The 238,494-nt window shown below is 34.2% G+C and overlaps 34 protein-coding genes, 2 long non-coding RNA genes, 1 other non-coding gene and 1 pseudogene across 76 annotated transcripts; 20 read left to right on the top strand and 18 right to left on the bottom strand.

Moving 5' to 3' along the window:
- The first annotated feature begins 3,268 nt into the window (after positions 1-3,268).
- Positions 3,269-17,229, top strand: LOC140825108 (nudix hydrolase 3). The gene is made up of 21 exons (XM_073186648.1): positions 3,269-3,479; positions 3,991-4,170; positions 4,795-4,872; positions 5,281-5,377; positions 5,961-6,094; positions 6,437-6,518; positions 6,845-6,931; positions 7,468-7,574; positions 8,138-8,309; positions 8,434-8,675; positions 8,766-8,847; positions 13,500-13,565; positions 13,873-13,950; positions 14,031-14,126; positions 14,336-14,442; positions 14,583-14,751; positions 15,265-15,348; positions 16,303-16,397; positions 16,493-16,583; positions 16,660-16,806; positions 16,900-17,229. The coding sequence occupies exons 1-21, from the start codon at positions 3,403-3,405 to the stop codon at positions 16,960-16,962; spliced, it is 2,334 nt and encodes a 777-aa protein (XP_073042749.1). The 5' UTR covers positions 3,269-3,402; the 3' UTR covers positions 16,963-17,229.
- Positions 17,230-19,096: 1,867 nt separating this feature from the next.
- Positions 19,097-20,517, top strand: LOC140825111 (probable receptor-like protein kinase At1g49730). Its single transcript, XM_073186652.1, has 2 exons — positions 19,097-19,735; positions 19,808-20,517. The coding sequence occupies exons 1-2, from the start codon at positions 19,288-19,290 to the stop codon at positions 20,464-20,466; spliced, it is 1,107 nt and encodes a 368-aa protein (XP_073042753.1). The 5' UTR covers positions 19,097-19,287; the 3' UTR covers positions 20,467-20,517.
- Positions 20,518-26,738: 6,221 nt separating this feature from the next.
- LOC140825110 (abscisic acid 8'-hydroxylase CYP707A2-like) lies at positions 26,739-29,081 on the top strand. The gene is made up of 6 exons (XM_073186650.1): positions 26,739-27,016; positions 27,109-27,427; positions 27,521-27,907; positions 28,005-28,179; positions 28,358-28,464; positions 28,568-29,081. Exons 1-6 carry the CDS (start codon positions 26,817-26,819, stop codon positions 28,790-28,792), a joined length of 1,413 nt encoding a protein of 470 aa, XP_073042751.1. The 5' UTR covers positions 26,739-26,816; the 3' UTR covers positions 28,793-29,081.
- A 1,416-nt stretch (positions 29,082-30,497) lies between these two features.
- Positions 30,498-32,957, bottom strand: LOC140825112 (protein MODIFYING WALL LIGNIN-2-like). 2 transcript variants are annotated; one of them, XM_073186654.1, is made up of 3 exons: positions 32,489-32,957; positions 32,197-32,405; positions 30,498-31,139 (listed from the first exon to the last, which is right to left on the bottom strand). In XM_073186654.1, the coding sequence occupies exons 1-3, from the start codon at positions 32,594-32,596 to the stop codon at positions 30,935-30,937; spliced, it is 522 nt and encodes a 173-aa protein (XP_073042755.1). In that variant the 5' UTR covers positions 32,597-32,957; the 3' UTR covers positions 30,498-30,934. The 2 variants fall into 2 exon arrangements, with proteins under 2 accessions (XP_073042755.1, XP_073042754.1); XM_073186653.1 differs by having other exon boundaries at positions 30,502-31,172; positions 32,489-32,927.
- Positions 32,958-33,651: 694 nt separating this feature from the next.
- On the bottom strand, positions 33,652-40,177 carry LOC140825113 (long-chain-alcohol oxidase FAO4A). Its single transcript, XM_073186655.1, has 3 exons — positions 39,877-40,177; positions 37,480-37,749; positions 33,652-35,640 (listed from the first exon to the last, which is right to left on the bottom strand). The coding sequence occupies exons 1-3, from the start codon at positions 40,048-40,050 to the stop codon at positions 33,820-33,822; spliced, it is 2,265 nt and encodes a 754-aa protein (XP_073042756.1). The 5' UTR covers positions 40,051-40,177; the 3' UTR covers positions 33,652-33,819.
- An 8,587-nt stretch (positions 40,178-48,764) lies between these two features.
- On the top strand, positions 48,765-49,699 carry LOC140827964 (NDR1/HIN1-like protein 12). The gene has a single exon (XM_073190929.1). The coding sequence runs from the start codon at positions 48,849-48,851 to the stop codon at positions 49,473-49,475; it is 627 nt and encodes a 208-aa protein (XP_073047030.1). The 5' UTR covers positions 48,765-48,848; the 3' UTR covers positions 49,476-49,699.
- Positions 49,700-50,241: 542 nt separating this feature from the next.
- Positions 50,242-52,466, top strand: LOC140825114 (pentatricopeptide repeat-containing protein At3g14330). The gene is made up of 2 exons (XM_073186656.1): positions 50,242-52,247; positions 52,333-52,466. Exon 1 carries the CDS (start codon positions 50,296-50,298, stop codon positions 52,210-52,212), a length of 1,917 nt encoding a protein of 638 aa, XP_073042757.1. The 5' UTR covers positions 50,242-50,295; the 3' UTR covers positions 52,213-52,247; positions 52,333-52,466.
- LOC140825115 (protein GAMETE EXPRESSED 1-like) lies at positions 52,409-55,586 on the bottom strand. Of its 3 annotated transcripts, none has more exons than XM_073186657.1 (7): positions 55,483-55,586; positions 54,233-54,737; positions 53,569-54,156; positions 53,246-53,372; positions 52,972-53,158; positions 52,749-52,896; positions 52,409-52,667 (listed from the first exon to the last, which is right to left on the bottom strand). In XM_073186657.1, exons 2-7 carry the CDS (start codon positions 54,721-54,723, stop codon positions 52,409-52,411), a joined length of 1,800 nt encoding a protein of 599 aa, XP_073042758.1. In that variant the 5' UTR covers positions 54,724-54,737; positions 55,483-55,586. The 3 variants fall into 3 exon arrangements, with proteins under 3 accessions (XP_073042758.1, XP_073042759.1, XP_073042760.1); XM_073186658.1 differs by lacking the exon at positions 55,483-55,586 and adding an exon at positions 55,347-55,469; XM_073186659.1 differs by lacking the exon at positions 55,483-55,586 and adding an exon at positions 55,101-55,125.
- Positions 55,587-72,939: 17,353 nt separating this feature from the next.
- On the top strand, positions 72,940-77,097 carry LOC140825116 (probable methyltransferase PMT20). Of its 5 annotated transcripts, none has more exons than XM_073186663.1 (8): positions 72,940-73,052; positions 74,338-74,632; positions 74,730-74,878; positions 75,068-75,263; positions 75,355-75,565; positions 75,645-76,320; positions 76,425-76,502; positions 76,590-77,097. In XM_073186663.1, the coding sequence occupies exons 2-8, from the start codon at positions 74,363-74,365 to the stop codon at positions 76,810-76,812; spliced, it is 1,803 nt and encodes a 600-aa protein (XP_073042764.1). In that variant the 5' UTR covers positions 72,940-73,052; positions 74,338-74,362; the 3' UTR covers positions 76,813-77,097. The 5 variants fall into 5 exon arrangements, with proteins under 5 accessions (XP_073042764.1, XP_073042762.1, XP_073042763.1 ...); XM_073186661.1 differs by lacking the exon at positions 72,940-73,052 and adding an exon at positions 73,059-73,286; XM_073186662.1 differs by lacking the exon at positions 72,940-73,052 and adding an exon at positions 73,059-73,281.
- An 8-nt stretch (positions 77,098-77,105) lies between these two features.
- On the bottom strand, positions 77,106-80,734 carry LOC140825117 (protein Brevis radix-like 1). Of its 2 annotated transcripts, XM_073186667.1 has the most exons (6): positions 80,337-80,734; positions 79,635-79,785; positions 78,318-78,673; positions 78,058-78,187; positions 77,565-77,893; positions 77,106-77,458 (listed from the first exon to the last, which is right to left on the bottom strand). In XM_073186667.1, the coding sequence occupies exons 2-6, from the start codon at positions 79,740-79,742 to the stop codon at positions 77,377-77,379; spliced, it is 1,005 nt and encodes a 334-aa protein (XP_073042768.1). In that variant the 5' UTR covers positions 79,743-79,785; positions 80,337-80,734; the 3' UTR covers positions 77,106-77,376. The 2 variants fall into 2 exon arrangements, with proteins under 2 accessions (XP_073042768.1, XP_073042767.1); XM_073186666.1 differs by lacking the exons at positions 79,635-79,785; positions 80,337-80,734 and adding an exon at positions 79,084-79,344.
- A 4,245-nt stretch (positions 80,735-84,979) lies between these two features.
- Positions 84,980-85,711, bottom strand: LOC140828608 (protein PAM68, chloroplastic-like; the record flags this gene model as incomplete). The annotated part of the gene is made up of 1 exon (XM_073191544.1): positions 84,980-85,711. A coding segment is annotated over one exon (732 nt), but the record flags the coding sequence as incomplete, so codon positions are not given.
- LOC140825118 (uncharacterized) lies at positions 85,707-88,492 on the bottom strand. Of its 3 annotated transcripts, none has more exons than XM_073186671.1 (5): positions 88,022-88,492; positions 87,423-87,518; positions 87,278-87,326; positions 86,781-86,891; positions 85,707-86,360 (listed from the first exon to the last, which is right to left on the bottom strand). In XM_073186671.1, the coding sequence occupies exons 1-4, from the start codon at positions 88,397-88,399 to the stop codon at positions 86,797-86,799; spliced, it is 618 nt and encodes a 205-aa protein (XP_073042772.1). In that variant the 5' UTR covers positions 88,400-88,492; the 3' UTR covers positions 85,707-86,360; positions 86,781-86,796. The 3 variants fall into 3 exon arrangements, with proteins under 3 accessions (XP_073042772.1, XP_073042769.1, XP_073042770.1); XM_073186668.1 differs by having other exon boundaries at positions 87,423-87,521; XM_073186669.1 differs by having other exon boundaries at positions 85,707-86,692; positions 87,423-87,521.
- Positions 88,493-90,585: 2,093 nt separating this feature from the next.
- On the top strand, positions 90,586-92,332 carry LOC140825120 (cadmium-induced protein AS8). Of its 3 annotated transcripts, none has more exons than XM_073186676.1 (4): positions 90,586-90,716; positions 91,099-91,345; positions 91,532-91,807; positions 91,960-92,332. In XM_073186676.1, the coding sequence occupies exons 2-4, from the start codon at positions 91,105-91,107 to the stop codon at positions 91,971-91,973; spliced, it is 531 nt and encodes a 176-aa protein (XP_073042777.1). In that variant the 5' UTR covers positions 90,586-90,716; positions 91,099-91,104; the 3' UTR covers positions 91,974-92,332. The 3 variants fall into 3 exon arrangements, with proteins under 3 accessions (XP_073042777.1, XP_073042779.1, XP_073042778.1); XM_073186678.1 differs by having other exon boundaries at positions 90,619-90,723; XM_073186677.1 differs by lacking the exon at positions 90,586-90,716 and having other exon boundaries at positions 90,793-91,345.
- Positions 92,333-96,032: 3,700 nt separating this feature from the next.
- Positions 96,033-96,524, top strand: LOC140828609 (agamous-like MADS-box protein AGL61). Its single transcript, XM_073191546.1, has one exon. The coding sequence runs from the start codon at positions 96,033-96,035 to the stop codon at positions 96,522-96,524; it is 492 nt and encodes a 163-aa protein (XP_073047647.1).
- A 345-nt stretch (positions 96,525-96,869) lies between these two features.
- On the bottom strand, positions 96,870-100,404 carry LOC140828610 (disease resistance protein RPM1-like; annotated as a pseudogene).
- Positions 100,208-103,724, top strand: LOC140825119 (MOB kinase activator-like 1A). Of its 4 annotated transcripts, XM_073186673.1 has the most exons (8): positions 100,229-100,425; positions 100,637-100,852; positions 101,156-101,204; positions 101,735-101,843; positions 102,497-102,590; positions 102,738-102,871; positions 102,997-103,160; positions 103,505-103,724. In XM_073186673.1, exons 5-8 carry the CDS (start codon positions 102,574-102,576, stop codon positions 103,574-103,576), a joined length of 387 nt encoding a protein of 128 aa, XP_073042774.1. In that variant the 5' UTR covers positions 100,229-100,425; positions 100,637-100,852; positions 101,156-101,204; positions 101,735-101,843; positions 102,497-102,573; the 3' UTR covers positions 103,577-103,724. The 4 variants fall into 4 exon arrangements, with proteins under 4 accessions (XP_073042773.1, XP_073042776.1, XP_073042775.1 ...); XM_073186672.1 differs by lacking the exon at positions 100,637-100,852 and having other exon boundaries at positions 100,208-100,425; XM_073186675.1 differs by lacking the exon at positions 101,735-101,843 and having other exon boundaries at positions 100,228-100,425.
- Positions 103,725-107,309: 3,585 nt separating this feature from the next.
- Positions 107,310-109,017, top strand: LOC140827966 (isoflavone reductase homolog). Its single transcript, XM_073190930.1, has 4 exons — positions 107,310-107,729; positions 107,947-108,187; positions 108,425-108,628; positions 108,719-109,017. The coding sequence occupies exons 1-4, from the start codon at positions 107,400-107,402 to the stop codon at positions 108,883-108,885; spliced, it is 942 nt and encodes a 313-aa protein (XP_073047031.1). The 5' UTR covers positions 107,310-107,399; the 3' UTR covers positions 108,886-109,017.
- Positions 109,018-109,685: 668 nt separating this feature from the next.
- Positions 109,686-113,418, bottom strand: LOC140825121 (G-type lectin S-receptor-like serine/threonine-protein kinase At1g67520). Its single transcript, XM_073186680.1, has 7 exons — positions 112,024-113,418; positions 111,749-111,847; positions 111,248-111,438; positions 110,915-111,125; positions 110,585-110,822; positions 110,348-110,498; positions 109,686-110,218 (listed from the first exon to the last, which is right to left on the bottom strand). Exons 1-7 carry the CDS (start codon positions 113,252-113,254, stop codon positions 109,907-109,909), a joined length of 2,433 nt encoding a protein of 810 aa, XP_073042781.1. The 5' UTR covers positions 113,255-113,418; the 3' UTR covers positions 109,686-109,906.
- Positions 113,419-118,254: 4,836 nt separating this feature from the next.
- LOC140825122 (DEAD-box ATP-dependent RNA helicase 5) lies at positions 118,255-124,488 on the top strand. Its single transcript, XM_073186681.1, has 13 exons — positions 118,255-118,913; positions 119,002-119,126; positions 119,689-119,796; positions 120,496-120,576; positions 121,501-121,579; positions 121,765-121,850; positions 121,928-121,984; positions 122,092-122,159; positions 122,630-122,698; positions 122,858-122,951; positions 123,129-123,293; positions 123,396-123,488; positions 124,120-124,488. Exons 1-13 carry the CDS (start codon positions 118,373-118,375, stop codon positions 124,213-124,215), a joined length of 1,662 nt encoding a protein of 553 aa, XP_073042782.1. The 5' UTR covers positions 118,255-118,372; the 3' UTR covers positions 124,216-124,488.
- A 571-nt stretch (positions 124,489-125,059) lies between these two features.
- Positions 125,060-130,353, top strand: LOC140825123 (U-box domain-containing protein 4-like). The gene is given in 7 exon segments (XM_073186682.1): positions 125,060-125,215; positions 125,459-125,540; positions 127,013-127,177; positions 127,179-127,292; positions 127,497-127,613; positions 127,747-129,747; positions 130,054-130,353. Coding segments are annotated over 5 exon segments (2,454 nt in total). The 5' UTR covers positions 125,060-125,215; positions 125,459-125,540; the 3' UTR covers positions 130,111-130,353.
- Positions 130,354-132,500: 2,147 nt separating this feature from the next.
- On the bottom strand, positions 132,501-135,154 carry LOC140828611 (uncharacterized). The gene is made up of 3 exons (XM_073191547.1): positions 134,356-135,154; positions 134,015-134,182; positions 132,501-133,880 (listed from the first exon to the last, which is right to left on the bottom strand). Exons 1-3 carry the CDS (start codon positions 134,944-134,946, stop codon positions 132,501-132,503), a joined length of 2,139 nt encoding a protein of 712 aa, XP_073047648.1. The 5' UTR covers positions 134,947-135,154.
- A 1,679-nt stretch (positions 135,155-136,833) lies between these two features.
- LOC140825124 (extra-large guanine nucleotide-binding protein 3-like) lies at positions 136,834-143,492 on the bottom strand. Of its 5 annotated transcripts, none has more exons than XM_073186683.1 (9): positions 143,329-143,492; positions 141,545-142,591; positions 141,318-141,455; positions 140,612-140,716; positions 140,346-140,525; positions 139,101-139,266; positions 138,178-138,425; positions 137,915-138,087; positions 136,834-137,645 (listed from the first exon to the last, which is right to left on the bottom strand). In XM_073186683.1, the coding sequence occupies exons 2-9, from the start codon at positions 142,511-142,513 to the stop codon at positions 137,045-137,047; spliced, it is 2,580 nt and encodes an 859-aa protein (XP_073042784.1). In that variant the 5' UTR covers positions 142,514-142,591; positions 143,329-143,492; the 3' UTR covers positions 136,834-137,044. The 5 variants fall into 5 exon arrangements, with proteins under 5 accessions (XP_073042784.1, XP_073042785.1, XP_073042787.1 ...); XM_073186684.1 differs by having other exon boundaries at positions 143,250-143,492; XM_073186686.1 differs by having other exon boundaries at positions 143,191-143,492.
- Positions 143,493-145,532: 2,040 nt separating this feature from the next.
- Positions 145,533-148,926, top strand: LOC140825127 (vacuolar protein sorting-associated protein 25). Of its 3 annotated transcripts, none has more exons than XM_073186690.1 (6): positions 145,533-145,658; positions 146,916-147,055; positions 147,966-148,019; positions 148,105-148,193; positions 148,275-148,350; positions 148,485-148,926. In XM_073186690.1, exons 1-6 carry the CDS (start codon positions 145,600-145,602, stop codon positions 148,604-148,606), a joined length of 540 nt encoding a protein of 179 aa, XP_073042791.1. In that variant the 5' UTR covers positions 145,533-145,599; the 3' UTR covers positions 148,607-148,926. The 3 variants fall into 3 exon arrangements, with proteins under 3 accessions (XP_073042791.1, XP_073042792.1, XP_073042793.1); XM_073186691.1 differs by lacking the exon at positions 145,533-145,658 and adding an exon at positions 145,710-145,929; XM_073186692.1 differs by lacking the exon at positions 145,533-145,658 and adding an exon at positions 145,952-145,971.
- Positions 148,927-149,232: 306 nt separating this feature from the next.
- LOC140825125 (protein IWS1 homolog 1-like) lies at positions 149,233-154,322 on the bottom strand. 2 transcript variants are annotated; one of them, XM_073186689.1, is made up of 11 exons: positions 154,136-154,322; positions 153,405-153,879; positions 152,462-152,578; positions 151,444-151,655; positions 151,227-151,356; positions 151,085-151,147; positions 150,910-150,987; positions 150,512-150,600; positions 150,355-150,420; positions 150,107-150,260; positions 149,233-149,677 (listed from the first exon to the last, which is right to left on the bottom strand). In XM_073186689.1, the coding sequence occupies exons 1-11, from the start codon at positions 154,153-154,155 to the stop codon at positions 149,579-149,581; spliced, it is 1,503 nt and encodes a 500-aa protein (XP_073042790.1). In that variant the 5' UTR covers positions 154,156-154,322; the 3' UTR covers positions 149,233-149,578. The 2 variants fall into 2 exon arrangements, with proteins under 2 accessions (XP_073042790.1, XP_073042789.1); XM_073186688.1 differs by having other exon boundaries at positions 151,444-151,664.
- Positions 154,323-157,100: 2,778 nt separating this feature from the next.
- Positions 157,101-162,569, top strand: LOC140825128 (bZIP transcription factor 16-like). Of its 3 annotated transcripts, none has more exons than XM_073186695.1 (13): positions 157,101-157,440; positions 157,870-157,963; positions 158,064-158,117; positions 158,200-158,274; positions 159,311-159,388; positions 159,480-159,539; positions 159,631-159,797; positions 160,301-160,355; positions 161,184-161,220; positions 161,288-161,565; positions 161,682-161,759; positions 161,847-161,972; positions 162,261-162,569. In XM_073186695.1, exons 2-13 carry the CDS (start codon positions 157,892-157,894, stop codon positions 162,336-162,338), a joined length of 1,158 nt encoding a protein of 385 aa, XP_073042796.1. In that variant the 5' UTR covers positions 157,101-157,440; positions 157,870-157,891; the 3' UTR covers positions 162,339-162,569. The 3 variants fall into 3 exon arrangements, with proteins under 3 accessions (XP_073042796.1, XP_073042794.1, XP_073042795.1); XM_073186693.1 differs by having other exon boundaries at positions 157,102-157,431; XM_073186694.1 differs by lacking the exon at positions 157,101-157,440 and having other exon boundaries at positions 157,447-157,963.
- Positions 162,420-164,641, bottom strand: LOC140825129 (uncharacterized). Its single transcript, XR_012116581.1, has 2 exons — positions 163,322-164,641; positions 162,420-162,832 (listed from the first exon to the last, which is right to left on the bottom strand). It is a non-coding gene; the product is annotated as an uncharacterized lncRNA (long non-coding RNA).
- Positions 164,642-169,956: 5,315 nt separating this feature from the next.
- On the bottom strand, positions 169,957-173,366 carry LOC140825130 (3-oxoacyl-[acyl-carrier-protein] synthase I, chloroplastic-like). Its single transcript, XM_073186696.1, has 8 exons — positions 172,789-173,366; positions 172,117-172,472; positions 171,546-171,977; positions 171,202-171,375; positions 171,018-171,131; positions 170,754-170,855; positions 170,595-170,661; positions 169,957-170,336 (listed from the first exon to the last, which is right to left on the bottom strand). The coding sequence occupies exons 1-8, from the start codon at positions 172,958-172,960 to the stop codon at positions 170,269-170,271; spliced, it is 1,485 nt and encodes a 494-aa protein (XP_073042797.1). The 5' UTR covers positions 172,961-173,366; the 3' UTR covers positions 169,957-170,268.
- A 3,790-nt stretch (positions 173,367-177,156) lies between these two features.
- LOC140825131 (uncharacterized) lies at positions 177,157-178,936 on the bottom strand. Its single transcript, XM_073186697.1, has 2 exons — positions 177,713-178,936; positions 177,157-177,173 (listed from the first exon to the last, which is right to left on the bottom strand). Exon 1 carries the CDS (start codon positions 178,872-178,874, stop codon positions 177,792-177,794), a length of 1,083 nt encoding a protein of 360 aa, XP_073042798.1. The 5' UTR covers positions 178,875-178,936; the 3' UTR covers positions 177,157-177,173; positions 177,713-177,791.
- Positions 178,937-179,591: 655 nt separating this feature from the next.
- Positions 179,592-181,424, top strand: LOC140827967 (uncharacterized). Its single transcript, XR_012117080.1, has 3 exons — positions 179,592-179,942; positions 180,631-180,946; positions 181,064-181,424. It is a non-coding gene; the product is annotated as an uncharacterized lncRNA (long non-coding RNA).
- A 746-nt stretch (positions 181,425-182,170) lies between these two features.
- On the bottom strand, positions 182,171-184,562 carry LOC140825132 (F-box protein SKIP8-like). Its single transcript, XM_073186698.1, has 3 exons — positions 183,904-184,562; positions 183,101-183,297; positions 182,171-182,491 (listed from the first exon to the last, which is right to left on the bottom strand). Exons 1-3 carry the CDS (start codon positions 184,315-184,317, stop codon positions 182,233-182,235), a joined length of 870 nt encoding a protein of 289 aa, XP_073042799.1. The 5' UTR covers positions 184,318-184,562; the 3' UTR covers positions 182,171-182,232.
- A 1,406-nt stretch (positions 184,563-185,968) lies between these two features.
- LOC140825133 (uncharacterized) lies at positions 185,969-191,950 on the top strand. Of its 5 annotated transcripts, none has more exons than XM_073186699.1 (5): positions 185,969-186,257; positions 186,903-186,953; positions 187,498-187,556; positions 188,528-188,827; positions 188,927-191,204. In XM_073186699.1, the coding sequence occupies exons 4-5, from the start codon at positions 188,656-188,658 to the stop codon at positions 191,128-191,130; spliced, it is 2,376 nt and encodes a 791-aa protein (XP_073042800.1). In that variant the 5' UTR covers positions 185,969-186,257; positions 186,903-186,953; positions 187,498-187,556; positions 188,528-188,655; the 3' UTR covers positions 191,131-191,204. The 5 variants fall into 5 exon arrangements, 3 of the variants coding, with proteins under 3 accessions (XP_073042800.1, XP_073042801.1, XP_073042802.1); XM_073186701.1 differs by lacking the exon at positions 185,969-186,257 and adding an exon at positions 186,264-186,654; XM_073186700.1 differs by lacking the exon at positions 186,903-186,953.
- A 254-nt stretch (positions 191,951-192,204) lies between these two features.
- Positions 192,205-194,728, bottom strand: LOC140825135 (GDSL esterase/lipase At4g10955-like). 4 transcript variants are annotated; one of them, XM_073186702.1, is made up of 3 exons: positions 194,595-194,728; positions 193,489-194,283; positions 192,205-193,329 (listed from the first exon to the last, which is right to left on the bottom strand). In XM_073186702.1, the coding sequence occupies exons 2-3, from the start codon at positions 193,587-193,589 to the stop codon at positions 192,363-192,365; spliced, it is 1,068 nt and encodes a 355-aa protein (XP_073042803.1). In that variant the 5' UTR covers positions 193,590-194,283; positions 194,595-194,728; the 3' UTR covers positions 192,205-192,362. The 4 variants fall into 4 exon arrangements, with proteins under 4 accessions (XP_073042803.1, XP_073042806.1, XP_073042807.1 ...); XM_073186705.1 differs by having other exon boundaries at positions 193,489-193,628; positions 194,595-194,726; XM_073186706.1 differs by having other exon boundaries at positions 193,489-193,592; positions 194,595-194,725.
- A 977-nt stretch (positions 194,729-195,705) lies between these two features.
- LOC140825136 (UDP-glucose 4-epimerase GEPI48-like) lies at positions 195,706-200,321 on the bottom strand. Its single transcript, XM_073186707.1, has 9 exons — positions 199,920-200,321; positions 199,395-199,444; positions 198,105-198,240; positions 197,887-197,988; positions 197,369-197,596; positions 196,996-197,074; positions 196,510-196,592; positions 196,202-196,293; positions 195,706-196,070 (listed from the first exon to the last, which is right to left on the bottom strand). The coding sequence occupies exons 1-9, from the start codon at positions 200,100-200,102 to the stop codon at positions 195,983-195,985; spliced, it is 1,041 nt and encodes a 346-aa protein (XP_073042808.1). The 5' UTR covers positions 200,103-200,321; the 3' UTR covers positions 195,706-195,982.
- A 2,464-nt stretch (positions 200,322-202,785) lies between these two features.
- Positions 202,786-202,858, bottom strand: TRNAA-CGC (transfer RNA alanine (anticodon CGC)). Its single transcript has one exon. It is a non-coding gene; the product is annotated as a tRNA-Ala (tRNA).
- A 1,183-nt stretch (positions 202,859-204,041) lies between these two features.
- On the top strand, positions 204,042-204,937 carry LOC140827968 (NAD(P)H-quinone oxidoreductase subunit S, chloroplastic). Its single transcript, XM_073190931.1, has one exon. The coding sequence runs from the start codon at positions 204,126-204,128 to the stop codon at positions 204,825-204,827; it is 702 nt and encodes a 233-aa protein (XP_073047032.1). The 5' UTR covers positions 204,042-204,125; the 3' UTR covers positions 204,828-204,937.
- A 5,522-nt stretch (positions 204,938-210,459) lies between these two features.
- On the top strand, positions 210,460-212,188 carry LOC140828612 (probable protein phosphatase 2C 8). Its single transcript, XM_073191548.1, has 3 exons — positions 210,460-211,125; positions 211,433-211,538; positions 211,911-212,188. The coding sequence occupies exons 1-3, from the start codon at positions 210,460-210,462 to the stop codon at positions 212,186-212,188; spliced, it is 1,050 nt and encodes a 349-aa protein (XP_073047649.1).
- An 8,603-nt stretch (positions 212,189-220,791) lies between these two features.
- LOC140825138 (probable polygalacturonase) lies at positions 220,792-225,480 on the top strand. Of its 9 annotated transcripts, XM_073186709.1 has the most exons (8): positions 220,868-220,930; positions 221,034-221,166; positions 221,265-221,311; positions 221,620-222,013; positions 223,792-223,912; positions 224,040-224,214; positions 224,510-224,580; positions 224,710-225,480. In XM_073186709.1, exons 2-8 carry the CDS (start codon positions 221,149-221,151, stop codon positions 225,348-225,350), a joined length of 1,467 nt encoding a protein of 488 aa, XP_073042810.1. In that variant the 5' UTR covers positions 220,868-220,930; positions 221,034-221,148; the 3' UTR covers positions 225,351-225,480. The 9 variants fall into 9 exon arrangements, with proteins under 9 accessions (XP_073042817.1, XP_073042810.1, XP_073042812.1 ...); XM_073186711.1 differs by having other exon boundaries at positions 220,883-220,930; positions 221,034-221,145; positions 221,265-222,013; XM_073186708.1 differs by lacking the exon at positions 220,868-220,930 and having other exon boundaries at positions 220,938-221,166.
- Positions 225,481-227,113: 1,633 nt separating this feature from the next.
- Positions 227,114-229,011, top strand: LOC140827969 (probable inactive receptor kinase At5g58300). The gene is made up of 2 exons (XM_073190933.1): positions 227,114-227,826; positions 228,400-229,011. Exons 1-2 carry the CDS (start codon positions 227,310-227,312, stop codon positions 228,939-228,941), a joined length of 1,059 nt encoding a protein of 352 aa, XP_073047034.1. The 5' UTR covers positions 227,114-227,309; the 3' UTR covers positions 228,942-229,011.
- The last annotated feature ends 9,483 nt before the right edge of the window (positions 229,012-238,494 follow it).

Here is a 238,494-nt window from a genome sequence, read left to right on the forward strand (position 1 = left end):
CTCTAAAGATATTTTTAGACTACTTATGTATCAACATAGATACATGATTGAGAGAAAATGTTTGTATGTAAATGATTTCAATACAAATATTTAAGCATTTAGTCAATTTCGATATATGATGCTAAAAAAATATCGTTAAACAATATCTATTAAATATATGACTTTCATTTGGGAGCTTACTATTTTACTATTTTTTTTGTTTTACAATTCGTCATATTCATGATGTTATTTAAGTCATTTTTTATGTTAGTTTAAAAAAATCATTTATAGTGTACTTAACTCAATCAAACTAATTATTAATTTAATTTAGTTTTAATTAGTTAAATTTATACATTGCAGTCAAATTCATGAAAATCTCTACCATATTAATAATAGATAATAATGGAAAGATGAAGAGAGATGAGACATATTGAATAAAAATAAATTATTAATAAATATTAAGGTTATATGAAATTTATTTCTCCTATTTAAAATAGAGATATTTTCAGACTCTTTATGTGTCAATTGAGATATATGATTGAGAGAAATATTTGTATGTAACTGATTTCAAACATTGTTTTTAAGACATTTAGTCAATTTTTTATATATGCTGCTAAATAAATATTACTAAATAATATGATTCATTTGATCATTTAATGTTCTTGCAATAAGGTGAATTTTTTACCTAGCGTTAACAAATTTTATTGTTATATGTTATTTGTGTTGATTATGCTGTATGTATGTCATATAAAATGTCAATATTTCTCAAAGAATAAAATTGTTTTTTCAAAATGAAAAAATCATTCATCCAGCAAAAGAAATACATGAAAAACCAAGTGTACGCAATTCTCATTGTATTTATAATGGTACGAGAACAATTCTACAACTTTGTGGATACATTAGATCAATTTTTGTGAATTTTTAATAAATTGAGACATTGAGTCAGTTGTACTTTATTTCTTCTAATATTATCTCGATATATTCTAATGTTGCTAACATGTTGTTTTTGTCTATTTTTTAGTCAAAGTAGCTAATCAGGTAATTCTAAAGATTAAGATGGTAGCATTGAAAAATCCTCGCCAAATAAATTCACTTAGCCAAATAATGAAATACAAATACAATTCTACAATATTTCATCAAATTAATCTTGACTATCATAAAATGCTCATGAAATCTAAACAGTTGTATTATTAGATGAGATATTCAATAAAAAAAATACTTTTATCTACATTTGAATGATATCTCATATGTATATCATAGTTACTTTATTCATCTCTCTTCTCAAAATTTTTAAAATACAATAATTAATTTTGTATATCGTTCCACGAGATATAAAATATTATAAACAAATATAAGCTCGATAGAAGAAAATTTGTTTTGTTTCAATGAAGAAAATAATATTATATTCTACACACAACAAATGAGACTGAAACTATATTATCCCCGTGATATAATGAACTCAATCATTATTCCAAAGCTTCTAAAAAATTACTAACGAGATGCCTTTTCCGAATTGTGTCAAATTAAACGAGGACACGGTTATAATATATAGCAATTTGAATAAATTTTCAAGTATTACTTCTTCGCGTGATTGAGAAATAAGGTAAAAACTTGTATGAGATGGTCTCACGGGTGGGGATAACAAATTTTCCCATGTGTTTGGGTCCCACGAGAAAAACCTAAAACAGGGATGGGGATCCCCGATTTTTTCGGGTTCGGGGATTTAAAAAAATCCTCGATGTAGTTCGGGGCTGGAATGAGATTATTATCCCCATCTCCGAAATCTCCGAACCCACCCCGAAATAATATCAATAATAAAATTATAGTATTATTAGTATTAATAATATAATAATATTATTATTTTTTAAAATATTAATAATATTGTTATTATTAATGAGTGAATCTCATGTGAGACTGTCTCACGGATCTAAATCTCAATATTCACAATAAAAATTAATACTCTTAGCATAAAAAGTAATATTTTTTCATGGATAACCCAAATAATAGATCCGTCTCACAAATACTACCCGTGAGACCGTCTCACACAAGTTTTTGTCATTATTAATATTGATATTGATATTAATATTATTTCTAATAATAATAGATAATAATAAATTTTGGTTTGAGAAAATCTTCGAATCAATTACCGTCTTGTCATATTAATCTTTTTGAAACGGAGATGAGGGTGGGATGAGAAGTTGATCCCAGAAGTTTCGGGTTTGGGGATTCTCTGAACCCGAAAAAGCGGAGTTGACCCGTCTCACAGATTAGGATCCGTGAGACGGTCTCACATGAGACCCACTCATTTTTTTATGAAACGTTTTTGAGATATAACAAACATATTTCCTTTTTGTTATATTCAAATTTGGAGCGAGATAGATGTAATATTTAAAATTTTGTTATAGTAAAAAATATAAAGTGTTGCCAGCATAATTAACCCGAAAACCGATGAAAACAAAGATTGTGATCTCTTTAAAATAATGCTCAAAAAGGGTGTAAGTTGTTCTTAGACATGTGAATTGGGTTTTCATGCTCATAATTGGGGTCGACCCAATCATAGCAGATCACTGGTTCTTAGACCCATGACCGGATATAATGAAATATTATGGGCCAGATTTAATCCGAGCAACATGTCCGTTGATACAAAAATATTTCTCAATCATAGAGATTTTTTTATCATTTTCCGGGGAATTGCGATATAGATTCTAGAGTGTGTCTCAAGACAGTCTCACGAATTTTAATATGTAGGACGGGTCAACCTTATCCATATTCACAATAAAAAGTAATAATTTTAGCATAAAAAGTAATATTTTTTCATGGATGACCCAAATAAAAAATCTGTCTCACAAATATGACCCGTGAGACCGTCTCACATAAGTTTTTGCCTTACATTCTATTTTTCTAATGTAAAATTTACAGGTAAATTCAAGGTATAAATCACTAAATAACGTCACTTTTTTTTATCTATATATTGCAAATATAATGAATACTTATATTTCGACAGAGAAGTATATTAGCGAATCATGACATTCAAGATACGTGTTCCGCAAAAAAACGAGAAGGATGTGATTTTTTTTTTTAAAAAAAAATTATCAATTTTATAAATTGAAATGATAATAAATAAAAAATACGATGAAACCTGATTGATAAAAATGGAATGATTGATTAAAATATATTTTAAAATTATAAGAAAACTGTTAAAAAAATTCGATTAGTATGGAATATTTAACTTTAATTCACGAATGAGGATTTATCTAATTCTCGTTTTTCTTTGAAGCTTCTGAGATTCGTTTTTCTGCCTGTTGCGCGTGTTTTCCGAATTTTCCTAATATATCTCGGACTCATGTGCAGACTGAAGTTTTGGTGGGTATTATTATTTAGAATTTTCAAAAGTGACGCTACTCTGGAGCCGTTGGACAAGAAATGATGGCAGATCATATGGAAGAGCACCTTGATGTTCTTACTAAGAATGGAGAGAAAACTGGCATCTCCAAACCCAGGTCAACCCCTTTTCTTTAAAAACTCTTTTAAGGCCAAATGAAGAGATATTGAAGGAAAAATGTCGATTTTGTCGTCTTTGCAGTGTATTCTTTGAGTTTGAATCGCTTGTGGGATGTTTTTAAACTTTCTTTATTTTTCGTCCCTCTTTTCTTGGGAACGATGGCTTTATCCTTTCTGTTTCAATGATGTTTTGTGGTCGTTTGGTTTTGTATGACGATATGATGAGCTCTATCTATTGTTCATATTTTATTGCAAGGGATGGTTTTGCGATTTCATGGCGGGCTGTGGAAATTTGTTGATTCCGGAATTTTAAAAGTTGTTTCTGAATTCGCTATGTATTCTTGGCAATGACAGGCTTGATCCTCCCTGCGTATCTTTTTCAGTTGATGAGTATTTATTAATTATAAAACGCGGTATTTAATCCTTGAAGTTTGCTTCAGCATTGGAATCTATTGCGAACGTTGTTGAATATATTTCTCCTGTTGTTATATAGTGAGTGTGATTTTACAGGGGAGATGTGCATAGAGATGGTGATTATCATCGAGCTGTTCATGTGTGGATATTTGCTGAGAGCACCCAAGAACTCCTCCTCCAACTACGTGCTGAATGTAAAGACTCATGGCCTGGGAAGTGGGATATATCTAGTGCAGGTCATATTTCTGCTGGCGATTCTTCTCTTGTGACAGCAAGGTATGGCTTACCAATTTTTGTTGATTATAGTAGAATCAAACGATTTTTCTTACATTGCCAGTGCAGAAAGTTTGAGGCTTTGAGTCTCAATTAGTTTCATCCTGTCCCGTGTGTTTATGATTCAATGAGTCATGTTCTATGATCATGATTCGTATCATAAATATGACTATTGCCCTGTTAGTATCACAGTGGTTCCTTTTGGTGCCCCCTGCAGATTTATTGTACTAACTTTTTTCTTTTGTACTTTGATACTTGATTTTCACCTGACATAAGCACATAGTCAAGGAAAGCCTGGTTTTGGAAATGGTGATATTATAAAAAGTAGAGGCCCTTCCTCGTGACAAAACTCTACATGACATTTACTGAATATTGAAGCATTGGACATTAATTAAAGACAAATATTTGTCTGGAATGTTAATTCAATAAGTACTGGCAAAGATACCATCTATAAAGCCAGGTGGTGCATGTCGTTTGTGATAGGCTGTTCAAATAATGCATTTTTATACGCTTTTTTATAACTGGTAACCCTTGTACTGTCTCCTTTTGCTTAACTTGGTAGACGTACTTAGCATCTCTGCTTACTTCAGTTAGGGAACATTACTCATCTCTCATTGATGCTTGCAGGAGGGAACTGCATGAAGAGCTTGGTATTATGCTTCCAAAGGATGCGTTTGAACTACTATTTGTTTTTGTTCAAGAATGGTTGGTCTCTAAAATCTCAAACTGAGTAATCTACTAATCTTATTTAACTTTTCATCTTTTCATCCCCAGTGGTGAGCACCAGTCACCTGTAAGCGGTAGGATTGTTTGCATTCTTTTCGTTAATAACCATATTTCTTCTGTCGTGCATTTTTCTTTTTGCCCAAATTTAATCGATCAATGATTTTTTTTTATTGTGAAGATTATTGTGCAAATGAATTCACATATTTCGTCGTGTGATTTGATTTTATGTCTGTAGCCATTACTATTTTATTTATTTTCTCTGTAAAGTAGTGTTAACCAAGGTTCATTAGCAGAAGAAATTGATGAACTAACTTATCTGTTACTCCTATTGACAAATGTTTGCTAACAGAGCTGTTCATTTTGGATATGTTCTCAATATAATTGCAGTGTCCTAAATGATGGCAAATTCATTAACAATGAATACAATGATGTGTACCTTGTCACGACCATAGATCCTATTCCGTTGGAGGCATTTACTCTACAGGTCAGAAGGTTTTTACTCATCTGTACAAGAATGTTCAGCCTTTTTCTCTTACTTTTTCTTAATGCCTCATTTAGATAGAAAACTCTAGGTACAAAACAGTAAATAATGTTCTCATGCTTGTTAGCAAAATGAATGTCGTCCCACAGTTTTGTCTTGTTTCATGGTTAATATTATTAGTGACTTAAGAAACTGGGAGAATTTAATAAAAGATGACAATATAAAGCAGAGGGGGATCTACTCGTTCATTTACCTGTAAACCTGAATTTGTACTTTGTATCTGAAGCATCCACTGTACTCTATACAACTTAAGTGTCTCACATTTATCTTTTCAGAAAATACAAAAAATTAAGCGGAGCTTCTGGCTAGTATATACCAGTAATCCCTCTTTCTTGTCAATGACTTCGTTCTTTCACTTGAAATAACTTCATTTTATCAAGCCAATCGAGATCCAGTTCTTGCTAATCGGTGACATTGGCATTTACCAAGTACTCATGATTTCATATTTTGCGAAAAGTATCTCTTCCATGTTATTTTTCTTATGGAAGCCTTTTGATGTCAATGCTTTGTTCTATATTGTTCGAAGGAGTCTGAGGTGTCAGCCGTTAAATATATCTCTTTAGAGGAGTATAGAAACTTGCTTCTGAAAGAAGATCCGCAGTATGTGCCCTATGATGTAAATGATCAATATAGCCAGCTGTTTGAAATTTTGTCAAAAAGGTATGTTGTGAAGAGTTTTGGATGTTCTCCAAATTGTTTCTTGTTACGTCTCTTGTGTTTTTATCCGTAGTGAATAGATCGGCCTTCTTTTGCCACTGCATTAGCAGTTTGTCGATTTAAAAATTATATTATTTTTACTTTTTAATGTAAGCTATGTTTAGCAACTCAATTTTTTTTTTCATTTTGTATTATAATAGGCTTGTAAAAAAACATTTTTTAAACTGTTGTTCTGCTGGTATATTTTTATGCCATATGACATGTTCAACACCTCTGGAGTAAAGTATTAGTGTCTCTCATGCACTTCTCGTATAACTTCATGATACTGTTTCCCTTATATTCTAGGTACTCACAAAATGCTGAAGCACGTGCTTTGATTCTACAGAAGCAGCTAAATCGTTATGCTCCAGTATCGCTTGAAGCAGAGGTTTAAACTTTGATACACTATCTTTTCCCCTCCCAAATGTCGGCAAAGCACGTATGGATATTTCAAGTGTATTAGACGTTGACTACTTCATGAAAATGCTCACAGCCTAGAGTGACTCTAGGATCTGCAAGCCATAACATTCAGTTTTATTCCCTTTTTTTGTGGTTTACTTTGTAAAGATTTATCATGCTAGCACAAACAAATTACTGGGCTTTTAATATTCCATCCCAAAGAGAAAACTGAATATTGTATAGCTCATTTTCATCAAGAAAATACCTCATAGATGCAGTCCGCACTAGGTTAATTTGTTCTCATGTGCTTGACAGTTGATGGGGCTCAGCAGTGCAGACAAGGAAGCCCTGAAACTAATTGTTAAGGCTGCAAGAATCATGGACCAAATTTTCTTTCAGCAGGTTATTTATTATGCCATTGTTATACCAGAAATTGATACTTTTGATACGTGCCTGTTTTACATGGGGAATGACTGTGTATTTCAGATAAAACTTTATTTTAACAATTTCAATGCATGAAGCATGTACTAAAACTGGGTGCAATCAAGCGGAATAAATTGCATATCCAGAGCTTAAGCATCTTGTTCCATGTAATTTTTCTGAGGTTATGGGGCCAGTTCTACACAATTTGAAGTAGTTGTGATGATTGTTTAGGTTTCATATTTTTGTTGCATGTGGTCATGTAAATCATCATTTCATAATACAGTTGTTCCCTGGGAAATTATGAGAAACTGCTTTGGTCTGAAAATTTCCGATTCAATTTCATACCATTATGATAAGACACTATGATGACATGGACCTCTCTCTCTCGCTCGCTCGCTTGTGTGCATGGCCTGGCTTGTTAATTAATGCTGCCTACTTTTTTTCGCAGATACTATGATGAAATATTTCTTAAATTTCTATTTGGATTTCTTGTTTTTCCATCTTGATGAGAACAGGTTTGGTGCAGCAATCCATCTTTAAGAGATTGGCTAGAGCAACATGCTGATGAATCTCAGTTGGACAAGTTAAAATGGATGTATTATCTAGTCAACAAGAGTCCATGGTATATTCGTATATTAGCGCCATATGACACTTCTTGGCCTTATGTCCCACTATTACTTTATACATCTATAATCCATCTATGCATCTATTTGGCTATCTTTAAGTGTCCAAAGGACTATAGCCAGTTGGCGTTTTTTTCCTGGTAATTCATTAAAAATGCTTCTCTATTTGTCTGTCATTATTCCAAAGGATTATGTGTGAGGCAACTTCGAGGATTTTGTCGTTTTTTAGGCAATCTAAAGTATTTCTATTTATTTTTATTATTTAAATGACCAAAGAAACAGTATAACTGTCATGAAAATACATCTTTTATACTTTTTTCTATATCTTTTCCTCATATCCTCTTGCTCGAAGAATCCAAAAGAACACAAACATAACTTTTTTTGTTCTGGAAGTGTTGCAACTGGTTCACATTATATTTTATGATCGACATCAATTTTATCAGGTTCGCAGTCTGTAGACCTCAGGTTTAGAATTCCCTATTTCATGAAATCTTCACTTTGAAATTTTCTGTTCGTAACCCCGGTATCCTCTAGGTCTCACCGTAACCATGTTCCATCGCAGGTCCTGTTTGGACGAAAATGAGGCATTTTTGACTACCGCAGACTCCGCAGTGAAGCTGCTTCCTGAAGCTACAAAGTCAGTGGCAGGGTGGAAAGGTGTTGAATATAGAATGGCATTTCCTGTTGTGAAACCAGCTGGCGCTAATTTTTATCCTCCAGATATGGATAAAATGGTATTTATCATGCGTGAAAAAGATACTTAGGCTTGGCATCTATTTAATCTACTTTTGTGACATTTCATATGGACTCTATTGTGTTGGTCACAACTCAGGTTAAATTTTCTTTTTTTGTTTGTAGGAATTTGAATTATGGAAAAATAGTCTCCCAGAGGAACAGAAAAAATTAGCCACTGGCTTTTTCAATGTTATCAAAAGGGAAAGTGAAAGAGTCTTGGATAAGTCAGTATCATCCTCCATATCTGAATGTACTGGTGATGCTCATGATCTATATATTGTCTCTTACTCTGAGGAATACAGTTCTTTCTTGGAAAAAATAGCTTATCTATTGCACAAAGCTGGGGATTTTACCAACTCTTCCAGGTGCACTGTGATTGTTCATGATATTTTAATCAGGTAATTAGCTTGGGCAACACTAACTTGGTTTTTGATGGATGGTTTCTTCTGGTGCAGTTTAAAGAAACTCTTGCATAGCAAGGCTGATGCTTTGCTGTCAAATGAATACTATGATTCCGATATAGCATGGATGGAACTGGTTAGTTCGTCAGAATTATGATTCATTCTTAATATTATTGTAGCTAAATTGGTTGGTTGGTTAATATTTTTTTCTGTCATCAGATATATCTCATTATGCGGTTGCCATTGTGGATATCAATGTGATTTCGTTTACTTAATAAGTCCCTAGTAGCTATTTCTCTAAAGAATTCTACATTATGGATCAATTCAATCTTTGAGTCTTATATGACATATATCATCAGTGGCAAAAACTGCCTTTTGATGAGAAAGATTTTAAGTTTCATGCCAAAATTTATATGGAGGGAGAACATTTTTGCTATTCCCTATTTTATGCAGTGATTGTTAACTTTTTAAAATTTTTTAGATACAGAAACGACAAAAAACAGAAGAGTCTCTTGTATCAGTGAGATTTTATTGCAATGTTTGGTTTTAACTTTTATATTTTGAGGAAAAATTATTGGAAAATATTATGAGAAATAACTTAATGAGATAAAAGGTATCTTTTGCATTATTTTCTAGAGAGAGTTTTTACTGTGTGTCTCAAATTATTAAGATTTTGTTAAGTAAATGTTATCAGCTTATGTTTGAATTGATATTTGTGTGCATCATTATTAGAGTGAGATGTTGTAAGGTATAGTATATTTGATTAAAATATTACAGTATATTTTTTGGAATTGGTGAAAAGTTGAATTACTTATGATGATTTTGTTGGAAGTACAGAAATTGATAAAAAGATATTTTTGGGCAAAGATTGAAAATGGGCGATGATCTTTTATTTTACTTTGGGAATGAGAAATTGGTTTGGGGATGGATGAATTAAGCGTATAATACTTTTGACACCGCAGAAATTGTTCAACCATATGCTTTGTCGCATACATTTGTTATTACGTACGAAATTAGATGCAAATCATGATATGGAAGCTGCAAATGAGGAAATCAATTTGTTCATATTCGCATCTTCCATTGTGCATAAGTTTTTTACTTGGCACAAATTGTTTTCTTTGTTCCAATTATGTCTAGTTGTATTAGTCTATGATTAACTTGTAAAGCCCATCTCTGGTTAGCTCTAGTTCACCAACTATCTTTTCTTGTCGTTCGTGTCTTTTAAGGATGAAACCAAAATGACCATTTTCGCATTTTGGGTATCATAATTTTACTCTAAACTTAACAACTAGCAGTAGGGATGTAAATGAGCCGAGCCGAGCCGAGCCGAGCAGTAGCTGGCTCGGGCTCGGCTCGTTTCATTATTTTCTCGGCTCGGGCTCGGCTCGAGCTCGTTACGAGCCTCGGGTTTGAAGCTCGGGCTCGGCTCGTTCGGAATTTATGAAGCTCGGGCTCGGCTCGAGCTCGGCTCGTTAATGGCTCGTTTATCTTGTTTAATGAGCCTGGCTCGGGTTCGGCTCGTTAAACAAGCTCGTTAAGCGAGCTCGGGCTCGGCTCGTTAACAAATAAGAAAAAAACAACTTAATTAAATAAGTTTTGTGGAACGGTTCTTTTTTCTAATTAGCGACGGAATTTTTAAAAGCCGTCGCTATTAGCGACGGAATGTTTAAAAACCGTTGCTATCAGCGACGGAATATATACAAACCGTCGCTGATTAATTCAGCGACGATTTGTTAGCAAAAAACCGTCGCTAAAGTATATTTTAGTTTATAATTATGCGCGGTTCATCTCATTACTTCAGCATGAATTTATTTTTTTACTTCGTCAACATTGATATGCCGAAGTAAAATATAATAATAAAATATAGTACTTCGCTTGTGTTATTACTGAAGTTATTGGTAATGTTTTACTTCGTAATTTATTATTGTCGAAGTAAAGCCGCTAACAAACTGCCGCTAAATGTTCAGTATATTTTAGTTTCCTTTGTTAATCTGCGCAGTTCATCTTATTACTTCAGCATGAACTTATTTTTTTACTTCGTCAACATTGATATGCCGAAGTAGAATATAATAAAAAAATATAGTGAAGCCCGTGTTTTTAAACATCCGAAGTAAAATATATTATTTTACTTCGCTTGTGTTATTACTGAAGTTATTTGTAATGTATTACTTCGTAATTTATTATTGCCGAAGTAAAGCCGCTAACAAACCGTCGCTAAATGTTCAGTATATTTTAGTTTCCTTTGTTAATTTGCGCGGTTCATCTTATTACTTCAGCATGAACTTATTTTTTTACTTCGTCAACATTGATATACCGAAGTAAAATATAATAAAAATATATAGTGAAGCCCGTGTTTTTAAACATCCGAAGTAAAATATATTATTTTACTTCGCTTGTGTTATTACTGAAGTTATTGGTAATGTATTACTTCGTAATTTATTATTTATTTTTTGTAAATATTTCAATTTAATCTACAAGCAAATAAAATCAATGAATTTTGGTTATTCCAACTTCTAGACAACTGACAAAATATGACTTAATTAATATTTTATTATATTTATCAAAAAGTGTTCAACTCTTTAATGATATAACATATTTATGCAATATGTTATTTAAATACAAAAATTCAAAATTAAGATAACATAATTTTTTTATATTTCGTACTATATTATTGGAAGTATTAAATTTGTATATATTAATTTTTTTGTGAGAAACTTCTTGCATATAAAACTCATTCAAAAGATTATAGATTTACAAAATAAAACAAATCATATTCAATTTAATATTTTGTGAAAAATATATGTTCACTTCATCTACAAGCAAATAAAAACAAATAAATTTGATATTTCTTATTATCAATCATAACTCATAAAGAGAAATATTGAGCAATAATGAATAATTTTTGTAAAGATTTATTCATAATAATTGTAAAAATTTACCTTCAAAGATTTGTCATTTCAGATTACATAAATCTATAATTGATTTACTTATATACATATTTATAAAAATACATCTTCGTTATACAAGTGGAGCTATGTCGATTTTTTTTAATTATGTAGTGCATAAATGAGATGTTATGTTGGAAGACAAGTCGAATGAACAATTGTTTTCATTCAACTTAGCCTATTTGAATAAATGTGGTCCTCGTTATTTCATAGGGGAAAAATTCACGCATATATGAGAAAAGTTAATTGATTTTTGTTCAATTTTGTTATTACGATTCATTTTATAGGAAAAGTGGGAGATAAGCATCTTTAGTAAGTCTCAAATTGGTAACCTACTCCCCTAAGTCAGAATGGTAAAGTGGGTACTATCATCGATACAAGTAAGTCTACTGAAAAATGAATGAATCCCAAAATATATACTTTCAGATGAACTCTTGGATAATGTTCTAAAAGTTGGGTCTCATATCTCAAGGAGTGCTGTCAACTACTTTTAAGATCTATTGTTTTTTTAACAATATTAGGCTATTAGATTATATGAAATATTGATTGAATATGATACATGTATCTGCTTTATAAATTTTAATTAGATATTATGAGCGTAAATATATATTTTTGATACAATTTTATTAGAATCCAACCTAATAACTTATATTTGAGAAGCTCATATTCCAAAAAGTAAAATACAAGATATTTAACATCATATCATTATACAAATTAAGTTTTTGTGGAAAAAATATTTTCATTTTATTTACAAGAAAATAAAACAAAAGAATTTTATTATTTTAATCTTCTACAAATTAACTTTTTTGTGAAAAAAATTTACAAATTAAGTTTTTTGTGAAAAAATTCTTTTTCACTTCATCTATAAGCAAATAAAACTAATATATTTTGGGTTTTCAATCTTTTCAAATTAATATTTTTTGTGAAAAAACTTTGTTCAATTCATCTACAAGAAAATAAAAATCAAAGAATTTTAAAGTTTCAGCTTTTTTTGGCAACTTGATCATTATCTAACATAAATGTAGTTTGACAATTTTGTCTTTATCATAATAACTGATTTGACAAAAACATCCTTACTAAATTTTTTCTGTATGTACAAACTAAGGACAAAGTTGACTATACACAATAGAAAAACTTTGACCTTAATTCACACTTTTATAATATGTATAGATTTTTAATTTTTAATTTATTATTATTTATCATACATAATTATTTTAATATTATAACTCATTAATTATCTCAAATTCGAGCTCACGATCTACCTAAACGAGCCGAGCTCAAACCCGAGCTCGTGAACCACTTAAACGAGCCGAGCTCGAGCTCGAGCTCGAGCTCACGAGCCAGCTAAACGAGCCGAGCTCAATTTTGAGCTCACGAACCTATTATCGAACATGTTCACGAGCTAACGAGCCGAACATCATTAATCTCAAGCTCGGCTCAACAAAATTGTCGAGCCCAAAATAAGGCTCGGGCTCGGCTCGATAAGCTTAACGAGCTTTTTAACGAGCCGAGATCCGAAAAACTCGCGAACAGCTCGACTCATTTACATCCCTAACTAGCAGAGAGTAGTGATTAGTTAACGAACAAAAAGTAAAAATTGGGAGTACTTAGATTTCATGCAATATTCTGATGTAAGAGGAAGAAGCATATGTGAAAATGTTATTCTTATGTTGATACATTACTTGTTAGTGTTTGCTTTTTATGATGATATAATTTTCATGAGCATCTTATGGACTGGTTTCATGACTCAGTAGAAAAGTTTAAGATGTGTTCTTTTTGCCTTCATGGTTACACTCCATTGAGCTGAAAAAGTTATTTGCTTTGTTTTGATGCTGTCTTCAAGGATTCAAAGCTGGATATTACTATTGGCCCATATGAGACATATGAAGACACGATTTTCGGGTACAAGGTATTCTTCATGGCCACCATAAATAAGGGCATTGTTTGTAGTGAGCCTTTACTTTTGTTTTTCCTGTTCTGTATGCTTACATAACTCAGTCATTTGACTCAGCAAGATACAAACTATGAAGTATTGACTTCCATAAAAAATTTCTGAACTGGTCATATGACTGCTGATGACTGTAAGACATATTTTGCATGAAATTATACTCATGGCCACACGATTAACCTCAGAATATTGTTTGGATACCAAAATATATTATATCTTTATGATTGTTTTCCCCTATCGATGTGCCTTATATACTGTTTGCCTCTAGGCAACTTTTGAGGCTTTCATTGGAATTCGTGATGACAAAGCGACTTCACAACTCAAATTATTTGGTGACCATTTGCAGGTGCTCTATCGATTTGTTCCTTGTGATTAAACACTTGTTTCAGTTTTTCATTCATTCTTCAGTAAGTTATACCTTTGTAGGTTCTGGAGAAGAATCTTCCAATGGATGATGTTTACAAGTCAGAAGATGTTATCGCGGCTCCAATTCGAGTTGTGCAGCTTGTTTACAATGCCGGGGTGATTGTTTTGAGTTGTATATGCTTGCCTTTTGTGGGAGTACTCTATCATATAATTGGATGCTGGTAGCAGTAATTGACCTGATAGTTTTGTGTGGCTATACGTTTAAAGATTTGAATTTCATTATGACCAATAATTATAGTTTTTGATGCAGTGGTAAGTGTTTGGTTCTACAATGTGTACATATTAATGTCTTCACCATCTTGCAGGATGTGAAGGGCCCACAGACAGTTGCATTTAATCTTCCAAATGACGAAAGAATAGTAAAAGATCGAGGAACCTCGATGGTCATGCTAAAAAATGTTTCAGAATCAAAGTACAGATTCCTCCGTTGCAGTGTAATCTATTAAATGTTTTATATTATATAAGTTCAGAATGTGCTCTAAGGTTGGAGTTATTATGAAAAATAGCTTTATTGTGAGATGTTGAGGTTTCACTCTTACCTCCCATGACCAGGTTCAAGCTTATTCTAAAACCTATATCTGAAGTATGCATAGGTCAGGAACAAAGGAAATATGTGGACTTTGACTCTTTCTTCACTCACACAATTTGTCATGAATGTTGCCATGGTATTGGGCCTCATACAATACAGCTTCCAAATGGACAAACATCGACAGTGAGATTGGTCAGTTGCATTTGTTATTATGTTAAAGTTTCCTTTGACTTGCACCTTTCTTTTGGTTCTTTTCTGCTATATCTAGTTTGGAACAATAAATGGATTGAGTCTGTCTCATGTGTCAAGAAGGTTATGGTTTCTATATGAAACTTTCATGTTTCAACCAGGTATCTGCATATGATGAAGGTGATATATGGGTTCCAAATATGTTCAGTTCAGCGTGTGAAATATGTACCATCTTAGCATGGGACTTTTAAAATATTCTTCATCGATAATCACGTGATACCGCTGCCTTCCAATTAATCATCGTTTCTTTTCGTCTTGATAAAGTGATTGATTGTTCAAATCAGCTGTAAAAATATTATGCTATGTGAAAAGTAATGAACCTGGACATACATCTGAAAAGTAATGAACCTGGACTTTCTGTGTTTTTCTTTTTTTTTCCCCTCAATAATCGCCTACATATTTTCCTTGATCCTCATGCTGACCATCAAAAGAACATTGTTTGTATGAATGAACCAGGAGTTGCAAGAGCTTCACTCAGCTCTCGAAGAAGCTAAAGCTGACATTGTTGGCCTTTGGGCCTTGAGATTTCTTGTTAACAAGGTAACAATGATCTTTGAATAACATTTCCATGGTCGTTCTTTGATTATGATTGTTGCTAATACTTCTTTCCTCTGCGTGATATCAAGTAAAAGGAGCTGAAGATTTTCAATGTCTTGTAACGTTTTTTCTACTAGATTGATTTTCTTCAGTATGTTTCATATTTTACGACTCGGGTGATATTATGTGGCTAACTATATATTGTTTATGTCCTGCTTTTTATTTTTATAATTTTTATTTGTCAATAACTGGAGAATATTTGGAGGGAATGAGGGCAAACTAAGTTTTACTTGCAGAAAACTAATTTGGTTTCATCAATTACTAAATTATTTGAAGATCTGAATTCCAAATGAACAACTGGTGGATCTCTCCAAAGTTACATACATGATGTATGGTTTTTAGCAAATAAGTGTTTGAAATCGTGATGTATGGTTACGATGAAAATTTACTTTCCATTATTTTAAAGCTCTCCGATATTGCTTTTTGCCAAGTGTGACCTGTAGCATTTTCTAGGACCATTATAGTTTGTCATCTTGACTGATTGATCTAGTGTTTCCTGTTTCCAGCATACATGTTACCTTCGGGATCAAATGTTATTTATATATATTTTAATGCAAAGCCTACTTCGTTGAACACTAGAAACCAATCGAATGTTATTTATAAAAACCTATCTCATATCAGATTGTGGGAGACTTCTTAATAGCTTTTGCGAAACTCAGTGATCTATTTTACAACTTGAATTAATCATTTTCATACAAAGTAATTGCAAGCAGAGTCTATTGTGGAGAGTCCTTACACAATTGCCTGTGGGCCAGGGACGTGATAGTATCACTTCATTCTTGGTACCATCATTTTAAAAATATTTCTAAACCTTTTCATTTGCTGTCTGATAAGTGTATTCCTCTTAAGCTATAGTAATTTCAGTCTTAATAACTGCAACTTATTATCTGTGGCCAGGACCTGCTCCCAAAAACACTGATAAAATCTATGTACGTCTCATTTCTCGCCGGCTGTTTCCGTTCAGTACGTTTTGGTTTAGAGGAAGCTCATGGGTAAGTAAACCAATGCAAACTCTAGGTTTATTAGTATTCCTACTCTAGATTTTGCATCAAGAATTCATTCCAATAACTCTGCTTAACATGACCAGGAAAGGACAAGCGCTGCAATTCAACTATTTGTTTGAAAAGGGCGCCTTTGTTCTACATCAGGATGGAACGTTTTCTGTCAACTTCGATAAGGTATGATCTGCAGAAGACACTTTTTTTTACTCCCGTTGAAATGAACTCACATAGGGTCATTGTTTTCCTTATCAAGGTTGAAGATGCGGTTGAGTGCTTAAGTCGGGAGATTCTAACGATACAGGCGAAAGGCGACAAAGGAGCGGCAAAATCTCTTCTTTTGAAGCAGTGCGTGATGACACAACCATTGAAATCAGCACTTGAAAAATTGGAAATGGTCAAGGTATGTACAACCTCAACAAACGCTAGATTATTGAGCTGTTACCCAAATTTTTTTTTTTAAAAAATTCATTTGTTTATTTCTCACCAAATCCAGGTCCCTGTAGATATATTGCCGCGTTTCCCTATTGCGGATGAAATCTTGAGCAAGGATGTCTGATTGCAGGAAGGGAGAAAATATTCTTGGAGCAAATGAGCACACCCTTTTTTGAAAATAAAACTATTTTTATGCAAATCATAAATAAGATAAAATGAAAAAATGATGGACATATATTAATATTATACTACTAGAGCTTTTAAGTTTTTTATACTACTTGAGCTTTGCTTTGTTGAAAAATATAGCAGTAAGTTTGAAAATATTTATTATGCCATATTGTATGACAAGGAGTGAAAAAAATATCGTTGATATCGTATCGAAATATAAATATATTAAAAATATTTGTATAATCTATATATTGTACCATGCCAAAATTTTGATATACCAAATCTCGGTATACTGAGATTTTGGTACGATGTTAGTTTAACTTTTTTATATATTGAAGATTTGAATACGATTTATAGAACGGTTGAAAAACTTCGGTATATCATATTGAACCATCCCGTGTCTGACATGGGTCACGGGTGCGTGTATAATTATTATTTTTTATAGAGCATGATAATATCTATATTATTATGTAAAACAATATACCCAAACTAGTAATTACCTTGGAATGTCATTTTAGTATATATTATAATAAAATAAATACATATATTTTTAATATACATTGTTTATAATGTTTATATTAAATAATTATGCACAAAAAATAAATTGTACAAACACGCTGATACATGAACATATATTATTTCAAATTTCATCAAAGTAAGGGTTGAGTAATCACGGCTCTCATTGTTTGTTGTTATTGTTATTATTGTTGTTGTGTTGTTTTACTTACAATTATTTTTTGAAAATAAAAGTTTTAAATTTTAACGAGATATAGTTTACGATGATAATATTGAATTTTATTGAACTGTGTTATTTATTTATTTGTTACAGATTCGAAATATATAATTGTTTGAAATTGATTATCATTAATGTATGGGACAACTTAACAAATGGTTAATTAATAGACCCGTACTAGTTATTTTTCCAGTATCAGGTCAGATTTTTAAATATTGATTTTCATAGTTCTCGACCATTATTAAAGTTGAAATATATAAACATTATTATTTAAGGTAAATATGGGAGTCAAGAATCAAAATGTATTTATATGATATATCTGTGCCGTTGGGATTTTCTATTTTCTGATTTAGGATTTTTATAGCAACATTGTGCAGTAATGTGCACGATCCGATAGAATAATTGAGTGTATCTCATGTGAGACCGTCTCACGGATACTCATCTGTGAGACGGGTCAACCCTACTCATATTCACAATAAAAGTAATACTTTTAGCATAAAAAATTATATTTTTTCATGGATGACCCATATAAGAGATCTGTCTTACAAATTCGACCCGTGAGACCGTCTCACACAAGTTTTTGCAAGAATAATTTCATATATAATTTATTTTAAAAATAAATTAAATCACTAATTCATCGTGATTTCTGGATTTATCTGTACATACGGACCCAATCGATATAGTCATCAGATAAACAAAAATAGTACCCAATTTTGTTTCCAAGCTAGTTAATTTGGGTGCCAAATTACCATCTCTACCTCTTTGAATTTTCATTCCATTAAAGTTAACAAGACATATATCAACATCACTTAAGATAAAAGTGGGAATCAAGAATCAGCCTGAGTCACTTTTAGTTGACCAATTCAATGATTAACATGCATAATAGTTGATAAGACACTATATATTCAATTACAATTCCTCCTACGAAAAATCCAAATTCATGAATCTTTTATGCCAAAAACTTGTGTAAGACGGTCTCACGGGTCATATTTGTGAGACGGATCTTTTATTTGGGTCATCCATGAATAAGTATAACTTTTTATGCTAAGAGTATTACTTTTTATTGTGAATATGGGTAGGGTTGATCCGTCTCACAGATTAAGATCCGTGAGACAGTCTCACATGAGACCTACTCATCTTTTATTATTTGACAATCACGTTAACCTATTATTCTTCATTATCGATACTTTGCAATATTGAATAGTGACTATCGGTGGGAATATATGCACTAAATCTTTCTCCAATTAATTAAAATTTGAAAATATGCGACGAAAGTCGAGTCCTCTTGTTCTCGATGTATCTCATGCCGTTCTTGCATTGACTTCGTTTCTGAATTACTCTAGCTTGTTTAATAGATTCTATATAATTGTACTTATATGCGATCTTCTTTAGTATTTTTTGATTAGTGATTTAATTCATGTTATGTACGTAAAAATATCATCCTACCGATCGCAATCATATAAGTTGTTCATCATAATTTATTAAATTTTATATTTAAGGCATAATATTGAAATAATGGAGGAATAGTACGCCTATACAGAAGCAAAAATGTGGTTTCTTGGTTTCTCCACATCAAGTAGAAGAAGCTATTTGATTGCTGGTGCCATAACTCTAGTCATCGTTCTCACGATCATTTTAAGAAAATGGGTTGTGTATTTGGAGTCTCAAGATGATAAATCTTTAGCGGATCAAAGCGCTCAGAAGTGTAAAGAGATCGCACCACAACCCATTAGCTGTAAAATCAAAAACTATTCGATCAGGACATATTCACTGGAGGAGCTAAAGGTGGCCACGACTGATTTCCGAATTCGGGTCGGGGTCGGAGCGACTTCGTATGTGTACCTTGCAGAGCTTGGAGATGGAAGATTTGGTGCGGTGAAAAGGGTGATGGAGGAGAGGGGTGGCAGCCAGAAGATGTTCTTGGATGAAGTCTCGGTTTTGCTTAGGATTTCTCATCCGAATTTGGTGTGCCTGATGGGATTCTGCTTGGAGAAAGGTATGTGTTCTTGTACTGTGTACGTGTACATTTAATCTATCAAAACTGAAATTGCTAACGACGATTCACCAGGAGAGCAACTTCTACTCCTGGAATACGTCCCAAGAAACAGCCTATTCGACCGAATGCATACCCACCAAGGCCAATCTGCCGGAATCCTAAGCTGGTCCGATCGCCTCAGCATCGCCCTCGACATCGCCTACGCCCTCGACTATCTCCACTCCGTCGCCGATCCTCCTGTCATCCACAGAGACATCAAGTCGTCCAACGTCCTCCTGATTGATGACAGCCACGCAAAACTAGCGGATTTCGGGCTGTGCAAGCTCGGCAACGACCCCCAAACAGCCCACACACCAATTGCGGTAAAGGGTTCCCTCGGCTATGTCGACACAAGTTATCTACAAACCGGAATCGTGTCGCCGAAGAGCGACGTCTATAGCTTCGGGGTTCTACTTCTCGAGCTGATCACCGGGTTGAGATCGTTGCAGGGCTCGTTTACATTGGCTGAATGGACTCAGGAGTGCCGGAAGAATTGTGATGATGTAGAAATAATGTTGGTGAAAATGGTGGATCCGAAACTTAATGGCAAGGTGAATGTGGAACAGTTGCGGGTTTTGGTGGAAGTGGCGAATCTTGCTCTGGCTTCGAACTCGGAAACGAGGCCGGATATGGCACATATTGCTTACAGAATTTTGACCTGTATTGGGATTAAGGATCAGTTGCCAGTCTAGGATTTTCAGTTCAAAGTTTTAAAGGTATACAGTATATAATAATTTATGTAACTATCACATGTTCATAGTAGTTTTTTTTTTTTTTTTCCTTTTTAGATTATAAAATTCGAAATCACTAATTTTTTGTTGAATAAACTCTTCACGGACGAATTTGTCGCACAAGGTTACCAGATCACGCTAGCTCATACGAAAAGTTTTTAATGCTTGTATATAATCGAAGATGTCTCATTTGCTTGCAAAAAGATAAAAATATCGTCTCCCTTTACATAATTAAAATTTTCGGTATAATAATTTTTTTTTAAACTATGTAATGGTGATATAGTCGATGAGCAAGCCCACGAATCCGGCCCACAAACCTCTAAACAGCAAAAAAGAACTCACGGCCCATTTCTTATGGTGGTAGCCTCAATGCAAGAAGTAGCTGGGTTTTCTTGCACACAGGAAAATAATAATAATAATAATAATAATAATAATAATAATAATAATAATTAAAAAACATACAACATAGGTCTAAAAATCCATCTGTCCCCCCATCAAGTTACATATTTTAAGGCAATATTTATAAATTTACTTTACAAAAGAGAAATTTAATTGTGTGTATCCGTTGTCTCCTGGTAGGAAATATTCTTCATTCAAAGCCGAAAAAACATTTACATATTTAATATATTTTTATATAAACTACATTAGTAAAAGTAATGCATAAAAAATGAAGTATATAAAAAAATAGATTTTATATTGTCACCTGGTTTTCTCGAACCGCCATGAGGAAAGGTAAATAATTAATTCGTATTTAAGCATGCAATATAATAAAAATTTCGTAAAATTAAAAAATATATATAAAATAAAAATTAATCTTGATTGTGAAGCCGCCATAATTCATAAAGTGATTTTTATGTAATAATTTATACAGATGGACCGCTGCTAAGCAATTTGAATTTCAGTGACTTATCTATCTATTCATGCTGTCTCTGTCTATGCAAGAGCTGTAACCGAGTATTTGCAGATCACTTTATTCAAAAAAATTTAAAAAAAGATTTACTTTATTCAACCCACTTTTCTTCATTATCATTTATCCTAATTTAATGATTGATTTAATTAAATATAGAAATTTTTTAAAATATAATTAATATATTTAATAAATATGGTTAGATTGATACTGAACAATGTATTTGGAATGAATATGAACTTTATATTTGGAACACTGGAAGTATAATACTCGAATTTCTGTAAAATTAATGTAATTAATTAATCATTATTAGTTATTTCATGAATCATGAAATATTTTTGGGGATCTATATTGAATTATGAATTTAATAAACTTTATATTGAAATTTTAATACAGATGTAACACACACGCACCGATGCAGATGGACCCAGTAACAACGACCCGGCCCAATTGTGATTTGTCTTTCTGAAAGCGACGTGCAAATTGCAGATGGGGAAAAAACAATGTTTCATAATTGGATTGTGGGGTGACCATGCTTGCTTTGAAAATTGGCTCAATTGCTGAATTGACAGTCGAATCAAAAAATCATTATATTATATATAATAATAATATATTTTCAATTCTAAAGATATTATATATAAAATAATAATATATTTTCAATTCTAAAGATTTTAAATATATATATATATATAATAAAAAATTATTTATCCAAATTTAAAATCTATACAATATACATATAATCAAACATAATTATATATATATATATATATATTAAAAAATCAAAATAAAGTCCAATATTATTAAATATTATTTTTTGTAAAGTTCAAAATCAAAATAATCATATATATAAATATAAAAATTCAATATTTTAAAAAAAATTAAAATGTATTGATCAATCGAACCGGGTATTGATTTGACTAGTTCTGACCGATTTTACTGAACAAACCTTTACTGATCAAACGGTTATTTAGTACTTTTCGGGCCGGATTTACATGTTCTTGACTTTTCTAACTAATTTTGATCGGTTTGAACGGTCCAACGATTATTTAATAGTTTTCGGACCGGGGTGTGACCGATTTGTATTTACATGCGCATATCTACAATTCATGGCCACGCCATTCTCGTTTCCGAAGCGTGTGTACAGATTGAAATTGAAATGGATGTTGATTTCTGTTTTTTTAATAACTTGAATTGTATATATATCTTTTGAAAACAAATTGTGAAGTGATGAGATTTAAAGACATCTTCTGATCGAATGATTCCAAAATAAAACATATGATTATGAATTTTGTTGTTCTCGAATGTTTCGTGTCCAATTTTATCAAGGTTCGAACTGATTTAAACTATAATTTATCATTTCATGTTTGAACATTAACTGCTTTCAAAGAAAATAAGTTATATTACAGAGAATAACATGAATATTATATTTTAATAAAAAGGAATAAAAATATACATGCATGATCATGTCCGATCCGTTTGTTTACGTTATATAGTTTAAATCATGTAACTTATAAGATATATAAGTATTTTTTTATACAATCTAATCTAACTAAACTACTACAAAGTCTAATTCGAACTCAAAATAGAATAAAATTAAAAGATCTCACTCTTATCACTAAGCTAAATATCTCGTCCATATATACTTTGATTAAAACTAAGGTTTTGTTTGGTTAGATGATTTTAAAATTTATAAATTTTGATTATAATTTATCGTTAACAATAACATAACAGATTAAATTTTAACTTCATATCTTATTTATTAACGAATTAATTATATAAAATAAAATGAATTTCAAATATTTTTGTTAATCACGCTTCAATTTTCTAAAAAGGTGTTATTTGGATTTATATGAAAACCCCATCCGACAACTTAATTTTAAAGTCGTACCACGTTTCCAAACCGTGTGTATGATTATCAAAATCATTTATGAACATTAATCAATGGCGAAATTAATTGATTGAAATGAGCTATCAAACTTATTGAATTGATCACCAGCTGTATGTTTTCTTGAAAAAGATGTTTAATTGGACTATTATTATTATTATTTAAAAAATATTACATACGATGAAATACTTTCTTATACGAGTCCTTATAATTTGGACATTTGTCTTAGAAAAAGAATCACTTCAAATTTTTGTCATTCGAAAAAAACATAATTTTAAAATTTTGCATTATAATTCTTTTGCGCCAGTGGTATATTAGAGGGGGCAATCTTGGGACCGGGCCCTCGCTATGGGACAAATATAATAGAGTACCGTAGTCTTTTAATGGGTGAAGGGTCAAAATGGCTCGATAGGATAATAATTCAAAGGCTACAGGACCCACCGATCAGTGTCAATTTGTGAAATAAATTAGAGGAACTTGCAACTTTTTTCCTCCGTTTGTCCCTTGAGTGGAATATTAGTATAAGCCGTGTGCAATTATTTAAATGAGATGGCTTTTCATTTATTAAAAATATCAAAGCTTTTAGGTTTCAGGTAAGGTACTACTGTGCACATTAACCTTGATTGGCCCCATGGCTCGTCAACGTGTGAAGTTATAACATGGATATTGGTTGGTGTTATAACATTCATTATTTTTATTTTATATATATATATATATATATATATATATATAAATATGATGTCTATATATCATGTATATATTATATTACATTTATATTATGTTATATTCATTTTAACATTAACATTCATTATATGTGGTTCTACCATCGACTCATATTATTCTACATTAAATATATATATTTTCAATTTTATTTACATTTTTTAAATGATTATTACCTAGTTTTTTTATTTTTATAATGGCCAATGAATCCCACGCCAGAAATTTGGGCGTATATGCGGCAATAGGCATTAGGCGTTTTAATTTTTGTTTTAAATTTTTTTTGGACAGCGTTCGAATAAATGAACACTTTGAACGCCGGGGTGGATTGGGAGCTGAGTTGACTGTTGCAACATGTATCACATTGAATGTCATTATTCTTGGGTGTTGTAACAATCGAATTTTAACATGAATATGGATGCTCTTAGTTGGGTTGATGAGATTTTTAGAATAAAAAATATTATTATTTTTTATTCTAATGACAAATACATTCGTTATCTTTCAGTTTATGCTGGATAAACCTCCAAACTGATATAGTATCCTGCAAACACGCTAGAGTTGTAACCCGCACTGAGAGGATGACTCTGAGCAAATCTTGATTTTGTCTGATAACAGTCTTAGAAAGCTCATAAAATACTTATCCAATTTTCATTCCAAATGGGGAAAAATTAAAACTCGAGGCCAAGTACAAAGTCAAACATGCAATTTGTTTTGGGTGGGATGGTTTGAAAAATGTTGATCACCCTAATTTATTACGATAGAAAGTCAAATCGTTCAATATATGAACATAAATTCAACGATTACTTCATAATTACTGTCTTATAATCGATCGTTACCTTATAACTAATTTATTTAACTTTTAATAAATAAAACAATTATTTCTCCAACACAGCAGACGGCGTCAGATCTTTCCAGGTAGGAGCAAAACTTTTTCATCAACTTGTTCGACATTGTATTATTTAAAAGCAACATTTCCATCAACTTGATTGAAATTTTATTATATTTATTACTGTTAAAACCATAATTTTCGTCAACTTGGTTGACATTTTATTTGCGATAACGGGTACAATGAACATCTGTAGGTGTGGTTCGAACACAAATTATTAATCAATTTAATTTCATCACATTTTTTGGAGCTTTCATTTATGGTGGAAAAAGTTCAAAAATGTCGTATTTGTCTAGTTGAATGAGTTCGTTCTTTTATCTTATTTCTATTGATAAATAATCATATCATATATAATTCGAATATTTGAAGTTCAAACCACATTAATTTCAAGCTCTAATTTCAAAAAAATACATTTAATCCAAACGATCAAATTAGTTTGCAACCACATTTAATTCGTTTAGTCAACAAACACGTTTAAGAATTAAACTGATTTATGTCAAACATTAAAAGTCAAAACAATTTGTCAATTATCTTGATTGACTTTTTGAATACACACAAAAAATCATGTGAGACGGTCTAACCGATCAATTTGTGAGACGAATATTGTAAATATGGATAACGTTGACATGTTTGACGAATAAAGATCTACGAGACTGTCTCAATCTCCTTCTCCTCTTATCTAATATATATATCCTTGAAAGATAATTCTATATATGCACTTGATAAGAATTGAAAATTTTAGATTAATTCGGCAATTCAAATTTCAAGATAAATAACTCTCTCACATTATGCGAAATTTTAAACAGAGATTCGAATTTTAAATTTCGTTTCTTATAAATTTTCCATTTAATTATTAGTATCTAACCGAGTATTGGATCAGTTTGACTTTTACTTTTTCCTCTTGATTTTCATCGAGTAAGTACGAGTTGTTCAAAGGGCTATTATATATGTGCTATCATATTATTTATTATACACGTGTTTGCAGTTTAATTACAATTTTTTGGGGTCAAACTTTTATTTAGACATTTCCCTTGACTTGACGAAGTCTACTTGAAACATAAACATGAACCAACTAACGCTAAGCAACTTATAATAATAGCAGATATCATTTGACTTGCAAAATCGAAGGATAAAGAATAAGATGTTAAATTGAAAAATATATCTATTTTTGAAGATGTAAAACATATTTTGTCGACGTTGTGGAAGAAGGAAATCCAAGAAACGTGGATAATCTATAAAAATATAGGAAAAAATGATTTCGCGTGACAAATTTCGCAACTTGTTCTATACTTTATATTTTTAGTTAATCATCCATTAATGTGAATCGTAATTTGATAAAAATGCAAGTGGGAAATGCTTTTTGGCCCCCAAATAAATAAAATATACAAAGCCATGCGTGGTACGGATGGCATCAAATTCATCCCCTTTATTAGTCTCTTCCAAGTATTTTTTTTGTCCCAACTCCCAAGGAGTTGTTTCCTCGCACCTCTCTCGTCAACCACACAGCTAGCCAAGTCTTATTCACGTGGCTACCCAAGAACCCGAAGGATGAAAATTAACTTTTAAAAATTCAAAATTTACCCATATCTGAAATATTAAATAAAGTTTACAAATAATTTTTTTTATAGTTAATTCATTCATGATTAATGGATGTATACTTACACGTGTCCTTTTCTGTTCCATCACTCCTCTTATACATACACTTATACGTACACATTTCCGCCGATATACGTGAGCTGGAGGTTGATTCCGTGTTTGGGTCTGATAGCTGTGTTAGAAAGGTCCATCCTCCACCTCCTCGGGATACCTATAAATACCCTCCCAATTCATCGCATCCCTTCATCCAAAAATTTTATTCTCTGATAAACGTATATTCATCGGAACAGTTTAAAGTTTGATCTTTTTGTTACAGAATCATGGAATCCATCTCGTTTTGTTACATATTCGGAACCTTCATTTTCTCATGCTTACTCCTGAATCGGATCTTTAAATTCCGGTCGTTTGGCAAAGTAAACTTGCCGCTTCCGCCGGGGAGCATGGGCTGGCCTTATGTTGGTGAAACCTTCCAGCTGTACTCGCAGAACCCGAATGCTTTCTTTGCGTCAAAAATCAAGAAGTTAGTTCAAGTTTCCCACGTTTTGTTTTTGCAAGATTTCGAGATTTTGTTTGACCTTAATTCTCACGGAAAAATTGTTTCGACTTTGGCAGGTATGGCTCCATATTCAAGACTCACATCTTGGGGTGCAATTGTGTGATGATTTCGAGCCCGGAGGCGGCCAGACTTGTGCTTGTTTCAAAATCCAATCTCTTTAAGCCGACATTTCCTGCTAGCAAAGAGAGGATGTTGGGCAAACAAGCCTTGTTCTTTCACCAGGGAGACTACCATGCCAAGCTGAGGAAGCTTGTTCTACGAGCATTCATGCCCCAAGCGATAAAAAACATCATTCCGGAGATCGAATCGGTTGCGGAAAGCACTTTGGAATCATGGGACGGCAGATCGATCACCACTTACCAGGAAATGAAAACGGTGAGTTTCATCATCATTCCGAAAGCCTCAAAAACAGGGGAAAAACAGAGCCTTGAAATCTGATTATGATTAGCTTCAAATTAATTCTTGCAGTACACATTCAATGTGGCAATGCTTTCGATTCTTGGGGAAGATGAAGTTTTGTACAGAGATGATCTCAAGAGATGCTACCACATTCTTGAAAAGGGATACAACTCGATGCCGATTAATCTCCCCGGGACCCTTTTCCACAAGTCAATGAAGGCTAGAAAGGAATTGGCACAAATCTTGGCCAAAATCATCTCACTCAGGAGGCAAATGAAACGTGATCACACCGATTTGCTCGGTTCTTTCATGGAGGATTCCGAAGGTCTAACCGATGAACAAATCGCAGACAATGTCATCGGCGTGATTTTCGCTGCTCGCGACACTACAGCTAGCGTGTTAACTTGGATTTTGAAATATCTTGGTGAAAACCCAAGTGTTCTGCAAGCTGTCACCGTAAGAACCCATATCCTAAACTTCGAAAACAAACATCTGAACTTTGCTAAAATTCTTTTTCATGGAAATTAAAGACTTTCTGTTGGGATTTTTGCAGGAAGAGCAAGAGGGCATAATTAATTCCAAAGAAGAGCTCGGTGAGGAGAAAGGTTTGAATTGGGAGGACACCAAGAAAATGCCAATCACTTCGAGGGTGATTCAAGAAACACTGAGAGTGGCATCCATCTTGTCTTTTACTTTTCGTGAGGCTGTCGAAGATGTAGAATTCAACGGTAAGTTTAACTTCAATAACCCACGAAACATATATTTTATACTATCAAGTTTCAAATATAAAATTGGTCCAAAAATAAACTTCTTCAACTGTTAATTTAAAAGAAAAAAAAATCGCCAAAATTATTTTGCCAACCGTCCCTGCTGTCTAACAGTTACTTGTTTAACGTAAATTTGCAGGATATCTAATTCCAAAAGGATGGAAAGTGTTGCCCCTCTTCAGAAATATTCACCACAATCCTGCTAATTTCCCGGAGCCAGAGAAATTCGAACCTTCGAGATTTGAGGTAATTTTTAGTAAAATAATCATAAATTTCATTTACTCCTACTAATTGCATCCAACATGATCCCTTCCAAGAAAAGATGGTTAATTTTTTTTATTTATTACAGGTGGCGCCGAAGCCCAATACATTCATGCCATTTGGCAATGGGATTCACTCCTGCCCGGGGAATGAGTTAGCCAAGCTAGAGATTTTAATCCTCGTGCACCATCTCACCACAAAATACAGGTGGAGTATAATGGACCAACAAAATGGAATCCAATATGGGCCCTTTGCTCTTCCCCAGAATGGGTTGCCCATTAGTCTCTCTCGCAAAAGCCCAAACCGGACATGATTCTTTCTAAATATAGGAAGAAATTTGGTCAAAGGAAAATGCCACTATAAATCTTGAAAGGATAGGGGGAATTTGTACATAAGTGAGTTTCTATAGATGGCAATACATAGAAAATGATGCGAAAATTATAGCCTTATTTATTTCCTAACATAAATAGAATATTTGTAGGTATCTTATGTTTATCTAGTATTTTTTCTCCTTTCTTTAATACCATTTTCACTTGTAAAAGGCAATGAATAAACATATGTCATGCAAATGATTTTGGATTAGTCACATCAATTTTGATTAATATGGACTCAAGCTTAAATAATAATAATTATGCACTGATCTTCTAGTTGTTTATTGAGTGAGAGATTTTTTAATTTTTCAGCGATTTTTTTTTTTAAAATCACTCTAAATCAAACTACAAAACATCAAAGTAGTGTATTAGAACATAAATTTTTTTAATAATTATATATTATGGACAAAGCACCAGTGTAATAATACATACGCGGAAACACGATTCTTATATAAATGGCAGCAAATTTGACGACGAGTGATACACAAAAATGGGAACATAAAACGAATCCGTACCTGTATAAGGTGGCGAGGCCGAGTGGCGTTCACCCAAAATTCGGGAGGCGGCGTTTTTAAGTATAGAACGAGGAAATAATCGTAGTGCTAGCTTTTTATTGAAAATCAAGCGTTGTGATGATGGCCTTTGCAGTAAATCCATTTTCATTTTCATACAAAAGTTGTAATAAAATTCGACCACAGGAAGTCTAAGCCGCTTTCTCCATCTTAATTTCCTTCACGGAATTCACTATTAGATCACGTGGATTTCTCAAGTTTTAAAGAAAGATATATTATCTATTGATGAATTCAAGAGATAAAATTAAAGAAATATTCCAGATGTACTAAGCATACTCTTAAATAACTCCCTGATTTGTTTTTTTAGTTAATGTTATCTGCATCCTTTTTATATTATTATGTTTCCTCAATCATGCTGACCCTGACTTGAAATACTCCTAATACAAGGACGTAGTTATTATGGAGCCTTGTGTTTCTAACTGGTTCAACCACTGCATGTTAGTTCCCGATAGCAGTAGAGCCTGCAATTCTCTCTTTTCTTTTGCTTATCTAGATAGCTTGTCTGATGACTGTTGCTTGAATTTTATCGGTTTCGAAGTAGAAACGACGTATGTTTCTGCGTTTCATTTGCATTTCTCATTCTGAAGTACTCTGTTGAGAATATTGGGTAGGATCCTGTCTTAGCGTGTCATATAAATATGACAATGGTGAACCCCTGCCATTGAATGTGCCATCTTGTCTCAGTGTGTCATATAAATATGATTATGTATATATACATATAAAACTATGTTCTAATATTTTCGTGAGTGGGCAAGGTTATATATTTTACTAGGATCTATTTGTGTTGTCACGCGATTTCTATCACTGAAAATCACAGGCATGATATTTTTCTCAACTTTAGTGAAGAATTAATTGACAGTCTAAAATTTTTTCTATATGACAATCAGCAGTTGCGATGGTATGGAGTTGGACGGCGAGAATCGTGGCTCGTGCAATCCGGCAAGTGTGAAAAACCATTTAAACCGTGGCCGTGGTGGTTTCCCGAGGGGATAACCTGCATGTTATTTTTAGACAGAGTTCACTATGCTAACCTTCTATAAGACGCATCGCTTTGTCTCCAATATGATGCTTATGGACAATGAAGCTGTGCGAATAATTAACTTGGCCAAGTCAAATTATAAGAAATGAATACAGATCTAGCATGTTCAAATAGCTACCAAGATATATATCATTATATTCTGAACACTGTTCTAGTTTCCATTTGTTTAGGATAGAAAAATAGACCAACCTTGGTCATGTCTATTTGTATTTCTGTCTGGGGAAGAATCAGGCCAAAACAAATATCAAATCATAGTTGCCACGGGACAAACGTCATCCCTTTATCTTTTTTATTCTCTCTCTCTCTTCAAGTAAATTTTCATTCACTTCCCTTCTCTATGGAGTCTTCATCAAAAAAAAAAAAAAAAAAAGCTATGGAATCGCATGCAGCCCCACAATTCGCCGCCTGTTCGACGTATTTGTACCGTGAAACGATCTCAAAATTTTGTTAGACTGAAAAATTCACAAATTTGGTTATTCTTGAACTCCTTCAAGAACCTTTCTGTTTTCTTCAGCCTGCCTGCGCCTTACGACTATGGTGGCTGAGCCGAGGGTCGACCCCAGTGCCATCAAAACCAACATGGCTGAACCAAGATAGACTCCATCTTTGACTAGGTAACATTTTCCATCCAACCAACCTTGCCCCAACTGCTGACTTCTGCTCATGCTAGTGGCTGCACTGATTAAAATAACAGCAATACCAAAGCTGATCCTGTTACATAATTCATTCTTTAAGAAAAAAACATTGTCATATAGATTTAATGATAGAGGTGTCGGTTGTGGGAATTATATTGTGTAGACACATATAGCTGTCCACGTGATGAAGGTTCCCTTCGCCTAGAAAATAATTTTGAAATTTTTCCCACATGGTTTTCAAGTCTTCATACCAGGAATTATGAGATCAAACCATGTTTGGTGAAAGTTTTAGATTTTGGAGGATCCAGTAATATCTTTAACAGCTAGTACATTGTTATTATGTTGCTCCTATTTTTAACTAATTTTAACTTTATAATTTTAACCATCAAAATGATTTATGCTAATATTTTTTCAGTAATATCATATTACATGACACGAAATAAAATTTGGAAACCCCTTCCTGTAAAATCAGTAAATTAAAGCTAATAATATATATACCTTATTGGATTCATAATATTGTAAACAAAACTTCTCTATTTGATCTATCAAATGTTCTCTCTTAAAAAAAGAAAGAAGAGGTGTTATACTAAAGAAAGGACAGGAGCAAGCATTATGACTGATTCATTTTCGGGAAATATTGAATTTTTGGTTCGTAAATAACTAAATTAGTATATTTTTACAGAATATACCTGCTGTAAAATGATTTTTCAATCATCTGCTTTTTTTTTTTTTATGATGATAGAGTACGTTATTGTTAATTTTTCGTATGCAAAATCTGATAGTCTGCAAACCATGCTAGCCAGTAAAAAACATCTCGCAAACTTTGTGCAACATACGGAAATATTGATACAAAAAATCGAACTTCTGATCATTGATCAAACACTAAGAATTAGTCGAATACCTAAAGCGGCCCAGTAAAAGTTTTGTTTAGTATTGACTTCAGACATTAAACCCACTGGGACTAATTTTTAATCGTTAAATTTTATTTAACTTTTCATATCAAACAATTTAACTTTTTATAGAACACTCACAGATTAGATAAACACATACATATATACATATATATAATTTACCAAGATTACCGGTTATATGATACTTACCAAGATAAAATCAACAAAGCGCAGGATAAAGTGGGCATTCTGAGTTTACAGCTGGTGATGTCCTCTGTTGAACAGAATTTTCTGGAGATCAATAATAAATTTGCCGTCACTTGAGTCGCAACCAGAAAGATTAAACCCATGACTCCCAATTCAACGCCCGCGCTTCTGGGCAAATAACACAGCTTTCCCTCCAATCTAAGATCCTCTTTCTGGATCAAAATCAATCAATGAATCGATACGCTGAACTGTATAATAAAAAAAATCGAATTGATCATATGTAAATCACAAATACCTTCGATTTCTTGAATTCAGCTGCAAGGCACAAGGTAAAGGAAACAATGCCTAATGCTATGGTGACAGAGGAGAACAATACAAAACTGTGACTATTTAGTCTTTCCATGTAAAATTTCAATGGCTGGTTTGAAATTATGGGTGTGTACTTATCCTTTGATCAAAGATTTGGGAAGGAGAAACATGGATTGGGATTGAAGCTTGGAGTCTAATGAAAGCAAACAAGAATTGGGTATTGGGTTCTTGATGTTTACCTTTCTTGGATTAGGATTGGTGGAGACGATGACCTTTTGGTGTAGAAAGTAATCTTTCATTTTCTTCACTGGAGAGAACATTGAATAATAGCAATGTCATATTAAAATATAATTATTGAGGTTTTGAGATTGGTGTGAATTAAAAGTAATCAATATGTGATGTGAAAGTAGAGAATGAAGAATAAAAATTAAGTTATTATATGGTATTATTCATAGTTACGGAAAATAGGAAAACTGTTGCATATTTCGGAATCTTGCATATGGTAAAAGAAAAAGAAAGAGTGGACCTAAATCTGTATTTATTGGGTTGTTGGGGCACAAAAAAAAGAAAGAAAAAGAAAGACGTCCCCAGACCCCAGTTGGCATCAGATGCCAACAAGTTTGTATCAAGCAGTAAGTCTTTTGTGAGATGGTCTCACGAATTTTTATAGACGAGTCAACCCTATCGATATTCATAATAAAAAATAATACTCTTAGCATAAAAAGTAATATTTTTTCATGGATGACCCAAATAAGATACCCGACTCACAAAATACGACCTGTAAATCGTCTTACACAAGTCTTTGCCCAAGCAATTTCAAAGCCACGCCAATAACCAACCCACCTTCATATTCTAATTCCAACTTTAACCTCAGACTAATATTTATTATTCATTTTATTTAATAAATTGTAACTCCAAATTTGCATTCACTACTCCTACACTTGATGTTTTTATCTTTCTCATCCCTTGTATTGACAAGAGAGATGAGTGTCAAATACATAAAATATAGGAAAAGTAAATACAGATGACTCAAAAACCAAACTTACAAATGTTATTAAAAATATATCACATCAAACAATAAAATAAACAGGAGTAGCTTATAAACCCATCCCATGAAGATTATACCACCAAGTTGACAACTTTTTTGGGTGGGTTGTGATAAGACACATCTTAGGTTTATAACATAATAAAAGTTTTAACTACATTTCATCTTCACAATCATCGACAATGTGTGTAATAATTTATTTTTTAAAACACAATATGTATAATAATAACAATAAAATTTCCAATCCATATTCGTTTGCTCCAGGGTACACATCAAGGATTGCTAGCTAATTCAACTCTTCCCTTGCCAAGGACCTCAAGAACTGACTGAGCAGTGCAGTAAGCAATTGCCTGAACCGTGACCATCGGATTTACCCCCAAAGCGGTCGGAAAAACGCTTGTATCCGCAACGAAAAGTCCTTCTACTTCCCAAGTCTCCCCATTGGGACGTACAGCTGACTCCTTCGGGTTGACCCCCATTCGGCAACTTCCCATCTGATGTGCTGAACATATAGGTGTTTCCAAATTCTTCAATGGCCTTAAACTTTCCTCCCTCACAAACGCATCCAATTCCTTTGAATCGGCTTCCTTCACTTTCAAGACTCTCCCTTTGTTGTGATGTGTCCCGATTTCCTCGGCACCGGCTGCTGCTAATATCCTCAGTGCTCTGTCTACTCCTTCGCTCAGAATTTCTCGATCGGATTTCTCCAATTTGTAACTTATATGAGTCGGCGACACTACAGCGCCCGAACCTTTATCTCTGGCAAGAGCAAATAGGTGAGCAGTTCTTGAAAATTTAAGCATCCGCTGTTTTATATCTGTACCAGAAAGCCATGGCATTAGTACAGAGAACATTCCAGGGTGCAATGCCGGTGTCTGAATCACTGCCCCGTATCCCGAATCTTCGAAATTCGCCACAACTGTCGACATATTTGTCAAAATTCTACCGTTGTAGCTTTTTTTCTCTCCCTCAGGCCATGAATCAGGTGAATCTGATTCAGGAAAGTAACCCCATGCTAATACGGCAGGATGAAGATGTAGATTCTTCCCTATGTTTGGATTCTTTAGCCCACTTCGTTTTAGCAATGGGGGTGTAAGAATCGCCCCACATGAAACCACGGTAACACCTGACTCCAAGATTGCGACTTCTTTCACCCCTTTATTTAGGAACGTAAAAGCTACACCGATGGCCCTTTTTCTGCCGTTTCTTTTATCCGTGATCACTTTTACAGCTTCACATTCAGGAAGAATTGCACCATTCCCCGACTCAACCAAATCCACTAGCCATGTCTCTGAAGTACCTCTCTTCTTCCCTTCTTTACAACCGAGGCAGCACCAGCCGCAGGAATGATCCGAAGGCGCGTTATTCGGGATCTTTCGAATGGGGTACCCTAAATTCTCACACCCTTTTCTCAAAACCATGCCATTGAATCCTTCTTGCTTGAATTCAGATTGAACTCCCATTTTTTGGCACACAACATCCAATGCCTTGGCAAAATCTTTGCTGTCAAACAATTCTAGTCCATGGTTTTCACTCCATTCTTTTGTAACATGCGGTGGGGTTTGGATCGAGGCCGACCAATTTACTGTCGATCCACCGCCTACTGTTGATCCTGCAAGCAAAAGAACGTCCATATTTTCTGTCCCAGAAATTCCATTTCCTAGGTACATTTGATCCAGCGCCTCCCCCTCAAGCAGCGAGAGATTATTTCTGGCCAAATATCTCCCCTTTTCAAGAACTATCACTTTGTAGCCAGCTTTTGCAAGAACACCAGCCACAACTCCGCCTCCTGAACCTGAACCGATCACCACAGCATCACATTTGATGCCGAACGATGGGTTCAGCGACTTCATTCTCGGGTTTATTGAATTCGCCATAGAAATAGGGAACCCAAAGTTTTGTAACTTGTCCAGGTTTGACGTTCTTGCTTGGTTCAAATCGACGATTCCTTTGTAAAGCGGTCCATTCAATTTTTCTTCACACGCATCTTCTTCTTGCATGGTTTTGGCCTTCACATTCTGAGTTTTGAGGTTTGGATCCGGGCCGCAGTAGCCTATGGCTTTCCAAGAAATATTCTCATTTTTCTCGTTCACCTGTTTGATCAATTCAAAATTTCCTCGTAACATTCCTCAAGAACTCGGGCGAACCAGTGTCATTTCATTTCAAGTACATATACATTCCAAAAGATATTGTTTCATCTCATAGTCTATGAATTGAACAAAATTTGGTTAAATTCGTTGATAATAATCTGTCACACATATTTACTATCCAAAATATGAATGAATATATCTTAATAAATAGTATCATTCTCGGGTACTAGAATGTGTTTTTTAAACTCTCGGCCCTCGGGATAGTCTATTTCTAGATACCGGGCATTGAAATGAGATACCAAAGTTTCCCGATTCTCTCTAAGGTCCCCTGTCTTTGGAAATTACTCCGTATTCAAAACTATTTACTGTTTCTCAACAAATTTCCTTTTGAATCATGGAACACAAGGCAACTTTTGAAGAGCGAGTGCTTACGGAAGATATAGTTGAATTGAATATGGTCGTGGTTTAAACTTCTGTTCCAACCACCAACAACTCTAATCTATAAAAATGAAAACAACATATTCATATCTTACCATTTGCTGTCAAGTTTGATGATTTCTTGACATTATGCCGGCTTTGGGTCCTACATCATTTATATATATATATGTATATATATATATATATACACTGAAATAATTAAATTATAGATATAAAGTGACTATGGACCAATAATTTGAGGGCTTGGTATTAATGAACTTCTGTCTCATCCACCCGATTGTTAGAATTCGATAAAAAAAAAATTATGCAACTGAGGGTCCCATGCCTTACGCTATGATTAGGACAGAAACTTGAGAATTGTTTGGTTTTTCTTTTTTAATATTTTGGGAAAAGGCTACAGGAAATATATAATTTCTAGAAATGATTTTGTGGGATGTAAATGTATGTTTTGAATTTTATTTTGAGCAAATATATATTTGATCATATACCATTTTATTTGATAATATTATTAAATTATATTCGATAAGAAAAAAAAATTTAAAAAGTTGTTTATGAATAATTGTGCAACAATATTTAGTTTTATTTTTTTGGGAGGAGAAACCCATTTCATTAATTGAAACTATACAAAATTGTTGCTTTATTTCATCTACTCATGTGGCATTGTTCTCATGATAGGATGGATGACCAAGATTTACTCATGCATATATAGGACCCATTTTTTTTAAAAAAATTATATGTATGACAAGATCTTACACGTTGAAATGAAGATAGAGTAGTGCCCACATAGGTAGGATCTCATCCACCAAAATTGTTGGACGCTATCCAAATGTAATCAATTAATTGTCATTGTATCAATCCAATCACTAAATAAGATAATTATTAATTTGGTATTGGAAAGATATGTACACATTGAAATTATTATGTAGAACCAAAGCAAATGCGATGAAAGAGGTAAGTAAACCTACGGAAGGTCTAATTGAATATATATATATATATATGGAATATGTCTCTTATTAAATGGATTAACTAATTTTTATATGTGACACGAGTAACCCTAATGATATTCATAATAAAAAATAATACTCTTAACATAAAAAGTAATATTTTTTTATGGATGACCCAAATAACTGAATAAGAGATCTGTCTCACAAAATACGATCCATGAGACCGTCTTACACAAGTTTTTGTCATTTCCATATATAGATTGAAAATATAATGTATCTAGCAATATGAAGGGCAAATCTATCAATTTACTTGAAAACATATCAAGGCTTTTCATTTTTATTTCTTGAAGAAATTTTTAAAGTTTAATTTCATTTATTTAAAAAAAAATCGACTAGATATGCACGCAACACGTATACATGTAAACTAGCATAAATCAACAAAACAAATTTAAATATTTACCTGAGTAAAAAAAACTAGGAGAGTGAAGATCTTGATGGCGGAATACAGGACTCTCAAGAGGAAAAAAAAGCTCCGTGACCACGAAACCAAAATCTTCTCTCTCTTATCAGCTGAAATCTTTGAAAATCTCTGAAAATAGGGAAAGTTTCTGGATAAACTATATCTCCCACACAGTATACAAGTCCCTATTCTCGTCGACAGCAATGTTAATGCAATTCTGCTCAAATAAATCTTCGGGTGTATTACTTTTCGTCCAAGAAAATTCGCAACCTGCAAATAATTAAGAATTTTTTTAACAAGTTTCGAGGACGACATTTGCATACGAGGCGTCGGGGTAGCCAAGTAGCGCAATTATCACCAAAAGACCAAAAATAAATCTTAAATTGAAACCGAAATTAATATTGAGTTTATCAGTGTTAAATCAACAAAGCGGCTCAAATACTTGGTGGTTGATAGATTTTGAGATCCCTCGAATTAATATATATCGTTGTATTTTGACAAACGACTTGATAATAAGAAACATGAATATCATAGCAATGTAATATCATCTTGAAACAATTAAATAATTCAATTATCATCAAATATATATATTCTATATTTCCAACAAAATCTACTCAATTTAAACCTAATTTTGTTAATTAGAATTGCGTATTTATTACGGAAGGTCAATAATTCGATGCACATGAAATTGATGCGGGGCCATGCAACTTGTGGCTGAGTGTATACTCACCCGCTGGAGTATATAAATTTCCCTTTCCAGTACCAACGACTTATATTATTAAGAATAAGTTTTTTTGTGAGACGGTCTTATGAATCTTTGTCTGTGAGACGGGTCAATTCTACCGATATTCACAATACAAATTAATACTCTTAGCATAAAAAAATATTTTCTTTATGGATGGCCCAAATAAGAGACATGTCTCATAAAATACGACATGTGAGACCGTCTAACACAAGTTTTTATATAGTATTAAAGGATACACACATATATATCCCCACACACATATGATTTTATATATTTTAATTAAAAGCCCCTACTTCTCATCCTATAGATATTTAAAATTTATTTTCGGCATTTTTTTTCTCGCATAATAACTTCATGCAAATTTCAACCTCAAGATAAAATCTCTCTGGTTATTTTTTCTTCCTAAAATCCCATTTATTGGATTATGTGTTTTAGTTTTTAAGCATTGCTTTACATGTGGTGCCATGCGTTTTTTGTTCAAACGTGAAGTTCGCAACTCACAAATAAATATAAAAGAGTTCGAAGATAATTAAACAATGACAAGATTATTTCTTAAAATTTAATTTTCTAGAGATATTAAATTCATTTTTTTATCAACGTGTTTTTGGCATATATATTTTAAAAGAATGAATGTATACGAAAATCTAAAATTAATATATCGATGAAAGAACATTTGTTTCACATGAGACATGAATAATTTGAATGGATGAAACATACTCACGTTACAAAAGGTGTAGATGGAAAGGTTTTAATAAATGTGGAAAAGGAAATATGGTTACAAACATTTACATCACGAAGAATAAAAATTCAATATTTTAATTATAAAAATAATAATATATACTTCAGAGGGCTGGTACGTATTTCGAATAGGTAAAAACTTGTGTGAGACGGTCTCACGGGTTATATTTGTGAGACGAATCTCTTATTTGGGTAATCCATGAAAAAATATTACTTTTTATGATAAGAGTATTACTTTTTATTGTGAATATGGGTAGGGTTGACCCGTCTCACGGATTAAGATCCGTGAGACGGTCTCACATGAGACCCACTCTTTCAAACGGTGGATGCCAGTTAATTTCAATCGTACAAAATAATAATATCTCACCTATAATATTAACTAGCGACCTTTCACATATACAAAATAAAACTCCTGAGAATATCTTAGAAATTAAACTACCATTCGGAAAATAAAAATCGTACAAATTAACCTATTGTAGGTAAAGTTTACGCTTACTTATTCTAAACAAAGAGTGTTACACTTGTTTCTTTCGATTACTTTGCCGAGAGAACAAAAGAGGTTCATTTAGTCTCCAAAATTTGAAATTTAAATCAACTGCATATAATAATGGAAGTGGGGAGAGAGCAAGGCAAACGTGGAGTTTGTAATATTAATTTACTACTTATGGAAATGCATAAAAGGCTTCACCAAGGAGTTATCAAACATGACTCATGTTTTATTAGTAGCGTAGATATTGATAATAATGTATATATAATATAAGATATGAAATATAAATGATAGCAAAGATAGAATATGTGGGGATGTCATGTTATTTTCGTGAACTAGACAAAATTATTACCTGAGAAAATGCAGAATACAAAAAAAAAAAAAAAAAAAAAAAGCTAGCGAAGGGAATATTCTACAAAATTCTTACAGGCAGCGGAGTTCCAGCCATGGAAGCTGAAGTTCCAAAGAATTCGACGACGGATTCATGGAGTTGATCTCTGCGAGAAACATCAATAGAGGGCAACAAAGTGTCGCACAAAGCAGAAAGAACCTCCATCTGGGAGGGAGAATAGGGGCATTTGGGAGCACCATTGTTGGCCATTTCGTGTATCCTTGTGCACCAGGAGCTAGGCGAGAGCAAGCGAAATCCGTGGTTTTTTTCGAGGGAGAAGTTGAGCAAGAGTTTAATTAAGAGTTGGTGACAGGAATTGGTCAGTGACAGTTGAGAAAATTTAATTAAGACCTTTCCACAAATTGGTCCAATATATAGAAACAATTATGTATGTACACGTACGCATGCATGGTGAGACATTACTTTAAGGATGTAATTAACGATCCACGTTGATTTTTAACATGTGAGATTAACATAAACAAATCAGAGATCAAACTTGTTAATTAAAAATAAATATGGATAGTTGGATTCACATCTACAGCAATGTCCTAACTCAGGTTACGTAGATTGAACTCAACCCTTAGCTAGCTAGCTTGGCACGTTGCATATATTACTGACAATTAATTATTTTTAAAGAACTCAACCCTTAGCTAGCTAGCTTGGCATATTGCATATATTTTTTTTTAATTTAAAAAAGTAAATACAGATGTATTTAAAGAAGGTAGATTTCATTCTCTGTGTGGGACATGTGTGAGGCTTTTAAATTCACACATTATTTATTTACTGAGTAATAAGATATAGTTGAATATGTTTCGATTGACATTATTATGACAAAAACTTGTGTGAGACGGTCTCACGGATCGAATTTGTGAGACAGATCTCTTATTTGGGTCATCTATGAAAAAATATTATTTTTTATGCTAAGAGTATTACTTTTTATTGTAAATATAGGTAGCGTTGACTCGTCTCACAGATTAGTATCCGTGAGACGGTCTCACATAAGACCCACTCCATTATTATTCAGTGAATTTGAAATCTGTTCTAATTAACATGAAATACTATATAAACATGTGAAGAGTTAATTTGAAATTTATTATGTTATTTATCTAGATAACAAAAATACATTTCAAATATATAGATTTGAATTCATCTATCCAAACACAAAATAATATTATGTCTAATATTATTTATTAAAATTTTTCCCCCAAAACGACTAACGCGAGATGAGAGTAGCCGACAATTGAGTAGGTACGGAATAAAGAGAGTTTGTTTTTTTTTTTCAAAGTTGGTTTTTTTCCTGTCCAATTTGTTTTGGTTGTCAGTCCATTTTATTACTACATCATCAATCAATAGCAAGTGGTTGCATTGAAACCACTTGCAGGCATAATGAATCCAGATCTTTATGTAATATAATTCAAAATATCTTTTTTTCCCAATCTTATTGAGGATCTATGCACTTTATCAATACAAATCAATTATGTAAATATATATGTAGAAGAAGATATTAACAAATCTCATAACAAGATACATGAACTCGGACGATTTAAACAATATTATTTCGGTTTAGTTCAAACGAACACTATTGCATTAAAAAAAATACGTGAAATCAAGCTCGAACCTCAGATATTTTGATCAATAAAAGTCGTTGAATCTTCGGTGATGACAATACATCTACCTAAGCATATCATCAACCCAATACTTATCTCCCCATATGCTGAACTTGAGGGCTTTAACTTTCACTTTGCCTATATCGCTACCTCATTATGAATCTCTAAAGTTGTGTTTGGATAGAAAGATTTGAATTTGTACGACGATTCAAATGACTAACTAGATAGATTGGAAAGTTTATTTGAAATTGAAGCAAAAATATATATTTGGACGACAGAAATGATTTCAAATCCTTAGTTACAATTTCGAACAATTAAATGGATGTAATGAAAATTCACTCAAATCCTTCAGCATTCATTTCTATAAAATTAATATGATGCAAACCCCTAGTCTAAAAAAAGAGTAAATAAATAGTGCAACCCCTACGCTTTAATTTAATTAATATATAGTGTCATGTATATCTCAATCCAACTATACATCATAAATTATCTTACATATGGTTTTATGTTTAGTAAAAACCGTTGTCGTATGTGTGTTGTTGATTAAGAAATTTGTTGCAGTGTGTTTATTGTTGTCAACCTCGAATGCTAAAAGTTGCCCTATTACGTGTGTAGAAGCTCCTGATCTCTATCGTTGTGAAAACTTGAATAGACTTGTAATTAATTGCTGTTAATACAGATCATATCAACTATATTATAATGAAATATAATCGGACTTGAACGCAAGAATTAAAACAAACATAATCTAGAAATTTTTTTTAGAGTAAAATGCATTCATATATATCAATTAACTTCTGAAATCCAATGAAATGAAGATATGAATCCTCAAACCAAACATAATTAGACCTACTAGAAAGAGATTATTGAGCCGGCTTATGTGTCATAGTATTATGGGAGTGTCCGGAGGAATTTCTAGAAAGAAAAACATAATTTTATTTTTAAGAGTTTCGAATAGAACTCATAAAATTCCAATCATATAATTATCACAATCATTTATTTTTTTTTAAAACTATTTTACATTTTTTTATAATTACATTTCTAGTGCATTTATACACATTTTTTCATGTGTTTTTTTATTAGTCTTATTTAAATTTTCACGTAATCATGTTATAAAAAGATAAATAAATTTTGATACAAGATAATCAAAATGTAATAATAATTATATAAATACATTATCAATTATGCTACTATCAAAATTTAAATAATTAAAAGATAAATGATAAATAGATTAATGATGATATTGCCATTTAACTAAAAAATTAAAAGTTTGAAATCAATTTTTCTACAACCACTCAATTTTTAGTTTATGTTAGATATAGATTTTTATTTTCAAACGTTTCCTACTTTTGTTTCTCACCCACTTCAAAATAATCTCTAACAAAATCACTTCCAAACACTCTCTAAAACAAAAATTTGGCAAGCTAGAGAACCAAAACAAAAAAGGCATAAACTTGTGTGAGACGGTCTCACGAGTTGTATTTTGTGAGACGAATATCTTATTTGGGTTATCCATAAAAAAATATTACTTTTTATGCTAAGAGTATTACTTTTTATTGTGAATATCGGTAGGGACCCGTATCACAAATAAAGATTCGTGGGACGGTCTCACAAATAAAGATTCGTGAGACCGTCTCACAAGCAGAGGCGTATCTACAATAAGGGCTGGGATGGGCTCAAGCCCAGCCAAGATTTTGGTTTTATATATATATATATATATATATATATATATATATATATATATATATATATATTACAAAATAAGAAAAAAAAAAAGTAAAAAAACTCTTTTCACAGTTTAGGCGTGGAAATTGGAATTCCTCTCTAATTATCAACCTCCTTTGATCTTTGTCAGGTATCTCTTTGAAGTAAAAAAACTCTCTCACAGCCCCTTGTTCTTTTTTTTCCCCCCAATTTTCTCCTTCTTTCTTATACTCTTTTTACCCGTCACTTTTAAATTCTTGTCACTTGTCAAATATCTTTCTATTAATTTAATTAATCTTTTTTAAGCATAATTCTTCTTGATTCTTGCTAGGTTTCGAGTTTAGATTATTTGTGGTTGATTGGTTTTTGTTTTTCCCAAGATTCTGGTAGTTTCTAGTGTTTTTGAATATGAGTTTGGTCTATTATGGGTTCAAAATTAAAAACTTGCAATAAATTAATTGTATTCTTTTACGAAATCTTATCACCATGAATTATCAGTTTAGTGTTTTTGATGTTTGATTACTCAAAAGATAGACAAAATTGTTTTTTTTTCAATCTTTTAATTTAAATGAAGAGTATTCTTTTAGGTGAAATAAAATGACGTTTATAGGTTTTTTATTTATAGATGAATCAAAATGTAAAAAAGAAGCATTACTGATTATTTCATCCAAAAAGACAATGAGCAGTTATCAAAAACTTCAAATGATCCTCTTCCGTCAAGTTCAAGATCTACATTGAAAACCAAAAAACTCAAACTTACCCTCTTTTGGCGTAAGTTGTATTTTTTTTTGTTATGCGTACTCTATTATATGATTAAAATTTGAACTTTTGAAAAATATTTATCCAGATTTGATGATTATATTGCGAAAATCGTGGTTTGTACTTAATTTTTATTTCATGTGGAAAATATTGTATTGGTTTCTAGATTAATTTTTTATTTTCTAGCCCCCCATATTTTGAAATTCTGGCTACGCCCCTGCTCACAAGAGACCTACTCAAACAAAAATATGACAACTTAGAAGACTAAATTGGATATTTTTTCGATAAGTACTTAAAGCAGTATATATCTAAATAACTATATATGTGTTTGAGGTTCAGTAATTGATGTTTTCGATCAAAATTGTAACAACAATTGTGAATGGTCTATTATTTATTTGTTTTCTCTAAAATTATATATATATGGCGTATGTCAACTTGTCTGTAGTTTATAAACGTAGAATTAATTCATATTGTTAAATTTTCGATCGAGTGTATATGATTTATATGAGTACATCCAAAAGTTATCTCATTCTTATAAATCTAAGAGCCAAGGATGAATATCATCTTTGAACAAAATAGATTATATTTGAAATTTAAATTTTCAACACAAACAAATCCAATGTTAACAAAACCGAAATTCAAACAAACAGACGACCCTTTTGTTGCATGCATGCAATTATTCATTCTAAAGGTGCACTACCTGTAGTTCTGATTTTCTTCGAGAAAAAATAACACACACTCGCACACAGAGGTAATTTATTTCTATACCACAAATTTTCGTAAAAGGTGATAACCAAGCAGCAAGATGGCAAAAGCAACATCATATCCATAAAATTAACATCAGTGCTTATGGGTATCGCTGGGGGGACCGTCATGACCCATACCAGGGCTGTTTCCTGGAGACGTCGGCCTATAAGCAGCCGTTTGTATCCTCTTAAACCGGTTGAATCGAAAACTTGACAAGACTGGAGGATGTGGCTTGTGCACTGTTGGGGATGCGGAAGTTGGAGTTTTCAGCTCAGAGGCGGTCATTGTCGCTGACAAATGCGGATGTTGAAGCATCAGTACGAGGATATAAAGAAGAATGATCATCAAATAATTTTTCCTTTCGAGTGTGGCCATGAAAGTAATGGAGTAGGGTTTTTTAAATCTTATTTTGCTTGCTATTTCGTATGACTTTGTGAAGAAAATGCACTTGAAGCTTGATGAACATTGATTTGAGTCTGTGGCATTGGTGAACATTCGTATTTAAGACCATTTTATTGTTTAGGGTTGAAAAATTTATCCCGACAGAGTGATAATTTTATAAGTGATCATTCTGAAAAGTTGTACGTACGTAACTCACATTTTTACAAATAAATAAAATAAAATAATGCATAAAAAAGAAATTATGATATTTATTTATAAAAAGAATAACAATTCAATCATGGTCCACAAGAGAATGGGTTTCTTGGCAAGAATAATAATTGTAGTAAAAGAAAAATTGAGCATGCCAAATATTTTCCACATTTAGTATAAGGCAAGCATTTCCATTTAAAATGGGTCTTCCACGACCACTCATTCGAATTTATTAATTCGCGATCACATTAGAATATCGATTTGACACCACAAACGAATTGAACGTGTTGCTTTATATATAGTAATGCATCAATCTCTTCTTTTGTGTCATGCATATCTAGTTATATGGAACCTTTTAATTTAAAAATTATAAAATTATCATTTAAACAATATGACATCTTCTTGGTCGTTTTCTTTTCTTTTTCTTTCTTCCCTTCGATCATAAAAACATGATATTCAATTAAAAAGGGAATCATTATATGTTTTTTGGTTCAATAAGGTAGTGCGGAAGCCTGATGCATGCCAATAAGTATTGTTAATTCGTGTAAGGAAAATGTAACGCTCTAGATTCGACGATTGTAAACACTGTATCAAGACAAATCTTTCCAGCGTGCTTATGTTCTCACTCACACACACCCTAGAAAAATTCCCATGAGTCTACCTATCCTATAATTACCACAAATCAAGCACGATTAACTTTAGAGTTTCTTATGTGATGAGATCACGAAAGAAAAATGCACATTCTTGATTGAAGAAGTACTATCAAATCTTTTAAGCAATCGTCAACTGCACAATCTCATACATGAATGGCCTTAGAATTCTTCTCATTCCGGTGTGAGATCGGTTCATTCATGTTCTCTTCGTCTATAAGGTGTATTTTATTTTCGAGAGTTTATCGCATAAGAACTAAAAAGTTAAATGTACTTGACTTATGACAATTTTGAGATGAGTGAATCCCTGAGAAGTTTCCTATGATGCGTATGAGCGAGGATATATATAAGCACACTGGAAATACTCGTTTTTTTGGTACAGTTGGGACACTCGTCGAATATGTGTCGTTACAGAAAAATATTGCTTCTTTTGCTAAGCTCATCCATCAGCGATTCACCATGTAATTTATGCTCACGCGGTATCGTACCCACGTATTCGAGAAACTCTTGTAAAAAATTATGCAATTTTCTTGTGTTCTAAAAAAATTGAAACTTCATGTAAGAAATTAATGAGCTAAAACGTCATTGTGTTGTTACATATGTTACATAGAATATTTAATTAGCCAACTAGAAATCCCGATGTGTTATTTTAAATTAACACTCCAATGAAAAAATAATTAAAATAAAAAAATGTGGAAATTAGTTTATTAAAATAATAAATTATATGACAACAAGACAAAAAATAAAAATCTTTTAAGTTATTTGTTTCTATCAATTTCGCAAATATTTTACTCCAAACCCATGTTCTATTCAGACAAGCTCATCTGCAGGACTTAAATCTCAAAAAAGATTCACCATTAAACTAAAATAATTTGGGACTTGCATTTTTTAACGAAGATCCACCATTAAATTAAGTAATTGGCTGATAACGTATGACGAACCAATTTCTTCAATATTCTAAATTCAAAAAACCCACGTGTATAAAGGAAGCAAAAAAAAAGTTACTTTATACACTTTTATTTAGCATTCTAAAATAATCATTATGATAATATAATTAAATTTGTGTTCATTCAGAGTAAATTTTCAGTCAAAATCCGCACACTTTTTTTGTTTTGTTTTGACGGTAACCATCATCGCGTAATCCTTTATATATAAGGGAATATTAATGTTATAGTCGAAATAGTACAATAGTTCGACAGATATTATAAAATAAAACGTGCAAGAAATTAAAGAATCGAACGAGTGGCAAACAGGGAGAAAGCATGGAATTGTAACCTTCAAATTAAATACTTTTTATTTTATTTTCGAAGATTTTTTGAATGAAAAGAAACCCCGGTAGGATTTGTGGACCATGGTCAAATATCTTGCCCAAATAATATATTTGAAGCTCCAGCGTATCCCATATTTGAACCCACCACAGCAAGATTTATGTTTATTTGATTATAATTTTTTTATTTATTTATTCTAAACACATCGGAATAACTTTTTACTATCGTTTGCCTTTAATTTTAGTACTTTGAAATTTTTATCAAAAAAATTTAGAAACTTTCATATTTGTACCAAAATGTAAATAAATTCTAGTCGGTGGAATTATTTCTTATATGGTGGGAGTAATTATTAATTTTTCCATTTTGTCAACAACATTTCACTTTTAATTTCGTGCGGATTTGAGTTTATGATTTATACATCTGAAGGGGTAAAATAAAACAGGAAGAGAAAAGATTCTTTGTTTTGCTGCCAAGCGCTTTCGCTTTTTGAGAAAATAATAAAATTTAGAATACTCCAGCCGCCACACCCATTCAACCTGTAGCAGTCCATAATAATTTAATATGCTTTGATTTTTCATTGTATTTTATGATGAACTGATGCTGCCTATTTCTGCTACTACTTCTCCAATGATTGCCTCTACCAATATGTGTGAATATGGAACAAATGCTTTAAGGTTTCATTGGATTAAATCATTTTCTAACTCAAATTCATATTCTATTTATTTACACTATAATTATTCTATTTATTTACACAGTGAATTTCAAAACTCTGTAACATTTTAAAGACTTAAAATTCGTTGTAATAAATATAAACTAAAGATTCATTAATGATTATTATGGCCCATAATTCTTGGGCCTTCCAAAGATTAAAGACCATTATTAATCTGAAACATTGGGATTTTTCTTCTTGGTTATAAAATTATTAAGCCCCATCATTCTTGGGTATAATAGGATCCATTATATATGTAGATACAGGGATTCATCGCCTAATTTGATTGGTCATTGATACTCATCGGAAATTTAGGGTCCAATTCCGGTAAGTGTCATTAGTACAGACGCATGGTTTTGAAATTGTCTTGAGCCTGAAATCACGAAGAAGACCATTAGAAGGGGGCCAGGAGGGTGTCCTGGCGTAGCCCCTCCGACGCTCAAGTCAGTGACTGAGGATATATGGAGGGATCAGCTAAGGGTGCTGCTGAAAATAATATAGTGAATGAATTATGATACGCTCAAACATGGTATTTATAGGAGAATACCTGGACCCTTGATGGACCTGTCTTCCATTTAGGCTAGGGATGAGCCAGGGGTAATGGGCCAATCCACGAAGTATCAGTCATAATACGGAAAAAAAATCTATTATAATATTTCTTGCAATATTACTTCTTGAATAGACAATCAAAAGATAGAATTTTCTTAGGGGAAAAAAAGACGAATTATCTTGGGATCAAATTAAATTATTTCACCTGATAATATATTCTTGAAAATTATACATAAAACATAAATTTGTATCTTCTTGCAAAACTAAAGGGAAGGGAGCGTAAAGTAGAAATAAGATAGCTTTATACATAGGAAAAGAAGATATACCAAAACCTTCCCCCACCCATAGCACCCTCGAGTACACCTTGCTTTTCTTTCCCAATAATTCCCACATAAAATAAACCAAAATCCCAACTTTCCCCGTCCTAATGTCCTCTCTCACCACACCAATGTTAAAATCGGGCCATTTCCACCGAACCACCCCACACCACACCAGCCCCTTAATCTGGGGCGTTGCCATAATCTGCGCCATACTCGCGGTCGCCGTGATCATCGCCGGAGTAACTCTATTCATCGGCTACCTTGTCATCAAACCAAAGGTTCCACAAATAAGCGTCACCAGCGCACAGCTTGACGCCATATACTTCGACCAAGCCAGCTTGCTGACAGTACAGGTAACCATAGTGATCGAATCCGAAAACCGTAACGCGAAAGCCAGTGTTAGTTTTTACGAGACGAGATACGGGTTGAGTTTCCGGGGCCAGAATATAGCGTATCTGGCGGCGAATACGTATGGTTTGGGCCCGAATAAGACGACGGTGTTCAACTATGTTTCACAGTCCACTCCGATTCCGTTGAATCCAGATGAAGCGGAGTCTGTGAACTGGTCGTTGAATCGAAAGATTATTAATTTTGAGCTGAAAGGGAACACCAAAACGAGATGGAGAGTGGGGTTAATCGGTTCTGTGAAATTCTGGTTGCATTTGGATTGCATGCTGCAGTTGCCTGTGAATGGGACTCCCATATTCCCTCGTTGTAGCTCTAGGTCTCAATGAATGTTCTGTCCTCGAGTTATTTAGTACGTAGTTTTTGGCCTCAGGGTCCACGGTTTTTGATCATTTGGAATTTTTCCAACTCTCCAATATCTCCTGATTTATAATTTCATTCGTAGCAATCGGCTAATCGATCGGAACATGCAGGAATCAAAACACTGATGATCAAGTTGGTCTCTAACATGTATATTTTGTTATTCTATACTAAATATCATATTATGATTCGATATCTATATTTGATATTATTTTCTCTATTCATTAAATATATTAGTTATCTCCAACAAGTTTTTTACAAGCACACAATAAATAAGGATAAATTTTTTTATATGTTCCAATAATCTTCTTAATACATATATAAGTCTAAATGAAATACACGAGACTGTCTAAAGTCACCCCAAAACCCATGTCCAGCCAAGGTGGATTCTTTTCCCATTGGGCTAAAATAAGGTTCAGAATCGGAAACGAAACCCATCATCAAATATCAAGTTTTAACAGCATATTTTACGAATTTATCATTTTCTTTTACACTTTTTGATTGAATTATTATTATATATATAAAAAAACATATATATGTAAACAAAACTGAATCAACCATCTAGTTTTCCTTGTAATACAAATCAAAATATATTATAAATCAAATTGTTGGGAATAAAATTTACAAGTAGTGCAATTATCTCGCCGAATTGATCAGATTTAAAATACTGAATATTAATTTTGATATACATTTATATTCTTTAATGAAATTTGAAAACATTTCCAAGTAGTCTCGTAATTTCATAAAATTTTCATTTTCTGTGAGAGACGCAGAGAGGCCTAAAAAACAATGGTGGTTTCCAGTGTCTGCCTCTCCACAAATTTGACCATCACTTCACCTCCTAAACTTCATTTCCAAAATCAACCACGAAATTCTACTCTCAAGTATCTCTCGAAATCTGGTAAACTCGATGAAGCGCTTCACCTATTACTGGAATCCCAGCAGCTAACAATCGAGTCCTACACTTCTCTCTTACACGCTTGCATTTCCAGAAAAGCTTTGCTCCATGGACAGAGACTCTACCTTCATCTTCTGGAATCCAAACATCACAAGGATCTTCTCAAGAATCCCACCTTAAATTCTAAGTTCATCACTCTTTTCTCAGCTTGCGGCCGGTTGGATGACGCGTTTCGGGCGTTTAGACAGGGAATTGAGGAGATGGGTTGTGTTGGGGAGTCGGTTTACGTGGCTATGGCTATTGGGTTTTCGAAAAATGGGAATTTTAATGAGGCTTTACTCGTTTATTGTGAAATGTTGTCGAAGGGAATCGAGCCGGGGAACTTTGCATTTTCGGTTGCGTTGAAGGCTTGTTCGAGTTTGTTAGATTCAGGTTTTGGTAAATCGGTGCATGCTCAGGTTCTGAAGGCCGTTGGAGAGCCTGATCAAGTGGTCAACAATGCACTTTTGAAGTTTTATTCAGAATGCGGGACTTTTGAGGAGGTTTCACGGTTGTTTGACGATATGCCTGACCGAGATGTTGCTACTTGGAATGCGTTAATTGTTGGGTTCTTTAAGAAACATCAGGTGTCTGAAGGTTTTGAAACTTTTCGACGAATGCAGAAGGAAGGCGTTGGATTTAGTTGGGTTAGTTTGACGACAATTCTTGCCGCTTGTACTCGGCTGACCTCACTTTATATTGGTAAAGAAGTTCATGCGCGAATTTTAAAATCAGAGGAATGCCCTGACGTTCTTGTGATGAATGCGCTTTTGGATTTGTACGCTAAATGTGGAGCCATGGAGAATTGTAGGAAAGTTTTTGATAGAATGACATCCAAAGACTTGACATCCTGGAATACTTTGATCAACGGTTATGCAGTCAGTGGTTGGATTCAAGGAGCCATTTCAGCTTTTGAAGAAATGACGGAAGCTAGATATGTTGCGGATGAGGTGACATTCATCTCATTGTTATCAGGTTGCAGTCATTCCGGGATGGTAGAAGAGGGTCGAGTCCTCTTTGATAGAATGAGTTCCGAGTTCAGAATAGATCCTAAGTTGGAGCATTACGCTTGTTTGGTGGATACGTTAGGCAGAGCCGGGAAAATAGAAGAGGCATTAGATGTGGTTAAGAAAATGCCTATGAAGCCGAGCGGCAGCATCTGGGGATCGTTGCTCAATTCTTGTAGGTTGCACGGTTATGTTTCACTGGCAGAAGTCATAGCAAAAGTTCTGTTTAAGATTGAACCGTACAATGCTGGAAATTATGTTATATTATCAAACATATATGCGAATGCTAGGATGTGGGACAAAGTTGAAATGGTGAGAGAACTGATGGAGAAGAGTGAAATCAAGAAAGAAGCTGGCTGCAGTTGGGTACATATTCGAGACAAAGTACACAGTTTTGTGGCTGGTGGAGGTTTTGAGTTTCGAAATACAGATGAGTATAGAATTGTATTTTATGAATTGTCAAAAGAAATGGAGAGAAGAGGGTATGTACCTGATACAGGAGTCGTGCTTCATGACATAAACAAGGAAATGAAGGTAGAGTGGGTGTGTGGTCACAGTGAAAGGCTTGCCACAATATATGCATTAATACATGGTGGCTCAGGATTACCTGTCAGGATCACAAAAAATCTTCGTGTTTGTGCAGATTGTCATACTTGGATGAAGTATGCGTCTGAAGTAAGTCGGAGGAGAATCATATTAAGAGACACAAATCGGTTCCATCATTTTAATGAAGGAAAATGCTCTTGCAATGACTATTGGTGACAAAGTCTGAATTCTCAAAAATCATTGTGTAATATGTAAAATTCTGTTGAAATATCCTAGAAATGCAGCGTTCTGTATTATAAATTAACATTCAAGAGTTACTTGTGCACAACCTTGTAGGAATCTATCAAAATTTCACAAAAAATACAGTCAAATCTACCTATTCAACAGTATCTAGCTTTCAAGGTTTCAAATCTTAATGACGCTGCCTGAGGTTATATCGCCTTGTACTTGAACTAGTCAAAGAAGAACTATCCTCAATCTCCTCGGGGTATGCATAATCAGGGTCCTCTAACATATCTACATCTTCAGGTAAATCTGTATCGACCCATGATGACCAATTTACCTCACTGTCAATATCCATTTCAAATGATAGCATCTCTTTATTCCCTTGCATAGTGTTTATCTTCTCCATTAGCATCAACAGCATTTTATGGTTCAGCAGTTCATAATCTCTGCATGCGTGCATAAATTTTGGAAATTTCTGTGTAACTCTGTAAAAAATTTCATGCTTCAGAAGAGTAGAGCTTTTTTACCTGTATGTTAAAATGGCGTACAGATACTGCACTGATGCAAGAATAACGGAAAGTGATCTAACTGTATATATCATCTTTCCTTGATGTTCAATGTTGGCTGTCATGTACCAAAGTATACTTACTTCTACCGAGAACGTCAAACACAGCCCTGAAAATAAAGTTTGGCACTAAGATTTAGTAACAAGAATTTCTAAATCATTAAAACTTTCATGTCTTTATTTACCTAAGTACAGCCTGTGTCTGACACTGTAAGCTTGTTTGACACTAGTTAACATGTAGATGATGAAGATTGCAACTGAGTAAACCAAAAAGGCTATGATCACTCGAGATTCAAACAACATTGCGCTGTGCAAGGCAAACAGCTTGTCTATGGCAACAAACATGCTTGCCTGTTTGGACTCGAAAGCTTTCTACAATAAGGTGACAATCATAGTCATTTTTTTTAAAGTCAGATTCAAAGATTAGCTTTGTTGAGAATTGAAGAAGGAATAGCTAACCTGAGCTGCTAATATAAGTTTTGAATTCTCAACTAGATGGTCATGAGATTCGTAAAGTTCTTTTTGCTTTACCAGTAGTTTCTCTTGCTGTTTGTGCCCAAATTCTGCCAACTTTTCAAGAGTCGTCCTGTAAATCACACAAATTTAATCTAAAACATATCATAACATAGGTGGTCATGAGGCTAAGTGACACAATGATGAAACATGGCATTTGTATAATTATATGGTAGAGAATTTGACTTGTCCTGTTCAGCTATAGAATTTTGTCTGGAAATATCTTAAGAATTTGTGTTGGAAAGGGCGGTTTAAAATATAGTGTCCACCTGCTTTCTTCAAGGGCCTGCGACTGAAACCCTGTTAGAAAATGGAGACCTTCAAGAGCCACAGACTGGCCGTCAAGAAGTTGTTTCTGTTTATCCAAAGACGTCACTGCCATATTCCCGATATCATCGGCCTTACTCTGCAAAGTTATCATCTTTGAAAACATTGCATCCCCAACTCTTCCAATCTCCTTCTCGATTTCAACAGCTTCGTTTTTCAAATTTGTGATTTCTAGACCCAAATTATTATAAGAATTTTGAATTACCACCATTCCTTCTTCCAAACTGTCCTTCATTTTGTCTTGACTTTTACTTAACTCTGCTTGAGAAGCTGCTACTATCTTAGATTGCTTATAAACTACTTCAGAATACTTCAAAACCGAGTTAACACGATCTTCAACATTCCTCGACGTTTCTGCAACTTGCTGAGTTCGCTGATCGATCAAACCCAATGAGTCATGCACATGTCTCGAATTCTGCAGTAATTCCACCCCATGTCGCTCTATCTCGTCCAACTTCAGTTCTGCATATTCCGCAGAACTCTTCAGCTCATTTACCAATCGTTCTGTTTGATACTTAAACGTGTCAGCCCTACAGAATTTCGAGGCAAATTAAGAACATCCCATCACATAAACACAACATAATTCAAGAAAACATACTACTCAACTGTAACTGATGGCAGATTGAGTTGGTTTCAAGAAAGTATTCAAGAAAAATCTTGTGAGAATCCACATCAAGATTTTTCAGACATTTCTTCATTACCGAATTTCCGTCACAATGAGGAAGTGGGGGACGACCCGTGAGGCGTTGAAAGCAATCGCTCAAATGCCAAGCTAATCTAGTCCTCGACTCTTCATCAGCAAGAGTCTTTGAACATCCTTCAAATACCTTCTGATAAGCAGCTTGCCAGCAAGAATTTGGGGCGAGCATTTTGTTCCTAGCATTCTCGACCAATGCAAACCCATTCGGGTCGTTGAATGATTCTATGGAAAATTCAGAATTGCCATTTCTATCCATCACCTTGTTCCCAGAAAATTTATTGCTATTCTCGATCTTTTCCCTAGACGAAAAGAACCAACTCCATGACAAGCATGTTTGTGAAAGCAACACTAAGGTGAAGATGAAATACGAGTAAGGTTTCCGAGTTCGAGGATCCATAACTTATATCGAACCTGCAAACATTGAAATATTTATTTTCTTATTAACGCAACCAATTCACATTAAGCGTCCGACAAATTACATGTAACATTCATGAGATGAACATGATATGACTTCCCGATGAGAGGTTGATACAAAATTCTTCATGTCTGATATATCGACAAACGGGAAAATTGTACTAAAATAATAAAAATTATATCTGCACGCGTAGCAAATTTCCCAGTATTTTTATTTTTACTCAAAATTTAAAAACAAAATCTCAGAAGAAGACCACGCACGATTAGACAGTAGATACTAATATGATCTTGACAAGCAACCAAAAAAAGTTTTATTTTAAAATTGAAGCCGAATGAATCTCTTAGAAAAACATGAAATACCTGATTAAAATCACAAACTGAGATCATATTTCCAAAAGCAACTATAAGTGCGCGTAAACTTTCCTTTCAAATTGCAACTCTTAAATTGTCTGTGATACCATTCCTCTTTTTCCGTTTTATTTCCTATTCTGTTAATTTCCTAATACAATAAAAGATACTTCAAAAGGCAAGAAAATCAGAAGAATCTAAAATATGCTGTCATTACTTGGGAAAATAATAGTACCATGCTTGAAGTGAATCTTTTACCTCGAAAATTCCGAACTTTAACTTCAAACAGAAAAGACCAAATAAACGTAAACTCCAATAATTCGAGGGTAGACGATTAATCGGAACAAAGGGCTTTATTAAAAGTAAAAAACATCCAAAGTCTTTAAGGATCAACCTAAATTTCATCAACGATTTGTCTGTATTGGTGCAATAAATAAACATCCGATGATAGATTTGGAGGCGTCTCTTGGAAGACAGACAGGAGAAAGTTTTTTTTTTTTTTTTTTTTTTTTTTTTTTTATCAACTTGACTGGCCGTTACGTTTCATGCACTACACGTAAATTTTAGCCCAGTTTTTGGCCTTTTTTTAACAAACCAAGCCCAGATTTGGTGGCAGCAGCCCAAGAAATATATTTGGTTGGAAATTTATTGGATGGGCTTCTGGCTCAATAATTGCTCCGAGGAGACAACGTCTGGACTTTCTCGCACGTTGCAATAGCAGTAATAACAGGGACAATAATTTGAGAAAGTTGTGATCGGAAGAAATCAATATAGGACCCTATATTGGTGAAGAGCCATGTGCTGTTCTTTAACACTCACGAGGCCCACTAGACAGCTGCGTCTCTTGTATTATATCACACTCCTCACTTTTTTAATTAATACATTTTCATATTGTATTTGTATTTATATGTACATGATTCTTCGATTGTTTGAAAGACAATCGCAAACTTGACAAGTGAAAATGGTAAACAATTTATATATGTTATTTAAATCATATATATCCATGAAAGGTGTCGTTCTGACTAAACATGAGCAATTGCACTCAACATTGATGATATATCAATATGTCACATCTAATTTTATATGTGAATTCGTGGATTCGATGACATGAAAAATGATATGTTGTTTTTTATAAGTAGTTGGATGAAAATAACCCTGAAAGATGATGAGATAGGTGTATCCCATCTCACATGGATAAAAATCAAGAATTTGAAATGATTTATAATAACTTATAATGAAATTGTATGGAAGCTTGGATTAATACTTTTCGTAAACCGCGAAGTAATTGTTATAAAAACATATTGTGCAGTCATGTGTGTGCCAACCTGAGCCGAGGGGTGACATGACACTTCTTGTAATGTCTCCTTGTGAAATTAGTTAAATGTATTTGGAAAGCGCAACTCTATTATTAGACAGATATGAAAAGGAGCAATAACGGCTAACACATGCCCCATAAATGAATAAAAAATACAAGCAAGCTAGAAAAAACAGAAAATATTGTATTTCAAGGAGTAGATATATATGATATAAACTCGAGAAATTTCTGTGATTCGTGTAAAATCGAGTGATATGTTGGATATATAACAGGTTATATTGGACCACTTTTGAAGAAGATTTGATAAGAATAATATCAATAATGGGTTCTCTTTTTGAGGGACGAGTGGACGATAAATAAGAAGCTTAGAAATATTTGGGCCCCTTTGAATTAAATTATGGTATGATCCTTCCCTTTCTCAAAAAGGGGAAAAAATATGCACATTTAATAATAACTAGAAAAATGTACGTGCGTTGCACGTACAAACCTAAACTGCTGAGAATATATGTACGAAATTTTGATAATATTTAAATGAATTAAAACATGATTAATAACATTTATCAAATGAAACAAACTAAGCCATAAAAAATAAAAAATCATGACCATAGACGGTATATGAATCAGAGAAATTATCTTATCCACTTGACACACTTTCCAATATGCTTCTTGGTTGATTTTGACAACTCAACAACTCTTTGTCCAGGGGCGGATCCAGAATGATATGTTTGAGGGGCCGGTCTACCTCAATTCCTGAACGAAGAAAAAATTCCAAGAATCCTTGTCTTTCCTTCTGATGTGTCTCCGAACTCGCGTCCCACAATATTTCACTCGTCAGTCGACAATATAGCAGAGGTTTTGCAAAAGGTTATTATTTCAAATGGCTTTCTTGATTGTGTTTGTATTAATCAACTATAAAGGTTTTAAGTTGGGACTTTGTAAAAGCCCGTTATTTAGGTTTTCAAAAAAAATTTGCAGAACAATGTCAAAAAACAGCATATAAAAAGAATTAAACATGGACCTTATGTGTAAACCTCGAAAGTCTTTAACCATTAGACTAATCATAGATACTTAAAATTTTGATGGGTCAAATAATATATATACTAAATAATAAAATATATCTTACATAGTAAAAAAAAATTAAAAAAATTCAAGGGTGTTGTGGTCCCCTCCGGCCCTACAGTGGATCTGCCCCTGTCTTTGTCGTAGTTTGTTATAATATGCATATAACTATTTTGGTATGCTCAGCAAATATCTGATCGTCTATAGCTAGATTAATAAATTTTCAACTATTTCTCAATCACTGTGAGAAAAATTACTTGAAATATCTTCAAATGACTATATCTTAGAATTGTGTCCTCATTTAATTTGACACAATTCAAGAAAATCATCTTTGATCGTCATTTTTTGGAAGCTTTGCAATAATGATTGCATGCATCATGTCATGAGGATGATATAGTTTCAATCTCATTTGTTGCGTTTAGAACATAATATTATATTATTCATTGAAACAAAACAAATATTCTTCTAGCGAGTTTGTATTTTGTTTTATAATATTTTATCTTGTAGAATGACATACAAAATTATTTATTGTATTTTAAAAATCTTGAGAATAGATACGAATAATGTAATTAAGATATGCATATGAGATATCATTCTAATATATGTCAAAGTATTTGTTTTATTCAATATCTCATCTAATAATATAACCATTTAGATTTCATGAGCATTTTACGATAGTCAAAATTAATTTGATGAAATATTGTAGAATTTTATTTGAATTTCAATATTTGGCTAAGTGAATTTACTTGACAAGGATTTTTCTATGCTACATCATATATGTTATGAATTAGCTGGTTAGACACTTTGACTGAAAAAAGAGACAAAAACAATCTCGTATCACCTCGAAATATATTGAAATAATATTGGAGGAAATAAAGTGAAATTGGCTCGATGTCTCAATAAAATGCACAGAATTCATCTATGATATTGTGTCAACAAAGCTTTAGAATTGTTCTCATACCATTATAAATAGAATGAAAATTATGTACAATTTGTTTTTCATGTATTTTTTTTTTCTGAATGAAGAATTTTTTCTTTTTGAAAACTATTTTATTGAGAAATATTGACATTTATATGTCGCACAACCATGAGTAGCAACATAATCATTATATAACACTTAATGTACACATACAATTCTTCAATTTCTTCTTCATTGTGCTTCGTTGAAATTTAAATCTGAATCATTCTTGATCTTAAAATTTTGCTTTAAATATGATTTAATATATATGTATATGTTTCATGTTACTTAGTTGGACCTAATTTCAAATATCTATAAAAAAATGTGCTTGAATTATATCATACAGAAATTAGGACATAGTATGTAGGACTGAGCACTTGCCGTTTTACCAAAAGTTATAGCTAGTAGTAATTGTGCAACTCAAATCTTTTAAACCGCGCAACAGCTCAAGCACCACGATTCGACCGCTCAACCAATTAGGGACAATTATTACATCCAACAATCTTCCTCCTATAATTGCACTCCTTGCAATCAATGAGAATCGAACCCGTGACCTTGGCTCTGATACAAATTGTAAGACTGAGCGTTTGTCGCTTTACCAAAAACTATAGCTAGTAGTAATTGTGCAACTCAAATATGTTAAACTGCACAGCAGCTCAAGCATCACGATTCGACCGCTCTATCAAACAGGGACAATTATCGCACCCAACATAGTAATACACAACATATTTTTTTATTTAACATGTCTTTTTTTTTCATCCACTATGTTTGTCGAAACTTTTTTGTTCAAAATTTGACGCATTTCGTAGACTATATATATGAAAAACCAAGAAATTATATAATTCACAGAAACCATTTATTATTCTCTTCATAGAACAGAAGACCCAAAATACGTGGTTTGATTGGTGTACTCTCATACTTATTTTTATATAAACAACAAGACACATCATATAATATCAGAAAAATCAATTACCGCCAACAATACTAACCAAAACGAATAAAAAAATCATAACACAAACAATCTCGATAAGAAAAAAAATGATAACTCAAAGTTCAAAAATAATTTATTTAGTACAATAACAAAGAAATTGAAGTATATACGAGCAATAAAAAGCATAAATCACTCTCAAATTAAATATTAACCCATATTATTTACAATTTGTATAAATTTTCCATTATTTTTTTTAAATAAAGAGAAGACGTCTTATTAATGTCATCGTTTTATAGATATTCATTCCACTTCTTTAAAAAACACAAATGAAAAATGGTGCCTTGAAATCATAATAAAACCATTTAGAAAAGCAGCTGTAAAAATATGATACAAAGTCATACAATTTTTCTTAAACCATAGAAAAATATTAGACTATTGACAAAATATATGTAGCAACAACAAAACATGCGTTAACTTGTGATATAATTAAAATTTAGAATCATGCATAATCATTGAATTAGAACAAAATCGCATGCCAAAAATCTACTGGATATTATATATTTTAATAATTTATCCATATTTGTCATTTACCAGAAGACTCTTACACCTACCCATTTTTGTAGTTCACCTATTATTTTCATAATAAATAATATTACAAAAATAATATAAACAAGAACATAAAAACTCAAATTAAAATGTCTTCTATCAATCTAAGTAAAAAAAATTGATTAGATAATATAATAATGTCGTAAAAAATTTAAATATTGATTTATATACAGAAGTTTGGAAATATATTTGTCCCAATAAATAAAAAATATTATTAATTGATATTCCGAGACATAAGATAAAAACGAAGAAATATTTCAATTTTTTAATGTTTTCTAAGTCACTTTAAACTAAATAATCTAAGCAAACAGAAAACATGCATTATGTGTTTAAAAAATAACAAAATATCTTAATAATAAAAAATTATAAAAATAACCATTTTTGTTGGATATTTGATTTTGTTTGCTCTTTTCTTTGTGCAAACAAACAAATAACAAAAACAATCCAAACACAATTACATGATCAATACAAAATGACATATAACAATCAAACATGTTAACGCTGGAGTAAAAAAAACTCCTCTCATTGCAAGAACAAAAAATGATCAAATAGAGCATATTATTTAGTAATATTTATTTAGCAGCATTTATAAAAAAATTGACTAAATAACTTAAAAACAGTGTTTGAAATCTATTACAGAAAAATATTTCTCTCAATCGTATATTTCTATTGGCACATGAGGAGTCTGAAAATATTTTTATTCTAAATGAGAGAAACAAATTTTGTATGACCTTAATATTTATTAATACTTTATTTTTATTCAATCCGACTCATCTCTTTTGTCTTCCTATTATTATTTGACGGCAATGTATAAATTTAAGTATTTAAAATTAAATTTAAAGTAAATTAAAATAATAGTTAGTTTGATTGAGTTAAATACACTATTAATGATCTTATTAAACTAAAATAAAAAATGACTTAAATAACACCATTAATATGACAAATTGTAATATAAAAAAATAAAGTGATTTTTGTGAATTTGAAAAAAAAAGAAGTGATTTTGTGTGAATTTGATGTCAATGTAATCACAATTCACAATCATATATAGATATTAGTATAGATTAGTATAGATAGATAGATTAATTTAATTTTAATTAATTTTACATTTTAATTAATTAATTTTAATTTTATGAAAAAGAAAATGAAAAAGAAAACATGTATTCAATTCACATATTTATATTAGTATAGTATAGATATAGATAGATTTTAATTAATTAATTTTAATTTTATGAAATAGAAAATGAAAAAAAAAATATGTATTAATGATTAATATGAAAATGTATATTAATGATTAATATTAAATGAAAGTAGGGATATTTATGTAAATTCACAATTCAATTCATATATTTATATTAGTATTAGTATAGGTAGATATAGATATTAGTATAGATATAGATAGATATAGATCAGAGGAATCGAAACCCAATCGGTGACATGGGATCACAAATGTATTTTTCCCCCATGAATTTATGATCGGACAAAAATATGTATGTTTTGTGTTGGAAATACAAGTGAAACATCATGAATTAATAAGATAGAAGATATCTCAATTAATACGAGATCTTTTAGATAAAGACTAAAAGCAAGTATACGGTATTTTACCATTATGGAGATATGCCATTACACAACATTTTATATAATTTCCCCGCTCAATTATGTATGACATTTTCATAGGGATTCGCTACACTTAATCCAAATTCTAATGCATGTTTTACGACAAAGCTGTCTACTTTTGGCCATTAAGTTTTGCTTAATTTGTTGAAAAGGCGTTGTATATTTTGAGTAGGGTATCAACTTTCTAATCATACGGGAAAACTAATTTTGCCAATTTCCTAAATTTTAGGCAGACTTTATTAGACAGAAAATAAAATAATTTTATGTGTTCACTTTGGTTACGGTTGCTTCTGGTAATGGATAAAGTGTTTCGTGTCAAATTGGTTGCCGATTTTGATCAAAAGTTGAGCTAAATCGCGGTGGAATCATATATTAAAATGGGCGACTTTAAGTCAAGGTGTACATAATAAAACATATTCATAAAATTAAGGTGCACTAGTCATTTTTTTTTAATAATTTGAGTATGTAACGAAATGTGAAAAGTACAAGAAACAAACTTGCTATTGCGTGCGCGATGGAATTTGATATGTTTGGCCAAGTGCGGGCAAACATTTGACAACTGCCTTAGAAAAATAACTCTCTTTTTCCTCATTGACGGACTCCTCTTTCATCAAAATGAAGAAAAAAATATTCGATATTTTTCAAATTAATTAACGGTTGAATATCAAGAATTTATCATGATCCGGTCGATAATTTGTTATCCAGATGCGCACCCATCTTATGTTTTGAGGTTGATAAATTTTTTTTTCAAAAAAAATTCTAAGATTTAATACTATATCTCAGTCGAATGATTTGGACAATTTCAAATAAGAAGATCGATATATATCTAATATCTAAAAATAGAGTAATAAATAAAATTAGGAGTGAGTTTTTTTAGACGGATTGATTTGATCCATATAGTAAAACGTAAATAATATTTTGACATAAAAAATAATATTTTTGCGTGACAGTCGAAAAAAAGATTTGCCTCAAAAAATTAACATGAGAGACTGTTTCACCTGTATGTTCATGTTAATCTAGACGCAACAAAATCAATTAAATCTATTTAAAAATTAATGTTTATTTAACAAATATATATTATGTAATAAATGCTGATTTGAATTAAAGTATTACTTTAACCACAAATACGAATCGAATTAACATATCTCACATGTCGATATAAAACTTATATTACAAATTTGAATTTTTATGTCAAAGAACGACATCCATACATTGCCCGGGTAAAAGAAAAGGGAGTTTATGTATGATTTTTGTAGATAGAAACTTATTTCAAATTCATTTCCACACTCCTTAGCATTATCTTTTCACTTCTTATAATATTATTATAAATATATTATTATTATTATTGAATACTTTAAAAATTTATGTTCTGTTTTAAAAAAATTAATTAAGAAGAATTCAAACTTTAATATCGTAATATTGCGTCACGATCTCTAAAAAAAAAATTTTGGGAACTAACCTTACCACTACATAAAATTCGTTATTAATCTAAGCAGAATAGCATAAAAATTGACAAGAAAAGGTTGGAAGAACAAATACAAAATCAGATTCTCATTCCCAATGAGCCACACAATTTACCCCAAAAGCGTAAACTACAAAAACATCCGGTGAAATCACACACACACATACACAATTTTAAAATGCAAAAACTTGTGTGAGATGGTCTCACGGATCGTATTTGTGAGACGGGTTTCTTATTTGGGTCATCCATAAAAAAATATTACTTTTGATGCTAAGGGTGTGTTTGGTTGAATGGATTAAATAAGGATAGATTAATAGTCAAATATTTATCGTTAAAATTTTAAGATGTTTTAATAATCATTTTGATCCGATTTAAGATTCAATTTTATTAATCAAATAGTTATCTATAAAATTGGATGTTAAATTAAGCAGTAGATTTTTCAGGTATGGGCCTCGTACGAGTCGTACTAGGCAGCACGTGCTTCCACGTGTAGTGGTTCTCCTCGTAATTTAGATAAAATCCAGAGCCAAATGTAAATTATTAATTTTATATGGATATCCATTATTCACTCAAAAAGGCAAGTGGCTGAATCCCATGCGTCCGTCTCAGCTATAAATACCGTGCGGCTGCAGGCAAATGCTTCTTGTGTTTTCTGTTCACACCCGAGTGCTTTCTGCCTGCCTTGCTGCCTTTGGTTTCTGCTCGGATTTCTGTTTCTTGCGGCGGCCTCTAATTCGCTTGGTGCAGGTCGGGAACTATATTCGCCGGGTTGCGTTGAATCGAGTGATGTATGAGCACACTAGCGAGTATCGATCGGGGGTGTATATATATCGCCGCCGTTGTTTTTTTTCCTTCTGGCGGAAATGAGGTTCCCGCCTTGCATCAACTGAATCTGAGGCAGCGGTGAATACGAGATACGGCAGTGTTTTCTACGGTACTCTGAATAATACGCTGTCTACTCACCTCAGGTTTAAACTTTTTATTCTCCCTGTCCTAAATCGGTGATATTTTAGATCTGAGTAATCGATCTTATTGAGTATCTTGTTCTTGTTCATTGGCGCATGCTTGATTTTGTTTTCCGTCTTCTTATTATGTTTTCGGTGACATGAAAAAAATGATTCCTTTTTCTAGAACAATCGAGGTAGCATTTTTAGGTTCACGTCTGGTTAAACGAACTACGAACGGTCTAGAAAAAGCATGTTGATTTTCTTGGGTAGTTACTTTTCTGTGTGTCTTTGATGCTGTTATCATTTTTCCTTTTGATGTTGATGTTCTTTCAATATGTTTCGAAAAATTTCCTCCTTCTCGTCCAGACACTTGTAAGTTTTTATTCAATTATAAGTCCAGAACTCTGTTCTGTTTGCATATGTGTATCAGCTACACTTGGTGCATCAATTCTGGTTCCTCCCTTTGATTTGGATCATGGGATATTCCTTAATCAACTGGTGATATTCTGAATTTTAAGCTGTATACTTATTGGTATTTGTTTTTCGAAAATGAGGATCATTCGTATGTGGCACTTTTGGAACGAAATAGAGAGAACGTTTCCGAGGCCGAATCCACTTTGAATTTGATAAATGCATTTTGTTCCAGTTCTCTGTCGTTTTCAGTCAGCACTCTGTGTCCCCGGTTAGGCCAATGTTCACTCTGTTTTGTATGCTGCTTTCCCAAGTGGCATGCGATATTAATGTTCAGGATTGTGTTAGTTTGAGTGTTGTTTCAATATTAATGTGATACGGTTGCTTTTGCCTTGCTGCATATATATTTTTGCCTTACGTTTTTGTATTCGTTTTTCCTCATTGAAACATAGTTTGTCCAAGGGGCAGGGTTTCAGTGCAGTTATGTCCCTAGTTACTGTGGAGAGAGGTGTGTGAATTTTATCCTTTTTATTATCACATTTCACATTATTTCAAGTGTTAGAGAAGTCTCGTGTTATCGAGGAGCCTTCCTACGAAGCGAGCCATCAAAATATGAGATTCGAATTGTTGTATAGTAAAAAAAAAAAATCATTTTCATCTGTTGATGTCGTTCTACAAATTATTGAAATTCGATTTCGTGATTTGTATCTTCAGACTTTTGGAAACTTGTAACATTATTCTGTCAAATCTTGATCATTGAACCATCAAAATCTTTCAATTGTATCTGATTAAATCCAAATATAATAGACATCACATTATCTTAATCATCGAGCATTTTACTTATAAAATAAAATGAAATCAAATATTATCTATAAAAACTCCTTTAACACAATATATTCTATTTAGATCACTCATAAAAAAATATTATTTTTTATGTCAAAAATATAACTTCTTATTGTAAATATGAGTACTAGTCTATATCCGAACCCGAGTACCAATAGGATATTTGGTATGTAGCAGTATAGTATTAAAATTATGGATGCCTATGGGGCGGGACGGGGATTTGTCATCTTCTCCTCCATCTCTGAATTCCATTACTATCCACGTACCTACTTCAGTTCCCGATTCACCAAACTCAAAATCTCGAGGATCAAATCATCATCTATATTAAAAAATATTAATGAGGCAAGACGTGTGTAAATTTTATTATCTATTATTATTAGCGATAATATTAATATTATTTTTGGGGTGAGTTTGAGGATGATGATAATATCTCATACTCCTCCGAATTATTTCGGATATTTAAAAAATCTTCAAACTCGAATAAATTGAGGATCCCCATTTTCTTTCAGATTTTTCTCGTGGAACCCCCAACCTATTGGGAAATTGTTATTCCTGCTTGTAATGTTGGTTGTTTTCTAAACGAATATTTAATTGACTAACCATCAACTTTTCTTTAACGGTACTTCATTTACATATACATGAATTTGATGTTGATTTCTTGATAGCATCGTTGTCACTATTACCTTAATTGAAAAAATTTCCCTTAATTGTTCCAAATATATATTTTTAGACTTTTAGTTGCATTTTCCTTCATTGCGTTATATTTTGATATGATACTTTATGCAAGTGAGTGTTGCATTGGTTCTAAGTAGAATAAGGAACAAAATCGCAAAAATATGCAAAAATAACATACTAATACTAAAATTCGACCACGTGAAAAACAAAAAAAAAATTAAAAAAAACTATATGTCCTTTTAGTTTTGTAGAACGCAACACTTCGGGTCTGGGCATGAAAATTGCATTCATTAAAGATTAAACAACCAATTCCCAACCTCCACCATTTAAAAAAAAGCAAAAACTTGTGTGAGACGGTCTCACGAGTCGTATTTGTGAGACGGATCTCTTACTTGGGTCACTCATGAAGGAGTATTACTTTTTATGCTAAGAGTGTTACTTTTTATTGTGAATATGAGTATGGTTGACCCGTCTCACAGATTATGATCCGTGAGACGGTCTCACATGAGACTCACTCTTTACAAAATAATAAATAAATAAATAAAAACCATTGTTTGTGACTTTCGTCAATGATCCAATTGATGGCCCAATTTTCATAGATTGCTCAAAACAATCTTGATATGCTTCTTGACAGTGCCAGGTCCATCTTGATAGAAAATTTATTTACTTTTCTAAAATGATTTTAATTAAAAATATTGGACGAATATTAATAAGTTTTTTTATTTATTTAAACTGAATCGTTAAATATATATACAAAAATTCATTCTCATGTATGTTTAAATTTGATTTCAGATGCAACAAATCAAATTTAACGACTAATAAAGTTTTTACTCATTATCGAATATTTCACTTTATAATGACTTGTCATATTAAATTTATTTTAAAAATTTCCAATTAATTAGCTAATATATTTTATAATTATCACAAAATAATAATAATAATAATAATAATAATAATAATAATAATAATAATAATAAACGAGATGAAATATACTATGCAATCTACATTTATTTTATCATGAGAAAAAAAGTCATGTGAACGAGGAATGGTCACATCGGGTGGCACATGCATGCACGTACTTTAGTTGCTAGAATAATCAATTGTTGCGGCCCCTATATTTTCCCGACGTTCATAACATATTATATTTATGGCAAAAATTTGTGTGAGACGATCTCACGGATCGAATTTGTGAGACGGATCTTTTACTTGAGGCATCCATGAAAAGTATAATTTTTTATGCGTAGAGTATTACTTTTTATTGTGAATATGGGTAGGATTGACCCGTCTCACTGATTAGTATCCGTGAGACGGTCTCACATGAGACCAACTCTATATTTATTTAGACTATATTTTTTATATGGTAAATATTTTAATAATTATCTAATTTAATATTGAATCATTTTTGTAAATATATATAATTCTTAAAAAATATTTATAACTGATATTTGAAATTTATACTCATAAAAAAAGTTTGTTTTGCATACGTTTTTAACAATAAAATCAATATTGCCAATTAAACTAAGAAATATACTCCTCCAAAATATTAAAAATTTAAGTTGGCTTAGTTTAATCTCGAATATTATATAATATAATTTTTCTACCAAATAATTTTTTTACCGAATATTTTTTAAAAAAGAAAGAAAAATGGTATACTATAACAAAAGCGTAAGACTAGGAATATGTCGCTTTCTCATAATATCGATTTATTATCTATTTTTTTGTCTTTGTAACATTCATTTATTGAATGTATAATTTAGATATGTCTGATATTATTTAATGAATTAGTGACATCTCATTGACCATCACAGAGATTGACACGGTTGGTGAACATTATAACCATATATAAATGTGTGTATGTCATATGTTTGTGTGCTCAGAATGCAGCAAATGGCGGGGTGTAGCCCTCATCTTGGCATGTGATCCAAAATTAGGCGATGAATTATCTGGTCAACGTCATTATTCTAGAATAGATATTTAATTTGATCCTCAAACAGCATCAACCAAATTAAATAAATACTTTATATTTCCAGATTTTGAAAAAAGTGTGTAGAATATATACATACATATACAACTATACAAGGGGAAGTTGAATCGAATAATGTGATTAAAAGGTTGCTCACAGTTGGATTTTCATTTAAATTTTGAACCCGACATTAATTAAATCTAGCTAGTTGTTTAAGATATTACAATAATAATAATAATAATAATAATAATTATTATTATTATTATCACCATGATTTGAATCTGTATTATAGACTAAGAAAGAGATTCTTAAATGTGAAACATTTTCTTATGAAAATTGTAAAGCACAATTTGTTTTACAAGATAATTTGCTTAATATACGATTTAAAAGAGGGTTTCTTTCATGTATTTTTGTGTGAGATTTTTATTTTTAAATTAAGCTATTATCAGCGATATGCAATAAAAATTAGTGATTAAATCTTGTCAATTATGAAAACATAACGAAGGTGAATAAATGGGTTAATTACATTTTCTACGTATTTTTTTAATATCCATTGATTGAATAAAATATTTTGGTTAGAGACTTTCCGCGGAGTGCTCGCCACTACACGCCTATAATTAATAATGGCAAAAACTTGTGTGAGACGGTCTCACGGGTCATATTCGTGAGACGGATCTCTTATTTGGGTTATCAATGAAAAAGTATTATTTTTTATGCTAAGAGTATCACTTTTTATTGTGAATATGGGTAGGGTTGACCCGTCTCACAGATTAAAATCCGTGAGACGGTCTCACATGAGACCCATTCATTAATAATATATTAATTTACTTGCTCGTATGAGAATAATTAATAATCTATTTTTTTTTGTTAATCTCGTCAAATGTTAATTAGAAATTATTATTTATTTATATACTAATTGTAATGCCCGAAAATTTAATCCTAGTAATCGATAATTGTTGATTTATAATTGATATGATTATGAAAGGATTAATCGGGACATGAAATAAGATTAAATATGAAGGGTGAAATCTTTGGACAGAATTAGTGGCGTCCGAGCGGTAAGAAATGACCGCCCGAGCGCCAAAGTTCTATAGAAACACGTCTTGGACAGAAGATGTGGCGCTCGGGCAGTAGTTTGTGACCGCCCGAGCGCCAAAGTGCATTAGGAAAATGCTTGGACATAGAGTCCGCGCTCGAGCGGTATTTTCTTACCGCCCGAGCGCCGACCGAAATCCATTAAAGATGACACGTATCAAGTGCATGCATATATATATATATATATATGTACGAATCCTTCAGGATTTACGAAAAAGGAAAGAAAGAAATAATCGAGAAAAGGGTTCGGCTTTTGTGTTGAAAATCCTTACGCCTTTTGTGAGAAATCCGTCCGTCCAAATTATAATCCGACTTCGGTACTGTGTTCCTATCAACATAGGCTACAACTGGACGTAAGTTTTACTACGTTTTGACATGTTTTGGAATTATGTCATTGTCAGAATTGAATAGGATTCATATATGATGTTCTTGATATAGACATCGTAGAATCGAAGTCAGATTAAGAAACAGACTGATTATGGAATTGATATGATTTTCTGATTATATTGAGTTGAGATCGGACAGATTTGGATTATGAATGAATTACAGATTATATTGGATATAAGTTATGATTTGTAATTGATGTCGAGTGATTTGGTATTGACGGGAATACTGAGATGCTGTCGTTATGCCATTGATTGGATTTAAGTCCAGATTAATCAGATTCAGTGTTGAATTGAGAATAGAATATTGATATTATGATTCTCAATATGTCGTCAGATTTACAGAGACAGTCTTGAGTTCAGAATTGATATTTCTACAGACCGAGACTACAAACGAAAGGTATAAATCAATGTGGTATTGGGAGATCGACTTAAGTCAGTTTAGACTTGAGTTTCCCTAAATCACATACTTTGTTTTATTGCATTGACATTTGCAGTGAATTGATTGATGTACTTGTTTTCTTGAATTATAGATGACAGGTGTTAGACGAGTAATCTTGTGACAGAAGTGCCTGATAGTGGTGGTATCGCCACGGGCACATTGCACGATGTCTCAATATAGGATATTAGCGATAGAGCTACAGTCCATGACGGTTAGGTCAGGACACCGGATGTTTGGTTATATCGAGTAAATAGGATTGGAATTCTTCTATTACGGAATTCGATATAGGAACACCATATTTGGTTATATCGAGTAATGAAATTACTGTTCCTTCTATTACGGAATTCAATATAGGAACACCACATCTGGAAACCGGGATCCCTAGACTAGGATTGAGTCTAGTCTGAATGATAGAGTTATGAGCATTGTCGACAGTCTATGATTGGTTATGTTTCAGATTTTGATACATATATCTGTTACCTGATTACATACTTTATATTTGTTTATATGATTGCATGTTTCGTTGATTTATACTGGAATTTATTCTCACCGGAGTTATCCGGCTGTTGTCTTGTTTGTATGTGTACATGACAACAGGTGGGACATGATCAGGGTCCAGGAGATGAGGAGAGATCGTGATAGAGCGTGGAGACTTCAGACTTTGATGTATATAGGGTGTGACACTTGATATATAGATGTTGAACCTTAGTTCTACTGGTTTGTAGACGGTACATGACATGTACTTTATTTTATACTGAGTTGTATATTAGTTTGATTTCACTACGTTCCGCAGGTTAAAAAGAAAAAAAAATTTAGACCCTGTTTTATAATTGATTAATTAGTCCCAATGATGATTAAGAACTTGATTAGCGTCCGGGTCCCCACACTAATTATGTATATATCCTACACTAATCAAATTATTCAACAGAAAATTGCAATATTACAGTACTTAATATATAACCTTACTAATTATTTAAAAGATAAAATAGTAATTCATCACCCTGACTCTAATTCAATCAATCAAAGTAAACTTGTTATTATTATTATTATTATTATTATTATTTCATGTCCAACTCAAATATTTTAATATTGACAACATCATTTATCCCATGAAATCTCATCAACCCAAATAAACTAGAAATAAGAATTAGTTCACCGCAAATGCTTTCGTACGTACAACGGTACAAAAAAGTCAAAAATATATTTGGTTTTAAATAAATTTTATTTCACAGGGTTTAAAATATGAACATCTTCAACTCTATAAACTAATTAATAAAAATATAATCTTGATTAAATTGACAAAATAAAAAGAATAAAACATATAATGATGGAGACATGCTTGTTTTATGCACGACACATCACATGAAGTTTTTCTTCATTGATTATGAATGCAAAGCTGTCATCCTATCGATCATGCATGCATGTTGAGAATAAATAAATCATCAATATATGAGAATAAAGAAATCATCAATATACAATTATTGGAAAGTTTTTGCAAGATCTACATGTAAATTATAATATTTTATTTTTTACTATTTTAAATTAATGGACAAAATATAAACGAATGATATTATATAATTCAACGACTGTTTTTAGATTCGTAAAATTTTCTAGCGTGAAATGAGAATTTGAATAGAGTGATGGTAGGCTTCGAATGAGAATTGGTATCACTAAAAATTTAAATATTAATGTTTGCATATAGATAATTTCATATCTCAATAATCATTATTTAATCTTTACATATATATAAACATTTTCACGTGGATAAGTACGTATTAAAGCAAACTCAAAAAGAAAAAGGTGGCAAGAATTGATCTTTTTGTATAAATAAAAGTAGTTTTGGAAATTGAATGATTATTTTATATTTTTATCCGACGTTTTCTAATTGTATGTCCATTTATTTATTTTTTTAATATAAATTTTATTTAAGATTTTTTTTTTAAAAAAAAAAGAAAAAAGAAAAGAGAGCAGCCGACAGATTGGGAAAAACAAAGAAAAAGAAAATCAGAATGGGCGTTGAATAGTGTAGGCAAATTTATAAATTAGTCAAAATCCATGTGAAGTTTGTTAAGTAGCTGCTCCATTCATGCCAAATGCTGTATCCATCCAATTATTTTTTCATTTCATAATAATATTTTATTCTGATCTAAAAATGACGGCACTTATTTTATTCACGAATTTACACTTTCCTCTTTTATTTATTTTATAACATATTATTATTGTCATTTTAATTACAAACTCCGATCGAGTAATATATTTATTGGAGTTTTGAGTTTTTTTTAAAAAAAAGAAATAAAAAATTTGAACAGCCGGCCTATAAGATTAGAACGTGGAGTAAGATATTTTTATTATGAAATATTATAAAAATGCTCGATTTGTGAAAAATAAAATAAGGTGTACAATAATTTGTAATCTCCCAGCTTCAGCAAGTGAGTAGATGAGAAATACACACACACACACACACACTGTATATTACAACATTTAAAATAATCACTCAGATCCATTTAAAATAAGTCAATATTTTTTGGGCAAATATTTAATGTGGAAAAGACAACCCGACCCATGATCCATTTTAAATGCATAACTACGTGGCAGATTTGCAGTGGACCATATTTTCCAGTAGCATTTATTTCTGGTAAGCATAGGAAGTCATTTCCATAATAATAATAATAATAATTCCACACAACCCATTTTTTGTGTTCCATAACTTCATCTATAAAGTTGATTATTCACCCATTTTCCACTATTTTGTTAAATTGAATTAACCCCACAAAGAAAAACACAACACAATGTAGAAACAAGCAGGAAGCTACATTGTCCGTACGGGCTTAGCTCAGTTGATCAGCAGCAGTGAATCTTGTAACAATGACCAGGGATCGAGTCTCACAAGCGTCAGTGTGGGAGTTAAATTCTCTCCAATGAGAGGGAGCTCCTTGTGCGCGGCGTAGCATAAGGTCTAGCTGTTGCTGGTTGGCTGAGTCACCATGATTTACCTCCTCTCATATTTCTACCGGACCGGAGGTGAGACACGGTTAAGATGAGCGATTTCACCTTTTGGAGCAAAGCAGGAAGATACCTTTCGAACCGAAAAGGAATATATATTATTTATTCTATGATAATGATGATGATAAAAAAAACCAGTTAATATTAAGACAGCTACGCATAACACATGCCTCTCTAATGTCTATATGCATGAGAGGATGAACATCGGTGCGGCAGGGTAAAGTACATTCACATCTTTCCCTCATCCTTTTCACAAGGTTGGGTATCACTCTATCAATTTGCTGTCACATTCTTTTGTCCCTGATTCAACAATAAATACGTAGTATTGTAAGAGGGATTTCTATTCGTTCTTGGGTTGGCATTGGTTCTTAAGGTTTGCAGTCTTGTTTCCGGAAAGTACTTTGAGTTTAGTCGTCCTCGATTTTGTGGCTGAAGTGTGCGTGCGTGTGTGTGTGTTTATATTCATACATATACGCATTCTTTTCTGTGAGGTACTTTTTCTCGATCTTTTAATGTTTCTGATAATCGGATTATATCATATATTTTTGTTGTTTTGTGGGACAGATCTTGACTCTGCTCTTTGCGTTGTGCCTTTTCTGGTTAATTTGACATTGTTCTCTGTTTCTTGTGTTTTTTTTTTTGGTCGAAATTTTCGAAAATGGGCTGCCTCCGTTTCCATGATCTGAGTTTTTTCTTCTACGTGTTGGAAAATTTTGGCTTACATTCCAATTTTGGCAATCGGATCTGATTTGGAGTTTGGAGGAGGCTCTTGAGCTTGTATGCATATTTTAGTTAAAAGATTGGATCTTTATTGCAAATTCCATTCTGGCATCTTGGGTTTGTTTTTTCCTTCTTGTTAGAGCTTTGAATTTTTTCAAAAATATATTCAGAGGGATTGGTTTGTTACTCGGTTTCTTGAGTAATCTTTTCGTCATCTGTAAGGCATGATTAATTTTTTTTTTTGCATCGAGTACTTTTAGTTTCTTTGCATGGCTACGCTAGTTAGGTGGGATTCTTTTATTTGGTGGTTTCTTTTTCTTTCATCTTTTTTTTAGCTTAACGATGAAGAGGGCCCTCAAGAAGTAGGCTGAAATTCATTCAGATTTGGGCTCCAACATCACACAAATATTGGCATAAAAATTGCTTCCCTTTTTCTTCAATTTCTCTAATTTTTTACTTCATATTTTCTTGTCTTGATTGCTAGATCTGCATAAGTTTCCTTTTTGTTACTGTGGTAACGCTTCCAACTCACATTTAGCTCCTACATCGCCTTAATGTAAATTTTTGTGTACTCGGGAATCGTGATTTGCTGCTATATAAGTGTTAGATTAAGCTATTTATATGTATATAATCTTTTTCGGAAACTACTCTTGATAGAAATGGATGTATGCCTTTTTCGTCTATTATACTCATTCATGAAATTATTCTGTTTCATGCCTGTTGGATTCATGATTCGTAAGGGTCTGAAATGTATTCGACCATTTGGACTTGTTTTTTAAGCTTAAGTTGCAGTGATATTCATCTAGTCTCATATACTTGCAGATTGTAGAAAAATAATCAAGAAACCATGAAGGATAAAGATGGAAAACCAAGTTCTCACCCTAGTAAAAATTCTAGGGCAATTCCCATGTCGATAATGTTCATCGCATTATGTGGATTTTCGTTCTATCTTGGTGGAATTTTTTGTTCAGAGAAAGATAGATATGTAGCTAAAGATATCAGTAAATCCGTGGAAACATCCAAGGAAACGACCGGAGGATCTCTTCAAATTAAAGCTGCAACATTTCCCGAATGTGGTCCCGAATTTCAAGATTACACGCCCTGCACAGATCCGAAGGTTGCCTTCTAATATTCGATTCAGAGGCTTTTTGTTCAGTTAATTTCTTGTTCTAAATGTTGTGCTGATGAGATAATGCTTTCCTTTTCTCTTGCAGAGATGGAAAAAGTACAGTCTTCATCGCCTTTCGTTTCTTGAACGACATTGCCCTCCAGTGTTTGAAAAGAAAGAATGCATAATTCCCCCACCCGATGGTTATAAATTACCGATCAGATGGCCCAAGAGCAGGGACGAATGTTGGTACAGGTAATTTCGTTATCCTGCTAAAAATACTGGTTTTGTGCCATTGCAATTATGCTGGGGAGCGATCTGTGGGCACTTTGGTATATTTGAATTACATCGATTATATCAACTTCAGTTTTCAATATAGCGAGGAAGGCTTCATTTAAAAAGTTATGCTAAATGCATAAATTTTCAATGATCGGTTCTGCCCAGGAATGTTCCATATGATTGGATTAACAAACAAAAGTCTAATCAACACTGGCTTAAGAAAGAAGGGGAGAAGTTCCTCTTTCCCGGTGGTGGCACAATGTTTCCGAATGGTGTCAGTCTGTATGTTGATTTGATGCAAGATTTGATCCCGGAAATGAAAGATGGAACGGTCCGAACTGCCATTGATACCGGATGTGGGGTGAGTACGAGTTTTATGTTTCTCCCATGAGCTGCGTACATCTGTATTTTACCATCAAGTATCGAAGTTCTTGACTGCACAATTTGTATAGGTTGCTAGCTGGGGAGGAGATTTACTTGATCGTGGGATCCTGACGGTCTCACTTGCCCCGAGAGATAATCACGAGGCTCAAGTTCAATTTGCCCTAGAACGCGGAATTCCTGCGATTCTTGGTGTCATCTCAACACAAAGACTTCCTTTTCCATCGAGCTCTTTCGACATGGCACATTGCTCAAGATGCCTTATACCATGGACCGAATTCGGTAATTCCCTAGGAAACTAGAAATATCCACAACCCTTGCTCCGAGCATGGTTCTTGACTTGTTTATTTTGAATTTTCAGGTGGAATTTACCTATTAGAGATAAATCGTGTTCTTCGGCCTGGTGGTTTCTGGGTTCTCTCAGGCCCCCCGGTAAACTATGAGAATCGATGGAGGGGATGGAATACGACCATTGAAGAGCAGAAATCGGATTATGAAAAGTTGCAAGAATTGCTTACTTCAATGTGTTTCAAATTGTACAAGAAGAAAGACGACATTGCTGTCTGGCAGAAATCATCTGATAGCAGCTGTTACAGTAAACTTGATGCTCCCGATACGTTTCCTCCAAAATGTGATGACAGTCTTGAACCCGATTCAGCATGGTACACTCCAATTCGAGGTTGTGTTGTTACTCCTAATCCGAAGTACAAAAAACTAGCATTAAAATCGCTCCCAAAATGGCCGGAACGGCTGCATACTTCCCCAGAACGTGTTTCTGATGTTCGTGGTGGAAGTGACGGTGCTTTCAAGCACGACGATAGTAAATGGAGGACACGAGTAAAACACTATAGGAAGTTGCTCCCTGCTATCGGAACGGACAAGATAAGAAACATCATGGACATGAACACTATGTATGGAGGTTTCGCTGCTGGTTTGGTTGAGTACCCTTCATGGGTCATGAATGTTGTTTCCTCTTATGCTCCTAATACACTTGGAGTGGTGTACGATAGAGGCCTCATCGGGACATATCACGACTGGTAACTTACGCCCTCTCACTCGAAAATAGATCATAGTATCAGCACCGCACCCCGCCCCAGGGTCTCATTTTTCAACAGTGTCTCATATTTGTCTGTCTTGTTAGGTGTGAGGCTTTCTCAACATATCCTCGAACATATGATCTTCTTCATCTAGACGGCCTTTTCACCGCTGAAAGTCAAAGGTGAACAATCGAATACCACATTTCTTGATAAAATTTCTTCTTATTCAACTGCAAAACGACTTTACAGGAACTATTTTTATTTGACAGGTGCGAAATGAAGTATGTTTTGCTTGAAATGGATCGTATTCTCCGGCCAAATGGGTACACCTTAATTCGAGAATCGAGCTACTTTGTGGATGCGGTGGCTACATTAGCTAAAGGGATGAGATGGGATTGCCGGAAAGAAGACACCGAGTACGGTGTCAAATCAGAAAAGATTCTGATTTGCCAAAAGAAACTCTGGTATTCCTCAAATAAAAGTTCAAGATAATACAGAGAAATAAGATTCAAATTCTGGGTACAAGTTTGTTTACGCAGAGATCCATTTATTTATATATTTTTTTATACCACTTGAAGCCATATATCGGAACAACAGTTTCAAGTTCATATCTTCCAAATAACATTTAGTACTTTTCTTTTTGACAGTGTATTCTCTAGAAGGCTCTAAGCAAATCTTGTCGAGTTGTACGTTACATTGATGTTTATAGTGATTATTTATTTATGCTTATCGGCAAATAAATGATATTAATGAGAGAATCGTGCAGTTTTTACTTTCTCTAAGAAAACCATGCAAATGAGACAGGTGAAATTTAACTGTTCAATAATTAGTGGTGTAAGCCTGAACAAAATCTTGAATAAAGCAAGGCCTAGGCTGGGATAAAACACCGAAAACAAAGCAGCAACTCGATGAAAAATCTGGTTGAATTTAAACTCTCTTTATAAGACAATATTTCTAAGTATAACTAACGTCATGGTAACTTTTTCTAACCACAACAATGGTGGTTAATTCAGCCCCGTCGGTCACCGGTGTTCCAATGTTAATGTCTCTGATGTACTAGCAAAGATATTGAGATTGTATTCTATCCCGGTTAGATTCCCACCAAAGCTTCGCAGGTGCCTCTCCGAATTTCTCGCGACTACAAAAGATGGTTTAATTTCAAACGTATTGTTTAGACTTTAGACACCTATAAAATCGAGAATCAATAATATTGGGAAAATCTCAAAAGGTCTGAGTTTGGTTACCTGAATCTGAGACGTCGAAGTTCTCTGGTTCCATCGGGAAATTGTCTGATGGTAATATAAACACCTGGCTCATCTTCTTCAATCCACTCGGACTCAATGTCACTTGCATTGCTAACCGATATTGAGGCCTCATCTCGAGATGAAGTCGTCATTCTTGATGCTTCCATAGTCTCACTCTTCGTGCCAGCGTCGTGGTATGCACTGGATCCGTGGTTGTAATGCTGGCTTCCACCATGGGGATGGTACCGCGGAGTCCATTCTTTGTTTACCGATGGAGTCATTCGAGGGCTTTCCATGGCTAACCCAAGCCTTGAATATGTCGAGTCCCTCTGCAGTAATAGGAAGTAAAGTCTTATATTTTGTGGATATATAAGCAATTATCTTCAAAAAAAAGAACAACTGTTTCTTTAACAACGAAAGCGATTCGAATTGAAAGATGATCTTAATCTTGTTGAACAAGAGCACAATGGAAGAGAAAATGAGTCTGACTTACTCCATCTTCTGATCTCCCTGGAGTATTGCAAGCTTGCTGATTGAATTTCTGGACATTATACAGCTCCATTATTCGATCGTAATTTTCGGCCCACCATCTTTGTGCTTCCCATTTGTTAAACATCTCCCGGCTTCAGATTCCAATCAAGACGGAGGTCATACAATAAAAACAAAGCGGACATCCAAGTTAATTTTATTTTGAAATTTAGATACTATTTCTTGAAAATCACATAGACACAAATGTTGTTAGCGGGTGTATACCTGAAACGGATCCTTTTAAGATCGTTCCCGCCTCGAGGAAGGGACAGAAAAGTAATCTGAACACCCGGCTCCACTTGTGCCATCCATTCTTTTGATTCATCTTCCTTCTCTAGCACCGTGTCTCTAGATTCTAGTCCACCAGAAAATTTTGGGTCAGGCTGAGCTGGACGATTTCCGCCTCTCAAAAAATCCCAAGCTGGAGCATGACTGGAGCTTCCTGGTTGCACAAAAGGGTACAGAACCCCCTCTGATATTGTATCGAAATCGGGGTAAGGTATTCGCTTCTTGAAGTTGTCATCTGTCTGACCGGGCATACATTTGTACGCTCCCGAAACCTTCAATGCCATATCCTTGATCTGGTGTTAAGAAATTGTGCTAGAATTCTTAGCCAATATATGAATGGAAAATTACACGTAAAACCATACTTTTCAAATTCTCGTTTAACAATACTCGAACCAATTGGTATGTATCCAAGCTTTGCGAAATAAAGCTCTGACTCTCAAACAGAGCATATTTCTAATTCAAACTGAAATTAGGACATTGAGAAAGTAGTGAAAATATTGTTGTAGCTTTCAGAGTATTCTCCGTTCTAAGAAGAAAGTTTTTATATGTAATTTGAATATTAAAAAACAATATCAATTCAATACCGATACTAATTAGACATTAAAATTTTCCAGTCTGACTAATTGATCACGCATGGAAAACTGGAAAACAGGTTTATCCCCCAAAAAAATAAACTTTAAAGAGAAAAGAACAAGGGCTGGACCAGACATATTGGGACCAGATTTGGACACATGATCCTAGGTGTGAGAGTGACAATGTTCCCTTCTTTGGAAGTCATTATCGACTCGTTGCTGCCTGCCTCAATTATACGACAAACCATTACTGATGATGCAATAAGCTTTCTTGAAACAGTCTAGCCATATATGAAAAAGGCTGCCTAAACGCCTTGCCCCTTGCATTATACACTTTGGTTGTGTTGGGAAAAAAAATCTTCTATAACATTCCCAGCTAATGAGCTGTAACTTCTTTTAACCTTTTATAATCAATATATGAATCAAATTTTTATTAGTGCTATACAGATTGTTACACAAAAATGTTATAAAAATCCAAAACCAAGAACTAGACCACTTCCATAGAAGGTTACAAGAGTGGACCCATCATTGGGTGTGGAAAAAGTAACATTAAGGAGAGTGCTTACATGGATTAAGAATATCTACTTTCTCTGTTAATAATAATTATAAGTACGCTTGAGATCAATTATACGTGGATTGAACGAAAGAAATACAATAATTAGAGAGAGGAGAGTACTGGAACCTGGGTGGTGAGGCTTTTGAGGGTGTCTTTAGGATTTGGAGTCCTACGCGGGGTATCATCACCCCCATCTTCCATTCTTTGCTTCGAGCAAGTAATACACGTCAACATCTTTCCCCTTACCACTCACTTTTTCTCTTTATTTCAACTACTCCTGCAACAATAAGTAATAATTCAAGATTTGGTTGATATATATATATATACCCTCCAATCTCTTCTGCGAGATTCTAATTCTTGCCCATGTTCATGTTTGTCCCTTTAAAATAATAGAACGTAATCTTGAGATTTTGTTATTATAATTTGAGATTTTTTTATGGAATTTATAAAGAATTGTTCTATAATTTTATATGTAACATTATTTATGGAAGTATAGCTGACGAATGAATGAATGCTTGTTCGGACAAAATAATGATTCTTTGTCCACTGTCCAGTCCACGCTTGTGGGCCACTTGGACAATAATTTTAAATTAAGATGTTAATAATTTTATTTAAGTAACGTTCCTTACCCAATCCTCCAAAAAACATTTCTTTAAATTTCTCTCTATTTTCTCATAACCTTAGCACGAAAGAAGAAAAGGGAAAAAATAAATTACCGCAGTCATGGAATCTTGGGGAATTAAAAAAATATATACTTATTTATGCTACAAAAAAATACACCAAACAAAATGAATGCAAAAGAATACCTGATTAAACAAAGAAATTTACCTCGAAAAATGGAATCTTTGGCTCTTGAAAGTTGCGGGGTGGAAAACCCTTGAAGGATTCTGTCCGGGAACTTTCTCGCAATGGCAAAACAAGAGAAAGAAGTAACAAAAATAAAAGAAAGAAAAATCAAACTAAAGAAATTAAAGAACAGCTAGCCGGTAGATAGATTGGATCGAGTTTTAAACAAATCTTTAAATGGGCAGTGAAGATAAATAATTCTCCATCTGCATGCAGCTCCATATATAAAAACTTTGGTACTTCATATTCTCCGACGATACAACCCGCCGCCGCCGCCTAATTCTGATTCTTTGCGGCAAGGTTTCCCCTACATTTATACCTCTTAAGTTTTGGGTGCATGAATGGGAACAAAATGGGCTATGGAGACAGGCAAATAGAGATTCCAGGTTATGGTCTGGGTGGTATTTATAGTGGGTGGACACCTTACTAACCGAAATTAAGAAGAAAACAAAAAGGGAAACCAAAGCACAGAATTTGTGCATCATGTTGTTGGGATTGTACCCTGAAATTGTTAGTATAAGTGGTCAATTTTTAATTGCAATTTTTTTAGGATAACATATGGTGGACAATTAGGACCATGATGGTGAGTGACACAGTGTCGTGAACTTTTTCGTAAGTGTGATTTGAACTCAAAACCACACGATTCTTGATTCATGTCGGCTAGCAAATTGTGTTAATTAATAAGCAAACATGTCAATCTATTTTACTTGATATATATAGTAAAGATTTCATTCATTTTAGTACTCATTGAGTGAGTTACTGCTAGCAAATGTTAAGATATCTGATTTTTTTAAACATGTTGAGATATATGATTTGATATTGAATAGTATATTAAAAAAAAGTCAAAACTATCACTATGGATGTATCAAATTTGTTGCCAGGTAAAGTTCCTGAAACGCACTCCAAAATCCCATACCTTTCTAAGCAAATGGTTTCTAGGCATTTCATCTTTAAATTATTTTCGTTTGAAGTAGAAGTGTGCATGACTAAAAACAATTAGCCTTTTTTCATATAAAAACCTAAAAATTAAATACTAACTCTTCAAAGGGTATATATGGAGTGGGAAATTGAAAAGTTGCTATCTCACTAAATATTTTTTTTTCTTTTTCCATGTGTCAATATCACCATTCATTTATTAACCAGCAAACAAAACTCATATTAATTAATTATGACTGATTAAATACAAATTAACTTTGAAACACATAAATATTTAATTTAACGTTACTATAAGTTGAGAAATGAATGATAGAAATTGGAATCTTGAACATATTCAACCAAAATCATTTTTTTCTTATCTTCAAGTATGATATTGTTTCAGACTATAAAAAAAATAATTTAACTGTCTGCACTATTAACGGAACTTGAGTGTAGATCAGAGGCTTGTTTATCTCGGACAAAAAAAGTACAACGAAAAAACTTAATCTATCTAAATAAATTAGAAAAACTATCGATAATTAGTAGGACTTGAACATGAAATAAACAAATATAGAGATCTCAATCTTAATCGTTAGACCAAGACCTATTCATGGGTTAAACTATGTGTCTTTACCGCCACATTAAAGATACCTTGGTAAGTTCCCATTTAAATATAATTTTCTCTGTTCAATAAAACGTCCACTCGTCTGCCCCGCACGTAAAATGAAAATTGAAATTCTATAAATTAATAATAATTTAAACTTGAAATTGACATTACGTACATTCCACCTCAGACAAATCTTTTGTGAACGAATAAAGTTGCTTTCTGATTAACATTTTTTTTAAAAAAAATCGATATTTCATTAACATTCACATATCATGTTTTATAAAAGAACTAATATATAGGAAAGAATTTAGTTAGCAGATGAAATAATAATAACGCCCTTAGAAATTCCATCTGTCAATGAGTGCATCCTCTATCATCATAATCAACGATATTAGACCATGTACGGATTTAATTGATATGCCAAATGTTTATTTAAAACTTTATGATTTTTTCCCTGACTGGACTTGAAGGAAAATTGTCAAGTTTACAGGTGAGAAGTTTGAAAAATGGGCAATGGACACTACAAGGAAAAACCTAAACAACAAAACACGTACTACAATGATTTTTACTAAAATCGTTGTCATATGTTTCAGTAAAAATCGTTGTCATATGTACGTTTTTTAAGCAAAAGACACGGTTTTATTGTCTTTCGCGGGAAAGTTTTCTTTTGCGGGTCAAAGACAGCGGTTTTTAGGTCAATTTTATTTACGACGATTTTTTAAAAACCGTCTCAAATTTGTATTTGCACAAAGAAGTACGTATTTGCACAAGGAAAATCCAAATTGGAATTGAATCTCTGCAAATATATTGGAAAGATTCTGAATTAGGGCATCGACTGTTACGTGTGTTTTGTCCGACCTCAGTGGGAAGAAATATCAATTTACAATCACAGCAGAAGTGTGTCGACGTTGTACGTACGGGTGCAAACAATATATAATATAGTCGCATGCATGCATGCATGCATGACCTATCAAATTCCTTGTGCAGAGATATTCCTGGTGTATATTTTATCTGATCCATCTTGTCTCTTGTCGCCACTGCTTTAATTCTTTCCTATTCAGTAAATTTCAATTTTTACTCAATAATAATATTAATAATGTAATAATTACAAATGAGACGATCGAGCATAATCCATTTATTAGTTATGATACACATATATATAATTCCAAAACTCAAGAAAATACATATATGTAACATTTTTTCTAAGTAAAAAAGACAGAAATTGGAAACTATAAATCTTCAAAATCATCATTTCAGTCCTCATGAGGACATTTATATCATCATCCGATGGACAATATAGAATTCAGATGATCATTAACACTGTCGGATCTAAAATAAAATGAACCTATGACACATATATCGAGACTTAAGCTTATCTGTAAAATATGTACATGAGAAAAATCATGTGACGAAGAGATATCAAGGGAATAGTTTAAATTTCACGGATAAACTATTTTAACTGGTGTATAATATATTGGTATTTCTAATTATTAAAATCAAATGTAGTATATATACTTATAGTTGAAGGAGTTAATATCTTAGCAAATAATGCTTAATATTTATAAAAATATTAGAAAAACATATTATTATAGAATAGAGTATTTAAGAAATAGATAAAATATATAAAACAATGGTACGTGTAAATTGCTAATATTTTATATTATTACAAAATTTATTGGACTATGAAAATTTTATATCAATATAATAAAAGGTTAAATGTTTTATACCATAATTAGGTATACAAGTTTTCTAAAAATATGTAAAACAAACAGAAAATGAGATAAATAAATACGCCCTTTTTAGCTTTATAAATAGGGTATTACTGTGGTATGAAGAATGCTACTTTATGAAGTCAAAATAGCCATATAAAAAAGAGATCAAAATTAACAATTCCCCGAGAGATTGCAATTTAATATATAATATAGATTCAACGAATATGGGGCACATTGATGTATATAATCTACTTAAATTAAACCAAAAGTTATGTATTTTATTGCTACTATATAGCCATCACTTGGTAAATTAATGCTTCCACAAATCCAGTGATGATTCTGAAGGGAGGTGGGCAATAAACCAAAAAAGCGAGTGCTATACTTTGGATGAACTTACTTTCGGCTTTACTTTGACGGGGGGCTAACCCCTCTGTTAAGCAAACACAAATTCGACCAATTAATTAATAAACCACACAGATTCCAAATTCATGTTGTATCTGGCACGTGGCATCAAGCATGCTCAAAACATGTATTCTATAAAGATCGATCTTCTTTAGCAAGAAAAGCATAATCTATATCGTCCAAAGCCATCGTCCGTGTATCTTAGACAAATTTGAATGTGTTCCAAGATAATTTCCCATGCTCGAGCTCTTTCATTACTTTCCGTTTTGGAATCCTATGTTGCATGTGAATTAATGTAATTGAAGTTTGGGATTTTAAATTCATTGAATTGTTTGAACAAAATCATCTAACATGTACATCTTAAATCTTAAATAATCATTTTTTGGAGTGAATTTCAAATCCATTGAACATGGAATCATTTTTGAAGAATTACCTCAAAAATTTTCGGTGCAGAAATTCTCAAATCAGACTTTCTTGCTTTGATTTTGTTTTAAAGAAATACCCGGAGCTACGGCTCTAGTCAATCTATTCCATTCTCGTTTAATTTTTGTGGTTGATATGAAGGCTGGACTCTGGAGATTGAATCAAAGCTAGCGATTTAAGTCATTTTATTCATTGGGCTTCTGAAATCTGAAGCTAAGAATTAATCAGCCATTCTGCTGGAGCCTGAAACTATGAGGGCTTCAAATCATCTTGATCAGGAAACAGCCTGTTCTCAATAGTTCAACATATGACCAATTCACTTTCTCTATCTCAGTTATATAAATTTGTTCCTTTTAACGTAATTAAGAATTAATTATATAAATAAAATTTTATCTATATTTAGAATAATTTGACTACCACAAACTATTCTTATATAATTGAGACAAACAAAAAAATGTAACCTACATAATCGAGATGTAAGATTCACACATAAAACTTGATGGCACACTCGAGCCAGATTTAGTCCCGTATTAATCCAAATTTACGAAGACAATTATTGTGATCCATTAAACATCTGCGTTTAAATTTAGTTCCAATTTTGAATATCTATCGCATCTCACATGAATCTCAGAAAATTGAGTTAAAACATAGGGAGCCCATGAAAAAATCACAATGATCACAAAAACCAGAAATCTAATAAACAAATTAGAAACATTAAAATCTTCAACCACTCTAATTAAAGGGGATAGAATACGCATCCTACTTCTCTTTTGATCATCCCAAATCGACTGCCAGAAGACAGGCCGATTCTTTTTAGCCTCATTGCAACCCAAAAGCGAGCCTTCCCTCATTGGATCCCAGCTAGAAGACACAATTCCATAACTAACCCCCAAAAGAGCAGTCCCAAAGAAGACAAACGACACAATGAAGGATATCCAGGTGGGAACATCAATTTTAAATCCCACTTTGAGATAATAAAAGAATGGGAAGAACAGTAATCCAAAGAAAAGTGGGATTCCAACTGATAATCCCATCCTGCTCATCATTCTGTTAGTCACTATCTCTGGGATAACACCTTCTTCTCTGTTATCCACTTCTTCATCTTCTTCTTCCTCCTTATCATCGTCATTTTCATAATCTTTCTTAGGTTTCTTGGATTTCTTGGTTGTTTTTTTGGCGCCAAAGCCTTTGGGAGAGTTTAGAGCGGCTAAAACAGGATTAAGGTGTGTGAATTGGAATCGGTTTTTGGATGGCAGCGCACAAAGAATTGGGAATGGGATTCCTTGTTTGGTTGTGGTTTACGGAGTTGGGAATAGTAAGGTTTGTGCTCTGGAATATGAGAAGGTTCCCATTACAGGAATTGGTTGGTGAATATGGTGTCCCCCGATTTTGGAAACTAGAGTTTATCTGGTTCAAGGAAGGTGAGCACATTTGCCATTATGCCCCTCAATCACTATGTGACTTTCTTGTACTCTACAAAACTTCGGGGTTAAATTGCGCTCTAACGTGTAATATTCCTTCTAAACGACAGTATTTCATCGGAAAACACCCATCTTTCAACAGTATCTACTAAAAGCCTAAAAAAAGGCATTACGCCTTAAATGCCTTATTTAAAAAATCATGGATGGATGCTTTAAGCATCCGGTTATTAGTATCACTTATCTGATTTTTAAATCTAAAAGTATTTCAAGGTCAAATAATAGCCGAATTTAATCCGTAGATACATGGAATCAAGCAGGAAATTGCCGTTCTTTGATTATCTACAGTAAAAATCGCTGCTCCTATCAGAATCAGGTTGTTAACCGTGGCAAAGAGTATAGTTCTAACGGACTGAACATTGATAGTAGATAAGTTTTATAGACAAAAGCTGGTAAGATTGCTGCTACCGAAGATTCCAGATTGCCATTTTATACGCCTTCGTGCTACGATTTTGCATGCATTTTAATCCTGTCAAAAGAAATGCTTAGCGAAGGAACTTAATATATATCCTTTTCGGGGATTTTGGTGATAGGTAACGAACTATTCCGTTCTTAAGGGCAAAAAGAAGATTGAGGTCAGCGGTGAAAGACATCTGATGGACATGTCACATGCGAACAATTTACTAGACAAATATCGTGCGGATTTTTAACTCCACACATTAGCTTTTATATTATGTGATCACCATAAACGTAGATAGGAATTTTAGGTCTTCTAATTAAGCTCAGGGATTCAAAATCCTCTTTTAAGTTCATAGATACATTCAATCATCACCCGAGTACGAAACAAAAGACAGTTTCAATCTGAAAAAAAAAAGTATCAACAAATTTGAATAGAAGCACAATAACTTCAACATTAATTAGAGATAGATGACAAAGGAAATGTAATTACCTCAGAACTCCATTTATCAAACCATGGTGGATGAGATCCCATATCGGCTCCTAAGTGCAGCAATTCCTTTCTCACAAGTTTGTTGAAGCAAAGGGATAGATGTTTCGCAAACTGAAATTGAAAACAAATTATAGGTAAAAGGAACTAGTAGCTCTTCAGGCTGCAGTAATATATCTATATTGTATTGCACATCATCATTAATAATTCTAGCGAACCACTTTGTTCATGCAATTTATGTACAAATTAGCCAGTACAGAATGTTTATGCAAGCTGTGAAGTGTAAAGGGACGGGTGATCTTGAATGTATGTATTAATTGTTAAATAGACTCCAATCTTACTAATAAAATTTAAGGAATCACACAACTAAATACTTCGATAGAGAAGAGAACAAATTTAAAAAAAAACACAATAGATGAGAAAACATCTTGTTGCGCTTGTAGTGAAATGGTAGGCAATGGCAACTAGACATGAAAGATTAGCAAATAGAACAAGCTTACGACGAGATGCTGTGGTTTGTGCTTCTGCTATAAACTCTGCATATGAAGCCTGAGAGAATACGACATAAGAGAAGAGTGTGACATTACAACTGCAGGGAAGGACTTGATGTCAAATCAGATTTCTCAAAAATAATCGCTTCCTCACCATCATTGCTTCTTGACCATCTTTGATTCTCTCAGAAATCTTCTTACATTCCTTCTCTGCTTCATCCATCACTTGCTGACATGCTTGGGTCTGCATCTGCTAAGATGGTGAAAAGAGTAAGGTAAAAATACATGTCAGGAATAATATATAATCGTCTGATGTCACTACTTACTGAAATTGCCCTTTAGTACAAGATCTTGCAAATAGAGACTATAGCACAGACTCCTACAACTACAAGGTAAGCATTCTAAAAGAATTTGATGATCCGTTCACTCTCAGATTTGTGAAGTAAGAAATACATTTCCATAACAAGGTACAGTGGTTTATGCTTCACTTGTTCTGATCAACTTTAACAGAGAGGAGATGCCACCAATTGTGCTTGCTAGTTGAGAGAACGCTATTGTAACAAATTACAACGACATTGTTAAAAAAAATCAACCACATTCTATGTAAACTTTTTCTGCTGAAAGAAATTATCAAAAACGATTTAATTTCCAACAAGGACAGCTGAAACCATAAACAATAAGCGAATGTCAATAACGAACACACTTGAAGCTAAATATAAGCGAGGAAGGTTATCAGAACGAAAGCAGCCAGACCTTGTATCGTTTTCGGAGGCGAGACTGAGATGCCTCTATGTCCTTTAAAATTTCAGAATGCGACATCTCCAGCTTCCGCTTGATGCAATTCAGGTTCGAGGTAGCCATTTTTTTCAGATCACTGATCGTGCTCACGTTTTTTAGCGATTGCAACGTCTGAGGAGAAAGTCCGGTAGGATTCATCAGCTTTTCGTTACTCTTATTCTTCGATGACGAGGCGATATTTTTCAGTCCATTGAGATTGAAGTCAAACAGTGTCTCCGGAGACTTCGCCGGTGACAGCGTGGGACTCCTTTCTGCTGCAGTGTCAGACACCGGAGTCGGCGGCGTAGCCAGATTCTTCGCCGCTGCCGCTTTTTTCGTTGTTCTCTTCCTCATTTGGCACTTTAATATTTATTTCCCGAATTAAGAGAGTGAGAGGAAGAGCAAGAGAATTTACCAGAGCGGGAAAGTAGAAGGTTTCAGCTTTCGAGTGTTTTTTTTTTTCCAAAAAAAACTTTCAAAGTATTTAATATCCGATCTAGACAAAAAAGAATGAATATAAGTTATATAACCACGTTATAAAAAATGTTGACTCTATTTTTTTTATATTAATATCTGAAATTAATCTAATAAATGATCGAAAATATAATTCATTATTTAAATCTTGTTGATAAATTTTATTATATAAAACTAATAAAATAATTAATAGATATTTTATTTTTAATCTTCAAATTTCTTGTACATATTCATAACATATTTAAACTATAATGAAATTTGTTAGTTTTTTGTTGAGAAAAGTTGTCTCTCAACCTTATTTTTTAGAATAATACATTTTTTGCACTTGATTTCGATTTTCACGTTGATTTGAAAATTTTGAAAATTATATATTATTTAATATTTCGATATTTTTAATATAATACCAAGATTTTAGGGGTTTTTATTAAAAATAATTTAATTTTTAAAATTAATTTCAAAAATACTTTTAAAAAAAAAACGTTTGCAAAACTACCTCAATCCGCACTTATGAAGCGCGGACGCTGCTCACGTGGCGCAGCGTCCGTGCTTCGTAAGCGCGGACGCTGCAAACGTGGAGCAGCGTCCGTGCTTACGAAGCACGGATGGTGCTTGCGACGGAATTTAGCGACGGAGTATATATAGACCCGTCGCTAAAATTGAAACAGCGACGGTTCTAAAACATCGTCGCTAAATATGAATCGAAGAAGGTTTACATTGCGACGGTTTTAAAACCGTCACTATTTGTAGCTACGGATAAGACCGTCGCTAAGTTTAGAGTTCGAAATTTCATACGTTACACGCTAATAATATTATTAACAGCATGTACGTGTTCGCCGCGGATAATCTTGAACTTTCAACGACTTGCATCTTTGCAGCATGCAATGTGCGCACTACGAAAAACCATTTTTGTTGTAGTGAAGACATTGAAAAAAAAAACAGACAAAAATTAATCACGAAATAAGTTTTTTCAGGAACTTCTACTATTCAACCTGGTTTTTTCAGTGAGTCGGGGATGACTGTCTAGGCTGATATATTGAATACAAAATCTCGCGATATAACAGTAAAATCTTGTGATATAATAGTAAAATCTCGTGATATAATAATTATAAATATCGTTCTAACAATATATTGGTGGTACATTTAATATTATTCATAAAAAATAGACTATAATTTATAAGTCAGCAGGATTTTCACACTTCGTCTTTGTCGAAAATCATGCTGCCTAAACAAACCAAAGTCAGTCATCTCTGACTCACTGAAAAAACCAGGTTGAATAGTAGAAGTTAGGGGTGGGACGAAATACCGAAATACCGAAATATCGTGTCGAAAAAAATACCGAACTTACCGAAAAATCGGGATACCGAAAATTACGGATTTTCAATATCTTCACTACGCGGAGTACATTAGCGACGGTTTTATCCGTCGCTACAGTTAGCGACGGTTTGAAAACCGTCGCAACATAAACCGTCGTCGATTCATATTTAGCGACAGATCTATATATATTCCGTCGCTAAAATCCGTCGCAAGCACCATCCGTGTTTCGTAAGCACGGACGCTGCTCCACGTTTGCAGCGTCCGCGCTTACGAAGCACGAACGCTGCGTCAGGTGAGCAGTGTCCGCGCTTCATAAGCGCGGATTGAGGTAGTTTTGCAAACGTTTTTTTTTTAAAGTATTTTTGAAATTAATTTTAAAAATTAAATTATTTTTAATAAAAACCCAGATTTTAGAAATAAAGTCTTATACACACCTTAACGAAATACTTACATTTTAAAAATAATTTGGGTTCTCGAACCTTGGATGTACGTGGGCAGCGGCTAAAAGGGCCATTTGCTATGATTTCGTCCTATTGCTCGTCCCTGGGTCCCATATTTGCATTTTAAATAGATTTCGTGAACAATTGGATAAACTACAAATCTCGATTATCTAAAAATTATTTTATATTATTTTTTAAAAAATAATTAAATCGTCAAATACAACTATTAGTTAGTTGATAATATTATCAATTTTATAATTGAAAAATAATTAATTTAATTATACATATATAGAGGTATCTATATATATGGAAACATAAGCTTAAATATATTAAAAAAAGGTTCTTCATCATATCCGCAAGATCTTGCGGTTGCGCTTGAACGGTGAACGCCACACATTCACACTCGCTTACCTCCGACACATGAAAACCCCATCCAATTCCAGGTAACAAGTGCGTGAACTTTCTCCCAAAGCATTCAATATTGTCTTTGCCAAGTTCCTTTAATTTCAGCAAAGATCACGTTTGCTCAATACCTGATCAGCAACAGTAGGTACTGAAAAAAATCTGAAGCATAACGTTGAAGAAGTAATCAGAAAAGGGGGGGTGGGGGGAGGGGCTAGCCTCAAATTATAATTCTTCAATGATTAGTTATAAATTTTCTGCATTAGAAGTTATGACTGGAAGTGCGAAGCTTTCTTCTCACGAGTGTGTTATTGTATTATTGAAGACACCACTTGTCGTGAAACACTTTGCTAACTTTTGATTAATATCCCACAGATTGCAATAATTGTTTCTTTATTCTCTCCTTTTGTTTCTCAACTTCAGGTTAAAATGATTATAAAGAGCATTTTCAGGAGGTATGAAAGATGGAACCCGGTGCATCCAACGTACGGAGCCTTTTGGGGAGCTGGAATAGGCATAGGTTGCGGCGTGGGATGGGGTCCTGGCTTTGGCCCTGAAGTAATTGGTTATGTTGGATCTGGCTGTGGCGTTGGATTTAACATTGGCTTCACTTTGCTCGGTTTTGGCATTGGCCTTCCAACCAATTACATATTTACGGTCCCTCATAATGGTACGTTGCTCACATTTGAAACCCATCCTTTTGTCAGTACAAATCTTTTATAGCTTGCTTTTATGCAATATAAGCATGAAAAACCAGAAGAATATAATGGCATTTTTTAAATTTTCGTTTTTGTTTAAACCAGCTCGCTGGCTGCATCAAGGAGAAGTTAGATTAATGATTTAATTGATGTGTTAGCTTTTATGGTGACAAGAAGGGGAACATTGGAAGCTGCTCTGGCTAGAGGTTCGCTTGCTAGCCGAACCGGTGAAGGACTTAGCTGGGACTCGAGCAAATCAAGCATTTTCGATGTCCAACAAAATTTACTTGAATCGTTTTCTAGCTTCAAGTTTAAAAATCCACTGGAGAACAGACTGAATTTACCCGACATGAGAACCATGTTGATTTCCCGTTCAAAACCCATACATGATTGTTTACAAAGAGTTGGTGGGAACTTGTTTCCTGGGGATAGAGGTAATACTCTATTTTCTTCTCGGCTCCGTTGACTTTTGTTGCTAGAAAGTGAAGTGATATGTTACATTTATTTTCAGTATATCCGTTTTTCGAGAGAGGTTTATGTCAATTTATTTAGAAAGTGTAGCGGCGTGACACGTTTTATTTTACAGGTTCGAAGAGTTGAGATCCTCGGAATTCAGATTAGCTGCCTGTTTGGCTTGATATCGCGCCGATTCAAGGGAAAACATCCATTTGCTTACAACATCATACGACAAAAGTTTTCTTTGATTTTAATAGTAAAATCACATCTACGTTTGAGCCTCAATACTATCATCAAGCTGTGAAGCATGAAGAGTGGCTTCAAGCCATAAAAGTGTATTGGCAGCTATGGGAGTCCAACGACACAAGGTCCTTAGTTCCCTTAACACCCGGAAAACACTGGTGGCTCAAATTGAGTGTACCAAATTAAGTACAATTTGAATGGGTCTGTAGAACGATACAAAGCAAGAACTATACTTAATGGAAGGGTCATGATTTTATGAAGTTTTTTTCACATGTTGCAAAATTCTTTCATGTCAAGACCACATGAGCATGTGGTTTGTCTCATTTAATGATTCAAAATTATTGAATCCAAGATCACACGGGTTTTTGAGGCTTCCTCCTTGCTATTAGGTCAAGGAATCCTGGTTTTTTTTTTTAAAAATAAAATAAATTGGTAACAAGTTGAATAAGGAAGTCCGGATTTCGATTTTGATTGTGCTTTTTTTTTAATAATAATAATTATTATTTCTTTGGTCGAATAATTTCCTTTACAGCGTCACAGTTCTAATTTTGGAAATAATCTTCGTATACTGTTATTTTTATTTTTATCCTATAAACATGGACATGATTTTAAAAAAATAAAAACAATTGAATTTCATTTTAAAAAAGATTCCAAGTTTATGCGTTTTCTTTCAAAATTTTCAGGCTATTCTGTGTGGGTCGGACGTAAAAATCTGTTAAAAGCTTATGCTATATCAGACTTGTAGAGAGATTATTAAATCAGAAAACAATTTGTGTTTTTTTTTAAAAAAAAAACAGATCAATGATATTTGAATATAACTTTATACATGACCGTGCTTATTAAAAGGCAAATGAGTCCAATGACTCAGGTCCATCTCTTTTTTAGGACCCAAAATTTTTTTAGCAAAATTTATTATATATAATACTAGTTAGATAGTCTAAAACCAATTATTTATTAATGCTTAGCATGTTATCGGTTTTTTTCATCATACTCATGTGGGCATTGCCCACATGATATGATGGATGACCAAGATTTGTCCATGCATATATAGGACTCACTTTTTTTTTTGAAATTGTATGTGTGCAATATCTTACCCGTTGAAATGAAGCGAAGGTAGTGCCCACATTGGTAAGATCTCATTAACCCCTATTATCGATTTATTTCTCAATCTTCCCCAATATTCATCTGCAGACAAGCCTTAATCGACTCCAGTCGTTGCGTCGTCTCTAGGTTTGATTGAAAGACCCGTGAGGAACTGCAAGTCTATTTTCTTGTATTTGCTTTTTTCGGGCTTCTAATTTTTTATTGTAGTTTTTTAATTTCTTCGGGGCTTTATATGGTATTTATAATCTACGTTTTTTGACTGAAATTTTGTTGGATGTAATGCTTATCTGGCCTTCAAATCTTCATATTGCTTATAAAATCTTGTTGACTGTCTCGGTCACAGTAGCAAGTGAAGAGCGAAGTTTCTCAAAAATAAAGCTCATCAAAACTTTTCTCCGATCAACCATGTCACGAGAAAGATTGAATGGATTGGCTATGTTATCGATTGAGAAAGAAATTACTGAACAACTTGATTATATAGAGTTGATTAGTATTTTTAGCTCTAAAACTGTTAGGCGGGTTGTTTTTTAGTGATCATGTTGGACATGTTTAATATTTTTATTCTTTTAGTTTTTTATATTGTCTTTGACGTATTGATTTAATTGGAAAAATTGCTATGAAACTAAAAAAAATATGAACACACATTATGATTCGGAGTGTAAGGCCCGAGAATTTTATCCTATTAATCTGAAATGATTTGGGGATAATTGATGTGATTATAGACGAAAAGGATCGGACCGAGAAACGAGATAATGCATGAAAATGTGCGAGGAACAGTAGCCCTTGCGCATATGCGCGACGTGGGCAGAGGACCTCGCGCATATGCTTAATTACTGACTGATTCGTCTAGTCACTGGCTGATTCGCTTAGTCACTGGCCGATTCGCCTAGTTACTGACTGATTCGTCTAGTCATTCGCTGATTCGCCTATTCTCTGACTGATTCGTCCATTCTGCGGCCTATTTACCCAGACCCTGGATATATGAATTATATCGATGCCGTTTAGGGATTGATTCATTCCTATCGACTGAGATTCGGTATATTTATCATTATTCAGACACCGAGATCCCTAGATTAGAATAGAGTCGAGTCTGAGACGACGAGTCGGTTGAGTTGAGTCTGATACGACATGTTGATTGACATTGTTTATATCATTCATGTTTGTTGAATTGCTACATGTTAATGATATCTTTAGTATGCTTTTATATATGTTTTTATATGATTACATGTATACATTGTTTATATTGGGATTTATTTTCACCGGAGTTATCCGACTGTTGTCTTGTTTTGTATATGTGCATGACAACAGCTGGGGCTGGATCTGGGTCAAGAAGAGGATGAGAGAAAACAGATAGCGTGGAGATCCGGACTTAGGAGTATATCTGTTATATCACCTGAAAAGTAGTGAAGAAGCAATAGTTATTATGATTTGTTGTTGTACAAGACTTGTACTTAGACCTGAATAGTGATCTTGTAAATGAGATAAGACTTATTTCATATGTTGCGTACTCTCGTATTTTTTAAAAAAATTTAGACCCTGTTTATTTTAATTGATTAATTATTCCCAGAAAGTGATTAAGAGTTGAATTAAGTTCGGGTCCCCACACGGAGGCCTCTATTTAAAAGTTAGACTCAGACCCAAATATTGTTAGGATCGGCTCTGACTTTATAGGCCAAAAAACGTAGATATCTGTGAAACGCGTCAACTTTACCGATATTCACAATAAAAAATAATGTTCTTAGCATAAAAAGTAATAATTTTTTATAGATGACTCAAATAAGAGATATGTCTCACAAAATACGATCCGTGAGACCGTCTCACACAAGTTTTTATCTATTTTTTTATTTATATAGAATTGCAATTTATATTTTATCACTCAAATTTTCTAAATTCTATAATCAATTTTAGATAAAAAAAATCTAAAGTTAGTATTTTAAAAGTATAGATCACAATGAATCTATCATCTCTTCTAATCAATCATAGATTTCCTCCAAAAAATTTGATGGGAGTTCACAATCAAATACGTACATAGGAATACACACACACATATATAAAACTAGAATTGTAATTTATATTTTATCAGTCAGATTTTCTAAATTCTATAATCAATTTTAGATAAAATCTAAAGTTAATATTTAAAAGTACAGATCACAATGAATCTATCATCTCTTCTGATCAATCACAGAGTTTCCTCCGAAAAAATTGGTGGGAGTTCTCAATCAAAAACGTACGTAATATATATATATATATATATATATATATATATATATATATATAGACACACAAACGGCTAGAATTGCAATTAAATTTTGAGTGAGTCTCATCTGAGACCGTCTCACGGATCATAATTCGTGAGACGGGTCAACTATACCCATATTCACAATAAAAAGTAATACTCTTAGCATAAAAATTAATATTTTTTCATGGGTGATCCAAATAAAAGATCTGTCTCATAAATACGACCCGTGAGACCGTCTCACACAAATTTTTGTCTTAAATTTTATAAAATCTAAAGTTAATATTTAAAAAATATAGATCACAATGATGATATATATTTATATCTATACACACACGGCTAGAATTGCAATTAAATTTTATAATCAATTTTAGATAAAATCTAAAGTTAATATTTTAAAAATATAGATCACAATGAATCTATCATCTCTTCTGATCAATCATAGATTTTCTCCTAAAAAATTGGTGGGAGTTCCCACTTAAATACGTACGTAGGAACACACACATATATACATACATATACATACATATATATATATATATATATATATGTTTATGTACGGCCAATTTTCACAAGTGTCTGCTGCGGTCGTCTTGCTTCTCTATCACATAATCGACACAATGAGCACAGAAAATAAAGTAGTAGTAATAGACAGCGAAAACCCAAGGAAACGAAAAGAAAGAAGGGTGGGGATCCAGCTGATCGAGGACAGAGGTGAACTGAACACAACCTTCACAAAACGGCGGCAAGGCCTCTTCAAGAAGATTATGACCTTCTGCGATAAATTCGAAGCCCAGGTAGGGATCATTGCTTTCTCCAAATCCGGAAACCTCTACCTCCATGGTGATCCTGAATTCGACCCGCTTTTGAAACGCTACCTTGCCGATCCTTCTTCTTCTGTGGCCATGGAGGGTGCGATAACCCTGTTTGATGCATCAGGGATCCCCGAGGAACCCGCGCTGACAGACGTGGAGAACAGAATCGACGAGACGTTGGGGAAGGGGCGACCCGCTTGGGATATGATTCTGGAGGACCTAGAGTTTAATCAACTTGAAGAAATTGAAAAGGCTGTCAAACTTAGGAAAACCAAGATTGCCGCGCGTGATGACTAGCTGCATCGAGACCAGGGTTCTACCATCTATGACAATTTTTTTTTTTACTGTTTCGTTTGATTGATTCAATTTTCGGGTGTTTGGTTGAGTTTAATTCTAAATCTGTCACGAATCATTGATGAATTCATGTGAGTTTTGGGTACGGTACGGTAAGTCTGCGTGTTGAAATTTCTCGTGAATGAATCTTCCAAAAATTCATTCACCACTTGTCAATTAAGCGATCGAGATTTTGATTGTCATATGACTTTGTTTTTTTTTTTTTTTTTTTTTTTTTGTGTACAATCATGTTATCAAATAGGCATAAAAAATTAATTATATACAGCGAATAAGGGTTCTACTGCACGCCTACGATAAAACAAAATAATATTGAATACCGGTGAGGCCAAAGCAGGGAATGTTTGCTTCATTGCTTGTACTCAAAGGACCCAAGTATCTCAAATTGAATAGCTTACCAATGGCTCTTGGTATGTTATCGATCATCGATCGGGGCATCCCTCAATTCTAGTACCCTTAATAATTTAAAGTTAGAAAAAGAGTGTCCAGGGGGAGGTTGTTAGGATCTTTAACATTGAAGGCGGGAAATGATCCAACTTGACTAATATCATGCCCAAACTGAATAGCTGAGTCAGCATGAATAGATATCCGGCGTGCTGTTATTTCATCTTTGAGATCTTGACATGAATGGTTTTTTTCAGCGGTGAAAAGAGCTAGCTCCGGCATCAGGTCATGCATTTTTCATACTTTAGGCCTCAAAACTGTTACGCTTCTTAACTTGAAGAAGACATCTAGACACGAGTTCTGTCAAATAGATCTTTCCCACATCTTCTGGAGATAGACGTTTTCTTTCTTCCAAAAATCCTTCCGCCATCCACATTCTAATCAATCTTCCTGCTCCAACCCAATGCACGGCAGGGAAACAGCAACAATACAGAAAGCAGTTCTTGAGAAAATATGGTAAATCTTTGAAGCTAATCAACGTAACCTTTTTCACTTCATCTAGCATAGAATTGTTGTTGATATGCCAACTAAAACTCTCGTAAATTTCATTCCATTTTAGTTCCGACAATTTTTAGAAGCCATCAAGCGGCCAGAATTGCAAGAGGTAGACCCTCACACTTGTCAACTAAAACCCGAGCTATATCCTCGAGTTCTGGAGGACAACTGCAACAAGTTTCGTTGTCAAATGCCTTATTTATAAAGAGGGTACAAGCATAGTCCCTAGATAGGGGCCGAGAATGAAGGACATGCCACATAGGAGTAAGATGCTATGTCTTCCTTTCGGGTCGTAACAGTAACTTGACTCCCCTTTTTTCTTTTTCTTTTTTATCTGGAAGGGAAACGCTTTCCTCCTTCCACAAATAACTTCTCCACACATCATCCGAGAACAAGTACCTTTTGTCTCGCAAGAAAGCGACAAGAGTCTGCACCAACTGCGTTTAAGTTTTCGTACTTGAGGTCACGGGCTTACAGTTCACTCTGGAATTAAAGAATTCGTTGATCATCTTGCCCAACAGGTCCTCAATCACGTAATTCTGGAAAACATGTACCCACGCATAGCAATCGAAAGATCTTTTCACTGCAATGTTACTGTAGGTTTAGCTGCTAATGATGTATTCCGGAACTACCCATGCCGACTATGGATATCACATCACGCTGTTGCTCTCCATCTGTCAACCACTGCAACAGTTGATTGGCTTCATCCTCGACTCCCACAAATTCAGCACCTTCAACAAAGAAAGCTGTTTCTTCAATATTACTTGCATAATCGAGGGAGTGATGAGAATGGGGATCTTCCCCCACGTGACTCAGATCATATCTCTTGCTTCTCTTCGAGATTGCTTTGATCTCGTGTCATCTTCAAATCAGTGGCTTGTTTGTCTTATCCAGAACTTCTTCGGGAACAAAACAACATGGTGGAGGAACCCCAGAATTCCCTCCTGTTTCATGCTGTCCATACGGTACAAGAACTCGTCTAAACGCATCTTCGGCCTTAATTCGCTGCAGCGTACCTCACTTGCGTCCCCCCCTTCGTCCGAGTCTCTGCACTTTTCAGCATAACAAAGGAACGACTTCATGCTCTCGAGCTTGAGTTTGATCTTAGAAATCTGATGTCCAACTCCTCCTCCACTGCTGAAACTTGGTGTCTGGAGAAGGAGATCGATGCTTAATACTAACACATCTACAACAGAGCTCAGCCGTATTACCCAATACGAAATTCTCGATCAAGTTTTTTTTGTTCCATTGTTCCCTGTCTAGATTAACTGATGCTCGCCTGGAAAATAAGGCAAGTGCCTTAGTCTCTCTCATTCAAGAAAAATTAGTTGGGACCCCGTACCCATGGACCACACACCTTATGTTCTTGCATCTTTTTAAGTTCGATGGAATGACTGGATTTTAACAAAACCAGATAATTTCGGGCTAATAATTATGATAATAATTAAACAACAAACGAGCAGTCAAGATCATGTCTTAGAATGAATGTTGACGGACAAATTGATGTGAATGCCACTGTTGTAGTTGATTCAACCCCAATACCAATTGAGAAGCTCATGTCTCATCCTAAAGCTGCTTGGGAACTGGGAAGCCAACTTTTTCCCTTGCTAAAGTCAACAACTTTTAGAATGGCAAATCGACAGCTAATATCCTTGACTTTAAGACTCCTTGTGCAACATGCTGTCCCACTAATTTACTCAACTTAAAACTGCAAAATTTGTACTTCGAAGAACTATACTTCAAGTTTGAAGATTTTCTGTTTCGGGAAAGAGGGAGAGGAAAAACTGTTTTCAAGTGATTGCCCACAGTTTGTGAAAAACAAAAGACAGCACAAGAAACCTTGAAATTTCCCATTAATGTGCTTTCCATTAAATAACAGATATATAGTCTCAAAAAAGTTAAATAATCTACTAACCCTTTCAACATATATGTCCAAATATCGATCATTCACTACAGATTCCTAATTAGTCATTATTTGTTAGCCATTTCCGATTATCACATTCATCTTCATCGATACTTTATCGATTATATTTCCGATTAATTATAGCTCAGCAAGAACTCAAAATTGAGTTGAAATCTAATATTCAAGATATAATAATATAATATTTTTTTTCTATTTATTATCCTATTTGGGATTTAAAAAAAAACACACTCAAGGTAGCGAGTAGGTTTCTTATGAGACAGTCTCACGAATCTTTATTTGTGAGACGAGTCAACTTACGGATGTTCACAATAAAAAGTAATACTCTTAGCATAAAAATAATATTTTTTCATGGATGACTCAAATAAAATATTTGTCTCACAAAATACGACTCATGAGATCGTCTTACACAAATTTTTGTCCAATGTAGCATACTACTACTTAAACGAGCTTTTTTGGTCTGCCCAAGCTCACCAAATCCTATATCACAAATTACTCGATATGGAGACCGGATTTAGCTCCAATAATAATTTCATTTGGTTTTTTATGAAATGTTAAATTTTTACAAAAATTTAATTTTAATATATTTGAGCGAGAAACTAAAGTTCATTTTTGAACACAAGTAGTGTGATAATAACGTACATTTCATATTGAAGATTATAGCAAAGTGATACCCGCAAATAAATTAAAATTAATGAAAAGTTTTTACAAATTTAAATTTAGATATAAGATTTTTTAAATTATAAATAATGAAGTTTAAGTGAATAAATAGGATATTTCTGCGCTGCTCTGTCCTGTTTATCATTGGAGGGGAAGTCAGTGCTGGACAGCTTTTTTCGACGTTTCCTCTGATATTTATGACCACCGTTCCAATCCCATAAATACTCCAACATATTCCTGTGTGTGTGTGTGTGAATAATCTTACCTTTCGTCGCCCTTTCCATCCATCTTTCTATCCGGAGCCATGAGTCTCTTTGGCCTGGGCAGGTGATTTTTGTTTCATGGTTAACATTTCATTTGGTTTGTATTGATCGATATCTCATTTTGTGATTGTTTTATGTCCGATCTGTCCTTTTCTTGGATTAATTCTTTGTATTGTTGTTAATTTGTTGAGTTTGACTTTTCTTTATTATTGCAATTTGGGGTTTTTGTGTGATCTTTGTTATCTTTTCTCTTTTTTGTTTTGATGTTTTGATAGATTTATCAAGAAAGAAGATGAATTTTTATCTTCCAAGATTGAATTTTTTGAAGGGAGAAAGTTGATGTTGAAGGAGTAGCCTTCGGTTTTGAGGGTACAGAATGCATTAATAGCTTTATGATTGTGATGAAGGGGATTGAAACACAGCTTGTTTGGGAGATTTGCCAGTGGATCCATTTGTTGTCCGGAGGACAATTGAATCCTTAAGTCCTGATGGTACTTAAAGAGTTAAATTTTTACCTGGATGTCACAACATGTCCTAGTAGATTGGTTAATTGTGAATGATGTTTAAACACTGAAAATTTGTAATCATCTGCATGTTATACATTGAGAAAGTGAAGGTAGTGCTTCAGAAATCCTTTTATCGAATTGTCTTGTGGGGCTAAACTGGTGATCTTCATATCAATTATCTTTATTCATTCATCCCATGATTTTATCTTTAATATTTCTATTTGTTTTTGATAATTTTTGTTCGGTGCTTCTTGTTATTTATGAGCTCTGCTTTGATTTCTCAAACAGGAACCAAAAAACATTCCGTCCAAAGAAAAGTGCTCCGTCAGGCAGTAAGGTGGATTTTTTGCAATATAAACTTTGTTTCCTTGTCTGTTTCTCAATTATGCCCTGTCGAAGAACTTCAGCATGATGTATACTCATTTTCTTTACCTTTCATAAGTTCTACTTTCTGCTGGTAGAAACGATATCAACTTTGATGCTGAGTGTTGATTTTAAATTTTATATTCTTTTGATTGTGTGACACCTGTGCCCCTTCTCTATTTTACGAGGAAATATCAACTTTATTTGCCATGCATAGCGATGGCACGCCAAGAGAGAAACTTGATTTTGGATAGTTTGCGTGAATGAAAATTTCACGCTCATTTCGTTGAGGATGTACACTGGAAAACAGTAGTTATAAAGTCCTTTTTATTTTCTTCCATGTCCCCATTTTTCGCATTCCATCACTCCTCACAGTTCGATTTCTTGACTTCATGTCATACTTGCTATCTGAATGCTTTGTATCCACATTTTGCCTTCCGCATAACTTTATAGTTAATTCGTGCCACCACATCGCATTGTTTAATCAATATGATCAATTGTTAGGGGGCACAGCTGAGAAAGCATATTGATGCCACTTTAGGTAGTGGAAACTTGAGAGAAGCTGTAAGGCTACCTCCTGGCGAGGATATAAATGAATGGCTTGCTGTCAACAGTACTCTCTTTCTCCCCCTCTGTGTGTGTGTGCATGTGTGCAGTTTATGTGTTTGGAATTAGGTGGAAAGTATGCTTGTGAAGTTTTTCATTTTTTCGAATTCACGTTCTTTATAAGTTTGGTTTGGATGTAAGATGAACATCCAAGAAGTACAAGCATGTTGATTACAGAAGTAATGGGAAAAAAATAACAGACAGCAATAAGAACAAACATCATGTTGCAATGCAGGCTCCCCTTCAATATAGAAGCGTAAGATGAGTAGAGCCTGCTTATGAGTTGGTCGACCCAATTTGTCTCAGTTGAGCTTAAGAATGTGTGTGCTTGAGCTCAATTTTAGTTGTTTATGAGCTTGTGAACTTTTACAAACTCAACTGAAGTCCCCTGTGTCCATCTGCTTCTCTTAACTTGAACCTTCTGTATATCTCGTGCCTGATTTAGAAGATTATATCTTTATGGATTTTAATTTAAGTAATTCCATGAACCTAATTATATGTTGGAAACTATACAGAAGTAATTCCATGAACCCTAATTATATGTTGGAAACTATACAGATGCACAGAGTGCGTTAATTTTTTCCCTTTGTTGGCGCATGGGCTCTCAATTTTAGGATCAGAATTAAAAAGTCCATTTGATTATTAGTTTTTACTTTTCAGCTGTGGATTTCTTCAACCAAGTGAACCTCCTTTACGGAACCCTCACAGAGTTCTGCACACCAGAGAACTGTCCTACAATGTCAGCCGGCCCCAAGTATGTCTCAATTACTTTCGGATGACAAGTGTTTCACAGTAATATCTTTCCAGATAATAATATCAATGATACCCTTAATCTCCGTCTTTCTGAAGAAACTTAAAAATCATTAGTGTTACTGAGCCGCCAAACATAATTGTTTTGCAGATACGAATATAGATGGGCAGACGGGGTTCAAATAAAGAAACCTATTGAAGTTTCAGCTCCTAAATATGTTGAATATTTAATGGATTGGATTGAAACCCAATTGGATGACGAGTCTATATTTCCTCAAAAGCTTGGTAATAGTAATATCTTATTACGAATGAACATGCTATCACCTGCTCGAATACACATTGGTCGTAGTTATCTTTTCATGTCATCTTGTTTTGTGACGACACATCTAACTGACAAAAGGTTACTGTAGGCACACCATTTCCTTCAAATTTCAGGGATGTTGTGAAGACCATATTTAAACGACTGTTTCGTGTGTACGCCCATATATATCACTCTCATTTTCAGAAGATTGTGAGTCTCAAGGAGGAGGCACATCTAAATACATGTTTCAAGCATTTCATACTATTCACCTGTGTAAGTTTATTATTCTTGGGATCTTCTTGTATAACATATTTTTCATCACCACTCAACTTGAAATAATCAAAATTTTCCTGCTCTTTTTTTTAATCTATTTTATTACTTAACAAAATCTATTTTTTATCTGATAAATATTTTATTTTATTCTCACGTAGTTTAGCTTTAGATTGTTTTTGGGCTTAGAGCCAGTTAGCTAAGATATCGAGCTCGAATACGAAAATATCGGGCTGTTTTTACTTAGCTTTGCTCAACCCTACGTGTTCATTCTTCAGATTCTTGGTTTTTTTATCCCTTCCTTTTTCTTCGCAGTTTCTTTGATGAAGATTACTATAATTATGCAGGAATTCATGCTGATAGACAAGAAGGAACTTGCTCCTCTTCAAGAACTCATAGAATCCATCGTCCCATATTAAAGACATGTTTCTGATTATTTGAACTGACTTTTATTAAGAGATCAAATAAGTGTTTGGTTGCAACCACAGTAACGATTTTAGCATTACTGATGTTTCGCAGATTTTTGTGTATCATGTTCGTGTAAGATTTCTGTTGCTTGTTTTCTTATTTTATGTGTTTTTACTTGCATCAATATGTCATTTTTTCTGTAGAGGTGCAAATTTCAGCCTGAAGTTTTTCGTCACCTTTTCGTTTCGAAGACGCGGATCGAATAACAAAAAGCACAAAAACTCTCGAGCCTTGTGGAGATTTTGTGATCGGATATCATTTCTATATGTACTATCGAACTTATATATATATATATATACATACATACATATATATATACATATATATATATATATAGTTACAGTATAATCTCTTTATATATTAAGCTTGATTTAATTTTGAGTTACAATCTTCGTCCAAAGTAAAGTCATCAGATTTGCTGGTTGTGCTGCTAAAATGCTCGCCGTCTATAAAGTTTAGATTTGATATATGGGATTCAAAAATCATAAATAAATAAATAAAAGGAAGTAAAATTTAAATTTTTTTCCCTAAAATACCCTTATTTTTTATCATTCTTGTTCAATAACATCAGTCCGTTATCTTAAATGGAAATCATGGAAAGATAGTAATAGCCATCTTGAATTTTATACCAATTAAAAATAAATATTATAAAGTTCACACAATTAGCCTGTTATTATATCTTATTTCAAATTTTAAAAAAATAAAGTTATCAAAATTAATAATTAGTTTGACTATCAAATAGTGGTCGTGTATAAACTGGCTTGGATCATAAACAATTAAAGAATGTATATATTATACTATAAAATCAAAAGCACTGTGATGAATAAAACTAAAGACGGAAACACAATGACAACTTGATGACCCAAGCATGATGTATTAAATAACAAATGAAAAATTTAAAGATGGCCACAAATTGTCAATGTGATTATAACTTTTCAAATAATTAAAAACTAATACAGGATATGGTCACGGTTGGTGGTTCACCTAACGCAAAATCTGTTCACTTGTGCTATCAAATGATGGACATGGACCTCACACACAACTTTGTTTAGGAATATTATTTATTTTTGTAGGTAAAATAATACTTAGGCGGAAGATCTTATATAATTTTTTTTTTATTATTATATAAGCATAATCTCACGACTCAAACATGAATTTATGTATAATATAAACAGAATAACAATAATCAAAATTAAAATATATGTAAATAATTTATTTTTGTCACAAAACAACATAACAATGTTTGAACTTATTATTTTCTACTTAAAGTAATTTCTAATAAATCATTTTTAAGGAATTCATATTGAGTTATAAAAATAAGAATTTTAAGAAAAAGTTGATGAATGGAATTTTAACATAAGAGTAATATGGTTAAAATATTTGCTCTTTAGGAGAGAAATGATTTTTTAAGTGATTAGCTTGTCTAATTTTAGGTTTTGAAGTTTTCAAAGTTTTATTTTGGTATATTAATTTTTATTTTTAATTTATTTTAATTTATTTTTATCTAATTATTGACTCGACATCTGACAAGTCGATAATTTTTGTCATCGTATAAGCATTTTACGGTATTACATCAAATGTATACAAAATCTATTTGTCCTTTTAATTGCCGGCAGATCCTTATAAAACAAAATCTAAAATTAAACAAATTTAATGTATAAAAAATCTAATTTTCCTTTTTCTGACATTCAAATTCTTGATCAAAGATTGAATAATTGCCGGCAGATCACTAAAATTAAATATGTTATCTAAACTACTAAAATATATAAAATCCATATAATCCATGATAATCGACGCGGAAAGAAATCCCCTACTGTGGGGTACAGAGACACAGCACTATAATTTTTTTTTACAACAAATTTTTGAATTTTTTTTAAAAAAAATTCTTATTCTTTCTTGTATTCTTTTTTAAATTATTTTTTGTCAATTTTTTATTCTATCGTTTTTTCTTGTTATAATTTATATTTTTATTTTATTATTATTTTTATTATTATATAACATATATTAAGAATTTATTTATTTATTTTATTTATTGATTAATATATAACCAATAATAATATTTTGAAAAACAATTTTAATGATTTATTAATTTTTAAACATTTTTTTTGTATAATTATTAAAATTCAAAATAATTTAATTTAAAACATGCCCAACCTGAATTGGATTCGTCAAGATTCTGGTCTGGGGTGAGACAAGACAGATCCGATCCGAGCTTGAACAAACTTGTCCCAGACCCACCTTGTTCGCCGGGTTTAAACACGATTAAACAGGTCTACAACTGGAGCGGGGGCCGAGTCCTGAGAATTAGTAAACTTTTTTGGGACCCGCCCATCAATTATATATATACATATATATGTATATATTATTAAAAATTAATATATATTTGTATTATATTAAATAACAATATTTTGATACCTAACTCGATGGGTATGTAAATGAGGCGAGACTGGTCTCGGATTTGGTTAAATCCGTTCCATTTCCATCCTTAAACATGAGTTATCTAAATAATATAATTGATGCGATCCGGGTGAAATGGGGGAGTCGGGTCGAGTGCTCCACCGGATCTGCTATCAATAATGTTGTTCAGGAAATGAGCACATTAGTTGAATCTGTGAGCTATAGCTTCCACTGTAACCTGCAGACAAGGAGATAACCACGTGAATGGGCGCCGGAGGGATGTCCGGCGTGACCACTCCGATGCTTAAGTCAGCAGGTGAAGAAGAAGAAACACAAGCAATATATGTGAGAATATACGAGTGCTTGAGAGAGAATTCAAGGATTCAGAATCTTTTAAATGAGATGAATACATGCTATTTATAGAAGAAAAGGTAGTAGGTACCTTGTTTCCAGCGTCACCTACTAAATATGTCAGGTCGGCTACCCATGCTTATAGCTTTGATGTTGACTTCCTGTCACGCCACTCTACTCTTCCATCATGTCACATGAATAGGATTCTGTCGGGTACGCTTCTCGAGACAAGATCTTACCTTCTGAACCACTTGAGTGTGGCACTGTTATCGAGGTGTCCGGGTAGAATGACTTCCGGGAGATTTATACAAGAGCCCGGGCTTAAGACTGCCCAGAAAGTAGAGCATGGGCTTGCACCTGTCCGGCTCCAGAAGAATCCATCTGCAGACTCGCTCGGATTTGGGAATCCATTTGATATTTCGGGTCATCCATGACCCGGGCTCTTACGGGGTATCAATAATCAAAACAAACAAGTATCAGGAAAATCGAACTAAGTAGGTTCGAGTCTTCCCCACTATTTTAAATTTTTTTAAAAAAAATTGAATGGAAGAAAAAAGAGAAAATCGGAGTCCAAAAAAAGAAAGCGTGTAACAAAAAAGTCCAAAAAATAGAAAATAGAAAGAATTAAAAATTTAAAACAAAGCCAAAAAAAATTTTAAAAAAATAAATTTTTTCCTAGTGTTCCTTGTTGTGGGATCCGTTCCAGATTTAATTGTGTGTAATGTGTGTGTGTATATCATTTCATTTTGAAATCAAATTGAAAACTTTAGGTTTATATCTTTTTTGACATAAGAAATAAGATAAGCCATCGATTTCAACACTGGATTTGAATTAATACAGATATTATTGTCCTATCATATATATATATATATATAAAGTCCCGTGTGTCGTTTTCATACATGAATTCTTATCGACGTTTGTATATAATCTGAATAACTCCCACTTCAGATTTTCATGAAATTCCCCTATATAACGGCTGCTCAGTTTCCCAAGCTCGAAAAATATAACAAAATAAAGATCTAAAATATGGGAAAAAGTAGGGTTCTTGTAGTGGGTGGGACAGGTTACATAGGCAAGAGGCTTGTCAGGGCAAGCTTGGCGGAGGGCCACCCTACTTACATCCTCCGGCGGCCGGAGATCGGGCTTGACATCGACAAGTTGCAGCTCTTGTTGGAGTTCAAGCGGCAAGGGGCGGAGCTGGTGGAGGGATCCTTTTCCGACCACCTTAGCTTGGTGGAGGCGGTGAAGAGAGTCGACGTGGTGGTATCAGCCATGTCGGGGGTGCATTTCAGGAGCCATAATCTGTTGCAGCAGCTGAAACTCGTTGACGCCATTAAAGAAGCTGGAAACATCAAGGTGCCACGTTTGCTTTTTGATTGAGATGAATTCTGTTCTTATGTGTTGGATTTCCAAACTTTTGGCGGTAGAGTTTTCACAAAAAGGCATCAAAAAGTTATCAAGAAGATTGACACATTACATATTTGGATATATATTTCAAGATTATTTGATGTCAAGTTTGATCTGGACAAATAAATAATTAAACCAAATTACGAAAGCAGATATTAATTTGCAGCGATTCTTGCCTTCGGAGTTTGGGTTGGACCCTGCGCGGATGGAGCATGCCCTTGAGCCAGGAAGAGTTACTTTTGATGAAAAAATGATTGTAAGAAAAGCCATCGAAGAAGCTGACATACCTCACACATATGTCTCCGCCAACTGTTTCGCGGGATATTTTGTCGGAAATCTCTCTCAGATGGGAACCCTTCTCCCTCCAAAACACAAAGTCTCCCTCTATGGAGATGGAAATGTCAAAGGTGCAAATTTAGATTTGATTTCTTTTTTCACCTATTTCATTTTATCTATTTGAGTTATATTTGCGCTTATTATCCACTTAAATTTACAATGTCGATCAATTAATTGCGTCAATATACTTCTTGTTCTATTAAGTAAATCACTTCTCCGATTTTTTTATATAAAAAAAATTGATTTCAATATCTGAATAATTCAATACAATTATTATGATACTAGCATAGTATTTTTTACAATACTAGTGGTCTATATGGATGAAGATGATATAGCAACTTATACGATAAAGTCCATCGATGACCCTCGTACGTTGAACAAGACATTGTACTTGAGGCCACCGGAAAACATTCTAACTCAAAGAGAGTTGGTCGAAATATGGGAGGATCTCGCGGGAACAACACTGGAGAAAATCACCATTTCAGAAGAAGACTTCCTAGTTCAATTAAAAGGTACAAATTAAAATTGCATTTTTTCATGTAGTTGTGATTGCTCGTCTATTTTCTATTCTCGATCCTTGACATAATGCGAATTTAATGCAGGGAGTGACAACTTTGCTATGCAAGTTGGAATGGGACATTTCTATCATATTTTCTACGAAGGAAGCCTCATGAACTTTGAGATTGGTGAAAATGGAGAAGAAGCTTCGCAACTTTATCCTCAAGTTCGCTACACTAGAATGAGTGAATATCTGAAGCGTTACCTTTGATTTTCTGCAATATTGTTCCTTTATTTTGTTTTGTTTGTCCAACATTGCATTTCTCCCTTTCTGTATGTTTTCTGTGTTTTTAGTCTTTGTAGCTAATATAATGTCGAATCACATTGAGTGCATATGATGTCAATTCTAACATGATCTGAGGTTAATTAAGAATGCAGAAATAAAGAAGTCGCATAGCTAATTCATTCTCCAAGCAGTCGGCTCCTTGAATTTTTTGTGGGTTATCACGTACGTTACGAACACAAGTCAAAAATGCTGGTGGTTGCCAGACTCTTAAGTTAGAAAATAATTTAAAGATGTTTTCCAAAAGAATAAAACAATGAGACTGTACCTTCAATAACGAGAATCCTCCATTCTTTATAGATATTTTAGATGTATTTAACAGGCTTTAGCCTTTGTAAGTAATTAATAAGTTGAATAATCAAATTGAGCCGTTGACCTTTGTAAGAAATTTAGGGCTTTAAGAAATGTCTGAAAAATTAAATTGAGTCATTAGCCATAGAGACAAATCTCAATTGTGGAATGGGACTTGCTTTGTTGGAAAAATCTACCAATTTGAGTAAATATAAAAGTAAGATTATACAAATTTGAGACTGTAATTCAATAGGGTTCGGTCAGGGAATTCTGGGAGAGGTAAAAAAAATTATATATATATTTGGTTTTTTTTTTTTTTTCAATTCAAGGATAATGGCACTCGATCATCTTTTTCGTTCGAAGGATAGTACCCTAGGAGCATTGCCATGGGTGGCCAAGATTTTGTTTTACCGTAACTTAAATACCGACGCACTGGAAATAAAAAAAGCACACTTGTATTTTCAGGTATCTCCTCCAACGGGTGATAAAATTACACGCTTTTCATTTTTCTCACACATACACTTCACCTTTACCACTTCAGTGACTTACATGTCCCTGTCTGAATTAACACCACCTTTTACAAATAATAATGCTTGACCAATATTGAAACAACAGCAAGAAAATTCAATAAACTGCAATACCAATTTAAACTAAGAATTTATCTTCCTTCTTCTGTTTGAGTAAGTGAGATTTCATTGACTGAGTAGTTATTTTGTGGTGATATCTTCTTATTCAATTCAATCACGCTATTTCTTGTGATGAAAGCTGGATTCTTGGGCATGGGAATATCCTTCATTTCATTTTTCAACATGGATGTAACATCTTCTATGCTCGGCCGGTCAACCACATTATTCTCGACACACAAAAGGCCGATATGAATGCATCTGTGTAGTTGTTGAATATTGCATGAACCCCTCAGTGTTGGATCCATCAATTCTGCAGCAGAATCATTGCTCCATAGCTCCCAAGCCTGAAGAATGAGAAAATTTGGTGGTTGTTTTGAGGGTAAATAATTGCAGGACGAAGCCAGAAACGTAACGAGAAAGAGGGACGTGTTTAAAGGGAAATGTAAAAAGGTTCGATGGTAAAAAATGCTTACATGTTCCACAAGATTTAGAGGTCCTTGAATGTCGTGGAAGCTGTTGTTTTTTCTGCCACTCACAATCTCAAGAACAAGAACTCCAAAACTGTAAACATCTGATTTCAAAGAAAATATCCCCTGCATTGCATACTCAGGTGCCATATAACCACTACAAATGCAGAGCATTCTATCAAAATCAGGAAAATAAAGAACTTCAAAAATTATTGTATAGAGGGATGATAATATGTTTCTTACTAGGTCCCAACACGCCTTTCTGTGTTGGCTTCACTGGTACTTTGCTTAAAGATTCTTGCGAGACCAAAATCAGAAATCTTGGGATTCATACCTTCATCAAGTAATATGTTACCTGACTTCAGGTCTCGATGAACTATCCTCAGGCGCGAGTACTTGTGTAGATATAGTAGTCCTTGAGCAATCCCTTCGATAATAGTGAAACGTTTGATCCAATCCAGTAGCCCCCTCTTGGATGAATCTGTTATGCCATAAAAACAGATATTGTCTTATGTACTGGGTATCTAGATCTGTTGTTCTTTAATTGATACTAGGAAAATAAAAGTTACATACCGAATAGAAAGACGTCGAGACTCTTGTTAGGCATGTAGTCATATACTATAATTTTATCATCTCCATGAATGGAGAAGCCTATTAGTTTCACAAGGTTGATATGTTGTAATTTTGAAATAAGTATTAGCTCGTTTTTAAACTCAAGCAATCCCTGTCCTGAGCTTCGTGACAGAACCTTTACTGCTATGTGGTGCCTTTCAGGTGTCACGCCCTGTAAACAGAATTTTTTTAGAAAAATGACATCAAAAGAGGGATGCATCATCAAGTAGATAAATTTTAATCAAGAATGTTCATTTAATATTCAAAGAAATCGAGTAATTATTATTTTTATACCTTATAAACTGGGCCAAAACCACCCTCTCCCAGTTTATTCTTAGAGGAGAAGTTATCTGTAGCAGCAAGAATAGATGCATATGTGAAGAGTCTAAGATCATGGCCCTTTGCTCCTCCATCTTCAAGCTCATATGTGCCAGTATAACCCTCTAATGTCAGGAGTTCCTGCACTTCTTCCTCTCTTTTTTTCCCTGTTAGATGATCATCGACACCAAATGGAAATAAAGATCTCGGAAGAATTTGAAATTAATTGAACAAAATGATGCTTGCATATCAGTGAAGTTGTGCTCTATTTTAGTGCTTCATTCTTTGCCGTTGAGTCAAAGTCGTTCATTTTCTTTTGTTCAACGTTTTTCATTTGTTGGCTAGCTTACGTCAGTAAAGGGATCCTTCAACTGATACATATAATAGTACTTGTACAGATAATTTGACTTGAATATAAATGAAATCCATCCTTTTGCTATATCTACGTTTGACAATAATCAAATACCAGAATCTTACCTTGCCTAAACCTTAGCAGAAGAAACAGAGCTGTGCCCAAAAAAAGCAGCCCTATAGGAACTACTACCGCAATGATTATCCGTCTCCGCTTACTCGCACCTGCCATTAAGTTTACAAGTGGGATTAGTTCTCATCTCAGTACAGTGAGAACTTAGGATTTAACATTGTTGGAACATTCGTGTTCTTGTGAGTTACGAAACATGAAATTTGAGTTCTCATTTCTATGCTACCAATTTTCTCGACTGGTCAATTAGCAGGAATTTATTTCAACTTACCTTTATCCGAAGATATAGAACTAATGACATATTTTCGAACTTCAGAGCCATCGAGACTCTGCCGAAACTGCAAATCTTTGCCTGTCCAATAAATGCACCCGGATTCATACCCATAAAATCCGAAACAGTCGCAGTTATTCCAGCAATTCTCCCGACAGTCGCTAAAACTTAGGCTCGAATTCTTAACGTCAACCGAAGAAGCAACAAGTCCACTTCTCTCTAAAAAGCTGCCAGACCTCAAAACAAATGTCTCACGACTATTCCTGCACGTCGGCTGTTGCCAAAGATCACACCCTTTATAACCAATAGGACGATAACCATAACAAAGACTAACCATTACGATGTAAGGCCTGAGATTATCAGTGTCGGAAATGTCCCCCGTATAGACCAGTCTCCATCCTGAAATAACCTTCCGGTCTTCAGGTGTCCAGCGCGGATCTTGGAAAAGCGAATAGGCAAAATATTCCTCGTCCTGAGTCGTTACATTTGTAAAGTTATAGTTCCAGTTAAACGGATCCGGGTCAAAATTCAAGTTCTCAAAAGTCTTGACTTGATACTTAAAATCGACCGACTCGCCATAATAATCCTTCATCGCACCACCAGTCCAATAAACCACCCCTCGTCGTCTAACCACAAGTCCGCGTGCACTCGTATCCCATTCCAGCGTGAAAGGACCAGACGCAGGATTGTTATCCCCAAACCAAGAAGTGAGTGTCCATTTTCTCCCGGTCCTGTGGTCCAATCCGAGTTTCATCCCCGGAAGTAATGTATCAGTCGGATAATCAAAACTCTGCCACAAAACAGTGCCTGAAGAGCCATCGGTTACCACAAAATTCCCCGACTCCAACAAAGTCGCAGACGCGTTACGGCTCGCCCCGCCTGCATATAGCGTGATAGGGTCGTTTCCTCCATGGTGCACGATAATCAACGCACCGGTGTCAGTTATCGTAAGAAAGGGGCTGGAGTCGTTGCCAACAGCATTATTCCTATTGCCAATCCACACCGGAAAGGAATCGCGAGCCGTGTACCATACGGCTACGTAACTCTCGTTACTGTCTTGTGGTGTATAGAACCCCAAGGTGAAATTATTTCTTTGAGAAACTAATTGAGAAGTAAAATTCAGCTGTTCCCCTTGTTTTATGGTGTCAAGGCATGCGACTTGGGAGACCAGTAAGCTACAAAGAATCCAGAAAACGGTGTTTATGCTCAATAATTTATGGGATTTCATCATGGTATCTTTCCTGGTCAGAAACGGTAGTTTATCATATGCACGCGCAGAGCCAAAAGAAGAGAAAAAAAGGGAATCCTGAGCTGGGAGAAGGATCTACTATCGAACTTTATTTGGTTCTTCGAATGGTCTGAATCTTATAAAAGTTGCGTGTTTTGAAGTTTCAAAGGATGGTCAAACCAACAATTTATCGACACGTGGATTAATTGAAGAGTGAAATTATTCCCATTGAAAAAAAGTCAATGCGTGTATTCCAGCCAATTTTGAAGACGGTTTGTTTCTTTTTCAAACTAGTTTAGCAAACTTGTTAGCATCATTTACACCATGAACCACGGAATATGAACATATGTGACTGATTCTTAAAAGACGGGCTATATCACTTTTACAAACTAATAACACTAAGAGCAGGATTCTCTGATTGGAAATGACATTAATAGTCGAACTCACCGTGAACTGTACAGCACACAGCAAAATAATTTAGTTGCATTGACGGCATTAATAGTCGAACTCACCGTGAACTGTACAGCACGCAGCAAAATAATTTAGTTGCATTGACGCAATTTTACCATATTCCTTATAAAGAATGAAACAAATACAAAACGTGAACAAGTACTCCAGTGATATGTGGATAAAGAACCTGAAATTCAATCACGATATTTCTTTTTCTCAGCAAGTATGCTAACGTAACAAGACCTAAAAAAGAAAAGCATCGGGAATACAACAATGATCTGAGTTCCTATATTTTCTATTTGATGATAAATCACCTTATCCGTGTGATTTTGCAGAGCTGAAAATGTGGATGTTTAGTTTTCCTTAAAAAATTCCATATGTCACCAATTCGAAAATTTTCCATTATTTTTTTATAATGTTTGTCCAATGTTTATGGAAGAAGTTGTCAGGTGTGTTTTTACTGCAATATTTGAGTATAATAAATGTATTGAAATTGATGCATTATACTATATGTCCAAAATAAATTTAAAAAATCTGATCAAATTATTATGTGAATAAATATAAGTTTAAGGTATGTATGTCAAAATGTGCTAGACTTGTCTCGTCATATAAAATAGTTAATTTGAGTTTTACCATGTCCTGATGCAAGCTAGTTATTTTTTAAATATTATCTTAGTTTTCCTCTTGTAATGTTGTCATTTGTTTTTTGCCAGGGTTCGTGGCTCCAGGTGGATGTAAGCTAGCTCTTTCCAATCACAAACATTCGAAAGGTATACAAAATAGACGATGGGTACATTTGTTAATTAAAGTTTTAAATTTTGAATTCCCATAAATCACCACACTCGCTGTAGTCTATAAAGCAAAAATTTATGTGAGACGGTCTCACGGGTTATATTTGTAAGACGGATCTTTTATTTGGATTATCCATGAAAAAGTATTATTTTTTATGCTAACAGTATTACATTTCATTGTGAATATGGGTAGGGTTGACCCGTCTCACAGATTTTGATCCGTGAGACGGTCTCACATGAGACCAACTCAATCTACAATCTATATATATAATCAACGTAATAATAATTAGGTCACTATAATATTACCGAATTTTTAATTCTTTTTTTATAATTCCTAAACTATGAGGTTGGATGAGATCGAACCCGAACTACTATAACGGGAAAAGAGGGTGAGACCAAAATTTCAGCCCTCCTTAAATCGATATCGTGTCCCTGCGACTTTGTCTTTATCACATGGCAGGATCTTCCCATACGTGGCAAATATTCATTGTATCCTTTTATCGGGCATTCGATTCAATGAGTTTCAAAAAATTTGGAAAACATTTTTATTTTTATTTTTATTTTTTTGAAGTAGTTTTTTAAATAAAATTTAAAATTGTAATGATATATGATCTAACACTCGATACTTATCAAAATTCAGCAATTATGTAAATAAAAAATTTTAAACCGTGAAATAATCTCAATCAACACATTTTAGATCAGTCAAGTCTCGAGTTCGGGCCCGCGTCTGTGTGATTAGGACCACTATAACAACTATTTCGTATTATCATCGTTTTACGAAAGTAATTAACTTAACTTACTATAGAAGTTCATTGTAACACATTTTAAACTCATTTTAAATATTTAAATTTATCACGTGGGACAAGAGGTATCGCAAACACCCTTCTTCAGAACGCGACGTCCTCATCGCAGCCTAACCCCTCGATCTACTAGCGCAAAAAACCTAGAGGTGCCTTCTACAGGTTTAAAAGACGACTCTCATCATACAACACTTTGCCACACAGATTTAAGAGATGTCTCACCTCAGGGACGGATCCAGGAATAAAAGTTGGGGGGACTTGAACTCAATATGATAAGTTATATATTATTAAAAAAAATTTACATTATATCGTTCAACGAAGTTGTACCCTACGAGATTTTAAAACATAAAATTCATCAATAATAGATTTTACATCAATATGTTTAGCTAAATCTCGTTCAATATAGAGTGTCAAACAATCGGCAAGAAAGTCATCCTCCATTTTATTGCGAAGTGCCGTCTTCACATGCTTCATTGCTGAAAAAGCCCGCTCAGTAGTGGCAGTAGACACAGGTAATGTCAAAACAAGATGAATCAATCTAGTCAACATAACATAAACACTTGACCGTCCACTCTCGGTCAATTGCTGACACAACTCAACAAGTGTAGAAACCTTTAAATTCTGCATCACATCAAGTTTATAATGTATCAATTCATACTCCAAATCAACAATTTCTTGAGCTGTGAAAAATCTCTAGGATAAAACTTCTTCGCAAGCTTGCAAATATCATCACTGTTAAATGAGTCAAATGAATTTTTAGGATCTAAAGCTGTACTAAGAGAAAGAAGTTCCACCGATAACTCATTGAACCGAGTATTTAACTCCATCAAAATGAAATCTATTGCTGCATTAAAAACATCAAAGTGGTAATGATGTTCTATTGATGTTCCATTTTGAAATAGTTCAAGCTATAATCCTAAACAAGAATAAAATAATTATTAAACAAATAAACAAGTAATAGTCAATCAATAACTCAACAACAAACAATCAAGAAACCACAAATCACGCACAGAGAAGCTATAAAAAAACAAAATAAATAATGTAAAACCGATTCTTACATGGATTGTTGTCTTGCCGATGAGCAATTCGATTTCTTCGGGAGTCCGCAATTCTATTCTGTCGCTAAAGGGCTTGGGACTTGGGAGAGAAATTTTGTAGAATTGAGGTTGGGTGGATCAGAGGATATGGGATGAATTTGGTCATATCCTCGTAAATGGACGGGACTTGATTGGACTAAGACATTGTTGTACGACGATTTTTGAAACAACCGTCGCTATTAGCAACGTTTTTTCAAAAAACGGTCGCTAATAGCGACTGTTTGAATTAAAACCGTCGCCGATCCACATCGGCGACGGTTTTACTAAAACCGTCGCAAATATTAGCGACGGTTTCTGAAAAACCGTCGCCAGTTCAGCCCTTGAATAAATCCGTCTCTGTCTCACCTGGACGTAGCACTTTGCCTTGCATAACACTTATTTCACGGCGTTCCTTACCTGTGACCGTCTTTTATACCATTATGTCACGTCCTGAGCTTGGGCATATATGACTGCACAATAGGTCCTTATAGCTTGGGCTTACATGTGACCGTCTTTTATACCATTATGTTGTACAAGAACACAATTAGTGTATGATAGAAACAAAATAAAAAAATTAATTTGAATTTAAATCGAAATTCACATATACACATTTTTTTTTTCATGAGTTACCCGAAAAAAAGATTCATCGAATAAAATTGATCCATAAGATCGTCGCATTAGTGTTTTTGTGTCGAAATCGTTTGCAATTAATAACAACTCAAGTCTTTTTAACAATTTGGTATAGTACACAAGTAATCCCTTAAATTCACCAGTATACACAAAATTTTTCCATTGATTTAACTTGTTACAAGAGCACATATATTGTCTGGGAGTTAAAAATTTTGGATGCATATTATTATATATTATACTTTAATTCATTATACGATAATTTTAATTTTTTGTTACTATTTTATATGTTCACTTTAGTTCGATTTATTTATGTTTCAGAGAATCAATATTTTTTGCTCTCTGACAGAATAGAATTAAAAATTTGCGATATTATATGGGTTTATTTATGAATGTCGGTCTAAAAAATTCACTTAAAAACTAAAAAGTAACATTTTACATAATTTTCTTTTTGAATGACATTATCGTATTATGTTTTTTATATCAGAAAATATATTTAATGTAACGATCTTCTCCTAAATAATTAATTATTCCATTCTAGTTATGTTATGATTATTTAAGGTACATAGTAGTAATATAATAATAGCCATTCACGGTGCCATTTTAGTAGTACGATCATGTGATATCAATAATTTTTTTTTTCATAAAATACTCTAATAAATAATATTTTTCATATCATTTACTAATTATTATATTATCTAATTCAAATTAAAAATTCAAATATTATCTCTACAAATTAAATATTAAATATAATTTACATTTATCCAAATAATAATTAAAAAATATAATAAAATTATATGAATCAACACGATCTATGGATGATTGTGATCATAATTCATATACATAATGATTATTATTATGTATATAGCTCGTATACGTCTTTTGTTTCGTTAGTATATATAAATACACAAAAACTCTTATTAGACGGTCTCACAGATCAATTTCGTGGATTAAATCTCTTATTTAGATCATCCATGAAAATATTACTTTTTATGCTAATAATATTACTTTTTATGGTAAATATCGGTAGGGTTGACTCCTCTCACAGATAAAAATTAGTGAGATCATCTCACAAGAGACATAATTATATAAATATCGTTAGTATATAGAAATATGAGATATACTATCAATATCAAAAATAAAAATAAACAATTTACAGAAAACAAAATTTTGTTTTAATTTTTTTTAAACAACAATAATACATGTTTTTTTTAAAATAATAATAATGATACATGTTTATGAAGGCAACTAGGCAAATTGCCAAACAGGGCCTCGAGGCTTCAGACCCAGAACCCTAGAGAAATCAGAGAATTGCTCCCCCCCTCCTCCGTCTAGGGTTTTGTGTTCCAAGTTCCAATCTTTCTTTCCGCACTAGTAATGGGTGGCCACAAAATTGACGCAGAAGCCTCGACGGAAAATGGTGAAATCAAGCTGCAGAAAAAGAAAAGGAACAAGCAAAAGAGAAAGATTGAAGAAAATGAAGCTGAACCGGGTACTGAAACCGTGAATATTTTGAAGAAGAAGAAAAACAAAGAAAAGCAAGAAGAAGTTGCAGAGGTACTGAACGGGTCAGCTGAGATTTCTATAACAAAAAAGAAAAAGAAAAAAGACGAAAGAGTGGAGACCGAAAGTGCGAATAATGGCATAATTGAATCACTGAGAAAACTGGAGAATTGTAGTGGAGTAGGTTCGGATAATGTCACTGAGGAGATTAGACATGGCAGTGGAGTCGTGGTATCCGGAAAGAATGTGAAAGATTCTAAATACGCAACGTTGATTTCTTTTGCCGAATCAGGGCTCCCGAATGAGGTCCTGGAATGTTGTAAGAATTTTAATAAACCGTCACCAATTCAGTCCCATTCATGGCCTTTTCTCCTCGATGGTCGTGATTTTATTGGAATAGCAGCCACTGGGTCTGGTAAAATTTTCGTGTTAATCTGTATTTGCTCAAGGCATATGAGTTTACATTGTGCTTTTGTTCTAACAGTTTGTCGTTGGTTTATCAGGTAAAACACTGGCATTTGGAGTTCCTGCTATTATGAATGTATTAAGCAGACGAAAAAGTAAAATTGCTGTGAAAAGGAATCCACTTTGCCTTGTTCTTTCGCCTACAAGGGAGCTAGCTCAACAAGTAAGTTCTCCCTTATGCGTAACGGTACTGTAAAAGTCTTGTGATATGTACCAGTGAATGTGCAATTCTTTTGATTATTAAGCAAATATTTATATTTTACTGCACACATTAATTGGTCTTGTTACACGTGCATTAATCTGAGAGAACTGATTTTGGCAATGCCAGTTAGAACTTCCCATCCTAATTGAGTCTTTTCCATGCTGACCTTATATCGTGGTTATAAGTGCATGTGAAAATGACGTGTTCAAACTCTTGGTTTCTGTACCCAAAATCAGGTTTTGGGTTTCTGTGTTTTTTGGGAGAAACAAACTTTAAATAGACAGTGTTCTTCACGGATATTGTAGTCCCAATACAAAATGCAATTTGTGGATGCTGGATGGATTTATTTTTATGCAGGGGAAGGGATGGATTTACTGTGCACGCACCTCCTCCCACCTGATGATTGCTAATGGCTTGTTGCCATTTGCGTGTTACCTTTCGGATGCACATTATGAATATGAGCTGCTCGGAAAATCGTTGTGAGTGGTGCAGAAACAATAATTATGGTTCCTCTTTGTGTTAGATTTCGGATGTTCTTTGTGATGCTGGGAGGCCTTGTGGAGTGCAGTCAGTCTGTATATATGGAGGAACTTCAAAAGGACCCCAAATATCTGCTCTAAAATCTGGGGTGGTAAGTTTGCGGCAATCTTGAATCCATTTTGTGTCAACTTAGAAAGTATATATTTTTCTGATGATCCAAACCTGCTCTCTGTAATTTTGATGTTCAATTGTAACTAACTTGCAATAATTAAAAATAGTTCCGAATCCTGAAGCCTCGTGATGTATACAAATTGATCTTTTAACCCCTCAAGAACATGATTTTCGGAGGTCTGTTCTCTTTTGTTTGTTTCAACGCATGACGGTTAAATTTGTCATAGAACTGGCTCTTTTACCATCTGTACACAAGGTTTTATCACCTCATTTCCTCTCTGGTGTGGAAAAGTTATGACTGGGAATATGTATTTCAGAAAACCTTTATAAGTTCTAAAAGTAGCTATTGAACAATATGCTCTAATTTGAGGGTAAAAATGAATAATACATTGAAGACAAATCACTTGATGATTTCCCACAGATTGCACTTCTGGAGGCATATATATAGTGTATGCAGCAATCAGTATGCACATCATGTTTGAATTGGTGTATTGTATATGTGGGATATAAAGTTATCATGCATCTGGCATGTCTTAATGGGATTTATTTTCGTAATTGTCAAGTGAGATTATAGTCCTTGTTTATTGTGTCACATGTATCACTCTAACCAGCTTTTACATGTATATATTTAATTAATGCACATCATTAACTCAGCCTCTCGTATATGGATCTACATTAGGACATTGTGATTGGGACACCTGGTCGTCTAAAGGACTTGATTGAAATGGGAGTGTGCCGTCTAAAGGAGGTTTCTTACGTGGTATGTGACAAAAGTATTCTGCTATGTCATTGATTTTAAAGCGTATATTGAAAAAGGTAAATTGCATTCTCAGTTGGCCGGGGTTTTGTTTTTCCCCTGCAGGCTACATGTTGATTTCATTGACTTCAGTATTCTTCTTTACAGTGTTCATTTAGGCAACAAGTATGGGGTTATTTGAGAGAGAATTATTAAGAGTCAGTTTATAGTGGTGTAAGATTTTCTCGAATTCCAATTCAAATAGGCATCAAATCACTTTATATGTTGGAATTACTTATCCAATCACATATAACTAGAATGTCTATTTGTGAAACATTGATGTCTCGTGGAACAAACTTAGCCACTGATGAGTTTAGCATAGCATGATATGCTTTTTATTTAGTCATGATGATATTCAGATGTGTTATACCATCAATAGGAATTTGTCATTCAGATCATATCTATTATTTTAGGCAAGAACCTGGATTAAGATTTGTCCCCTTTTCATATGAGAGTGTTTGAATGCAGCAGCTTTTCTTAGAATATCAAGTTTTTTTCCCTTAAAAAAAGGTAGTGTGGGTTGGTCTTTTATTTAAAATAGCAATTAAAAAGCCAAAAGTAATCAAATATGCCTCAGTGCCCCTTAGGGCTTCCGTTTAAAGAATTAGGAAATAGCTCTTTTTTACTAGTGACTACTGTATCTAAACATGAAATTGCTTCTATTTTTTTCTGAAGAAAAGTACTTTAGAAAAGGTCTGCTTGATAAAACACTTTCTAGCCAAGTGCTTCGGCATCTGAAATTGCATATAAGACGATTAACTTTTTTTAACTTTTTGTTTGTGCTTGCTTAACCCATTTTTAGTTGGAATGTGAAATGCATGTCTATTTAAATGCTCGTATAACTTCTAAACATGACTCAAAAGTGTTTTTCTATGATTTACAATATAGGTCTTGGATGAAGCTGATCGAATGCTTGACATGGGATTTGAACCCGAGGTTCGCTCAATATTAAGTCAAACATGTTCTGGTATGTCATTAAACTTAGCCACTTATGATAACGATTCCGTTTTGGCTCCAAATAAGTAAATGTCTCGACCTTATGTTTTCATTATATTTATACTTTCATACACCTTTAGCTAGTTTGATTTTCTCGGTCTTTCTTCTTCTCTTTTCCTGATTTTACTTGTAATTTCGTGTGGCTTTTCTACGCAGTTCGCCAAATGGCAATGTTCAGTGCAACGTGGCCACTACCTGTGCATCAATTAGCTCAAGAATTCATGGATCCCTCCCCGGTTAAGGTATACATTTTATGCGGGAGTTACATTACCACCTACCTTATTTCTTTCCTTTTAATGTTAAAGCAACCATGTTTCAGGTGGTTGTGGGTTCAGAAGATTTAGCTGCCAACCATGATGTCCTGCAAATAGTGGAGGTATGGCTGAGAGATGATACTATAGAAGGACTAGCATGGACCAAGAGTGTCTCGATATTTTTTGAATGCTTATTTGGAGTTAGCTTTTATTTTCCTTGATGTTATAGGTGCTGGAGGATCGAGCACGTGATGAACGCTTGCAGAATTTGCTAGAAAAATACCACAAGTCTAGAAAGTAAGTTTACTGAAATATGCATATATATGTGTGTATGTGTGTGTGCATGTATTTATTTATTTATATATATATATATACATGCACATATTATTAATTTCTTTGCTACATTAGTTATGTGAAGAAAGATCTCCTCTATGTATATTAACAATGTTTTTGCCACCTTCATTTTGTGGACAAAATCCCCTTCCGAGTGTTGTGCTATCTGATCTCAGCTTGATCCCAAATTTGTGGAATTGGACTTGCAAGTTAAGGACTCCTACTTGTTGAAATGATGTGTGAAACTTTCCATAACATTTATGTGTATTATCAGTTGGCTCTATCTTTTTACCTTTTTCTTCTTTTATTAAAATTTTGAAAGATCAAAAATTATTTTTGTTTATATATGCCTACTAGAGAAAGTGAGCGTGGATTATTTCTTATTAACAGCTGTTATCCAAATTTTTCTTATTTGGGATTTTAACCTGTTGCAGGAATAGAGTTTTGGTTTTTGTTTTGTACAAGAAGGAAGCATCAAGGGTTGAGAATATGCTTCACAAAAGGTGATTTGATTTACACGTTAATTTTCCCTGCTAAATGAGGCATGACTTTTGCGGATAAGTTTCTTGATCTGCAGGTTCAGGATTGGAGATTAATTATCTCTAATCTCACCTTTTATTAAGTTGCATTATTTACACTTTCTGTTTATTTTTCTTTTCCAGGGGTTGGAAAGTTGTTTCTATAAGCGGCGATAAAGCACAACATGCAAGGACACAGGCATTGTCATTGTTTAAGGAGGGATCAAGTCCACTAATGGTAAGTAATCATTTTTTCAATTTGATTAAATAAAATTACTAATAGATACTAAACCTTTGTCCGTCCTCACTACCAAGTAAACAAAAATGAGCTGTTCAGCTTCAGCCTCCACATAAAGATGAGCTGCCTAACAATGACCATTAATTTCAGAACCTCGTTTGTTTTTCATTTCTACAGATAGCAACTGATGTTGCTGCTCGAGGTTTGGATATTCCCGATGTTGAAGTTGTGATAAACTACAGTTTTCCTCTTACAGCAGAGGATTATGTGCACAGAATTGGTAGGACTGGACGCGCTGGTAAGAAGGGAGTGGCTCACACTTTCTTCACGAAGGAGAACAAGGTATGTTCTAATCTTGATAGTGAAAATATACCAATCTTCTTCTTTGGAACATCATTTTTCTATATTTAGTGTATGACACCAATATTATTAAACTCTTGTCAGGGACTTGCTGGGGAGTTGGTAAACGTTCTTAGGGAAGCTCAGCAGGTTGTACCTGATTCCTTGCTAAAATTCGGGACGCATGTAAAGAAAAAGGTGAGCATATCGTTTCTTAGTAGGGGCCAAAATAGGCTTTGCAGATATTTTTTCCAACTTTATTTGGTTGGGAAGCATCTTTTGTAGCACACTGCTAGTTATGTTACCCTTTTGTGTACTGTAGATTGACTAGATTTTCTCGGGAGAGGGGTAAACTATCAAGTTGCCTAGCCCAACTTAAAAATTGAGCCCCAACGAAGCTTGAACACAAGCTTGTGTTAGTGATATAAGCTCGCGAATTGGCGTAAGGGACTTAGTTTGATACACGAGCCGAGCTCGCTAGTCAGGCTTCAAGATTGTTTACATGATGGTCTAGAAAACTGAAATAACATTTTTTATTATATTAGTTAATTATATCATTACACCTACATTATCTTTTTTATAAGATTTATTATAAACGAAATTATAATTTTTTGTAGTTGGTTGATGCTCTTTAGACAAATTCACTCGAGCTCGAGCTCGTGCTCAAGATTTATCCTTCTCTCGCATCCACGAGATTGTGCACCCGAACTCTATACCAACTCCTTCAACTTGATTTAAGAGCGATTGCAGGATATCTGCAATCATCTATAGACTACAGAACTAATTAGCGTGTGATACATAGCATTATCTGATTGTAAACTTCGTGCAGGAATCCAAGTTATACGGTGCCCATTTCAAAGAAATTGATTCTAATGCTCCCAAAGCTACAAAGATAAAGTTTGATGATTCCGATGATGAAGATTGATTTTACCCGATCTATAATTTTATTTCCTTTAAAGAATCAATTTTGTTTTTGCCGCTAGCTTTTGTCGATGAACAATCAATATAATTTTTTTCTTTTTATTTGTGATAAGGATCATGATTCTACATTGAACGATGCGATTCTCAGGTCTAGTGTGTCAAATTTGATGTGGTTCCTCCCGAATAGTAAAGTGTAATAGACATCCGTACATATGGGGGTACTGGTTGTAATTTTTGATATATGTGGAACAAGAAAATGGTCAAAATATTTTAATTATGAATTTATAGATTTCGTAAATATTACCAACAGGATTTACATTTCCCGTCTCATCCAAACAATAAATTTTTTAAACTATTTAATACGAATTGTACGACATTGAGCTTCATGTATTTTTAAATGTTATCATATTTACATTCAAAAATTTACCCCGTTTAATTGATTTTTAATTTTAGATGGTTCAATAAGTGACAGTCATTTTATCTATAAGAATCGATAGTGTGGTAGTTATCTATTGGATATATAATTTTTTATATTCTATTGTATTCAATAAGTGAGTGTCATCTCATCAATTACTATTACTATATATTGGCGCAGCAAAAAATATGGTTATGTCTGAACTAGAATTTTAAACTCTAGAATCTTTTAATATTTTAAATTGATCTACCTAGACTAATCTCATATTATTTCAAAATTATACAAAATTTACATTATAAAAAAAAAATTAGATCACCAAGGCTTTTTTAACTCGGGTATACTTGCATGTGGCTTCGTCACTATATAGGTATTATTTTTTTCCATAAATAAATTATAAACATATTATTGTTTTAAAATTCAATTTTTTAGTCAGGCGTGGGACAGAATCACATGCTTCGAGCTCACCGACGTCAAAAACAATGTTAAACTAAATGCCGTGGACGGGAGAGCAGGAAATCCAAACCCGGAGGGATTCAGAAGCTGGATCGTGCTAAGGGAAGCCAGAGGAGAAAAACCAAGTGCTTGTATGGTATCTGATCGGTCCCCAAAACCCTAATTTACTTTCTTCCGAGCCAAAATTCTCAATTTTCTATACATTATTACATTTTCTGTAGTAATTCGTATTTCACAGATGTTGCTTTACCTCCGCGAGCTTTGATTATTTTAAGTTGTCATGTGTTATTACAATTAAGCTAGTTTGCGAACTGTGAATGGAAGGGCTGTTTATGACTTACTTTTATTTGTTTGATCGAATGAGTTGTCAATTGGACAGGATGCTGGGTACTTTTGACGTGAAGTTTGGTCGATAAGTTGCTAATTCTTTTGTGTGCTGCTTAGGCGTAGTGATTCAAGGGGTAAATGCAATCTCATTTCGGCTGCTCATGAATTTGGTTTGGTGTTTTGAATTAGATCGCTTGATTTTCTTGTGTTTTCAAATTTCAGTCAAGATATGTCATTTCTCTGTAGTGGTGGCAAAATTGTTGCTTTTTTATTATTCAGGATTGGAATCATTCGGAATTTGACATTTGTTGCTATGTAAAACTATACTTATGCAGTTGTATATCTGTAGTTGCATGGGTGGATGAATTCGTGTCTGTGTTCTTGGTGTAGTCCGTCTGTTGGAACTATATATTGTGCATGTGTTTATTGAACTTCAATTGACTCCCTTTTGATTTATATGTATTTATGTGATACGATTTTGCAGTTGAGGGTGGTATTAATTTGGAATGTTGAATGTTGACCCTAACCTTTTATGCTTAGCAATTGGTTTATTGTGAAAATTCGTTTCAGTGCTATACCTACTCTGATACTATATAGTTGCCTTCTCGTGCATCTGACATTACCATTTCCGGATGGACTTCTCTCCACCCCATCACATGTCGTTGACTCAGTCATGGTCATTGCAGTATATTTTCCATGGCATTGTCATGTAATGCAGCACTAGATTTCAAACCCCCTTCACGGAACCTTGGTCTCTTTAGCTTTAATGAATCTCATTTCCTTCGTCCTCTGGTCCATCTGTCGCACATCCATCTCCTACGGACCACAGCTGGCAGCCCTCCCTGCATGTGTGACTTAGCTAATGGTTCAGTGATTACAAAACTTACTCATTGAATGAACCATCAGCAACTTAAATTAATAATCAAAGAATTTCTTTCATAATGTTTGTAGAGTCACAATATTGAGGCATTGGTGGTGATGGTGCTGAGTTATCAGATTTTTTAGGGTTGTTTGGAAAGGATTTCCCCCTCTTTTTGCACGTAATCTGTAGATTATCCTATCCAGTTCTGAGTACTAGAACGAACTTTCACTGTTGAAATTTCATTTGTTCCCAAATTTGTAGTGGTTATTTTTTTACTTTATCTTACTTCAGGTTTTTGGTTAGCACTCTATAGTTTACAGGCCGATGGGCTTTGGTGGCATATTGCTCCAACTCAATTAAAGCACGAACTTAGGAATCTCCTCTCACGAACACTTTCTAGAGTTAGTGACTTCTTGTCTGGGAGAACACCGGTGGATTATATGAGACGTGCATTTGAGAGAACTTGTAACAATTTTTAGTGTCTCTGTGTTTGCTCTTTGTGGTTCTTGTTGACCTGTTGTTGCGCTTTATTTATCAAAAGAACTAGTAGTTATAGCAAGATGACAAGATCTGTTTTTGTTTAATTTGTTTCTTATTTGAATGAAGTAGTTTGCTTGTTCTTATGTGCTTTATCAGCAACGGCTTTTCCTTGTAGTTTTTGCATCTCAAGTTTGTTTGGAGATTTTCTCCTATGCTTTTTCTTTCCTTTATGTTTAGTAACCTGTAGTTCTTTTGATGTATCAGATGATGGAGATTTTTTTGCTAAAATCGCTTCTCAATGGCATCGAGAGTCTTTCTGAATTAGCATCATGTGAAAGCATGAACAACGAACTAATTCAGAGATATTGTCCAAGGATTGAAGAGATGCTGAAGTTGTTAAAGCCTATATTTCATTCCATTGCCGATGCATGAAATTATTTCTGATGAAATATTGCGAAAAGCAGTCTCAGGTCTCCAGCAGTCTGTTGATGAATTGAGAGAAATATTTGCAAACTGGAAACCGTTGATGAGTAAAATTTACTTTGTAAGTGATAACAGCTCTCATTTAACTTTGGTTTGTACCTTGTTTATGCAACGGAGTGAAAAAAACACTGATAAAAGAAAGATGGACGGTAGATGGGGATATTTTTTTGGTTTCTGTTTTCATTATTATTGAACCTATTGTCTTAAAACTTCTATCATTCGTGTAAAATAAATTTATAATGGTTGATCTTTGCTTGATCTCCAGGTTTTACAAGTCGAATCACTTATTGTGAATGCTCGAATTCATTGTTTGGAAATTCTTGAGTTGCTGAAGTCTTCTGATCAAACCTTGCCATCTGAGCTTAGTGCTGCGTGTCTCGAGGTAATGGCTGGCATGTTGTTAATTTTTTCCTTGTTTTCTACATCTAGAAAAGTATGCATGTAAGAACCCAGGATTGAAGAATGGGGTAAATTTAGTGTGCCGTTGTTACTACTGATTTAATCTCTTTGTACAGAAATTTAAGCGTATAAAATTTGAACAAACTTCACCAATAATAGAAAAGGCTATGAAGGATAACATGGAGAGCTCTGGTGCAAGTTCCGAAAGCCTGGAAAAGATTACCAATAGCTTGAGTTTGACGTCGAACCAGGAACTCCTAATCGAGGGTGTCTCTCTTGAGAAATTGAAAGAAAATGCTGAACAAGCTGAAAAAAATGGTGAAGCTGAGTATATAGAGCAAATGATTGCACTGGTTACCCACATGCATGACCTCCTCGTTAAGATGAAACAGTCCCAAACCTGTAATCCTGTTCCAATACCTGCTGATTTTTGTTGTCCTCTCTCACTTGAACTCATGACTGATCCTGTTATTGTTGCATCTGGGCAAACATATGAGCGAGCCTTTATTCGTAATTGGATAGATCTCGGGCTTACTGTGTGCCCAAAAACAAAGCATACCCTAGCACACACAAATCTTATTCCTAATTACACTGTTAAGGCGCTCATTGCAAATTGGTGTGAATCAAACAATGTGAAACTGCCTGATCCGACAAAATATATGAGCTTGAACCAGCCTTCTTCAGTACTTGCAAATGCCGAGTCTGGTAGGATGAGGAAGGTTTATAATTCTAGGACACCTGATCGCTCTTCAGGTTCTCTTGCAAAGAGCTCAATCTCGTCTACTGCAATCCAAAGAGAGGGAATCTCTCCATCTCATCCCCGTTCATTTTCAGAGGATTCGCTTGCAGATGCTGCTGTAAGTGAAAACGGGTTGGAATCTGGACGAGTGTCCCCTAGAAGTTTTGAAGACCGGTTGGACCACTCAGACGAGAGAAGTTTAAACTCAGGCGGTCTTCTCTTGACATCCCAATCTAGAAATTGTACCTCTGGTACTGATGAACAATCACCACAGGCCCATATCCGAACTAATTCAGCATCCAGCACTGTTTACAATTCTGTTGTGTCCCAAGGAACAGAAGTTGACGGCAATGATGTGGTATCACATGCTTATTGTAGTGATGCTTCTGGAGAGCTTGCAGCAGAGCCCCAACCTGCTGCAAACGTAAGTGTCCCGCAAAGAGAGCCAGATTACCTGCATAGGATAGAGACAAGGACTCGTAGCCAACCAATTTGGCGCAGACCATCCGAGAGGTTTGTTCCAAGAGTAGTTTCTTCTCCTACTGTAGAAATGAGGGCTGAATTGTTGGAGGTTGAAACACAAGTTAAGCAGCTGGTTGAGGACCTCAAGAGTAGTTCCCTTGATGCACAGATAAAAGCAACGGAAAAAATCCGGTTACTTGCTAAGCATAACATGGACAATCGAGTTGTAATTGCGAATTGCGGGGCTATCAACCTGCTGGTCGATTTACTACGTTCGGAAGACTCAGCTGTACAAGAAAATGCTGTTACTGCTCTTCTCAACTTATCAATTAATGATAACAACAAGACCGCCATTGCGAATGCTAATGCCATCGAACCCCTGATTCACGTCCTTGAGACTGGAAGTCCCGAAGCGAAGGAGAACTCTGCTGCGACCCTCTTCAGCCTATCGGTAATCGAAGAAAACAAAGTCAAGATTGGAAGATCAGGAGCAATCGTACCTTTGGTGGATTTACTGGGACATGGAACTCCGAGAGGCAAGAAAGATGCAGCCACCGCCTTATTTAACCTGTCGATCAATCATGAGAACAAGGCTCGTATTGTGCAGGCCGGTGCAGTGAAGTACCTAGTAGACTTGATGGACCCTGCATTTGGAATGGTCGACAAGGCAGTGGCTGTGTTATCTAATCTTGCAACAATTCACGAGGGAAGAGCCTCGATTGGTCAGGAAGGAGGAATACCTGTCTTAGTTGAAGTTGTCGAGTTGGGCTCTGGACGAGGTAAAGAGAATGCAGCTGCTGCTCTCCTGCAGTTGTGCACTAACAGCAGTAGATTTTGCAACATGGTTCTCCAGGAAGGTGCCGTTCCTCCGCTGGTGGCCTTGTCGCAATCTGGGACACCAAGAGCTAGAGAAAAGGTGAGGGTATATTAAACTAGAACTTACCCGACTAGTGTTCAAAATTCAAATATTTGAAAGAGTGTTTTAAAGGTGTTTGATTGGTTACTGCGTGTTTTTGAATGCATACAAAGTTGAAATCATAATTTTACAGTTCTTGTTTCTCCTTCAATGTCTATTTAAAAACAAAGATGCATTCTAACTTCCGTATCCATCAGCTTTTTTAAGCTAAGTTCTTTTATATCCGAATTCACCATATACCTTCCTTTTTGTATGATATATCTATCCATATTACATTGCATATTCATCATTTTTTTACTCTTCCAGGCTCAACAACTTCTTGGCTACTTTAGAACCCAACGGCATGGTAATTCCAGGGGATGATTTTGATGTGAACTTTTTGAGGCTGTAGCATATGGTAAGATTTAAGTTGAACTCTGTAAATTCTGAATTTGCAAATAGTTATTGGGGATGTAGCGTGACGGCTTCTTTTCTTTTATTCTTTCTTATTTCTACATTTTTTTAAGTATATTTAAATATTGAAATGAGACCTTTACTTATGAAAGCTTGCTAGAACAAGATTGTACTTGTTGTTTTTGTTATTTGATACATAAAATTTGTTTGCTATGCCATTCATTTTGTGTTATTGGAATTCCACATTGATGGCATATCAAGAAACCTAGACGAGGGCAAGTTTGGAGAATTAGACACCAATCAAGGATTTTTTTTAAGACAAAAAATGGGCCTTTTGTGCCCTTGTCGTCGCATGTTTCTTTGTCCAAGTTAGAAAACAATATTTGATTTTTGAAACTTGAAGGAGATGAATTTGGTCGTGATTTACTGTTTTTCTGTTATGCGAGGTTCATAAAGTATTTGGATGCCATTTTATCTCTTGGTTTTAATCTATTTTACTTTATTTTAAAAAAAATCGGCGATGGAATAAAGTGTTGATGGAAATTCACAAATTGAGTTATTTTATATATCGACCCAATAATTTTCATATAATTAATACACCAAAAAAAGGTAATCCTTTTAATCTAGTTCCTATCCTTTGAAACTTTTGACTGTACTAAATAAATTAATTTCGAGTTTAGTTTCAATCCCATGTCTAATTGAAAATGTCTCTTCTATTAAGATAATATTTTCTTGTTAATGCTTTCTAAAATTTCAATAAATCAATATCGGATTTTGAAAAATTAAAATAATGATTATTTTTGTTTCGGTTGTCCGAAACAAGAATTTCCTGAAAATGATTTTCTGTAAAACAATTCTTCTGATTTTTCATTAGCCAAAAGATCTAAATGATACAAATTGCCATTGGTCTCACAACAAGCAGCATCGCCTATGTTGTATAAGCGTGTGGCGATTATGATTCGGCGTCGAGCACGCACTCTTTCTTGGAAACTCATCTCTGTTGGATTCCCATGCATCTATTTTCCATATATCATCGAGTACAAACAATATATCAAATATGTTCCATCCTTGAGAAAACTGTAAATTGGATTGCCTCCAGATTTTGAGGTGGTTGAAGCTTGACTTAATCAGCAAGATGATTAATGATGTTTCGCAAAAGATGTTCTAAATTGAAGTTCTCTGAAACAGTAACCCACAAATGGCTATCGAAACTGGTCTTCACAGATGGGTCATCAATCATCATAGTTCTTTTTACTGCACTTTCTGCCATTTCTGTTTGTTCAAGATGGAACGATCTCGATGAATGCTGCAACTGTAATATAATGCAAGGTACGAGGAAATATTCTCAAATATTAAATCTATGCCAAGGAAATTGTTTTTAGAAAATGATAAGAGTTCAGAGTCCTAAATGATGCCAATTCTCAGTCCCAAAAAATTTGATTCAATATTTCTAAGATTATGATACGGTTTACTTGGCATTTCTTTTAAATTGAATTATTGAATAATAACAAATTTCATACCACAAACTAGTTTAACAATAAAATGAGTTCTATTGATCATAATTTATCTTATTCCCAACAAAAAAAAAAAAGTATTTTATTCTACCAACCAAAAGACATTAAAAAATTTAAAATGAAAAATAAGTACTAAAAAATAGATAATAATTAAAATAAAACATCATATTTTAGTGACTTGCTTGTTATAGAAATTAATATGAATAATAATTCTCTGGGAAACTTTAAATAGTGGAGGAAATATAACAGCAAAAGAACGGAGACTTAACCAGATGATCAAATTCAGCACTTTGTTGACATGAATGCTACAGATCTGGTGCTTGCTAATCTGGAGATGGAACAACAGAAAGAATTACGATTATTGAATACTTAAAATATGTAAATGGAACATCGTGCATTTTTGTTATCAAATTTGAAAAATATTATCTGATAATGTCAAACTGTTTGATTTAATTAGATGATACAATAATATTATAATTTTTGAAAAATAAAATAACTCGCTGATTGCTGTTAGTGTAACATCTAACAAAAAAATATTAGCTTAACATTCGCATTGTTGGACTATTTCTTAATGCATGGACCTTGCATAAAATGACATGCAAATCTACTTGGTTAAAGGGATTCTCCCATTGCACAAGTTCTTTAATTCCCTTCTCCATCTCTTTAGTCTCTTTAAAAACACCATTCACGCAGAAAAACAAAGCACTCAAACTCAACATGACTTCCTGCTTGATTTTCGCCACATCTTTATCCACTCCCATATTCTTAATTTCATCCAAATGTTGAAGAAAAGAATTTGTACTTTTCTTCGTCTCATTATCATCGAATCTTGACCATTGGATCGCACTACGCGATCGACGATTTTCCCAACTCGATATCGAGGGAGCTCTTCATCTTGTCATATTCATTTTCTAGTTTCGTTAGAGATTTTACTAAAGTAACCTCCTCAAGAACCTTTATTCTAGAGCAAATTGCATGTTTCAAAACCTTGAAATCGGCTTCTAACTTAGCGACTACCTCTTTCAAGATTTTGTCGTCGACTTTTCTTGACTCTTGTTTTATAACTTCAATCGCGCAGCTCTCGAAAAGCAAGAAATCCGCCATTTTTGACAAGGACCCTTTTAACTTTTTGTAGCAAGCACTATGAAAAGGCAAGAACCAAAAATTGGGTTCCACTTCAGCTTCTTCGATGAACTTTCCGAGCTCATTTACGTGAATTTTCAGCCTCTTTTGCATTTCTTCAGTACTAGATTTGTTCGTGGACGTTAGACTTATCGATCCCACAGATTCTTGCAACATTTGGAGATTCTCCGAAAGCTGGACTTTAGCAAGAACAGCAGCTCTTTTAGGCTGCAACATCATATCCACCATTATAGAACAAGATAAACCGATGAAAGTTTCCACGATTCTGGCTATGGCGAATTCACTCGGGGACCCGAAATTATCCCTTCCCAATATCAGAACCGCCCCTATAACAGCAGAAATTGCACCTGCATGTCCGTACATTTTGCTGGTGCGCAGAAAACTGCAGAAAATGAACCATGGGATGAGAGAAACAAACCTTATCTTTCCATAGTCGAAAAGAAAACATCCCATTAGTCCATATACAGTCCCCAATACAGTCCCTTGATATTTAACATTTGAAACTCTAAATGTTGCTTCTCTTGCAGCTGCATAGCTTATAGCCACTATTAGCCCCGCCCAGTATCCTTCGTCTCTGTTATAAATCAAGCCAAACAGAACCGCGAGTCCTAAAGAAAACGAGCATCTCAAAGCTTGCATTAGTCTCCTTTTTCTAATTATAATGAGATTTTTACCCTTCATCTTTGTGAAGAAACTTCCTTTCTTTTTCTCTAATTCAGTTAATCCTTGTTTGGATGGAACATCTGGTGAAATGGACTGCGCTGGTTTGAAATGAATAAGTTTTAAGCAGAATATAAAGAACAACGAGGGTAAATCTTTGATTGTGAATGGGACACAACTGGTTTGAAGTGTTGGAAGGAGGTTTGAATCCGTGACCATGTCAGACTGGGGTAGAGTGGTTTTTTCGACAGCTATGTTCTTAACTTGATTCAAGAATTCCTCCTCCATTAAAGCTACATCATTCTTGAGTTCAGAGCCTAACATCTTGACAGGAAATTCAGTGCAATTTGTTAAAGATATTTCCATTCCCTTCAAGGCTGTTTCGAGATTTCTCAGATTTTTGCCTGAATTTTTTGGAAGGGTTTAAATAACATGGTTGGCTCCCATTTCATGATATCCTGTTCAGAATAATTCCAAAGTAACTTGTTAATTTCCAGAACTTCTCGCTCATCACTGTCGTGATGTATCGTGAAATGTAAAACTATTTTTAGGCTTACTTGCTTCAACTCGATGTTTCGGAGAAGTTTGCTTGCATTGATATTCAAGAACTTGGCTTGAGAGATCAATCCGTTTTGAAATGTGCCGTCTTCGGAAGAGAACGCCTTCATAAGAAGTTTCAACCTTTCGGAAGCATTTCCCAAATAGAGTTTGAAATTTTCTCTCACCTGAGATGCGGGAAATTGTTCACCGATATATATCAATTCTCATGAATATAGTTTATTATTGAAAATGACAATTATATATGCATGGAGACACTGATATGCTTCATGCAAGGTGCAATGCAATAACACGTGTACGGTGTACCATGATTTGTTCTCCACTACTTGCATTTAATTACCTCGAAAAAGGCCAGACCAGGCACAGGAAACAGCAAGGCCAACACGCAAGCCACCACCCCAATGGCGGTGCTCGCCGCCACACGGACAGGATGCATAATAACCTCCGTCTCCGTACCCTTAATATAAGCAATAACATACACAATAACAATCTGCCCAAGTGCTATACGCTTCGATATCAAGTGAGTGTTCTCCGGCAGCGCCACCACGAAAGCACTTATAGCCACCACGGCAGCCGTGGTTCCTGTATTCAGCTTCGTCGGACCTATCAGAGACAGGCTGAGGACCGCCGGACAAACCCCTAACACGGTGCCGTAAAACGCCAGCCAGCAGCTGCGTAAGGTGTCGCCTAAGCTGGCATCAGTGACTATAATAATCACCGTCGCGTATGAAAATGCGGGAAATGCTACTTGTTGGATAACTGATTCCGGACCGTAAAGGGTGACACCTCCCACAATCGAGCATGCAAAGGCGGTGCGGAAGGCCGACCCCAGGCAGCGCCGCCACATTGCTGCAGCACAACCGGATGAAATTTGTGACGTCGCCATTCGTGAACTTCCCGTTTCAAGGTTAACTGCTAGAGCTTGATGCATTTTCTTGGAGGTGAGGGTGGTTTTTATAAAGGAAAGAGATAAGCCCACCGCCCACGAGTCAATTTCTGATCTTCGAAGTGACCCAAGAGTCAATTCCGGAGGCGACAATTCGTGGTAACATTAAATAATGCGATAAGTTCGTTAAAGCTTCATGAATTTCTGAAATTTATCAAATATTAAGTAGAAAAGCGCAAAAAATGATCTTTTTGGTCGCATATCAGTGCCGCAGTCGGGTTATTTCTCTTGCATGTCATAAAGTTGAATGAGTGGAGCATTCATTTGTACGTTCTTGTGTGTGTATTTGTGTGAGTGACATACAGCAACACTTACACGCACAGTACGTGTATGTATATATGTACGTACACATCATCATCCACCCACACAATATACAGGATAGCTGCCATTGAAGAAAGTTATGAGGATATCCAGAGAATTGGGAGCAGCTGTTCTTTTCTGACCTTTAATCGTTCAAGGTGATCAACTTTGCATGCACACAAAACAAACCATATACGGCTCCTGCCAGTATTTCGTAATTTAAAATATAAAAATAATATATATTTAATGGGCTAAAATTTTATAATAGATGTCTTTTAGCTAAAAGTATGTTTCAAATTTTGCGGCTTCAATGTTTAATTTTTTTATTTTTTTAAGTATCTTTACTATTTTTGAATTTTAGTCCATTAATTTTAAAATTTTTAATCTTGTTACATTATCTTTTTATAATTGATTATTTTGGTTCATTTTCTTCAAACACGATCAATTTTCGTCGGAAAAAGCTACTAGTAAGTGAAATCTAATGTGACTAATTTTTTTTGGGATTTTTGATTTATTTCATATACATTTCCATTATTCAGCTTTCTCGAAAATCGTTATTAATTGTGTCACTAAATTATGTCACGAGTATTAAATCCCACACTCCATCAAGTGGCAGTAGCATCCCCACGGTAGAAGATGATGTGCCACGAATTTTTTTTAAAAAAGTTTATATATATATATATATTTTTTTTACTTTTTTTATCAGTTTTTTGGATTTTTTGTTTTAATCTTTTTTTTTTACTCCCACTCAAAATTTTTATTTTTAAATATTTTTTGCTCCTTTTAAAATATATTATAATTTTTTCCCTCTTTCTTATTTGTAGAACTAAGTGTTCGATTTTTTTGGTATAATTGATTGATGACGAAAACAAAACATAAATTTTTAATCTTGTTCGAGTATCGATGAAAATAGACGAATCAAGCATGCGAAAAGAACTAAAATTGAAACACAAAATATGTTTTACTTTCAAAACAAATGATTTAAATAAAATGTCAAAAAAAATCAAAAATAGAAAAAAAAAGAATTATATTATATTTTTAAAAGAGCAAAAAAAAATTTAAAAATGAAAATTTTTAGTGAAAGTAAAAGAAATATTAAAACAAAAAATCCAAAAAAATGAAAAAAAAATTTAAAATATATATATAAGCTTTTTAAAAAAAAATTGTGGTACATCATCCTTTACCGTGGGGATGTCACGGTAGAGGATCCTAGTTCGTGATGGACACAAGGAGATTAATTACCCACAACTTTAATTTTTTTTGTTTTAAGGAGAAGCTAAGTTGCGCTTGTTATCCAATTTCAAAGTCCTAAGTTCCATGCCAGTTTGATCCTTGTGGGAAAAAGAATTAGTATGTTACACTTAAAAGCTACGAACATAACTAAATAATTTTTTCCATTTTATTTTTCAAAATTCACATAATGAACTAATTAAGTGAATTTTGAGGCAAACTTTTTTAATGTGTTTCCATTAAAAATTTTCCCAATTTATTTGGAACGAGTAAGGAGGATTCACACGTTGATTTGTTTCTTTTCTTGTCTGCGATGTTCAACGTTAAGCATTACATGTAATATTTCTATCAGAATGATTCTTCGACTAATCGCCGGAAAGTCATAAAGGTGTACCACAACAGATATTATTACAATCAAGAAACCTGGGGAAAGTCATCTAAAGGATGCAAAAAATAAAATATTTATGAATGAAGTTTATCGATCTCATCTCAGTTTCTTCACTATCTATACATAAATCCCAAATGATTTTTTCAAGAGTCACACACACCACTTTTACTCATGCGGGATAAAGGGCGAGCCGCTCACTTCTGTGGTACTGTAAAACGAGTCTTCTCCGCCCCCGTAATAGTTATCTTCTTTCTCGTCATCCCATCTAACGACTTCTCTTATATACTTGAAAGCTTCATCCACTGTGGGTCGGTCTCTCGCCCTTGACTGCCAAACAAAGAGCTTTCGTCCAGTGAGGGCCGCATAAAGATCCTTGAATTTCATTGCTATGTAGAAGTAAGCTTGGTGCGCTAGCGACTGGTTGTTGTTGTGGGGCCGAACCGGACTGAAATCGGTGAACCATTCACAGGAGCCAATTGGAGCCCGGGTGATTTTTTCCTCGAAAAGATCGTACTTGTTCAAGACCAAGACAAATGGTGTATCCTTGAAACATGGATGTCTGACTGTTGTCTCAAAGAGGTCCCGACTTTGAATCATCTTGTTTTGAAGGACGCCGTTTTTGCTACCAACAATGTCTGGAGAAAGACACAGTTGATCGTAATCACTCAGAGCCACACAGAAAACGACCACGCTAACGTCTTCGAACATTTCGACCCACTTGCATCCTTCATTCATCCCCTTGGCGTTTACTCTAATAAGTTGATACCTGATTATCAGATTATTAAAGTTAACGTTTTTCTCATGTCGATGATGATTTTAAAAGCGGACGGCTGCAACAGGAGACAGCATTTACGTGATTCAGCACAATACCAAAATGCCTAGAACTTATTTAAAACTAGCTATCACACGATCCCTATCAATGGTTTACACAATCTTTACTATAACCAAGTCTAAATAAATCGTACGGTGTCAATAATATCGAATCTCCTCATAAACAATTTTTTTACTCAACAATCTAAGAATAATTCTACTTACTTTGTCTGCGGCGGGGGCACGGCATCAAGATTTTCAGTGTAGGTTTCCGACATTGGGCTACGATCATCCAGTGTGAACTCCAGAAAAGCCAAACCATTCCCTTGAGTCACCCCTTCAGCATACAGTATATCACGGTCTGAAGGATCATACTCATTGCTCGATATTTCAACAGCCTGTCGGGGAAAACAAAAAAGTTCGAGTCAACAGAAATGCAACTGGTTTAATAAAAATTGTGCAACTAGACCCAAAACAGAATACAATACCCTGCTTAAGAAGTACTCAGCCACGTCAGGTAAAAAGTGAAGTTCGTTCTTTCTCCTGTACGTTTCCTGTATGGCAGAATATCGCCACACTTCTTCAACAAGTGGAGCATACTCACGCGTTGCAGCAGGAAAGAATGCATCTAAATCTCCCGTAGCTATGATATCCAGGAGCCAATCAGAGAAATGCTTCAGTCTCGGATTGAGGGAATATATGCATTGATTTGATTCAATGGATTCCGAGTCTTCCCCTGTAGGATGGATATTCACTCAATTATCGTAAGAAAGTTAAGGTATTCTAGAACTTTCATTAGTCATAGGACAAATGTACATCCAAAAATTAAAAGTAACTAAAGTTATTGCGATACTAGAACAAAAAATAAAGTCAATTTATTCTCGAACCTTAAAAACACCGATCTCACAACTTTTATGACAACCAACGAAGAAAAGAAGAAATATATCTAACATTTCAGTCACCAGACATTAAAACAAGCAGACTCAACCTTATTTTCCAAAAATTCAGTTTCACCCTATTACAATTTCTCCCATACAATTATTATTTTAAATTTAATTTCCATCACTCCCGACAACAATTATATTATTATATTATATCAACCCGTTATAATATATTTTCAAATTTCATGACCGCGCACAATATCATAAAATTATTTAACCAAATACAGTAGCAAATATTTCTTTCAAAAAACAAAAAACCAAACAGACATCACATCATCTAGCTCATTTTTGAACATGCATTTTTAGAAACCACTGAATTAGTAAACAACAGCTTATGATTAAAGAGTTTCCTATAAATCTAAAAAAAATTCGTAACTGTGCACGAGAACAAGTACAAAGAAAGATAAATGAAAGAAAATGACAAGGAAACAGGAAAATAATATAATTTAGCATAGTTATTCTTTTATTACCTGATTCATCAGAACCTTGCCTTTTGGATTTTGATACAGCTTCCTCCTCGAATCGTTCTCGACCATCAAGCAGAATGCTAAGATACTTATACATGTTGCTCTGGATCATAAGCTTGATATCCTGCAGTTCTTCATATGTAAACTTGCTTCCATACAAAAATTTGGCCTGTTTCGTGAGAAAAAAATGAGTAGTGAACTAGATATAACATAAAAAGCTATGACAAGACAATCACTGTACATCTGAGAAAACATTAGTATCTAAACTCAGCCAACCGTGGTCAACTGAACCCATCAAAGGGATTGCATTTTTTAAGATTGTTTGACTTAAGCTGATATCACATAGAAAATGAAGAGTTTTTAACAAACATGATTAAAATGGTCCACGAAACATTAGCTGAGAATCTTAAAAGCCCTCAACCAAATCACCGCTTGATGCCGAAGAAACAAATAGCCAAGTCAAAATATTTACGTCCTCCCATCCAACAACACAAATACCAATCATTCTGTTATACATAATTTTAAATGTATGGTGATAACCGAGAAAATGGCGTTTAGCACTATCATGTAAACCAAAAAAACATGTAAACCGAGAAAATGGCGTTTAGCACTATCAATAATTTAAAACCTTGTGTTCTGAAAATCAGGTGTAAAACTCCTTATAAATGCAACGAAAATACCTGCTTTAAAAACAATGGTTTTACAAGACAACTAATTTATAGCTGATTTCGTTTTCGTTTTATTTTAATTTATTATTTTTTTATTAGCAAGAGGAAGAGAAAGATTCGTGATGGAAAGAATGGAAAAGTAGTCAGAAGATAGGAGAGAAGCAAGTCACTTACTCCAATAAATTATCTCAATATCCCTGATCAAAACTTTAAGAGTCAACACCAAATAAACTTAAACAAAAGCATCTCAGCTAAGTCTTGAAGAAACAAAGAGAAAAGTTGAGAAAGGTGCACGTGAAAACTTCAAGGACGTAATACTTTAGTTCTTGTAAAAACAATGAAATGCTTTAAAGAATATAAAATTTCTTCACTAAGTTACCCACAACATGCAAATTCTTTAAATAGTACTGGTGAAATTTCTTCACTAAGTTACCCACAACATGCAAATGCTTTAAGCAGGTAACAATGATGTAACGGTGAAAACTTACAAAAGTAAATTATTTCAGGTGAAATTTTAACCAAATTAGCTGTCGCAAGTTCCTAGCAACAATGTCACTTTTGACCACTTCATCATGGTTACCTGCTTGAAAATAGTACTGGTCCCAGAGCCTTGCAGTCCAAGCAGCAGAAGCTTCTGGATCTTTTTCTGCTCTAGATAATTTGGTACGGTAGTATAATTGCTAGGCTCATCCTTATGTCCATGAGGCTGACCTTGTGGTACAGGTAAAGAGAACAAGGAGCAGACAAATCTGGTTGATGCCTGGAAGAATTTAGAGTTGGTGAAACGATTCGCTGGACATGCAACAGTATTTGGAACGTAATTTCATCAATATTCCTGAAACTTACCTTTTCCCATATATTTCCTCTAATATTATTTTGTCCTTCCTCCTCGTAACGGCCATCATCATATACCCAAAAATGGGTATCACGAGGACATTGCACATTTGCCAACTGTATCAAGTACAAAACAACAAACAAAAACTACTTTCACAAAAGTGAAACCAAGATTCAGCAAAAAGCATTGGTGACATAAGTAGAACCATAAAGTTGAAGGCCCACAGGATTGAATCATTTGAAACATCATGCGAAAAGCAAATGACTTAAAGCCAAAAACATCACGTTCTCCCATTCCTATGTCCTTAAAATTGTCTTTTTGATATTATTACTCTTCTAGCCCTAATTCGGCAAGCCGATCATAGCATTTAAATGCTACAAATTGAATAGAAGGATTTATTCATAATCATGGTGTCTCATAAACTCTTACATTGTATCCACAAAAGTATGACTATGATCAAAGCTTTACAAAAGTGCTATAACACAGCATAAGATCATTAGCTTCTTTTGTTCCTATCTTTTCCATATTAGATATGATAAAGATTTATGTAAAGTTATTACGAGTTGTGAGGTGTGACCTTTAAGTAATTGATATTTATGTGATTCGCGTAACTAACCTAACAATGAAAACAAAACACGAACTCTCCTAAATCACATCATTTTTCTACAAAAGTATAAAAAGATTCTCACATTAACATCTGGCTCTAAAAAGACGAACCTTTAGTATTCTCAGCTCAAGTTTTGTTATTTCTCGACCATTGATGTATACCTCAGTATTCCCATTGCTTGCATGAGGACTAAGTTTTCCAGTAAAATTCAAGTTTGAACTAATAATTATCTCTGGCTTTTCTCCGTCCTGTCAAAATGGAATCCGAAAACCATATGAGCATTTTCAGTTCCCAAGATAAGATTTACAGTAATAATGAACAATGAAAAATGTATCACCTTTCCCCAAAGACCTGATTCCTTGTCATACCAATAGCGGCCTGGCTTCAACTTCCTAGGAGGCAAAGGGCATCCGAAAAGTTCGGCCATCTCTTCTGGTTTCAGAGGACACCCGTTAACAATCAACTGCTCTGGTCGAAGTTGGTTCGCCGAACACTCTTTCTCGCCTTTCATTATTTGTTTGACTTCCAATGGACTAAGTAAACGTGACAAAAGCCTAGAATGTTTGCCCAGTTTAGACCTCTTCGACTCGTCAATCGGCTCACTGATGCAAGTAACACATTTGCGCCCTTCTGGCATCGAACCCATCGCTCTAAGCACGCAATTGCTGCAATATTTTGCATCACAAACCAGACATGATTCCTTGGTCTCCCACTTTCCTTTTCCACACCTATAACACATTCTCGTTTTCTTTCTCCTCTTCTTTTCTTTGGTGACACCAACATATTCGGGAAACACTTGTTTCTCTGTATCCACGACTCTCCTGTCAGATCTGTCACCTGTATTAAAGGTGACCACTGTGGCTCTCCTCCCGTCATTGGAAGAGTCTTTTGGAACATTACTTTGGCGACTGTGCACTGAACCGGGAGAAGCTGAAGGGGATGGTGAAGAAAAATCAGCATTTTGCAAAACAGACACCTCGGATTCCGAACTTCCAGACATCCTGGGACTGTGATTAGAATGATTTGCAACGCTCACGATACGTGACATGGGCAAAAGGATTGGTTCTACAACAGGGGTCATATGGCGGGTCACTAATCTTCTAGACTGGGAAAGTGGTTCAGCAATTGGAATCGCATCTGCATTCATATCAAGGGGTTCGGCTCGGGGAATTTCATACGAAACAGGAGGACCATCATACTCTAACGCTATTGAATAATCCAGGTTATCCTCATCGGGAATGGGCGCCCCTGCAGGAAGCATTTTCCTCACCATATCCCTCCAATCCTCGGACCCATTTTTATCCATGATTCCTCACACCAATCTGCCCCCTTCTTCTATCAAGCAACGGCCCCGGTTATTCACAATACAATAAGTTTCAATGTCCTAAAAATTCAATAAATACACTTTAGAAACAAGTGAAATGCAAGATCTATTAAACTGAGAAGCAAAACAAATGGAGAGTTACAGTTTTATCAAATCAGAAAATAAAAACTTATTAAGTAATTTGCACAATCAAAAGGAATTTTCTCCCTTACAGAACCAATAAAAAAAAATACCTGCAATATAGTCAATTCTGCAAAGCATTCATAAATTGAAATTTCCAAATCAAAAACTAAAAACCCAAAAAAACGGCGCAAGCGGACCACTTTTCCACTAAAAACCTATTTCGACAACTCATAGAGATCAAGCATCCGCGAATTTTCAGATCAAACTTGTCAACTTGAAAACAAAAGCTTCAAGATTCTGAAAGTTGAAAATTCGGGGTCATACATTCGACAAACTTCCAACTTGTAAATCAGCTCAATTGCATCTCAATTCATCCAACTTTTCAACTTTCATCAAATTACAAATCCAAAAATGAGAATCCAGAACTCTCATGAAAAAAGAGTGAAAAAAATATAACTTCACAAAAAAGAAACAAACTTTACGCACGAAAGAGCGATTGATATGAAAAATAAAGAGCCTTTCAAGCACACATGTACGAATTAAAAAGACAGGCAAAGAAGGTGAATGGATCAATGAGAAGAAAAGGGTAAATTACTAGTAATGAAAGCTGCTTTCTTGGGCTTTAAAGCTCCGAAAAATCAAAAGGGGTAAAGTATTACTATGAAAGAATTTACCCTTTTCAAGAAGATATCACGAACAAAGATTATTGCATAAAACATAGATTAAATTTTCATTCTTTTTACAGAGGGACAAGAAGAGCTGTATATGTAAAATTGAAGAATAGAAACTGGAGAGATGATTTGCTGAAATACAAAGAGGAGAGATACTGGGGTCCACGTGAGTGCACGTTTTGGACTGCGTAATAATGTCCGGGTATGATAATGATGATGGAGTGAAAACCTGTTACTGCCATATTCATTTGAAAAGTCCATTGTTGACCCTTTCAAAGAAACAAAATTATACATTTATTTTATTAAATTAAACAATTCGATAGCATGACCAAGAAACTGTTCGTAACTTCTAAAAAAACGTGATTTTTATATTCTTCTTCGTAAATTTATAAAGAAAAAACAAAAATAATTTATAAGTTTGTTATATGGTTATTTTGAAAATATAAAACAGTTTTTTTTAAATTTCAATTGAACCATGTTTTATGGGAATTATTAGGATAGCTCGTTTACACATTTAAATTTTTATTTATGTTTCCCAAAATTGATGGAATAAAGTGAAAAAAAAACATGTGGATGACCACATAATAAATGTCAACTGAGGCTTAGATTGGATGATACCAAACCAAGGAAACCTTGATGGTGAAGTTGCATTATTGAGGTGAGACCTACTAGTACCCTGCCACCCCCTCGGCCCCCCACACCCCCCCCCCCCACCCCCCCCCACAACAAAAAAAAAAATAAATAAATCATTTTATTTGTGATACTGACTTGGAAATTTATTGATCGTCAAAGTTTTTTTCTTTTTGGGTTTAGTTATCTGCTAACTGTTTTAATATGAAATGGGTTGGGTGGATAAAGGAGCAGTTCATGTACTAATTCGGGGGACATATCTAACAGACAACGCAAAAATGGAAAATCAAGAAAAAGCTATATTGTTTTGTTTTTTTGGAGAAACACTATAACACATTTAAAGAAGATTTAATTTTGTTTTTACGCAATTCATTTGTTTGAAATGGTTAGCTTTTAAGTGATGAAACCAAATTTACACAACAAAGTGTCAAATGCAAAGTATTAGTACAAAATGACAACAATATAATAGTGAAAACTCGTAGTCGCAATTTTTGTATGTACATAAATATATGGACAGACATAATTTGCAAATCTTTAAAAGGTATTGACAGGAGAAATCGAACTTTTAATTTTTGGTCAAGCACTTAAGTCCTTACAAACACCTTCTCGAGATTTGCAAGTTATTATGTTAGTTTGTAAGTTTATATATAAATAAACATATGAACTAACACAATAGTATTATTGTTCCTCTACTTCAAATAATAAAGCTTGTAATAAACACCATGTCTAAAGTGGACAACTACGTGCATTCAAACAATGAAAAATAATAGTATGATCATAACATTTTGTTTCCACTAGCAATTTTATATCGAATATAATGTTTGACGGGCTATATTATTTAACACTCCGATTTATTAAGTTTGAAATTATCATGAGATTCTATCGCCCCGAAAAAAAAAAAGAACAATATGTGTGTAAACAAACAGGTTGCTCCGATGGTATCAAATTTATATCATATCAAACGGTTGACTAATGCGGCGGCACATGTTCTGACAGAATTTTCTATTTCCTCTCTTACATTCATATTTTGGATGTCGGATGATTTTCTGTTCTGGCTTGAAAAACTTGTAATTGATGACATCTGATTATTGATTAAAGAATGCAAATTCTCTCGTAAAAAAAACAGGTTATCCACTTAAAACGGGTTCTATATCCATCTTACATATAACTATTTCTAATTTGATTTAATTAATAATCTCATTATTTGTATTTCTATGAAAATTACTGATTTTGTCATAAAATCAAATAATTATAACTTTTGACATGCATTTAGCTACTGCCAAGCCCTAGTTAAACTAACTCAATTTTATCCACAAGATTACTCTTTTTATCCAACCTATTTAAGTTATATTTTGTTTTCATACATCTCAATTATATAATTTAATTTTTAATTTATCCTTATCTTTATACTTTTTTACTATTTTTTTATATTAAATTAATATCGATAATTATTTGTATCATTATTTTATTTTATTTTATTTTATTAAATTTTTCATTGAATAATGTTAAAAATAAACATTTTTTTATATAAAATTTATCTTTTTAAAACATTTTTTAATAACGATGGGACGAAGAACTGTTATTTTGTTCTAGTTACTGTAATCTTCTGACTTTAAAGATCTGATCCGAAGCAAAGAAGAAGATATGCAGACGTTGGGTGAATTCATACTTCCCCACTTCTTTAACTACCCTCCTTATTTCACGTAAATCTCTCTTCCGATTTTTACCATTTTGTGATAGTAATTTTTTTAATATCAATTTTTGTTGCTTAAAATTGGTATTTGTTTTGGGTTTTTTGTTGCTATGAAGTAAGCGTTATTTATGGATTTTTAGTATTAAGCTGTAAGAGCCTCGGCTTATTTCTTTATTTTAGGATTGTAAACGAAAGATTAGTGGTTGGATCGAATTTGTTGAGGAGTGGATGTGAGAAATTATGCAGTATCTAATTGCTGAAGGATACACAAAAAGGAAAAGGTTATGAATCGGGGGGATATAGTGAAGAAACATTTAAATGGCGTGTGTTTCTTTTCACCTCAAATTGGAATTTGCTGTGTTATTTGGGTGGAAATATTTTAGAAACAATGAGCAATTTATGTTGTTTTATTGAGCTCATTTATTCTACACTCTAGAGGTCACCTTTTTTTTCTTGACATGGTCCCGCAGTATATCCTGTAGGTGCTCGAGTTATGGGGATTTTTTACGGTGCTTGTTTTGATTCATCGGCTTTTGTAACATCTTTCATTGAATTAATGATGTTTGTTTAATCAATTCAAACATCTCAATTCTCAGTGAATCAATTTTTGTGTGGTGGCTGATTTTTCTTTTTGGCAACAAGAGGTAGGGATCGAGCGCTTACATTGGAATAGATAAACCATGCCAACTCAGGCTACACGAAGAATTAGTACTTGAATCAAGCCATACTTTTTTCCTTGTCATTTTCGTATAATATGAAAGGAGATCTCTACCTTCTACCTGAGTGGATTTCCTAGATTGATGAATATGTTGGCTGTACTTGTTGGTGTCAGTTGATGTTGGTTTGTATGATGTTTACTCCTTAGGTAACATTAGAATCAAGTACAGAGAATAGTCATGTTATGGTGGGGAGATAATGCATTTAAACACCATTTGATTTCCATAAGGAGAATGCCAATGAACGTTGGCTTACATGGCACTGTGACTAGAGGTTTTTCTAGTCCTCGTGTGCATTGCATCTCAACATTGACCTTATCTTTGATCTTTTCCGTGTTGTCTTCAAATTTCGATATGATAGATGAAAATTTTCTGTGAAATCTTATGCTTTCCATGGAAATTGGTCGCAGTGGTGCTAGATTTTCTTCAAAATTTATGGATCGAAGTTGTTCTGGAGCTGCAAGCATATTACTTCATTTATTCTGTTCCACAGGCTCTTTCAAAGAGAAACCTTTGTCCTTTTGACACAATAACTTTTCTTTGTTTTGTAGTTTGCAGCCGGTTAAAGAAACTAGGGAGAAGCAGATACAACTCTGGAAGGAGTTGATACTTGATTTCTGCAGAACTCAAAAAATCTTTACTGTTGGACTGGAAGAAGATTTCCCGTTGTTCAGTAATCCTGGTATTGAAAGTAAGTCTTCCTGTTTAAGTTCCTCTTCCAAAGAAACATATATCTCCATGTTGTTTTTATTTTAGTTGTTCCTCTTTCAAGAAATATATATCTTCATGTTTTTATTTTAGTTGTTCTTCTTTCAAAGAAATATATATCTCCATATTGTTTTTATTTTAGTAGTTCCACTCTTCTGATTCTTTTACATGTCTCTGTGGAATTAATTTAATGTACTTTGCTACCTACAGATAATTGACTCATTTTCGACCAGCTGAACGGTCCTTTACTAGCTAACATTGTACTGGACTCATGCCTGTAAATTGTGGTTCTTACTTTCTACTTTCTATTATTGTTTTGGAAATTGATTGTGATTGTTTTTGAGCGAGATGGATATCTGACTTGCTCAAAATTTGAACTGCCAGCATCCGCCCAAAAACTAATACTGGCTTGGGTTTCCTCTTGTTGGATAATCACAACTGTACCCTACAAAGTAGAGCAATGTGAACGTGATCTGTGTGGTAGAGTAGGTGAGAAAGTAGGTGAGAGTGTTGTTTGAACAGGAGCATTCAGATGCTTATAGGATAGCATTGCGTATATAATAGCGCTATAACACGGGAGTGACCTATGAAAGAAAAATATGAAAATTAGAAAGTTGTGATTAATAGCTTAATACCTCATTGCAAGTCCTGGCTAACATTAAAAATCGGGATATTTGACACTTTGCAAATTGCTACTTCTCGCCAAATAGAAGATGTCGTGATTGGATTGCTATAGCATTGTCTTTACTCTTTATGAGGAAAAACCTTGTAAATTGGGTTCCTTAAGGGATATTATGTGACCTTTTATTTTTGTATTTCAGTTATTATTATTATTGCAAAAAGTTTGTGATTTTGATTGTTGATCGTTTAATGTTCGGATCCTGATACTACAGGATCTTTAAGTCATGAAGCCAGGGAGGCATTTCTGTCAGCCTTAGTTTCCGAAGGTGTGTACATGTTGTACGGAACTATTAAGTTGATATAATCTTTATAAAAAGGTTGATCACTTATATTTTTAATTAAAATCAACAGGACGTGCAGAATGGTTAGATAAAGGTCACAGAAAATGTTTAATCCTTTGGCATCGGATCCAAGATTGGGCTGACTTGATATTGCGCTTCGTGAGTGTCAATCTATTTTCCATTGAAGTCCTGATTTCCTCGAATCTTTGCTCTATGTAGGATGTCTCTTGTGATTTACAGGTGAAGGATAATGGATTTGAGGACAGTGTCATGACGGTTGAGGAAATACGTTCAGGGGTCGAGTCTCGAGGGACAGGTACATATTCTTAGCTCTTGAATCTTGCATACACAATTTGTGTACGAGGAATACCTTTTTTCCTTTTTTATTTGTTTTCTACGTGATTTCTGCAACCGGACAAATTCTCAGTCTTGTCCGTCTATGGAAACCAGAGCTTCATGGAATGGACCGCACAATTCTAATGCGAGCCTTGAAGCAGCTAGAGCATAAGGGGAAGCTTGCCATCTTCAAAGGAACGTCAGCAGACGAGGAGGGTGTTAAATTTTCGTTGTAAATTTACCGCCTTCCATCAAAGACAAGCTCCAGATGGCCAGTTCTTTTCAACAGACTTGTGTCCGAGAGTTCCCAAGATTTGTATTTGCAGAATAATTACGACAATGTCATGGTCCAAGTTCATCAAAACTTCAGCTATTCCAAAGGTTGTCTTGCCTAGAGATGTTCGTGTATCCATGGGTTAGCTGGAATTGGTGATGCCTTGTCATGTGAGTTTAGTTGGTGCCAAGGCAAAGAAACGTGCATAATTATTACTTTGTCATTGAATACACACATATAAATGTCTTTAAATATATATATAAAAAAATGATACGTTATATAGCTATCCCGATCTTTAATAGTTTAATTGAGATACACTATTAGATTCGTGAACCCCGTTCTATCTTAGCATGTCACACCTCCTGAGAAAGCAGAAATTTGTCGAGCGAAGTTTAACCATTGAGCTTCCATTGTTCTAAAACAGTACCCCTATACGGAGGCGAATACTCGTGCAATGTTATGCCGTCGTGCAATGTAAAGGGGCTTCATGGTTGAGAAATGAAATAATCAGAAACACCTGCTAAAACACTATGCAGGATCACAAACTGTTTTATCCATTCGATCAAAGAGATAAATTTTCATAAAAAATGATATTAAAAATTTTATTATTTGAGAGCAACTAGGCTTATCGCTCTTGCTGGATCTGCCTCAGATGCGCCATCCGATGGGAGGATTCAATCGCCTGTTAATTACATCAAGTACTCATCCTAAACAAAAAAACCACTCATCCCAAAGCAGAGATTTTGAAACGATACTAGAACAGAATGCATGTAAATCCCAAACCATACCGCTAAGGTATGTAGTTATCATAATTCATACATCGCACATGAACGCTACCATTATCACTCAAGTCAATCGAGGACTTAATACTTTAGTCCAATGTTTTAATTCTGAAAACCACCAAGTTCTAATCATATTTATAGCAGTCAGAGCACTACAGGTATTTCACCATGCCACGACCCTCCACGCTGAGTTTGGTAGCCTGTAGCTGCTTCCGTTTTGGTGCTTTCAGTTGTTGTAGCTTCTTGTTCATCTGCCAGCATTAAAAAATTGGAGCATGTAACTAACTACTTCTGATAAAAAAAACGAAAAAGTTTGGATGAGAATGAGCTCAGCCATAGTAGGAGTAAGGACCACGGCCATTAAATATTATAAACTTGGTCGGATGAGCAGATAAGTAGATTTTATGTTGAGTCAAAATCAAACTTTGATATTTTCATAGAAAAGCCACATATAGCCACCAAAGAAGGTACCTCGCTGCTAAAAATGAAAGAAGGATGAAATAGCTTAACAGCATACGATTACAGAAATGCAACCAAACCCAACAAAGATTTGGCAATTTTTCTCTTTGGACAAACAGCACACTATGACAATGGTAATCCAAATGTTTATACTTAATTCCAGGATGCTAAACGTGAATTTTCTGTATAAAACTGTCTCAAAAGGAAAGAGAGCAGCTAACCTTCACCCGACGCTGATCTTGAACCATTTGTTTAGCTCGTGCTCGAACTTCATCTGGATCCACCTTGGATTGAGGACGCACCACAAAATCCATTGACATTGCTTCAGGTCTCGAGGCATGTTGCCTAGAGGATGACTGACCAGATTTTGCCCCCCTTCAAATTATGAGAAACACTGAAGCTTATGTGTGTACTCTAAAAAATGGAACCACCAGATAAAAGAAACAATCAGGTTCAGACTGCAACTTACTGTGAAAATTCAGCTAAATCAAGGTCATCGTCTCTGGCTGCCATGGCTCCTGCTTTACTCGTCACCCTGCAGAGGTTTAAAATAGCCATTCTTTTAATATGCATCTATTGAGACATTTACCATACAAACTTTCTGTCGCCGAAAAGATTATCCATACTTCTTGACAGAGGGGCTCCTGAAAACCCGTTCATGCTCAAAGTTTTTCATATCCTCAAACCTTGTGCTTTTGTTGAATATTGGTCGACTCTGCATGAATAACATTCAGAAAGTTGAATGGATTCAAGAAAACAGTATTAAAATATGATTAAAATTATCACGAACATTTGAAATTGCTAGAATTATACAATCAAAAAAGGGGAAATTTATTGGTAACAAGAATTCCACATTTCCAGACCTAGAAATAGAATTAGAACAGCTCCATATTTTGCTTTTATCATAATACAAGTAGTAATTCCACGTTGATACAATATACAATAACTACTATACTCAAGCAGGAGAAAGCAGAATGGAGGTATCAAATTCTTCAATTAAATGGGATGAAAGGTTATATTTTACCCATTTATCAACCAACTCTTTAGCGAGTTTTCTGTTGGATGTAGTCTCCTCGTCAGATTTGGAGAAAAACATGATGACCTGTCAAAATATGATATGGCCAGTTTTCAACTTAACCCATAGCAATAGGAAAGACGGTATTAAAACAAAAAACAATCTTCAGGTTATGCAAACTCACCTTTCCAAGGCCACTCCGCTTTAGTTGTTCTCTTCTGTCATGCTGCTCTAAATCAATTGGCAACTGCAAGGCAAGGACACTATTAGTGTCCAAACAATTTTTTATTTTAACAAGAACACTTAGAAAATGTCGCAGTCCATACATCATGCAGGATCTTTAAAACTGCAGCACGGATGTTAATATTTGGCAAGCTTCCATCTGGTAGTGGTTCAAGCCAATTCTTCAAAAGATTTAAAACTCCATGATCGAGAAATTCTTGCTGAAGTTGTTTTCTAAACAAAAAGCCTCGGGAAAGAAGATTAGAACAATTCCAAATATACAAACGGAAATGTACAAAACAAGAGGAACAAATGACTAACTTAGCAAGGACATCCATGAGAAGAGGAAGCTTCTTTAATTTATTTACAGCAGGCTTTCCCTCTCTGTTAAGGTCTGCATCTTCTTCTGCAACAATTTCAAGCTCAGCCATGATCTTCTCTACAAGTAATGCAGTTTCTGCAGGACTCTTTTCATTTTTCTTCTTTTTCTTTCCCATCTTGAAAAGCTCGTTGATTTCCTCGTCTTCTTCTCCCTCTTCTGCCTACAAAAATAATACAGTTCAAAGACCAGTTAACTCCCTAAAGTAAGGATGATAAAACCTGGTAAAAGAACAAAATAAAAACAACAAAAAGAATAATAACTATGTCATTACAGTGTTGATATAGTTTTATGGCTGCTGAATCTACATAAAACCTTTTACATTGATTGAAAACTCATTGGAATATAAACAATTGGATCTAACTTAATTCTTAAACAGAGAAAAAACGAGAGGTGAAAATAATTATCAGAAACTATGAGAGAGAACATGGATCAGAGTTTATTTCTGCATTGAAGTGCTCAAGGTCAATTACCATGACATTTGTCAACAGAAACCAAATCATAGAACAGAAAAAGGATAACGATCCTGCAGTGGATAATGTGTAAAGAGATCAGGTACATTCGAGATCATGAATGCAAGAGAACAAAATCAATTTGGACATATTGTCTATTTTTGTTTATACAGGCCGGTATAGTTTGTCATGGCAACTTTAATTCAAGGCAAATCATTACTAAAAAGTATTTTGGCACTATCATAAACAAATAGCCTAAATTCTTTACTAACTTGGTGAACTTATTGGATAACCAAAAACAAGCAGGTGATTGAGCACCCACGACTTGCGTTGACACATGATATAGCTAGGTTGATGGTTCAATAGTCTTATCCAAGTAAATACTATTGTGACTGAGAGTTACAAAATATAGAGGACCGTGGTTATTTCATCTGTCTAGTTTCCACATAAGGCACGACAATTGATGTGGTTGCCATGCTCACATAATCCAAGTAAGATCCATTCTAACCTGGGGAGCACGACTAGGTGAATGTTCATTATCACTTCCATACCGGTCAGCAGGATCCACGCCACTGTCATCTATGAAGTTATCATCATCCAGAGTCCTAGCACCTTCTTGATCATCCTATACCATTTTGAAATCACACAAATCATTAAAACCATCAAAACTAATACATGGTGCATGTATATATAATTCAGCCGAAAACTTAAAAGTGTATATTGGCGTTATTGGAGCTAGGAACAAACTGAAGGGAAAAAAACAATCCATGGTGAAAGCAAGCAGAAGAAAATTCGATATTTCCAAAGCATGGCGAGAGCATGGGCAAGCAAAAATGACTCCAATACCAATACCACTTAAAAGTAATCTGTATGAAGCAATTAGTGTTGCGATATCATGACAGACATATTTGACAACATTTGAACAATGTGACAACTAAAACTGGCTTTTCCTCTACCCTTTGTGAAATCAGGACATTCTCAATTTAAGTGTAAGCAATCAGACCATTTTCCTCCAGAAATGAGATCACGACAATGGTCAGAAAGTCATAATTGTCGCTCTCAACATACTTGACTCGTATGCACCAGTTAAATAATACAGTTATACGACGCCAAAACTTAATCAAGTATATCAAAATTAAATTGCAGACAATTACTAAATTACTGATTGAAAAAAAAATTATTAAAGCAAACAAGAGCTCAGTTACACGTGGTAAAATTTAACGATATTCGTTACTACTAATGTTTCACCATATTTCCATTCACCTATCCACACCAATACAAATCATACCAAAAAGTTCACTGAATTCAACATAATTCCAAACCCAGATTACGCAAACCACCTAACACATGTAATAATAAAGCACGAGAAAAATACTCCACTCCACAAAACACACATTTTTAAACGACGTTGAATAAAATGCAGAGTCAAGTATCATGTAAATGAGCTAAACCTCCGAATCACCACCAGCTATGGTGGCCCACATCTCCTTCATCTCAGGATCAGCCTCTCTATCTCTCATTCTCCCTCCTCCGCTCCTTGCCACCTTAAACTTCTTACCCCCTTTCTCGACCTTCTTATTTTTCTCAACAATTTTCCTCTTCACCCCATTCTCCTTCTTCCTCTTTGTACCATCCAAATGATCATCTCTCACCATTCCAGCCACTTCCTGAATATCATCATCCCCATGATAATCCCCATCATCGTCATTCAATCCAAAATCCGCTGCACCCAAATCTTTCTCCGGTGAAGATTTTTTTATCAATCGCTTTCGTGGCTTCGCTTTCGAGTCGCTGTACACTGGAGTTGGAGATCGCTGGTGTCTATCATCATAGCCCCACGCCTCGTCGTATTGCTGAGGCTCATCACGATCAGATCGGATATCCTCGTCGAAATCCATCAATGGCTCGCCATCTTCATCTCGGTAACTGAACTCAAAACACATACATAAACAGAATTGATCCATTACAAAAAAAACAAGTATAATTCAACGTAAAAACAGTAAACTTTCACACAGACACATACACATATACGATACGAGATGAAGGTAAGGCAATTGACTTCTTAAACCCCCCAATTCTAAATAAAAACCCGTATTTTAAAAAATGACACATAAAAAGGCAGGTGATAGATTGTTCAAGAACCCTAATTTTGAGACATTCCTGATTGGGGAAGGAAACTTACGGATCGTTTTCATATGCCATGATTGATGGAGAAAAATACTCTCGCCTTCTACAGCGCAACTGCGTGAATGGGTAATATAGGCATATATGCGATACACATGCGTTCAGTGATGTATATAATCAACCGCCTTGGTAAATGAATACCTGCGTTGTGCTTATGGCTGGGGATATGAGGGATAATTCCCATTTTCGTCTTTTTCGTTAACGGTTTTTTTCATTTCAGTCCCACATGATTTTTGATTGCGTAAATAATCCTTCATGTTTTCAAAATATTCTCGAATTGGTCCATACCGTTACTCTGACGTTAAGTTTAACGTTGACTTGTGAAAAACTGCAAATATTAGCGACGGTTTTTCAAAAGCCGTCGCTAATTAGTGTCGTTACTATTTTCATAAAATAAATTTTAAGTTTTTTTAAAAAAATTTATTAAAATTAATTTTTTTTATTTAATGGAAATATTAAACCGTCGCTAATTAGCGACGGTTTGTTACACCGTCGCTAATTAGCCACGGAGTTTTACAAACCGTCGCTAATTAGCGACGATTATCTAACTCGTCGCTAATTAGCGACGGTTTTTATTTCCATAAAATAAAAAAATTACTTTTAATAAATTTTTTTAAAAAAACTTAGAATCGGACTATGCTAACAATATTAATAATCTTAACTAAAACTTAAAAATTTACAAAAAATTAAAGCGAAAAAGTTTACCCTAAGTCGAAACTAAAATCGCGTAAGAGAAAATTTTTTAAGTGTTGTGAAGTGGTGTGTATGAAAATGGAAAGAGAGTATATTTATAGACAGTTTGTTTTATGCTTTTGGTAAAATAGCGACGATGATTGCAAAACCGTCTATACTTCAAGGTTAATAATATTACCGTCGCTATTAGCGACGGTGTTATCAAAACTCGTCGCAAACTGTCTATAAAAATACTCTCTTTCCATTTCATCCACACCACTTAACAACACTTAAATTTTTTTTCTCTTACACGATTTTAGTTTCGAGTTAGGGTAAACTTTTTCGCTTTAATTTTTTGTAAATTTTTAAGTGTTAGTTAAGATCATTAATATTGTTAGCAGAGTCCGATTCTAAGTTTTTTTTTAAATTATTAAAATTAATTTTTTTATTTTATGAAAATATTAAACCGTCGCTAATTAGCGACGAAGTTTTTAAAACCTGTCGCTAATTAGCGACGGTTTATTAAAAACCGTCGCTGAATTGTCTATTCTTCAATGTTAATAATTTTACCGTCACTATTAGCGACGGTTCTAGTAAAATCCGTCGCAAACGGTTCTAGTAAAATCCGTCGAAAATATTTTTCTCTCTTTCCATTTCATCCACACCACTTAACAACACTTAAATTTTTTTTCTCTTACACGATTTTAGTTTCGAGTTAGGGTAAACTTTTTCGCTTTAATTTTTTGTAAATTTTTAAGTGTTAGTTAAGATCATTAATATTGTTAGCAGAGTCCGATTCTAAGTTTTTTTTTAAAATTATTAAAATTAATTTTTTTATTTTATGAAAATATTAAACCGTCCTAATTAACGACGAAGTTTTTAAAACCTGTCGCTAATTAGCGACGGTTTATTAAAAACCGTCGCTGAATTGTCTATTCTTCAATGTTAATAATTTTACCGTCACTATTAGCGACGGTTCTAGTAAAATCCGTCGCAAACTGTCTATTAAACCTACTCTAATTTTTCTCTCTTAAAATTAATTTTTTTTATTTTATGAAAATATTAAACCGTCGCTAATTAGCAACGAAGTTTTGAAAACCCGTCGCTAATTAGCGACGGTTTATATTAAACCATCGCTAATGTCAAGTCAACGTTAACCTTAACTTTGGGATGACGGTAGGGACCAATTCGGGAATATTTTGAAAACATGAAGGATTATTTACGCAGTCAAAAATCATGTGGGACTGAAATGGGAAAAGCGGTTAACGAAAAGGACGAAAATAGATATTATCCCGGATATGAGAGGTGGTTCCTCGGAACGTGTATTTATATATATATATATATATATATACAACGTAAAATGAAGGGGAAATCAGAAATAGATCATGGTACTGCATTATGAAAGTTTTTTTTCTTTTCCATCTTTGTTTTTTTTATTTTCCATCTTTCTTTTCATTATTTTCTTTTAACACGAGAAAATATAATTCACTTACCTCAATGTTTATCTTTGATGATATATATAATTCACTTACCTCAATGTTTATCATATTCTAAATTACTAAAAATAATTCATATGTATCATCAAATTAAAGCCATCAACAAACTTGTCTTGTGGTATGTTCACCACTAAATTTGTGCTTTTATTTAATGCTTTAACTATACATCAGTTGTGTGTCGTATTATTTATTGTTATTATGAATACTTATATCTATATTTCAATATCATTAAATTATATATCGTCAAAAATCCAACCAGCGGCTCGCAAAATCCTCGAAGCAATTTCCAACCTTTACGGAATGTAAGAGTAATCAAGTCTTAGTACAAGAAGTTCTTCAAAATCCATGAAATTTGAAGAAAACAATTTACAGGTGGGCATGCCTCGGGAGCTATTGAAAATGAATTACTTTAGAAAAACGGTGGAGGGATGTATGTATTTGTTTTGGCTGCTGAGATGATTGTTGTAGGTTAACTAAAATAGATATTTCCATTTCATATATTTTACAGGTTGATTGATATATTTTATATTGGGAGTTGATATTTCTATTTCATTTTGTTTTATTTATATTCTACTTTATAATAAAATATATGTCAAATATATTCATATAGAATGTAAAAATAACTCCTTTTATATTATCTTGTTTGAGTTAATATATTTTTATATTAGTAATAATAAATAATAATGAGTGTACAAAATCCAAACTACAAATTATGTTGCATAGCTTCGTTTTGTACGGGTCCAACAAGATGCCCCGGCCCGTAAAATTGAGCAGGCAACATAACACGCAACCCAATCGCAGCCGTTAATACAGTCCGCGATTACATTATTCAATCAACGAAATCCACGGTGGAGACCGCGTCGGCATCCTCACTGTAAATCTTCAGAAACCGACGCAACCATGTGGACGATCTCACGAACGAAGCACTAATTTCCAACAATTTCCCTTCTTTTTTGGAATTTCTCGCAATTCAATTTTAATCTCCCCATTATCTTGCAAAAATCTATTCTTTGTTTAAATTCGAAGTTGTTCGAATTACAGTTGAAGCAAGACAGGAATTTGAGCTTTTGCGTACCTGAGCTAACACGATTATTCAGATTTGTGGAGCTGTGTTTCATTTGTAGCGGTAATCTTTGTTAATGAAAATTATTTCGGTTTTCTTAGTTTGTTGATTCATTTGATGAGTGTTTGAGTTGCCTATTTTTAAACTGTGGATAATATTATTTGTCGTGAACAATTTTCATACGTCTCTGCATGCGTGAGTTTGTTGTGTTGATTTTATGATTTGGGTTTATAAAGTGAGGATTTAAATGCATGATATTTATTTCACTTGAGGATTTAGTGTTAATCATGTGGACGGTAGAGATAAGCTTTTGCCAGTGCTAGAGTTATACGTGATTTCCGACTGCATTATTCCTTTCTGGAATACACGCTAGCATGTTATGTAAAGAGTTTCGCTTCCAGCTTTTTAACTTTATCTTGTATCAAATAATTTGTGTTAATATTCGAGCAAGGATAACTAATGGTTTAATTGTGTGAAAAATGGATGAATATGGTGATATAGGAGGAATTGGACAGGCTTAAACATGGGGAATGGTGAGGTGGACAACTCCTCCAAGAAGGGGAAGGAAGCAAAGGAGCCAAAGACTCATTTACAGGTTGGTATTCTTGTTTTGGGCTCTTGATTTAATCAATTTTATACTTTTCTTGATTATCGAAAATAGACATTGACTTTTTTTCCTTTTTTTGAGTTTCTAGGATCACAGTTCGGCTGGCTCTGGCATGCTTGCTGCAGATTGGTCTGGCTTCCAGGTTACAATTTTTTCCAAGATACATATGTTTTCCCTCATTGACACTGATAATGGTAGTTATAGCGCAAGAGTTGGTTATGCAGGCATATTCCCCGATGCCTCCACACGGATTCTTGACATCAAGTCCACAGCCGCACCCTTACATGTGGGGTGTCCAGGTCTTAGATTTCTTGCTTTATTTGGTTTGAGCATAATCTAGTTAAGTAGGTATTATGGTATTGCCAGGATTAATAAGCTAGCAAGAAATGGACCACATTTTTCTAGTGATGAAAATGAGGTCACTTTTACTTAACAAATACAAAAGATAACAAAATCTAATTTTTCCAACAACTTAAGTTTGATTTCTGTGAAGTTTAAAATACCTCGACACTGCTTTATTCTAATGGGATTTCTACGTAGCATTTTGTAAAAGATTTTGGTTAAAGGAAAATCTTAAGTTGTCGGAAGCACGACTCGGTTTATGGTGACATCTCATCATGAAATTTTACCATGATTTCTTAAAATTCCAGCTAGTTTAGGCCTACGAAGGACCTTTTATGGTTCTCGTAATAGACTGGAGCGCTTGTGGCCTGAACAGCTTGTGATATTTTGGAGAAATTGAAACCTTATTGTCATAGGTAGGGTAAATCCATATCATGATCTCGAAGAATTTTCTCTTCCTAATTATCAACTTCTGAGAAATGGTTTTGGCATTGACGGATGGTTGAATACAAGTAAATGATGATTTAGAGATGGTATAAGTTGTCTGAGAAAGATATTTCGAAGTAGATCCACTGAATTTAGAGGGGAAAAAAAGTGAGAAAATGATTTCAGAGCATGTATGAACCAGGATAAGGTTGCAAAGGAGAGAATGAAGACCCATGTTTGCAGCTGAAAGAACATTCAAGTTTAATCAGATAATTTCAATGATGTACTTGTAGAACACTAATATATCAAGCCTAAGCAAGTTCATCCCGGTCATGATGTGTACATTCGTCACTGAACTGACAACCCTTCCTCAACTAAATCTTCCTAATAATCTGTATTTTTCTTTTAATTTTTTTTTACTGAGCCTAAATGATTGAAAAGCTCTGATGCTATTAGAATCTGAACTTGAATAAAACTTCTAGTTACGTTTGTTTTCCATATTTTTGTTCCATTTTTTGTGTAGTTCAGTAGATTTTGCTTGACGTTCATCTCTTCTGCAATATGCAGCAATTCATTCCACCCTATGGAACTCCGCCTCATCCATATGCTGCGATGTACCCGTATGGGCACCCAACTATGGCTCCGGTAGTCTCGTAATTTTCTTCAATTGCATTGCTAAGATTCTATTCCTCTCCATAATTGCCTGAATCCTGCCCTTGTATTTGAACCTGTTCAGGGATCATATCCATTCAGTCCTTTTGCTATGCCTTCTCCAAATGGTTTTGCTGAAGGCACTGTAAGTTATTATGGCCTACCTACATTTGTTCACACTTGTAAATAGCAAGTCTTGAACTCTTCAAAGAATGATTTTCAAATGTTCATTAAAGGGCAACTCGACTGGAAACGTGGATGTGGATAGCAAGTCACTTGAAAAGGGAAAACTGCCAATCAAAAGATCCAGGGGTAGTTTAGGCAGTTTAAATATGATTACAGGGAAGAACAATGAACCTGGAAAAACTGCTGGTGCGACTGTAAACGGTTCGCATTCTAAAAGGTGTGGTGAATGAATAAACAAATTTAGTTAAGGTTCCATGTAAATTTCATTACATATTTGGTGGAGTATGAAAGCAAACTCATCAATAATTTGTACTTGTTCCCAGTATTGGGTAGATCATGGAGACTGACTTTAATATAATGTTTAAATGTCCAATTAAACAGTTTTTTTCTTTGTGGAGCTCTTGTGAATTCCTCAACTTTTTTATGGTTGATATACTACACAGTTTTTTTTGGCTCTCCTCCTTGGCTTCAAGGACCAACCAATCAGCATCATTTCTCATGTTTTCCTCATTATTCAATCTCTTTGTTTGCTTATACATGCTACCTCTTTTTGTTTGCTTATTAGCACAGAGTTGTGTGCAAATACTCATGCATTGTACATGTTTGCTGTGGAACACTGTATTTCATTTGATTTGCAAATACTCATGCATTGTACATGTCTGCTGTTGAACACTGTATTTCATTTGATTTTCAAACTGTTGCGCTTTTAAAATTTCGCAGTTCCGAGAATGCAAGTGAAGGTTCAAGTGAAGGAAGTGATGTTAATTCTCAAAATGTAAGTTGCACATGCATATGTTTTACAACATCTGTGTTATATGATTAAGAATCACGTGCCTGAAATTCATGCTGTAAAATGTAAATAGACGTTACTTAAGAAGTTGCGGGATGGACACACATTTTCTTAGGTAAATGTAGTTGAGATTCTTCATGATCAGATATTCGAGTCATATGGATCTTATCAAACAAGAGTAATCTTTTATTTTTAAATAACACAGGTAATGAATAATGATTGGAAATATTGTAGTTGAATTCTATAAGTGAAAGAAGTAATACATCTTCTTTGTTTTACCCTGTTACTGTTATGAAAGGAAAGCCAGAAAGCAGGAAAGAAATAACAGGAGGCTACAAATTATGCTTAGAATTTGTTCATTCGAATTTTAGTTGTTTTTTAGAACTCTGAGAAAATCACTCATTATTATCTGTTGATTTGGATTTGGGAAAGGAAATTAGATGACTAAATTTATCGTCGTGGCTCTACGTGAGTTCTGAATGTAAGGAAAAGCTTGCCAATGGTCCTCATTATTTTCTAGCTGTCAGGTTCTAATGAAGGATTTATCCCATCTAGTAAGATTAAGCAGACAGTAGGGATATGTTTGGTTTCTTGCAACACTCTCTCCTGGCCTAATAAACCGCTATATTCAGAAGCTTATGAATGGAGTTTCATTTAATGAATTTCACATGGCAAAGAAGTGTGGTCTCTGAAAGGTTCTATTAACTGTATGCATTCTCCCTTGCAAAGTAGTCTTTCCACCGTAACTGTATGCCAAAATAATGAGATCACTCCCACTTATCCAACTTCTTCTGAACTTCATTACTTTTGCAGGACTCCGGGGAGAAGATTGGTGGCCAGCAAGATTCAGGTGCTGTTCTGGCTATTTCTAGTTTCAAATTTATGACTTCCATCCTTATCATGATGTCATGCTACAGCTGAACTCTCTCAAAATGGCAATGCTGCTCACAGTTCTCAGAATGGGGGACTGGCTACACCTCACCCTATGGACAACGTGCCAGTGCCAGCAGCAGGGGATGTGAGTGGTATTCCTGGTCCAACCACTAACTTAAATATTGGAATGGATTATTGGGCTGCCGCGGCATCATCATCTCCTATTCCTGCAATTGGGGGAAATACTCTTACTACTCCAGTTGCAGGAGGAGTGCTCAATACTGGATTGCGGGACAACTCCCAGTCACAGCTCTGGATGCAGGTTCTCCTTCCCTTCTTGAGTTCTTGTCCTTTCCCTTCCTTCATTATTGGAGTCAACTTGTCTTCCTGTTCTTTTACATTTGATTTAAATCCATCTGCATACTTTTTGTGAGTCAGGATGAAAGGGACCTCAAAAGACAGAGAAGAAAGCAGTCTAACCGGGAATCTGCTCGTCGATCCCGATTACGCAAGCAGGTTCATAGTTACTTCCCCATACCGTTCTTGATTCATCAGGCACCAATTTATCTGATGATGTCTCTTGCTTTCATTCATGAATTTTAGGCAGAGTGTGATGAATTGGCAAGTCGAGCGGAAGCATTAAACGAAGAAAATGCCTCTCTCAGGGCAGAATTGGCTCGTATAAGGAGTGACTACGAGCAAATTTTTGCTCAGAATGCCTCTCTGAAGGTATTATTAGTATACCAGTTATTTATCGTACAATTAATACCATATTCTGTCTACCTGTGGGAGCAACGGGTATAAGAAAGCTCCAAAGGCCTGGCTGTCTTGTCAGCACTCGGCTTCTCACTGTAGAAGTCTGCCTCACAGGACACTTCTGAATATGGGTCATTTTTGTGATAGTTCGACTGTAATGTATTCATATTCTTGTAATTTTTTCACTCGTATTTACTCTTAGTTTCAAGGATCAGTTGTGTGCAATGTTATACCGGTGAATCATCAAATTTGGTCTTACAGGAGAGACTTGGCGAACTCCCAGATCAAGATGATCCGAGATGCAGACAGGATGATACACATTCAGGTCATGATTCATGAAGAGTCGGCACTCAGCAATAAATTTTGTTGTTGTCTTATTGCAAATTGAATCCCTGTGGCCTGACCCATAACAACCAGCGAAATCTCCAATTTTAGATTCTATGTGGTTATAAATTTACCAGAGCTGGTCATTTTAGTCTCAGAACCTGCATCAGATGGCTTCTGATCTGATGCTTGGTTCGGCCAATCTGTTATGGTCCACTGTAGGTAGAGCTGGTGATTCTCTAGATTCCAGAACTTCCATCCCATTCAACATTTATGTTGCTCCGTATATATAGATGAGTGATAAATATATCCTTTAACATTTAAAAAAAATATTTTGAGCAGATATATCATTCATTTATATAATAAATATATATTTAACAAGAGCAGACCACGAACTCAAACAGAAGATTTGAAGCGGGTAACAGCGTAATCTTTTCCTTTGACCAAAGGGTATTTGACTAATGTAGTGTTTGCTACCATGGTTTGAACATATCAAACACTTTTGTATCCTGCATTTCATCATATAAACTAATTTTAGGTGATGGAATTTAACATTTTCAGTTAACTATGAATATAATGAGCGACGAAGAAAGGGTTTCGGATTATGGGTTTTTGTTCTTAAGTTTTGAAAGAGCTTTTGAGGAGTTAACATCCTGTTATTGTTATTGATGTTTGTTATCAAATTCAAAAGTGGCTTGATTGCTAATGGAGTATTTTTTTATATGGAATTCATAGTCCAATATGCATAATAGTGGATGTCGTAAAATTTGATATTCCCATATGTTAATATATTTCTACTTTCAAAAAAAGTAACAAGTCAAGGAGGCGGGAAAAAGCATATGACAAATTGCAAGAAAATATAATTATTCCCATATGTTAATATTTTTCTACTTTAAAAAATAAAAATAACAAGTCAAGGAGGCAGCAAAAAGCATGTGACAAAATTGCAATAAAATATAATAATTTTGCTCAACCCAAAGTCGATAATGAAAATGTACCTATTCCCGAAGTAGATGTTGGAAATATGGAACCAACAATAACGGATGACGCTCAAACAATCCGCTCCGATGTATCCCTAGCATAACTCAGAGACCAGAGTCTGGTTTATAAGCTGCAACGACGGAATTTCCTTGCAAGGTGTGGATTCCTTTGTTCTTTGAAAGTACACAAACCCATTCTTTGTCTCCCACTCTGGATGCTCCTGGAAAATTTTCAACATCGAAATGATTGACAGTGCGGCTGAGATATACGAGCAATTCAACCTACGCTGGAGCAGTGGTTTGTTGAGAAAATCACTTCTCTACAGGATATGTTCATGGGAATACCCTAACAAGGAACTTTTCCGGACAGAAGTAAAAAACTTATGAACAGAAACTAGTTTCCACCAATTTTCTGTTTGTAGAAAACTTGTGAGCCAAATAGGACCTGAGCACATAAACCTTGCAAGATCGAGAACTTCAACAACAGATGGAAAGTCGCTATTCTATTGCCTGAAATATATTTACATTACAAAGAACCTTGGGTGGGGAAAAAACAGTCAACCAAGAACTTTACCTCCTTCACATATTCAAATAATTCTTGATCAAAAGAAAACAGCAGCATTTTCTGGGCATTATTTACTGAGAGGCACTCATAAGCCTTTTACTACATCCAGCAATCTCAGCCCTACCAGTAAAAACCAAGTTTCAACTTCCGTAACCAAGAAGAGATTCATTTTAACACGATGGCCAAAGCACATTTAGAACAAGGAGTAACTTGTGAAATAGAAAAAGAAGATTTGAAACCAAAACCTACAGCGACGAGAAGAAAAGTAGGTGTAGACATAAAGCTACAAGAAGAGAAGTTGATGTAGAGACTGATCATATTATAACAGGATTCAGCAAGTGTGTTAAATAAAACAGCCGTTACTGCAGTCTATGACCATAGTCATAGATCCGTAACACAAATGCTTGTGTACAATCAACATGATATATGATGGCAAAACATACAGTACCATGACTTACTTTAAGATTTCAAGAACCGAGTTATTGAACCTCAACTATTATTTCTCGATCCATCATATCAGCAATTAAATTCTAAAAACATAAAAGGCCCTCCAAGGATCTATATAAGTTTATAACCAAATGGCACCAAGTTTTCAATAATTGGAGAGGTCTTAAGTTCAGAGCCATAATTTTGGGGAAAAAATATTTAGGTATAAATTTAAAAACAATTTTTGTAAAAAAATAAATCTAAACACATTTTCTATCCTTCATATGTGTAAACATAAACATTTAAAAGTTCGTTTTTTGTGTCTGTGATCCTTATAATCAGATTTTTTTTTTGGTATAAAGTTATCATTTCTCACACAAGTCATAAATGTTATTCAGGATATAGTTGAATTCATTGTTTTATTTAATTGTGATTTTACATTTTTTTATGTAAATATTTTTTGAAAATGACAAACAATAATTTTAGTATAAAAATAATATTTGTTATAAATGAAGTCGGACAGAAGATTTTCTCACAAAATTTAGAGTTTTTTGTTTTGTAAAACGTGTATTTTATTTATTAACTGATGAAGTTTTTCATAGTTAAAAAAATTAGAATTCGAGTAGTACTCAATAATGGTGTGGGGAAATTTACAAGAACAAAAAGACAACTAAGCCGCCGCCATTATTTAAAGGATGAATGCTTATATTTCAAGCCTAGAAAAACATATTGATATGTATCCATCATGCATTCATATTCGAAAAAAACCAACATGTAAAATCGTATTTCACCATATAGCAACTTTAACCAATTGTTAGGCAGTATAAATAAGACTAGCTAGGGGCTTTGTAAAGAACTTTTGAATCATTTTCTTAATAATCAAGTTGAGTTTCTTTCGCGGGAAGCTGTGAGCTTCATTTCTCAATATGGTATCAGAGCCATCAACTGCCGATTCCTGAGATCTTCATTTCTGAGATCATCAGCTCGAGCTTCATTCTTCTCAATTCTCCACATCGATAGCAGAGGATCGATTGCTTGTTTTTTTTTTCATCTCATTTTTCCGAGATTTTGCTTCCATTTTTTTGTAATGGCTTCTGCCGCTGGTTCGCCATGGGGATTGAACACCAATCAAATTGATACATATGATCCTCTATATGTGAATCCATCGGATACTCCTGGTCTTAATTTGATCAATGAGCAGCTCATCGGCACTGAAAATTATGGAGTCTGGAGCCGAGCGATGGTCATCGCTTTACGCGCCAAAAACAAATTGGCCTTCATTGATGGCAGCTGCTCTCGACCTCGACCTGCACCTGGAGCCAATACTATTCTACAGTGGGAACGATGCAATGCTATCGTGTTGTCTTGGCTAATGAACAGTGTGTCGAAGGAAATATTTGGGGGCATTGTGTACTCAACTGATGCAGCCACAGTTTGGGAGGATTTACGGGAACGCTTCGACAAGGTGAACGGTTCCAGAATTTTTACATTACATAGGGAAATTGGACAATTAGTGCAAGGTAACTGCTCTATCTCGGTTTATTATTCGAAGCTTAGGCAGTTATGGGATGAATTCGGGTCTTTAGTTGTCTTGCCAACGTGCTCTTGTGAAGCGGCAAAGAAATATGTGGAATATATCCAACAACACAAATTACTCCAGTTTTTAATGGGATTGAATGATAGCTATGTGCACATTCGCAGTCAAGTGTTGATGATGAGTCCTCTTCCCAATGTAGCTCAGGCATTTGCTATTGTCTCTCAAGAAGAATCCCACCGAAGCATATTAAGTCCCATACCATCTCAATCGAATGTTCCCTCCTCTGGTTTTTTTTCTACACAAGATAGGAGGCGTGATATTTTTCGTTGTGACCATTGCAATATGCTTGGCCATACTAAACAGCATTGCTTCAAATTGGTTGGATATCCTCCTGGCCACAAACTGTATAAAGGTCCAACAAGAGGGACAAATCAGAAAACCAATAGGGACTGGAATGACAAAGGAAAACCAATGATGAGAGCAAATATATCAGTAACTCCACAAGCCGTGGTGGATCAAGTTGAAACAACTTCTGGCACTGAGACTGGAAATTTTTTCACTCCAGCTCAATATGCAGCTATACTAAAGATGCTTGAGAAGGACCAACCAGTGGGTGATTCGAGCATGGCTTCGGCTAACATGGCAGGTAACAGCTCCTCTTCTGCTTCTAAGTGGATAATTGATACAGGGGCCAACGATCACATGGTTGGCCATCACACCTTGTTGCATAATTATTTGCCATATGCTGATTCCACGGGGTCCATTCAATTGCCAAATGGTCATACCACCAAAATCACTCATGTAGGAGCAGTTGACATAAACAACAGTATTACCCTCGATCATGTCCTGTTCGTTCCTGATTTCAAGCATAATCTGTTATCCGTTTCCAAATTTACCAAACACCATCACTGCTGTGTCACCTTTTATCCCAATTTTTGTGTGTTTCAGGACCTCTCCAATGGGAAAATAATGGGGATTGGTAAAGAGGAGAGTGGCTTGTATCATCTAGACAACTCCAGTCTCTACTCCAAAGATATGGAGCGTCATTTTTGTTCTATCAATAACTCTGTACATTTGTCTCCTTCTTTGTTTTCCGCTGTAAATAATCATGTTTCCCATGAAAATAATGAAAATCTTTGGCACAAGAGACTTGGCCACATTTCTATATCTCGAATGAAGATGCTTCCTTTTTTGTCTCATGAATTCAATATGTCTCATTGTGGTATCTGTCCACAATCTAAGCTCACTCGATTGCCATTTCCTTCCAAGCGATCGTTTGAGTCCAGCCATATCTTCCAGTTACTTCACCTGGATGTATGGGGGCCATATAACACAACCACATATAATGGAGAGCGTTATTTTCTCACTATAGTGGATGATTTTTCAAGAGCCACTTGGGTCTATCTCCTACACTCAAAGCTTGATGTGCTTCCCACTTTCAAAGTTTTTTTGCTTCTCATTCAGAATCAATTCTCTGCCACTGTCAAGTTCATTCGGACTGACAATGCCACTGAGTTTTTCCAGGCAGAATGTACTACTCTTCTCAATTCATTGGGCATTATTCACCAATCCTCTTGTCCTTACACCCCACAGCAGAATGGCCTTGTGGAAAGAAAGCACAGACATATTCTGGAAGTGGCTCGTGCTTTGAAGCTTCAGGCTTCACTCCCACACAAATATTGGGGTGACTGTGTTCTCACAGCAGTGTATCTCATCAACCGTATCCCTACTCCCCTCCTTGCAAAACATTCTCCTTATGAAGCATTATTTCATCACACCCCTTCATACTCTCATTTGCGGGTGCTTGGTTGCTTATGCTATGCCTCGGTATTACCTCGTGGGGACAAGTTTGCTCCTCGGGCAACTGCATGTGTTTTCCTTGGCTATTCATCTACTCAAAAAGGTTATAGACTTCAAGACCTTACCACTCACAAATTCTTTATTTCTCGAGATGTTCAGTTTCATGAATCCATTTTTCCTTTTTCCCACACTACTGCTCCTCCACCCATTTTCTCTTCCTTGCCAGCTTTGTCTACTGATGAAGATCTTTCCATTTCCTCCTCTCCCATTCCAGCACATATTATTTCCCAAGATGCTCCTATGCCACCACCTACTCGCAGGTCCTCCAGAGAGTCTCGTCCTCCCATTTGGACTCAAGACTTTGTATGTTCCTCCTCACATCACTTGCCATTTTCTCCCCATTCAATTACCAATTCTGTTAATTACTCGAATATATCTTCCCCTTATAGAGTCTTTCTATCTCATATCTCCACCATCAAGGAACCAAACACCTACAAAGAGGCAGTTCTTGATCCCCGTTGGCAAAAGGCTATGGCTCAAGAATTAGCGGCTTTGGATGCCAACCACACATGGGATCTTGTTTCGCTGCCTTCTGGTAAGCTTCCTATTGGCAACAAATGGGTGTATAAGGTTAAGTATCACGCTGATGGGCGTGTTGACCGTTTCAAAGCTCGGCTTGTTGCGAAAGGATATACCCAACTCCATGGGATTGATTATCATGACACATTTTCACCGGTAGCTAAGATTACCACTGTTCGTTGTTTGCTTAGTGTTGCTGCCATTTGCAATTGGTCTCTTTACCAAATGGACGTTACAAATGCTTTTCTTCAAGGGGATCTCGACGAGGAAATTTACATGACCTTGCCTGAGGGTCTTCGAAGTCTAAGGGGGGATTCTACTAGACTTCAAAGTGAGGGAGAGATAGTGTGTCGGCTAACAAAATCATTATATGGTCTCAAGCAAGCTTCGAGACAATGGAACATGAAATTTGCGCAACATATGAGGCTTGCTGGTTTTAATCAATCATCACATGATCATTCCCTATTTGTAAAGAAAGAACACAACTTCATAACCATTTTATTGGTTTATGTTGATGATATAGTTATAACTGGAAATCATGAGCCTTCAATTTCAAGCCTAAAAGAGTATTTGCATTCAAAGATAAAGATAAAAGACTTGGGAACATTAAAGTATTTTCTGGGAATTGAGGTTGCTCGATCAAAGGACGGAATTTGTTTGAACCAAAGGAAATATGCCTTAGAACTCATCTCAGAAGCAGGACTTGCTGGTGCTAAGGTTTTTAACACGCCTATGGAGCAAAATCTGAGGCTAACCACAAAAGAATATGATGACAGCATTGGACAGAAAAGTTCACTTGATCCATTGCTCGATGATTCTGGTTCATACCGTAGATTGATTGGGAGATTGATATATCTTACGGTGACACGTCCAGACATATGTTTCACAGTACAGTTGCTAAGTCAGTTCATGCATAATCCTAAAGCATCTCACATGGAAGCTGCTGTTAGAGTTTTAAGGTACTTGAAAGGTGCACCAGGACAAGGAATCCTACTTTCTTCGCAGAGTTCACTCTCATTGACAGCATTTTGTGATTCTGATTGGGGCACATGTCCGATGAGTAGACGGTCAGTAACGGGTTATTGTATCAAGTTGGGTGAGTCTCTAATATCTTGGAAAACCAAGAAACAGTCCACGGTTTCAAGATCCTCGGCAGAGGCTGAGTACAGGGCGATGGCAAACACGACTTGTGAAGTGGTTTGGATTGTTGAGATTTTGAAAGACATGGGAATGAAATTACAGCTTCCAGTGAAACTATATTGTGACAACACGGCAGCGCTACAGATTGCAGCTAATCCATTATTTCACGAAAGGACAAAGCATATAGAGATCGATTGCCATCTAGTTCGAGAAAAGATTCGGGACAAGTTGATCGAGACGTCGCATACATCTACAGATCAACAACCAGCGGACTTGTTTACAAAAGCATTGAGCAAGAATCAACATCAGTATCTGTTGTGCAAGCTTGGAATATTAGATCTATTCCATGCTTGAGGGGGAGTGTAAAATCGTATTTCACCATATAGCAACTTTAACCAATTGTTAGGCAGTATAAATAAGACTAGCTAGGGGCTTTGTAAAGAACTTTTGAATCATTTTCTTAATAATCAAGTTGAGTTTCTTTCGCGGGAAGCTGTGAGCTTCATTTCTCAATACAACACGATAAGACGTGGGTATATGGGTTCTTTTAGGATTAGTTAGCTAGTTGATTCGATGTAATTGAAGTGAAGCTCCCTTGAAAATCAATGCATCTACGTCATTTTAGGATATCACAGGAAATATTTTCTAATTTTCACAACCATATATAGATCCTTTGGAGGGCCTTCTTGCAAGAAAACTTTGTTATTAGCAGAAGATTCAGAAAATAAAAACAAGATTGCAGTTCCATTCGTTGATACACGATGCACGTGCTCTCCCAGATGAAACTTAACAAAAGTGCCGGGATCCTGGGATCTTCAAGATGGTAGCTATCTTCTCGTTCTTAATAATACTTCCGTATACCTTAGTGTGTATAGATGAAGGAAAACTTGAAAATGTACCAACTTCTGTCAGATTCTTTTAAGACTTGAATGGCCCAAATACGACCACGGAATTGTGCCCGCCGAAGCCGAATGAGTTGGATATGGCTGCAGGGATTTGGATTTTTAGATTCTAGTTAAGAAGATACATCGCATGTTCTTGCAAAGATAATAGGTGCATGGAAAATAAGTGAATGTTAGGGGCAAGTGGTGGAAGAAGTTGTTTCGTGCGACAAAAGAACTAGAAAAATCTAGTGAATGCTTGACCCCAATAAAATTTCAAAAAAAGCGGGGACAGGGGTATCAACCCTTGACAGTCCTCCGATGCTGCCACAGTGGCATAGAGCTAAGGAAGAGATCACATACCGACGTTTACTTCATGCTGTTTCTTTACATTTGAGACAGTGTCTATTGTGACTTCAGGTTCCAAATCCTAAATGGAGACAAAGTGAAGTTTAGGACAGCATATGAACAGGACAAAAGGTGCAAATAATTTTATTAAGTAGTTGTGTTTTCTGGCATTACATATTGGTTGATCGTAGGATGTAACCAGCCAGTGTTGATTGCTTGAATAGTGACTATTGCTTCCAGCCCCCCCGCGGCTCCCAGGGAATGTCCAATCATCGACTGAATTAAGAAATTCGAAAAATAAAATGTAGTCAAGCTGAAAATAAAGATTATTTCTTTCACGTGGATAGTTACGATGAAAATTTTATGTTTCAGGGCAGCAGCATGAATATCTGTCATTTACTTCAATTCTAAGAAATATATTGCAAGGTATATTTTCACCTTGGTTCCATTCATCTTTATTTCGGAGGTATTCTTAAAGACTTTCTTGATGGCATTGACTTCACAAAGATCTCCGGCTAGAGTTGATGTTGCATGAGCATTCACATAGTTCACCTGAAATTTTCAAATCTTTATATTCAAGAATCTGATTAATCTGATCTTCATTAAAATGCTATTTAGTGACCTCTTCGGGGGCAACCCCTGCATCTTTCAAACTCTTGACTATGCAAGACGAGACCCCGAGTCCGTCTGAACGAGGATTAGTCATGTGGTGAGCATCACAGGTTACAGCACCTCCCAAGTATTCAGCAATAATTTTCGCTCCTCGTTTCATTGCATGATCCAAGCTTTCCATGATCTGCACAAGACGATTTTATAATTCATGAAATGAATAAATGATTCCGTTGAGAGTAAGTGGTTACTTCTGACTATTACTTTGTAAAAACGAGCAACAGCTGGACAAGGTAATGGAAAAAGCGACTCTATTCATTTACACATGGAAGGTGCAAAAAATAACCGAGTTCTTACCAGTACTCCGGCACCTTCACTGAGAACAAAACCATCACGGCTTTTGTCCCATGGTCTTGAAGCCTTCTGTGGTTCTTCATTTCTTTGAGACAATGCTCTACAAGCAATAAAACCTCCAATTGCAGCAGGTATAACCGGTGCTTCAACCCCTCCCGCGACCATTATATCTGCCTCGCCTCTTCTAATGTGATTTGCTGCTGCGTAGAAGCAGTAATTTGCTGTAGCGCAAGCCGCTGAAATAGAGTAATTAGGCCCCATTAAGCCGGTATCTATAGCCAGTAATGCCGACCCCATGTTGGTGATCGAATAAGGGATAAAAAAAGGAGATATTTTCTTATATCCCTTCACAAACAAGGATTCCAGTCCAGAATAAAGAGCAGAAATGCCACCAATCCCTGATCCCACGAGCACTCCTATTCTCATCTTGTCCATCTGTGACACATGGAGGCGAAATGATACACAATTCACTACCAGAACATGGCGATCGGGCCATTATATAGCTTATTTGAGTTTCACTATTTCGAAGAGCAATATGTTAAGTACAGCGAACACAGCTTTTGACAATACTCACAGTTTCAAGAACTTGTTTCCCGAGGTTAGCATCGTCTAGGGCTTTCTTGCCAGCAACCAAACAATATCTCCAGCAATCATCAAGGCGTCGATCATTTTTTCCATCAACGTAGCCTGTTGTAGAGAAACCGTGGATCTGGCCTGCGAATCTAACAGAGTACTCTGAAATATCGAACCTGTCTATAGGAGTGATGCCACTTGTTCCTTCAAGAAGTTTATCGTAGAATGTATCGATATCACTTCCAAAAACCGAGACAAGACCCATTCCAGTTATGACAATCCTTTTCTTTGGATTCGTTTCTCTTTTGGGAGCTGAAGTTGTTGGAGAAGCCATGGCCTTGATTCTTCCGCATCTTGCTGCCAGAGGGGAGATAAATTCGATCCACAATTCAAGCTATGATGCAAAACTGCGACGACTAATAGATTCAAAAGGAAATACAAAGGAACTGAAGCTCAATAGATGACTCTTTTCCGAACATACAAAATTGAAATCGAAATATATGATATCGAGACACTAATACGACACGAATGAAGAAAGCATTAGCATATATCATAAAAAAAATAAGCAGCAATCACAGATTACTTGGCTAATGGAAGCTTGAAGGACTCCATGAAGATGGACAAAAGAGCAAAACAACCCGCATTAATACAATGATAATACAATCAAAATTACCAGAAGTGGAGATAAATTCCTTAGTCTCTAACTTATTTAACCCCAATTGCAAAGTTTCAGCAGCTCTGAGCCCATTATACGAAAAAAACAGACCACCATTTTTCCACGATGATTCTTGACTCTTCTTGCACGCTAAACCAGAAGAAGACGCAAAAGCATTGACGGATGCCATTTTCTTTCCCCGGCCTGAACCCAAAACAGTTATTAAATAAGGCAAACAAACCAAGAAAATTGCTGTTTGAAGGAGTTAATAACGAAAATTCTTTGGGTTTTCTTGAAAAATGAATCTTGTAGTGGAGAATCCGCAGCTTCTGTTGGCGTGCGGTAAACAATCGTCAACGAACAAATGCGACGATTACTGCAATCTTTCTCAAGGAAATGAGTTGTAGAATAAGGTTTTTATAATATTTCCAATGGCTATATACATTTATTGCACATTCTTCGGTTTCCAGCGAGCGATACTCGAGTCAATCAAATTCAACAACCGAAAATGGTCCTGTCAAAATCCAGGATGATGATTGGGATGTTTAGATATTTGGTTCAAGAAGGCAAGATACTTCATAATACTAATCCCTTATTTCAAATACATACTGTTAAAAGTGTATTGCATGTGTTTTTTTTGGGTTAATATAATATGGTGAGGAGTGAGTCTAACCTGATATCGTCTCACGGATCCTACCCATATTCATAATAAAAAGTAATATTTTTAGCATAAAAAAAAATATTTTTTCATGGAGGACTCAAATATGATATTAGTCTCAAAAATACGATACGTGAGACCGTTTCACACAAATTTTTACCTATGTTGAGAGGCCAAAAATTATATAATAAATAAATATACTTGATGAACGAGTGTAGATATTCGGAGCCAGTATTTATTTTTTAAAATAATTATTTATATAAGAAAAACCAATAATAACTATTTTAAATTGTGTTCAACTTTTTCTAATTTCAAAGTGAATGTTTTCAGTATATATTAGTAATTTATTAGTTTTCATAAAAAAAATAAATGAAGTGATATGTTAAAAAATTAAAATTTTAGTACCTTAAAAAACTAGAAAACAAGAATTTAAAGATAACATCAACGATAGAATAGACTTGAAAACAAGAGAGATAAATATAGGATAATTGAATAAATTTGTTCAAGATTTATATTGTGTTTTTATCGTTTTATTTTATTTATTTATTATTTTTATTTGTAAAATTAATAAAAAAATGAAAGAATTGTTATTCAAAAGTAATTTAATTATTTAAATAAAACATATTTGGTTAAAAATTTCGGTTGATGACTAAAGATAGGAAGGGAATATATAAATATTTTAAAAGAAATAACCTTTTTAAAAAAGAGTAGGTCTCATGTGAGACCGTCTCACGGATCACAATCTGTGAGACGGGTCAACCCTACCCATATTCACAATAAAAAGTAATACTCTTAGCATAAAAAATAATACTTTTTCATGGATTATCCAAATAAAGATCCGTCTCACAAAATACGACCCGTGAGACCGTCTCACACAAGTTTTTGCCTTTAAAAAATAAGCGGTGTGGTTGTGGTACCTAGATGAGGATTTGTTGAATGATCTGTCATGCCTGATTTCAAATAATCTTAAACTCGAGTCATTGAAAACATAAATTATATAATAAATTTAATTCTTCATTCCAAACGCAAGTTGAGATTTGAAAAGTAACATTTTATTCTTGGAAGTCTGATACGAATAACAGAAAAATCGAACCGTCGCAACAAAAATAAACTCCAAAATCTATCAAAATTTCTTTTGATTAACTTCTAAATCCAACCCAATTATATTTTAGAAAAAAGCAAAAACTTGTGTAAGAGGTCTCACGGATCGTATTTTATAAGACAAATCTCTTATTTGAGTCATCCACGAAAAAATATTATATTTTATGTTAAGAATATTATATTTTATCGTAAATATCGATCAAATTGATCTATCTTACAGATAAAAATTTGTGAGATCGTCTCACAAGAGATCTATTTTATAGAAAAATTGCAATTCAAAACAATGAATATTTAAATGTTATGGCGAATTAAATTGCAATTTAGTTAGTTGACGAAAGTAAAAGATAAGGGGGCCCACCCAAGGAATTAAACTTGGTTGGCCGCTCTATGCAATGTATTTAGGCTCGTGTCATGTTTTCATTAACACGGTACTTTGGTGTGCTGCGTCGCTTAGCTAACTATACGGGCTATATAATTCATAAGTTGTCAAAATAGACAGTAGTGTGGGTCGATTTGGACCTTTTTGATGTATCGAGAAATCATTAACTCAACTCATTTGTTTTAATTGTTTGTCATTTTGTTATATTGAAAAATTATTAAATCGACTCACTCATTTTACATGACGTTGTAGGATCTATGCTTGTTTTAATAAAGTCGAGTGATATTGAAATTTGGCGACGTAAATAAGTCAAATTTCTATACGTTTATTTGTGCTAATGAATGAATGTTTGGGATGAGCTCAAGTCGTTTATTCAACCGGCATTATAAAAACGATGATGAATAAAATGACATTATAGATTGTTGCTTTTTTTCAACCAAAAAAAAAAAAAACCTTCCTCCCACCCGACCCAATGTTATAATAATAATAATAAAAAAGTTGAAATTAATTTTGTTTCATTTAGCATAATTTTTTAACCCAACGCACCAAAGTTTCAGATTACTTTAATTGAAACAAATGATATTTAAGATAATCGTTTTGATACGTTGCACGCCTAACGTGCACATTTATGTGAGTACCGATGATGCGAGACTCGTCTATTGATCTATAATTTTGATATATTTCATTACATCAAATATGTTAATGTCATATTATCGATACTCACATATGTGTGCGACGTGGGTGTGCAGCATAATAAAATTATTTAAGATAGATATATTATCTATTAAACCCGTGCTTGTTTGAGACGTTAAAGTCGTTTTGAGAAAAAGAGTAATGTTTAATTACGTGATATTAAAGACCATTAATTGATAAAGTAGGGCGCTAGAAACAATAAATTAATAGGCCGTGAGTAAAACCAGAACGTGGCCGTGTTTAATAGATTAATCTAAAGATGACGAGGTTATTAGGTATATGATACTATCGCTTATGAGATAAGGTCAAATAAACCTGTGAAATTAAGTGGTAGTTAAGTAAAATAACATTTGTCAGATTTTTTTTTTAAAAAAATGGCTTTTTTATTTGACAAAATGAAATACACTTGGAGCTGATATTTCTTAAAAATAAATTTAGAGTCGGCTCTACTTCTTAGTCGACTAGTAGTCTTTAAGTCGAAAATCGCTTTCATATATTCGGACACTTGTAAGGTAAGAGCATCTCCAACCATGGCACCAATGTGGTGCCATGATTTTTCACTCCAATCCAGCACCAAAACTGGCGCTGGATTGGAGCAGCTCGTAGTGGCGCAGAGCGTCACAATTTTTTTTTAATTTTTTTTAATTTTTTTAGTTTTAAATTTGATTAATTTAATATAAGTGTTTAATATTTAATTAATTAATATTTTTTTGAAATTTTAATTATAAAATTTTTAATATTCTGATTAGAAATTAATTAAGTGTAAAAATAAAAAATAAAAAAAACACAGATTAAATTAATAATGCGTTAAAATGGTACAAATTACGAACAAAAAACAACAAAAATTACGAAACAATAAACAAACTACGACAAAAATATTAATATTGAAAAAAAAAAGAATATTCTTGAAATATTATATTGTAGTATAAAATGTAGTGCAATGTGGTTGGAGATGATTTTAGTGTAACACCAATGTAGTGCAGAATATAGTGCAGAATGTAGTGCAGTAGATTGGAGATGGTCTAAGTAGTTACTTCAACCGATCTAACTCCAAAGATCTCGCTTTCGCTTCCTTACTTCCCTCGGGGTCACAATCAAGTAGGGTATGTGGTCCTAAAACAAAATTCATAGCATCTCTTTTCTCCTTGTGAACCCTAGTTCACAAGCCTGTTCCAAAGCTAGCCCCAATTTGACCAAGATTATTCTTTCGAATATCCCGAAATTAATATTAAATTGAATGGTTATTGAAATTAATCAAGAAGAACAATATGATTGGTTTTACATTGGATTAAGAATTTTGGGCTAAGGATATGTTTTTTGGTTCGTTCGATCCTATCTGTGGAGGTACTGCTCTTACAGGATTTAGATGGTCCAAATTTAACCACATTTGTGATTTTTAAAAAAAATAATGGACCCCATGTACTTTTGGTTAAATCTGGACCCTGGATCTATACATGGGACATTGCCCCAGATGTAGGATGAAATATTTCATGCTTTTTGAAGCCTGTTTGAACGCAGCGGATTTGAATTTCATATTAAAATATATTTAAATAGAAATAGTTTTAAAATATACTTCGGCATTGTTTGGTACATGAGACAGGGGTGAGATTGATAAATAATCCCCCTTATCCCATGTTTGGTACATTTTTAAAAAGCCTTTGATAATATCATGGGCCTTTGATAAATAAATTTTGAGAAGGATAAAACATCTTTTGTAAGAAGTGTGATAATTTTAATGTAAGGATAAAATACATTACAAATGACTTAATTACACCTAATTTAAATGCATTTAAGTTAATGTTAAATGTTTATTAAATACATGCATATATACAATTATACATATACATATACACACAAATATATATATATATATATATATATATATATATAATTTAAGAATTGAGATATGCAATTACAAGATCTTGATAACAATGAAATATAAGTTTTTGTGATAGGATTAATTTTATCATTACAATTCAATATATAAATTTAATCACTCTTGTTAAAATCATACCAAACATTCAACATATTATCTTATCATTATATTTATATTTGATTTATCCTTATACTATATATCCCTTACTTATCATATTTTATGTACCAAACTGTACCTTCGTATACAGTTTTAAAATACACACCCAAAACAAAAAGAATCCCAATCTCAAATCGAAAGCAAGATAACAGTGATGATCAAATACATGCGGGGCAATGGACCAATCCATTCTCATTGCAAACCCCACACCTCTCCTTCTTTCTCTCCACAACAATCTTGCAGCTTCCTCCACACTCCAAGCATGGCACAAACCTGGCGCCGCCGCAGCCCTCGCAGCCCAACCTACCCACCCCCCTCTCCACACGTGCCCAGTTAAGTATCCTTGGGAGGCGACCCGTTTCGTTTAAATGCACTACTTCTTCCACTCCGCCCAGGTATCTCCCCTTCACGAACACCCTCGGAACACTAACTCCCTCGCCTAGTAATTCCTTCAGTTCGTTCAGGAATCCGCCGTGTAATGATATGTCGCGCTCGTCGAACACGATCCTGTGTGTCTCCATCAGTGTCCTGACTATGTTGCAGTCCTCGTAGGTGCGCCGGACGCCGCCTAAGGATGTCGTGTAGAGGACGACAGATTCGTCTCCGTCGGGAGGGCATCTCTCTTCGAAATCGGCTAAAGGGTCCCGCTTGACAAAACCCCCGGTTTTGCCTTCTTTTTCTCGCTCTAGTTTGTCTCTCTTTATGAAAATGTTGTCTTTCAGTGACTTGGAGACATCTAGATGATTGATGCCGTTTCGCGAGTCGATCAGTGGGTCGGACTTGGTTGGGTTGAATTTTTTCAATTCTGCAACTCGCTTTGATTCAGCGGGTTTTGATGATTCTTTCGAAGAGATCTTAGCTTCCAGCTCTTCGAGCGTATGGAAAGTCAAGCTCTTAGGTTGCGATTCTCCTTTTTCGGCGGGGTTTTCTTGAGCTGGTGGCGTAGGATTGACTGGTTTCATACTCGCCTGAAGTATAGGGACGGAGTTGAGCTTGGGCTTGAGGTCCTCCATGGCCTTGCTGACCTCTTCCCACGTGCGAGGTGCATCTTCAATGGCGTCGAGCTTCTCTAGAATGGGGGCTGGCAACTGTGAAGGCTGCTTCCGCTGATCCTGCGGCTCGCATGAATTGAGCCACGGCTCTTCGATGGCGTTGATGTCGAAGACGGCGAAGCTGGACGGCGGAAGACGATAGACACCGGCGGCGGCGACGTCGATGCTTTTGGATGAAGTGCACCCCATGGGAGGGAAAGTGACAAGATTGGGGAGATCGAAGATTATGGTGCGTGAAAATGGTCTCTGTGTGTGTGTGTTTTAATAATAATAATAAGAAAGAATTTATGAAATTTGTGTGGCTGCGACTAATGGCGGGCTTCGATAATTTTGTGGTTGGTGTTAATTTCAGGTAATGGACCCATTTGAGGGAAAAAAAAACCAATTTTGTGATTGTGGATAACATCATCGCACGTCCATTCTCTTTGAATTTTTTTTATTTATTTGCTCCATATAATTTTTATATATAAAAAAATCCTTATTTTCTTATTTTTCAGGATTAAATTTCCTTATATTCAATTATAGTTCTTTGAAATAACATTTTTAAATGTATGTATGATAATATAAGTTCTCTGAATAAATTTTTTTTATAACAAAGTAATTTACTTAAAGGTTTCTCAAAAATTTCAGCTTCAATTCTTCATTGTGTGCATGTAATTTTCTTAGTTGGTACCAAATTCAATTCGAGTATGTCAGTTGTGAGATGGTCTCACAAATTTTTATCGGTGAGACGGATCAATCCTACCGATATTCACAATAAAAAGTAATATTCTTATCATAAAAAATAATACTCTTTCATGGATATTCCAAATATTAGATTCGTCTCATAAAATACGACATGTGCGACCGTCTGATATAAATTTTTGTAATTTAATTCACGTGCTTTAAAACTAACCCTAAAACGGAATGGACTACAAAGGGATAGAGAATAACGTGGAGCGTCATAATAAAGAAAGTCAGTATTTTCCACCTCTTTCGATCCTGTCCCCTGAAAGTGCGAAAATTCCGTGTGTTCATCTCTTGGCTGCTAGCCAGTAACAAGACGAGGAATGGAGCCGTTTTCTGACCCTACACCGCGATAAAAATATGAAATTGTTCCTCTGTTAGTCGTGAGCATTTTAGTATATTCGATTTGCCTTTCTTCGAAAGATTTGAGCATGGTTAATTTTTGTTGTTGTTTTGAATCTTCTTGCTCAACATTGAGTCATTGACAGATGCAATGGTTGAAAAAATCAAAGCCCATTTTTGTTAATTGTAGTAAGAGTTTTCCCCTTATCTTGATAGTTGTGAATTTACGTGAGTAGTTAATATTATTACTATTGTTTTTGTTGATCAAGATTCAAAAAGCATTTTTTGAGCTCCTGATTTTGCCGCTGATGGCATTTTGAAGCATGGGTGGTTATTGTTGATTATAGAATTAGTGGGTGATTTGTAGTTGTCTATGCATGCTAGGTGAGTGAACCCCCGGGAATAGACGACCAGGTTCCTTCCTAATCCTCAGTTGAAGCCTAAGTAACCTCAATTTTGTTGACCTAAATATGCACGTGTCATGTTCTTACCCAAAATCTAAAAGTAAAATTGGAGATCTTTTTTAGTTGAGGAGAGGCACAGTCCCCAGCACCAAATGCATGCCAGTATGTTATCGTTCGAAATCATTTGATCTGGGTTTTCTTTTGTAGTTTAAATGCATATTCTGTTAAAGTAGTCTTGAGGAATTTTAGGCTGAAGTCATCTAAGCGAGTATCATTATACTTTTGTACTCATCATATGCCTGCAAGTATGACATCGCTAGTATGTTAGGCGAATTATCATGAAATGATAAAAATGATGTGATCTGGTGGATGTTTGAGGATAACTTATATCATAGGTTGGTTGATCAGTTATATGTCCTTGAAAACATCTATAAATTGCATGTCGGAAGCTAACTATTATCAAACTTCTTCAGTACACAAAGAAGTCTGAATATGGTTTGCGGAGCCTTTTACATCCCAAAGGAGAGAAGGTCCAATCCTCGATGCTCACTTCGTATTTGAGGAGAAACAAACAATTGGTGTGGCAGATGGTGTAGGGAGTTGGAGTGAGAAAGGTGTTGATGCTGGAGAATATGCTCGAAACTGATGTCCAAATTTTTTAGTGCTCGGAAACTATCCTACCGAGGAAAGTAATCATAAGTTTAATCTTAAACACATCTTGAATGAAGCATACTTGAAGGCTAAGGTTCCAGGATCCTCCACAGCTTGCATATCAACACTAAAAACAATGTGAGGTTTTGTTTGTTCACTATTTCAGGTTCTGTATTTGTCCTTTGCAACATGAGGCTCCTTTCTTGGTTTCTTATTTTTGGTAATGTAATGGCATTTGTTTAATATTTCATTCAGCGTACAGTCCTTGCATGCTGTTACTGTGGGAGATAGTTGATTTTTGTTATTAAGAGATGGAGAAGAGTTCGGCAAGTCACAAATCCACACTTGTCACTTCAATTGTTCATATCAGCTTGGTAAATCTGCTTCTACACCCAGTGTGGCACAGGTATTGTGTTGTTCTAACATTGTTCTAAATCTGAAGTTCCACCTTGCTTTCCAAGAATCCACAAATAACTGGCCTTTGAGAATGGAATGGATGGACGAATCTCGAGCTGCAAGAGGTCCAAGTAATTTCACGTAAAATACTTTTTCAGTGTTGAGAAGATCTAAATGTTTGAGGGTCCATAGCAAATAGATCCAGTCAGGTTTGGTTTCAACTACTTCCATCTTAAATTGAATGTGTAATGACTTACAAGTCAAACATCTATTTCAGCATGTCGAAGCACCGGCGCCCATGCTGTTATGCATGAACAACTTCAATTTGACCAAATAGTGTGTGATATTAGTTGGACTAACGGCTGTTTTGTTTTTATTAAATATAATTATGCTAGGTTGAATGGTAACAATTTATATTCGAGTATTCATAATTATGGTAGGTTGACTTGTAACAATTACATCCACGCCTACACGTATACATCATATGTTGTCAAGTAACTATGGATTATATTGAATTTTTTAAAAAAATCGTATCAAATGTGTTTTTGAATTATCTAACATAACCATCGAGTAAGAATCAATACACGATTGGAATCAATCTAGTGAAAGGTTAATGTAAATTATATTTTACAAAATTGAACAAATTAATTATTATCTATTATTTCCATGTATAAAAACATATAGATATCCTGAATCGAATATTAAAAAAGTTGATAATTTCACTTAGTTTTATTGTTTAAGCTAACCTAGAGGGGTTTATAGAATACATATGCCGTATAAATCGTGGATCAATTCCACAAGTTTTTCTTTCCATAAAAAAAAATTGTGAAGGAAACAAAAGCTTCAAAGAGTTGAACAGCTTCTTCTTAGCCTGGGAGACGCCATTTAGTGTATCCAGGAGAAGGGGAAAAACTCGTATTTTTTCGGGGAATTTACATATGAAGTTTGAAGTTCTTTTTAGTATGAGAGAGAAAATTCTTCTCTTTGTCCCTGCTTGATTCGCCGCTAAGCATTCTGCCCCCGCCAACTTATACATGCGGAAGAAGCTGCAAACCAACTCCATGAATTAACAATGCTGACGTATGATGGTGCACCATGTACCACCTTCCATGGTGGAACTCATAAATATTAGTTACATTAAATGCCTCGGCTTCCAGGTCAATGTAAGCATTCATTGATACCCAAGCCATATCTGTCAGCACCCGAGTTCTGACATCTCGAATCTGGAAATCAGCAACATTCTCCCAGCTAAAGGCTAGCTGCCAGCTCCCCATGACCGCATTGTAACTGCAAAAAGAGTTTGATAAATATATTAACGAGACACTAACATAGTTGACAAAAAAGCCCCCCAGGCTCCATTATTTTCAATCAGACTGTCTTTGTGGCACCACATTTTAACTATACTGTTCAAACATGTAGAAAAACGATCACCCTTAGTTTATCTCAATCAAGCATCATAATGTTTCCGGACTCCATATCCAGAGTTAAGCATATAATAGCATGAAGGTAAAAACCAATGAGTCAAGGCTGACCATACAATGGGGGTGGGCCGTGGCAAAAAAGGTGAATGACGTATACTTTACATTTTACGTCCAAAGCAAGATGATATAAATAAATCTATAAATTCTTTGGGCAAGAGATGTAACTTGACTATGAATCAAATCAAGAAGGAAAAAAGACAATAATGAGTAGCAGTTGTATTTTATTAGAATGGATATCTACTGTGCAGAGCATCGTGCTGTGTACAGTAGAGTCATTGGATCATGTGGACCGCTTCAATGGTGATGTGCACGGCATCAGATCCATTTCATTTATACATTCGACAAGATAAAGGTCATTATTAATTAAATTAGCAAAAGCTGTAATTTTTTGGTGAATGGATAGGATGCCACATACCCGCTAAACGACTCGCCATTTGCATGAAAACACTTCACATAATCTGCATTGAGCCAAAATAGAGCCATATCTGGCAGCGCTCTGTCTCTCACTATCCTAAAAAACTCCAAATTGATGTTTACAATGGCTCTTGTGGCTGCATAATAGGCTTTCCATCCATTGGGTGGTGTCACATTATCTTGCTCCAAAGTGAAATCCTAGTCCATGAAGGGTCAAGCACCAGATTCAGCAATTCTAAAAACATAAATGGAAATTTTTTTTTGGTTCTTTCTAATTCAAAGTATCAAATTGCCCTCCTACCTAATCTTGATTTCAACCCCGCTATGAGCTATGAAAATGGGTGTACAAAGAGAATCTTAGCATATGGGTTCTCATGCATTCTAAACAGATTAAATAAGAATCAATGACCAACCTAAAGTTGAAAAAAAAATATCTTCTAAATGTTGTTTCTGCATGTATGATTTACAAACAATTGTTCAAGTTTACAGCTGCACTCCTATTGACCAATCTATTGACCAATCATATGAACTGACGTCACTTGAAAACAAACTCATAAATTTTCAAATCCATAGATATATGCAAAAACTAGGCATGCTACAATGCTACCACTGGAAGTAAAGTAGCAAAACTTCTGGGAAAACTCAAGACCACCCGCTATTAAGCCAAACTCACCCAAAGAGTAACTTCAATTTCAACAGTACCAAAAACTAAATATCACCTCAAGGAACTAACATTACTCCGTGGAATAAACTTTCATTTTTATTTTTATTTTTATTTTTTACAAGATTGAAATAATATTAAACCTTATGAAATAGGGCCTTCCACGCGTTATCATCGTTGGCAGCTTCACGCATGCGCGAATTCGTCATGGAGAGCCTACAGAGGCTCGGGTAGTCCAAGTAACTCAGTGCATGCGTCGTGATCTCCGGCACCAACTGCTCCATCATGGACACCCCGGTCTGCCTCTCCGCCGCGATCTCCCCATTCTCACCACCATTCAAAAGCGCCGTCATTTCAGCACAGCTACCACTTTTGTTCTCTTTGTCAGTACGTGCACAATCAGTCCAATTATTCAATTCAGACTTACTCGACTGTAATTTCCCCTTCCGGAGAATCAAAAGAAGCGCAAAAAAGAAACATGAAAGGGTCACCGCTAGGGCGACGAAGGACGACCGGTAATAGCTTGCGAAGGAAATTCTATAAACAGCAAACTCCATTCATAGGTAAAGAGATGAGAATTGCAAAAGGGGTTGATGCAAATTCCCCGATTCATGAAAAGAACAAAAGTTACAAGCAAGAGACAATCGGTCTTCACTACTTCCAGACCCTAATAAAGGGTTTTAGGGTTTGGCGCGTGATTGATAAAATCAGAAAGAGGGGAAATCATTAGGCGGGGGAAGGCGGACGAAAAGGGAGGCGAAACTGAAGTGAAGAGCAACTAGTCAAATGTGGATATAGTCAAAATGTGGGGTTTCCGTGCCGATTCGCAAAATAGAACGACGCCGTTTACGGGGTCGATCTAATTTTTTGTTTTTTCCTTTTAAATAAAGATTCGAACCCTAATATTTTTGTGGTATTTTTTTAAAAAAATTGAAAGATATTTTTGGAATTGGTTTGGTACCAATCAACCCGGGTCAATGAAAACTATTCTCTAATTTCTTTGATACATCTTGTCTAAAATATATATTTTACGAGTTAATAAAATTAGAGGGTCGTGATATATGCAACAATGTGTGTAGTGTGTAAGAAAAAAAGTAGTTTTTACAACAACAAAAAAAATAATTATAATTAAAATGGTAGGGGAGAAATAATATGGAATGAGAAAATATGGAATTGAGTGATTAAATTATATTTTTTGAATAATATAAAAATTTTACAATATACAACGTTAATTAAGTGTTTGCAATCACTAAAAATATAGTTCTTGAATTTTCTGTTTAAATAAATTAGTTTTTCAATGTTTCTAAAACACATATTCAAAGTTAGTTTCTGCTTAATTTAATGAAAATCCAACAACATGTGAGATGTTTGTTTTATTTTTACAAAAATAATTCTAGTAAAAAAGTTAAAATTAAAATAACTTATTTATCAAACACTACGTGTTTCTGATTTTTACCTTTTAATTTTTGCTCTCAAATACTATCCATTTTAAAATTTTCTTCACTTTTTTCATAAAATTTAATCATTTCTTTAGAAGTAAAATCTGTTGGTCGAGGAGTTTGACTTTAATTAATATTACAAACATTATCTGTTCATATGATATGATATAGAGAATTTAACAAACCCACGAATTTCCATCAATATAAAGTTAGATTTTTGGAAGAAAAAAAAGGTAAAAATTTATATGAAACGGTCTCACGATCATATTTTGTAAGACGGATCTTTATTTGGGTAATCCATGAAAAAATATTGTTTTTTATGCTAAAAGTATTATTTTTTATGATGAATATGTGTAAGTTTGACATGTTTCATAGAATGAAATTCGTGTCTACTCAAAAAAAGATGCCAATGTGATATTTTCAAGCGAATTGGTAGGTCGGATTGTCAATCATGATCATGTCATGACTCATAATAGCCAACTTTGGCTTCCTTTCGACGCAAAGTTTCGTACTCATCATAAATTATTTAGTAGTCCAAGGGCAATTGTCTGAAATACATTGTTCAGTCACACGTTTAGTAGCATTTTTCTCTTTTTTTTAACAAAATTAATCATATCAACCAAGTTTTGGATAATGAAATACTATTTTTTTTTTAAAAATAAATTAAAATAAAATAAGATTTTTGTTTATCATCTTTACTTTTTATTTTATATATATATATATATATATATATATATATATATACATACTATAAAGAGGGAATAAGTTGTTTGTGGCCAGTTTTGTGCCGGTTGCCGGTCACTATCCATAACACGTGTTGTTTGTTTGTTGCACCGATATTCACTTGTGTGTGCTGTCATTGAGAGATGCATCCTCCTACCACGCGGCATGTGAGCATCTGCCTTCCTCCCCGATTTCTTCCTTCTTCACTTTCCACCTCTGTTGGTTGCATTTGTTGCTCGGCTTCCCCCAACTTTTCAGCCTTCTGTGCTCCTTCCTCCTTCACGCCTTCGCTTTCTGCCCCTTCTTCACGTCCAGCAAGCAGTCAACGCCAACCGGTGAGCTATCTCTTTCTTTCTCTTTGTCCATGATGCTTGTATGTAATTTTGCTCACAATCGGTGAGTTATTTCTTTGTTTCTCTTTGGCCGTTGCCCAACCGGTGAGCTATATCTTTCCTTCTCTTTGTCCATGATTATTTTATGTAATTTTGCTCACAATCGGTGAGTTATTCCTGTGCTTCTCTTTCGCCTTTATTATTTTACGTTATTTTGCTCCACCTAAGTTGTGTGACTTGGTTTTTTGCTTGTTCGCCTTGTTTTTTTGCCTGCCTTTCTCCCCGAGTTCTTCCTTCTTCACTGTCCTTCTCTGTTGTTTGTATTTGTTGCTCGGCTTCCCCCAAATTTCCAGACTTTTGTGCTCCTTCCTCCTTCTTTATGTAACTTTGCTCACAATCGGTGAGTTATTTCTTTGCTTCTCTTTGGTCTTTATTATTTTATGTTATTTTGCTCCACCTAAGTTGTTTGGCTTGTTTTTTGGCTTGTGCGACTTGTTTTTTTGGCTTCTTTCAGCGTTGTGTTAGCATTCCGCCTCCCCCCCCCCCCCCGCCCCCCCCCCCGATTTCTTCCTGCTTTCCTCTTTTGGTTGCATTTGTTGTTCGCTTTTTAACAAGTCTCCATATTTTTGTGCTCCTTCCTTCTTTAAGCCTTCGTTTTCCACTTGACCTTCACGCCCAGCGTCAAAAAAACAACAACCGGTGAGTTACCTCTATCTATCTCTTCGGCACATCTTCTCTTTATTTGATGTCCCAACAAAACACAAGAATTATTGTCGATTTAAGATCGCTAAAGCAAGGAAATAAAAACTTAAATTTTTACAAGCCCATACAAATTCAGATGGAACTGGCAGGAAAGCAACATTTAATGTTGGTTTGCAAAATGATGAACGATTAGCTTATTTTTCTTGCTTAAAAGTTCCTGATTTTTAGCAAAGCAATTGTGTATAGTAGAAAAAAAATGAAATAAATCATTTCCTTATTTTGAGACAAAAGATTTATTAGGTAAGAAAGAAAAATAAACATCATTTACTGGATACAAGAAATAAAAGGAAACCTATAATATTAATGAATACCGCGCTTTAATTTGTTTTTTTAAACTATGTAAATGTTTCCCCTATTTACACTATAACTTTTGAAATATAACAGCTCTTAGATTGAAATTCTGCGCATGAGTGCAGTTTTTTTGTAATTCGTATTTATTTAATATATTTAATGATGTACAATTATGTTGATGCTATTGCAGCCAAATAAAGGTGCAGCACACCCCCATTGAAGAGTTACGGAGAGCAAAGCAGGATACAGGTTCGGTTCTTGGTTTAAAAAAATTGTTTAAAATGTTTATTTGTACATGTTTGTGTTGCATCATTTCCTTGTTTCTCTTGCAACATTTTAAAAATTATTCACCTTGTCTCTATGTCATATTGCGCTTTAATTTGTTTTTTTAAACTACATAAATGTTTGCCCTATTTGCACTATAAAATTTCAACTTTTTTATTTAGTCATTTTCACAATAATGTCACACACGCACAAACAAAATTCCTTAGATGTCAATATGAAAAAAAACACGCGTAAAAGAAAATATGCTTGTTTGGAAGACCGTAGAATGACAAAAAATAGCCGGCGCAATACAAAAAAACAATTACAAATGCCAACCGGCAGTGATACAGATTGTGTTGAGCCAGACTTGTTGCAATCTATAGTCACCTGCCCAGATGTGCTACCTGATGTGCCTAACTGTGAATATTGTGCTGCAAAGCGTATCTACTTAGAACCACCGGCGTTCTGTTGTGCCTCAGGAGAAATAAACCTTTTACTTACAGAAATGCCTTCCGATTTAGTAGAATTATATTGTGGTAGTGCCGAAGATGCTAGAGAATTCAATAATTGTGTTCGTAGTTACAATAATATGTTTGCGTTTACATCACTTGGAGTCCACTGCGACAAATCTTTAGCTAGACGAAATGATGGCATTTACACATTCCGTGTACAAGGCCAACTTTATCATTTCATGGATCAATTAATACCATCAAATAACGAAAATCCCAAAAACTTGCAGCTTTACTTTTTTGATACTGAACATGAAATATCGAATCGCATGTGTGTAAGTTCAAAGTTTAAAGAAAATCTTATACAAAAATTGCTTCATATTTTAGCACTGAATCCATATGCAAGTTTTTTCCGAAGTCTTAATGGCATTAAAAATCTGAGTGAATATAAAATCTCCTTGCAAGCTGATCCTATTATTGACCAACGAACTTTCAATAAACCTACAGTGTCCCAAGTCGCTGGAATATGGCTAGAATCTAATGAAAATGAACAATGTACAAGCCAACATATACAGGTTTATCCAAAAGATAATCGCCCTCAGATAATCAAACATTACTTTTCTTGTTATGATCCTATGCAATATCCTCTCATATTTCCAAATGGGGAACCTGGGTGGCATCGTAAAATTGCAAGATTGAATGAAATGGAAAAAAAAAAGCGCCCTAAACCGACGTGCAGAGGCCAAACCATTTACGACATCCAAAGTTTCACGGATGCTGAACATGTGATGCAAACTGAAAATAAAGGTGACTCTATGTTGTTTTTTATTTATTCATAAAATTAAACTTTAGTACGCCAACTTGAACATTTACTTATGTTATAAAGGGGCTTTTTTATTCATGTAGATTTGAGCATGCGCAATACTCAAAGGTCAACAGTATCATGCCGTGAGTATTACTGTTACAAGTTACAAATAAGAGAACATGATAAATCTTTTCTATTACATATTGGAAGGCTTCTTCAACAATATGTAGTTGATATGTACATCAAAATTGAAACATCGAGGTTAGAATTTTTTAGGACTACGGACATACAAAACCGTTTACGAAATGAGGTATATCGTGGTTTACTAGATAGTATTACACAAGGTTGCCAAACAGGCCTTGATGTTGGAAAACGCATAATCTTACCTACATCATTTGTTGGAGGACCTAGAGACATGCGTAAAAGATATATGGATGCTATAACTTTAGTTCAACGTTATGGAAAACCTGATATTTTCTTAACAATAACTTCGAATCCAAATTGGCCAGAAATTAAAGCGTTGTGTTTACCTTTTGAAGAAATACAAAATAGACCTGATTTAACCTCTCGAATATTTCGTGCAAAATTACAAGTTCTAAAAAAAGAATTGTTCAACAAAGAAATTTTTGGTCATGTCCTCGATTATGCTTACGTGATAGAATTCCAAAAACGAGGTTTACCACATGCACATTTTCTTCTTATTTTGGATAAGGCTTCAAAATTATTTCATCCTGAGGCATTTGATAGAATCGTTTGTGCTGAATTACCTGACCCGCATGCTCAGCCATACCTATTTTCCCTGGTAGTCAGGCATATGATGCACGGACCTTGTGGCTCATTGAATCCAACATGCCCTTGTATGAAAAATAGCTCATGTAAATTTAATTACCCTAAAGAATTTTCTGAGAACACTAAATACGGAACAAATTCATACCCTATATATCGTCGTCGAAATAACAATAATGCTATTACTATTAGGGGGGCACAACTTGATAACAGTTGGGTTGTGCCTTTTAATCCATATCTCTTAGCCAAATTTAATTGTCACATTAACGTTGAAATATGTTCAACTATTCAAGCTATAAAATATATATACAAATACATTTACAAGGGTCATGATAAAATTTTATATACATTAGTGGTAAACGAAAACAATCCCGTAGTTGATGAAATTAAAAATTTCCAGTGTGCAAGATGGATTTCACCCCCTGAGGCAATTTGGCGTATTTTCAAATTTGATCTAAACCATGTACATCCATCAGTAATATGCTTACCAATTCATTTAGAGAATGAACAAGTAGTTACTTTCCCTGCCAATCAATCTCTTACCAGCATTACCAAGAACTTAACACTAAAAAAAACTATGCTAACACAATTTTTCTTCATGAATGAATACAATGAATATGCAAGAAAAATGAAATGCCTATATATCGAATTTCCTGAATACTTTACGTGGCACAGTGATTCAAAAGAATGGGAACCACGTAAAAAACAAGAGGTTATCGGGCGAATTTATAGTTGTCGCCCATCAGATGGTGAAAAATTTTATTTGAAGTTGTTGTTAATGCATGTGCCAAAACCTACCTCTTTTAAATACTTAAGAACAGTCAATGGAGAAACGTTTTCTACATTTAGAGAAGCTGCACAAATGTTAGGTTTAATGGAGGGAGACAACACTGCTGATATGTGCATCCAGGAGGCTGCTACTTACTTACTACCTCATGCTTTGCGCCAACTATTTGCTACAGTCCTTGTTCATTGTAATCCAACCAATCCAAAACAATTGTGGCTAAAATACGAAAATTTCCTATCAGAAGATTTTGTGCAAAACAAAAAACTTAACACTAACGCAATTAGACACAAAGTTTTAAACATTCTAGCTAACTATCTCTACTCGATGGGCAAAAAATTGGAAAACTTCTTCCCTGCAAGTGATGATATTCTTATAAGCTTCCATGATAGCTTAACAAAGGAATTGCAAAGTGAGCAAGACATAGTTACACCTACTGAAGACCTTGCTGCTGTTGAACAATTAAACACAGAACAAAAATATGCTTACAATCGAATTTTATATCATGTGAACAACAATTTGCCTAATGTTTTTTTTGTTGACGGTCCTGGGGGTACTGGAAAAACTTTTTTATATAAAGCACTTCTTGCTACAATTCGCTCAGCTGGTCACATAGCACTTGCTACTGCCACTTCAGGAGTGGCAGCATCTTTGTTGCGAGTCATTATTCTATATTCTCCACATATCCGTACACTAGCCGTAAGAGTATTTGACTCTATCCATTGGAAATGCTAAGATACGCTTTCCTCAATCTGTCCGACAAAGTTTATCTCAATTCCACCAATCGGCCACTCTAATTCCCTCAAAATTTGATACAGAGATTCAGATTCAGAACACCACCCGAAGCTCACCGTAAACTCCTTCCAGGCCCAGCTCCCCGCATTCTCCGCCTCTAACACAACCGTCAGCTTCACTTTCTCTCAGTACGTAAGCATCAGCAACCCCAGTCCCCAACCCCGCCGCTTTCACTCACTACGACAGCTCGCTGCAGCTGCTGTATGCCGGAAGTCAGGTGGGTTTCTGTTCTTACCCGCCGGAAAGATCTCCGGAGGTAAGGCTCAGTTCATGGCGGCCACATTTTCCGTTAAGTCCTTCCCGCTGTCGGCTCCTGTACAGAAAGGAAGCGTGGGACCTGTCGTACCAGATGGACGCATTGGTTATGGCTTCGGGCCGAGCATGGAGGTGGAAACCAGAACTGAGATGGCGGGTCGGGTTCGTTTTCTGCATTTCTTTACGCATCGGGTGTGGGCCAGAGCTGAGAGTCGGGTGGCCATTAGAGTTACCGATGGATCTGTTCTAGGCTTTCAGTGTTAGGCGCTCACCTGGGCCAGTCAGTGTGGTAGAAACGGAGTTGGAGTTTATGTTAGTTTTTTTGAATTTGAATAAATGTCTGTGAGACTTTTGGGAAATTTAGTCTTTGCTAAAATAACTTGTTTTAAAATGTCGGAAAAATAAAATTTATTGTAGAAATTTTTATTGGGCACTTTCGTTTTAGGCCAGTAGACATCAATGCAAATCCCGTATTTATTAATGGAATTATCCATTATTCACCAGAGATTAAATGATAAAAATTAATGATATGAATATAATATATTAATATATATGTATAACATAATAATAAACATCTTTCACACCAAACAAAAATATTTTTGGGTGTTAATTTTGTTTTTGTCGCACAGTTATCTTAAATTTTGTCCCATCATCAGTTTTGGCTTTGGTTGTCATGATATTACGGAAATTTACTAGATTATGAAAAAAATTAAAAAGTTTCAAAGAAAATAAATAATTTTTTTTCCTCGTAGAACAATATAACAAACACAATATATCTATATATAGTAAATATATATAAATTAGTCGATTTGAAATGAAAATTTACAGCAGATCAACAGAAGACTCACGCCTCGTTCGCATCAGGCAAACGTTTTCAGAGAGTAAAAACTTGGGTAGATTTTCAAATAAAACAAACATCACCTATAGTTGTAAATCTTGGATTCCAAGTGCAGGCCACTTCTCCACCATTGATGAATACCATGAGCATCTTTGAAGTCTCTTGCCTGAGAGCGGTTCACCGTTAGATTCGCAGATGGAATAAGATGCAGTGGCTCGTCAGACTGCATACCCATTGCATTCAACATAAGACCTCCGATTGAGTGTTGTGTCGCCAACCTCTCAATACCTCCTGCCCCAATATCATCCATCCGTTTTCGGTGCTCAAAGTACCCGATGTACTCGGAGCAGATATAATCAGATGGGTTGATGTATAGACATGGTAACCATGAAGAAAGGGAAAGAAACGTCTCCCCAGAACGGTTTGTTTGGTGGTTATTTTTCATCGCAAAAGCAAGTCCTGCCGTGATCACGCTGCCTGCTATTCGAATGCCGTGTTTCACTTTCTTATCCTTGATTCTCTCGATTGGTGCTGAACAGAAAGGTGGATTGAACAAGAACGAATCAAGAAAAACGCCGGTCTTGGCCATGTTCTTTCCAGCCAGCATCGCCATGGCAGCACCGAGTGAATGACCCGCTAACCAGACATTTGCACTTCCAAATGTAGCGACAACATATCGAACTGCTTGTATTGCTATTTCGAACCGAGATGTCAGATGGAGACCGTTTTTTATGATGTGGACGTCCAGTTCAATGTCTCTTGAGAAAGAGTCTCCTTTGGTTATGGTGCCTCGAAAAGCAATTACATATCGTGGAGCCTCGTGTGACGCAGGATTGTTTTGGGTGGAAGTAAGTTGATAGATGGCACCGAATACACAAGAATCAGCGTCATCTATAAGGGGACGATATAACTGAAAATGGAAGGCATTCCACCACGGAGGAGCAAGGGCTTGGCTCCCTTCTCGTTTTTCCTGGCGGTCTCGTTCCAAAATGTACACACTCTGAACCAAACTAGCTGCAACGGACCTACGGTGACATGGATTGCTCCTGCAAAACAACAATGGAACATGAAAAACGGCTCTTAACTGCAACGAACTATCTTAATCCAACTTCACAAGAGCTATTACGTAATGAAATGGCAAGAATCGTAAGATGATTTACCTCTAAGCTGTGAAAGCAAACATCAAGAATAGTTTAAGGTCTTACCAGTCAACTTTAGTCAGGTGCAAAGGTCCCGAAATGTTGAAAATTTCCCTTTCTGATGTCGTAGATCCTGAAAGGTCGACAATTTGTCCATCTGACGCCATAAACTATGATAACATTCTTAGTTTAATCTCGCCTAAAATCTGCGTATGCATCATCGTAAGTAGTAGACTGAAACAAAAACCTACAACCCCTCCATCATTGCAGGCGTCGTATTTAAACTCAGAACAATAATGTGAATCAGTAACAACAAAATTTCTAAACATCAAAGTTCAGAAAAGAAGGGGCGAGAAACCAGAACGTAACATGTCTAGAAAGCCTAGGAAAACCTTTGGCATCAATTTTTTGAAAAAATTTGAGACAACAAGGATTGACTAATAGAATATGAAGAAAAATCCAAACAGCAGCATAGAAAGCCCAAATCTTTTTTTGTACAACTTGCAAGGCGTAAATATAAAAGGTGTTCTTGAACTAAAAATCGGAGTTGGTTTTTCGTAAAGCACAAAAATGCCCTATATTTGGTTTAATTCCGTTTTCAACAGATTCAAAACTCAAAAACCCAAAATTTGTCCCAAAAAAATATAGGTTTTATACACCTAATATACACGACCTGGATTCAATAAAATTAATCGTAGTTCTACAGTCAATGTAGTAAACCTTCTCCTCACTCCAATGTGGCCCAAATTTGGGCATAAACATCTAGATCATTGATTGTACGACAAAATGTGGAAAAAAATGAAGGAAAAAAAAAAACCAAAGCCAAATCCAATCACATTATCCATTGCCTCCGAATCATCCCTTCAAAAACAACATACAGAAACCAATTACAGTCACTTTAAAGAACCGACAGCGAAAAGCAAACAACCGAAAGAACCCACAAACTGAAATCTCAAATCATAATACATTACGTCCATCAATAAAACAAAAGTTTAAACCTTAAATTCCAAATCATATGATTCAAGATGTCAATTCTTATAAGAATAAAACGTATGCCATCTGGGTTCGACGAAAACAGACACAATGCCACAAACCATTGCATACAGGTTGCATACAAAATGAAAAAAAAAAAATTTAATTAATTAATTAGAAAAAAATAGAGAAAATGCTACCTGCAAGAGAACTTCTTGAGTTCGCAGCAAAAGGGCAGGCGAGATCGTAGCACCAGAGTTGAAAATAAAGAAAGGCGAGAATTTGGAAGTTGAGGCGTCGCTATCCAATTTAAGGTTGTACTTTGGGCCCGCGGGATCGGATATCCGGATCCCGGCTAAATTGGATAGCGTTGAAATTACAATTTTGTCCTTATTGTGTTATATTTTTGAGGGCAAAAACTTGTGTGAGACGGTCTCACGAGTCATATTTGTGAGACGAATCTCTTATTTGGGTCACCCATGAAAAAGTGTTACTTTTGATGCTAAGAGTATTACTTTTTATTGTGAATATGGGTAGGGTTGACCCGTCTCACGGATTATGACCCGTGAGACGGTCTCACATGAGACTCACTCATTTTTGGGTAGATGAGATCCTACTTAGTGGGCACTACCCTCACTTCATTTCAACGGATAATATCTTGCTACACATATAATTTTTAAAAAAAATGGATCCTATATATGCATGGCCAAATCTTGGTCATCCGTCCTATCATGGAGACAATGCCCACATGGGTAGAATGAAATAAACCATATTTTTGTATTTAAAATTATAAATCACATATATTATTAACAAAAATTACAAATAAAATGTTAAAGAATTATCGGAAAGGTGTTGATTAATGATTATGTCTATTCATTAGTCTTCCAACTTAGTTGGTGACTGGTACTTGTGATTTTAGATTAAGTATCTAATAAAGTTCAATTATAATCAATGTAAATACGGTTAACTTATATTTTGGCAAAATTCTAAAGCGTACTTCGTGAATATTTTGAATTAAGTATTTAAAAATTATTCGAATAAGATGTCCTCTTGATATTTTTCAACGTTAAAAAAAAATTTGAAGGATATTATCAAAAACTCGCATTCATTTATGTTCTTGCAATCTAGTTCGTTCATTTTCTTCAACATGAAAAGCAAATAACATCGATGTTGATGAAATCCTACCTTTAAAATAGTATCATCAAAGAGTACATGTCTCATGTATGTATGTATTAAGTAATATCATGAAAACATAAGTAGTTAAATCTGTTAGGATAATAGATTCCATGTAAAGAAGATAAAAGAAAGAGATCGGCCAAATTGTCGCTGAATTTATTAATTTTCAATAAAAGCACGTCTTATGAGTAGACACAATAAACGGAAAATCGTTTCTCCCAAACAATCTCATTAAAATTTGGCTAACTAAGCCTGAATCAACGAGACTTTCGAGATTCTTTTTTTTTCCTTTTGGTTCAAGGCCAGGGCAATAACGTATATGTAGCACCTCAAGTCATGAAAACAGCAAGACAGAAAATGACCAGTCAGTAGAAGATAAGGTAACGGGACGACGCATGTTTCAGCTAGCAGATTAAGGAGCCTGAGCCTCGTAACCGTAAGGATTCTTGCTGGCCCAGTTCCATTGGTCTCTGCAGAACTCCTCAATGCCATATTTCGCCCTGCAACAATTTGAACCCTTCAAGTTAGCCAAATTCAGGTACTTCAAATTTGAAAGATGAAAGTCGTTGATTGTGTGGTGCTAGTCAGAATGAGGTTATTTATTAATGCCTCAAAATGATTTAACACTTACTTCCAGTTTAATTCACGTTCAGCTTTTCCTGTTTCAGCATACACGATCTCAGCATCACCAGGCCGTCGATCGGCCATCACCAGTGGAATTTTCTGAACAACCACACAAAAATGATTTGAACTTATGCAAGAGGGCGTACCGTGGAACATGATATAAAAAAACATGTAGTGTACCGAGGAACATGATATAAAAAAACATGTAGTGTACCGAGGAACATGATATAAAAAAAAATACAAGGACACAAGCATCAAGGGCAATTTTTACAACGTCTAAAATCTCAAGTGGATGATTTTTTCTCGAGAACAAACCTTCCCAGATGCCTTTTCAAATGCTGCCACCATCTCCAACACAGATGTACCTTTCCCAGTACCCAGATTGTATACCTCACAACCTGCAGGCAGTTAGTTAACGCGTTACCATGAGATAACCTAATTGAGGAAAAGAATATCAAATCAAAGGTCCTAAACGGGGTAAAAGAAAAGTACTCTATCTCGAGAGGAATCATAATCAGTCAATCTATTGAAGCATGCATCTCTAAGTACTTGAATTCCTCTTGTTATCCGTATATACTCAGAAAAAAGGTGTGAAGTTAACTTTCACCAACCACTATTATAAATGTTTTATTTGAGTATCTTTAAGAATTACGATGTGACATGCTACTTAAAAGTAAAAATATCTGTACAAGATAATTAAGCTTCTTAAGATCTCTAAATCCACGCTAGAATCTTAAAAGAATAACCTCAAATTAGATAGGAAAATAACTGTTGAACAAATACCCAAATTAGTGATTGTACCTACAGAAGGGTCAGCGAGCTTCTTCAAAGCAGCGATATGACCATCGGCTAAATCAACAACATGGATATAATCACGTACCTGGGAAATCACTAGCAGTTGAACGATTATAAATGAAATAAATATACCAACATACCCAATGAACTCTATTTACTTAGGACACAAGTTTTCAGCCTGATTTTGAATGAAAATGTTTACTGCAAACCACAACATAAATAATTGTACCATGCAGAAACAATCTAATTTGTAAAAAATATGATGAAAACCCAACTACAAAAAGCACATGTACTTTCATATCCATTCATAATGAATACCAAATCAACAAATAAAAGACTGGAATAATTGTCTAAATTCCAAGCATATCAGCATACTTACCCCAGTTCCATCTGTTGTTTTGTAATCAGTCCCATAAACTGTCAGGGCTGGCCGCCTTCCAACAGCCACTTGTTGCACAAAGGGCATGAGATTGTTTGGAATCCCACGGGGATCTTCACCAATATATCCACTAGGATGTGCGCCAACTGGGTTGAAGTACCTCAGCAATATGATTTTCCATGTAGAGTCGGACTGGTAAATGTCACGACACATCTCTTCAATGAAAAGCTGCACAAATAAAATACTGTCAAGTAATTCGATAATGACATTTCTCGAGGAATTCAAATAAACAAGGCATAGGCTAACTACAGGAAGCAGTTTTGCTCTCTTCCTAGATCAGCGTAATCAAGGAGCAAGACAGCAAGTCCACCAGGGGCCGGGGCAAACAAATAGTTTTTGAAATTTTATTCATTGAGCCAACCCATCTCGCCTCTCTTCCCAAATTCCTGGGTTCAGTCCCGACTGCATATTAATATCATTTGATGAGATTCATTCTCGAAACATATGCTGACAATTACCTTTGTACGTCCATAGGGATTTGCAGCACTTATGGGGGATTCTTCTGTGCATGGTACCACTTTTGGCCAACCATAAACAGTAGCTGAGGATGAAAATACAAGCTGAAAATTAAGTACAAGTAAATCCAGTTAAGAGTTAAGACAATAAATCAACTGAAAATAATACATACAAGCACACATATATATAAATGAATCCACGATATAGTTTAGACAGGTACGTTTTTACAGCCATGTGCCGCCATGACTTCTAGTAGAACAATTGTGCCAATAAGGTTGTTGTCGTAGTACAGCAACGGTTTCTGCACACTTTCGCCAACTGCTTTTAATCCAGCAAAATGAATAACAGCCTCAAACCTTAATTGAGTTCAATGTCAGCAACAAAAGTGGGGTCAATGCTTAAGTTTGGAAGAACCAATATAAAAAATCCCACTACTGATTTATTGATAATGAATCAAATTTCTATTGATAACATTAGCTCGTGACAAGTTAAACCTCATCAGCTATCCCTGAGATCTAAATTGAGATGAGGGTCATAATATAGACGGTAAAAGAAATATAAAGATCATTGTTTTCCTGAATGAAAAAATTGAAATTAAATATGTAAATCGAAGAACAAGACAGCCACTGACGGAGCCAAGGTGGGGGCGGGTTGGTGCGACCCCCCTCGATTTTTTAATTTCATTGACTAGGAGTATAAAATTAATTATATATTTTTCACTTTCCAACTAATATTTGCTCTTGTTCCCCTAAAAAAATTTAAAATTTTTTTAACCTCGCAACCTCTATTTTCTGACTCCGTCCCTGAAGACAGCCAATACTGAGAAATAAGATGACAATCCAACTTGCGTACCTAGTCTCAGCTGATTATAACCCAAAATTATTGACGACTGCTACTGTCGACCGTCAATCAATTAACAATGAACAAATAGAGTTTTCTTGGTATTTCCAGATGTGACCAATGCAAACCAATATTTTAAGTTTCCAACGATTGGAAGACATCTGCTCATGATCAATCAAAGATTATTTGTTTCTTTCTTAAGCGGTTGCTATTCATGAATCTCAACTGAACCAAATAGAGTTTTCTTGGTATTTCCAGATGTCACCAATGCAATCCAATATTTTAAGTTTCCCACAATTGGAAGACATCTGCTCATGATCATTCAAAGATTATTTTGTTTCTTTCTTAAGCGGTTGCTATTCATGAATCTCACTACGATACATGACTTTCTGAATTTTAATCCTGAACATATAATCAACTTACAATGAATGTGTTATTTTTTCCGCCTACACCAAAGAAAACCAAACTCCTCTATACAATCTTACATCTTGCCATCTCGGCAATTGGAGAACAATGACACATGTCATCAACGGAAAGAGTAACAGCAACATGAGTGTTTCGGCTGTGAGGCTAGAGTCCATGAACCCAAATTCGTCATCAATCCCTACTACAATCAGATATTTATTTGAAGATAAACAATAAAATAATACAAACCCAAGAAAATACTCACTTTTCAGAAGCAAAAAGCTTCTCAAGTGCAGGCTTATCCCGCAGATCTATCTGCAATCAAATACAAAATACCATAGAGATAAGTTAACAATTAGAAAAAAACACCATCACAGTTCATCTATCATAAGACAGTATTTCAGAGAGAAAAGTGTGGATCAATGATCAAACTCATCATAGAATCAGTCCAATATCTCACTCTTCACATTAATTGCACTAGTCCACCCAATCTAGCGTCACTATCAAAACTAAAATCATAACGAATCTAAAATGTTTACACATCAACAAGAATCCCTCCACCTTCAAAGCCATAACGACCAGAAACTACCCAAAATAAAACAGATCCACCGATTAACAAACAATTAAAACTCCAAGAAATTCAAACTTTACGATATGTTGCAACACCACTGCAATACATAAATACTAATCAAGGTCGACTCTTTCCATGCAAACCGCAATCCAAACACCAAAAATCACAGAACCCATAAAAACCCAAAGAAAATTAAGGAGAAACTGAGAAAAAAGGGACCTTGTGAAAAGTGAGATTGGATCCATGTTCACCAGCGAGTTCTTGGACTCTCTTGATGGCAATTTCGGAAGAATTGTCCAAATTATCCACCACCGCCGTCTTGTATCCTCCCAACAGCAACTGCAGCACAGTGTGGCTTCCGATGTATCCCGCACCCCCGGTCACAAGTATACTCCGCGACATGGTTTTGATCGAGAGTAATGAAAACCCCGGAACAAAAATTGATGATTGATCAGATTTTTCAGATGCAAAATGCAGAAGGAACAAAAAGTGAACTCTAGAGATGCTGTGTATACAAAGAGTGCACACTGGTAATATAATATATATACAACACGTGGGTACCCTGCGATGGATTTAGCCAAATGGAATATGGTTCAGAAACCGGATTCAACTACAGGTGGTTGGCTGTATGAAGAAATTTGGTTTAGATTTAGGTCATTCTTGAATTGATGTGAACTCAACTCCTAACACGGTATTTGGACGAATTAAAAATGGAATTGAAATTTAAAATCAATAGATTTTGTATTCTATTGTGGTGATTGACTAATATTATTTAGTAATTAGATTTGATTATTTAAATTGATATTAAAAATTTGTATTTTATTAATAATATTTAATATACATATATTGTTTATACGTGATATATAAGAAAAAGTATTTATAAATATAAAATTATTTTTAATAATGAAAAAAAATTATAAACATATTGAAATAAAATCATCAGATTATGATAAATTAAGTTTTTAGTAATAAAAAATAATAGAGAATCGCAAGCAAATGAAAAAAAAATTAAACTTTTTTAAAAATATATAAATGACTTCAAAACAATTTTTTTCAATCGTACGATAAAGTATGTGTAAATTAAATATATTGTTTTTTTAAATGATATTTAAATTAGTTTTAAAAAGAAAAAATAAGTTATTTAATTTTCGTTCATATAACCCAAATCCCATGAATTCTCGAGAAAACCCATTTTCATTTTTGTTAAAATTTCATTAAATTATATCAACTCTCACCAAATCTCGATTTCGTTTTAATATTCTATTATATTAAAGACTTAAAATGACATTTCAAATTCCAAATCCAACTCAATTCTATAAAATTCATGGAACCAAACACACTATAAGAACTTAATACATATGTGTATAAAAACAGACTTTATGCTAAAATAGTATTTTTCTTGTCAATAATAACATCCTATAAAAGAAAATATTTATCAAGTATTAATATATTTATCTACTATTATAAATATTAAATATATTTAAATGTTCGCATATGATATTTTATTAAATTTTCACTTTGATATTCGATTTTATAGAATTTTAAATGTAATTAGTTTATAATTGTATGATATATAATCAATTTAATTGATTATTATTTTTAAAATTATTCTAACAACATATTTACTAATTTTAATAATTAATTAAATATATTAACAATATATATAAAACCCAGCACCATCTCACGCATGCGAGGCAATCCTTCAATGATTTGATTTAATATTTCTCAGTGGAAAGTTTAACTTTAAAAAAGTGGCATAGTATTAACTAGTACTAGCCCTTTTCACCGGAAACGGAGCCATCCGCTTTATTCCCACAATTTTTTTTTTAATTTTTTTATATATAAAACTTGTAGTTTTATTGATTTAAATCATCCATTACAAGCTTAACCAACCAAGAAAAAAAATCATCATTCAACCAAACAAAAGGTGAAAGGGAATCAAAAGCAAAACGAGCAATGTTAAATTTTTTTTTTTTTTCAATTTTTCTTTTGTCACCACTAAAATTTTTCAGAGTAAGCCTCTTGTGAGATGTCTCACGAATTTGTATATGTGAGATAGGTCAACCTTACCGATATTCACAATAAAAAGTAATATTTGTACCATTAAAAATAATATTTTTTTCATGGATGACTCAAATAAGATATTTGTCTCACAAAATACGATCCGCGAGACCGTCTCACACAAGTTTTTGTCAATTTTTAAATTTTTGTTCACCAGCCTCAATTTTCTAGGTTCGTCCCTACTTTTCACCTAATGAATTCGCATTATTAAAAACGACGAGTAGTATTGAAAATTAAGATGGTCAATTGAGTTGAACTTAATTTACAACCCAGTTGAACCAAGTCTAATTAAATCTATACTGCTGCTATGAAAATCCAACAAGTAAAGCCATGTCCAAACCTAACACTGTTAAAATGGGCCCAGGTTTGGGGAGCAGAACTAATTTTGTATCCAATTTGGTAGGACGGCTCATGCTTTGGCAAATATATATTGTAAACTCAATTTACTAATTTTATATTAGGGACAAACCGGTTCGATGAGCATAACTTGTTTTGACACAGCTCAACCCAAATCCTTTAGCTAATTGTTTTCACGTTAATAATGTTGTTAGATTGTTAGAATCGAAATAATCAATATTCTAAAAACAAATCGAGTTAGAATCTGACTATGATGATCCATCGATCCAGTGAATGGTCTGATGATAAATGCATACTCAAAATTCATAATTTTGAAAGATCGAGTGCTTGATTTGTATTGATATCATGATTTATCATGTAAATTAAAGTACCTAATAGGCCAAAAAACATTTTTTAAAATAGCCTAACTCATTTTTCAGTTCTCCATAAATTTGAAATATGTTTTAGACGATATAATAATAAACACAAGCATAAAAATATATTAATGTGTTTAGTATGTTAAGAAATATATTTTGGATTGGATGGAATTTTATGTGTAAAAATGCTTAGAAAGACATTATAAGACATTTTCTCACTGATTTTAAAAAAAAAAAAAAAAAATCTCAAACTAAAGAGATTTCGAGTTGCATTTTCGAAAAATATAAATAAAGACGAAAATGGAATGGAATGGAGATGCGGGGAATCGAACCCCGTGCCTCTCGCATGCGAAGCGAGCGCTCTACCATATGAGCTACACCCCCTTGTTAATTCTCCTGGATTAAAATGTTATATATATTAATACGCACCTAATTTGACAGACATACTATTACAGTACCTTTCATTACTAGTTATTTTTTTTAGGGAGTTTAAAATAGTTATGTAAAATTAAATAACGAACGCATCAATAAATTAACAACAAAAAATTAAATTTATAATCTTCAAATCAAATAGATCAAGTGTCGAGCACAACTAGAATATGGAGGGAAGACAATTTTATTTGAATCTAATGGAAAATTTGATATCAAACTCAAATAGAGAAATCCGATTAAATTTATATATACACATATATATATATATAGATATTATGGTCACCTACTGTATCTAACTTTGTGTCCTCAAATGATGTCACTCATATATTATATATACAATTTTGGATATGTTATTATCACATCTAATAGCTAACATAAGTATTTAAGTCTTGAAACACTAAATTCGAGTGTGGGGAGGCGAAAGAAACAACTTGTGAAATATTTTATGAGTAATGGTACATAGACATGAATCATGACTAATGTTGGACCAACCTACGGTCATGACCAGTAGTGGTCAATGAGTTGTGTTGGGCCTCATGTTAGGTCAGTCTACGACCCACTTCATTACAAATAGTTCTCCGATATGTTTAAATATTTCAAAACGAATTCAAAGTTTAATTCAAATCGATAAAAAATAAATAATTTTTGCGAGTTTCAAATTGAGATGGAACTCGATTATAATTAATTTAAATGAATTGGATCTTTAAATTTTTTGTCATATTCTACTTGATTCAGTTCATTCATACATCATATAAAAACCGGTTAATTTCATCCTATATGTAGGGACATTACCTTATCATAGAATCAAGGGCTCAAATTTAGCCACACGTACATGAGGTCCACTAATTTTTTTAAAATCACATATATGTGTGAATTTTGTTCATCCAAACTATATAGGGACAGTGCCCCACATGTAGAATCGAAGCAACCATAAAAACCTAAGAAAGTAAGAATGATGTCACTCTAAAAGCAATCGAAAACTTAAGATTAATATTATGAAAATAGAAATATGAAATATTACTAAAAATATATTGAACAAGACTATTTTGTTACTTTAGTATTATTATGTATTTATTTGTCTTTTAAAAAAATCAGTGGTTTGAGTAAATAATCAAAACAGATATAAGCCCAAATTGACTTGTGGCCACAATTTGAAGCTCGCATAGAATTCACTCAAATCTTTTCTTGTTCACCGAAACAACACAAAACAAAATCGGTCATGGCTGCTTCATTCCAGCTCCCCACTCCTCAACCCCCGATTCTGCCCAAGTCCCACTTCCTCGGCAGATCAAATTCCATCATCACCACCCAGAAATCACCATCTTACAAAAACACGAAATCCCGACTCAAAAACATCCCCACTGCCAAATTCAATCTGTACGAAATAATGGGGGGGCGAGGCCTTTGCAACGGAGAAGAAAATCTCGGAAAAGAGCTCGAGAGAACAGTATCCGAATCATCCCAACTCGCAACTGCGTCGAAACTGAAAGAAGATAAGGCATCGCTTCTCTCAAACATACCAGAAGATGGATTCGGGAAGGAGATGTTGGGCTTGACAGGCGGATTCCCAGGGGGTGAAAGGGGTCTCGAGATGTTCATCGCACAAAACCCACCACCCCCCAAAAAGGATAAATCGTTCGTGTTCGATAAAAGTCTCGTGAAGAAACCCAAGCCCCCGGAATTGCCGCTGATTTTGCCCGGAATGATCGTTATCGTGAAGAATCCGAACAATCCTTTCCATATGTACTGTGGGATTGTTCAGAGGATTACGGATGGGAAGGCAGGGGTGCTGTTTGAAGGCGGGAATTGGGATCGGCTCGTCACATTCAGGCTGGAGGAACTCGAGCGACGTGAGAAGGGGCCTCCGATGGTGAGTCCCAGGTCTGTAATTCTTGAAGAAATGTTGGAGACGAGCTCGTGATTCTGATTTCTCTTGTTGGTAATCGATACATATTCCCAGTATTTCTTGAATTTGTATGCAGACAATTCATCTGTTTTATAAGCCTAATGAAAAAACTATTAACAGGTCTATTGTGAGACGATCTTACGAATTTTTATTTTTGAGATGATTCAATTTTATCGATATTCACAATAAAAAGTAATATTCTTAGCATAAAAAGTAATATTTTTTTATGAATGATCCAGATAAGAAATTGGTCTCATAAAAATGTTCTGTGAGATCGTATCACACAAATTTTTTATCAAAAACTTATCATCGTTCGATGAAAATTAGATTTGAATATGATGTGTGGTTTACTTTTTCACGTACATATATATCATACAAAGTAAATGATAGTGCTCTTCTAATATTACATATTTAATGTTTTATAATTTTCTTTTGATAAAATTATATCTGCCTAACATCAAGTATGAACAAAACAAAATATTTTTCAAATATCATGATACATTTTTTCTTTATTGAAAATGTGCAAAGTTCAATTAGGAATTTCTTCAGCTTTTTTTTTTTTTTAATATTTGTTCACCAATCACATAATCCCCTATATTTATCTATCAAATTGTATAATTAGTCTTATCCTTTTGTGTTATTTCCCTTGTTTTTACTTATTTTGTATTTGTATATTTAACCGTTTACGTGAAATTTTAATTTAGTTTTCATACTTATGTGTTGATTTTATAATTTAAGTCTCTTAATTTTTATATAGGATTTTTGTAGTTTGATGTCCTTTTGGACGACGATGGATTTATTAATTTGAAAGTTTTGCATATGATTCTGTGTTAAATTCACTAACATGAGAATATTATTACATAATAATAATAAAAAAGAAATTTTGACTATAATTATTTGATACGATAAATAAAGTATATTGGTTTTCCATTATGTCACACTCGAAGGTGTTGTACATTTATACAATAAATTTTTATAATTAATTTATATTATAATGATAAAAATAATGAAGGACTATATTATAATTTGAAATTGTTACGTTTAAATGAGAATCACATTATGGTAAATATTGATAGATTAAACTGTAATTTTAAATGTAACTAAGAAAACAATAAAAAAAAATTAAACTGTAATTTGAAATAATAATATTTTTTTAAAAAAAAAAGTGGAAAAAGACAAAATAAAATAAATTTTGTTTTTGTTAAAGAGATTTTTAATAAATAGTAATAGATGCGCAACATTTTCTTTCATGGGATTATTATTATTATGTTTTAAATGTTAAGTAATTTAATCTAAATTTGGACGTTGATGGGGAATATAGATATGATCGATGTATCTTCAGATATTTTATCTGACATGAGTTTCAGCAGGCTAGGAACATGAATGGAATTTGGACAAAATAATTGGACACATGTATCTGAATGACAAAGATACTTCATATGTATATGAATGTATCGAATTCAGTGTGGTGTGTTTATATAATATTTTTTAAATAAATAATTAGATTTTTATTTAAATATAAGTTATATCATATTTGTAAAAACATCACACGTAATTTGAATTTATTATATTTAAATAAACACATATAGTAGTTATAAAAAATAACAAGAGATTAAACTGTAATTTTGAAATTGTGAAAAAAAATAAAGCAAATAATTTGTGTTAAGCGGTCTCACGAATCGTATCTTGTGAGACTGATATTTTATTTGGGTCATTCATATTATTTATTTTTTGATAAATCAATTTTAAAATAACAATACGATGAATTTCAAAGTTCATTCCAATCCTTTTACCCAAACCAAATCTCAAGTCCATCTATCATTCTCGCAATTTTCGGGTCAATATCGCATCTAGGAAATACTATAATATGTTATAAATGGAAGATCTAGATCGGGATCAATCCATAAAGATTAATTTTTTTAAAAAAATCTCAAGTAACCTAAAAATCGAAATATACTTATCCTCTTGCAAGTATTTTATATAGCTAACTGACAATTTTTTTTGTTTATGCTCCAAAAAAATCTCAATTTTGAGCCACAAAGTTGTCTTCGAAATGGGAATCATTGATATGTCCGTAAAGATTTGCATCCTAGGAAAAAGTGGGACCCCCCGTCATGGTTTTGGTCAATTAATTATTGGGAAAGAAAATAATTATTTTTGGACATGGCCGATCTATATATGAATAAGATAAATTGCATCTCCCACCAAATTTCCTGGGTTTTATGTTCAGAAAGAAATAAGAGCGGTGAAAATAACATCTAAACTATTTACATAATAGATGAAACATATATCGAGGGGGATCAAAATTTTATGGAACACCTTGTTTTCTGCCAAGAAAAGTGGTGTTTTTATTGTGTGCGTATATACCGTACAATATATACATACATATATATATATATATATATATATAATTTTGTTACCTTGTCTTTCAAACATGTCTATCAATAAAATGATATGGCAAAAACTTGTGTGAGACGGTCTCACGGGTCGTATTTGTGAGACGGATCTCTTATTTGGGTCACTCATGAAAAAGTGTTACTTTTTATGCTAAGATTATTACTTTTTATTGTGAATATGGATAGGGTTGACCCGTCTCACGGATTATAACCCGTGAGACGGTCTCACATGAGACTCATTCAAATGATATTCACCCTAGCTATTAGATTAGATTGTGTAAATTTTAAAATTTTGGAGATAATATTTGTATTTTTATATTTTAATTTTTTTTAGAAATAATGATAATAAAAAAGAAATTTATGTTTAAGTAACTAATTTAGTAATCGAAACAATTATAATTTTCTAGAATTAAAAATAAGAACAAAAAATGTAAGTGTATAATTTTCAATTTATAAATAATAAATAAACATGTTGTGTATTTAACAAAAAAATAGAGCGTGGATAATTTATATAATTAGGGATTTTGTATTTGCTTATTTGATATAACATTATATATTCTTATCTTAAAAAGTTTTGTTAGGCGGTTTCACGAGTTAATTTTGTAAGACGAATGTAATAGCCGAGCCCGGTGTACGGTATGGTTTAAGATTTTGTATGATTATTGGCTATTTGGGTAAGTTTAAGTATAGTTTGGATGTTAAGAGTTTCGATTTATGATTTTAGTATAGTTGGTTATAGATGATGTGTGCAGTGTTATTGTAGCGGCGTTACGATTAAATTCATGATAAATGGTATATTGATCCAAATGAGGTGAGGCCAATTGGAGTGGTTAGATAAGACATAAGGCTATAACTTTCTTATTTTGAGTTTTGTTCAAATCATTGTGGAAGATAAGCCAAAAGTGTCCCGAAGTGTGTCGTGTGATTCGACGTTCCTCCAGTGACACAGGTTGGGAGATTTAGCATAACTTTTTACTCAGACCTCCAAATGATCTGAAATTTTGAGGGAGTCAAGATAAGACATAGAGCTACAACTTTGTAGTTTACCACTTTTTCTAATTCGGACGGAAAGAGGCGTTTCTGAGGCGATCTTTGAAGAAGCTGTGCGCAGAGTACACTGTGGCAGGACCGATGCAGAAGCGCACCCGCGGTCATGTAAGGACCGCACCCGCGGTCCCAGTGGTTCAGAAAATGGTGTTTGGTCGAAGGCTTGGCGCACCCGCGGCGCTTGTGTGACCGCACCCGCGGTGGAGGTTTGGCCGAGATATTTAGTGCTTTTTGGAGTGGTTGGCCATCACTTTACTCATTTCTTCCCCTTCATTTCGACTTTTCTCTCTACCTTATAGGGTTTTCTTCCATTTCTTTCATTTCCTATCTTCAATCCAAGCTTCTTTTTGACGATTCGAGTTGAGAGCGACGTTCTCCTTGGTGCTAGGAAGCTTATGTAAGCTTTTGGTGCGATTCTTTTAAGGTTTTGAGTTAAGAGTTGACTTGGGTTTGTTATTCTTGTGGATTTATTGTTATGGATTCTTGGATATAGAGTTGATGTTGGTGTTATTTATGGATTATTGTTGTAGGTAGTGAACCAAGAGCTTATTTGAGGTGTTCTATTGGGTTGTAAGTGGAATTTCAGCCCTTGTGCTCACATGATGTTATATGTATTGTGTTTCAAAGGTTTTAATGTGTTATTCCCTTCAATTGATTCATTGTTATGTATTAATTCCATTGCTATGCATATTGGACGTTTTTATGTCTCATTATTGTTCAAAGGGAATAAAAGAAAAAAGAAAGAGTTTCAAAGTGATTGTTAAAGCCAAGAGAGAGTTTAAATGTTTCTATTGGATTGATAAATATATAGCCAGAGAATTGCATGCAATTAGTTGATCAACGACCATAGGCTTATATGCCTCAGAGTTATCGGTTTTTATCGATTTGGGATACGAGCACCCCAGAGCAGAGTTACTATTGATATCAATCCAACCAGAGTAAAGAGAAATACCATCTCATTTCTATGCTATTGCTATGATATTCATGTTCAGAGTTTATGTTTCAGAGTTGATTGTATTTATGATTTCAAAGCTATGTTTTACAGAGTATATTGTCATTGCTATGTAAGAGTTCCACTTGCTGAGATTTATTCTCATTTCAGTTATTTCATGTGATGCGGATCAGAGTGGAGGCCCGGGACGTTGACTGTGGATAGGGGTCATATGCATACACCGTTGGAAGGAAGATTTTGGCATGATCATAGGAATGATATTTTGTATTTTGTTATGTCATTTAAATGATCATGTATTGTTATTTTGTAAAGATGTTTAAAGAAATATATTTTGAAACTCCTTCCATATTTTAAAGAAAAATTTATTTCCGCTGCATATTTTTATTGTTACGGGTCAGAGGTGTCACAACGAACATCCTATTTGGGTCAATCATGATGAAATATTACTTTTTATGTCAAAAATATTATTTATCATTGTAAATATAGATAGATTTGACATGTGAAACTATCTCATAAAAGATTTAATATATTTATATATACATCTCGAAATCCCCATCTTCCTTCTTAACGATGGCAATCACCTATATTTTATGAAAAATTATTTCAAATGAAACGAAATATTAACTGAAACTCCTTTTTTTGGGGGTTAATATATTTCTTTTCCCAAAAAAATATATTTCTTTTCCCAAAGGAAAAACTAAGGGCAAAAACTTGTGTGAGACGGTCTCACGGGTCGTATTCGTGAGACGGATCTCTTATTTGGATCACCCATGAAAAAGTATTACTTTTTATGCTAAGAGTATTACATTTTATTGTGAATATGGGTAGGGTTGACCCGTCTCACAGATTATGATCCGTAAGACGGTCTCACATGAGACTCACTCAAAACTAAGATGCGATAGATATGGGAAATCAAAAATAAGCTTTAAAAAAACCCGAAAATCAGAAAGCAAAAAAAAAAAAAAAAAAATACAAAAAACAAAAGAAAACAAAAACTTAAGTTGTATTTTGAAATTGCCAACTCGTGTATATTAGCGGCTATCTAGCGAAATCCTTCCTCTCTCCGATGCAACTAAAAACTACGTGTCGCTCTCCCCGCCTCGATTCTCTTCCTCTCTACAAATTCCCATACACAGACACGTAGCTCTATATATTCATCTATATTTATACCCTACGATCTCACATTTCTGCGCCGCTTCCAATGTCGTTCATGCATGAGCCAAGACTACCGCGAGAAGATGATCCTGAAAAGATGGCATCAGGTTCCGGCAAGGAAACCTCTCTGCATGCCAGAAGGGCACGTGGAGCCCGTAGGAATAGGCTGCGGATTCAGAGGCTCAAGTCTTTGAGTTTGAAGGCGGAGGGTGGCAGCTTTAAGAATGATCAGGGTTTGGAGCTGCATTCGTCAGCTTCGTCGGCTGAGTTTGTGGATATCGGCAGTGGAAAAGGGGACAGCTTTGGTTGTGGAGAAGAAGGGTTTTCTGAGGGAATGAGTGATGGCTTGGATTTTGGGCACGTGTCGGTGATGGGGCGGCGGAGGGTGATGGAGGACTCTCTGGCGGTGGTTCCGCCTGTCGGGATTGCAGGGGACTACTATTTCTTTGCTGTTTACGACGGGCATGGCGGTGCAGAGGTGGCCAAGAGTTGCTGCGAGAGGCTGCATATTTTTTTGGAGAAGCATGTAGAGAAGGCTAGAAAGTCTCCGTTGGTGGAGGAATTTGATTGGGAGAAGGTGATGGCGGGGTGTTTTAGGAGTATGGATGAAGAGTTTTCAGAGAAGGAGAATGCGGCGGAGATGGGGTCGACGGCGTTGGTTGTCCTGGTGGGGAAGGAGGAGGTCGTAGTGGCGAATTGTGGAGATTCCAGGGCGGTGCTCAGTCGGGGTGGAGCCGCCGTGCCTTTGTCTAGTGATCACAAGGTGACACTGACAGTGTTAACTTTGTTTTCTAATTAATTTAATTTATTAATCCTAAAATAAAGATTTTTTAGTAATTTTCTGTCGGTCCTTGTTTTTACAAAATTCATGATTTCATAATGAGATTGCATGAAATATATAATATTATTTCTCATTGAAATTGTTATGAAAAAATATTTATTTTTTCAGGGCTGTCGTTTTTAGATTTTTGTTCAGATACATGACCTGCCAAAATATTGTATACAGAAGGGATATTTCGTGCTTTATATAATAATAATAATAATTATTTTTAATATTTGGATTATATTAGCCGGACCGACCCGATGAGAAGCAGAGAATAGAAGCTGCAGGAGGAAACATCTTAAACTGGAACGGCTGGCGTGTCCAAGGGGTTCTTGCCACTTCAAGATCCTTAGGTAAGATAACCGAAATGGAGTCTAATTAAAGCGAGATCAAATCCCTTCTATCTTAGGGAGATTGCAACCTCTAATAAAATACGTACGTGGATCTTTCCTTCACAAATTTGTTAAAGAAAAAATCCACGAGGTTGAAAACATTCCTTTAGACTGGTGGAGACGAGTGTGACCCCTGACCCATGATTCTATCGTGGCCTATCATCAAGAATGTGTAGCCATATTCTTTAGCAGATATCATCATCTACTATACTGAATCTTGTTTTAACTTCACTTGATTCTTGAACACATGTATTTGGTGCACTATATTGTTCGAGAAGACACGATCTTTGCCTGCGTTGCTGATCTAAATGATCTCATATATATCACATGCAGGCGATTACTCTCTGAAAAAGTATGTAATCTCAGAGCCCGAGGTCATGGTCGCCAAAAGAACAGAGTCTGACGAGTTCCTCATAATAGCCACAGATGGCCTGTGGGATGTGTTGTGCAATAGGATCGCGTGTCAAGTCGTAAAGAACTGTCTACGTGGGAGAATAGAGCCGCGGCACGATCGAACCGACGCTTCAGAGGCAGCGGCAGCTTTGGTCGAACTAGCCATTTCCAGGGGAAGCAGAGACAACATCAGCGTCATCGTTGTGCAGTTGAAGTGAATCTGCATGTATCAACTTTTGTTCGTGATTTTTCCTTTTTTTTAATAAACTTTTGTTTGTGAATCGGTGGCTTTCGCTTGTTCGTTTTATTTTATTTTTCTTGTTTTTTTGGTAGCTTTAGAGTTGAATGGTAAAAAGTTAGTGTTCCAAGTCTTTGATCTGGATTGGTTTTCCTGGGATTATTTCATCCTACCCTGCATGCACTGATAGTGTTCCAAGTCTTTGATCTGGATTGGTTTTCCTGGGATTATTTCATCCTACATCCAAGGGCCAGAATTTTTTCTGGCCCAATTTTATTTTTTTTTAATTTTTTTTCCCTATGAGGTGGAATCTCAACCACTCATATGGGGTGTGGGGGTGTCCACACCCATAATCGAACTAACCTTTTTCCTGGAGCATCCACATCACAAAAAACTTGGCATCCACCTGTCACATACATACTATATTAATATTTTCATTATCTTACATTCATTTTAAAAATAACACTTTGTTATTTATTGTGTCTCAGTATTTACTTATCTATACATATATTCTTATTTTATATTAAATAAATGTATTTTCAATTTTATTTACATTATTTAAGCGTTTATTTTTTTATTTTAGTTATTTAAAAAAATTAATCTGAGCTATAACCCATGCCAAATTGCAGGACTTCCATGTTCTTTATAAATTATAAGGGAATATATATGAAAATGGAGGAGTGTGCTTTAGTTTGGCGCTTTCGTTGAGAATCAAATAGTCGGGATTAAACACAATAGGGTTACTCCGATTATTTTGTATCATCTGAATTTAAAACTGTTAAATTTCCTACGGGACCCAATCGTTATTGTTCACCGACTAGAATTTCCCGCCTACATGGGTTTCCAAGTTCGTATCTCGAGAAATCAGGTAATTAGCCAGCCTACTTTACACACACACACACACACACACAAATGAATTCTAGACACTGAAGTAGTTTTAATTCGATAAAGGAGGGTTAGATTCTAAGTTTCACATTAGTTATATCATATATGATCAACACATTTAGTTTTATATGATTATTACCTTTTATAAAATTGTATTTTACATATATTGCCATAAATACTTTGACGAGAAATCAATTAGTGCTATCGCTTTCTAAGCACTTTAAATTTCACACAGTATTTTGTTTCCTGAATATTGAAATAAAACTAACAATAAAAAAATGAGCCCACTGGGCCTCGATCTGATCCGGGGTTAACATGAACCCAGCTAATCTTTGGGTATTTACAGTTTGGGTTTAGTTGGGTCCGTGTACCGTCCGACCCATTTGCAACTATATGTATAGTGGATTAGTGGTTGCTTTGTCGACGTCAGTGCGTATAAGGACCGATTACGCTATTTTCGATTCACCTATGTTTTTTTAGCCTTCATATTATTTTTGCGAAGTGCAACTGTGCAGTGAGCTTTTAAAAATATGTCTTCGTACTCTAATTAAGTGAAACTTAAGCTTCAAACTGAATAAGTAGAGTCGATTATGATTTCAAATTTCAAAATATGTGGATTATTCTCTATTCAATCCATTCTCCATACCCATATCATGTAATGATAAAAATTTGCAAAAATACCCATTTTTTATTGTAAAAAGTGTTGTGAAAAAGTAAAAATTTACGGTAAAAAGTAAAAATCTCAAACTCTCAAAATTATCAAACTACACACTTTATAATATTTTTCTCTCAACTCAATTGTTATTTCATTCACAAATGAGTGCTCTATTTATAGAGTTTCATATACAAATATTCCAAAATAAATTACCTCATTACATACATCATCACACACTAATTTTCAATATTCAACACCTAATTTTACCTAATTTTCAACATTCAACATTCAACATACATATTTTAATATTATATTTTCAACACTCCCCCTTGTGATGATGATCATAATGATTGTCTTCATTACGTGTTTTTATACTGCCTCGTTAAAAACCTTACTTGGAAAAACCCATTGGGATAAAAACCATAGTAAGGGAAAAAGAGTGCAGTCACGTAAACTCCCCCTGATGTTGACATGAACAGTTCTTCACAAATTTCGTAGATTGCGCATCCCAATATTATATATGTGCTTTCTGAATATTGACGTAGGAAGTGCCTTTGTGAAGAGATCTGATGAGTTTTCACTTGATCGAATGTGACGAACATCAATACATTTATTCTTCTCAAGCTCCTTGGTGAATGCGAAGAACTTAGGAGGAATATGTTTAGTTCTGTCGCTTTTTATGTATCCTTCTTTCATTTGAGCAACACATGCAGCATTATCTTCATATAGTATCACAGGTTTCTCGTCGAATGATAATCCGCATGAGATTTGGATATGTTGGGTCATTGATTTTAACCACACACATTCACGGCTTGCTTCATGTAGTGCAATAATCTCGGCATGATTTGATGAAGTTGTTACTAGTGTTTGTTTCTGTGAACGCCAAGAAATTGCAGTGCCTCCACGAGTAAATACATATCCAGTTTGGGAACGTGCCTTGTGTGGATCAGATAAGTATCCAGCATCAGCATAACCAATTATACTTGGATTAGCATCTTTTGAATACAAAAGTCCCAAGTCTGTCGTTCCTCGTAGATAACGGAATATATGTTTAATTCCGTTCCAGTGTCTCTTTGTTGGATATGTGCTAAATCTTGCCAACAGATTCACGGCAAAAGATATATCAGGCCTTGTACAATTTGTAAGGTACATAAGGGCACCGATGGCACTTAGATATGGTACTTCTGGACCAAGAATATCTTCATCATCTTCACATGGACGGAATGGATCTTTTTCTATGTTTAATGATCTAACAACCATTGGAGTACTTAAAGGATTTGCTTTATCCATATTAAAACGTTTAAGAATCTTTTCTGTATAATTTGTCTGGTGAACAAACATTCCACATTCTTTTTGTTCGATTTGCAAACCCAGACAATACTTGGTTTTTCCAAGATCCTTCATTTCAAATTCTTCCTTCAAGTATGACACAACTTCTTGAATTTCCTTACTCGTTCCAATGATGTTTAAATCGTCAACATATACAGCAATAATTACGCATCCGGATGTTGTTTTCTTAATGAAAACACAAGGGCATATTGAATTGTTTACATATCCCTTTTTCATCAAATGATCACTTAGTCGATTATACCACATTCGACCTGATTGCTTTAACCCATATAACGATCTTTGTAATTTCACAGAATAACATTCTCTGGGTTTTGAACTTTGTGCTTCAGGCATCTTAAATCCTTAAGGGATTTTCATATATATATTACTATCAAGTGATCCATATAAGTAAGCTGTAACAACATCCATAAGACGCATTTCTAAATTTTCAGATACCGCCAAGCTAATCAAATACCGAAACGTAATTGCATCCATCACAGGAGAATACGTTTCTTCATAATCAATTCCAGGCCTTTGAGAAAAACCTTGTGCAACAAGTCGAGCTTTATATCTTACTATTTCATTTTTCTCATTTCGCTTTCGAATAAAAACTCATTTGTATCCAACAGGTTTTACACCTTCAGGTGTAAGGACTATAGGTCCAAAAACATTACGTTTATTTAGCGAATCTAATTCAACCTGGATGGCATCTTTCCATTTTATCCAATCCTGCCGATTTTTACATTCACCAAAAGATTTTGGTTCATGATCTTCGTTATCATTTATGATGTCGATTGCCACATTATAAGAAAATATATCATCAATTTCATCTATATCTTTTCGGTTCCATATTTTTCCAGTATTAATGTAATTGATAGAGATTTCATAATTCTCGTCAGTTTGTGGTTCTGACAGAACATTTTCATCATCATGTGTTTCTTCAGGAACACCATTCTCTATTTTGTGATCATCATGTGTTTCTTCAGAAACATCATTCTTTATTTTGTGATCATCGTGTTTCTCTATGAATTTTCTTTTGCGAGGATTTTTATCCTTGGAACCGACTGGCCTTCCACGCTTCAGGCGTTTAATGACATCATGAGTATCTTCCATTTGTTTCTTTGGAATTTCAATTCGAGCAGGGGCATTTGCAGCATGTATATATGATTTAGTTACCCCTTTTGTGTCTGCAAATGCATCTGGTATTTGATTTGCTATTCTTTGCAAGTGCACAATTTGCTGTACATCCTTTTCACATTGTTTTGTTCTTGGATCCATATGTAACAATGATGATACATACCACGTAATTTCCTTTTCGGTATGTTTCTGTTCTCCCCCTAACATTGGGAAGATTTCCTCATTAAAATGACAATCAGCAAAACGTGCTGTGAACACGTCTCCTGTCTGAGGTTCAAGATATCGAATGATTGATGGACTATCATAACCGATATAAATTCCAACCTTTCTTTGAGGTCCCATTTTCTTTCGTTGCGGTGGTGCAATAGGCACATACACCATACATCCAAAAATTCTCAGATGAGAAATGTCTGGTTCTTGACCAAATGCAAGCTGTAATGGGGAGTATTTATGATATGCACTTGGTCTGATGCGAATTAATGCAGCGGCATGTAAAATTGCATGTCCCCATATAGAAATAGGGAGTTTTGTTTTCATAATCATTGGTCTAGCAATCATTTGCAGACGTTTAATCAATGATTCAGCCAATCCATTCTGTGTATGTACATGAGCAACAGGATGCTCAACAATGATTCCCATAGACATACAATAATCATTGAAAGTCTGGGAAGTAAATTCACCAGCATTATCAAGTCTAATTTTCTTGATTGTATAATCGGGAAATTGATTCCTCAATTTTATTATTTGAGCAAGTAATCTTGCAAATGCAACATTTCGAGTTGACAATAAACATACAAGTGACCATCTGCTGGAGGCATCAATCAATACCATAAAGTATCTGAATGGTCCACATGGTGGATGGATTGGTCCACAAATATCACCCTGAATACGTTCAAGAAACATTGGTGATTCAGTTTGGATTTTGCCTGGTGATGGTCTTATAATAAGTTTTCCGAGAGAACAAGCTTTACATTGAAACTTATTATTCTGAAAGATCTTCTGGTCTTTCAACGGATGACCATGTGTATTTTCTATAATTCTTCGCATCATTGTTGAACCAGGATGTCCCAATCGATCATGCCAATTGGTTAATATCGAAGAATTATCAACTACCATGTTTGATTCAATGGGACTTATATGTGTATAATGCAATCCAGTAGGGAGCATTGGTAATTTTTCAATCACATATTTCTTTCCTGATTTATATGTGATAAGACACATATATTTCTCATTCCCTTCATTCATTGTTTGAGTATCATACCCATGGGAATATATATCATTAAAACTCAACAAATTTCTTTTCGATTGTGGTGAATATAAAGCATCATTGATCAAAAATTTTGTACCATTAGGTAACAAAAATTGTGCTTTACCACATCCTTTAATCAAGTCTACAAGACCTGATATTGTATTCACCGTTGTTTTTGTTGGTTTTAGTTCCAAGAAATATCTTTTATCTCGGAGGATAGTGTGCGTTGTACCACTATCGGGTATGCAAACTTCAGCTTTGCTCATAGCATTTTCCATATTTGAACTTCAATAAATTACTGGCAATATATATTTAAATATAACACATATCATAATTATACAATAAAACATTATTTTATGAATACATGAAAAACAAATTATTGTACATTTATATTCTACCACTATATTGTTTATTTTCAGAAAAATCATTGAGAAAATCTGCAGCATCAAAATTGTTCATTTCTATCCCACCAACATGTTGATCATTTCCAGAGAAATCATTCATAAAATCACCAGCATCAAGATGAGTTGAATCACTCAAACGGTCACTGCGTTCAGTGAAGTTGGTCTCCTTTTCTTTTCCCTTTAATGATTCTTTATAAAGTTTACAAAGGTGCTCAGGGGCTCGACAAACTTTGGACCAATGTCCTGGAGTACCACATCTGTAACAAGAACTTTCATATCTTTTTGAGTGATTCTCATTAACACTTGTATTCTCATGATGCCTTTTCTGTGGATGGTTTGGGACGCTCTTTTGAGATGAGTTATAACTATCTCTATTATTTTCAAAACCACGGCCTCGACCACGACCACGGCCAAATCCACGTCCACGTCCACGTCCACGACCTCGACCTCGACCTCGACCAAAATCTTGTCTTTGAATTTGATTTTGGTTCCGAGGTTTAAATTCATTTTTATTTACAGCATTTACTTCGGGAAATGCTGTTAATCCAGTGGGTCGGGACTGATGATTTCTCACTAGAAGCTCGTTGTTCTTTTCCGCCACAAGAAGACAGGCGATGAGTTCAGAATATCTGGCAAATCCACGTACTCTATATTGTTGCTGTAGAGTAATATTTGATGCATGAAATGTGGAAAATGTTTTTTCAAGCATCTCAGATTCAGTAATCTCATGGCCACAAAATTTCAATTGCGAGATTATTCTATACATCGCCGAATTGTAATCACTGACTTTTTTAAAGTCTTGGAATCTTAATGTATTCCATTCATCCCGGGCGGTCGGAAGTATAACTTCTCTTATATGTTCAAATCTTTCTTTTAATCCCTTCCACAAAGCCATGGGATTTTTTTCAGTCAGATATTCACATTTCAATCCATCGTCGAGATGTCGACGTAAAAATATTATGGCTCTTGCCTTTTCTTGTGACGTGCATATGCCATTTTCTTTAATGGTCTCGCTTAGACCCAATGACTCGAGATGCATTTCTACATCTAGAGTCCATGTCATATAATTTTTCCCAGTAATGTCAAGAACGATGAATTCGAGCTTTGTCAAGTTTGCCATGGTGGTACTAAAAATCACGATGCATTTTATTAGTTAATGAATATTGCAATACAAAGTAATGGATAAACAACAAGTACAAGTATTCGTAAAAATAAAGAAAACACACGAGGAGGATATTCTCCGATAAATACAAGACTCGTGAGTATGATAACTAAAATAATTAAAAATAACCTTGCGAAAGCCATCTTCTTTTTTTTTTTTCCGAAAATTTGATGAAGAATAATTTTTAGAGAAGAAGAGAAAGTTGGGGTGATTGAATGAGTTTGAGAGATCATATTTATAGGGCAAAAACTAGCCGTTTTGTTACCGTTTATGACCGTTGGTGAATAAAAGAATAAATGTATGTATTTGTATAATTTTATGGTAATAATATGGTATATATAATATTAGACATGTTTAAATAATTATATATATCATATCATAATATTATAACGACTGTCATAATTTATTTTGTTTAAAAACCTTATAGGCTTTTATACTTGTCGTATCCCTTGCCGGGAGTGTGGGATGTCGTCTTAACATCCTCCCAGGATTTATAACAAGTTTATGAAAAATTTATTTTATTATTTCTAATAATAACATTATATTGTATATTAAATAAATACACAATAAATAAATAACAGTAAAATAAATATAATTACTTTTATTACCTTTTTCTTCTGTTTGGAGCTTGGAAAAATATGTAGGACTTTTAGAGCTTCGTGCTGATAACGTGTTGTGAAAAAGTAAAAATTTACGGTAAAAAGTAAAAATCTCAAACTCTCAAAATTATCAAACTACATACTTTATAATATTTTTCTCTCAACTCAATTGTTATTTCATTCACAAATGAGTGCTCTATTTATAGAGTTTCATATACAAATATTTCAAAATAAATTACCTCATTACATACATCATCACACACTAATTTTCAATATTCAACACCTAATTTTACCTAATTTTCAACATTCAACATTCAACATACATATTTTAATATTATATTTTCAACAAAAAGTTTGGTTATTCATGGCATTCTATAAATTCAAATTTTAAAAGTAATTTACAAGCAATATGTAATAAATTACATAAATCCAATAAGTGTTCCCGATATTTTTTTTTTAAAAAAATTGTTTTGACTTGATATGCATGTAAAATATGAGCCAATAATTGTGTCCGTATGGGCTTAGCTCAGTTGGTCATCAACAGTAAATCTTGGAGCAATGACCAAGGATCGAGTCTCGCAAGCGGTAGTGTGAGAGTTAAATTCCCTCCAATTAGGGGGTTGGCTGAGTTACCATGATTTACCTCCTCTCACAATCTTGTTGAGCCGAGATGAAGGGCGTCTAAAGTGAACGATTTCAACTGTGGAGCAATGAGCCAATAATTGTGGTAGACAAGTCGCAATTTAATGGACGACGTTAATGAAATGATCTGGCAAGCATGTGCGCCTGTTCCATAATTCAGGCTAGTTAGGGGCTCAGTCTCACGCCACATGCTGTTGTGATTTGTGAACCTCAAAATTACTTTTTTCATATATTATACAATTTCTGCAAATTTTATGAAAATGAGCTGTTAATACTGATAATATTTTATTTGAATTTCAATACTAAATGGAATATCATTAATTAGTACAATTTCTACACTAAATGCAAATATACGTAATCTCCAATCTATTAATTTGCAATAATTAATGAAAAAAGTATAATTATAATTATGTATATTAGTCTGTTCGCAATTCCGATCTTTATATTGTCAAGATTTTTATTTTTTTTCCACGTTGATTAATACAAAATCGACATGCCGACGACTTGTTGATAAAAAAGATCGAAGTTACCAAGACAAAAATTCAAAGATATAAAAATAAAATTGAATTTCAAATTCCAGTATTTCTTTCCATATTTTTTAGAAAAACCCACACCGAAGAGAGGGGACATCAGTCGAAAGAAAAAGTTATCCGTTGATAGGTATTAGAATGTCAGTAGTCTCTTGATTATTGATATAAAATTACGAAGCATCTCCGCTTTTTCTTCTGATGTATGATAAAATATTACTTAAATAATTATAAAGGCCGTTCCTTCTCGCCTCTCGGTGACCACTTTGTCTAGCCCTTTGAAACCCGGCTACCTCACGACAAAGATGAGCTCCGCGTGTAACCTTTACACACCCACACGCACACAGAGTAATGGGTTTGTTTGTGTTTGTATGAATTCTGGTTTTTTGTTACCAAGTTTCTACTTTTTGTAGCCCCGTTTCTTTATGATTGGAGTTGTGCTGACTATTTTTCATTTTTTATTGCAGATTTGGTCTAATCATTTTGGGAGATCTTTGTTTGGAGTTTTGTCTTTGTATCATTTCCAGATCTTTGTTTTTTTTTTAAAATTATTATATGAATCTTTGATTGAGCATGCAGTTTTTCAGACTTTTCCACTGTGTTGCGTATGTTGAAGCGGAAAATTATTGAATTTTTCTGTTGTATCCTCACCGTTTGGCTTATCAGAAAAATCTGAACTTTGGTGACTCATTTCATAAATAATTCATTTTCGCTACTTCGTCTGAGCTTAATCCTACTCGACTTTGATTAAGAAATATTTTTTCTTGGAACTCTTGTGTCATTTCTTCACCAAATTCGCTTACAAGATTTAACCCCCACCAGATTTGCAAAGAATACGGGAAACATAATCAAGAACCAGTTCAAAATGCACCAGCACCCACTTGTTGTTTCGATTCTTCTATCCTTTGGGGTGGTTATATCTCTGTTGACAAATTGCTCTAGATTGGTCAATGCCGAGTGGGTTACATGCTCGGGAATCGTACCAATCAGGTACCGAAGCGATGTCATATCGATAGAGGATTTTGGTGGTGTTGGCGATGGAGTGACTTTGAACACGAAAGCGTTTCAGGAGGCAATATACCGAATTCAGCATTTGAGGAGGCCGGGTGGCAGTTTACTTTATGTTCCTGCTGGAGAGTTTTTAACAGGACCCTTTAATCTCACTAGCCACATGACTCTGTTCTTGGCTAGAAATGCTGTTATCAAAGCTACAACGGTATGCAAATGTTCTCTTTCATCATCTCATTGGAATATTTCCTGTCTCTAACTCGCTTTAATCTTTAAAATTTTGTGGTTCGGATATTTTGTTTAATTGAGTTTCTGGGACTGTTATGGGTTTTCTTGTGTGGGAAAAAGGCCGCTCTATCATTAGTTTCCCTTAAGATTTGAATGTCTTTGAGGTTGAGAAGCCATTTTTTCCGAAAGTCTGTGCTACTGAGAGGAGGCTCAAACAATAGTACTATGCCTTAACATGCCCTTAAGTAGAAGATTGAGAATTATTTGCCAGAAGTTAATATTTAAGGCATACACACACTAATTGGTCCGGCATCAGGCACGGCAGCCAGCTTTAAGAAATATATGGAGTTATGTACATTAGGATTTTGAACTTGGATCCCATGCCATGTTGAAACTATGTCCTAAACTATAAACATTTTGCATTCTCCCACCTTAGGCGAAATTCATTGATGTGCGAGTGGTTATGTTGGTAAGTTATAAAATAGTGGTGAAGGGAGGGGGAGACCAGCTGGAACCGTTTACAGCACACGCAGAGGCGAAATCAAAGGGGGGCGGTGGGTGCGGTCGCCCCCTCGTTTTTTTATAGAGTAGGGTGCTAGATTTGATTATTTTATTTCACTTTCCTCTTATTAAAATTTGCACTTGCCTCCCCTAAAATTTTTAATATATTTTTTCACCCCCTAACTTCATTTTTCTGGTTCCGTCCTTGAGTACACCCTCCCTTTTTGATTTATATTTTCTGTAAAAAAGAAGCAAATGATTTTACCCATCGTGTTTTTTTAAATATTTTTAATTTTTAATTTTCAGTTTTGTCTATTCATTACGTTTCTGGTTCCTCCACTTATCTAAGTTAGATTTGACATGTTGAAACTTTTGATCAGTTTGTTAGATGAGTTAGTTTTCTTGAAAATGAACATATAAGATGATGCGATTAAAAGTTCCGATGGATAACTTGACTGGGCCCATATGTATGTTGATTGATGAGATTTTAATGGAGTGATGTTGAGCTGGTATGAGAGGCTATTACGTGATTTTGCGATTGAATGGCGAAGAATAAGATGTTAGGGAGCACATCAAAGAGGTGTGTGGGCCGAGGAGCTGGCTTGAGCATGTTATTGTCAGTTAAAGACCATCATCAATGCATCATGGCCTGCCAGCTATCCTAGAGGACAAGACAATGTCTTTCGAAAAAAATAGTAAATATTTAAACTGTAGACTATAAGACTATTTGGAGGAGCTAGAAAATGAATATAGAGAGAGAATACCATATTATGTTGGATGTATCACAGGAAAATATACATATATGTGGTAAAATGCGACAGGGAGAGATGTTGACTGTTTCTGCTCACTTTCTCTCTTCCTCTGCCCTTAGGTAAGACATATGGTTTGTCACTTTGTTATGAAAGATCATGCCTTTATTCATATGTTTGGAAGAGCTAAACAATGATGTTATATTACCATAGCTTCTGCTAAAAGAGTACAAAACTACTCATGCATATATTGAATGCATGGAAGGTGCAAGAGTGATACTGCTTGACTGTGTTAGATTCCTTCATCTGTTTCATTCTTAGTCATTTTTTGAGTCTATTATAAAATAGTATAAGAATGCTTGTTTATGATAATGAGACTTGTGAACTTAAGTATGTTCGTATGTCTAAAACAATGTCATCATTTCTTGACCTCATCTTTTATTATTCTCACTCTTATACATATGGGTGTTTCTTTACTCTTTTTTTTTTTTAATTCTCAATGCTCTAGGATACGGATCAATGGCCGTTGATAAATCCCTTGCCTTCTTATGGAAGAGGAAGAGAACTGCCTGGAGGAAGGTATATGAGCTTCATCCATGGAGATGGGCTACATGATGTGATAATCACAGGTCGGTATGAGTGAAATAATCTCAAGGACTAAATAAACATAATGTAGTCATCCTTCTGTTTTATATTTCGTACGAGGGAAAATTATAGTTTTTGTTCAACCATTTGTTCATTTATTTACTTTTATAGGTGAAAATGGGACGATTGATGGTCAAGGTGAAGTCTGGTGGAACATGTGGAGGCAAAGAACTCTTCAGTTTACTAGGCCTAACCTCGTCGAATTGGTGAACTCCAAAAGTATAACAATTTCCAATGTTATTTTCAAGAACTCGCCCTTTTGGAATATACACCCCGTGTATTGCAGGTAATAGCATTGCATTTCCCGGGTTTTAACTACCAAAATTATTGGTCAAATTTAGAGATCATAATAAACTGTTGTTAGAAAGATAATTTACTGCGCCAGTGATTGTATGTGATTTAGTTTTAATAAACTGAAGAATATCGAGAGAGCTGTCTTAAAATTTATGCTGTGTGTTGTCGTGCCAAATTAATTTTGATATCCCTTTCCTTTTATTTGGGTTTAAATTTAGAGTCTTGAAATTCTAAAACAGAGAGTATCTGGTTTAACTTTTTAAGTAATTTCTTTTCACTATTTTCAGCTATGTTGTCGTTCAATATGTTACCATCCTGGCTCCTGCGGACTCTCCCAACACCGATGGAATTGATCCAGGTAAGATATGTCAAGAAATTGATTGGAACTCACGTTTTTTATGAAGTATTTCTTTCATGGTTTATTTATTCCGCATGAAATATGACTAATATTCTATATTACTTTTGTTTTGCCTATTTCATGATATAGACTCGAGCTCTCATGTATGCATCGAGGACTCCTACATATCTACAGGAGATGACCTCGTAGCGGTGAAGAGTGGGTGGGATGAATATGGAATCGCTTATAATCGCCCTAGTCAAGGTATAACAATTAGACGAGTAACTGGTTCGTCACCATTTGCCGGAATTGCTGTTGGAAGTGAAACCTCCGGTGGAGTCCAGGACGTATTAGCAGAGCACATAAGTCTGTTCAATATGGGAGTCGGGATCCATTTGAAAACCAATGTAGGCCGAGGAGGAATCATACGAAACATCACTTTCTCTAATATTTACATAGAGAATGCACGAAAGGGGATCAAGATCTCGGGGGATGTTGGAGACCACCCTGACGAGAACTATAATCCTAATGCTCTCCCAACTTTGAAAGACATCACGATCAAGGACGTGTGGGGAGAGAAGGTTCTACAACCCGGTTTGATTCACGGGCTGAAGAATGCACCATTTACTGGGATCTGTCTTTCGAATATCGATCTTCGTGGATCCCCGGGTTCTAGAAATCTTCCATGGCAGTGCTCTGATGTGAGTGGAGCCGCGGTTGAAGTGAGCCCATGGCCATGTTCTGAACTGACCAGCAGTCAGCAGCTAGGTGCTTGTTCTTCTTCTTTCTGAGAGTTGGTGAAATTTGTTTAATCTTTTGATTAAAATTATATGGTAAATTATGGTTATTTCAATGTATCAAGGAAGGGATTTGAGTGGCTATGTATCAATATTTGAGTTTCTCATTAACATTATGTTTTTTTACCTCCGGAGATTCTATGGGAAATTGGAAACGTCGAAGTGAGCTGTGGCTGGTTACGAGGACTTTTTGTTTGCACACAAAATTATTTTTCCAGTCTGAATATGGTATATTGCCATATTGGTGTTATTTGGTCGTGAGAAAGAACAAGGAAACAAATTAAGCTCCTAGTTAACAAATTAATAGTAGTTAAATACTTTTTTTTTTTTTTATAGGAGAAATAAGATATTATGTATTAAATAAACAGTACTTACATCCATCAACCACGATGGATAAAAATCCTCCATCAACATGAACGAAAAGGATGAGATAATAAAGCAAAATGCGCTAAAAGAGGTTAAATTGAAATTGAATTGTTGGATTAATATGAATATTTTTAGATTTGTTTGTTATTTTCATATTGAAGTTAGTTTTTTTCTTATCAAATGAATTAGATTTAATTTTGTGTTGTAACAAGTTTATTTTTTCCTATAGTTATGTCTTTTTTAAAAAAATCTTTGTAATGCATCTATAAAGTGTACGCATAAGATGAATCATCGTATTTTGATCTCATAATTCTTATATGGTATCAGTTGTCATTCATATCTCATCTAATTTTTTTATTAAATTGCATACTTTTCCATCGATTTTCTTCATCATAGTTGACAAAAAACATCTCCAACCTCCTCAGTTCCTATCAAAACATTATTCATCACTACGACAAACCTTCTCAACTATTCTTGTTACTCCTTATTGACAGGAAACAATTATGGCTCATGGAGCTGTGCGGTAGCGATGACATTCCATACTCAAACAAGTTTTGCTTTGTCAGTGGTCTCTTACAATGCCACAAAAAAAGATAATTTTTCCACCTGAGAATGGTGTAATGACTTAATGGGGAGTTGGATTCTCACAAAATTTTTGAATTAAAATTGTTCAACTAATTTTTTCAATGTTAAATTAAAATATATGTATAGGAAGTTGGCAATTTACTTTAACTGCACAGGATGAGATGATCTTTCATTTTGCGTTTTCGGATCCACAAATCTTAATAATATTATTTACTTGTGCATTTTTTTAATAAAATATTGTCAATGAATTTGAAAGTGATCCACGTGCAGTTACTTAAAGGAATTGGAATACATGTACCCGTATTGGGTTCCAAATAAGAATGTTCTGATTGTCTATATTTGATTTTTATTACTATAGATAAATTAATAAACATATTTTTTACTACAAAATTTTTCTTAAAAATCATATAATATATCTATTAATTTCATATCATAATAATATCCTTTGGTTCTGATATCAAGATATAGTGTATATATATATGTAGATTGTCTATATCTATTCGTTTCATACCATAATATCCTAATGTCCTTTGGCTTCAAATAACATCTTATTATCAACATAAACCTTATTTCATGTTACTTTCTTTGAAGTTTTGTTTTTGAAGTCAGAGCCCAACAAAAAATTATTATCTTTTTTGCAAAGCTACCTTTTAAAAAATGTTATAAATAAGAATCTCTCTACCCAAACTCGTCTACTAATCGACATCTTTAATTTATTAAAGACATACAAAAGACAGTTAAATTCACGGAACTTCCTAGATCTAGCTCGTTATTACATATGCATTTGAATGATACAAAACCAGTCTTCCTATAAGAAACAAAACTCATTTTTTGTATACGTTGTATACCAAGAAGAACACCTCAAACCAATAAGAATCATCCGATATGTCCGATCGAATCATCAAATAGGCATCCAAACCCTCAAGATTTGCAAACCTATTCCAGAACATACAAATCTAAGCCAAAAAGAAAACTGAAGAAGATTTCAAGAAAAGAAAGAAGATGTTATCCAGAGCTTTGAACCCTAAACATAAAAGAAGCCCTCAAGCCGGAGAATGTAGCCTCCCGTCCACGTTTTCTGTTTATGGGTACGAAGAGTTCGGGTTAGGTTACATGGATGACGTCCCATTAACCTCGTTCGAAGGATTCGACATTGCCTACAGTTGTAACTCTGTTAGCAAGAAGTTTAGTTGCAATAATACTAAAAACGGTAATAGTTCGGAGTCGATGCAGATGACACTTAGGCAGGTTTTGAGGGCTTCGGTTGGGGTTATGGGGGAAAGCCCATTAGCCATGACTGAAAAAGTAGTTCTCTCAGGAGGGATTATTTGTGCAGTGAAAAGGTTTAGGAGAGTTGTGATAAGAAAGAGTGAGTTCGGGAGGAGGATCGAAAGGGTGGCACAGATTGGGAATCAGTGTCAATATTTGGTGCCTGTTTCAGCTTATTTGTACGCAAAGAGGATCAAATTTGTGGTTTGTAGCTATTATCCTATGGGGAGTCTCGCTGATTTGCTTGCTGGTAAGATTTTAGCATATAGATACATATGTAGTTTATTAATGACTTTTTAGATGCCTCATAATAATTAAGGCAAAAACTTTTGTGAGACGGTCTCACGGGTCGTATCTGTGAGACGAGTCTCTTATTTGGGTCACTCATTAAAAAGTATTACTTTTTATGCTAAGAGTATTACTTTTTATTGTGAATATAGGTAGGATTGACCCGTCTCACAGATTTTGATCCGTGAAACGGTCTCACATGAGACCCACTCCATAATTAATTCAAGATTTTTTTTATCTTGACAATATTTTTCGTCTAAAATAACTCTCATCAGATATCTTCTATGTCTTGAATCAATTGAAAAACTTTTATTCAAATCTTCTTAAAAATAATTTTAATTAGATTTTGTGTTATTTCTCTCCATGGTTTCTTAAAATCAAATCTCCAACTAGACTTAACTCTTAAATCTAATGTTATTTTCTTAAGAAGGCTGGAAGCTATGATGCATTTAATACATGGCATTTTATCGATGATAAATATTCTGAAAATTAGTTTGATATCGATGCGTGCATCCCAAAATATTTTCTTGATTAGGAGCAAGGGAACAAGGCCAAACTGCCCTACAATGGAAGCATCGCCTCAAGATAATCCAATGCATTGCAAAATCAATTGGATACATCCACTCACAAAACCATCCGAGAGAAAAACACTTGCAAGTAAACGTCCACGGCGACATCAAGTCCTCCAATGTCATGGTCGACATCGACTTCACCGCCCATCTATCGAACTACGGTTTCGTCCAACTGGCAGAGAATGTCATGAACATCGACGACCCGGAGCAGACAGTGTCTCTGTCCCCACAACCAGAGCAGCTGTACACAGAAATGATGTCGCGGGAAAGCGATATACATAACTTTGGGGTTGTGCTGATGGATATCCTTGGATGGCCCAACAAGGTTTCATCGATGGAAGAATTTAGGAACAACTACTTTGAATTCTGCGTAGAGGGAAGAGATCTAAAGCAAGCAATCAAGCTTTACGAAATCGCCTTGGGATGTACAAATAGTGTGGCGGATGCCAGGCCTACTATACAACATATCCTTTCATGTCTAGAAGATACATATTATATAGTTTGAAGTAGTTATCATAAATACACTAATGCATGTAGAATTTTTAGTAACACTCGTGTAAAATTTTTGTGTTTGTTGAACACCAAGAACATATGTGTTCCATCTCAAATATCGTTGGATAAATGAAGAGAAAAGAAGAGTGAAGAGAGGTGAATGAAAAAGGAAATGAGACTTGTCCCACATTAAAAAAATAGCAAAGATTAGTCTATGTTGTAAGCTCTAAGTGTGAGCTAAGAGTTTGTGCTACAAGGAGTACTAGAAGTTTTTAGAAGGAGAAGATGCTGATAGGTTGTGTCTCGGTAAAACACACATGCGCGCGGCCGGCTTGTGCGGTGCGGTGCGATCTTTGACCGATATTAATGTTTTTGGACTAAATTTATTTGTAAATTTTGTTAACACTATCACCCGCACTTGTGCGAACCACTACAGTGAGCACAAGCTATCTTCCGAACAGAACTAGGCGCGCGGGTGCACGTTTTCTCGTGCGGATGCGCGCCAACTGTTGGAACCATGTGCCTACGGTGCACGTCTTCTCGCACAAGATTTTTTAGTATTTTATTGTTTAATTATTCACATATAAACTCATATAAATAAAATTATCCAACAATAACTCATGAAAACTACCTCAATGGACGTGAAAGTAGAAAATGATATAAATGCTTGACCATTAATCAAAAATTCGATTTTTCAATCAAAATTTTTCGAACTAACTTATCACACAGTATTACTCAATGGAATTTAGTTTATTAACGATTTAAAAGCTGACATTGGTTCGGGATTTAATAAAGAAAATAGGAAAAAAATTTCCGTGTGGAGACAGACAATTTGTGTACAATGAACCAATTAGCAAGTGACAGGTTTCGATATGAGTACGCACCTTCATCTGTCCCCCATTTTCAGTTTTTACACGGCTTGCTGGTTTGACACGTGGAATCACAACAGGTACGTACGACGAAATCAAAGTTCCAAAGGTGACAACGACTGGGCGAAACTCATTGGCTATTATAAACATTTTTTTTATTATTAAAAAATATACAATTCAATATCTATATTTCTTATAATTTTATTTATTTTTTCCTGACAACGTCAAAATTTTTTTATATCATATTAAATAACAATAAAATGAGAATTTTTTTATATATAAATCGTGTTTCTGATAATTTAATTAATTTGTACGAAATAGCAAATAAATTCAAATATATGTGATGGAGAGAATAATAAGTAATATAGTTACAAAAATTAACAAATGTTGAAAATAAAATTAAATATGAATTATTTTGCAATAATTTTAAATTATTGAGATCATAGTAATCTAATTATAATCATAAAATTAAATTATGTTATTTATTATGATAAATTTGTAAAAATATTTTGAATAGTTTATAAAGCTAATACTATGATTAGAGCTTAATTCATTACCGCTTGTGGAATACTGATCCTAATAATTATTTGTACTCGTGCATACATAAATTCGAACTAACAAGTACTCCGATTTGAATAAGTACTTCATTTATAAGACCATATAGTATTTATTTAAGAGTGAGTCTCATGTGAGACCGTCTCACGGATCATAATATGTGAGACGGGTCAACCCTACTCATATTCACAATAAAAAGTAATACACTTAGCATAAAAAGTAATACTTTTTCATGGTGACCCAAATAAGAGATCCGTCTCACAAATACGACCTGTGAGACCGTCTCACACAAGTTTTTGTCTTTATTTAATGACAAATACTTATGTGAGACGGTCTCACGGGTCATATTTGTGAGACATATATCTTATTTGGGTCATTCATGAAAAAATTATTATTTTTTATACCAAGAGTATTATTTTTTATTGTGAATATAGGTAGGATTGACCCGTCTCACAGATTAAGATCCGTGTGACGGTCTCACATGAGACCCACTCTTATTTAATTTATGGTTACTTACATCTTTTTTATTTTAGGTTTGCCATATTAACAAAAAAATCTAATTATATTTAAATATTACAGACACCTCCCTTGATATTATGAAAATAACAAATAATTTTGATAATTTTAATATTACTTACATCCCTCGTGTTATTGCTTTTATTATATTTAATATCTTAAAAATATAAGATAAATACAAACCTAAACAGATAAAACGTAAGATAAATACAAACTTAATGAGTGTGTTCATAATTTCATAAGTTACTAAAATTTATTTCTTCATTTATATGTAATTATCTATTTAATTTAATATAATATTTTAACTACTATTTATTTCATTTTGGGAAATTTGAATATTTGATTGTGTATTTAATTAATGTGTATTTACTACGCTTTCTTTTTGTTTTTTTCCCATCGAAAAGTTGGCACCACTTAATCAATAAATGCTCTCGATCGGTTATCCACTCAAGTAATCGTACTCTTATTATTTTCTCTCCAAAATTGCAATAACTTTATATCGATATTCACGATAAAAAGTAATATTTTTAGCTTAAAAAATAATTTTTTTTATGAATGACCCAAATAAAAGATCTGTCTCACAAAATATGATCTGTGAGACCGTCTCACACAAATGTTTGTCTTTGAAAGGTGTTTGTTTTTTTAGCATTCGTTAATTTAAATCTAATTACGAATATAATTTAAAAAATAAATGATTAATTGTGACTAAACAGTTTTTTAAAAAATCTCCCGCCACAGATATATATACACACACACACACACACATATATATATATATATATATATATATATATATATATATATATATATATATATATAGAATCTCATAATTAATTAATTTAATTACTAATTAAGTATTCTATTTAGTGTTGACTTTACCAGCACAAGCGTGTGATTGACAATATTATTGTATATGTGTGATCGTACAAAACCTGATATAAAGAAGGGAGAAAGTTGGAGTCAGAATCATGGTAGGATACATAATGCCATCCAGTATTCAATAATATTACTCATTGAAAATCTTGGCTAATCAGGGTTAATTTTAGGTAAAATCACAACTTTGATTGTATAACTTTCAATTTTGACAATTTAATTTAGTCGTTTTTTTTAGTTGGGAGTGGTGAGTGATATTGCACACATAAGCATTATGTTGGCGTCAGATCAACGCATTTTTTTGTGACACGTCGAAAAAAGACGAAAATTACAAAAAAAAAGTTGATTATAATCAAAATCACAAAGAAGTAAATATATAATTTTAAGCCAAGTAACTATCTATGGACACGGCCGTGTATTATGTAATTTTTGGTTTTTGGAAACATAGTTTTTGAAATTTATACGTCAGTTTTCAAGCAAGATTTGTGGACGAAAAGTTTTTCCCTTCTTTACACGAGTAGTTAGTTTTTCTTTTCGCTTTTTTTTTGTTGCTAATATTTGCATTAATTTAGGTGAAGTAGCAGGATAAATACATGACTCGAGTTTAATTGATGGTATAGATAGACTGACCTTTAATGCAACATAAATTTTGTCTTTATCCTCAAATATCTTATATTATTTTCCTCTAACTTACAGTGTGTTTGGCAATCAGGATTTGAGAGGATTTTGTGGGATTTGGAATTGGATTTGGAATTGGATTTGGAAATTCAAGTATTTGAAATTCCATTTGGTGTTTGGTTTAAAATTTAAAAATGGTATTTACAAATCCATTTCTTGTTTGGAGAAAAAAGGATTCGAATTTGGAATTTTAAAATTTTACTAAATTACCCTTAGAAATTTTTGGTGGAGAATGATGTGTTGGATAAAAAAGTAATTTTATGTTTTTAAAATCCAAATCCCACCAAATCTTATCAAATTTGATGGGATTTGGATATACTTGTTGAAATCCCATGAAATCCTAAGCAAATCCGAATCCTTTTTTATTAACATCTTGCCAAACAGTAAAAATAGGATTTTGAAATCCAAATCCCATGAAATCCTCTCAAATCCTGGTTGCCAAACACACTGTTACGATTTATTTAATAATAAAATTATATTTGGTCCAAAATTTATAACACTAAAAAAGGGAGCTAGCAACAAAAGTCCAAATACCTCATACTGTATTTCTACACAAGACAGCCTACTAACATGTATAAATAGGCACCTACTACCCCTGCCACCATTCCTTATAGGGAGTCAAATAGAATACAAATTTCTTTCACAATGGATGACACGAAAAGTGAGCTGCATTTTGTTTTCATGAACTATGATCCAGAGTATGAAAGGCTTCGCTCCAACAAGTAAATTCTTTCTCATCTTCACTGCGTGCTTCTCTCTCTCTCTGTGTGTTTGTGTGTGTCTTTTTATCATACAATATTATTAACTGTGTAAAAATTATCAGAACAAAGAGAGGAGGAAATGAACTTGATCTGTACTTGAGTAGAAAACATGAACAGCTTTTGGCCAAGAACTTCCAGCCCGGAACCTATAATAAAACCCTCTCTTTGGTTATCGTCGATGGCTTCGCCGTCGAAATTACTGATGATCAGGTTCGTATGTAAAACCAGGAGCCAACTACTTACAAAATGCAAACAACAAAAGAATAAATTCTGGCATTTGCATATGTAGTGTATTCAGTCTAAATTTTGGGTGTTTGCATATCTAGTTTAATGAAACTCATACTTTCTCTTCTGTGTTTGGATTTGCAGGCAAAAATGCTTAGATCTGACAAAGAGGTGAGAATTGTGGAGAAAAATCAAGAACTGGCTTAAATGATTCTGGTGATATTTTAATTATTACCAAAAATGGCATTTTCAAATGCTAATGTTAAGAAGTTTTGAAGTTGGGTAATTATAATATGATACAACTTCCTCCCAATTTTCAATGTCTGTTGGATCTTGTGATTATGGTCTGCGAAAACTTGAGTTAAATTATATTGCATAAGCGTTTCTTCACGTATGACCTACATATTCATTTCATCCGATCGTTGGTACTCATAAATTTTAAAAACAAATAATTAATTATTGGACTGTTGTTTCTACATGTTTTTTGTACGCATATTTTTATTACATATTATCTCTTAAAAAAAAATCAAACATTTAGATAAGAGCCGATTAAAATTTGTAAATATGTTTATCACTATTTACTAATATTGTTTTTAATATTCAGTTTCTTGATTTTTAAAATTTTTCTATTAGGCAGTTTCTTGATTTTAGATCTACGTAAAAAAATTTATCTTTTTTTTCGTAGTTAATCTGAGGTAAAAAAATTTAAATTTAAAATCTGAGATTTTGAATATTTCTTCAACACCGTACGTGAAGTCTAAAATTCGATACATCGATGCGTAGAATATGAATCTTATCTTACCGGGCGAATCAAAATCAAGAACTGATTCCATCAATATATAGACAATTTAAATTGGAAGATTCAGTTTAAATCGAAAACATTTCATATCCAAATATTATATATATCCATTCTAATTAATTATATCTATTCATATTCCAATTAAGACATTGAACCTCCAGTAGCGTATACACTGGTTAGTTATGCAGCTCGGGGAAAGAGTTCCATATAACAAGACACACAAACTATCGATATTATTCTAGCAACCATTGCCTGGAAAAAATCATCATATCATGAAGTAATAAAAATGAGTAGATCTCTTGTGAGACGGTTTCACGAATCTTTATTTGTGCGACGGGTCAATCCGACCGATATTCACAATAAAAAATAATACTCTTAGCATAAAAAATAATACTTTTTCATGGATGACTCAAATAAGAGATCTGTCTCACAAAATACGACTCGTGAGACCGTCTCATGTAAGTTTTTGCCAATAAAAACAATACAAGTTAATCATTATAAGTCGATATTGAGCGTAAAAACCAAACGAAAAAACTGATTGACATAAAGAGAGTCCGTTGAAAATAATAATAATAATAATAGGATTAGAAACTAAAAATAAATAAATAGGACTGAAAAAAATTAATTTCACCAAAAAAACAACTAGTTAATTGGTGAGCATGGTTTATTTATTAACAGGTTTAAGTATTCTGAAGTGCCAACTAATTGTGTTTTCAGTAAAATTACACACAAATTTTAAATTATTTTACTGAAGAGAATCGGCCATATTTTAAAGTCTCCAATAATCAATCAAGAAAGGAGTTATTAATGCACGCACAAGCGGTGGCTGATTTAGTAATCGCGGGTGATCAATTGAATTTGAAAATTAGAAAGTTTTTGTTAAAACAAATTATTATAACGGGAGATGAGATGTTTTGTTTTAACGTAGATTCGAACTCTCACGTCTCATTTTTTTTGGGAGATTTTTAAGCAAATTTATGCAAGTTTTTTTCCGAAAACTAAGTTTCGGCACAATAAATACGATAAATCACGCCTAGAAACCATTGGTGAGTCAAACAAATGGTGAAAAAGAATTGAGAGAAAAGAAAAGGACAGATTCCTGGAGCAATGAGTCTCTTGTTGAAGCTTTGCATCAAACAAATTTGGTACGCACATATGGTCATATCAATACGGAGATGTGATACATTTCTTGTACAATCGCATTTCAGAATCACACTTTATATAGTTAAGGTTACAAAGAGAACAAGACACGATTACTCCCACTGTGTTTCAATTTTTCGACTAACTTCGAAACGGAAAAGGCTGCCATATATATTTTTTTTCTTCGTGGGGGGTCCTCTTCTTGCTTGTACAGTTGCCCACATCACATGCAATGATGTAAATTTAAACTACAGAAAATTTAATTATATTGTTTTTGAATTTTAAGTCCCCGCATTTTCTCTTTATATATTCCATCCACACATGTTAAGCCTGAATTCTTTTCTTAATTTCTTACAGGTTTTGTCAATGTCCTCGTTTCACTACCACACATTTTGTTTATTGTGTAAATATGTATTGTTTGGACTGGTCGAAAATTTGTCTGTTAGATTTCTACATAACATCTTCATGGGATATGTAACCTTAAGATAACATGATTCAAAAAACTACGATAATTAGCAAATGTGAAGTCGAGACAAAATAGAACTCTTTGTCATTAAAACGAATTTCACATGAGCGGAGCCACCCTTGGGCTAGGGTAGGATCCAGCTCCACCTATTCTTTTTTCAAAAAAGTTAATATTTTTAAATTTTAAATTTTTTTGGGTCCATATTAAAAATAGAACAAATTTTTTATCAGTTTTATTTTTTTGTTTTTGTAGTCTCATATTTAAAAATTAAAAATAAACAACTTCCACAAATCATAATTCGTTACTGTTTATTGGATGGTTTATTGTCGTATGTTATAAAATTATGCAACTTTGAGATAAAAATTCCATGACTATAGGGGTGTGTTTGGTTGAGTGGATTAAATAAGGATAGATTAATAGTCAAATATTTATCGTTAAAATTTTAAGTTGTTTTAATAATCATTTTGACCCAGTTTAAGATCCAATTTTATGGATAACTATTTGATTAATAAAATTGGATTTTAAACCGTGTCAAAATGATTATTAAAACATCTTAAAATTTTAACGATAAATATTTGACTATTAATCTATCCTTATTTAATCCACTCAACCAAACACACCACTAGAAGTATATTTAATATTTAGTTGTGATTATTCGAGTTGCAATAATATTGTCTTATGATGCACATAAATTTTGGAGTTTGAATTTTTACTCTAGAAATCTATTGTTGCATATTTTTGGAATAATAATCAATTGCTTGAAATGTATAATGATTATTGGTATGTAATTATTATTGGAGTAGGTCTCATGTGAGACCGTCTCACGGATCTTAATCCGTGAGACGGGTCAACCCTACCCATATTCACAATAAAAAGTAATATTTTGAGCATAAAAAGTAATACTTTTTCATGGATGACCCAAATAAGAGATCCGTCTCACAAATATAACCCGTGAGACCGTCTCACACAAGTTTTTGCCTTATTATTGGGCTTGTTTTGTGATTTTTCTATTTATAATAACCAAAAATTGAATAAGTAATAAATTTGAAAAATAATTCTTTGTTGTAAAATTTTGGAAATATTGAATTTTTCTACTCAAGTAACTCAGGGAACGAAGAAAATAAAACTGTCAATTTATTTTTAAACCAAAAGAGCATATATCAAATAACGGTCAAACATCAATTATATTTTATGAGTGAATAAAATATCGGTATCAACCAAATAACATACCTAAATGAATTAATTTGAAAATTCAGTTCGGTGCTGAGGTGAACTAATTGTCTTTATTAGGTAGAGCGGTCGAACAATGACTTTGGGCTGTTGTGCGATTTAAAATATTTGAGTTGTATCATTACCACCATCTATATCTTTTTTTAAAGCTACAAACGTTTAGAGGAACATTCGGTTTATTCCAAAGTTCAGTTTAAATTTTTTAAAATATAAGTTAGTTCAGTTTGATTTCAGTTTTTAATATAAAACTTCAGTTAACCAGACAAACTAGACTTTTATAAATAAATTAAAATTATTAAATTTTTTAATAAAGTTTATAAGGAGATAAATATTACAATTTCTAGTAAAATTTATTAGACAATAGTACTATACTTAAATTTTTTTAATAAATAAAATTTAAATTTATTTAGTCTAATTTTTACATTGCACTTTTTCATTTAAAACATGATTATTTAAAAAAAAATCTAAAATTTCGGTTAATTGTGCTATTGATCGAAATAACCGATTTTTCGTTTTGGTTTGTTAGGATTTCATAGTAAAATTCGATCGGTTTGGTTTGTCGAAAAAAGTTCGGTAATTCGATTTTAGAATATTCAATTCGATTTTAACATATATACTGTGTAACACAGGATGGAATCAGCCCCAGGTATTTATGAATCTTGGCTCTCCCCTGGAATTTTCCTCTTACATATTGCTCACGAGATATTACAATTATCTAATGAGATACAATGACTTAGAACTTGTAATATTAGCACTATAAATCCAGAGTTCCATAACCAGAAAATCATGAAACAAACTCCTTTTAAAAATAAAGAAGAAGAAGAACTTCAAGATAAATCCAAATGTTCTTCCTTTATTTTTTATCATCTCAAAATTGATGTTATGTTATTTCTTAAGTATGTTAGTTCAATCATATGGATTGATAAATAAGTCACAAATCTCGAAAATATGACCAAAATTCATCTTTTGGTGGAAAATATACTCGAAAACTCGAAACTATTGTCAACGTCTATGCGCCATTTTACGGGCGCCTCCCCACGGCATGGATTGTTTCAAGCCGCTCTCCTACCGCAGGGAACAATTTGTTTTGAGTTTTATATATTTCTTAACTCAATTTTCATTGATTAAGCTTTAAATTCATCCTTAAAATAGGTAGTTGTATGTGTTTATGTACATATAATTTTTGTAGGAAATATGTAGTAAATTACAAAACTAATATATAATTTAAATTATTATTATTTAAATAAAATTAAAAGTATTATTTTGGGGGAATTCATATTAGTTAACAAAATTATAATTGACATTTTTTAATTTGAGAAAAAGGACTATCGATTCTTTCTGTCGCTGGTTATTTAAAAGTGCGGCTTGAATATTTAGGGATCTAAAAATTACGACAAACAAGTTGAAACGAAGAATTCAAAATTTAATTGATTTTCTTGATAATAGCTGGCAAA

This window comes from Primulina eburnea, chromosome 3 (genome assembly GCF_022965805.1).
Source record: "Primulina eburnea isolate SZY01 chromosome 3, ASM2296580v1, whole genome shotgun sequence".
In the NCBI taxonomy this organism is placed as follows: domain Eukaryota; kingdom Viridiplantae; phylum Streptophyta; class Magnoliopsida; order Lamiales; family Gesneriaceae; genus Primulina; species Primulina eburnea.

Coding starts and splice junctions, on each gene's coding strand:
- LOC140825138 (XM_073186709.1), top strand. Junction 222,014..223,791: donor CTGTTATCAAAGCTACAACG/GTATGCAAATGT, acceptor TCAATGCTCTAG/GATACGGATCAATGGCCGTT. Junction 224,581..224,709: donor CACCGATGGAATTGATCCAG/GTAAGATATGTC, acceptor TTCATGATATAG/ACTCGAGCTCTCATGTATGC.
- LOC140827964 (XM_073190929.1), top strand. CDS start 48,849: ATGTCCTCTCTCACCACACCAATGTTAAAATCGGGCCATTTCCACCGA.
- LOC140828612 (XM_073191548.1), top strand. CDS start 210,460: ATGGCATCAGGTTCCGGCAAGGAAACCTCTCTGCATGCCAGAAGGGCA. Junction 211,126..211,432: donor CTTTGTCTAGTGATCACAAG/GTGACACTGACA, acceptor GGATTATATTAG/CCGGACCGACCCGATGAGAA. Junction 211,539..211,910: donor TGCCACTTCAAGATCCTTAG/GTAAGATAACCG, acceptor TATCACATGCAG/GCGATTACTCTCTGAAAAAG.
- LOC140825136 (XM_073186707.1), bottom strand. CDS start 200,102: ATGTCGCGGAGTATACTTGTGACCGGGGGTGCGGGATACATCGGAAGC. Junction 198,241..199,394: donor AAGCTTTTTGCTTCTGAAAA/GTGAGTATTTTC, acceptor AACTCAATTAAG/GTTTGAGGCTGTTATTCATT. Junction 196,294..196,509: donor TTGAAAAGGCATCTGGGAAG/GTTTGTTCTCGA, acceptor GTGGTTGTTCAG/AAAATTCCACTGGTGATGGC.
- LOC140825115 (XM_073186657.1), bottom strand. CDS start 54,723: ATGGATCCTCGAACTCGGAAACCTTACTCGTATTTCATCTTCACCTTA. Junction 53,373..53,568: donor CAGGCCCTTGAAGAAAGCAG/GTGGACACTATA, acceptor TGTGATTTACAG/GACGACTCTTGAAAAGTTGG. Junction 53,159..53,245: donor AACTTATATTAGCAGCTCAG/GTTAGCTATTCC, acceptor ACCTTATTGTAG/AAAGCTTTCGAGTCCAAACA.
- LOC140825117 (XM_073186666.1), bottom strand. CDS start 79,200: ATGGTTTGTCGTATAATTGAGGCAGGCAGCAACGAGTCGATAATGACT. Junction 77,894..78,057: donor CAGGGAGATCAGAAGATGGA/GTAAGTCAGACT, acceptor CTATTACTGCAG/AGGGACTCGACATATTCAAG. Junction 77,459..77,564: donor CTTCGACGTCTCAGATTCAG/GTAACCAAACTC, acceptor CATCTTTTGTAG/TCGCGAGAAATTCGGAGAGG.
- LOC140827969 (XM_073190933.1), top strand. CDS start 227,310: ATGTTATCCAGAGCTTTGAACCCTAAACATAAAAGAAGCCCTCAAGCC. Junction 227,827..228,399: donor TCTCGCTGATTTGCTTGCTG/GTAAGATTTTAG, acceptor TTTCTTGATTAG/GAGCAAGGGAACAAGGCCAA.
- LOC140825112 (XM_073186653.1), bottom strand. CDS start 32,596: ATGGAAAGACTAAATAGTCACAGTTTTGTATTGTTCTCCTCTGTCACC. Junction 32,406..32,488: donor CTGAATTCAAGAAATCGAAG/GTATTTGTGATT, acceptor ATTTTGATCCAG/AAAGAGGATCTTAGATTGGA. Junction 31,173..32,196: donor GCTTTGTTGATTTTATCTTG/GTAAGTATCATA, acceptor ATTATGTAACAG/GATCAGCTTTGGTATTGCTG.
- LOC140825122 (XM_073186681.1), top strand. CDS start 118,373: ATGGGTGGCCACAAAATTGACGCAGAAGCCTCGACGGAAAATGGTGAA. Junction 121,580..121,764: donor ATTAAGTCAAACATGTTCTG/GTATGTCATTAA, acceptor TTTTCTACGCAG/TTCGCCAAATGGCAATGTTC. Junction 122,952..123,128: donor AGGGATCAAGTCCACTAATG/GTAAGTAATCAT, acceptor TCATTTCTACAG/ATAGCAACTGATGTTGCTGC.
- LOC140825133 (XM_073186699.1), top strand. CDS start 188,656: ATGCAATATCCTCTCATATTTCCAAATGGGGAACCTGGGTGGCATCGT. Junction 188,828..188,926: donor GATGCAAACTGAAAATAAAG/GTGACTCTATGT, acceptor TTATTCATGTAG/ATTTGAGCATGCGCAATACT.
- LOC140825120 (XM_073186676.1), top strand. CDS start 91,105: ATGATTATAAAGAGCATTTTCAGGAGGTATGAAAGATGGAACCCGGTG. Junction 91,346..91,531: donor ATTTACGGTCCCTCATAATG/GTACGTTGCTCA, acceptor TTGATGTGTTAG/CTTTTATGGTGACAAGAAGG.
- LOC140825118 (XM_073186668.1), bottom strand. CDS start 88,399: ATGAGGAAGAGAACAACGAAAAAAGCGGCAGCGGCGAAGAATCTGGCT. Junction 87,522..88,021: donor GCCTCCGAAAACGATACAAG/GTCTGGCTGCTT, acceptor TCACCATCTTAG/CAGATGCAGACCCAAGCATG. Junction 86,892..87,277: donor ACAAACCACAGCATCTCGTC/GTAAGCTTGTTC, acceptor TTTCAATTTCAG/TTTGCGAAACATCTATCCCT.
- LOC140825124 (XM_073186683.1), bottom strand. CDS start 142,513: ATGGATAAAAATGGGTCCGAGGATTGGAGGGATATGGTGAGGAAAATG. Junction 140,717..141,317: donor TTGAGCTGAGAATACTAAAG/GTTCGTCTTTTT, acceptor TACTTGATACAG/TTGGCAAATGTGCAATGTCC. Junction 139,267..140,345: donor CCAGTACTATTTTCAAGCAG/GTAACCATGATG, acceptor CTCACGAAACAG/GCCAAATTTTTGTATGGAAG.
- LOC140825110 (XM_073186650.1), top strand. CDS start 26,817: ATGGAATCCATCTCGTTTTGTTACATATTCGGAACCTTCATTTTCTCA. Junction 27,017..27,108: donor TTTGCGTCAAAAATCAAGAA/GTTAGTTCAAGT, acceptor CGACTTTGGCAG/GTATGGCTCCATATTCAAGA. Junction 27,908..28,004: donor GTGTTCTGCAAGCTGTCACC/GTAAGAACCCAT, acceptor GGATTTTTGCAG/GAAGAGCAAGAGGGCATAAT.
- LOC140825131 (XM_073186697.1), bottom strand. CDS start 178,874: ATGGGGTGCACTTCATCCAAAAGCATCGACGTCGCCGCCGCCGGTGTC.
- LOC140827966 (XM_073190930.1), top strand. CDS start 107,400: ATGGGAAAAAGTAGGGTTCTTGTAGTGGGTGGGACAGGTTACATAGGC. Junction 108,188..108,424: donor TGGAGATGGAAATGTCAAAG/GTGCAAATTTAG, acceptor TTACAATACTAG/TGGTCTATATGGATGAAGAT. Junction 108,629..108,718: donor CTTCCTAGTTCAATTAAAAG/GTACAAATTAAA, acceptor AATTTAATGCAG/GGAGTGACAACTTTGCTATG.
- LOC140825114 (XM_073186656.1), top strand. CDS start 50,296: ATGGTGGTTTCCAGTGTCTGCCTCTCCACAAATTTGACCATCACTTCA.
- LOC140825108 (XM_073186648.1), top strand. CDS start 3,403: ATGATGGCAGATCATATGGAAGAGCACCTTGATGTTCTTACTAAGAAT. Junction 6,095..6,436: donor TTTGAAATTTTGTCAAAAAG/GTATGTTGTGAA, acceptor CTTATATTCTAG/GTACTCACAAAATGCTGAAG. Junction 14,443..14,582: donor AAAAATGTTTCAGAATCAAA/GTACAGATTCCT, acceptor TCCCATGACCAG/GTTCAAGCTTATTCTAAAAC.
- LOC140825128 (XM_073186695.1), top strand. CDS start 157,892: ATGGGGAATGGTGAGGTGGACAACTCCTCCAAGAAGGGGAAGGAAGCA. Junction 157,964..158,063: donor AGCCAAAGACTCATTTACAG/GTTGGTATTCTT, acceptor TTGAGTTTCTAG/GATCACAGTTCGGCTGGCTC. Junction 160,356..161,183: donor GTGATGTTAATTCTCAAAAT/GTAAGTTGCACA, acceptor TTACTTTTGCAG/GACTCCGGGGAGAAGATTGG.
- LOC140825130 (XM_073186696.1), bottom strand. CDS start 172,960: ATGGCATCCGTCAATGCTTTTGCGTCTTCTTCTGGTTTAGCGTGCAAG. Junction 171,978..172,116: donor GGAAACAAGTTCTTGAAACT/GTGAGTATTGTC, acceptor CATGTGTCACAG/ATGGACAAGATGAGAATAGG. Junction 170,337..170,594: donor ACAGCATGAAGTAAACGTCG/GTATGTGATCTC, acceptor AAATCCCTGCAG/CCATATCCAACTCATTCGGC.
- LOC140827968 (XM_073190931.1), top strand. CDS start 204,126: ATGGCTGCTTCATTCCAGCTCCCCACTCCTCAACCCCCGATTCTGCCC.
- LOC140825121 (XM_073186680.1), bottom strand. CDS start 113,254: ATGATGAAATCCCATAAATTATTGAGCATAAACACCGTTTTCTGGATT. Junction 111,126..111,247: donor GTTTTGGCCCAGTTTATAAG/GTATAAAAATAA, acceptor TTCTGTTTACAG/GGCGTGACACCTGAAAGGCA. Junction 110,219..110,347: donor CTCTAAATCTTGTGGAACAT/GTAAGCATTTTT, acceptor CTCATTCTTCAG/GCTTGGGAGCTATGGAGCAA.
- LOC140825132 (XM_073186698.1), bottom strand. CDS start 184,317: ATGGAGTTTGCTGTTTATAGAATTTCCTTCGCAAGCTATTACCGGTCG. Junction 183,298..183,903: donor GGAAGGCCCTATTTCATAAG/GTTTAATATTAT, acceptor TTCATGGACTAG/GATTTCACTTTGGAGCAAGA. Junction 182,492..183,100: donor AATGGCGAGTCGTTTAGCGG/GTATGTGGCATC, acceptor CTCTTTTTGCAG/TTACAATGCGGTCATGGGGA.
- LOC140828609 (XM_073191546.1), top strand. CDS start 96,033: ATGAGCACAGAAAATAAAGTAGTAGTAATAGACAGCGAAAACCCAAGG.
- LOC140825135 (XM_073186702.1), bottom strand. CDS start 193,589: ATGGCGTCAGATGGACAAATTGTCGACCTTTCAGGATCTACGACATCA. Junction 193,330..193,488: donor CACCTGACTAAAGTTGACTG/GTAAGACCTTAA, acceptor GTTGTTTTGCAG/GAGCAATCCATGTCACCGTA.
- LOC140825119 (XM_073186672.1), top strand. CDS start 100,403: ATGAGTCTCTTTGGCCTGGGCAG. Junction 100,426..101,155: donor AGTCTCTTTGGCCTGGGCAG/GTGATTTTTGTT, acceptor TTTCTCAAACAG/GAACCAAAAAACATTCCGTC. Junction 101,205..101,734: donor GTGCTCCGTCAGGCAGTAAG/GTGGATTTTTTG, acceptor ATCAATTGTTAG/GGGGCACAGCTGAGAAAGCA.
- LOC140825125 (XM_073186688.1), bottom strand. CDS start 154,155: ATGGCATATGAAAACGATCC. Junction 151,148..151,226: donor TTTTAAAGATCCTGCATGAT/GTATGGACTGCG, acceptor CTTGCCTTGCAG/TTGCCAATTGATTTAGAGCA. Junction 150,261..150,354: donor GATTTAGCTGAATTTTCACA/GTAAGTTGCAGT, acceptor CATAATTTGAAG/GGGGGCAAAATCTGGTCAGT.
- LOC140825111 (XM_073186652.1), top strand. CDS start 19,288: ATGTGGTTTCTTGGTTTCTCCACATCAAGTAGAAGAAGCTATTTGATT. Junction 19,736..19,807: donor GGGATTCTGCTTGGAGAAAG/GTATGTGTTCTT, acceptor ACGATTCACCAG/GAGAGCAACTTCTACTCCTG.
- LOC140825127 (XM_073186690.1), top strand. CDS start 145,600: ATGCAGACGTTGGGTGAATTCATACTTCCCCACTTCTTTAACTACCCT. Junction 148,020..148,104: donor GTCAGCCTTAGTTTCCGAAG/GTGTGTACATGT, acceptor TAAAATCAACAG/GACGTGCAGAATGGTTAGAT. Junction 148,194..148,274: donor CTGACTTGATATTGCGCTTC/GTGAGTGTCAAT, acceptor TGTGATTTACAG/GTGAAGGATAATGGATTTGA.
- LOC140825116 (XM_073186663.1), top strand. CDS start 74,363: ATGAAGGATAAAGATGGAAAACCAAGTTCTCACCCTAGTAAAAATTCT. Junction 75,264..75,354: donor CCATTGATACCGGATGTGGG/GTGAGTACGAGT, acceptor CAATTTGTATAG/GTTGCTAGCTGGGGAGGAGA. Junction 76,321..76,424: donor ATCGGGACATATCACGACTG/GTAACTTACGCC, acceptor CTGTCTTGTTAG/GTGTGAGGCTTTCTCAACAT.
- LOC140828611 (XM_073191547.1), bottom strand. CDS start 134,946: ATGCATCAAGCTCTAGCAGTTAACCTTGAAACGGGAAGTTCACGAATG. Junction 134,183..134,355: donor CTGGTCTGGCCTTTTTCGAG/GTAATTAAATGC, acceptor CCCGCATCTCAG/GTGAGAGAAAATTTCAAACT. Junction 133,881..134,014: donor GAAACATCGAGTTGAAGCAA/GTAAGCCTAAAA, acceptor CATGTTATTTAA/ACCCTTCCAAAAAATTCAGG.
- LOC140825113 (XM_073186655.1), bottom strand. CDS start 40,050: ATGGCCAACAATGGTGCTCCCAAATGCCCCTATTCTCCCTCCCAGATG. Junction 37,750..39,876: donor TGGCTGGAACTCCGCTGCCT/GTAAGAATTTTG, acceptor AATTATTTGCAG/GTTGCGAATTTTCTTGGACG. Junction 35,641..37,479: donor TCCTAGTTTTTTTTACTCAG/GTAAATATTTAA, acceptor TTGATCAAACAG/GTGAACGAGAAAAATGAGAA.